We start from the raw sequence: 283334 nt of genomic DNA on the forward strand, positions 1-283334 counted from the left end.
ATAAAGTGACAACAGCCCCCCTATGGGCTAATGTTCAGAACACACACAAACAAACTGAAATCATACAAGGACAAGAACTGCATTTCAAGTGGAAAAAAAACACCCTTGAGCCAGAGACTGCCAGACTGACAGTGAAAGCAAGTGTCTGTTTTGCTATAGACAAAAGCATGAATTCATCCGAATGAAATTAATTTCAGAGAGAAAATAGTTTGCTAATAAATTAAGATTTTCTTACACCATTTTAAACAAAAGAAGCCAACTGTAATTAAAATGTGATTAATACCCCTTTAGAGTCACATGTAATCTATACATTGAAATTACCAAAGCATTTCTGCTGTAAAGTAAAATAAGTAATCATGGAAAAACATACATGATGAAGTTCTCATTAACTACACAGTCAAGACACACGACCTTTAACCACCTGTATCAAGCATCAACATCAAGCAGCCAAAATTGCAGACTGATGGGTGATTTGTCTTTTTGATTTGTGATCAAAAAGACAAAAGAAATGCTACTGCACATCCTGAGGCTGTGATGTATCAACAACAAACTAAGGCTAATGAGCACCACCCAGTGGTTAATTATTTGTCCATTCAAAAACACTCATATTCGGCTTGTTGGTGCTCAGGAAAATTAAAAACACGCCCTTAAATACATTAATTTTCCTACAGTTTCATGTAAAGGATGAGAGCGGCATTTGACAATATGAATGGTGTACTCATAGTGATAAACCTACAGAGAACCATCACCCAAAGCTGTTACTCTAGAAAGATTCATAATAACTTTCTCCTTGTTTTTAACTTCCAGCCCACAATGAGGCACAACATGCGAATGAAGTGGAGAATGTTATGCAGCTAAAATGGCAGATAGTTCATACAGAGCTTGATAGAGAATAACACTGGGATTAAAAAGAGAGCAGAAGCATAGTAGAAACAAGCAGAAACTCCTTTCAAGGATGAAGTGACCACTAATCCCATCACAGCTCATTATTTTAAATTATTACTATTTCCCTATTTTGTTTAAAATACCAATGAAAATGTGCACGGAATGGATTTTCTGTCTCTGAGCAAGTATTCATTCTGTTTTTGCAATTCTTTACCTCTCCTCTGTGGCCTCCAATGTTCACAGTTCATCCTCTTCTTAGCTCTAACAAGCTTCAACTGTTGGGTGGATAGTGCCCCCTAGAGGTCAATAAAGTCAGAATTCATAGAGCAGGGTCATTTAAGTACAGCATGAAACATGTTATTATTAGTTATCCAAGTATGTAAAGGTAAATATTGCCTTCTAGGATAACACATTTCTCCCCTTTCATCTGCTGGCACGAGTGTCGCAGTAATGTCTGTGGTGAGAACCAACAGCCATGAATTTAGCCAGAGGTAAAGGCAGGGTAACGCATGAGTAATGAATAATAGAAGAATAGTGTAGAGTAATGACTTGGCAGGAGAGGGGGGGGTAAAAAGACACACACTCTTATATGCACACACAGGAACAGCCATAGATGATTATGCAGTAAGAGAGTGATTTAGAGGAAGTCACATATGTCTACAGGCCAATTGTGGAGAACACTGTTGCATTCTATCTCTCTCTCATGTGCAGCAAAATATAAGCCCCAAAATAGAAATATAGAAAAGTGATATCAGCTAAATTTTGCTAATGCCTCTCATACACACAAATTTAAACTATATATGTAAAATGCCACAACTACCTGTTATTTACTAAAAAGCAACCACTTCAACATTTGGTGGAAAATATATGTCCTAATGTCCTAAAGCTACTATTTCAGAACACAAGCTGATGTGTGTTGTTTATATTACTGCTATAGTTAAAGCTACACTGTGGGTAACATTAATGGCACTAATCAAACTAATCTTACGTTAGCCACATATGGCTAATGATTAGTTGTCAGACTATCACAGTAACACAGGATGAATCACAGTCTTACAAATCAGAAAAAAGGTGTTATGTAGGCATATACATTATTTTTATTTATTTATCTATTTTTTCATTGTTCTGATTATTTTCTGCCTATGAGACAGTGCAGATATCAGTTTGGTAGAAAATAGTCTTGCAGCTCTTTCCTTGGACCTGTGAAGAAACTACCTGAAAACTCACTTTATCATTTCCAGTGCCAAAGGAAAAAGTGTGCTTATATTGCAGGTCAAAGACCACTTTGAATCAATGTTCAGAAAAAAATATGTAGGAACTGCTTTTTCTTCCAAAATATATTGGGAAATACATTAATACGAAAGAGCGAAAGCGGAAGTGACGTAGGCAGCGGGAGCGCAGTGAACCTGGGCAATAGGAAAACAATGGATCCTAATCGCAGTTTTGACACAAAAGAAACGTTAAATGTGTACAATTACACTCATGACGGACCGTAGACCGATAACTAGGAGTCTGTTGTGCACCCCAGAGAGCAGGGGGAGAGGAAATGGTCAGAGGAGAGCAGAGCAGTGTTCACCTCATAATATTGCACAGATTACCATCATATGTCCGGCAATAGCAAAATTATTAATGGCCGTCTATTACAGGCAGGACTATCGATACTTACAAGTAATCAAAATGAATGAAGTGTCTCATATTCTTAATATCCGTCAACACTACGAGGTGTAGCTGTACTACTGGAGCGTTTTTAGAGGCTTAGCTCAAAACTGTCCCTTTTTGGACTAAATTTGCACTCTTATGTCTTTACAAAAAATCAAACCTCCATTAACTTTTTAAATGGTATTTTTTTAGACAAGATTATTTATACATCTAAAAAAAATAACCTGCAACATGCTCTTTAACATCGTTCCTGTTGAAGGAAAACGCCTCCCATCTGCTAACAATCTGCTAAAGGCGCGACTGCCGTAAAGCAGGTTGATATTCACGGTCAAGTTATTTACGGCGGTGAATGTAACCGGAAATAACTTTCACCAAAAAAGCGGAAGTGCTTTACGACAGTTGTGCGCCGTGTCCACAATTAACTAAAAGTTTTGGCTAATGTAGCTAAGACACGTGTTGGGCAGATGATGGGCAGCTGCCCGTCGTCACATTGGCCTGATTTATCCCGGTTCAGTGTGGACAGCTGGGCGGAAAGAAGCGGAGAAGTGGCACAGCACTCTCCTGTTAGCATCGCTACACTGCTCTTAGGCTATTTGCATGCTAATTAGCAAGTAAGATAACCTGCAAGTAGCGTTAACACATAAATTACAATTGATGCAGTTTTACTCACCTCAAAAAAGAAAAAGGAAGCCCTCTTGGCTGGCCGAGGAGCTGCTTCAGGTGGCTCCAGGGGGCGGCTAGCTAAGGCGACTCTAGCTCACTAATTCTCGCCTCCATTTCTGCCATCATCCCGAATAAACGACAAGAAATGCTGCTAACAGTTTACTGTCCATTGATCAACATGAGGTAACGCCACAACCTCCACTGACTGGACCCCCAGACCCCCCCGGAGTTTAGACTGTGTTCATTGTGTCCATATAATATCTGTTTTGTGACTGACTCCTGCTGGATAGGAAGCAAAAAACACTTCAGTTTCCTTTCCTTTCCTGATCCCCTAAAGTGGAGCTGTGTGTCTGTCATGTTGGACGTAAAGCACATTGCAGTGTGTCTCTGTATGTCTTACTGTGTGAATGATGTATTTAAGTGAGTTTCCCTTAAGATAAATAAAGTATATCATATTTACAATATCCAAATAATATCATATAATATTGCAGCTGTGTATGAACTGGGTCGTAAATTAAAAATACAGATGGAGGTTGCTGATATACCAGTTTTCTGCCGTGTCACTTGAGCAGCATGGTGGAGTAGTGGTTAGTGTTGTCCTGCAATAAGAAAGTTCGATTCCCGGCCTGGGAACATGTCTATGTAAATGTATGTGGTGGCATAGTGGTTATCACTGTTGCAAATAAGAAGTTAACAAGGAGGTTGTGGGTTCGGTTCCCTGCCGAACAAGTCAAGGTTAATGGCGTGATAGATGATGATGATAAGGATATGGATATGTGTCAGGGCGAGATCGGACCCATCCACAGAGACCAGACCCTTCCAGAGACTGGAGAACAGCATTGGTCATGTTACTGTTGTAACCACGTGAATAATGACAGAGACTCACACCTGATGCACAGAATCACTCATTTCTATACTGAGTCTGCGCACCGGCCATGTAACAAGTGAACAAGAGACTCAGGACCCAAAATATAAAATGTCCTTGCAGCAATACGAGTAGTGGCATGGCAAGGAAATCTGAGCCCTGTGCGTATGCAGTCTCAGTGATCGGGGTGCTTAGTAATAAGGTAAGAAATCTCATTACATTCTACTGTAGTTTCATGAATGTACGTCATATATCTTTATCATTTATTCATTTTCTAATAAATGATAAAGCTGTATCTTATGGGGACTCTTATGCTGAGAAAGGATTACTCTATTACTGTCTTGGGCAATATAGTATCTTAAAACATTAGAGGCTTAGAGGCTTCAAGAACCTCACAATAAAAGGAGTCCTAGTATTACAAATGAAATACAATTTACATCATGCCAAGGCTCTTGGTCAAGACGCTCCACCAAGCCATTCACTTCTAGTCCTGCTGCTTTATGGCAATTGCAGTTGTACGGTGTGTGGAAAAAAGAACAGCTACATTAAATAATATTGCAGTTTCATACACATATGTGATATAGAGCTTAAAAATTGACCACAGTTGTATCAGAACTTCTCTGACACAAGAAAACTATTTCAACAATCTTCCCAGAATTAATACTCAGCTCTTCCATCATGTAATGAAATTATAAACATGCACCTTCTGTGTTGGTTTCATTTGCACATGAAGTCTGATGTAGTGGTCTTTCATTTTCATGCCTTGAGCAGAACCACTTACTCCTGCTGACCCACTCTGGGAGCCAGTGAGACTTTGCCTCAGGTGAGAGGTCTGATGTCAAACTGTCCAAAAGCAACAATCTTGACTGTCATCACAGCCTGTGCCTGAAGGTGACCACTGTTGGAGATATGAAATTTTCCAAACCAAGAACCAGGAATGTGAGTGTCTGATAGACTTGCCTGCCAGCTCTAACATTTTTGACATTTAAAAAAACCATTAAAAGTTCTGTGGAGTCTGGTTAACAGTTTTTCCTGCAGGTCACAAAATGACTGGCACATTTACAATCTTACAAATTGAAAGCTCTTATGGGAGAGATTAAGTTTAATTATGATTTTTTAAATGCAATGGAAAGCTTAATGGAAGCTTTGTGTTTTATATTTTTCTCTCTCTCGTTTTTTAATACCATCCTAACACTTTTATTAACCAGGTAGGAGAGACCTGATAATGGCTGAATGCGAAAAAGGTCAAGCTGTTTGGTTAAATAATAAAAAAAGGAACTTGGAACTTCCACTTCTTTTAATTTCCTGGTTTTACATTTCCGTCAATCTCACCTGGGCTTGGATTATTTAGCTTGATTATTTTTTGTTCCTGTTAGCCTGACTGTAGCATATTCATTTGCCTCAGCTCACAGCAACATGCTGCTCTGTGTTTTTCTGCTGTTCGTCTTCTGTGAGAGCTCAGGTAAAGAGATGTCTGTTCTTTAATGCAAAAAAAAAAAAAAAAAAGCCAGAGCATAGGTGTCAAATTTTGTAGTACTCCTTGTTGTTTTTACAGTTTCACTCCAGACTACAGCATCGTCAGTTTACATTGTCCCCATCACAATGGGAGCTACAATGAAAGGTAATCAAATAAAAATGTTTGAGTTAAATGATTTTTGGAAATTTTGACATCATGATTTCTTCACCTGGTTTTTCAGTGCCCTGTCAAATTTACTTGTGGGGGATTGTGTATGTGTTTTGTTTTGGAGTTTTTATGTTCTTCCTTTTCTTAATCGTTGTTTGACGTTCTTACATACTGAGTTCAGCAATTTAACATGTATCAATTATCACTGAAGATGAAATAGAGATAAGAATGTAATATGTTTTGCAGATACTACTAGTAGTCACAAAAAAGAAGTCAGGAAACTGAAATTTTGATATTTTGATGATGGTGCTACTGAAATTTAAGGCATCAACAAATGTATAAAAAGCCATAAAGTGGGCAGCCTCATGATTAGAGCCATATTTCATGGCAATCCATCCAATAGTTTTCAAGAGACTGTTAACCTCATGGTGCCATGAAGGAAAAGTGAGGCCCTGAATAAAGGTCTTCATTTTATATGGAAACTTGAATGTTTGTTCTACATTTTATGCCAATTCGTTCAGAAGACGTTGAAATATTTCACTGGGTAAAAGAAAAATTGCACTGGTGTGGCAAAGTCAGAAGATAACCAGAGTAATTCAAATTCTTCCTCTGGGCACTGTGCAAGTCCGTCCCACATTTTACCACAATCCATCCCAAAGATATTTCTGCTGAGATTTTTCTGTCTGAGCCAAACTGGTCGGTCAACAGACCAACAAACAGACATTTCCATCCCTGGAGCCACATTCGTAACGTAGCTAAAAGTCTGCAGTACCAAAATGTTATTTCTGTTGCTGTTTTATCTCTACTTCCTCCATCTATTGTTTACCACCCTGTGTGTGTGCCCATCTCCCCCCTCCTCTTTCCCAGAAATGCATTCTCCTCTGCAGGCGGTGGCCATGCCAGACTACCCTGTTGCAGCAGGTCAAACTGTCCAGCTACACTGCAGTGCCTTCCAAATACTGACATTTGCTAACTGGTCTTGGCAACACCTAGAAAATCGAGTCTGGCACCAGGTGGGCAGTGAGAGGGACCTGATCCTGACTGAGCCAGAGCAGAGTGGCTTGTACCGCTGCTGGGCTAAGACCTTGAATTCTGAGCTTGTGAGCCATAACCTCACTGTCTACATCATCGATATGCCACCAACAGGTTGGTGGTCCCATTTGATTTTCTGCATTTCTGTAAGTCATCAAAGATGTGTACCCCACATTATGAATGATACTGATGAGTGGCATTTGATCTTTCATTGGTCGTGACATTTAAGGTAAAAAGTGTCTGACACTATTTGTTTGTAAATAATTAGCTTGTAGTTGGGGAAACCACAGTTATCACCAGACTGCAGTTGTCAACAGACAAGCAGAAAAGCAGAGGTTTATTGTGTATAATTTTGTGTCAATGGACAATAACTTTAAATGATACAGCTATTACAGAGTTGCATCAGGCTTGAAACACCACTCCGTATAATTACTAATGACATTTTGTAACTGCGAGGTGTGTAAATGGCATTTTTTTGTGATTGTGATTTGTGATTCTGTGATTGTGAAAAAAAGTCCAACAGGATGTAAAGCAGGCAGATTCAAAGAGTCAGTCATCAGTAAGTTGGTGTTGCGCCTGAGATTTTGTTCAATGGAAAATTTTACAGTTTACCTTGTCAGTGCCCACTACTGGGAAAACTCTAGCACTGAAACGCCTAAAGCGTCTACTGAAGTTTCTTAATATTTTTCCACAAGCGAACACACAGATAAATACATCTAAAATACTGTACATCGGACATCTAAAAGAGGTGTTTCTCATCAAGCACAAATATAAAATTCCTTTTTGTTCATTCATTTACTCTGACACACAACTAAAGCCTTTCTTCTGCAATTCTGTTCCATCGGCCATGTTTTCTCAACTGAAAATAGCGGGCGAGAAATTAGGAATAGCTGCTGTTGTCCTTTCTCTCCTGGCCTTGTTCATCACCCTCCCTATTCTGGTTTGGTTTGTCATGCAAAGATATGGTGGCACATTTACTTCCTTCAAGACTCCACCTAAAGGTAAAGAACACCAAAGTGCATTTAGCTGATGGGCTACATTTTAATCAGATGTTCTGTGAGTCATTTTAATTTCTTGTTTTTCTTAAAGATATTCAAGGACTTGAAAAGACATCAAAGTAAGTCTTGTCATGCAGATTTCTAAACTAACATTTTTATAATTGCCTGTAATTTGGTCACATATTTTAAGACAGCTGAGTCTAAGAGGCAGTATGTATCAACAGACATTTTTCAATCCGCCAGGGGCAGTTTTCCATCGACTGAAAGGGATGGAAATGTGTACATGAATTACACAAGCACCAACCAAGCCTACACAAATCTGGACCCCATCAAAATGACTGAGGATAATACCTACTCAAGTCTGTCATGAACATCCGTGGGATGGTGGAAACGTGCAATAAAAAGAAGAATGAAGTAACAGTTCATCAGTAAATCGCATGCTGGGATAGCTGGGAAATTTATCAGTGTGCCCGTTACCTCAAAGCGTGTGCTTTGATCTGACAATTAATCAGATAAAATCTACCAAACAAACCGCCCTTTCTGTTTATTCATGCTAATAAAATTCTGTAATTTACTACAACTTTATATTTGAACTCACATACATTATTTTTTTGCCCACAAAGTTGATTACATTTCTATTTTTTTTTACATGTCCAAATTTACTCTCATCATTACAATATAACATATAAAATTTATTAAATCCAAGTAAAAATTTAAATCCAAGATTATGTATTATAATACCATCCTATTTTCCTGCTGGAAGATCACAGTAACACACTGCACACTCTATAATAAAAACAAAGACTTTAATCAAGTACAAAAAATGCAGCATAAATGCATATATATCTTCCAACCGCATGTAAGCTTGGCATGTATTTGAAATTACAGTTCAAGTATAAAGATAGCAGATACACAAATCTATTTTAGTCACAGTTTCTTGTACAATAAAACTTTCAGTCTCGCATCCATGGTCACCAGAAGGGAAACATAAACTCAAGCAGTATTAGTCCTGTTCAGTGATAAAGTGTGAGCCACAGTAGAGGCAGCTACTAAGGTGTGTGAGGTGTGTAAAGTGTGAGAAGCAGGTCAAACAACACTCACAACAGTGGTTGTTGATCCCTTAATTCATTTTTATTACGGTTAATGTCTCTTTGGTTTTCAGCACCCTACTTTGTTGGCAAAACCTGTTTGACATGTAAACGACCCCACTGGTGTTGCATTCCTTAAACTGATGAACTGATACGTTGTCAGAGTCATGCACTTCTGCTTGCGAAACTTCTGCTTGCGAAACTTCTGCTTTTCAGCTTGCACTTCCCACAGGAAGAAAATAAGGCCTGGTGCAATTCACACTTCAGTATGCCTATGTCTAAAACAAATGTCTGTGACACTGATAGTTTGTGACCTTGGTGATGTGTGAGTGACAGATAAATTAAATGACATAAAATCTTGAATTGTTCATAGATCAGGAGGTGAAACAAAATAGTATAATCGGAAAGGTTGAGTCTCGTCGTTCAGAGGAAAGTGTATTTGTATTTTATTCCTCTGTGAAAATGTTTGAATCAATCACATACAGGATGGGGATGTGCCAAGCTCTGATTCCTGCTGTCCATTGAGACGTGGGAGGTCGCGGTGTTTGAGCACCCTTCCCCGTGTACTAACTTTTTCAGGTGTTCCATGATGAACCGTCGAAACTTTCTTGTGGCAAAACAATAAACTACGGGATCCAAAAGGCAGTTGAGACCCATGAGAAACAAGGTGATCTGATGTGCATCATTGAGAAGCTGAAGAGTCCTCTGATCCCAGTCCACGTGGCCAAAGCCCTCTCTGATCTGCAACACCGCCAGTGTCCAAGGACCTTGGACTACATGGTGGGGCAGAAAGCACAGGGCGAACACTCCCACCACTGCAATCAACATCTGGAGAGCCCTCCGTTTCACACCTCTGGGTCTTTCGGTTGCCCAGGACAAGGTCCTGTGGGACTTTCTGGATTTAATTGTAGCAGAATGGATTTCTGACTGAGGAGGTTTTTGAGAGAGTAGCACTCGAGCAATGAGGCAATTGCAGACGACAACGAGAAAAAAGACAACAAAAAACATTCCAATTATTGCAAAATGAGTGGCCGCTACTCTTTTCTTTCGCCCATCATTTTCATCTTGGTAGCCCTCAAAACAGCGAGTGTTATTTTTCTCATCAATATTGGTCCCTGGAGACACCAGAAATGGTATAGACATCGCAATGGTACACATCCAGATGACAACACACACAATGATCCCACGGCACCTGTGATTGGAAGAGGCTGCATCTAAGGGCTGTGTCACTGCCCAGTACCGGTTCACACTGATGGCTCCCAGGAAGAGGATGGAGCAGTAGGTGTTGATGAAGAACAAGGACCCTGTCAGCCGGCACATGAAGTCCGAGTATACCCAGTTGCCATGACGGCTGTAATAGCCAATCCAGAAAGGAAGGGCACACACAAATAGGAGATCAGCAATGGTCAAGTTGGTCATGTAGATGCGGATTTCACCCATGGCCTTAGACTCACGGAGCAAGCGCAGAACAAAAAGAACATAGAAATTGGCAAAGAGGCCCAGGATAAAGATAATGCTATAGACAACTGGGAAGAAGACGTAACGAAACTCAGAGTCCAGGAAGGCTGAGGCATTACTCACTCCAGCACCCACACCAAAGCTTCTTGTCGCAGCCAGTTGTTCTATGGTTGATTCAACCATCTCTTCCTGTGGACGACAAGTAATCTTAACATCAGTGTAAACAAACTACTACGTAGTTCTGATCTGTATAAACAGCACCCACACACATTCCATTTAAGATCTTGTTACTGATTGTGCACCACATCCACAGCATTTCATCACACACACACACACACAAAAACAAGTTGAACTCTGTGCCATTAAATGCATTACATAATACACACATTAGTTTTGCACTTCCTCATCAATTATTCATAAATATGCATTAAATTTAATGCTAAGAATTCTTAAATTGATGTTGTTTTCCATGTCAACAGTGCAATCTCCGAGTTGAGATTATTTCTGGTCTGATCACAAAATTAGAGTTAGTTCTTCCTTATATTTTGATTATGTAACTCAATATTCCAGTGAAAGTCTGAAAAATCAAACAGATTCTTGGAATCAAGACCGAAAACCACAAAATACTGAATAGAGGTTCAGCTGCCACTTTATCTATTTGAGTGCAAATTCAATGTCTAATGTTTGAAGGTAAGAGTCATCCATCCTGTCCATCCATTTACTGTGAAACCATAAACCTGGTGTTTTCAAATGCATCCCTACAGGAAAACAATACAAGAAGGCTAAGAGTTTCTCAGAAGGCTTGACCTGAGATTATTGTACGAGTCAGTTAAAAACAAGCTGCCCTGATCAGGTAGAGTTTTATATTGAAAATGATCTATATGAATATTGTGAAAGTTTGTTTTACCTAATGCACATTTTGCAGTGGAGTGGATGCTTATATTTGATTGAGAAAAACAAGAAGTGAGCTACATAAGAAAACATAAGCAGATCTTCTTTTTCTGTAGAGCTCAATCAACTAGATTGTAAATAGCCTCATCAAGTTTGTATTAAGTAGAAGGGGGCACGGACTCCAAAGACACCATTGAAACTGAAACACATCATGTTTATTATCTAATTATCTAAACAGATAAGTAATTTTTGGTACCTCTCATTGAGCACAAATCATGTGTTGTTGACATGAGAAGTCTACATGTGAAATCCAACCGCACCCTCATATTCTGTAACATTGCTCTTAGTGTGAGATTTACTGCCATTTTTTTATCTTTAACACAACAGTTGTAACCTATAATCAATTTAGTGTGTTAATATGAGTAAAAATCGAGTAATTGAGGGTTCTCTTAATATTATATAGTGTAGACCTTCAATTAGAGTACAAAATTACATTTTCAATAATAAACACATTCCGTAATATATAAATGAAAACTCAATCCCAAGAGATCTCACAGTTTAGTTAAGTACTATAAATAGTCAATGCAAGTCTGTTTTTCATCAACAACTTTTCTCAGAGCTCTCTTTTAAATACATCTTTTTTTCAAATTTCTTTTAATTGCTAATTTACCGCCTATTAGTGAAAGTCGTTTTTTATCATGTATACATTCGTCTCACAGTTTGAACCAGGATTATTTGATCTGCGTAGCCTGACTTGCAATGTTTTTTTTTTCTTTCCTTCTTTTAAAGAAAGAGAATGAAAGAGCAAATTAACAAGTAGTCTTCTTACCAGACCGTGTGTTCTCCTCTGATGTCTCACAGGATGTGAACACTCTGAATGCCTCTTCACTCAGACAAAATGTAAAAAAATAAATAAATGAATAAAATCAATAAATGTTTAAACTGTGTCTTTGAGGTGTGACACAGTGAGTAAGAGTGTGAGAGCTTTATCTCAAGATGGAGGCGGTGTGAACTTGAGTATTCTAGGGAAAGCCCCATATGGTGCAACAAGCACAGCCTTTTCCGTGCATGCTTTCACATGTTGGTTCCTGCCTGTCAAGACTACAACAAATGCCTACTTTAGAGCAATCCTGGAGTTTTTTGCAGTTGGTTTCTATTTCCCTGTTCATAGAAATATGTTTTATTGTGTATTGCGGCTAATTAAAATGTGACTTCTCTGCGTGCATCACAAGGCTATGAGCCAGGCTTTACTTCATACAGCTGCTTATGAACATCAAGTCAATGGTGAGACATATAAAATTTTTACCTTGAAAATGTACAGATAATTTTATGGATGCAAAAACATACTTTCATCCCTCAAGTTATCCCTAAAACTAAACTGAGATTTATTTTCTCTTTTTTTTTTTTGAGTCCCACTTTATACAACTCATTAATATCTTTAATGAATTTACAGCCTGTCATGACCGCATCACATGAATGCAGATTTAATTGATGTTTCATTTATTATAAATAGTATGATTATATTATAGAGGCACACATTTAAAGATTTTTTTAAGGTTACCCCGTCTCCACCTTAAGTTAGTCCATATCATAAAATCAGGTCAAATAATATCAACAAACTAACATTATATAATAAATATAACAACATCAATACATCTGTTGGCACAGATGGATTCTGATTGCCAAAAGAACATCTTTTGTGTGTGTGTGTGAGTAATTTTCATCAAGGTATAAGTGGTTAGAAATATATAATGTACCTTGTAAGCTTCAGCCATTCCATCAACATTAGCCACACACACTTTCTGTGCATGTAAGATTAAACTGGGTGTCATGGTGGCTCATGAGCAGCTGAGGCAAATGTGCAGTAATCCACTTTAACCATATGGGGGAGGAAGAGGATCATAAAGAAAAGCAAAGGCCTCTTCTTACAACAGCGGGATGTTTGTGTGAGTGATTTTTGCCCAGGTGAAGCTCTACGCAGCACAGCGTGAACTACATGAACCACCACGCTCTCTCAGTTTGTGTGTGTGTGTGTGTGTGTGTGTGTGTGTGTGCAGTTCAAAGCAGCACCAGCCTTGTCCTCCTCTCCCTGGTGCCACAGTGTAATTCCTAGATTAAGGTTAACGAGCCTCCCCAACCTTATTGCTGTTATTATGGCTTGGCAGTGGAGCAGGAGAACAGAGCTTTTTGGTGGTTGTGCCCTGCATGACTGCCAGACATGCTGTGCTGTTGCTTGGTATACAGGCCAACACTGTAAAAATCTTTTCACATACATCGTGTTGCCTGGCTCGTGGTTTGGGTGTGGAAACAAAAGATTCCACAGCTAGTCACTGAGATTTGTTTCGGTCATTAAATGGAGAGCAGCCTATGTGAGATGTGGTTTGGTTCAAACTGTGGTGTTAGACGTACAGTTGTTTTTAGATATATTGCACTCATCAGAATTTTACCTCATCAGGATATCTCATTACATTTAAAAGTATGAGTTCATACAAATTGGGTGAACTAAACTGGTGAGATAAATGACAGAAGTTTCTTTTGTTGTTTCTTTGAGATAAATTGAGCCAATTTCTTAAGAGCTGGTCAATATTGAGGAAACATTATCATGACATTAGTATGACTTAATGCCCAAAGGCAAATTTAGTGGGCCTGCTTTATTTAGCTTATTTTCTCTTCTTGGACTCAGTGAACCTAAATCTACAACAATTGTTTCAATTGTTAAACAAAATACACTAGTTTGGTTCGGTTTACACCAAAAGGAATGTGTGTTCTTTCAAGCTGAACTCTCTTGCAATGTTTTACAGTGTAATGTATTATACATTCAAATATTCACATATAAACTTCCCACGTTGCGATCACAGCTACTGATATGCCTTTAAAATTCTTTAGACTTTACACCAGCCTGTATGCTGCTTGATTCCTTTTGGCTTTTGTGCATGGCCTCCAAATGGCCCCTGATAATGGAAAAATAATCAGATACAGATTCGTGCAGGTGATCCCTGATGTTCTGCACTGCTGCACAGGGCAGTCCAAGAATTCTTCTTCTCAAGGAGTGGTAGTGCTTTCAGTCCAGGTGTGCAGAGACACCGGGAGGGAAAGCTGCCAAGACCTCAAGAGCATATTTTACAGGATAGCGAGCTATCGCCTTGCAGAGGCTGTATAGTTAGAAGTCAGATTCCTGCATTCCTCAGGGAGGCAGGAAGGAAGGGAGCTGCCGGCGTGGAACTCCTCTTGTCCCATTAACACCTTTTCACAGTTGCTCCATCACCTGACCTTGAACAGTGGTACTTGGCATGAAATGTCCTTGCACGATCTTTTTCAGTCAGGTAGACTGAACTCTTTGGCTATTTAACAAGCTTTGAATAGAGAGAAAGCGTGAGGTTTTAGAATTGATAAATAAGTGGCATTAAACTGCACATCTTGCCTGGGAGAGGGTTCTTGGCAGATCAGAGCGTGTAGGTCAAGCACATTTACTGCATGCCAGAGGCTGAGGTTTAAGGAATGCCCCCCTGCAGTGAGAGATAGAGGGCCAACTGAGGCTGAGCTAGGCGAGCTGAGGCATCTGTACTGCAAGATAATATAGGACATGACAGTAAGACATATTTATCAAAGGATTTGGAGCTCTTTCCCTCCCATGGGGTGGTCTGTCTACTTCCTTATTAAAACATAAAAAGCTCCAATATCGGAACTCAGTAGGATCTCTTGGACATGCTCCATTAGAGTTTTATCATGGAAATAATGCCATGATTTTAAGCAAAAGAAATTGATATAACAGGCATGTACTACGAGACTGTTTGCAAAGAGTAGCTCTTCAAATGGGTACGCTATAGACATAAGATTACACAACGATAGACAATGTCATCAGAGCTTGACGACATCAGATAACTGCATGCTTTCCCTACATGACAAGCTGACCCACATTTTGATCCATCAGTATTACATCTGTTTAATTCCGGCCATAAACTACCCTGAGAGCACAGAGAATTAAGCACATTAATCCTTGTCCCTGCGGTGAAAAGGGAATAAAGTAGGAAAGCTCCGGTTTAAGCCATACCATAGAACCAACTCGTCCTCAACCAGTTTCATTTTCTTTTCTCACATGGCCGTTTTGTTGTGAAATTATATTATCAGGTGACTATTGAACTGATCCTTGCACTTTGTACTTTTGGTTGCTTGCAATTTCAGTGATCTATACAGGATGCAAGCTCTGAAGGATAAGATAAAATACCTAAAAAACATGAAAAGCAAACAGAAAAATCATTTAAGTCTGATGCTTGAGAAACAGTCTGTTCGATAGTTTGATTATGATTTGTGCTGTTCATACATAAATTCTTACTGGAACAAACAAGTACATGTTTCTGGCTGGTGAAGGATGTTTGTGATTTGGAAGGATGTTGGCTAGAACACAGCTCTTCCTGAATCAGCTTGTCCCACATTATGCATTCCCTGAAACTTCGTAGCGCGGCGTCTGTATAATGCATTTGCATTTATATCATTTGACGTATGAAGGCAAATTCCCAAAATGACAGCAACTTGTCTGTGCATGAGCCAAACATCTCAAGATGGATGAAATATGATCAATACACATTTTCCATGCTTACCTTTACATGTCATTTTGCTGTTTATATTGCCCTGACGGATAGCGGGGCAATGTGTCTTCATAAATAAGTGCTTGTCTCTATGTGTCGAGTGGACCAGTCCCTTATGATAGTGAGGGAAAGCCCACGTTTTTACAGACAAATATAAAGTTAATACAGAAATAAATATTTGCTTACATCTTTGCTTGGTTTTCCTGCTGAGACATTCTCTGGGTATGTCTGGTTATGCTCTCACCATGCAGCAGACTCTGATAGGATTTAATTTGTGGTGGATTAATTTCTATCTTTGGCCTTTTCTCTGCCTGGAAAAAGACTTTGATATTATTTCTGCCTCACCTTAGCCAATGTGTCAGGTGATATGACTAGAGTACTATGGCATTTTGGGAGGAAGGTATATTTAACAAAAAGAGAACAAAGACTTGACTGTGGGAATCTGAGCAAGGTTTTAAATGTGCAATCATTTAAATCACAACACTGTCAAGGTCACTGGCAAATGTGAGCGGTTTGCCATCCTATTACTGCATTCTTCAGCATTTCTTTCTCATAAAAAGACAATGTCCTGTTCATGTTACTTTCAGAGCAACCACTCAGCACAGATTAGCTTTTTAAGGGAACATTCTTAAGCAGTGATTGCAAAAATCAGCTGGAACAGTTGAAGAGCTATATAAAATAAATACTTCACTGTGTGACTGTGTGTGTTGACAGGGGTCTCCTGGTTCGCTGCCAATCATATTCACGAGTTTGGAGAGGTCTATTACGATCATCCTCCCTGCCCCTCACCTTGACGTAATACCACATCGGACAGTGAACCTCAGTCACAGTTATTGTTCTCTGTTATTGCAATATGATTCAAGTTAGCACATGTACACCTGCAAAACCAGGAGGAGTGTAGACGTGTCCAGGTACGGGGGGGGGGGGGGGGGGGGGGGGGGGGTTCACTGAGTGACAGCACAGACTGATCCATGTGTCAGGTTGTCTGTTGTCTGAGCTGGTCTGCGGCTGGACTCAGAAGAAGAAGAAAATGGTTTAGACTGCTGAATGGCCCATTAAGAACAGAGCTGTGGGCTGAAAACAGCACAGCCTGCAGAGGAAATGCAGGGGCTCAGTGTTTTAATGACCTTGAAGGTTTAGTGTGTTCAAGCTGAGGCTTTTCTCTTCAGGATGTATTGTTGAAAGCTCGGCTTTGAATGAAAAACTTCACAGAAGTTGCTGATTTGCATATTTCTTTATCAAATGCGGAATAAGCAGTGTGTTCAGTAACAACAGGGGATTTCTAATATGCTACAGAAAAAAACACCCCTCAGTGTTTTGTGTTGTGTCACTCCTGAAACATTGCTGTTCTTGTTTCTCACTGAATTTCCTGATAGTGAAAATACATGATCCCTGAATCACTGCAGGTTTTTGTAAGGACTTCAGCTGTGATTGACTTGGTGTGGATGTTTCCTTCCGTCCCCGGTGGTGTCACTAAAACTGTCCGGTAACACGCTCGGCCCAGCCGCCCAGCTCAGGCAGCTCACCGGCCTCTCAAGCGGAGGGAGAGAGGCGGGACCTCGGAGCCGGGAAGGGCGTTCTCTTTGCGGTCAGACCGTGCAGAGTCATCCCGAGGGGTGGGTCCTCCGGCGGCAGAAAGGGAAAACCCACCTTTTTTCATTGTTAAGGACGCGCAGGAATGTGATGGTTTGATCCAGTACGGGAGCAGGGAGCGGAATATCCGAGAGGAAACGGTCTCCTCCGCCGTGTCCGCGGATATGTGGATGAACTTGTCCCCGCCGTGTCAGCAGCAGCGAGTCCGGCCGTCCGCATGAACTCAGCCCGGGGAGGGGGGGAGAGTTGTGGATTTACCGTGGCGTTTTTCTGAGTCGACGGAGGAGCCTCTGAGGTAAAGTCTGAGTTTTTATGTTTTTTTTTTTTTTATTATTATTACTTCTCTTTGTGTGTATGTGTGTGTGTTTTGTGTCGGGTAAGGGAACATGGGAAGTGTGTTTGTGGATTCAGACAGCGGCTTCCTGAGTTGGACTGCAGAAGTCTGAACTGCGGCAAGTTTTTCTACCGTCCTCCTCCTCCTCCTCCTCCTCTGCTCGGTTTGTAGCCAAAAACAAGCATCCAGGACTGCGGAGAAAAGCCCAGGTGTTTAAAAAAAAAAAACAAAACAAAAAAAACCTTCCCGTTTTAACCCCGTAAGTCTCGTTTCTCCGACTGTGTGAACGTGGTTGCGCGTGCCCGGCGCCATGAAGCTGACATGTTTCTGCGTCAGGATCTTTACATTCATGAGCGGCTCCCGTCCAGCCTTGGCCTTCAAAACACACCAGGTCCTCCACACACTGGGCCCCATGCTTTCCATTTCAAGGTTATTTTTTAAATGAATGAAGTCAGTTTTCTGATGATGATCCAGCATATTAACACTTTTGGGCCAGAAAACAGTTAATTTATTCACATCACCACACATTACTCCCACAATTCATGGCATCATTTCTTGAAGGACGCACTGTGTGATATTATGTTAGCTGCATGTGCAGCTGCTGGTGTAAAGTGCCACACATGGCACACTGGCAGGTATGTGTAGATGCGGAAAGAAGTCAGAATTGATCACGAAAGCCACCAGTGGGAGTGCACAGGTTCACTTAAACAGCTGGATGGAGTCACACTGGAGGTATTTAACATAAAGAACAAACAGGCCTATTGGGACTGCTCGTCTTTAATCAGTGGAATGAGTTCACTGACAGTTGATAAAGACTATTTTGACATTAGCCGGGAGACTTTCTGAACACACGAGCCGTGCACATGTTCCAGTGTGCAGTTTAAAACAACTAATTCCACCTTCAATCTACAGTAGAAGGCTTGCAAAAAAAATTATATTTGACCAACTTTGAAAGTTGTCCCCACTAAATGTTATCCTTAAATACTTCGCGTTGTTAATCAAGGAGAAATATTCTATTCTAACCTTTTTGTTTTCATTTTAGATCATGTTACATAAAACATCTTTAGGCTCTTCATAAGACACACAAAGAAATCAAAAGATGTGAATCACATTTGTGAAAAGCTCTCTTCACATGTGAAGGAGTGTCTTGATGCGCAGATGTGCATTAGAGCAACCTGGCAGAGCCCAAAGTCTGAACAGTATGTGCCCCTGTGCTGCCTCACTCGTGATAGAGGTGAGTGTGAGAGTGTCAGTCAGTCAGTCAACAGCAGAAAAGGTAGTTGTAGTGGTGGAATAATAATGTGCCAGGTGGGGCTTGTAAAGAGCAGCACAGGGAGGGAAGGAGATGGAGGGGACCTGCCTTGACCTGTTTCAGACATGAAGGAGGCCAAAAAAAAAAAAAAAAAAAGCTGATGACTTTCCAGTAGGGCTCGGCCTCCGAGCTAGCTGTAGATTATACCAGCCGAGCTACCAGCTTGTGTTGCTGTGAATCCACTTTCCTCTCTTGGACTGAGCACAGGAACTTGCATGGCAGCTTGTCGTGGTGGTAGATGTGTGAGAAGGGTTTCCTTTGGTATTTTGCTCAGGGTGGGGTGCAGGGATTATTATACCGCATGCAGAGGTACTGTCAGCAGTTTATGCTGTCAGTTTGGAAATGTTGGGAAAACTGCAAATGGGAAAATTAGATGAGAATAACAGCAAAGTGGAGCGTGAGATGTCTAAATTTTCCCAGATGACTGCTTGATCCACGCATTTACAGTTTGGGGGAATTATGCTCCAACTTCGGCTTGTTTGCTCTAGGGTTCAGGAGAGATGATTCACAGTGAACGCTTTGACCTTCATCCCTGTAAGTGAACATGATCGCTCAGTTGTTAATGCTGACACAGTAAGATTGCCACCATCACCACCTGCTCCATGAACTTTAAAGTCTCTTAAATACTGAAACGCTACGCAAAGAGAGAGAGTTTGTCCAGGAGTTGTCGCCTGCCATACAAAGCAATAATCATACCCCTCTCCCTTCTTTTATGACCTGGGCTATACCACGCATGATTGGTTTTCCAGTCTGCATAATGCCATGACTGCCTTATGAAACTGCCTGCACTGCTTTGGGTGAAACCCAAAACTAATCATTATGGGTGTCCAATAAGAGTAATTATCAGCCTAAGCACTGGACCTGGGGATTATGGAGTGGCTAAATGACTGCTCTGGGGATTAAATTAAAATATTGAGGTTTTCTGCCTGGGAGAATCAAACCGCTGGGAATGTCAAACCCACCCTGTTGATGGTAGTATTACTGCCACTCTGCACATGAAGGTTTACGCACAGGGCCCCTGCTGTTAGTGTACATCGAGCACATCAGAGTGGAATTACAGTACATCAACACTGACGTCATGTGCTGCAAGTGCATGCAAATGAGAATGGTTCAGGTTATTGCTCAGTTAAACGAGAACACATATTGAGAAATTATTTCAGCCATCAATTTGTGTCTATAAAAGGTACACAAGGTTTGCCCTGTTCACACTGTGGTGATAGTGTTAGCTCCAGTAAAACTTTGCCCTTTAATGTAATGATTATTTATCTGATTGATTGGATTGGAAATTTACATAGCTTGTTTTGTGTGTGATAATGAAAGACAATTTGCAATGCCATTGAAGTTTGTTTATTTACAAAGAAGAAAAGAAATATCAGGTGTGAGTCTTAAGCTTTGCATCAATGCAACCTGTATATCCTAATAAGTTGTAACAACTGGCTCAGATGGCAGTAGGACTGCATGGTGTTGGTTTTGGTTATTATTAGAGTTAGACTCTCACTTTTGACCTGTGTAGGTTGCCCAATCACCTGGGAATAGAGCAGTGGAAGATGCACTCACAAGATGGAGTGATGTTGCAGGCGTTACAAAACTGAGGCCTCCTTGAAATAGCACAGCTGAATCATAGGCTCTTAGAGGCTTGTATTTAAGCCCACACACAGTCTGTGAGTGCACATCCTTTGTGAGGGTGTGTATGTGTGTGTTTTGTTATAATGCAATAATGGGCTCAGTATCCGGGACAGAGGCTGCTGTTGATGATACGCAGGCCAGCTGGAGTTGCCGTCTGTCTGTTAGCAGACCTGCAGGGAGATGGGTTCGCGCCAACATGGGGCTCTGCATGTACATACTGTATCTTTTAGAGTTAATGTGTGCATAAGGGAGCTAGAGAGAAAAATTAGTGTGTTATTCAGTCAGGTGAGCAACAGTAACCATGCATGAATAAAATCAATGCATGTGTACTACTTGAGTGTTGTGTGTGTGTGTGTATATACCACATATTTTGGGTTTTTCGTGTCGCATCTGTCTGCGTTAGTGTAACAGAAACATCCAGTAAATCAACACAAACACCTATAGTTGTTTTGACATGTATTATTTTAGCTATATCAAACGGTAACGGTGGACATTTTCTGTGTCCAACTCATCAGATTTTATGGGTTTTCTGTTTAAATGAAATGAAGGAATTTTGCTCAGCTGAAACAAGCTGTCCGAAAACTTAATCTTTGGGAATTTGTGATCAGCGCATTCACTATTCTGATCACTTTGTACACAAGTATGAATTAATAATGAAAATATTCAGTTAGTGCAGTATTGTGTACATGTATACAGTCATTTCCTTTACAGACGTTTTATTCACCTAGACTCATTCTTTTGCTCGTGCCTTTTTCTGTTTTGTCTCACTCCTCCTTTCCTCTTGGTCCTTTTCCCAATCTTGCCTTCAGTTCTCCATTCGCCACTCTTCTGCCAGCTTTCTTTATCACTGGTGGGCCCGTGACAGGGCAGGGCTCTGTGATTTCAGCTGCAGTTCAAACTACTTGAACTTTGTGTGTATTCATAGGTTTGCTGTGTGTGTGTGTTGGTGTCTGTGCATGCCTGTCTGCGCTACAAAGCACTTTAGCTTGATGCTGCTGTTCCCAGCCATGTAGATATGTCATCAGATACTAGAGGCAGAGAGCATCAGTCACTCAGCACTCAGTACTCAGTAGGCAGAAGCACATCTTAGCGCCAAGTGTTCGCACGCCTCGCTAAGGCTCTCATTAACACATTCACCAACACGCAGAGCAACAGATATGTGCGCTCGCTCTTTAAAGGATCCCGTGTGTGTGTGTGTGTGTGTGTGTGTGTGTGTGTGTGTGTGTGTGTGTGTGTGTGTGTGTGTGTGTGTGTGTGTGTGTGTGTGTGTGTGTGTGTGTGTGTGTGTGTGTGTGTGTGTGTGTGTGTGTGTGTGTGTGTGTCAATGGATCCCCCTCGTTAGTCTTGCAAAGCGTGCCAAACAGCCTCCTCATTACGAGCTGCTCCAGCGGGCCCTCTGTCCGGTGGTGGTTTGGTCCGTCACTGAGGCCTCATCACAGCACAGTAGTGATGAGGCCTCAGTTTCATCACGGACAACGCTGTAGGTGCATATGACTGCATTTTGTCCAGTACACTGCACCAGATATCCATAATGACACCGCATGGACTCTGACTTTATTTACATTTTAGAACTGTATGTACCCAATTTTGAGACAACTGCAATTTTATAAAGTTATTTTCTGCATATAATCTACATTTTCTCCAAATTAGCCATCAGAAAGTCACATTCTGTTTGTCTTGTTTGACTCTGACAGATTTTAAAAATTCACGTCTGAGCTGCTTATCCACCTCAAGACCTCTGTGGTTGTATACAGTCTCTTGTGCCCTGTAATATGTGTAAAAATGTTGAGAACCCTTAGTTGTGTATTCCTTGACTTCTATTTAACTATTAAGAGGAACTGCTGGTTTATTTAAAAATTTCTTAACTTTGTCCACAAGTCTGAGCAGAACCAGTGTGTGCTTTATACTGTGTATTGTGCATGTGTAAGCTCTGCAGCTGAGAGTCTCACAATAATGTACCACTGAGTTTGAAGAGAGACTCATCTTTGAAACATTTACTGAAACTGAGCCGATATTGCTCTTATGCTTCCTGCTGCAATCTTAATGACACATTTCCATTTCCTTGTATTCTCATGCGTGACAAGCCAGCTGGCCAGTCAGCGCAACAGCAGATGGACATTATCTATGATTAGTAATTACGAAGACTTCCTCACAGCTCAATGGAGAGATGATTGTACGTACCCTGTTATGATGGTAAATCCTGTGTAGAGGATCGTGTCACTTACAGTAGCTTAAAAGAGTATTCGCTCTCTGCATACTTTATGTTTTAGATTTAAAATATAATAAACAAGCCTGCCATATTACTCTATAGTCAGTTTGAGGTGGTACTCTCGCGGTACTTCATGATTCAATTTGATTACATTTCTGATGGGGCTGAATAGCTGATAAATCGATAATCAATGCATCTTGATTCATCAAACTTTTAAATGTAGTTTTAATCCACTACACCAACCTGTTAAGGGCTTATGGATGGAAACTAGCTGCTACTACATGTTGATGAATATTGTATATGTTCATCATCCCCTCGCTTAAATAAAATCAAATCTTTTTTTTTTTTTTACTTTTATTTTACATTTAACTTATAGCATATATTTGCAATGATTCATAATACAAAAACACATCAATTTACTTTCATTATATTTTAATGATAACAAAAACAGGGAAATTATTTTTTTCAACCAGAAGGTTACACTTGCCAACACACTTCCCAATTTTACAAAGAACTAACAATAAGCCCTTGTCTGGGTCACTTTTCCCTTCGACTTTATAGAAACCAAAATACTTCCAAATGCAGAGAGGAGCCAGTCAGATTGTGTGGTAACCTTGTTAAGAACGTAAAAACATTGCACGTTTTTATGTCTGTGTCCTTTCAACATCCAATTGGTACAGTCACAAGGCCAATCTTCCAGTCACTATAAGCAAGAATTGAGTTTTGCATTTCTGATTCTTGATTTTTTTCTGCATCGGGAAATGAGCTTTCAAGAGAGACTTGCTGTGAAATCAAAATTTATGTATTTATTAATTACCCCTACTGTCAATAATTCATCATAACACGAGGAATACAATGAGTATTTACAATAGGCTTGGTAAACTGTGGCACATCTTATTGAGATGCTCAGAACTACAAAATATTGTTTACAGTGTGTGTGTTTTATGTGGGTGATTAACAGTTATGTTACCATTTTCACTTCTGGCCATCCTTTATGACAGATCTGTTCAGCGTCCTGCTATTACATCTCTGTCAGAATTATCCACAGTTGTAATGCTGAGACATACCAGACTTCCAAACTACCTCCTAGTACCACATTTCAGGAATTTTAATTCATCAACACCCATTGCTCCCTTGCAATCCTCAAAACCAGGCAGCTGTCTTGCTGTTGACCATGTGAAGGTTCTTAGGCTGTGGCATGTAACTGAAGGGGGAAAAAAACCTCATCATCTGGTCTTCATTTTGGCTTCTCCACCGTCCACCATTTCCTTACCACACAGGAACAGACATATAGGTAGTTGTCGTAGAGTCCTTTGATGCTGCGTCAGAATATCATTTATTTACTGTATCTCTTAATGGGGGCCGATTTATGTTTAGTGCTTCTCAAGTTTTGGCCACTACCTCTTGTTGTTCCATGGTTTTCTTCTTAAATCTTGGCCAAAGCCATCTGTTAGGCCGTTAGTGGCTTTACAGTGCACGGTTTCTCCTGTGACTCATCTTTTGATGTTTTCTGTCTGTGTCTGTTTGTTTTATCTTTAGTAGATGCAACCTCACCGTAGCCTATCACGGGTCTAAATACTGTAGATAACCAGTGTCACCAAAGAACTTTGTGTATTTTGAGGGTCTTACATGTGAAGCATGCCTTCATCTATCTCTATTTCAATCTATCTCCCTCTCACTTCCTCTGCCCTCCACGCTGAGTGCCAGTTTACTGCGCAGTCCTGCCAAGATTGTGTTTGTTATATTGTGATAACTGGAGGTGATAAGTCCTGTAATGTTTAATCTTCAGCCCAGCCTGAACAGACAGCTGCCCCTCATGGATGGAGTTTGGACCACACTGACTAATAATGTGGGTCACTCTTCTACTGTGTTTCTGTTTTACATGCAATCATGTTAACCTGAAACACACACACACTAGTTTCCACTTTTGTGTGTGTGTGTTTTTTGTTTTTTTTTTTCTCCCCCCAACTGGTTCCCGTGTGGAATTTGGGTTTCTGTTAGACATTTCAGCCTCCAACAAGTTGTTTTACAGAAGTTCCCCTGTGAGCCTGTGGTGTTCCTACACTATACACCCTGCTCAAAAATGGCTACCTCGTCGAATATTGGAGAAGAACAGGAAAGAAGTGCAAAGGAAACAGACTTCAAAAGCATGTAGGAGGCACAGCAAGGCAGTGTGAGGGAGGGAGGGGAGAATGGGACTGAAACATTTTAACAGGGGAGAGCTAAAGTTAAGACATTTCTTGTAAATTCCTCAGCCACACTTTTATTTTTTTAGGTGTTCTCCTCCTCAAAGAGCCAACATTTCCCCTCTCTCCTTCCGATTGTTATCTTGTCTCACTTATTCTCTCACTCTGTTTTCGCCTGCCTAAACCCCCACACCCCTCCTTTCCTGTCACTCCTCCTCCTCCTGCCTGGTCCAGAAGTATTTTTGGAAGTTAATGAAAAGAGAAATCTGAACCGCTTACCCTTAAAAGGCATGTCTGGGTCAGCTGGGTGGAAACTTGTGTTATTAATGCCCTTAACATTTTCTATGTGAGTGGGTCATCTGCGTGTGTTTGTTGCTGTGTACAGTGCAGGAATGCTGTGGGTTGGGGGACTGCAGGGAGAAGAGGGTAGGAGGTAGGCTAGCAAATAGGCCTATGTCTTCATGGAAAGGAGGGGGGGGGGGCAGAAGCTCAGGAACATATCTGGCATATTTCAGGAGCCATTCCAGTCTGGTTCAAGATGCCTCCTTCTTCCTAGAGATCTGGCTGAGCAGAGGAAAGGTGAACATCATGTCATACTTCCGATCGGGCTTGTGATGCTGGTGGTGGGCGATGGCACAGACTACACACATCGGGCTTTGATGGGGCCAAAACTAAAAAAGCCTCTAACACTGGTGGTAAAGAGATACAAAAATACCGCACCATGCCACCTACAGATGCCCTTCCTCCTTCCTCAGTCGTAGTTTCTAACCTCAATAATATCCTTAAAAGGCTCGATGTTGAACCAAAGTCCTTCACCCAGCAGCTGGGTTTGTATGTTTTGGGTATCATCACTACAATTTAATTAATGTTTATATCCTGAGGGCTGCAATATGTCTTTTTCAGCCTCACGTCTGTGGCATTGTAGTTACAGGTCTCTGCTCTAGAATTTATGATGTTTTAGTCATAGTTATTTGCAGCTGGGTGGCCACTGACTGATGTGCCTGTTGTTGGCGGGAGTTTGCAGTATGGAAAGAGAGTGATTGTAATATTAAGTGCTGCTTTTTGGTCGAAGTTTTATTGTCCTGATGCTGTTGCTGTTTCTGAATGAGGCCCAGAGAGACGACATCACGCGTTGCATTGCTGTCTTATCTCGTGCTTTGAGGTCACTTCTCTTTTGAATTTGCTAAAGGAGCCATTTTTTAATTAAAGCTACAGAAATTAAAGGAAAAGCCTGAATAGATGAATAAAAAGCAGATGCTCACGGAAATATTACTTCAAATAAGAAATGTATGTGATCACTGGATGAAAAATTAAAGTATGATGTTGGTCCCACAAGTAGAAAACTCCAAGAACTTGATGTATTCAAACCAAACGCCCAATGAGTCTGGCTCCTCGCTGTGGCCCAGCATCCTACTGAGACACACGATGTTTTTTCCTATATGAATCTTTTATTTATCATCATTACTGTAAGTACTGAATTTCACATTTGCCGTACTTCTATCAAGTTGTTGATAAGACAGACTGATTGATAAATGAAATATTAGATGTTTTTCCTTGTATTCTGCGCTGCTCTAAATGTTTAAAATCTTATTTAAAATCTTTGTTAATGTTGTTTGCTTAAATAAGTTGCTCCTTCCTAATTTTTACACCCTGTAGCTCGCTCGATATCTATGTTTGTGTGTCAGATTCCTCAAACAGCATGACGCTGCTCTGAATCTGTAAGTGGGCGAGTGAGAGATGGAGAGAAAAAGTAAAGTCAAGTAAAAATCTTTGAATGTAAAATGGTCTGAGGGAGAGAAAGAGGAAAAATACAGCAAGACACCTGTAAGACCTGACTTTTATCACGATCACAAAGAGTGATTTATGTGTTGTTCATTGAGACAGGAGAAGGGGAAGGGAGGGAATAAAAGGAGGGAGTCTTCTAACATCTATTTCACACAGACTGTCTGTAAGTAATCAGGGGTTTGCAGGCTTAGGGCAGCTCTTGTGAATGTCAGTCTCCCTTTGTCATCCTTCTTACTGTGTCTTTGTTGCTGCCTTTGTAATGAAACATACACCAGCAGACACTCTCCTTCTCTCCCGACTTTAAAGGAGAAGAAACAAACTTCTGAAAGGGTCAATTTTAAGCTTGTGATACCTGCGTCAACGCCGTCTATAGAAGTGGCATTCAGAAACCTCCTTCACCAGCTGTGTGTGCATCTGTGTGGGTTCCGCTGTTTGTTCCTTTAATCACCTATGAACAGTCTGGATTTGGATCCTCATGAGCTTTTTCTTTGCCAAGTATCATAGGTGTTCAGAGGCGCTCTACCTCCTGAACATGGACTGTGTGAAGATTACACACACAGACTGAACAACTCACCCACACACTCCTGCCTGTCCTGCTTTAAGCCTGGGATCTACAGGGCGGCTCTCAAAATAAAATTCCTCCAGCAGATTATTTTTCTTGTGATCAGAAAATATACATGTTCTGGGAGAGAGGAATGTTCGAGCTCCATAGCAACCTGCTCACTTCCCCCTCTTCTGTTTCTCGCATCCTCTGTTGGTCTGTCATCGTTGCTCTGTTTCTACTTATTAACTGGCTTGTTTTGATTGTTCTAGAAAGTTTTGCAACAGTCTGAGAAAAGTAATCTTGAATCGTCCTGTCTAAATTTTGATGTGCCTGAACTTTGTTCCACTTTCCAACGTTTCCATGACACTACCCTTATTTCTAATTGTCCTTTGTTTTCACTTACTCCAATTTAAAGTTGAACTGGTAGGATGTTTTTCTTCTTCCACAGACATCCCTCCTTCAATTCATCCATCCAACCATTCATGTATTAGAAAGTCTGGTTTTAGGGGCTTTCATCAATGTGGTGCTGATGCATGCAGCCCCTGACTGCTGGGCTATTTTCAGCCTCTGTCCCCTCCTCTCAACCCTTTTTCCCCCTCTCCTCTCTCCTTTGGTTTTATTTTGGAGGAGATCTCTGCTCTGCTGCCTTTTCTAAAGGGCAGCTGAGGGCTGGGCCAACGTTGCTTTTGGAGCTCCTTCTCATGTTAGCCGTCCCAACTAGGGGAAGTGAAGCAGCACAATGCAAACCAGGGCAAGGCTACAGAAATAAACTTGCTTTAGTGCGTAGTCTACTTTAAGAGACATGAAACCCTTTTATGTCCAGATTTAATGTTGTAGTAGCACAAGAAGCATTTTGACTCCAACAAATCTTGTTTTATTTGTTTTTATTGGACATCTAACAGATGAGAAACAAGGGATTAGAGAGGGGACTGACCTGCAACAAGCTGTTCTTATCTCATAAGCTGGGAACTCTTTGGCTCTCAGGGTGTCCCAGTAATAACAGTTTTAATTGATTTTGTCTAATTTATTATTTACTTATTTATTTAGTTGGCACCAATTTGTCCTTAAATCAGCAAGTCAATCACTTGAGAAAGAAGATATTATCCAAAGTGATCTTCAAATGTGTCTTGTTTTTTTTTTGTTGTTGTCCAAGAAAAGCAACCACTATAACATTTTTTTGGCATGTTTTTCCTGAGAAATTATTGACAGAATATTTTTTTTTCTTTGTCTGCTAATCCAAAAAATCGAATTATATTAAATTTGCAGTGGCAAAATCAAATCTTGGTATTCAAGACTGATTACAGATAATGTAAATGGCTCTCACAGTGAATTGATTATAATAGTCAACTCCTCTTTTGGTTGATTGACATGTCATTTGTATGATTAACTTTGTAAGAACCCTGCCTGATGTTCTGAGTCACTTGGACAGCTCTGTACTAACTGAGGCTTATTGGCTCATTCACATATTCTTCCATTTTCTCTGGCTGAAGCAGACAAACAAACAGCGACTCAGATAATGAGCAAGTCATCGGCTCCTGTCACTTGGTGCCTTCTTCCTTTCTGACTCAGTGGTGATGGTACGGTCAGGAAGTTGATAACACTTCTGGCTGGTATGACACTTAACGTCTGGCTCACCCACTATTAGGGTATATTTGTGTGTATATATGTGTCCATCTGTACATCTATCTATGTCTAATCTATGAATGTGTGTGTGTGTTAGTGCATGTGCCTCACAAGGATCCCATAAAACACCCAAGTCCCTGAGTAGCTCGTTTGTGCACTGTGGAACATTGTGGAATACCAGGCATATTTTATGATCCAACTTTCAGCCGGCTCCGTTTCTTTCTCCCTATGTCTGGGTTTATTTGTGACCATCCAGCCCCACCTCCTTTGCCTTCCCTGTATAACAGAACATTTAAACCAACCACCAAACATTACATTTAACAAATCTAACTGATGCTGTTATTCAAAGTGTGCTTCATGCTGATTTGGCTGAGGAATATAACGTGTGAACTTGTATGGCAGCATTTCTGAATGTATATATCCTCTTCTTGCGCCCTTGAAAAAAAACAAGCTTACCACATGTGGTGGTGTGTTTTGACTGTCTGGTCAAAAAAGGGTACGGTGTAGCTTGATGCCCGTGACACCCACCCATGTGGTCTGTCTCCTTGTCTGTCTTAAATACACCCGATGTCATTCCACCTCCTGCTCTGCCTGCCTTTTACTTTCTTTCTTTAGGTGTGGACTTGCACAGAGGAATGCAGTTAAATTAGTGTTTTATCTCTCCTACCAGCCAGCTGCATCTGTACTCTCAGCCGTGCCAGGCTTTTGAAATACAATTGACCTTAAAAGGAAACAATAGGGGCCTATCAATTCTGCTCTGCCAGTCAAGGAATGGCTCGCTCCTGCATGGGCAGGGTCCAACTGACACGCACAGCACAAGGAAGTGTTTGGAAACTGAACTTTGAAACTCTTGGGGAAAAAGAGAGGGATGCAGTGCACACAGCAGATAATTTCCTTCTTAACTGAAAGTTGTGTGGTGCGTGTTTAGGTCTGCAAACAGGGTTTGTAATAGCAAAGCACCATGACTCACTATGAAATCTCTATGAAAAGCGCAATTTTCAGCTGACATTGTTATCATTATATTAAGTGTTTTTAAAATTTTGTTGATAAATCTGCAAGGGCCATAAAAGTTGGTTGAATTTCTTCCTATTGTTAGAGCTATTTTCAGTCTGGACAGATCTGATCTGTCCCTCTAACAGGAAAATTCACGATGTGGTTTGGAATGATGCATTCCATTTAGGGCTTGAATGATATTCAAATTTGCATCTCATGCGATTTTTATTTATTTTTTATTTTTTTAAATTGCACTCGGCCATATCATGATTTTGAATATATTTCTGTTAGCTGCCTAGCTCTGATTAGTATTCTCAGATTTTAAATCCCCGTGCCAGCAAGTGCTGAGATATGTTGTCCTTGTGCAAGACACTACTACCAGTACTACGTAGCTGACTTACTAAAGTAACTCATCCAATGAACTTATGTGGATTACCTTGAGGATGATTTTTACTAGCACTTTAAAGTGCAGGTAAAGAAATCATATTTTAATATCAACCTGAATTGTGCGTTTGACCTTCAATTCTCTTCACATTGGTGAATAGGGATAAGCTAAGGATATTCTGTGACATTGCTGTCATATTACTGTTGTTGTATAAATGAATAATAGTCAGCTCTGTGTAGTCAGCAGTAGTGACTGTGTGAACTCTGTTATTTGTGGAACAGGGAGGGCTGCAGGGCTGTAAGTCATTCGATATTAGGACAGGTTCTGCAGGTTCACGGTGAAGTTAAAGAGTTGGATGGTTTTCCATTTGACATTCTTCCCCGCCTTGTTGATCTGCTTGAAGTCAAATAGCAGGAGGAGGAATGCTGTTGGCAGAGAGCGAAAAATCAATGCAAAAATTGTTTCTCTATTCCACTCTGGCATTCTTTAGTTAGCTCCTTCTGTCTGCTACTTACTGGATCTCTGCTTCCTGTCTTTCCCCGTCTCTCCTCTGAGTATCTGTCTCTTTTCCTTGTACTCCTCTCTCTGTCTCTCTCTCTCTCTCTAGGCATCCTGTTCACTGTGTTTGATTTGGGCATTCCTTTCCTCCCCATGCAGACAAAACAACCTCAGACCTCTCTGAACTGCAGCCCCCACATACACACACACACACACACACACACACGCACACACGCACACACGCACGCATATACGTATATGTATGTATGTATGTATGTATGTATGTATGTATGTATGTATGTATGTATGTATGTATGTATGTATGTATGTATACATACATACATGCATACATATACACACATACACACACACACGCGCACACTCTCCCGTCTGCTAATCACTCACAGGAAATGGGCTCCCATGCAAACGAGGCCAGCCTGGCCAGTGGAACCCAGGATGGAGTTTCAGGCCTTGAAATGTTCTCAAGTGGAGGAAATTGAACACTAGCGCTCTCTTTCGTTCTCCCTCGTTTCCTCTCTTGTTTTACCAACCGTGATTACTCTGCCCTCTGTTTTTTTTTTTGGGGGGGGGGGGGGCACGCAATTTCTCTTTTTTTTTTTTTTTTTTCCCCCTTCTTAACACATCCATTTTGATGATACTTTGTCATTCACACCAGCTAATGGACACATTCAGAGTTTTTCCTCCACACAATCACTGGTGAATCACTGGTGAATGTCTTCTGTGCCACCTTTTGCAATGCAATAAGTTGTAAGATTAGCAATTAGAAAAAAACTCTATGGAAGACACTTAAGGAAGCATATTTTGTTGTACTTTTGGCATCATTCTGTGTCAACTTAAAGCATTTCTTGGAAGACACGATGCCAAAGCTAATATGTGCATATGGTCTCACATATGCTACATGTTTGGAAAGTCTAATCCTAAATGGACAAAAGCAGGCACTGATATCTGACTAATAGCGGATATGTGATAAAGGCGTGCTCAAAGATAAACAGTACACGATAAAATGTTTATGTTCCATGGAAAAAGACTCGTTTTCAAAATTTGACAAATTGGGGTTTGTAGCATCAGAGAAGAGCATTAGTTTGTAATAAACTTAACTGTCTTTCTTTTTCAGCTCTACATTACATCAAAATAAAAAAAAAAATTATGAAGGAAGGATAAAAACTCAAGTGAAAAAAGCTGGATTGAATTTGGTCTTGTATACATATACATACATATATCAAATTATTAGGACTGGGCAATAAATAAATACTATATAAAATGTGTTATCTGTATACAATTTTAAAAATGTCACATACTATTATTATGACGACTCAAAGCTCAGCCCAGCCCTTCATGATTTAAGCCTGTAAATGTTATCTATGATGTTTACGTTAAAGTGGAGTTCACCTCAGGAATGACATTCGCTCTTTGGGGGGAGAACATACTGAGCTGGCGGCTGGTTGTTGTGCCACCTCACAGCTTTAGCTGTTTCTGCTGAGTAGCATCATGAATTCTCGCCGACCTGACAGGCTGTGTGCGTGAGGGGAAGAGAGTAGGAGTGAGGGATGAGAGGGAGACAGCTGTTTTCACTTTTATTTGGTTACGGGTTGGCTAACTGTCTGAATGAATAGCTCCAACCCCCCCCCCCCCACAGTCAGACACACAACCCAACAACACATACAAACATGTGGTCTCTCTGGTCACTAGCCGCTTTGGTGTTGTTTGCATTGCAAAGAATGTGTTGGCTCTCATTTGTAGAATCACCTTTTGAGTATTACTTGATCACACCAGGTAGGAAAATGTTCTTTGTGTAGCAACTATGAGCGTGAGAATGTCTGATGATTCAGCAAAACCTGTGTGTTGATGTCATGCCGCTGCCTTCATGAATCTAACATGAGGCAGGGTTGCCTCCATCCTGCGAGGAAAAAAGAAAGATGTGTGGGAACAGACAGAAGGGATCGCACGAGGAGGAGCTGAGAGTGGCAGCAGCAACCTAAAGACTGATGCTGCGTGTCCATCAGCAGCTACTTAGACGATCCAAGTGTCTGTGAGCACATCACTCTCACTGATATCCTCACTTAGTCAAGACAGAGAGCTCCTTCTAACAAATTACAGGTTATTATGAAATAGACACTCAATTATTGCATTCTTCCAGAGATTAGATCAGATGATGATGATTCAGCAAGCTTTGATAATGAATTGATCTTTAAAGTCACTTTCAATGTTGATTTGCCTGAGCATGGATATTTGATACGTTAGCTGCATTTCACAGTTTACTGGCCATACATGTAGTGAATTCAACGCTTAAAGAATCTGTATAGTAATTGATTATGAATGCTTTTATGCCGGTTTGTTTCTTTGTGTCAGTAATAATCCTAATGTATGGGTTTTGCTCAGCTGTCACTCTTCATTATTTTTGAACCCTTGAGGATATCTCATTAATGTTTGGATGAAAGTTAAACTAACAATTAATTCCAGAGCGTTCTTGTATGTCATGTTCAGGGTTAGAGTTCTGGTGCACATTTCTATACTAGTTTCCTGTTGCTGCCTGTACATCATTCTTAGGAATGTTCCTCGTCTCTTTACCCCCCTCCCTGTTCGTCTTTAGTTCTACCCCTCCCTCCATTTCCCTCTCTCATCCTTTAAATTCAGTCCAGACCCCAGTCTTAAATCTGGATTCTCTTTGCTTAACCAAACATATGGAATGCTACTGTAGTGGAATGCTCCAAGTCTGGGTTGGTGTGTGTGCGTTTCTGTGTGTGCGCGTTTCTGTGTGTGTGTGTGTGTGTGTGTGTGTGTGTGTGTGTGTGTGAGTGTGAGAGACCATGCACATGTTCTGAAGACGACAAGAGCTTCTAGGATGATGATGATTATGATAATGGTGTGTGTGTGTGTGTGTGTGTCTTAGTCCCTCCCCAAAGATCTGAATAGGGCCTACTGTTGTCATGGCCAAACACGCTGCTTGTCTGCTCATGCATGAGTCTACTGCAAAGCCTCCAAATGCATCCCATATCTGAGCAGTTAGCTCATTTTTAGTCTGCTAGCTTGACTGTGACCATCTCCCCTACAGTGACTGTATTGTCAGCCCAAACATACGCTTTGAGTCTTGCCAACTTCCAAACATAATAATGGTGAAAGATGGCATGAATGTGTGTGTGTTGATCTCATGACCAGCGAGTCCACTTCCACTCACCTCGTGCCCTGTTTGTGCTTTTACTGCAGGATGGAGATTTTGCAGTGAGGAGCTTCAGGATGTCGCAGAAAGATGGTTACATCTGAAATGTAAGTTGTGCCATCAGAAAACTTCAGTGTCTGCACAAAACCAGGATGACTGGCAGCGTGTAAAATGATCACATTAAATTAAAGAGAATCACATTTTAGTAATACATTTAACATGTTACCCAATTATGCTGTGACTGCTCTACTCAAAACAACATTGTTTTTGACTTGGTCAAAAGGAAGTTCAAAATTTAAGGAAATTCATCAAGATCCCAGGAAGTCAATGTGGTCAGCTGTTTTTCTCTAAATTTCCCCCTTTGTCAGCCTGAGCTTCCAATAGCATCCAGAAAGGCCCTGCCTGCTATAATTGCTTGATGCACAGCCTATGGTCTGTACCTCGATCACAGGCAGGACATCAGAAGGAAAGGTCTTTTTTACAATATGTTAAGCAATCCATTTCACAATATATTAATACCTTGGTGTCATTTTAGCTTTCAGTGGAAGAAAATCCTAGAGATGCATCAATGGGGTTTTTTGCTGATGTTCAGAAGTGCCAGTGTTTGCTTCAGATTTTGTCACGTCTTCTTCCACTCCCCCACCTCTTTTCATCTCCTCATCCTCCCTCTTTTCCCACCTTCTCCTCCTGTCCTCTCCCCCTTCTTCTTCCTCCTCCTCCTCCTCGCCTCTTCCGCCCCTCCTCTGCTCTTTGTGAGGCAGTTTCCTGTTGGGCACAAACACCGGCGCCACACTTCCTTCCATGAACTCTGAAGTCACACAGGAGTGGCATAAATTTATATACTGTACTGTGCATATTATTGGTCAATACAAGCATACACAAACTTTTATATTGCTCTCAGGGACAGCTGGTGTGTGTGTGTGTGTGTGTGTGTGTTATCAGGTCAGGGTAGTCAGCAGAGAAGATATGTATCACCTTCTTCTCCTTGGCTGTCAGTTGTGTGGCCAAGGCGTGTGGTGTGTGTTTTACTGGAGCTGCATGTACATGTGTTTATTATTACAGATGCTTGTTCACTTTCTGCTTGAGCCAAAGTCGTAGTGAAGCCATCTGAAATAGCCCAGAACTAACAAAGGCCATGAAAACCAACAGTAAAACAGGAAAAAGGAGCTTCTCATAAGTGTCCTCCTGTTACCCAGAAAATTCATCACACATTTATTGAGCTTGCTCAGAGTCAGGGGTTTTGACTCCTAAAAAAAAAAAAAAAAAAAAAAAAAAAAGGATCTCATTAACTGCAGTTAAGAATTAATCATTAGGAACACTGAGACATTTGGAAAAAACATAGCTGTAATTTCTCAATGATAAGATTGAGTTTTTTAATATGTAGCACGTATGTATTGCAGTGGCATTTCTACGCAGCAAATGTGAATTAAACTTGAGTTTCTGTTGCTGGTGCATTTCTCATTGTCTATTCAGCCATGTTGGCTGACTCCTCAGGTATTATTCTTGCTCTCCTTATTCCAAAGATCGGGGCTGAAAACACATCACCTACTTCCTGAGAACTAGAGGCCATTTCAAAGAAAAAACATTGCCTGTTTTGTTGTAAATCACATGGCATTGTGAATTGTGCAAATGTTGACTCAGTCTATCATATCAACTGGTTACTGAGTGTAACCAACTGTCCAATTAAAATTAAGTGCATGTGACCATCTTTGTATGCTTTACAGAATTCATTGGTTTCTGTCCTCACCTTGAGTTACAGTAACAGTCTAAATACCTTAAGCAAAATCTGCTTTAACTGTATGATCTCTGCCCTGATAAACAGCCTCATCATTTTACCTCCTGCTCTCGTCATCTCGTCTTCCCTCCCTCCATCTTGTAGCCAGTGCTGCATTCCTGCTGCAGCAATCCACTCTGCCAGCTACCTGCTCTGCATTCTGTGGAGTCACTCCCCTCATCTCACCTCTCTGCCACCCATCCCTCCCATCCCTCCCATCCCTGTATGTTTGTTTCCGTCTTTCTTTGCTTGCTTCGTACACACATTTTCTTCATTTCTTCTTCAGTCTCTCTCTGTCTCCCCCCCCCCCTTTTTTTTTTTTTGAGAGAGCCACTGAGGTCTCCATTCAGCCGCAGCATGCAGTTAATGCCAAGGCTCAGGCTGAGGAAGCACTGCCAAGCTCTGCCAACTGAGCTGTGTGTGTTTGTGTGCATACTCTGTGCTAGGATGGGAAACCAATGAATGAGCAGGATGTCAAGCAGCCAAACAGAAGGTAGAAGGACTCTATGTTAAGGGCCATTGATGTGCCCATGAATTGACAGTGTGTGCATGTGAGTGGTGGTTATGGGGGGTTTTACTTATCTGTCAGAATCGACCCCCCCCCCTCATCACCAGAGAGCTTGATGATCAACCGTCATTTCCTCCTCTTGTGGGTCTGGGAGGAACTGCGAGAGGAGAAAGAGGATGAAGGGGTGTTAGAAATTGCATGACAGAGGGACGACATTGTCTGATGTCAAAGAGGAGAGAAATGGAGAATGTGAGGAAGGGCAAGAATGAAAAGGAGCATGCTGCTGTTTCCTGGTGTTGTTTCCTTGACCTTTTCCTGGAGGAAATGATAAAACAGCTCAGTTTCACACTCAATGAGTTTCTTCAGCTGTGAGAATGATTTGCCTTTTCAAAGGCAAATTTCAAACATACACATTCACACGCATTCAAATTACTTTATAGCATTGATGCCTTTTTTTTTTTTTTTTTTTTTTTTAACCTATGTTATGAGTTAGTCGCAGATTTTTGATTGATTTACATCCATTTTCAAAGACAACATACCAAAACAGATATGAGGCAGAGTTTTCACCATAAATCTCACCTCAGCAGTTTGATAAGCCTGGTAATGTTGTGACACCTGGTCCATAGTTACATTTCTCACACTTTGCTCTGCGTGTCCATAGACAGTGTCTGCCAGTGACGCACCAGACGCTGTCTATCTTCTAATTGTAAGTTAAACATTATGTTTTGTAAATGTTTTTTAATAGGGTAATCATAGTCTAAAGTCAGGTTCTACAATTCAAAGAAAAATTCAAAGCCCCAAGTCAATACTCAAACTTGTTAGAGGTTCTATTGAGTTTATTTGTTTTAATTGGATCTACATTTAAAAACACCCAATAATAGACACTCTTTTTCTTTTACTTAACGTAAAACATGACTTTGAGTGCAGGTAATTAATGAATAAAATATCACAAAATTCTTATTTAATGCTCTTAGCGTTTGTCTTTCTGCCTCGCCTCATTCTTTCTTTGCCTGACTCATACTTTTTCACATGGACACAGACAGCTGGTTTCCCACTGTTGACTTAAACAAGTGTCATCATGTTTCGTGTTTTCATCTTGTCTTATCAGTGACACACACACACACACACACACACACACACACTCTTTCCAGCGCAGTTCATATTTACACGCTAGTCCATGTAGCCGTGTGTGTTCATCAAATCATATAACGATTTTAGCTGACGTCTGCTGATACCTGAGAGTGCCTGAACAGCTGTGAAGCATCGCTTTAAATAGGTAGCCAGTGTAGCCACTTTTTTTATTCAGAAGTCAAAGAGTTTCTCTTCAGTTGGATTTAGTCAGTGACTTTCCTTCAAGTCTGAGTCTATTTTGCTGTAACTCATTTTTAAAAATTCAAGGCATAGCACGAGTGGTATTCACATTTAGCATATTATTACGATCACTCTTCCACTGTTAGTGCGTGTTTTAAAGGTGTTAAGGCTTTGACATATAGTGGGTTGATGTTATAAACCAGAGTAGCTGAGCAGGTTAATTTTTCAAATCCCAGCAGTTCACAACACACCTTTTCATGAACTCGTTGACTGCTGTGGGTTTTGAATCTAAGATCACTCCCCAAGATCACTGTGCCACCACTCCACCAAAATATCTTTGCAGAAAAGTTACAAAAACAAAGAGCTAATAAAAGAAATCATCATTGATTTCTGAAAAGAAAAGTTATATTCCACTTCATTTTTTATTCATATTTTCCTGCATTTATTGCCTTTATTTATATAAAACAAGCTGTCTGTTTGTATTTGAAACTTATTTTTTTCTAGACAATTTTCTCTCCCTTCCTCCCTTGCTCTCTCTTTTACTGGTCACGGTATCTAATAATGGCTCATATTAATGTTATGTCACTGTGGTTGGATAGTTGTGTCTTCTTCTGGAGTCTTCCTGTCGATCACTTCACAGCAGGGACTTCCCGTGGTTTCAGTTGGACTGCAAAGACATCCACATAAACATAAACCTATTAACAAGGCAATAAAGTCTGCTGAACGTTAAAATCTCAAGTTCTTAAAGTTTAAATTTATGGGCTTGATAGATGTTTGTTGTTCTTAATTATTGTTATGTGCTCTAAATTTATAAGTCAATATGTCAGACGTGTTTCTCCTTTGATAAGTTTTTATGGATGTGGTTTCTGTGTATGTCTGTATACTGCTGTCTGATCAGTTATTGCATATAAATTCCTTAAATAATGAATTTGTCAGATGTTTTTTCATGCAAAGTGCTGATCATAAACATTTTACTCTCTCCCCCAGATTCAAAGTATCTATTTGGTTGTTATCTCTACAACAAACGCACAATTTTTCAGCAGAAACCTTATCATTTTCCAACTCTGACAGATGCAGTTCAGCTCAGCTCAGCTGGGTTTTGGCATAGCTGCAGTATGAAACAAAACAATCTGCTCTCCTAATCAGGGCCTCCCTCCTGTTTGCCCCAGTGTCTCGTGTGGAGTGTTTTGCATGTTTACAGTGTCAGCGGCCTCTGACCCTGAACACAGGCTGAGGACATGCCGGAGTAGAGTTAGGAAATATTTCATGGCAGCTTGATGGCGAGTCACAATGGATAGAAATGTGTGTGTTTACAGCAACAAGACTATTGCCAAACGTGCGGTTTGACTGAAGAACTTAACCAAGTGTGTATCCACATTGGCCAGCAGATATAAAAATGCTGCTTTTTTTTTTTTTTTTTTAAACTTAGCCTAGTCATCAAGAATGATTTATCTTTGTGTACTAAGATACCATATCTGATTATACTCAGAATAATTTAATAAACTGTTTTATTTTATTACAAAGCCCTGATGGGACTTTTTAAGGCCACTTAACTGTAATGTCTGTTTAAAATGCCAGTAATGCAAAGCACATGACAATTAATTCAGCTGGATTTTGTATCATCTCTGAAGTGCAGAAACACAGAAGCAGGTCCTGGAATGATATTAGCTGTAAGAGGGAAAGATAGATAGTGTGAAATTCCTCTTTCTGTGTTGGTGAGCATCCATTTGGCTCAAATGTTGTTCAGTAAGATACTGAACCTCCTTGTCGACTGCAGTGTTATGTGTTTTCATTGAATGGACTTTAGATTTAAGTTGCTCCAGATCTCCTTGGCTGCACTTCTGCCTGAGGACCAGCTGTCAACTGACTGGCCAGTATTTTCAGCTGCTGCTGTTTTTAAATAGAGCATCCATAATATGTTTCCCGCAGCTCTGCTTCTTGATCACAGGAACGGTGACTGCTGCATGTAATCCTTCGTGTTGTGCTGTTTTCTGATGAAGAACACGCTCTGATTTACTCATCTGCCACCAAAATCCAAAGCAAAGCTGAAAAGCTTCGAGGGCTTTGAGTCAAGCTTCAAAGTCACATTATCAATCAGGTCAAACAGTTGAACCAGAAGGTTTCTGTATGTGTTGAACTGTCATGGACTAACTTGAAAGCTGACATGTCAGATACTGCAACTTTACTTCAGCTTTTTTTTTTTTCTCATCTCACATTGGCTGTCTCACCCTTCCTTCCTCCTGTCTCTGGCATTTCTCATCCCCCTCCCCCATAATTTGCTGTCTCTTCTTATCATGCACTCTTGTACAAGCAAAAAGCCAAAAAGTAGTTTTCTTTTTTTTTTAAGCCCCTGCAACAGGACTCCTGATGTAGCGAGTCAGGGAGGGGAAGAGACCTAGAAAAGGCTGTTGGTCAGTGGGCGAAGGCTAGAGAAAGGGTTGTTAACTTTTAAGACACATTTTCAATGTAAATGTTCAGATAAGTTGTAAGCTCAAAAAAATGTTAACGTAAACATTTTCAGGCTTTGGTTGATGGTCCCCAAACTATGGAGGAAAATTATAATGTCTTAATTAGCAACTTAACAAAATAGCAACTTTTTATGGGATAAATAACAAAAATAAAATTGTAGCGTAAAAGGGAATAAAGTCACTACAATGTCAATAAACAATAACATTTACCATTTAGTGATCTGACAAGGCTTTGTTGTTTATGGTGGTATTGCGGTTCACTTCCATGTCTTGTCCCATAAACCAACCTATTTTTTCATAGCTGGAGATGACATTTTGTTTGCCCACAATATCACCACATTTCAATACTCATAGTCTAAGTGGTGTTTTCACCCAGAAAAAAAGATTTAGTATCCTCGTCCCATTTCATCTTATTTTACAAATTAGTTAGAAGACCTTAGTGTCCATTTTCCAGCTAAAACGCAGCACTGCCCTTCAATTGTCTGCCATTTTTCCAGAAGCGGCGCAAAACTGAAAGGGTGAAAGTAACAGAGGAAAGAAGTAACATGACAGCACAGGAAACGACAAACCAAACATTATGGGATGCAGATTTTCTTTTTCTTGGAAAAATGGAAAAATTCAGGCCAAGCATCAGGTCTCCACCATCTTGTGGCTTCCACTGCTGCGCCAGCATCCATCCACCCTCCTCATCCCTGTTTTTCTCTCACTAGCACGCACACACACACAGGATTTGTCACAAATTCACATTTCATGCGAGCAATAACCCCTTACATGAAGATGTGGTTGAGGCATTTTGATTGGACTCAGGCCCTTTATTAACTACTGTTTATGAGGCAGAGGAGCTTTAGGCCCAGAAGTTCCAACCTAACGTCAAGTGCAAAAGAGAAGGGGATTTTTTTTCCTCTTTCTTGCCTTCCTTCTCTCTTTCATGGAGAGAACAGAATGTACTGAAGGCAACAGGCAGGCAGGCAGGCAGGCAGGCAGGAAGAGAGTGGCTAAAGCCCTAATGATATGGTATATGATTGTAACCTTGGTGTGTGTGTGTGTGTGTGTGTGTGTGTGTGTGTGTGTGTCTCTGTGTGAGTGTGTGTGTGTGTGTGTATGTGTCTCTGTGTGAGTGAAGCAGAGTGGATGGACCTCTTAACAAAGCTTTACTTACAAGTCTGTCGGTGGTGTTCATTGAAGACTAAAAGGAAGTCCCTGTAGTTTTCCCCCACTGTTTTTGTCGCCCACCGCCCCTACACAGTTTTTCCTTTGGTGTCTATTGGTCCTTGTTTTATCTTCTAAGATATGAAAATACTTGCCACTGATCACCTGCCTCCTTTTTCACATTTAGCATGCTGGAGAGTCGCCATAAAGGGCAGCTCTAACCAGTTTTACATATCCAAACGCCACCTACAGCAAAAGAAAACCATGCTAGCAACATAAACCTGAAGATGAAGAGGCATTTGTATTGTAATATTCAGATAGAGCTCAAACTAAACATACTTTCTGGGAGCTCTTTTCCTGCCAATCAGCAGTCCCACTGTCCTGCAGCGCATAACCACAGCTGTAGGAGTGCAAAATCGAGTGAAAGGTCAAGTAGGGAACTTCCTGTCCAAATTTTAGGAAGTGGAAGGTGGCAGAGTCACACAGTGCTGTGCTGATCAGCCAGTGGGAGCTTTGCTTGAAGTATTTTCAGATAGATATGGTATACAGTGGCAGTCAGCACAATATGTGGAGAATCACTTGGATCTTTCTAAATGGACTCATATCTACAGCAGGCCCATAATTGTCTTGATCCATCCTCAGAGCAGTCTGGGGCCAAAACTTTAGAACATTTTATGCATTTCCTTTAGTGTTGGCCATTAAATCTAGACAACGCTCTGGTTTGGAATGAGCTTTGGCAAAGAGGGCTGAGGAGAGCCTGTTTGTGGCCTGGTTAAGAGCATTCAAGGCAGAGCGAGGGACTGGCAGTGCCCCGGTTAGTCTGTCATTAGGAATGCGTCTGCATAAAAGGGGTCAGTTTCCCTGCCTCACAGCCCCTTACCCCCCTCCAGGTTTTCCATAATTGTCAAACAAAGCACAGAACAGGGAATGAGCCTCTGTGCTCAATATGAGCCAAGCTCTGAATACCTCAGTAACCCACCTCCCACCTTAGTTCCTTCTTTCCCGTCACTCTGTTTTCAAACCTGTTTTGAATAATACATTTAAGAATATTTTATGTTTAGAAAAAAAGGTCCAGGAACATTTAAATTGTGAGCACACATGGTACTGAAAAAAATGAAACTGTAATTTAAAACTAAATATTGACAGCCTGTAATCCTTCATCCAACATTTCTTCAATTTTCATCTCCCTTTCCTGCCTCTGCTTTCTTCTTCTCATTTCCATCTCACTCGCTATCAATCGAATTCCCTCCTGTCTTGTTGTGAATGTAGCTAATGGGGCCACAGCCCTATGATAAGTGAATCAGGTATGTTGATTGGTTTGGCAGAGGCAGGCCCTTGCCAGAGTCGCTTTGCACGCCCCGCCGCCCCTTAAAAGCGCCCACTTGGCCATGCTGGTGTGCGTGTCTGAGAGAGAGATGAAGGGGTGAGATGAGGGAGGGAGGTAGAGAGCTGGCAAAGAACTAAAGGGAGAATGCGAGGAGAGGTTGGGCAGCCTGCCAAGTCAGGAGTAGCTGGACCTACCGAAAACTCTGTTATTAACCAGGACAAGGCTTGACCAGAGTTCAGAATTTATGTGTAAGTGTATAAAAAGATAAAATGATGAAGACTGAACTTGAAGGATGTTAAAATATTAAGTGACACAGGACAGTAGGACCAGCAGATCATAAGAATATCAGTCTACTGTTGTAAAGGAATCACTTTTTCTCCTTAGGCACGTTATAATACTCCTGTTTTTCATTGCTTATACTCGGAGCTGCATTGTGCAGTCTGAAGAGCTGTCATGAGGAATCAACTATTTTTGTTGTCGACAAGGACACTCTCTCTTTTTTTTTCTTCTTTTTTTTAATGGAAATATGTGAATTGTTCCGAGTGTTTCTACTCCACTGGAACAGGATCAGTCGAGACAGGTTTGGACCACAGAGACCACCTCAAGACACCAGGGAAAAATTGGTCTACAACTAACTTTACAAGCCACAGCTGGGCAAAGTTAATGTAACACAAAATCACTTTATCGTCTAAGGTGTTTTGGCATTCAAGTGGACAGCTAGGCTAGCAGTTTTCTCCCCAGCATTTTCCCCATTTGTCTTTTCCCTTCCTTGCTCTCTCTTCCATCTAAATTCTTTATATTCCTCAGTTGCCTACTGCACTGAGAAGATTTCTTAACCACTAGACCTCATGAAAGTACAGAATAATTAAAATACTACAGCTTAAATGCCTTGATTCCAGATTGTACTTCATAAAGTAATCGTTGCCATATTGACTTTCAAAGCTTAATGTGCTGGTTTATGTTCAGTAAGTCTTTTGAAATGTGGGAAGAGTGGTTTCAATTTTTAACACTAAATGAGACTATAGAAAATGTACAAAGCTATGCTGGAACAAACCATAATGGCAAGCCATACCTTGTTGTATAACATGTACGCACATAGCTCAAATACATTAAAAGGGTTCATAAATTCACTGGGTGATGTTTATCCAGCCTTGAAATGGATTTAATGTGAAAGAAAACTACAGTAGCCTGCATGTGCAGTCGTTTGTGGCTTTAGAAAAACACTCTTTCAACATGTTACTGTCTGTGTGGAGGAGGAGGAAACATCCAGCCGTCATGGGATCAATAAGTGTTGATGTGTGCAGATGCCATGTTTTAGCCTCCGGTCAGTTTTGTTCTCTGCAGCGGTCAGGAGGGGAAGCTCTGCAGAAAGACGGGGGAGGGGGGAAGGGACTGTGACGCCCCCATCTAATAGGATTTAGACGGAGCTGGAAAGCCCACCACCTGAATCATGCATGAATCTGAACACATTGGCTGTAAGATTTATGGCTGCCGTGCTGACAGGTAGACTGCTGTGTGCTAATAATCCATGTCCTCATATTATTGAGCCACGCTGCGTCTACAGATGGGAACCAGCAGATTTTACTGGCTATAGAAACAAGGATATGATCCAATGTGAGACATTATTGTACCTGAATACCAAGTAATGGACAAAACAGCATCAGTGCTTAGGACAGAAATGATTTTATTTAATGGTTGATGTTATGTTGATGTCAGAGCTAGTTTATCCATGTCTTAAACTCTGGTGTCATGTAGATTGGCTACCTGTCATCATCAGCCAATATTCAGACATTTTGATCAGTCCAGTTATTTTTATTTGGTTCGGCACAATGCTAGATGGTATATACAGCAGATTAAATAGAGGCTTCCCATCCTTTGATTGGCGACCGGCAATCCGTAACAGCATATACTGATTCCAGGCCCCAAAAAAAGATGACCGGAGCATCACTGGTGTCATGGCCTACAATGTGGTTACCATGGTTACATGGCTGCTTATGCGTGTAGATAGGGTATTGAAGGAGGCTGGTGTTATTGAGATATGATGCTGTCAGCAGAAACAGGCAGGCAAGCAGAAATCGATGTTCGATATAACTGTGTGTGTGTGTGCGTGCGTGCGTGCGTGCGTGCGTGGCTATGCTTGTGCAGGCATGCTGAAACCCCCATACTCCACGGATTTGTCCTTCATAGGACAGAGAAGGTGAAATACATGACGGTTCAAAGGTACAATGGTGGAGCTGCAGTAATTAAGAAACCAGTTTATGGTTATACCTGAAATTGCTGTGCAATGTCACCAGAGCAAGTTTAGTCAGTTTGTGTGTCAAACGGTGTGCGCTTTTACAGTCCATACATTGGTTTTTGGCCTCATTTAGTCACATCCTAAGGAACACGTTAATCATACTATGTAGTTTCTGTGCTTGTCTGCTTCGGTGTCTTTCAGCTAATGTCTCTCTTCTCTCACTCCTTTTCATCACTCAGAGAGTTTTTGAGAAATGCAAATGACTATCATTGACAAATTAGGGATGACTAGTGTGACATTTCCTGTTTCCTCCTACAGATGACAGATTCGCCTGTTAAACACTGCCCCAGAGGGATCTTCAAAGATTTAAAGTGACAGTCACGAAAAGAAGACAAGACAGGCCACCAGGGGTATTGGAAGAGGACTTCCCAGAGAGCGTAAAGGACTACCATACAAATGTTGACCTCCCAAAACGCTGTCATCAAATAATCTGAACAACAAATTAATCTGAACTGATAAAGCAATAGTTTGTAGCCATGTCTGATCACAAGGACATGACACATCGCCACTTGAGGCACAAGCTGCAGAGTCTTGGCCGAAGACTGGATGAACTTGAAGAAGCCACCAACAAGCTGCAGAAGTCTGAGGACGAACTGCTGGACTTGCAGGTCAGTACGAGTTAAGTTGTGATGCTGTGATGCAGAAGAACTGAGTGGAAGTGAGGGAGAAAGGTAACGTACAGCACAATTGGTTTAATGAATGATCAACCTCTTTTTCTTCTACAGGACAAGATCATCCAGGCAGAGGGCAGCAACTCCTCCTTGCTTGGTGACGTGGAGGCCCTGAGGAAACGCCTCCTCAAGATCCAGGGAAAAGATGAGGAGGTACGCAAAGCTGAGGACCTCTGCCGCACTGTCAGAGAGAAACTGGAAGAGGAGGAAAACCTTACAAAGGAGCTAAAGGCAGAGATTGAACGTCTGCAACGAAGAATGGCTGAACTTGAGAAACTGGAAGAAGCTTTTGGGAAAAGCAAGTCTGACTGCAGCCAGCTCTGCCTCAGCCTCAACGAGGAGAAAAACTTGACCAAGAAACTTTCAACTGAGTTGGAGAGTCTTAAAGCCCGTTTGAAGGAGGTGGAGGGATCTGAGACGAAGTTGGACCGAGCAGAGCAGGCTTTGGCTGTGGAGATTGAGACACTCAAGGGACTTACCCAAAATTTTGTGAGTGAGCGAAAGAGGTTGCAAGAGAAACAGAGGGAGGATGAAAAGATCATTCTAAAGCTTAGAGAAAAATTAGAGCACCAGAAGAATCGCCTCGGCATTTCAGCGGACCCCACTAGGGCAGATCTGATGAGGTCACGAATCGAAGATGAGCTGTCATCCACAGGGATCCTTTCCAGTAAACTGGCCAGTCACAAGAACCTTGACTACTTCAAGTTGCCAGATGATAAAATCAGCCTTGTGAACAAATCTGAAAATGAAAAGAACATCAGTCTTGAAGGCTCACAGGAGGAAGACAACAAAGTCAAGGAGCTGACGCAAGAAGTAGAGAAGCTCAAGAATCGTCTGAAACAGCTTGAAATCGTGGAGGGGGATTTGAAGAACTCAGAGTCCAAAAATTGTGAACTTCTTGAGAAGTTTCATATGGAACGAAACCGGACTCACCAGCTGAGTGAACAGGTGGAACAGCTCAGGATGCAGCTCTGCAGAAAAGGTGGGATTGGAGGAAATGGAACCAGTAACGTGGATAAACATGGCAGTAAGATTTGCACCAACAGCCCTGCTAATGTCCTGGAGAACGGTAAAGCTGAGAACGAAGAGATTACTGTGAAGGGCAGTTTCAGACAAGAGAAGCCTAAATATAGGAGTGCTGCAACTGTCTCAGAGCCGAGCTCCCCCAAACACAGGAACAGGGATCTTTCTCCTCAGCATAAGAGGGAGACTAAGCTGAGGAGAGATTTGAGCCACTCAGAGGAGAGCTCTCCGAAGTCTGTGAGAAGAGCTCTCAGTCCCGCTCACAGGAGCAGGAGGACACCCAAAACCCCGACTACTGCAATGTCATCTGGTAATGGAATAAGAGACACCGGAAGAGGAGCTGAGGAAAAGACCAGAGGGGCCACATACAGCTCTCTAAATGCATCTTCTAGTGATACTAAAAAGGTGTCTGTTTTGAGTCGCTACCCTCCAGCTGCTAATGACCAGAAACCACTGAGGACAACTCACAAACAAGGTGATGGCGAGACAAAAAAGAGCAGAGCAGAAAAGATTTCAAAACTATATCAAGGTAGTGACAGCGAATCCAACAACTCTGACGTGATGCCGGCCAGCTCCAACATCAACAGCAACTCTGGACTAGAGAAGGAGACAGCATCTGCCTCAGATCAAGAATCCGTAGACCAGCTTCAGGAATCTGCCTCTGTCGCCTCGACCCTGTCCAAAGCTAATGGATCGTACACAGCATACAGATCACATGTCACTCCTCTGCAGCCCAATGACCAGGGCTCAGAGGGTCATTCCTCTGCCTCAGAAACAGAATCTACTGGGTCTAGACCCTCTGAGCCAGACCCTGGGACTGAGAAGACCACTACAACTGTCAGTAGGACATCGACTTCTAGGTATGCACGACACTCCCATGTCCATGATTCATATTCAGAGGGCTCTTCCTCCAGGAGCTCTTTTGATGAGGAGCTGCACAGCAGAACGCAGATCATGGAGGGAGGCCACCAGGGGCTGGGGCTTTCCTCCCAAGGGATTGAGATCCAGCGAATGTGCAGCCCACGAGAGGCGTTGAGGTCAAAGGCTATCATCAAGCCTGCTATTGTTGAGATCGACAGGAAGGAAATGATGATTTCGGAACCTTTGCCAACCAACGGCAAACCCAAAATCTCCACCAAACCAGTTGTGACCACCACCAGTAAAATGACCAGTAGTATAACCATCTACCCCAACGACCCAAGCTCTTCCAGAACCAGCAGCCGTAGCAGCAGTGTGTGCAGTGAACCCATGCCTGTCAAAGAACGCCACACGTCTACCAGTAACATCCTCATAGGTAAGTGTAAACATCCCGCAGACCAGAATTTTAACATTTAACTGTAACTTGGTTTTTTGGTCATAAACAGTACTACACCAAGACTGAGATTTCTACCCACATAGCCTCGTACCCACCATGGCTAAACGTTGATAATACGAAGGATATTTCGTTACGTATTTTACGTCATTTACGTCATTACGTCATTTTACATATTTCCAGGTCCCAGCAATGAGCACCGTGGCAGTATTTCCGTCCCGTATGAAATCTCCATCCCCAAGAGTGAGATCACCTTGCGATCATGCCAGGACCAGGACTGTGATGAACATAGTGAATCCTTGTCAAGGTCCAAGCTTCACAACACCACCGCTAGCCACCAGTCCTGCCAACGCAGCAGCTTCAGTCTCCAGTCCCCAGACGCCACAACAGCAGACTTCAACGATGCAGAGCTGGGCTTGGAGAGCAGCAGCAGCAGCAGCAGTACGACCACGGTGGGAAGCTGGAAAAGCCAAAGACAAAGCCAGCACTCACAAGAAGACAGTTCACCAGACGTAAAGAATGCGACTGTGAGAAGCACCTGGAGGAACAAAGGCACTACGTCACTGGATGAGATGACCCGTGGAAGAGGAGCCACTAAGATTATGACTGATGGGGGGTCAGAAGATGAAGCAGAAGCTGCAACCACATGGCGGGCTTACCGGGCAACCACTTTTGACATGGAGGAAACGATAAATAGCGGCACAGGAACAGGAGCTGGTGGTAATGCTGCAACACAGAAGGGACCCAAGCCGTCCCCCGCAGAGGTGAGATAAAAGGCCACAGCACAAAAGTAAAAAATTTGTATTTTAGGACAGGAGTTTATGACTAAAGGCTATTTGTTTCTTTTTAACGTTGCTCACCCTCCCAGGTATACATGCGTAGGATTAACAGTACGGTTACCAACACCAGAGAAGCGGAGGAACCAGTGCTGCGCAGAGGCAAGCGCTCTCAGTCTCCCACTGTGGAAGCAGGAGGCCTGGGAAGGACCATACCCCACGCACCTGTAACCTCTCAGTCCTGGGGCCGCTCATACACACTACAAGCACCGGTAGGACAACCAACTTTGGTTTTACACATTACTGCTCACTACTACTTATTACTACTCTGAGAAGAAAGGATGGTTAGTATTATCTCGATCTAAATACACCTAACTTGACAAGGAGAAGTTATAAGTTTAAAAATAGTGACTTGGTTTTTTTTCCTGTCTGATTTACAAATGTAGAGCACAAAGCACAAAAAAAATTTTTGTAGAGCATACTTTGTTTAGGTTTGACTGAAATGTGTTTCTTTTTTATACACACACACACACACACACATAAATTCACTGACACCTTCACCCTGTCCCTCACATTCATTGTACATTTTTGGCAGAAAACAAACATCCTCCCAGGCTGCTCCAGCATGTGGCTTCAAAAACGACTCAGTCAGATAAAAATTTCTGTTGCCCTCTGCAAATAGTTTTGTCTTGAAGATAAAAGTCCAGAAAGTACAGCCGCAGGGCTTAGCTCCTGGTGTGTCCACTTTGCATGAGAGCTCAGCTTGTATTTTTCCCTGACGCCAGGCCCTGGGACTTCAAGCTTAGCACAGCACTTCTGTAGGCCCCACTCCTGCTGCCCCAGTAAGGACAAAGAAAAAAGGGTGGGACACGCACAAAAAAAAAAAAAAAAAAGCAGGAGGACAGAAATTAAAAAAAAAAAAAAAAACCTCAACAGGAGGAAAAGAAGGTGTGGCAAATCTCAAGTAGAAGAAAATGGATTTCTTCTGTTTGAATGCACGGCCACATTTCAGTCTGCCCCTGCCAGGAAGAGTTTTTATGAGTTAAAACTCATGAGTTAAAATCAAATACTTACCTTCACATAGTTTATGGAAAGGTGTGTGTCCACACACTAGTGTCTCTTTTGCACATGCTGCTGTTTACATCTGTCACTGCTCGAGAACATATTTCTGGCCTTAATTTGAAGTTTTAATCTGCTTGTCGGCTGTGTCACTAACATCCTTCTTCCTATATAGTCTACTATATGAGGAGTTTGCTGTTTTGTAGTGCTCGCAAACCACGCAATATATCCCATCATGCATTGCGCTTGCAATGAGAATGACCCAAGTGGAATTCAGAAGTGATTTTCAGTCTTACTTATGATCTCATCATGTAGTTCTCCTTAGAGACGTCCGGGGATAGTGAGAGGGGAGTGAATCAGACAACCCCAACTTCTCCAACACTTCCGACTGATTGTGGAGCTGCATTATAATCAATTCAGTGCAAGAGCCCAGCGATGACATGTACATTCGTTTAATTAATGGGGTGTGAAAGTTTAAACAAGTCATTGCAGAGATGAGGTGATAACTACTAATGGGCTGCACAATTTTAGTTTCCTCATCTATTTGTATATATTATGTTGTTAAATGACTGTAACTCTGCTTACAGTGCATGCTCCATGGCTACAATAACATGTCTGTCACTTTGACAAAGTAGACTGGACTAAAGGCTTTTGGATTAGATGCCTGTGTTTTCACCATAAATAAACTGGCATATCTAAGGAACAGAGACAACTAAGTGGAAAGTGTCTCGTGCTATCTCATCCAGCATCTTTTCTCATTTGTCATCTAGGGCAATAAAGATATCTGCAGTTGTATTGTGTTTTTCTAGTATTTACACAGTGAACAGAGTTTCCCTCCAGAGGATAGTGTGCTATACCCGAGGAGATCCTGTGGTGTACCAAAATGTTGTTGCCATGGTTCTGTCCCTCTCCAAGGCCATGAAATGCTGCTCAAAGCTCTTTGTTGTGGTCGTCTCTTTAATAGGTTCTTTTGATCTGACTACTTTAAGTTGGCTCAATGCTGACTGTAGAGCCTTTTTTGACCAAATAAAATGTATCAAAATTTGACTTCAAATTCTTAGTTAAGTGCACTTAACATGTTTTACAGGAAAACATCTTTAAGATCTTGGTATGGTTACCAAAACCTAGGTATTCATTACAGCACTGTTTATTTTAGCCATTAACCAGCACTACTTTTTCTTCTGTAGCAACCTGCATCAGCCCAAAACAGCAGCTGCTCTGTAAACTGTTGTGGTGTTTTATGTTTAGCCAACCGACCTGTTGTATGAAATCATCACAGCTAACATGGCCTTCGAGCTACAGGGTCCATCCCTCCCATTAGCATCAGTGAAATCTGTCTGACAGCACCTCCTCTTCAGACGAGTAGAAAGGGCATCAGTTTACAGCCACCTTTGTTTTGGCACTGACTCCTCCCCTCCTTCCCTCCTTTCCATCCTCCCCGAGCTCCTATTTAATTTGTCAGTCAAGTCCTGACATGGACAAAGTGACCTCAAATAATGCATTTAAGGAGCTCTGTCAGGGTGAGTGCCCACAGCTTTTCCAATGCATAGCCTTGACCCCAGCTCTGCTTTTCATGGCAGTGACCGCTTATTCTCTCCTCACATCAGTTCATACGTCTCTTACTGTCCTCTGTCTGACCTTGTCCCACATCACTCGCCCTTCTACCCTTAAAGAACCTATGAACTGGCACCCTGCCCTGTCACTGATGTGGTGACATGAGCAGCGCCTAGATGAAATACTTTGTTGATGCTTTGTTGTCACCAGTTCAGCTTTTTGCGTGTTGTGAACTTTTATTATGGGAATTTCCTAAACCCACTTGGTTGGCACTGTGGTACAGTAAAATCTTGTTCATGCTAATGCTTGGCTTGATGCATGAACTGGCCACTTCATTTGGAAAGTAATTATGAGCGAAAATTGCTACAGGGAAAAAAAAACATCCTTCGAATCACAATCGGGCTTTGAAGCAATGTCTTGGAGCACTGCCGATCATCTTTGGTTTGGATTTTCAGAACATTTCAGTGGTCTGAAAACCGGCCATTCCCAAGAGGTTTGGATAAATACAGCTGTAGTTAGGACAGCGGGAGGTTGGGATTAGTTTGTGATTGCGGTGTCAAAGGTTGATAGAAGAGGGTTTTATTATTACAAGCTTGCAGATGGAGACATGCAGTTTGATGGGGCAGGAATGTAGGAATCATTAACATCCCATTGATCGTTTTCCACTGGTCTTCCATACATCCAGATCTTTCACATGAGAGGTGGCCCAGTGTTGAGGGGATGAACACTGAGATCGGCTCTCTGTTGATGAGAAAGACACTATTGATCATTCGTTATTTAAGAGGAGACAACACTCCCAATTCTTTAAAGTACCCTGAAGCAGCCTGGGCAAATAGGCTATTGATTTTCCCTTTCATTTTAACCTCGTGTATAAATTATTGGTTACATTTATTGGACTGAATATGGGATCTATTGAAAGGTCGTGGTCAGATCATCCTGGCCTGAATCTGAATCTGCTGCTGTTTAACAGTGACTTTTTCTTCTAATGTGTCCAAAGCAGTGTTATCAATGTACATTTTTTATCTGCTTTAGCTAAGAGTCTTTCTCAAACAAAACTGACTGATTGGTTTAAAAATTGATGTTCTGCAGAGGATGAAACCTAATGACTTCAGATGAACTCCTGACCTTTTAGCTTTCCCTGAAATGTTTCGAACAGTATCGAGTATCGAACAGACTTTGCTGTGGATATTTGTTGTGACAAGACAATGAATCCTTATGACTTTATTGACCCTTTGGCTTTTCTTTCAGCACATATAGCAGACCACAGCTTACTTATCCAGCAGAACACCTCCGTGTGTCAACAGAGGTTGAGGGTTTCCAGAAGATAAATCCTCACGATAATTTTAATTTACCCAAGATTTTACCTGCAATACTCCCATTAGGGACCTTTCCAGGGACATTTTTAGCTGTCTGTGCCTGGTGTTTAATGCAAAAACCAACACTGTGGGCTTGATTAACATGAGCTGCTTAGTGTTTGTCACTGTGTCCATAAAACCGCAGCTTTCTGTTACATTTCTAACATTGATGTCAAAAAGTAAGCACAGCCACGTAGCTCCAGACTCCTCTTGTTATGGCCCCGATAACGCACATGGTGAGCAGAATTCGTAGGAATGAATGCTACTTGAGACGCACTGGAAGCCTAATAGCTCAGAGTTAAAACAGGGAAGTGCTTGCTTTCTGCAGCGGTCACTCCACACCTCTGAGAAAAGAACAGAACAGCATTGTAGTGCTTCCTCCGTGCTGTAGCTGCAGGAAAGCTCAGCCTGTACATGAATGAGCCGTGAACTTATGCTTGGCCGAGGACACCGGGCTGATATGGCTTATGAGCAACATACCAAAACTACCTTTGTTGAATCAGAGACCAGTGGCAACAAGGTAAGGTGCGGGATCAGAGCTGCTCTGCTATTCACCATTGGCCTGATGTGACCTGCATATAAAAACCCCTCTGGAATAACAGTCTGCACAGCAGCTGAAGCCGGACCGCCTGGGGTTTTCAGTAGTAGGTTATAAAACCTGACAATAGACACTACAAATGACCCATGAAAAGCAATAAACGAACAGCGTTTATACATCATAACCAAAAAGCAGATCATCGTTTGAGGGGGGGCGGGGGAACCAACTCAAAATTTAAAAATCTTTCACCTGGAGTGTCAAGAGTGGTTTCCTATCTGGAGAGCAGATTTAAGAGTTGGGTTTGGCAGAACAATACTCTTCCCAAAGATTGGGCATGAGACCAAGGGCAGACAGATTTAAAGCAGGGATATAATCTGTTCTGCAGAAACTCTGCCACACTATGTATGTTCAATTGGCTGGCCTTGATTTTGTGTTAGTTTCTGGTATGATTTTCAAAGTGAACTTGGATAGAGTGCCTCTTTGTCTTAAAATTTGCATGAATGCATGAGCTGAATGAAATATTTGTAGAGATTAAGCTGTTACACATGAAAAGTTTTGACGGTTTGGAAAACAGGCTGCAGGGTTCCACACCACCCAGATGTGTGCAGGATTCAGTGCAGCCAGTTAGCTCAGGCCATGAAAAAGGTCCGCTCATATTAATTGAGAAGATTTAGATTTTGGGAGATTTTTCTTCTGACAAATTAAGAGAGCTAGCTGTTTTATATTCAGTGCGTGAGTGTTTTCAACCTTCCCATCTAATTTAAACAGTTTAATTCCAAAGTTTTATTTATTGGGGTTCATTATAGTTGTTGACTTCCTGCGTTGAGGTTATGCACCCAACAGTTCAACTTTTATGGGTGTCATATTTCCATTTCTAACTGTGTCACATCATAATGCTGTGCTGATGTAGCGCTGCCGATGGTGACAGCCTGTTCGTTGCTGGTTTTTCCAAGCTGAAGGCATTGACATGTGGGTCGGAACGGGTCTATGGTGACGACAGCACTCGCTGTTCCCAGGAGACTTCCTCTGCTGTAAGAGCGTGGATACAGGCTTGACCAAATGTATTTTTAAATTAACACTGGGAAAAAGCTTTCTGTGGTGGATAGCAATTTATTGCTAATGAGGCAAGAAAAAGCTGTCAAGTTATATAATGCATGCCACTGCTTTTCCTTTTAAATCGCTGCTATCACATACCAAATCTTTTTCTCGTATGTGATGATTTTTGTTATTTTAAGTCTTTTAAGTGTTGAACAATGAACAAGCCTCCCGAGGAACACTGGAAGTATTTTACATGGCAACCCTCTGAGAGCCCATGCTGCTGCAGCAACAGCTTACCATAGAAGGACAATATGCCACTTTGCCGTTTCCTCCCCCTGCGACTGCAGCAGGAAGTGACCACACTAAGCACGCCCACTTGGCACGGTTCACTGGTGACTGATTTCCTGTCTGTTACCCCGGGAGACTGAGAAAGGCAGTCCAGCAGGGCTCCATTAAAGCCAATTAGTGAGAATCCATTCTAAAACGGCATCAGAAGCCAACTCCAACCCACCAAATGTCACTAATTATGGTGCTTTTTTTAAAGCTGAAATTACAGGAGCGGGGTGCCGTTTCTGTGTGTTTTAGGAACTGCATCGTCATCTAACTCTCACTTTTTTAGAGCAGGGTTACTGAGGTTGTAAGAGGGGACGTGCCGTTGTAGCCACCACAGACTAGTAACTTGGGGTTTGTTTTCTAGTCAAGCCACCAAATTATAAATCTCTCAGTTTGGGGTTTGTTTGGGGTTTTTGGTTGGGGATTTTTCTCCTGGCAAAAGTCCACATGGCAGACTTTCCTTGTCACACACTAGTTAACATAAACAGCATGTATTTAATGCCCACACAATACAAAAAAAGTCTAAACAAGGCCCATCCCAAAATCATCCAAACAAAATGCCTGGAGTTTATAAGAATAAATCCAGATTATAGGATTGAATTAACTCACCTCTGTTTCCTTTTTTCTGACCAAACCAATAACAACCCACTTATGAGCAGGGATTTCCTGTAACTGACAATGAAGCTTTAGACAAAAATGCTAAGATTTTTTTTCTTTATCCAATATCCTTCCACCTCCAGGCTGCCGATGCAGTAGATCCTGTTCCTAACCCGAGCCACAGCCCAGCCTCCTGGAGACGACAGCTACCCAGCAGCGACCCACACCCCCTGGGGAGCTCATATGACCGGCCAACTAAGACAGCAGGGGCCTCCTCCAGAGGAGGGGAGCTGTGGTCCAGTCGGGCTCAAGGATCAGGGGCCAGAGCAGAGGGCAGAAGTGGAGCTGGCAGTCGACCGTGGAGCCATCGTCAGACTGATCATCATTAGACTGCTGCTGTCTGTACAGAACTAAGAGAACAGGTAAACTGCTTTTCTTTTCTTTTCTCTTCTGATACCTTCCTCTTGCTGATTAAAGGAAGATAATGTTAATTACCCTTGTTGTAATAATGCCATGTCTCTTGGGGCATTTGCATCAAATTTCCAAAGAAGAGTCACCCCCCCATCCCCAGCACCGCCGTGGGAAGTCACAGGTTCTCTGCATGTTGCAGTCTTGCTGAGGTGTCCTTTAAAGCTTTACAAATCTGAAGCTAAACGATGAAGAAAAATCTTGGCTTTATTTTAAGATTAAATATTTTTCAGATAAGGGAATCAGTGAGTACAAATTAAGCAGAACTGGAAGTTCTCAATTTCAGTCCATTTAAATATTTGTTAATTATTCTTATATAATTGGAGATTTTGTTTCACTTTCATGGTAACAAATGTTTCATTTTTACATTTTCAGATGATCTGCTTGCTAAAAGACTCTCCATGAGTCTCTGGAAATGAACTGTAATAATTTTGTTTGGAAGAGTACCAATTGAACACAGTTTCTGTTTTCCCTATAATTTATGCCAAATTACCTTGTTCTTTCTGGCAAACCCTCTACGCAACTTTGGACCAATCAAGATTCTAAAGATGAATAATTGTGATAAACTATTAAAATATGAAAGATTAAGTAAGATCTTTTTCTTCATCTTCCCTTAACAGCACTCCATTAAGCTCTCAACAGCAAAAGCAGAGCCAAACATCAGTCTCCCATCAAGTAATGGCTGCACCTATTACCACCATCTCCAACATCTGCCGCTTTTACAGCAAAGAAAAGAAAAATAACAAATGCAGCCATATAGAACAACAAACCACACATCTAACCCTGACTGTACACGGAGATGTGAACGGCTCCTCCTATCTGGGACTTTCTCTGTCCGTAAAGAGGTGTAAGTGGAAAGATAGTGCCTGTACAGCGTTGCGGACGTCGCCTCACCAGCCCACCTATCCTCTTCTGCTTCTTGCATTGGATGTATTATAGTGTAATCCTGACATTTGACAAGGGAGAGGCTGGCAAGCTGCGGACATCTAGACATTTTCCTGCCTGCCAGAGAGGGTTTAAAGAGAGCTAAAGGATGAAGGACTGAAACATTGGGAATGCCTTTCACAGAGGACCATTAAAGCTGGATATGTCGCTTTTCAATCACAAATCAACTTTTGTTGACTGCTGAAAAACAACCCAAACTGCAGTTAACAACAGTACGATGTTTTCTCTCACGGGGCTGGATCTTCATGCAGAGTACTTCAGAAACTAAAGGATCTTTACCTTAAATGTGACCAAAAACAGGAAGCGAATTATCCTCTTTGCATACCCATATCATAATACTCACTTTTTCTTTATGAGCTACTTTTTGCTCTGATTATTTGGTCAGACGCCTTGTTGTTCTTTCAGATACGTGTACACACGCACGCACGCACGCACACACACACACACACACATCAACGTATATATTTATCAAATTGCATAAACAGCAGGCAAAGAAACTTAAGATCGATATTCTAACCGGTATCGCCACCTTTTGGGTTTCGGTGATCTCAAACTAGATTAAATTTGGGGTCTGTGACGCTGCGTGAACATTTGCATGTTTCAGGATAGTATTAAATGAAGAGCGCTTCAAAGCTTGTGACTCAGCATGTACTCTGCTTCAAGGATTGCTGTTGGCCGTGCTTTTGAGTTCACCGACACACACACAGACACAAACACACCAGGAACCAGGACTTAATTGTTCTTATATTAATTGTTTTTTGTAACTATTAATTTTACTGTAATTCGCTTCCTGTTCTGCGACATCCTTTCCCTTTCTGATCAACCATATCAAGACAAAAAGATCATTGTTTGCACGTAATGAAATGCAATGTACATGTAGAAAACAAATGATTGGGGCGTGGGGGGGTGTCATTGTTTAGAACCTCAAACCATGCTACAATTTCCATGGTGCTTTGTCTAACAGATGTTGCAGTCATGTCTTTTGAGAGAGCCATAGCAAAGTGAAGTTTCTGTTCAAACCGAAAGTTGGACTTCGGACTACCAGCATGCCCGGCCCGGCCTGGCGGACATATTTTTTTCAGTGCTGCTGTAAATACTGTGTACACCCCTGCCAGACAAAGGAAAGACACAAGACTCTTAACGAAGAACTGACAGTCCAGCTCGTATGCGACTGGGTTCGCCGTGCGAATCGTCCCAGCTTTCTTTTCTTTTTTCGATAGAGGTGTATTATTTTGTTACATTATAAAATATCAACGTGCGGTTGGTACGTTGGAGCTATCACTCGTCGGTTGGGGCCATAGCAGGAGCGGGGGGTGCCATAAAAACTGATTTAGTTGTGGCCAGTAATGTAATAAGTTGTTTTCATTGAGGTGAATGGTGCATTTGAGTCTCTCAACAGGATCCTGATGGTTTTTAGGTTTCTCACTCGAAATTAAACGCAATATGACAGACGATGTAAACTTTCATCCCAAAACTAAATGTATGAACAAAAAAAAAAAAAAAAAAAAACCGCAGCTGAATGACCAATTGCTTAACGGCTTGATGCACCAATCCCAACAACACAGCAAACAAAGTGAAATAACATAACTGTGACACCATGAACACGTGGGATCTGCTGAATATTAAAGCCTGCTCTCTGTTTGGTTACTCTGCTGTTGTGTAATTGAAGTGCTGTTGAGTCAGTCCCTGCTGGGGATGAACTGGTTCAGTCTTCGTCAGTTCCTCTGTATTCAACCAGCCACCATCTCGCTGTACTATTTATTAGCCTCTGTAAACAGTATGTACAGGTTCTTATATTGTGAAGAGGTCTGCCTGTTGGCAGGAGCCACGTCTGTTGCCGCTTTGTCACTTTATTGTCATGTAAGCAGGAGATCATATGCAATCTAACTGTCCCCCCCAATGCAACGTAGCTGCCACGTTGGTCATACAGATCATAGGTGAGTTTAAAGGAAACCGTTTTTTTTTTAATTTACCTTCAGAGTGCACATTTTCACTAATGCTACTTTTCATAACTTTTTTTTTAGCTTTTGCTAGAAATATCAATGTTCATCTGTGCCTTGATATACATGAAGAAAGGTAAATTGTCCCAACAAGTTGAGACTTGTAATGTATTCTTCCATTAGCTGAACAGATAAATGACATCTAGTACTGATTGTAAGCTTTTTTTTTTTTGTTTTTTGTTTTTTTTTTTTTACTTCATACATATTTTTTTACATTTGGAGTGATTGTATGGACATTGTAAAAGTATTTTGGTTTTCAAGTGGAAATAGACCTCATTCTTCGTGGGAACGTTGAAAGTTAATTCCCTGAGAAAAAGCATTTTTTTTTTTTTTTTTCCTAACCCGGCTTAAAATACCCTTTTAAAGTATAAACTGCACCGCCCAAAGAGCTACATCGTCTACATTTGGCTGTCACAGTCAGAGGGTGCAGCCCAGCCTCAGAAGAGACTGTCGCGTGGCCTTTTCAGGGCCACGGCCGGCTTTATGATAGAGCAGAAACAGACGTACTGTTCGGAGCTCTCAGTGCTCAAGCCAAGACTTCATGATCATATAGTCCGTCTGTGCTTTCTCTGTTATTGTTTCTACTACCACTTTTTTCATTTGCCATCTCTACTCTAAGCTCTCAAGCTTTTAACTAGCTCCAATTTTTCTTTTCGTATTTCAGAGAGGCTACATTTTTCCTCCTTCGTCTTCTGTTTCTCGACATCTTCCTTGGATTCTCATTTCCTAAAGGGAAACTCACGGCCCTAAACAGCGCTGATGTGTGTTGTCGCTTCAGACGGTTCTCTTAGCGACGCAGCCTGTCACCACATAGTGATGTGCAGCTCCTTGGGTAGCTGAAAGGTGAGAGGTCAGGGCTGCATCTAATCCTGTCACTGCATCTTGGCTTCGGCCTTCTAAATACAGGAGAGAGAGATGGACAGCCTGGCAGTGATGTCCGCTTTTGGGATAAAGAAAACGGTCAAGAGTATTGAATGTCCAGTTCTGCCGGCGTGAATGCTGCCGAAGAGCCACGTGATCATCTATCGTGGGATGTGCATGTTGTCATGAATATGCCAGTGAGGGCTCTTGTTCACAGCTCAACACGTGAAGTGCTGTGTGGTAAGCTGCCTCACATGCCAGAGTAAGATGGTGCCGACTGAGTTGGGTGCACGTGTGTTTGCCAGAATTGACATGAAGAGCTCAGGGTTTGTTTTTATTTATCCCTCAGGCTGACATTGTTACTGTGAATAGCAACTTGATGATGAAAATGCCAACAACAGCTCTTAACCCTTGTCCTACTTTACTGCCTCCACTCATTTTCTCCTGTCACCTTTCTTTCCACCCAGTAAATAATACTTCACCATGTAGACAATCAATTTCACTTGTCCCTAATACTAAACTGAACCGTGCAACCTCTACCATATTTTCCCTTTGCTTCCTAAGCCTAAAGAGAGGACTCGAGTCAGGGGACCCAGGAAGAGCCCAGCTGTTGGAACCTGCAGGTTTTATTACACGTTGGAAGGCTTTCCTTTAAGATGCCGGCTTCAAAGAGAGCCGGGCTTTTTAAAGGGCAAAGTTGAAACTCCATCCTTTGCTACATACGCTGCCTTTCTTCCTTATGAGGCCCTAAAGTATACTAACCACCACCGCCCATAGCCCAACTGTACTTCCACTCTGTCCCTTGAAACCATAGTTGGACTCCTCAGAGTTAGGACTGGGTGTGGCTCCCGTGTTTCAGGTGTTTTTGGGTGCGTCCAGTGGCGAGAGCCTGCGTATTGTTGGCGCAGTGGAATGTGTCGGATTTTCGTGGCGCTGTAAGGAAACGGCTGAGTGCTGTTCCCGGGTTTGTCTGCTCCTCTGTTGACGGCAGCTTTGCAAATCATTTGTGGAGCCAGAGCCAGTGTGATAGCTTTTTGGACATGGCTTTGAATGTTAGTATTGAAAATAGGTGATTGAAACAAAAGGGTGCTTATGCTTTCCTGCTCAAATACCAGCTAAAGATTTCAAAGAAATCCCCTAAAGCTCTGTTGATGTATGTATAAACATCCGCTATTTACAAGTCATTGTTTTTCCCACTTTTATAAAGTAGACTAGAATGTACTTAGTGAAGATTGGAGTGGCTCTGCAGAAATGGCTCATGGGCAGCGAGCAGACCATTTTTCCTCAAAGGCCGTCATTGTAAAGCCAGGGTCATGGTGTCGTTGGGTGGCATAGGCTGTAATCTGCACTTAACCAGCACTTAACTTAAAGACCTCAGACGACTAATGCCCCCTTTAGCCCCTTTTGTTAAAAAGTGATTTTTTTTTTTTTTCCTTTTGTGCCCCAAAATTGTACTTTTAGGTCTGTTTTTCATAGCTGTTTGCTGAATGCACCACAGCCAGGTATGTGTTTTTGCACCAGCCAGATTAGCGTGTTTAAGAATCATCTCACTAGTTGAAGAAAGAAAATTGGCGCACACTCGGCGTATTTCTTCAGGCACAGCTCCCTGTTCTGCCTGAATCTCAGCCTTCTAACATAGTGCCAAAAGCATTCCACGGTATTTCCAGTTTACAGTGAGAGAGAGTGCCAATTCTCCCCCAGATGGATACCCTGTCTCTAAAGATGCTGAAATAAAGAGGAAAGATTCAATTTGAGGAGTTTCTCATTTTTGTTTTCTGCATATGTATGTTTTTATTTCTTTGTTAAACAAAAGATGTCTTATTTTGGAAGCTATATTGGATAGATTTTATTTAAGGAAAATCTTGTACTTTTGTAAAGTGGGCCTTACTATTGAAATATATTAAGTATTTGTCCATCTTGATTTTAAGAATGATATTTTTTGCAAGATAATGTATCTTTCTTGTTGTTATTACACTCCTGGAGAGTATTTCTTCCTGTATTTTGTGTTTGTTATATTAATGCAAGGCATTTTTTTGTGACCTGGGAGACTCGATGACACACTATGGATGAGAGGGAGACCGTTTCAATGGGAGAGAGCGAGAGTGAGAAAGTTTGTGTCATAGTCATTCAAGAAGGAGAGCTACATGCATTTTTATCAGAGCTGAGCAGGTCGGCAGTGCTGAGTGGTTCATGTGTCGGCCCGGTGGGTTTTTTTTTTTGTTTTGTTTTTATTATTATCAGGGCCCATTCAACGCTCTGGCCTCTGCTCTGTTCTCCCTTGCTCATAAATTCAGGGTTTGTACATCTTCTGTGCTGTATGTTTGTAAGTGCTGCCAAAGAATGAAGCATGCAGGCCCCAGACACACACGTGTGTGTATAACACATACAAATAATCTAATAGGAATTAAGATAATATGAGTAACTGGATCTCATCTCTCTTACCTACATACAGACACAAGAATTTCAGGCCTGTACGATCAACTGTTTTTAATGCTTTGTGTTTCTAGATGTTTGTGCAGGAGGAGACTGACAGACAGAGGTGTCAAACACAAAAGTGGAATGAAATGTGTAATGAAATCAGATCAAAAGGGTTTAATGATTTACCGTTGCTTCTCAGTGTGTCAGTCATGCCAGGTGGACTATGTCGGGAGGCTGTTCTTTTCTCTTTTTTTTTTTTTTTCTGTTTTAGACTTAATACATTGTGCATGTTTTAACCTTACTGTGGCTGGCGCACTCTGCATGTAGGTCTCTTGAAGCTGCCAACTGTACAGCAAAACCATATGTATTCCAATAAAAATAAAATCCAACCTGTTTGTAACACGTCTCTGTGTTGTGTGTCAGAGTGTGCGTGGATTTGATTGTGTCTTTAAAAAAAAACAAACCCAAACACAGGTTAATCACTTTTATACATTTTGCACCGCAAGCTCAGCAAGTTCTGATTTCATAGTCGTACACTGTCTGTGTGTGTGTGTGTGTGTCTAATCCCCTTTTTTGCCAGAGGAAAAAGGGAGAACAGCAGCTGACAATATGCAAAATAAGCAGGCAGACAAATTGGTCAGGTATAAAGAGGAAAACCACAAGCTGCTGTGGAATGCAAAGTCAGCTCGCACAGCTTTCTCTTAAACAGCTATGCCTTGCTCTGTGGAAGCCAGCACTTGTATCTGTTCCTTTAAACATTGATCACACTCCAGTCTGATGAACCTTCCTTCCAACGATCAGCTAGTCGGTGGCTCTGTTGGGTCATTCCCCTGGTTAGATCATTACCAATCAGTAAGAGTCAGTGCATCCCAGGAGGGGTTCTTCTGATGAAAATCTGTCCTTTTACTTTATCCCCTGCTGCCTGGAAATTTCCTACAACAGAGCAGTTTTAGCAAATCCAGAGAACAAGCCTGAACCTGTTGAATTGAACTATGTGGCTTTAATGTGTGGATGCAGAGAGCAGCTAAAGATCATTGTGGTCCTTGTCTCCTTTCCATCCAGCTCTACTGAGGCTACTCTTATTGGACAAAACTTCCTTTAAAATCTGAAATGTTTTAACAATATCTTGAAATAGCTAATTTATCCAAGGACAAATTCTGAGCACTAAATGAATGGATATGCTATTAGATCATTTTGGTGTTGGTAACATTCATTGGTGTGTAAGTTAGTGTTTACAGTCACAGCTTATGAAATTGAAGCTATTTTCATCCACCTTGTGTAAATTTCATTTATATTTAAATAAAAAGGAACACATAGTCAAATAAATTGGCTGGAGTAAAAAAATAATACAATAGTAGTCATGGGTTAACACCGTCTCCTGCTTGTGTGGTTTAATCTGTCCTAAATTCAGATGCAGGGAGGTGCAAACCTGTTACACTGGTGCCTGTTTGGACCTTGGTACTCCTGAGCCTCAGCGCTGATGCCTGACCTGAATTAGTGCTGTGAAGTCAACCATAGAAATGACTCAGTGGCACTGCAGGCTAGAGGAAGGAGAGTGAGAAAGAGGTCTCACTGCCCACAACAGGTGGACAGTGAGACCAGGGAAAAAGCAGGGTGGGTACTGCACGTGCAAGTGCATGCTGGGATTACTGAGGTTACCTGCTTGGGATTTATGTGATTTAAATAACTGATCTGCTGGCACAGCTAAAATATTGTACTTGTGCAAGCTAAAATCATTATACAGGGATTCTATAGTGCCTGGATTCAATTCAATTTGGATTGGATAATTACCAACATACCTGCAACAGCATGTGGGGGGGCGTGAACCTGGTGAAAGTGCACATTCCACCTCACACCTATAAATTATGTGAAATGTGCTCAGGCACGCTCCAGTCTCTCATCCAGAAGACTTATAGCTCTCAGTGTCTGATGTTTTAAGCCTCTGCATTTCTATCAAGTGATCAGTTGATGTGGGCTGGAGGCAATTATGAAAAAGTACCTCAAAAGTTAAGTTGCACACTCCTATGAGCCTGGGGTTTACAGGGGAGGTGAAAATACCCGAGAACTTCTGTCCAAAACCCCAGCTCAAATTACTGTTGTTATATCAAACATCTCCTTCGGTCACAATAACCACAGCTCCGGGGGAAAACAAGGCCTATGACTCTGAAGTGTGCATGGAAACAGAGCCCTGAAACACAGTTCCCCAGAAAAGCTCATGGCTCATGACCATTTTAACCTCCCTTTCTCATTCCTCACATCCCCACTATGTCGAGCTGCTGCCAGGGACCCTCCTCTGTCCCCCCCCCAAAACTACCCTTCTAGTACTGAACCACAGGCCTGTGAAACACCCAGACTTGCAATGAAGGAAGTTCATTGGAGGGTCAAAGGTCAAAACAGAATCAGCCATCTTGCTTTTGAAGAAGCATGCAGAAGTAAACCCTAAAGTAGAAAGTAAAAAAAAAAAAAAAAAACAAACCTCAAACAGATCTCAAAATGCAGTTCATGTCTTTTAATAACAAAAAAATTGACAGTATTAAAAAAAAGCGTGATGATGATAATAAAATACTTAAACTGCTATGGCAACAAAAACATTCACACATCTTTCAAAAAAAAAAAAAAAAAAAAGAAATTCTCTTTTCAGCTTTAAACTATTTTCACTATACTCTGCAACCTCAACAATTGAAATTCAGTTCACCAAGCATCAAGCTACAGTTTTGTTTTAAAAAAGGTAAGACAACCAAAGAGAAGCTTCTGGAATGACAGAGAGAAATGTCACTTTTAGTAGATTGACAGTTTGCTACTGAATTGGTTGTCTGCCTCATATAATATCTGGTTTTAGGTTGTGTGTACATTTAGTAAAGAAAGTTCCGGGGGCACATAAATAACACACTTCACATGGGATCTAATACAGTGAGTCACTCCAAGTACCAAAAGTAATGCCATGCTTCTCTTTCAAGACCGGAGAATCCCACATTTATAAAGTTTAAGAAGGATTATTACAATGGTATGTAACAACTGAAATATATTCCCAGCCCAGTCTTTGTCGTATCTATCTGTTCAATGTCTGTTTGTATTTGACAACATCCCAAACTAAAGGTCTGAGTCTGAATAATGTCATTCAGCATACAACTAAGAAATGTACTCTAGAGCTGCATGTTACGCAAAAAGGCAAAAAGGCAAGTGTGTTTCCGGGATTTCCAAGAATTGTCACGTACAGAAATATCCACAGTTCATGGGTGATAGTGCCAAAGTCCTGAGCTGGCAGGATCGATCTCAAACACTGGGGGTGGGCTGAGCCTGCTGGGGGTTGCTGGCGGCTGTTGGGGTGGCCTGTCGGGGAAGTGTGTACATGGCACCGAGGAACTGATCGGCAATGCGCCCGGCTTCACGGAGCCCACTGAGCAGGGCGCCATGGACTGTGGCTGGGTAATTCCTGATGGTGTGCTCCCCAGCGAAGAACAAACGAGGGACCGGCTGAGAGGAAAAGAAAAACGGAAATGAGCGCCATGCTGGATTGTCCCGACATGAGAGGAGGGGAAAGTGTGGTAGTCAACTGCCAGAACTCATCAGGCAATACATAAATAGGGTTTGCTCACATCTATCAGCATGCCAAAAATCAAAAAGGCCCCCCAAAAAAAAAACAAAAAAAAAAAACATCTGTGTTGGGAATAAACTGCTCTGCTTTGGTTTGGTTACATATTGTGGGCAAGCTGGGATGCCTTTCCTTCCTCAGATTTTCAAACACACATACACTCATTCTCGCCCAAACACACACCCTTGAGTGGTGTGATCAACACTGTTCTCCCATCTGTGTGTTTACCTGTGAAGCTCCGGGTATAGCAGGGCCAGGTGTGATGGGTTGTGCCATGAGGTCGTAGTCATTACCCGAAGAACCTGCAGCGACGTAGGAGTAGGAGCCCCGTGCCCAGGGGTCGGCACGCCAACGGGTCACCACTGTTTCTTTAGGCTGCCGTGACCATAAACAACAACACACACGTTTTAGGAATCCTACAGCTCCTACATGGACTTTTGTCCATTAGAAAATGATTTATAATGAGAGGTGGTTTGGATGTGACTACACTTGCGAGTGCCTTTCACATATTCTTGCTGTGTAAAGTTGTGCTTGTTATGACATTTCACTCAAAGCATTGGAAAAACCAGAGGCAGCCCCAGTGATTGATCTTAGAAATGTGTAGTAAAATACTGTCAATTTATGAGACAATCTGGTGTGTGGTCTGTGGGAACGTGTGACAGACGTGAAGATCAAGATCAAACAAACGACACCTATGACAGACATGTACCTGTGGTACTGAGCTGCTTCCAAATATTCCTTTGAGAATGGCCAGGCAACGTCCGACTATTACATCGTCACTGATGTTTTCCATGATGCCAGCGGCCTCACCTGCCATCAAGGCGAGTAGAATTGGGGCTGACCAGGGGAGAGAGAGGGGAGGGGGGGAGGGGGTCTTGTTACCTTGTTTGTAGTGCAATAAATAAAATATAATCAGAGCTACTCAGACTATAATTTAGTCTTAAAGGAGGTTAATGCCACTTAAAACACTTGTTTCAGAGTTGTGAATTGACTGCAGATGACAGCATAACCGGCAGAGTGACTGAAATGACATGTGATCTCTTTTCACCTTTGTATAAGTTCCAGAAGAGGAAGAGTTCGCCTCGACTTGCTGTGGTGGAGCCAACATGACCAAACAGGTTGACACTTGGATCCCAGAAAACGCGATCAAAACACAACACCACCTTTATGGAGGGAGGCAAACAAAATGAGAGAAAGAAGGGAAAAAAAAAAAAAAAAGACAGCACACAAGAACCAAAGGGCTGATTTTTATCAAAAGCTCTATTGCCAATGAAGTACATCTCAAGCTCAACATATTTATAGACACTAGTAATGGCTCAGTGTTTGCTTGAGCTCCCTCTGCTGGTGGCAAAGCGTTATTTGGGGGTCAGGTTGCATAATCATGCAGTACTCTGCTGTGCTGCAGCAGAATTAGGAGAAACTACTCTGCTGCAGATGATGCTCAGCAACAGAGAGGGGGGGCAGAGACAGCTGGTGAGTCAGGAGTGACGCAGAATGAACGCTTTGCTCGGATTATGGAAACACAAGCAAAAAGCATCTTTTCACACGCAACAGGCTTTAACTGACTCTCTTTCGAACCTGTCTGCACCACCGTCTCTGTACCCTCCGCCCATCGAGGATTAAGGAGCCTCCAATCTTTCATCCAAACAAAGAACCGGACTGAGCAACAGAACATTTTCTATTTGTAGGCCAAGAGGATCCATGATTTCTGAGCTGTATGCTAACACCTTGACTGATTTAGGAGGAAGGAATCAATCAGTGGGATACAGAGGGGATGCTGATGTAGAAAGCTTAATGTGGCTCTGCAAGGGGAAAAAAACACAACAATGACGGAATAGTATTGTGTTTTAGATACACGAGCCTCTGCAGAAGCTGAAGGTCAAGTTGACAGCACAAGGACACTGCAGTAAAGACAGATGCAGGACTCAGCTCTCTGAAGGCCCTAGTCCTGCAGGAAACCCACTGCCAAGACATGCTTGATGATTTAAAACCTGATTCAGCCCCATATGGCACCGTAAGTGCACAGGGAACTCAAACCTTGTTGAGGTTGCCAAAGCCCATCCTCTGTATGGCAGATGTTTTCCACTCAGGCAGTGGGGGAACAAACTGCACAGCAGGGGGCTGCTGCTTCAACACACCGAGGGGCAGGGTGCACAGCACAGCGTCGCACTTGTATATGAAGGTCTGGGTTGTGGAGCGTGTGTTGACTGCTATGACCTCACAGCCTGGAGTCCGAACAGATAAATAGCTGTAAGCACACTTTTTACATCTGTATGCACATACTATTTGCAAAGAGAGTTATGATTACGTACCAGATGCTGTGTATCGGACCTGCCGCACTGCTGTGTTTAATTTGATGTCCAAGCCTTCAGCCAGGGCCACGGGAACGCAGGAGTAACCATTCCTTACTGTTAGGTGGCTGCCAGTGAACTCAAAGTCGTCATCCTGTAGACAAATGAATAACCCATCAGACCGGTAACCTACACTGGGTAATGTTTTATGATAGTATCTCCTATTACAGTCACAAATTGCATATTACACATGTAGGAATGTCAGAGACGTAAAGCATTTATTGGGACAGTTTGGTTGACATCTCAAAACAGGAACATGTATGTACCTGATCCCAATGTTTGAGAGAAAGGGTGGAGAGGGGCGTAGCGTTTGCAAACTCCAAGTTGGCGAAGTGCCAGTCCAAGATCTGCCGATCCCTGGATGACAGGTAAACATCACTGTGGGAAAGAAAGGAAAGAACGACAATCATGCATTCTGACAGCTACTCAGACATTGGCGGGCTTTCTCGTGTACAGGCCAGAAAAACAGCTATATAACAACACACATAAAGACATAACTTTTATTGGCACAACATGGATAAACATGCGCTGCTAAGAGCTGCAGGGCCAAAAAAAACAAGCTGCAGCCATTAGGCTGTTTTCAGACTAGCCTCAGAAACAATATATTGCTTTAAAAATAGCCGGCATACTTAAATAAATAACTTCTAATAAAACAAATAAAAGTAATGTAGTTATGTTGCAGGAAAATGCACGGAACCAAACCAGAGCAACGAGCTGCTACTGTACCTGTTTCCAGCTGGATTCAAGTGAAGTTTTTCATGGCCATATTAGATCAGGAATATCTTGCTGAAACTTCTGGCTGGCATTTCAAAGTTGCCCATAGTTTTTACTGCGCCAGACGCAGTGACTTTTCATGCTGCATTTAACCAATTTGATGCAAAATAAAAAAGAAGCAGCAGCAGTTCAAGGAAATTGCACTGAACGTTCCTAGTCATGAATTACCTGGGTGGATTGGCCTCCAGCTCCTGCAGCTTCTCCTCCAGTTTGACCTGCATCTCCACCAACTCATCATATTCCTACACACACACACAAAACAGGCAGCAAGAAGATGAATACTGCATTGAACACACATCTTAGGTGCATATAAGCAGCACAGCTGGGAATGTTCTGCTGCAAGGGAAATGCGTTTTCCAAAAACAATCATCACAAATATCAATTAAAAATGAATAATGAAGTGAATCAGAGACTTATAGAGCTGATTTGATCTTTAACTTGCTCAGAGTGTCTGGTGTGCACGTGTGTGTGTGTGGCTGAGGTTCACACCCAGAGGGTTTCAGGTCGTGTAGAAAGGACAAGCAGTCTTGATCCTGACAGAAAGGGCTGACTCAACCTGTTTGTTCACCACAACAGGATGGGCTACACAGGATCAGCATTGGCAGGACCACCTACCATGCTGGGACCCAGGACAGTGCTACTCTGAGACAGGTACAACATTTGACTGGTACATCTACAGCAATTTATTCATCCCTGCCACAGTCTAAAGCTGATTAACACTGAACTTTTGTTATGTGCTGTAGTCTTTCATTTCACGTGTATGAACACAAATTTTCTGAAATCTATTTTGCAATGGTGAAAATGTATGCGTGCATTTGCAGACAAAAAGACATTCAGACCGTGATTTAAGGTCTTGAAGTGGTTGCTTAACCAGCGGATGGGTCAATCCGCTTCAGACACCAGCTGTGTTTAAACCAGCAAAAACCTCCTTCTAGAATACACACATAGAAGTAGTGGAGGTGATTTGTCTGTACCAAAAATAAAACAGCAGCACTCACTCTAATAATATATCCCACCGAGGCATTAAACCACTTAAACACAGCCTGTCTTGTATACTTAGATAGCACAGCACTAAAATCTGCAAGGCACCCCGACCTACCATTCCATAAAATATCCCTTTTATATGTTAGTACTACTTCAACAAAATAATAGTCTGACTATGTCTTCAGCACAATGACTCTTAGGAAACGACCCAATCTTTGATGACAAATGTTATTTTTCAAACCAAAGACAAAGAAATTGTGGTGGTTGGCCCTCTGACCTTTTGATACATCTAATAATCAACCCTGGAAATCTAATACCGCTTTAAAGTAGTTTAAATGGACAATAATTGAAAATATCGACAGTATGCATAACGCACGCTGGCACGAAACTCACTTGGAAATACTTAGCTATTAAAAGCAACAGTTATGACTCGATTATTTTAATTCACCAGTCTCCAATGATTCTGATTCAGTCTGAAGAAATAATGACAGTGTCACATAGGAATCTGTTGTAGACAACATCCAGTCTAGGTAACAGCCTGCAGCTTGAAAATAACTGCAGGAAATGTCCGGAAATGAAAAAGCTCTATTGGAACTTTGTTGATATTTGTTACCTTTTGCTGTTTCTGAACCTTAATTTTTTTTTTTCTTTTTGTGAAACAGTAATTGAGCTCACTTTGCAGAGTGCGGTGAGGTCACGGTGCTTGCTCTTCACCAGGAACTCAGCTGTGATATCTCTTGGTGGTTTGACTTCGCTGGCCTCTTTATACTGCTGGTAGAGTTCCTTAACCCGTTCCTTAGAGGACACCATCTTTTGGGAGAAGAATGGGAAAGCTTGGTATTAGGTAAAGGTCATTGTTGTTACTAATAGTAAACTAATGGGAAAAAAGTGAATTCAGAACTGGCTGTAGTTGACTGTAGTCCAGGTGCTGCCACAAAGAAAACTTGGCTTATTCTCACCTTGTTCAGAAGATCCCTGAGATCTTCTTGTGTCTTTACGATCTTCTTCCAGTGTTCTATCTGCTCATCTTTTACATGTTTCTCCTGCAGCCTGCATGCATGTGCACACACACACACAAAGAGGATCACTGCCCGTGTGCATATGTATACATAACTTCTTTGATTGAAGATACAGTGGTCACCATCTTCTGTGTATGAACTCGTGGGATGCACGCCACACTCACTGTATGACCACCTCCAGAGCCTGTCCCAGAGAAACTGGTTTGTTATTCAGGAAGTTGAAGTCCAGCTGGTGGCTGAGGTAGGAGGTGGCTTCCAGCAATCTATTGAATTCTTGCTCCACCATTTCGTCTTTTTCTTTTGGAACCTGTACATCCACACATGCATAATCACATGAGAAGGATATGAGTCACACGGAAGAAAACTGGATGTAAATAAATACAATTGATGAAACATAAATTGTCTAAAAGGGATGTCAGACTTAACTACAATCAAAAGCACATTTAACAAAGTACTATCACTAAGTCAAAAAGCAGAATTTCACCAAACATCATCATGCTTTCTTAGTGAAATTAATGATAATTTACATCAGTACATATTCCAACCTATAACTCATTCCATATCTATAATTGCATTTGGCTAGGTGACTGATCTATGACATAGAAGCAGAAGAAGCATAGCAGATACATCCATTGTTCCTAAAAGACACTTGTTGGATACTCCATGTCTGGATTAACATGCAGGAACACACTTCAAAACATGCTTAAACCATCTGATATGAACACCATGCTAGGCTTGCAGCAGTTTGAAAAAGCAAGTTACTGAAACATGAATTCTCTCGACAGTATTGATTGAGAAATAAATATTCTGATCTCTTTAGGCAGAGTCTAGCCAATGGTGTCATCAGATTATTTGTATCGTATTTCTATTAGTACCAGATACGTTATTATGGCAATGGCTCCACAGAGAGGACTTTTTCACAAATATAAACACAAATGTCCAACATTTTAAAAATGAAACTATGTTTGTAATTTGTGAATGTCAACAATGAGGTATGGCATACAAAATTAATGTTACTGTCCTATCCTAGATTTCTAGGAGAGAGGAAAGTTGCACTGAGCTGTTCATGGTTCCTCCTTTTATCTGCCGCACAGATGTGAAATGGTGAGCTACACTGAGTCACAGTAAAATGAATGGAGATGAAATTCAATATTAGGTAAGGAATGTATTATGTAAATAAACCAATACATACACTTGTGCACCGTTCACCCTTTAGTAGTTCACCAAAAGATGAACATGGAAGGGGTTGAAAAACAAGAAGGGAGGGGGAGAGAAAAAGAGAGAGAATATTAGGTAAACACAACTTTAACCTCAAACAGGTTTGCACAAAAGTAAAACATGAACATTTAATTTGCCCTTTCCTCTGGAGAGGAAAGCCATTACATATGATGTAAAGAGCCCCACTGGTTAGTCTCTATTTCAGTGGCAGCGTCCTGAACTTGAACCTAAACTCCCCACTACTGTTGCTGCCACTTGATGGGGAGAACAAAAAAAAAAAACGAGAAGGAAAAACACAGTTTATTTCCAGTTTAATGACATTAAGTTATATCTGTTTTCTGTTCTGCTCTGGAAGGAACAGGAGCTGTTGTTAATGGCACACTAGGGTAAGTAGTTAAATGCATCCACCATCCTGTGTGTTTTTGTGGCTCATGGAAAGCCAGATCGCTGCCTCAGGACAACAACAGGCACAGCTATAAACCCAGACACAGAGCATTTCTGTACCGATAGTGAATACTTTCTCATATACTCTATTCTATCTTCTGTTGAAGTTAGCAAAAAACACAAGCTACTGGGTTGAGAATGTAGCAGTGATGCAGCAGCCCTGCACCGATGCATTGTTATTTTTGGAATTAGCTATTTGTTAGACAACCTGAACTACTGCAGAGCTGAAAACATCAGTACGAATAAAGCAGGCGTGTACTTTTAAACACCAGGGCTACATTAAACCGCATGCATGCCTCTGCGAACATTAGCCTCTTCCCATCATTCAAGCTGTGAAGTCATTTCTTGGCTTTACGAGAAAACCTGGGATTTTAAGAAATACTAACTAAACAGAAAAAGATGTGTTTTTACAACTTAGTAAATATTTTATCATCCATAAGGTATTTCAGGATTCTACTTGTTAAATGCAAAAACAGCCTGATGAGCTTGTCTATGGTAGGATAATGAATGAGAGGCATATCCATTTACTACTTCAGGATATTGCATTGTACTCACAGCCTGACCATTGGCTTCATACAGTGGGCATTTCTGTTTGATCTTGGCCAGCTCCATGTTAACCTGTTTGCTGATCACTGCCATAGGATTCCCTCCTGAACAAGCAAACACATGCAATGGACAGTGAAGCAACATATACAAGGACAATATCACCCCCTATAGGTAAACCTGCATAAGTACAGAAACACCATAAGAAAAAGACCAGTATTTGAACTTGTTACAGAGAACAGAATACATGAATAACTAAGTTTCACCTCTAAGAATAGTCATTGTATTAGTCATGTGAAATGAAAATATAACTCAAATGGAAACCTCGGATTTATACGATACTATAACTAAATATTCTGATGAGCTTCAGTATTCACATAAAAGTATATAAATAAAAGAGTTGATTCATACCCAGCCCTGTCACCACCATGGCTCCCAGATCAGCAACATAGTTGCCCTTCCTAAATGTGGCCACTCTTCCTCCAACGCGGTCCTGAGTGGAAAAGAACATATTTTCGACATTAATATGCTAACATTTCGAAAATATATATTATTAAAGAGGGTGTACATAGCAGAATAAAATTTTATAAAAATTGTGCTGTTGACCTACCCTGGCCTCTAAAACAGTAACATCCATCCCAAAACTCTGCAGTTGTCTGGCTGCAGCAAGTCCAGACACACCTCCACCAATAACTATAACTTTACCGGTCTTCTTAGCTGCAACAGGAAACAGGGAGCACATCAGTTAGGCATCATCATCCAAAAAAAAAAAACAAAAAAAAAACAAAAAACAAAAGCAAACAAACATATATATTTGCTTTCTAACCAAAGCTTTTACTGTACCAACATTTGCCAAAAGGACAGTGCTATATCATCAGTTCAATGGATGAAGTGATCTTACTTGGTAATGGCTTGACCCGCTTGTAAATGCCAAAATTAATGAGACCGTGCCTTTCTAAGTAGCTGTGTATCCTGTGGACAAGCATTGCATCACCTAAGTCGGGGGGGGGGGGGGACACAAAAACCAAAATCAGCCTCTGCAAAACTACAGAAATCTCTTAACAATAGGGACAAAATATATACAAGGTAGAAAAATAAAAAGGAAAGATATGTTTATGGTTATTTCTCACTGTTGTATGGAGCCTCCAGTTGCTGTGCTGTAGCCTCAAACGTCAGCTGGATTTTAGGGTTGTCCAGCCAGAGTTGGAGCTGGATGAGATTAATATAATAAAGATACTGGAGTACATATACGTTAAGTCTATTAGCTATTGTGCCATTCTCTTTGAAGACTTATTAATGTACATAGGTTGATACATACTGTGCGATTACGGATGTAGAGGAAGACCTTCTGAGTTTGCTGGGCACCACTGATGATATCTGGGAAGCAGGCGGCCTCCTGCGATGTCATGCGGTCATGAGGAAGGCGACTCTGGAAAGCGGCACCTTCCACTCCTACAAATAGATATATATCAACAACTCTGTTAACATTGAACACAGGGTGTGTTTTCAGGAACTGACTTGATGTAAGCAGAGAGCATTCAAAAAATTAGGTTTAAAAAAAAAAAGAACTTCAAATTTCAAATTTTTTTTCTCCTTACTGGTTTAATTTCAATGCTCTGATGTAACACCTCAAGTTATAGACCCACCAGATGGTTCCTCTGGTTCACTGTCATTCTCTTCTTCTGCTGGTGGAGCCGGAGGAGGGATGACCTGTTTCCTCTCTTTTTCTGCCTTGGCGTTCCGTTCCTCCTCAGAGTAATATTCGTCCTCCGACAGATTGGCCAGGCTCTCGTCCATCTCGCGGTACTCCACCTGCAACAGTAGGCACAATAAAAGCATCATTAAAACCAGCGTAAAGGGTACCAATTGGCTGGTTCGCTCCCACTTCATTTAAAAGTGCCAAAGTCAGGAAACAAATAAAATAAACATCAAACTGTGAGGACAAGGCAAAAACTTACCTACTTTTAACTTACTCCTGTCTCTAACTTCCACTGAGGAATTCAAGCAAATGAGAACCCGTGACTAGAGATACAGAGTAACATTGCATCTAATGTAGATTGTATACAAACAGCTTGTAGAATTTTTGATTGAATTGGTGAGAGAGTCTAATTTGGCACTGTCTTCCCAAAGGGTGCGGAAACCTAAAATGTTTACTTTTGCTCGCTTTCGTCGACTCGTCCTGCGGACTTCAGCTGAGTCCTGGTCCACCCCCCCAGGGCCTGCCTGGTGAGGCAAAGGGCCTCCTCCAGATTCCCCACTAGGGGATGACCTCTCTTTCTTCTTTGCATCCATAGCTCCTGCAGCTGAAGCTGAGGGGCCAGTCTGGGCATCAGATATCGGGGCCCTATCACCTCCTGCTGCACCAGCAGAGGATGAAGAGGAGGAGGAAGAAGAGCCAGCGTCCGACTTCTTGCTAGACAGCATTATGGAAGATGTTGGAGGCCTCTCCTGAACAAATAAAAACAGCAAGGAGATGAAAACCTTAAACATGAACCACACAGTGGCCCACATTACAGAAGGTTTTAGGTGAGATGGTTTAAATGTTCAAAATAAATATTGTAACACATTAGATGAAAATGGCTTGTGTATGCTGCGAGGGAAAATAACATGTAAAACCTAAAAAGATACCTTGCCAAATTATTATCTTTCCCACTTACAATTGCTTTGGTTCAATTGAATCAGAAATGTGCGTTTAAAAGCTTTAAAACATAACCCAACTCTTCAATCAGTTTGTTATTGGGGGCCGTGAATGCACCTGCTACAACAGACTAACAACTACAGAATGCTGTCTGACAATGGCGTCGTCCAAAGTGTCTGATTTGTATCCCTGGCTGTTCAAAATAATGTTAACTGTGCATGAATGTCATGATTTTATGAAATGAGGGCTCCATGGTACAGTAACCTTGTCTTGTTTTACCCATTTCTCCGTGCACCTGGTAATATCCATTCAAACACTGAGAAATGAAGACAGAACCAGAAATATGGTTATGAACAGGACCAACTAAAACAAAACTTTGGCCTTAAACATTGCAGCGAATGATATTTTACATAGAAAAGTCAAATAACAAATATCCGCTTAATAATACAAATGAATCGATCCGATGTGTTTGACTGTGGCTCAGCTGTTAAGCCAAATTTAACCGAGCGAGAACGCTCATTTAAAAGTAAACCGAAAAGGGCTGTGTCTGTGGCCTTTAGTCAAACATCTTCGCTGTGCCGGGACTCTAAGTATTTATTTTATTTACATTTTTTCGATCCGACCAAAGACACCACCGATACCTTACATATTTAGTACGAAGCTAGCAGCAGATTGCTGCTACCAACGTTAGCTTGAGCTAACGGTTGCTTTGTCGCGAACAACGACGTGCATACAGGATGCTCGGCAACAATAGCACAGCGCTTTAAGAACATTTTAACTGAAGCTGCGCAGAGAACACGGATCTGGATCCATTCTGCGTGTATCTCGTTTCAAATATATCCTCCGTGACCATGCTACATTAGCTAACAGCGCTAACAATAGACCGTGGCTAAAGCAGCAGCGGCGCAGCAGCAGGTGCCACTCGGTCAAAAAGAAGGCGCAGGCTCTGTTTGAAACCGGATCCGTTCTCAAAAAACCGACTGTAGGATAATCGGTTATGTGCTCGACCTCGGGGACCACTATGTTGTCCAATAAAAGCAACAGTTTATCTTTGAAAACTGGAATATTACCTCTCAGTCCTCCGAAGATGTCAACACAAAGATGGCACAGTAGCAGGTCCCCCCCCTCCTCTCAATGAGGTCGCTCCTGATTGGTGCATCAAACATGTTACTCAACACCGTGAAGCAAAACGATTGGTTAAACAATGTATGCACTAAAGAAGGCGGGGCTTTAATACTTCACTACTACGATGGAAGAGAAATTGTAGTTTTATAGCATATTGGTCCAAAGTGTGTCTGTGTTGTTCGGTGATAAATAAAACAGTATGTAAACCTCTTTACAGGTTGATCAGAGTCAAGCATCTTATTTTGAGAGCTTTGTTCACGCTTAGGAAAAAAAAGACCAAACTGATCCCAGATCGGTGTGTTTCTGCCCCACAAAGTGACGTCAGCCTGAGAGAAGAGCAGGAGGGTGGTGGTAGTTTTGATCTTTTAATGTTTAGGGAAAGGGAAAGGAGGTTGAATTCTTACCTAAGTATAAGCTTGATAACAATTTCATGTCTATCAATCAAGGTGAATAGCAGAGACAGCAACACGAGGTAACACACAGCACAACCACCAGAGATCGGACCCCCCCTCACAGACCAGAGGCATAAAACTAGTTTGCACTTCTGCTTTTTTGGGGTCCTATCCAGTCAGTCACAAAACATAACGTATCAACATACATTTCAATATAGTTCCCCATTGATGACCTACTTTGTGTTTGTAAACCTACAAAAAGCCGAACAAGTCAAGTTAATTGGTCACAAGTGACAGACTGGGCTACAGCACGGAAAAGTCGACCCCCCGAGACCAGGGACTCCAGAGACGGGACCCCCCCAAAGCAGACCAGAGACAGGACTGACCCACCCCAGAGACTAGAGCAGAGGTCTCCATATCAGTCCCGGAGGGACACTGTCCTGCATGTTTGAGATGTTTCCTGCTCCAACACACCTTATTCAAATGAGTGGCTCCTGACTTCAGACTCAGACTTCAGAAGAGCCTGATGACGAGCTGATCATTTGAATCAGGTGTCTTGGGACAGGAAACATCTCAAATATGCAGGACAGTGGCCCTCCAGGACCGGATTTGGACACCTCTGGACTAGAGACTAGCCCAGACCCCCCTAGAGACTAGACCTGACCAGACCCCAGAGACTAGAGACAGTTTCTGCTGTAATCACGTGAGCAATGAACGAAAGACCCGTAGTTATCAGTCGTGAACGAATCATCCACTTGTTACTCCCGACTCACACAAAAGATACAAAGTGAGCGAATCGTTCACGGACGACACATAACTCGGTGGGCAGGTAAGTCTTCCGTCTTACCTTTGTTGTAGTCTTCCGCCTACAATTTAGGGAAGTAAACCGATGTTCCGTGGATTAACCCTAGACTCGTTTTCCCAATTTAATGTAAGTAATCTTTTAAATCCAGATTTAAATCTTCATACATATATTAGCTTGTACCTCGATTGAACCATAAATGGTAACCTGAGGTCGTACAAGTGTGCAAACAAAGCCAGTCATTTGATCTGGGTGTTGCTGGTCTTTAGGACCTTCTTTTCAGTATTTTTAGGGGTGATAATGGAGGCTTGAGGGCGGGTTGGACATGTTGAGTTTTAAATAAACTGTATTCATCAGCATACACTAAATCCAAAATGAGAGGAAGACACCAAAGAAGTGACGATAGGAATTTTAGCGTCAGTCGAGGCTTCGTTGGGGTTACATGGGTTTGCCTTGGTCTTTGTATAATTTACTGGTTGACTTTCTGTCCAACAGACTTAAGACAATGGTGAAACAAGAGCAGGAACTGGACAACCGGCCCGACAACACCGCCTTCACCCAGCAGAGGCTTCCGGCATGGCAGCCCATGCTCTCTGCCGGCATTGTCATCCCGGGATTTGTCATCATCGGCCTGGCCTTCATCGGCATTGGGGTGGCCCTGTTTGTCACCTCACGGGGAATCCAAGTAAAAGAGGTGTGAATGACCGCTGGACCATCATTGTGTCATGCAGAGAAATAAGAGTGGAAGGCGCAACAGCAAAGAGAGAAGGAGGAAATAACTCAGTCAATGTTTTTGGAGAATTGAATTACGATGACTGGCTCCCTTGTGGTCATTTTGCTCAAGGACTACAGAGCTGGGTGTTGTTGCATTCAATATTTAACAATCAAATTTCTTGTTCTTTGACATACAGATAGATTATACTGGTTTTGAAGATGACTCACCGTGCTTCAGTTGCTCTGCCATGAATGTCAAGAACTGCAGGTGCCAAGTGGACTTCACCATTGAAACGCTTTTAGAGGTTGCAGTAGAATGTTGCACACAATAACACACAAACAGTGTTTTCAGGATTTGTCAAGTTGAATCATAGTCCTGCCTTTAACCATTCACTGTATTTTGTGATTTATTTTCTTCTGCAGGGACCTGTGTTTTTTTACTACGGTCTGTCCAACTACTTCCAGAACTACAGAAGGTATGGAGTATCTAGAGATGATGACCAGCTGTTTGGAGACTTGGATCATTTCAAGGTGAGTTAACAGCTTAGGATACGACTTACACCGGACATAACCTGAAGCTGTATTGGTAGTACTTTGTGTCATTAACTAACTGTAATACAGTGAATCAAAGAATTGCAGGTTAGTTATTTGAGCATGAAAAGCACAGTTTTCTGTCTCCTTGAAGGAACCCAGTGAAGATTGTGATCCCTATCGGTATAACAACCAAACCCCAATCGTACCATGTGGATCAGTTGCAAACAGCATGTTTAATGGTATGTAAAGGCATTTGAAATGCATGCAATGGAAATGTTTATGTTCAGCAACTATTTATTTTCATTGTTTGTTGTTTTAAAGACACCTTCAAGCTCTTTCAAATTGTCAATGGAAGAAGAAATGAGGTGCCCCTGGATGGAAAGGGGATTGCTTGGTGGACAGACTACAATGTCAAGTTCAGAAACCCGACTGTTACGCCTCTGAGAAATGCCTTCAATGGTAGTTACAATTTTTCAATTTAAACTCAATCATATGTATTCTATTTAAGCTTTTGATTAGAGGAGAGATGGATCAATAAGTTGTAAAGTGCAAAAATATAATATATAGTTTGCTGAACATACAGTTGTAATTCATATTGTAATGAATTCTGAATAATTTTATATATGTATATAAAGAAAAGTTTGACTTCCAGGTACTGTGAAGCCCATAAATTGGCCATTGCCAGCTTATGAGTTGGACCCCACAGACCCTGCCAACAATGGCTTCATTAACCAAGATTTCCTGGTGTGGATGAGGAGGGCAGCTTTGCCGAATTTCAGAAAGCTGTATCGACGAATAACTGAGGGAGACTATGAGCAGGGTCTGCCAGCTGGAAACTACTCCCTTGAAATTTCTTACAGTATCCTTTATACTTGTTACATGTGCAGTGGTGATTTAAAAGATTGGCTCTGGATGTATAGGCACATATGATTGTGCACGTAAAGAATGCAACACACAATTTTTAATGTATGCTAAAACAAGGAAACAATTAAATTTAAAATTAATCTTGCTATAGAGTGTATGGAAGAGTGAGATTATTTTTATGTCTAGGTTTAAAAAAAAATATATACTAAAAATCTAATTTTACTAAAGTAATGTGCTTCACAGGTTTTAATGCGATCAACACCAGAGGATCTACAGATCTCTGTATCTACCTGAAGCAGTCAGGCAGTGAAATGACATGTTTCTTTATTTACACCCACAGCACTTGACACTAACTTGTTTTACCAGTTGGTGGGGTTTGTTAGTAGCACCCTGGAGAAAACAGAATGACTCAGGAATATCTTGAGGTAAGAATAGACAGGCAAATTTTCTGAGACAAGTAAATGAGTTAGGGAAATACATTTTTGCATTATTGATTGGTGTCTACACAGACAAAGTCAAAGTAAATGCCCCTTTCATTTTCCTTTAAGAATGATACAACTATCAACCCTGAAATACAATTCATGTTTTCTGTATTTGCAGATTGATCCCACTGAAAGGAGTGTGTTTGTAGATACTAACACAGCAATTACAGTAGATTAATAGTAAAAAGGATCTGAAATCAGCGCAAGTCAATGGATGGTTCTTTTATTTGCTTTCATATATATATATATATATATATATATATATATATATATATATATATAAAATGTCCTCAAGTGAAAGTAGCTTGTAGCTAATATCGTTTGTTTTCTATAAATCTGTTTCCCTTTTTGGTGTGTACCCTTAACATTTTGTCCCTCAGACTATCCTGTTCTGGATTTTGATGGCAGAAAGACAGTGGTTTTCAGCAATGTGTCCTGGATGGGAGGAAAGAATGATTTCCTGGGTATTGCTTATCTTGTAATTGGTTCCTTGTGTGTCTTCATGTCCCTAGTCATGCTCATTGTCTATGCTAAATTCAAGTTCCCTGAAGAAGAATAATCAGCAGGTCATGGACTGTAGATGAATTGGGTTCTACCCCAGCTACATCTCTTTCTTTCTTCCCCCAAACTTTACTCAGTGATGAACGTACAGTTTTTGCCATTTGTTGCTGCTCTCTAGGATTCATTAGGGACGTGTCGATCACCAATGCATATCAAGTCTATTTTATTTAAATTTATACTTGGCCACTTCTACCAAAATAAAGTTGCCACCAAGAAATCCTAAAATGAATACAGAATTGGTTTTGGTCAGACTGATAATGGACTGTCAGATAGAAACATACTCTTTTGTAAATTAAAGCTAGTTTTTATGCAATACCTGTGAACTGTAGAGTTTATTTCTCAGGCTGAAAGTCCCATGTCATATCATCCTTGCCATTTTTGGCCAGGTATAATTTTTAAGCCATAAATCATTTGATATGCCATTTCTGGACAAGAAGTTACATTTTCTTGTGTGTTTGTGTGGGATGTGTGATATATCTTGCAGATTTTATGCTGTATAAATTGCAACTATATTGTTCCTCTGTCTCAGGGATATGGTGTCCATTGTATCAATTTACTTTAAGTTTTAAATGTGTTCACTCTTTGTTAATGAGACTTTACTCTTCATGATGATATTTATTTAATAAAAGAAAAAACCCACCAAAACTATTACACCACTCTTCTCCTTGCCTTATGAGGACACTTCAATAGACAACACTTCCATGCCTTGGCTTGATAATTTTTTAAATCAAATCATTTATTTATATAGCACCAAATAATAACGGTTATGAAAAACATGTTTTTTTTTTCTGTTAAACCGCAGGATTACTCCCTCAATAAAGTAAATTTTTAATCCTTAAACATATTTTGAATGTCTCCAGGGTTTCATATGCTTTTGTTTTTTTTTTACATGTTATTTAGCGTTGGCCTTCCCAAAAAGCTCAATACCATGAACTACTATCAAGTGGATCGTATGTTCATAGTCCTAGTAAACAGATAGCCTTGCTTTTTTATACTTTCTGTAATCCTTTGTGAAATGCATAATAAATGTATGCTTACTTAGTAATTATTGATTGGATGAGTCAGCAAAAAATGCACTTGTTATGCTAACACCCATCGACTTAAAACAAATAACATTATTTACTCACAGGAACTGTAAGTTGTAAACATATTATTAGTTGGATTGGACCACCTGCCTTGGTTGTAAAATCTGTAGTTATGGAGGATTTTTAGCCACATCGTCGGAGACAACCTCCACACCCTCTTATCTATGTTACGGGGTTGAAACACAAAGAGCGAGAAAGGGATCAGCTGCATTGTGGGAATTGTAGTGAAACGCGTATAGGATTCACTTCAGCGAGCATCCGTAGAACGACAACTCCCACAATCCATTGCTCAAATAAATCTGACTGCCACTGGTCGCGGCTATTTGACAGCGGCAGTCAACGTCCGACCGACCCGTCAGACGCTGCAGTCAGTTGGCGAAACGTCGCTTTCAGTCTCGTTGCTTTGCTAACTCCGACAACAGGCCGTAGTCGAGCGCCTGAAAAACCATGTCCGACGGCGGGGGGACGGAGGAGAACTCCGGCACCATGGAGGTGTCCGCCGTCCAGACGGTGGCCGACACCTCGGTGCTGCAGAAACACATTCGGAAACTGGTGCCGCTGCTCCTGGAAGATGGCGGCGAGGCCCCAGCCTCCCTGGAAACCGCCCTAGAGGAGAAGAGCGCCGTGGAGCAGATGAGGAAGTTTCTGGCCGATCCCCAGATCCACACCGTCCTGGTCGAAAGAAGCGCACTCAAAGGTACATTTTGGAAGAAACGGATCACTGAGATTACATTAACGCCAGGATCATTTTATGTCAGTCTTAGTATTACTATGGGTGTAATGTTTATGTCGCGTTAACATATTATCCACAGTAAAAAGGCTGAAAAACAGCGTTGGCTAAATTAATGATTGTTTATTTGACTGCCCGGTAGACACAATACTGACATGGTTTGCCATCTCCATCCATTAAATCGTTTGTAAGGCTAAGTACGCCACATTGGGTGGGGTCAATGAAATTGGTTAAGGATAACATAAAAAAGCTGCTCAGTCTTACAGTGATTTAAAGAAAGTGTGATAGATGTTAATATTGATATAATATTGGAGAAATGTATGCAAGTTCGCATTGACATTGTATAACTACAGCTTCAAACGTACAGTGCTAATGAAACTGAATGCCCCAGTTTAAGAGATTAAAAAGCAGCTGCAAAGGTTAAAAATCGCAGAAATGTATTTAGAGAATGAGTGCTTTGTCATAACTGCAAGTCATGTTGTGTCCACGCTCTTGGGATTTTATCATGCGAAGCAGCTTTTGTCAGTGAACACATTATGTTCAATTTACCTCAGGAGAATCCAGAGCTGTTTACCCTTACTTGTGGTTTATGAGTTTTAAACCTTGATCCCTTGACATTGCACATGACTAGACAGCCACAGAGAATGAGCCCATAGCGTTTGGGTTCCCAGCTACAGTCACATTATTGCACTAAGAATACTGATGCTGCAATGCAGGGAATGGAGTTTCTGCAGATGGCTTTCTCTTTCATAGAAGCTATGACCTCACTCGGAAAGGATGGTGGGGACATAAATAAATGGAAGTTGATCAAAAGGTCTAATTGCACTGTCATTTTGCAACGCTATGTCTCAAAATACATTGGCATCAACCGGTGTCTTGTTTCTGAATAATTAATTTTAACCATCAACCACGGAGTAGTTTTGTTGGCCTTTAGCAATCACTTTCTAGTGTAACCCTCTAATGACTAAATATGCAGCGAACATGTACAGAGTACTTTGATGCCATGACACCGTGCTGCTTGCAATAAGTGGCTATTAGAAATAAAAAAAATTAATGATTTGATGATGACTTCGGTTTCGATGACTATGGTTTCTTGAATTTTCTGTGGTCTTATTCAGACTTTGATTTTTGTTTGTTCTTCACACAGAGGATGTTGGCGATGAAGGAGAGGAAGAGAAAGAGTGCATTACTTACAACATCAGCATTGACATTCACTATGGGATCAAGTCCAACAGGTTAATAATGCATCTAAATTACTTAAGTCCAAACATACCATAATTTTAAAAAAAGTGGTTATTTGGGTAGAAGGATGCTTTCTTTTACCCAAATAACCACCTCTATTTATTTTTTTAGTACGCGGCACTCAGCTTCCGCTTCATTTAATTCTGAAATGAGCGCATTTATTTTCTTCCTTACAGCTTAGCGTTGATCAAGAGGACAGGAGTCATTGATGCAGACAAGCCCATATCGACCCAAGTTCGTGTTCTGACCTTGAGTGAGGATTCGCCGTATGAGACACTGCACTCTTTCATCAGCAATGCTGTCGCACCTTTCTTCAAATCCTATATCCGTGAATCGGGCAAGGCAGACAGGTATTTCTCAGAATAGGTAGTATGTTCCTAATTTAATCAATAAAATTTAATCAGAACCTCAACATTTAATTTGGAAAATTAATAGAAAACTTACTGTCACTACTCTCTAGAGATGGGGATAAAATGGCTCCCTCCGTAGAGAAAAAGATTGCTGAGCTGGAGATGGGACTTCTCCACCTGCAGCAGAACATTGAGATCCCTGAGATAAGCCTCCTCATCCACCCCATCATCACAAACATTGCCAAGCAGTGCTATGAGCGAGGGGAGAAGCCCAAGGTAACTGACTTTGGTGACAAAGTGGAGGACCCAACCTTCCTTAACCAGTTGCAATCTGGAGTTAACCGCTGGATTAGGGAGATCCAAAAGGTGAGAGGCATTCTTTTATTTCTGTCTAAAAGCTATTATTCAAAACAAAACAATGCTGTTTTCTCTCATACTGGAGAGAAACTGGATTTGTTTTTATCTGACACCCATCCCTTTAACAGGTCACAAAACTTGATCGTGACCCAGCTTCGGGCACAGCCTTGCAGGAGATCAGTTTCTGGTTGAACCTGGAAAGAGCCCTTAACAGGATCCAAGAGAAGAGAGAGAGTCCTGAGGTTCTTCTCACACTGGACATCCTCAAACATGGCAAACGTTTCCATGCTACTGTTAGCTTTGACACAGACACTGGTGAGTAAAAGTCAGTACAAATGCCCTTAGTTTTTGGTAGTTGTGCTCTCCTTTCTCACAGTACTTGAAACAATGAAGATTTGTGTTTCCTGCACTTCTCACAGGTCTGAAGCAGGCAGTGGAAACAGTCAACGACTACAATCCTCTGATGAAAGACTTTCCTCTCAATGACCTGCTCTCTGCCTCAGAGCTTGATAAGATCCGCCAGGCTCTCATGGCCATATTCACTCACTTGAAAAAGATTAGGAACACCAAATACCCCATCCAGCGAGCCCTGCGTCTTGTAGAGGCTATCTCCAGGGACCTGAGCTCCCAGCTCCTGAAGGTGTTGGGCACAAGAAAACTCATGCATGTTGCCTATGAAGAATTTGAAAAGGTTAGTGTGGTTTGCTCTTTATTCATGAGATACCTATTACCACAGAAATGCGTGTTTATTTTAACTGCTGTCATACTTCTTGCTAAATTAACTTTCAACTTATGTGTGTGTGTGCAGGTAATGGTGGCTTGCTTTGAAGTATTCCAGACCTGGGAAGATGAGTATGAGAAACTTCAGGTGCTTCTCAGGGACATTGTGAAGAGGAAGAGAGAAGAAAACCTGAAGATGGTGTGGCGTCTGAGCCCTGCCCACAGGAAGCTCCAATCCCGCCTGGATCACATGAGGCGTTTCAGACGGCAGCATGAGCAGTTGAGAGCTGTAATCGTCCGTGTGCTGAGGCCTCAGGTAAATGTCCTTGTTACTGGGTAACTGTTACAATAAAGATATGGGATGTCTTATTTTATCTGCACCTGCTTGAATATTTGTTCCTCTAACTTGTATACAGGTTTCTGCTGTGCCACAGCATGCCCCTGGAGAGACAGTTGAACCTCAAGATATGAAGGTAGCTGGAGTTCTCTTTGATGCTGCCGATGCAAACGCCATAGAGGAGGTTAACCTGGCATATGAAAATGTCAAAGAGGTTGATGGTCTGGATGTGTCGAAGGAAGGCATGGAAGCCTGGGAAGCTGCCATGAAGCGTTATGATGAGCGCATTGACCGTGTGGAGACACGTATCACAGCTCGTCTGCGTGATCAGCTGGGAACCGCCAAAAATGCTAACGAGATGTTCCGCATCTTCTCCCGCTTCAATGCCCTGTTTGTGCGCCCACACATCCGTGGTGCCATCCGGGAGTACCAGACGCAACTCATCCAACGTGTGAAAGACGACATTGAGTCACTGCATGACAAGTTCAAAGTGCAGTATCCTCAGAGTCAGGCCTGTAAGATGAGCCATGTTCGGGACCTGCCACCTGTGTCTGGATCCATCATCTGGGCTAAGCAGATTGACCGTCAGCTGACTGCATACATGAAGAGGGTGGAGGACGTTCTGGGAAAAGGTTGGGAAAACCATGTGGAGGGGTTGAAGCTGAAGCAGGATGGAGATAGCTTCAGGGCAAAACTCAACACTCAAGAGATATTTGATGACTGGGCGCGCAAGGTATGGCGTTGGCCATTTATGTAAATACACAACAGTATCTATACATGGTATTCATTTGCCGTTTTGTCAAATAATTTTAAATAGTTCTCTTCCTTCCCTGCATGACGTTGCAAGTTTCTTCTTTTTTTTTTCTTTTTTTTTTCTTCGCTCAGTTTTTAAATATTTTTCATTCCTCTTTTGTAAATCAGGTGCAGCAGCGTAATCTTGGTGTGTCTGGCCGCATCTTCACAATTGAGAGCACTCGTGCCCGCGGACGCACAGGAAACATGCTTAAGCTTAAAGTCAACTTTCTGCCAGAGATCATCACCTTGTCCAAGGAGGTCCGCAACCTCAAGTGGCTGAGCTTCCGTGTTCCTTTGGCCATCGTCAACAAAGCCCATCAAGCTAACCAGCTCTACCCATTTGCCATCTCTTTGATTGAGAGTGTTCGTACCTATGAGCGCACTTGTGAGAAGGTGGAGGAGAGGTCTTCCATCTCACTTCTGGTGGCTGGACTTAAGAAAGAAGTTCAGGCTCTCATTACTGAAGGAATCACTCTGGTCTGGGAGTCCTACAAGCTTGATCCTTATGTTCAGAGGTTGGCTGAGACTGTCTTCAACTTCCAGGAGAAGGTAGTGAAGGCCTTTCAGTCACATACACCTGGTCTAGATAATGACATAAGAAATGTTTAAGCATTCTAAACATACACATTGATTGACATCCTAAATTGTGTATGTTGTTTCCAGGTGGATGACCTCTTACTGATTGAGGAGAAAATTGATCTGGAGGTCCGCTCTTTGGACACTTGTATGTTTGACCACAAGACCTTCTCTGACATCCTTAACCGAGTCCAAAAGGCAGTGGATGATCTGAATCTGCACTCCTATTCCAACCTGCCTATTTGGGTCAACAAGCTTGACATCGAGGTTAGCCATAACTACTTTTTTGTTACATATTGAATGTATCAAGGCAATGAATATTTCAACCATATTTTCTTCACACTTGTACGGTCTTGAAGCAGCACTGAGTTTTGCCCTGTTTCATTAGATCGAGCGGATCCTGGGAGTCCGTTTGCAGGCTGGCCTTAAGGCCTGGACTCAAGTGCTACGAGGTCAAGTAGAGGACAAGGCTGATGTGGACATGGACACAGAAGCTCCACAAGTCAGCCACAAACCAGGAGGCGAGCCCAAAATCAAGGTACAAATTTTGACGAATTGCTTTATGTAACGTCTTCTTTATATGTCTATACATTATTCAAAACCTGCAAATCTTTTCATACCTGGCTAGAGGTAACAATTTTCTTAATTTTTATTTCTCCAGAATGTTGTCCATGAGCTTAGGATTACTAACCAGGTCATCTACCTAAACCCACCAATTGAAGACTGCCGTTACAAGCTCTACCAGGAGATGTTTGCCTGGAAGATGGTCATCCTATCCCTTCCCAGAATCCAGAGCCAGAGATATCAGGTAAAGACAGTTTTAATACTGGGGCAGTGATTCTCACAGATCTGTATGTAAATAGTATGTGATGCATATTAATTGAGAAACACTCTTGCTTTCTTTTAGTTCAGATGTGATAAGCAGTCTTTCCTTTTTTTCACTAGGTGGGTGTCCACTATGAGTTGTCAGAGGAAGAGAAGTTCTACAGAAATGCCTTGACCAGAATGCCAGATGGACCTGCAGCCTTGGAAGAGGCCTACAATGCAGTTGAAGACATCGTCAATGAAGTGGAGCAGTATGTCAAGGTAAGTGCCTCATTGGCCTGAGAGCGCAAATAAACATTTCTCTAATTTTTGGGGAATATTTTTTCCCTCAATGTATATGCCTCTATATATTCTTCTATTGGTCACTCACTCTTTTTTTTTTTTTTTTTTTTTTTTTTTTTTTTTTTAACCTCTCTGTCCAGGTTTGGCTGCAGTACCAGTGTTTGTGGGACATGCAAGCAGAGAACATCTATAATCGTCTAGGTGAAGATCTGACCAAGTGGCAGGCTCTGCTGGTCCAGATTCGAAAAGCACGAGGAACATTTGACAATGCAGAAACACGAAAAGAGTTTGGGCCTGTAGTCATTGACTATGGCAAGGTAATAATGACTCAGTTGATGATGTTATATTGTATGTATGTTGTTTCTCACCAACCTTACCAAAAAACCCAATATTATACATTTAAACCATTTTTCAAATGAAAAGTGAGTTCTCCTTTTTGAAGCAAATTTGTTAGAATGCAATGCAAAGTGAAAAATACTATTGTAGAACTGGAATTTTAATAAATGTTGATTTGTTCCTGACAACAGGTCCAGTCCAAGGTTAACTTGAAGTATGACTCCTGGCACAAGGAAGTGCTCAGCAAATTTGGACAGATGCTTGGACAGAACATGCAGGACTTCCATGCCCAGATCTCCAAGGTAACATGTAATATTATAGCGAAATGTTTAAACCATCTTTAAAAACATTTAGAAGGACACAGATTAAGAGATTATTTTGTGAATAGATACAATTTTTTAATCCCCTTTTTCTGTTCCCTCACTAGTCCCGTCAAGATCTGGAGCAACACTCTGTAGACACAGCCAGCACCTCAGATGCTGTTAACTTCATCACATATGTCCAGACTTTAAAGAGAAAGATCAAGCAGTTTGAGAAAAATGTGGACGTAAGTACTCTAAAATATTTAGTACCCTTTTCTTCATTCATTTGTAGGACAACATCTTTTAAAGACAGGCTTTGGTTCTAATCAGTTTTTCCCTCCTTTACTCCAAAGTTGTTCCGTAATGGCCAGCGTTTGCTGGAGAAGCAGAGATTCCAGTTCCCTCCTTCTTGGCTCTACATCGACAACATTGAAGGTGAATGGGGAGCTTTCAGTGACATAATGAAGCGCAAAGATACTGCTATCCAGCAGCAGGTGGCCAACCTGCAAATGAAGATTGTTCAGGAGGACAAAGCTGTGGAAAACCGCACCACTGACTTGCTCAATGAGTGGGAGAAGACCAAACCAGTTGCTGTAAGAGTCATTTTATTATATTTTGAATACAGTACAATTACTAACAACCGATTAATTTTTTTATTTTATTTTATTTTTTTATACATACATGGTTGCTGCTCATTTAAAACAGAATAGCGGGTGTAAATATACAAATAAACACAGATGATGAATTAATCAAATGTCTCCATCTGTCCCAATAGGGTAACCTACGTCCAGAAGAGGCTCTTCAGTCTCTGACCATCTATGAAGGCAACTTTGGCCGCCTGAAGGTTGAGAGGGAGAAGTGTGCCCGTGCCAAGGAGGCCCTGGAGCTCACTGATACTGGCCTGCTGAGTGGCAGTGAAGAGCGGGTGCAGGTAAAGTTTCCACACATGAAGTCATGAGTTGAATGTCAAAGTATCTGCTCTTCTCCTGTGCTGTATTGGACTGTACTCTCTTCCAAGACAAGGAATGACAAAGTAAATGCATTCCGGACCACTTGTCTTTCTCTGCGGTAATTTAAAGGTGGCACTAGAAGAGCTACATGACCTGAAGGAGGTGTGGTCTGAGCTGTCAAAGGTCTGGGAGCAAATTGACCAAATGAAAGAGCAACCATGGGTGTCTGTACAGCCTCGCAAGGTAATATATTAGTTATTATTTTTCTTATTAAGTTTTGTCTATATATTCATACAACGAAATTGCATATAACTGTCGTCATGTTTTTGTCATGTGCAGCTTCGTCAGAACCTGGATGGTCTTCTGAACCAGCTGAAGAACTTCCAAGCAAGACTGAGACAGTATGCTTCCTATGAGTATGTCCAGAGGCTTCTTAAAGGATATCTAAAGGTAAGGCAAACAGATTTTACCACTGAGCACAAATTTTAGATTAAAAAAAAAAAAATGTTTTATTTAATTATGTGCTTATTTCTTTTTCTCCCCAGGTCAACATGTTGGTGATTGAGCTAAAATCTGAGGCCCTCAAGGACCGCCACTGGAAGCAGCTGATGAAGCGTCTTCATGTGAACTGGGTCCTGTCAGAGCTGACCCTGGGACAGATCTGGGATGTGGATCTGCAGAAAAATGAGATGGTGGTGAAAGATGTTCTCCTGGTAGCCCAGGGAGAAATGGCTTTGGAAGAGTTCCTCAAACAGGTGAAGCAAGCTGGAGATTTTTCAATACAGTAATGATGCTTAAAGGAGACTGTTTACATCTTTGTCTGCAGCTTCCATAATTGCACATTTCTGGTTCACAGATCCGTGAAGTGTGGAACTCATATGAGCTTGACTTGGTGAACTATCAGAACAAGTGCCGTCTGATTAGAGGCTGGGATGACCTTTTCAACAAGGTCAAAGAACACATCAACAGCGTGTCTGCCATGAAGTTGTCACCATACTACAAGGTAAATGGTTGCATGTTGTCTTCATTGAGAAAAGAGTTATAATAAATTATATAAATATAAAAAAAATTCAGAACTCTTCACCACGATCTTTTTCTCCTAGGTGTTTGAAGAAGATGCTTTGAGCTGGGAGGACAAGTTAAATCGCATCATGGCTTTGTTTGACGTCTGGATCGATGTCCAGCGTCGCTGGGTGTATCTGGAAGGCATCTTCACAGGCAGTGCTGACATAAAACATCTGCTGCCTGTAGAAACCCAGAGATTCCAGAGGTAGATTAAAAATAGAATTTGTATATAAATTTGGGTAGTCCAGTTTTAAGGGATTTTTTTCCTCTAGCTGGAGAAAAGAAATAAGTAACTTATCAATATACCATTGCACTTCTTATTTTATAAACTAATTTTGTTGCTTTTCTTTATTCCACAGCATCAGCACAGAGTTCTTGGCACTGATGAAGAAGGTGACAAAGTCTCCTTTGGTAATGGATGTGCTGAACATCCAGGGAGTACAGAGGTCCTTGGAGCGTCTGGCTGACCTTCTGGGAAAGATTCAGAAAGCTCTCGGAGAATATCTGGAGAGAGAGAGATCCTCATTCCCCAGGTATGAAAATTACATTGAGGTAGAATGAGCTGGTCCATATTAAGAGAATTTTGAAATTAATGATCATGTTGACTATTCTGAATCACTGTCCTACAGTATGTTGATTAATGAGTTACTGTTCTTTTTGTTCACAGGTTCTACTTTGTAGGAGACGAGGACCTGCTTGAGATCATAGGTAACAGCAAGAATGTGGCCAAACTGCAGAAACACTTCAAGAAAATGTTTGCTGGCGTCTCCAGCATCCTGCTCAATGATGACAACACTGAGGTGCTGGGAATCTCCTCTCGAGAAGGTGAAGAAATTTTTTACAAGACACCAGTCTCTATCACAGAACATCCCAAGATCAACGAGTGGTTGACTTTGGTTGAGAAAGAGATGAGGGTGACTCTAGCCAAGCTGCTAGCAGAATCTGTGACAGAGGTCACAGCCTTCAACAAGGGCACAGCCATTGACTTGAGCCAATATATCAACTGGATCGATCGTTACCAGGTCAGTAATGAGAGCATTCAATATATATTGTCATGTCACATTGTCATCATTGTTATGTTTGCAAAATTGTACTTGTTTCCTCTGTGCACAGGCCCAGCTGGTGGTCCTGTCCGCGCAGATTGCCTGGTCTGAGAACATTGAGTCTGCATTGACCACTATTGCTGGTGGTGGGGACATGTCACCGATTCAAGGAGTGCTGTCAAATGTGGAGGCCACCCTCAATGTATTGGCTGACACTGTGCTGATGGAACAGCCCCCACTCCGCCGGAGGAAACTGGAGCACCTGGTCAGTGGAATTTGTATTAGTTTCTTTTTTTTTTTTTTTTTAAAGGAATGGTTGTATTAAATGAAAACTCATTGAAATCTTTCTGCTGCTCTCTAATAGATCACTGAGCTGGTTCACCAACGTGATGTGACCAGGACTCTGATCAAGAACAAGATCGACAACCCCAAGTCCTTTGAGTGGCTCAGTCAGATGCGCTTCTACTTTGACCCCAAGCAGACAGATGTCCTGCAACAGCTCTCCATTCAGATGGCCAATGCAAAGTTTAACTATGGCTTTGAGTACTTGGGTGTCCAGGACAAGCTTGTCCAGACACCTTTGACAGACCGTTGCTATCTGACGATGACCCAAGCTTTGGAGGCCCGTCTTGGAGGATCACCATTTGGTATGGAAATTAAATGTGGCATGCTTCTTATCTCAAGAGAATTAATAGTGAATGTAGAGGCTTAAAAGCATTGATATTCACTGAGTTTGCCTTGTCTTCTAGGTCCTGCTGGCACAGGGAAGACTGAGTCTGTGAAAGCCCTTGGACATCAGCTCGGCCGCTTTGTCTTGGTCTTTAACTGTGATGAGACATTTGATTTCCAGGTACATAAATATTCTGAATATTTATTTTTTGTCTATTTTATTGCCAAAAACACCAGAAAAGACTATTTTATTTTTGTGTTTGTTCTGGGATTTTGTTTTGACAGCGGTCGTTTAACTTGTTTATCTCGTTTGCTTGTTTTTTTTGTTTTTTTTTTTAGGCCATGGGTCGTATCTTCGTGGGTCTGTGTCAGGTGGGAGCCTGGGGCTGCTTTGACGAGTTCAACCGTTTGGAGGAGAGAATGCTGTCTGCTGTCTCCCAGCAGGTCCAGTACATCCAGGTGGCCTTGAGAGAGCACAGCAACCCCAACAGAGACAGGAGTAAGTAGAGAGTAGTTGCCAAAAAAAGTTGGGTCCATGATTATTCCAAAATGTATTTTTTTTTTTTTTTTTTTTTTTTTTTTTTTTTTTTTTTTTTTTTTTTAGAAATTAAGAAAAAATTCTTAGACTTTAACAAAATGTATATAGGGTACAGGCTAGGGAACAAGAGGAGTAAGTACAGACAAGTGGTAGAAAATTTTATGCTTTGCACATGGATTTAATTCTGCTGTGAATTTAAAAATGTAAAGCTTTTGTGTGAATAAGAATCTCATCTTATTTCCCCCTCTCAGGTGTTCCCGTCACCACAGAACTTCTGAACAAGCAAGTGAAGGTCAGCCCAGATATGGCCATCTTCATCACCATGAATCCTGGCTATGCTGGTCGTTCCAACCTCCCTGACAATCTGAAGAAGCTGTTCCGCAGCTTGGCCATGACCAAGCCTGACCGCCAGCTTATTGCACAGGTCATGCTCTACTCTCAAGGTTTCCGTACTGCTGAGATCCTCGCCAAGAAGATTGTGCCCTTCTTCAAGTATGTACTATATCCATTTCAGACTAGTTTAAATACCTTTTGTGCGAATGCTTTTGTTTCTGTGAATTAATCCAATGTATCAATTTCAGGCTGTGCGATGAGCAGCTATCATCTCAGAGTCACTACGATTTTGGCCTGAGAGCTCTCAAGAGTGTGCTGATTAGTGCTGGCAATGTCAAACGTGAACGCATCCAGAGGATCAAAAGGGAGAAGCTTGAACGTGGAGAAGATGTTGATGAAAATGAGATTGCTGAGAACCTTCCTGAACAAGAGGTATAAAACAATAAACATTTTCTGAATTGAAAATAAAATTTGGGTGTTGGTTTTACACCACTGAAAATGTTGACTCAATGATGAATTAACCTTAACTTGGTTAACTTAATTTCCCATTGTACCTTAGATTCTGATCCAGAGTGTCTGTGAGACCATGGTACCTAAGTTGGTGGCAGAGGACATTCCTCTGCTTTTCAGCCTGTTGTCAGACGTCTTCCCTGGAGTCCAGTACCAGCGAGGAGAGATGACTGCTCTGAGGGAGGAGCTGAAGAAAGTCTGCACAGAAATGTATCTCACTTATGGAGATGGTGATGATGTGGGCAGCATGTGGGTGGAGAAGGTATGTAGCTAGATTGACTTAATATGCCTATTTATAACTCCTATTTCTAGAAATAGACTCCCAACAGAAGGCCCCCTATAGGTCTAGGATCAAATTCTACACTTCTCAAGCAAAACTTGGTTATTCCAACCCCCAGGTGCTCCAGCTGTACCAGATCACACAGATCAACCACGGCTTGATGATGGTGGGGCCTTCAGGTAGTGGAAAGACAATGGCATGGAGGGTGTTGCTCAAGGCCTTAGAAAGGCTTGAAGGTGTTGAGGGTGTGGCCCACATCATTGATCCCAAGGCTATCAGCAAAGACCACTTGTATGGAACTCTGGACCCCAACACTCGTGAATGGACTGATGGCTTATTCACACACATCCTCAGGAAGTGAGTCTGTTAGGAAGGTTATTGGTGTTGGCTAATTTTGATTTTGCAAAACAGAATAAAAAAAAAAAAAAACCTATAAAAATTATTTTTATTTACATTCTAGGATCATCGACAATGTTAGAGGTGAACTGCAGAAGCGCCAGTGGATCATCTTTGATGGTGATGTTGATCCTGAGTGGGTTGAAAATCTCAACTCAGTCCTGGATGACAACAAGCTGCTCACCCTGCCCAACGGAGAACGACTCAGTTTACCACCAAATGTAAAAGCACAGCACTTCAAGGATAGATAGTTCATTTTAATCTGGTCCAGTTCAAGAGAGTTTGTTATTCTATCCATAGTTTCTGTTTTCTGACTCGTTCTCTCTTGCTCTCCTCCTCTATCTTATTCTCCAGGTGCGTGTAATGTTTGAGGTACAGGACCTGAAGTATGCCACCCTGGCCACTGTGTCTCGCTGTGGTATGGTCTGGTTTAGCGAGGATGTTCTTAGTACTGACATGATCTTCAACAACTTCCTGGCTCGCATTCGTAGCATCCCATTAGATGAGGGAGAGGATGAAGCTCAGCGTAAGAGGAAGGGCACAGAAGATGAGGAGGAGGCTGCATCACCAATGTTGCAGGTAATTAAAAAATTACTGAAAATAAAACAAGACCTGCAAACAGTTCTTCTTTACTGACGTCTTAATGTGTGTTTTTATATTAGATCCAGCGTGATGTTGCAGCTATCCTGCAGCCTTACTTCACCTCCACAGGCCTGGTGATTAAGGCTTTAGAACATGCCTCCAAGATGGAGCACATCATGGACTTCACCCGCCTGCGGTGCTTAGGTTCCCTATTCTCAATGATGCACCAGGCCTGCCGTAATGTGGCTCTCTACAACAACAACCACCCTGACTTCCCCATGCCCATTGATCAGCTGGAAAAATACATGCAGGTAATATATTCTCTCAAAGTGAACTTTAAAGACACATAGTGCACTTATCATTTATACCTTACATGGAACTAAATCAGTTTCTCCCCCCCCCCCCCCCAACTGGTATTTTGCTTCTACAGAGGTATCTAATCTATGCCGTGCTGTGGTCCTTCTCTGGTGATGGTCGGTTGAAGATGAGGGCTGAACTTGGGGAATACATCCGTCGCATTACAACTGTGCCCCTACCCTCTGCTCCCAATGTTCCTATCATTGACTATGAGGTATAGCTTCTGTGTAATTATCAACTATGGATTGTTTTGAGTAAATGTACAATCCTTGTTTTTTTTTTTTTTTTAATTACCTCAGAAGAAAACTAAATTAATTTCCTTTCCACACCCAGGTGTGCATCTCAGGTGAATGGCAGTCCTGGCAGGGCAAGGTGCCACAGATTGAGGTAGAGACCCACAAGGTGGCATCCCCTGATGTTGTGGTTCCCACCCTGGACACTGTTCGTCACGAGGCTTTGCTTTACACATGGCTGGCTGAGCACAAACCGCTGGTGTTGTGTGGACCTCCTGGTTCTGGAAAGACTATGACCCTGTTTAGTGCCCTCAGGGCTTTGCCTGATATGGAGGTGAGAGATTTGGCCATAATTTCTTGAAATTAAATAAATGTACATGTACTAATTGTTCGGACTTGGTTGTAACCTGATTGAAACGCAATAATTTTTTGCTGCTAGGTTGTAGGTCTGAACTTCTCCAGTGCCACCACTCCAGAGCTGTTGCTGAAGACCTTCGACCACTACTGTGAGTACCGTCGTACCCCCAACGGTGTGGTCCTTGCTCCTGTCCAGCTGGGAAAATGGCTGGTGTTGTTCTGTGATGAGATCAATCTGCCAGACATGGACAAATATGGCACACAGAGAGTCATCTCATTCATTAGACAGGTATGATGCATCTACAACAAATGGTTACAATAGTAGCTGCATTATTGTTGGAATATGTTTTCATTGCGATTGGCTCTCTATGTTAAAGCTTCCCTGATTTTTGTTTCGTTGCAGATGGTGGAACATGGGGGTTTCTATCGCACCTCAGACCAGACTTGGGTCAAACTGGAGAGGATCCAGTTCGTTGGTGCCTGTAATCCTCCCACAGACCCCGGCAGAAAGCCTCTCACACACAGGTACAGTTATTGGGCTAAACATCTGAGTAGAAAATAAACTTTTGAGCTTAGATATCAAAACATCATTGTTAATTACAAAAGACTAGAAATGACAATGACACACACAAAAATGCCGTATTTTAAACAAATCTTAACAGTGGCCATGTTGTGTCATTTCTAGGTTCCTGCGTCATGTCCCCGTGGTCTATGTGGACTATCCTGGCCCAGCCTCTCTTACCCAGATTTATGGAACCTTCAACCGTGCCATGCTGCGCCTCATCCCCTCTCTACGTACCTATGCGGAGCCTCTTACTGCTGCTATGGTCGAGTTCTACACCATGTCTCAGGTAACAGACATGACCATATAATGAAAACATTGTTGACCAAATACTGTCACAGAAATGTTTTATTGGTAACTTTCATAGTCAAGTTGCCTGCTTGCTATTCATACGTTGCTTGGCTAACCCTCTCCAGGAGCGGTTCACCCAGGACACACAACCACACTACATCTACTCTCCCAGAGAGATGACCCGCTGGGTCAGAGGAATCTTTGAGGCCCTGCGCCCACTTGAAACTCTGCCTGTTGAGGGGCTCATCCGCATATGGGCCCATGAGGCCCTTCGCCTCTTCCAAGACAGGTGAGTTTAACTTGGAGGCTAAACTATACTCTGATTTTATGTTGTCTTTTTTTTTTTTCTGACATGTCTTTTTTTGGACAATTGATGTGGAATATATGAAAATTTGTGGTTGGAATTATACAGGCTGGTTGGTGATGAAGAGAGAAGGTGGACAGATGAAAACATTGACACGGTGGCTCTCAAACACTTCCCCAACATTGACAAGGAGAAGGCTCTCAACAGGCCTATCCTCTATAGCAACTGGCTCTCCAAGGTAAAATGGACAAGGAGACTATGCCAAGATTTCTTCCTGTAATATATTTTTTTCTATATTAATTTTAATTACAAGATTCACTGAGTTTGTGTATGTGGATGCAGGACTACATCCCAGTGGAACAGGAGGAGCTGAGAGACTATGTGAAGGCTCGTCTGAAGGTGTTTTATGAAGAAGAGTTGGATGTTCCACTGGTGCTCTTCAACGAGGTGCTGGACCACGTCCTTAGGATTGACCGGTGAGTTTAAGACTTTGAGATTTTGCATCTTGGTGCTGTTGACCTCTACGAAATTAAAATATCTGTTTTGATAGCAATTTTTTAAGAGAGTGTGTTTTTCTCTAGAATCTTCCGTCAGCCTCAGGGCCATCTTCTGTTGATTGGTGTGAGTGGCGCAGGAAAGACCACTCTGTCTCGCTTTGTTGCCTGGATGAATGGACTTAGTGTCTACCAGATCAAGGTTGGTAAAACACAAGTAAAAGTTACTTGGAATTGTAAACGTGAAATTAGCTTTGTGTATTTATAGATTTTTGTGAATGTGTGTGTTTACAGGTACACAGGAAATATACAGGAGAGGACTTTGATGAGGATCTGCGTACAGTGCTGCGCCGCTCTGGCTGCAAGAATGAGAAGATAGCCTTTATCATGGATGAGTCCAATGTGCTGGATTCTGGTTTCCTTGAGAGAATGAACACACTGCTGGCCAACGGAGAGGTAACCTTGTAGAGAAGCCTTTTTTACAGAGCCAGTTTTCACATCTTTGTGCTTGTGATCTTATTGGATGGATTTCTGATATAACGAGTTTTAAATATATTAACATTTGCCTTTTGCTTGTAGGTTCCTGGTCTGTTTGAGGGAGATGAATATGCCACCCTGATGACTCAGTGCAAGGAGGGAGCCCAGAAAGAGGGCCTGATGCTCGATACACATGAAGAGCTGTACAAGTGGTTCACCAGCCAAGTCATCAGAAACCTCCATGTGGTTTTCACTATGAACCCTTCATCAGAGGGCCTGAAGGACAGAGCTGCCACATCTCCTGCTCTGTTTAACAGGTACAGAGATGTTATAAATACTGAGGGTGAATTTATCTATTGCATAAGTGGAAAATGTCAGGAATTATGGGGTTTCTGTGTTAAATGAAATTTCTCATCTTCTATGCCAGATGTGTGTTGAACTGGTTCGGAGACTGGTCCACAGAGGCCCTTTATCAGGTTGGCAAGGAGTTCACCAGCAAGATGGATTTGGAGAAACCGAACTACAAAGTACCAGACTACATGCCCATCGTCTATGACAAACTGCCCCAGCCACCATCTCACCGTGAGGCTATTGTTAATGGCTGCGTGTTTGTACACCAGACACTACACCAGGTAAGGATTTATATTCAGAAGCAATGTTAATACATGTTTTTTTCAACATTTGTTACTGTGTACTTCATATATTTACTTGACAGACATTATCACGTTTTTCCTTTTCTTTTTTCTTTTTTTTTCTTTAACAGGCAAACAACCGTCTGGCCAAGCGAGGCGGCCATACCATGGCCATCACTCCTCGCCACTACCTGGACTTCATCAACCAATATGCCAATCTGTTCAATGAAAAACGCAGTGAGTTAGAAGAGCAGCAGATGCACCTCAACGTTGGTCTCCGCAAGATCAAGGAGACTGTTGATCAGGTAAAATAATTTATAATAAATAATAAATAGTTTTATTTAATTTAATATCTTGCATACATTTACTGGCAATTTCTTCCACCTCTTTCTCAAATGCTGTGAAGTCATTTTGTCAGTTCTTACTCCTGATTGTGTATATGTCTCTTCATCAAGGTGGAGGAGCTTCGTCGTGACCTAAGAATCAAGAGCCAGGAGTTGGAGACAAAGAATGCTGCTGCCAACGACAAGCTGAAGAAGATGGTCAAAGACCAGCAGGAGGCAGAGAAGAAAAAGGTGGGCAAAAATCTTTATTTGTCTATGTTGAGAAAAGAGCTGAGCATTTTAACATGGACATCTTCAATTTAGCTCTGTACCGCAAAGACTGACAAATAAACTCCTACAATGTTGCTGTGGTGATTCCAGGTGATGAGCCAAGAAATCCAGGAGGCTGTATACAAGCAGCAGGAGGTGATCAAAGACAAACAGCTCAGTGTCAAAGAGGACCTAGACCAGGTGGAGCCTGCTGTTATTGAGGCTCAGAATGGTACAGTGCCTTCTTAACGCATATCTATTTAAATGATGATGAATGATGATATAAATGTATCGCTTCATATTCTGCAGCAGTCGGGCTAGAAGCTCATCTTTGATTTATTCTGGCTTTTTTTCTTTGCTAGTTACCAGTCTTGTACTTTTTGGGAGTCTTTTCCATTGTATTACATTATTTCACTATTGCACTTCAGATCCAAAGGACTTTTGTTGACAACTTGATCTGTTTAAATCACTGCCTCCTCATGATCACCATCCTTGTTCACCTGATGTTAATAGCTGTTAAGTCCATTAAGAAGCAGCATCTGGTGGAGGTGCGTTCCATGGCCAATCCACCTGCAGCTGTGAAGCTTGCCCTGGAATCCATTTGCTTGCTCCTGGGAGAGAGCACGACTGACTGGAAGCAGATCCGATCCATCATCATGAGGGAGAACTTCATTCCCACCATTGTTAACTTCTCTGCAGAGGAGATCAGGTGAAATCAGAGTGAACGTATTGTGCAATTTTTTACTAAAGAGTTCCCTCTTCTTCTTTGTCTCTGTCTTTCCCTCTGCCTCTGTTTCAATTCTTTATCCTCCTCTTTCTCTGAATGCTCTCCCCATCCTCTACTACTTTTTTCTTTCAAACACATTCCTCCTCCTTCCACCTGACTAGCGGTGAGTTCAATTAAGCGGCAGCATCTAGTTGAAGTGCGGGCTATGACCAATCCCCCAGCTGCAGTCAAACTGGCCCTGGAGTCTATCTGCCTTATGCTGGGTGAAGAGACCAATGACTGGAAAAAAATAAGACAAGTTATTATCAGGGACAATTTCATCAGCAGCATAGTCAACTTTTCCTCTGAAGAAATGAGGTACCAGTGTCAAAACGTGTGTTTAGTCTTTATCTGATGAAAACAAAATTATACTCACGTCAGTATATTAATCAAAATCCAACTGTGATTATTACTTGATTTTAGGTTTCTGGAACATGTTTCTGTGCGAATCAGGAAAAAATGATGGTAACTTGTGGTTGACTTACATAAATTAATCCTTGCTAGTGCTTAGTGTCACCATTTTTGTATTTGTCACAGTAAAGATGACAAGACTAGAAACTGCAATCCCTCCTCAAGCGAGCAACAAAATCTAAATGATCGTACGCAACATTCAACAACATACACAACATTCATAGTTAATTTCATGTTAATTTCATGTGATTTTCGATGATTTCTCTAAACTGCACATAAGATGCTGCATCATCTACAGTCAAATAACAAACAGCTTTTTTCCCCTACTTTATCCAGTGATTCCATCCGTGAGAAGATGAAGAAGAACTATCTGTCCAACCCAAGCTACAACTATGACCAAGTCAACAGGGCCTCTCTGGCCTGCGGGCCTATGGTGAAATGGGCTATTGCTCAGGTAAGAAACCCCAAACAATATCGTGTTAGAAATAAGTGGGCAAAGAAAACACTCCTTTTAAATGTAACCATGTTCCCCCACAAGCTCAATTATGCTGACATGCTGAAACGCGTGGAGCCTCTGCGTAACGAACTGCAGAAGCTTGAGGATGATGCCAAAGACAACAAGACAAAGGCAGAAGAGGTGGAGCAGATGATCAGAGATCTGGAGGCTAGCATTGCTCGCTACAAGGAAGAGTATGCTGTCCTCATCTCAGAGGCCCAGGCCATTAAGGCTGACCTGGCTGCAGTTGAAGCCAAGGTAACTGGACCTCCCTCTTTATCTGTCTGTTTCATTCCAACGTAAACTAAGTGTCTTGCTGCATTTAAATGATGTTTTTGGTCCACCCTCTTAGGTCAATCGCAGCACAGCCCTTCTGAAGAGTCTGTCAGCTGAAAGGGAACGTTGGGAGAAGACCAGTGAGACTTTCAAGAACCAGATGTCCACCATTGCTGGAGACTGTTTGCTTTCTGCAGCATTCATTACGTATGCTGGCTACTTTGAACAACAGATGAGACAGAACCTTTTCACTACTTGGTCTCACCACCTGCAGCAAGCCAACATCCAGGTACTTGAAGCTCCCATTCACATGGTTCACATGGTCAAGCTCATCATCCCAAGTCTAACTTATACTTACATCTATACTTACATTATAGATGCTGTATTTGACTGTTTGCTAAGGTCATTGAGAAAAAAGTTTTTAAAAGGTCACAAGTGTTCTTATTTTTTGTTTTCTCAGGATGCACAATGGCTGTTGTAATCAATGGAGGATATGCCCTTTATATTTACTTTCTAGCCATACCATGATGCACCCAGCTAAAAATGCTGACCCCAAACAACCTGCGACTTACACTGCAGGAAATGCAAAACATGTGTTTGTCAAATGGTAACCTATTCTCAGGTTTCTAACTCCAGTTGTCTTGAATGTCTTCCTCAGTTCCGTACGGATATTGCTAGAACTGAGTATTTGTCCAATGCTGACGAGAGGCTGCGCTGGCAAGCCAATTCGCTCCCAGCTGATGACCTTTGCACTGAGAACGCCATCATGCTGAACAGGTTCAACAGGTCAGTATCTCTCTTTTTTTAGCACTGCAATTTTTCTGTTGTAAAAATATTTAGGATGGAGGTGAGTTAGACTTGATATTGTGTCCATATTAATTTATTCTATTATCGTTGCCCTTTCTAGATATCCACTCATCATCGATCCATCAGGCCAAGCTACAGAGTTCATAATGAATGAGTACAAAGACCGCAAGATCACCAGAACCAGTTTCCTGGATGATGCCTTCAGAAAGAATCTGGAGAGTGCCTTACGTTTTGGAAACCCACTTCTGGTCCAGGTGAGAACATGCCAGCATTAATTGTACATTTGCAAAGTGAACACTCTTCACAGCCATCAGGTTTTTGCCAAATTTATTTATCCACACCTTATTTTCCCCCCTTAGGATGTAGAAAGTTACGATCCCATCCTAAACCCAGTGCTGAACAGAGAGGTCCGCAGGACTGGAGGACGTGTCCTTATCACACTTGGAGACCAGGACATCGATCTGTCTCCTTCATTTGTTATCTTCCTCTCCACACGAGACCCAACGGTGAGTAGAGTTTCATTCAGATTTCATGTTTTTTCGATATGGTTTAACCAAATCTGTAGCTACACATGTTTTTAGCTCTGTCAAACCTCGGAGTGCTGCATTTACCTCATAAAAATTATGATACAATGTTAATTTGCTTTTTGATGTGACTTCTGTTTTACAGGTTGAGTTCCCACCAGACTTGTGCTCTCGTGTTACATTTGTCAACTTCACCGTGACACGAAGCAGCCTGCAGAGCCAGTGTCTCAATGAGGTCCTAAAAGCTGAGAGACCTGATGTGGATGAGAAACGCTCTGACCTTCTCAAACTGCAAGGTGTGACACAACATAGCAGTGCAGATGTGCTATCATAGGGCAGAGGGGCACAGGGACATGGCACAGCTGGGGAGGGTAATGATTAACATAGATACAACACAATAGAGAATTCACACTTGGGTTCCAGGACTGAAAGAGTTTAACAAAATGAAAAAAATCCCATCAATGACTCTCCTCTCTTTCAGGTGAGTTCCAGCTTCGTCTGCGTCAGCTGGAAAAATCCCTGCTGCAGGCCCTCAATGAGGTCAAGGGTCGAATCCTTGACGATGACACTATCATTACCACTCTGGAGAACCTGAAGAAAGAGGCAGCGGAGGTGACCAGAAAGGTGGAGGAGACGGATATCGTCATGGCTGAGGTGGAGGCTGTGTCTCAGCAATACCTGTCTCTGTCTTCTGCCTGCAGCAGCATCTACTTTACAATGGAGGCTCTCAACCAGGTGGGGTTTCAAGTTATTGTCGCTTTATCCTTTTAAAGCTAAACTGATTACCATTCAGGATGACATTTCCTTATGATGCCAACTCTTTGTATTTTCTTCCAGATGCACTTCCTGTACCAATACTCTCTTCACTTTTTCCTGGACACTTACCACACAGTGCTGTATGAGAATCCCAACCTCAAGAGCATTACTGATCATTCACAGAGACTCAGTGTCATCACCAAAGACCTATTCCAGGTTTGATCCACATAATTAAAAATAAATGATACATTTTCTTTGCCAGCATGAATAAGATGAAACAATATTATTGGTCATTTACTTGACTGCAGGTGGCATTCAACAGAGTAGCTAAAGGTATGCTGCACCAAGACCACATAACCTTCTCCATGCTGCTCGCCAAGATTAGTTTGAAGGGTTTGACCAGGTAAGATGCCAATATTTAAGTAATTAATTGAAGTAATAGTGTAGTGTTGCCAATTAAAATCAACCAGTAAAACTTTAATTTGTCTTCCTCCAGTGAGCCCTCATACGATGCAGAATTCCAGCACTTCCTGCGTGGCAAAGAGATTGTTCTTACTGGCATGTCACTGCCCAAGGTAAAAGGCCTGAGCACTGACCAGAGTGAGGCCATGGTTCGACTCAGCCGCCTGCCAGCATTCAAAGACCTTGTAGCCAAAGTTGAGGCTGACGAGGTGAGGACTGTTCTGTTCGTACTTACATCTGAGCACACTGACTATCGAGGAATATTTTATGAACTGCTATCATTGAATATTAACTGAATCTAATCACTTGTTTTTGTTGTCTCAGCAATTTTTCATGTGGCTTGAAAGCAACACTCCAGAGCTGGCTGTTCCTTACCTCTGGTCTGAGGAGAAGCAGTCCAGTGAGTACATGTATATTGAGAACAATGATGCATTATAGTTAATTGCAGGCAGGTTCATTTATAGACTATATCTTTTCTTCCTCCTCAGCTCCCATTGGCCAGGCAGTGCATCAGCTGTTGCTGATCCAGGCCTTCCGTCCCGACCGCCTGCTGGCCATGTCGCACATTTTCGTCTCAAAGGTGCTGGGAGAGAGCTTCATGAACATTGTCGAGCAGCCTCTTGACCTGGCGAATATTGTTGATAGTGAGGTAGTGTATTTTTTTTTTTTTTTTTGTTCAAAGTTTTAACTACATAAGCCTGTAGTTCTGTCAAGCCATTGAGGCTTTTGAATGTGTTGCTGACATCCTCCTTACATTTGTAGGTGAAGCCCAGCACCCCAGTGTTGATGTGTTCTGTACCAGGTTACGATGCTAGTGGGCTGGTCAGAGACCTGGCTGCTGAGCAGAACAAACAAATCACTTCCATCTCTATTGGTAAGGGAGGACATGCCTCATAACTCGCTTCACTGGAGTCAAATGTTTCAGTGAGGATGTGATAACTGCTTGCATTCTTCCATTGTCCACAGGTTCAGCAGAGGGCTTCAATAAAGCTGACAGAGACATTAACACTGCTGTCAAGTCTGGCAGGTTAGGAATGTTTACATGTAATTCTGAAAATGCAGACTTCATTTTTTTGTACTTCTGTTCTAACTGTTTCGGTGCTGCAGGTGGGTGATGTTGGAGAATGTCCATCTGGCCCCCGGTTGGCTGATGCAGCTGGAGAAAAAGCTCCACTCTATGCAGCCTCACGCCAGTTTCAGGCTTTTCCTGACAATGGAGATCAACCCCAAGGTAAAGCAGATGAAAAGGTCTCCAACACTTAGAACTGAAGAAATCGATGATGGAGCTTTGCCATAAGTCTTGCCTTAAGTCCCAAAGTCCCTGTTTTTCTCCCCCTCTAAAGTGTGAGTACTGTGTTTTCCTGCCAGGTGCCGGTGAATCTGCTTCGAGCTGGTCGAATCTTTGTGTTTGAACCTCCTCCTGGTGTCAAGGCCAACATGCTCAGGACTTTCAGCAGCATTCCTGTGGCTCGCATGTGCAAGGTGAGTTGTGATTAGATTCACCAACAAACATTTAAGAAATGTAATCACTAACCATCTGTGTGCTGTACACGCCACATTAGCTGTCTGAATGAGGTTGTCCATGTTTCAACAGGCTCCCAATGAGCGTGCTCGTCTCTACTTCCTGCTTGCATGGTTCCATGCAGTCATTCAGGAGCGTCTACGCTATGCACCACTGGGATGGTCCAAGAAATACGAGTTTGGAGAGTCTGACCTGCGTTCTGCCTGTGACACTGTTGACACCTGGTTGGATGACACAGCTAAGGTTGTCAGCATAAAAATAATTTGTTGAATCACAATCTATGAATTACATTTTTTTTTTTTTCTGTGTTAGGTACTAACTTTATTTAATTGATTTGACCAAATGTGAGAACCTTTTTTATGGTCTTTCTTCCTACAAACACACACAGGGCCGTCAAAATATTGCACCAGACAAGATCCCCTGGGCAGCTTTGAAAACCCTCATGGCCCAGTCCATCTATGGTGGCCGCATTGACAATGAGTTTGACCAGCGTCTGCTCATCACCTTCCTAGACCGCATCTTTACCAAAGGAAGCTTTGACAGCGAGTTTAAACTGGCTCTCAAGGTTGACGGACACAAGGACATCAAGATGCCTGATGGCATTCGGTCAGTAGTGGCTGACTTAATTACAACTGCTTCTACAGTGTTGAATATTTAACGATGCTGCTCCTGATGACCTCAACCAGTAAGTTCCCTATTTTGATCTGTTACAGGCGTGAGGAGTTCATGCACTGGGTAGAGATGCTTCCTGACACTCAAACTCCATCATGGCTTGGGCTGCCTAGCAATGCTGAGAAAGTCCTGCTCACTACTCAGGGTATGCTACCACTGACCATCTTAATCGCCAGCACTCTGGTATTTTGTCACTGGAACTGGAAGCACATCCTGATTATTCTTCCTCATTCTATCTGTTGGGATGTCATGCCAATCATTAACCATCTCTCTCTCTCTCTCTACTCGAGTGTCTTAACTCTTATTTTGACAGGGTAACCCAGAGCAAATGAGTGGTTGAGATTTTAATTTTCTTCTGCCTGCTTAGGACAGAATGCTATGTGGTGGCAAAAAATGTGCTGAGGATACACTTGCTAATCTCTCATTTTTGTATATTTTCACATCAGCAGTTAGTGCTCTGTGGTATCACAAGTAACCCCCAGTTGTAGTGCTGTGTGTTGCGGTCTTACAGGTTAACTCTTATAGTTGTAGCCTTGCTGCAGTTCATAGCCATCAAAACTTCAGGTGCTCTGCCTAAAGGATGGGTGTGTGTCACCTCACCCTCCAGCAGCTGTATTTCACAGCCATCATGTCGCTTTGCTGAGATGTTACCCCCAACCCATCCCAATATCAGGATTCAAAACAGCCACACAACTACCCAATCTTCCTTGCTCCCCATTATTACCCTCCTCAGTTTATTTTTAAGAAACTTTCCCAATGCCTGAAGCATTTCCCCCTTGGACCACCCTCCACACTCACCATCTTCCTCATCCTCACTCCCATCCCTTAGCTTGTCCCAAACCCTGACAGCCCTACATTAGCATTCTTTTCCTTTACAGGTCCAGTCAGTCAAAACTGCAGTTAATTATTTTAACTAACTTTTAACTAATTTTTTAATTAGTTATTTATTGCTGAACTATGTTGAATGGCTGAATTTACTTTTAAGTGTTGAGTCTTTTGTCTTACTCTTTTATTTATTTATTTATTTATTTATTTTTTTGACCTATTATGTTTGTCCGTCTGCTACAAATTCCTTTTTCTTGAAACAAATTTATTACTAAAGCATCCTTGAGGTAAGCTATGTGTTTCTTTGTTCCACAATTAATTTCTTCTCCTCCCCACTTGCCACCATGGCCTTGTTTTCCACCTCTCCTCCACCTTCCTCCCTTCCCACTCACTCCCTCCCTCTGCTGGGCTGCCCAGGCATTGACATGATAGGTAAGATGCTGAAAATGCAGATGTTGGAGGATGAGGATGACCTTGCCTATGAAACGGAGAAGAAGGAGCGTACTTCATCCACCTCTGATGCCCAGCCGGCCTGGATGAGGACTCTGCACACCACTGCCTGCAACTGGCTGCAGCTCATGCCTCAAACAGTCAATCCGCTCAAACGCACAGTGGAGAACATCAAGGTAATGGTGGGAATAAGAAGATCAGTGACTTGCAAACAGCCTTGAAGAGACCAGCCTAAAAAATATGTTCTGTGCCGAAAGCCGCACAACACTCTTTATGTTTAAAATGACTGTGTTTTATTCAAAAGGTAACAACAGGTAAATTTATCAGAAGTTTCTGCACATGAATATACATCTTCTCTTCTGGCTCTGACTGCATCAGACAAGCCTCTGATTTTATTTATCTCCTTCCAACACACAACCACCAGGACCCACTGTTCAGGTTCTTTGAGCGTGAGGTGAAAATGGGCGGCAAGATGCTCCAGGAGGTCCGTCAGGATCTGTCTGATGTGGTACAAGTGTGTGAGGGCAAGAAGAAGCAGACCAACTACCTGCGCACACTCATCAGTGACCTGGTGAAAGGTGAACTCTTGTGTTTTTCTCTCTGATTAGTTTACGTTTAGCTTAATACTTTAGAAAAATAAAAGTATACAGAGAAATCACTACACACCAAATTCTTTTTGAGCAGCAAGACAAAATAGAACATATGCTTCAAGTGAATGGACGTTGTATACATCTGTCCCTGCAGGCATCCTCCCTCGCAGCTGGTGTCGTTACACAGTCCCAGCTTCCATGACGGTGATCCAGTGGGTGGCAGACTTCAGTGAGAGGATCAAGCAGCTGCAACACATTTCCCAGGGAGCTGCCAGCGGTGGCGCAAAGGAACTGAAGGTAGATTAGTTAACTGTTGATGTACATCATAAAACCTGTGCGTCTCTGTAACATTGTGATAAATTCCTCAAAACTCAACCAAGGCACTAATTTTTTCCTGGTATTTTGCTCTTCTCCTGTCTCCACCACTCCAGAACATCCACGTGTGTCTCGGCAGCCTGTTTGTACCGGAGGCTTACATCACTGCGACCCGCCAGTACGTGGCTCAGGCCAACAGCTGGTCTCTGGAAGAGCTGTGTCTGGAGGTCAATGTCACCACTGCCCAGGGCGCCACACTGGATGCCTGCAGCTTTGGCATCAAAGGTCAGACAAGCAGAGTCCAAAAACTACCACTAAACAGCTGTTAAGTCACTATTGAAATGCATGAACTGAAAATTGCAATTTTTAAAGGACTTTTTAAGCGAACAAATGAAAGCACCCACTTAAACTAGACCCCGCCCCCCCAGGGTGTGTATCGGGTGTGCTAACTTCAAATATCATTAAATATACTGTAAAATTAAACTTTTAACGTTAAACTTGTTCACTGTTTTACTCAGGTCTGAAACTGCAGGGAGCTACTTGTGCCAACAACAAGCTGTCTCTCTCCACCACCATCTCCACTGAGCTGCCTCTGACTCAGCTCCGCTGGATCAAGCAAGGCAACTCTGAGAAGAGACACATGGTATGAATTTGGATAGACAAATGTACAACTTCCTTTGAAGTGGTCATTTTTAGAAGAGCTAGAACAACGTAAGGCATGAAGATTAAGTTTTGCCATCTAAATTTTATTTTGTTTTTTCTCATTGTAGGTCACTCTGCCAGTTTACCTGAACTTCACCAGATCTGACCTCATCTTCACTGTTGACTTTGACATTGCCACCAAGGAAGATCCACATAGCTTCTATGAGCGTGGAGTTGCCATCTTGTGCACAGAGTAAATGAAACAAGTCATTCCTTTAGACAAGAGTCTTGATAAACCACATTTAATCTCTTACATTCATTAACTGTTAACCACCATATTAAAAAGTAGTATGTAGCCTGTTGCATTCCAGTAAAAAAACATTTAGACATTTGTGGAATAGTAATGAAAATGTACTCATTCTTAGTGTGTTTGGAAGTGTATTTGAAGGTCCGGGGAATGTTGTCAGATGGGAAAGGAGGAGAAAATGTTGAAAAAAGAAAGATGGAAGGGCATTTTTATGGAGGAACCTGTATGTTTTTAGATTGAATAAAGAATGATGAAGAGATTAATGCTTTAATGACTCCATTGTTCTCTTTGTGTACTAGTAAACATTTGATTTGAAGTCTGTACCATGTTTTTTTTACAGTCCCTTTCAAATGATCAAGAAGTAAGATGTGGGAGTTCAGGTTTTCCTCTTACCTAAAAACTAATCCTAATTACCTGGTCCTTTGACTTATACTGTGTCCATGTTCTGAATCAGGACTTCTTGAATAACTTTAACTTTACTGACAAAAGTGAGAATAGTATTTATTGTTTTGATACTAAATAACATAATAGTCAAGTTACTTTGAGAATAGATAATCTTTGTTACTGTTCAAGACTAAAATGTATCTAGTTGAGTGACCCAGTCACAGTCAAGGCCAGTGTATGAGTTAAGGGATATTCCATGATAGACATGGTCATGAATATGTCCTTGTACATAAGTCTTTGATGATCAAATTTTTTTTTTTTTTATATCCAATCTGTAATGCAAACACTCAGGCTTCAGCGTTAAAGCTGACTCTTCACAAATTACATAAATTGTGTTCAATGTGTTGCTGCCATCTGCTGGTTGGAGAGTTGCACATCATGGGAGTAAATGAAATACAAGCTCAATCATCTTGGTTTTTCCCCTTCTGTCAGTTTGTAGAAGGTATATTTTCACAGCCTTTGACCTAAAATTCACTTGAGCTGTAGTTGCTGCATTCCATAGTTAAATAAAAAGGAGGCCAAACTTTACTATCAAATGCAGAACTAGGTACCACTTTAGCAAGCCACACAATTATTTTTTTCAATATAGTTTTTCTTTTATTGGAAAAAACAGTACCTTCATCGCCAGTGCATAGATTGGGGCCTAGGTCACTGTGGTGATTCCCTTCAACACAAATCACAATTGCTCAAACATGAGACAATCAGCACAATGTGTGACACCTGTGAGACACTCAAAATTACTAGAGGTAAAAAAATAAACCAAAGTGCATAAAGTAACTTTTTACAGTACTTAGTTCCTCCTTAAATCATTTAAGGTATTTAACATGAGTGCAGTTCTTCATTCCGTCAGTGATGAGGTGGCTGTAACATAAACACAGCTCATTCAAATGCAGAGTCCCCTGCCTCTTCTTTGTCCTCCATGTTGACAACACACTGCCTCTTTCTGTGGCCCAGTTCCACCACTTCTGCCCCAGGCAGCCCCAACTTCCTCTTGTAGAGAGATCTGAGGGTACATGGGCTGGGGGACCGCTCTGAAGAGCTGTCCAGAAACCAGGATGAGCTCCCTCCCACTGAGGTGAGAGGTCCAGGAGTTTGAGGCGTAGAGGATCTTGTGCCATGCAAGCCTGAATCATAAAGCTGCGATTCGATATCCATGGCTTGGGTTTGCATTGTTGAATCATTTGCCATTTCAGTGTGAGTGTGAAGCTCACAGACCCACAGCTCAGAATCACTCCCACATTTCATCTGGACATCCAAAATATTTTGCTGCTCTGTTCCAGGATCTCTCATCCCATTTTTTGTTACTTCTCTGAGGGCAACAGAAGCAGGGTGATGAGGGATGAATCTCCTGCTCCGACCAAAAAACCGACATCCTCCACCACCTCCTTGGCCCTGCTGCCTTGTCCTCCTGGAGACACCAACATCGATGTCTGATTCATCTGAATCCTCAGAGCTTCCATCATATGGGTCCAAAAACTACAATCATAGAAACACATTCATTCATTAATACGTGGACGAGTAGCACATATTTATGCCAGTATTGGATCAATGATTAAATGCAGAAAGCTTACCGCAGAATAACAACAATGCTTTGCTGTAGGCTTTAGTGGCAGTGCCCGATGTAACGTCCCACGCTCTGGTGCAGTGCTTGTCCATCCCTGTCCAATTAGATTTTCGTTGATTGTCACAAATAATTTAAAAGGTAAATGCATTTTGAGTAGTAAGCACCCAAGGCCGGTTTGTTGGGAATAAATTTAATTGTATCCTTTTTCCAACCAAAATTTGTGGCAAAATTTCATTGAAATGAAATATACCATATAAAACCCACTTTGTCAGATCTGTGTGTGTATTAAAGTCATTGTGTGTGCAAAAGCCACTCAAAAACATTACCATAGTGCTGGTGTCTGACCATCTTGGACTGATTTCTGAGTCACTATCACTGCTGGACTCCACTTTGCACATCTCCTGGCACAAAACAGCAGTCACTCAAAACCACATTTGCAAGGGAAGATATTAAATATTAAATGAAAGATTTTTTAAAATGTTCACACACACAAAAAAAAAAAAAAAAATTAAAAAGAACTGGTCATTCACAGATTTGAAGTTCAATTCTAAGCTCACCATGTACTTGAAAGCAAGTTGATCCACGTTGTTGGGAATATGTCTCTCATTGTGACCTATTGAGAAAAAAACAAAACAAAACGTACAACTGAATTTGTTGTTTAAAAAAATATTATGAAGGTTTTAGATTAAACTATAACGTAAAGCCACGCACCAGAGAAATGTGTTAGACTAAAATACAAAAACCAAAAAACGGATACCTACCTGGAAGAGAGCGCTGTCGTCTTCTTCTACATGCCATGACATTTGGTGTAACTTCTCCGGACTGCGGGAAATTAAACACTGAAACGATTCATTTGCTGTCTGGTGAGACAAACTTGCAGATTAATGCAGCAGCAGAGAAGTCGGCGCACTTGATACGATGCAGCCAAGTGCGGCCACGCTGGGCGACGCGGCGTGGACCCGATCCACGACGGGACGACCTTAAACACACCATGAGTCTGCTCGTTTCAACAGTTTAACAAAATAATACGTCCGGTCATTTTCCTCTTTTCAAAATAAAACCCTCATTAAACTTATTGCTGCAGCACAGCTTCATTGTTCGCCCGATTTGTTTCATTTTTGCTTCCCCGATTCAACCGTCCCTATCGTTTATCCTAAAATAATATCATCCATACATTTTTTTTTTCATTTGAAAAATAGGTAAAGACAGAAAAAAAAGTTTTATAAACTATATAAACTATCAATGCTGATGCTGCTATTTTATACTTACTTGATGAAGTGATGCAGATGGTAAAAAGAAAAATACATGCTGCCACGCAGTTTTAGTTGAATGCACAGTTGATCGCGGAGCAGCCAGTTCCGCGGTGAGCCGGTGGGGGGACCGGTAGAGAGGGAATGGCCGCTCCGTGGCCCGCTCCCCTGCGTGCGTAAGATCCGGCCTGGGGGAACGGGATGAATGTTAATTTCAAAGATGGCGGCGGAGGGAGGAGGGAAGGAGATGAACGAAATTAAAACTCAGTTCACTACTCGGGAAGGCGTCTACAAACTCCTCACTCACTCCGAATACAGCCGTCCCAACAGGGTGCCTTTCAACTCGCAGGGCTCCAACCCCGTCAAGGTTTCCTTCGTGAACGTCAACGACCAGTCGGGCAACGGCGACAGGATCTGTTTCAATGTGGGCCGAGAGCTCTACTTCTACATCTACAAAGGCGTTAGGAAGGTAGCGTGCTAACGCGGCTAATGTCAGCGGAAATTCCCAATTCTGCATGTGAAAATGTGCCATAGCTGTGTGATCTGGGGCTGGACTTCAGACTTGCGTCTGCTGCTTAAAAAAAACAAAACAAACAAACTCCGTCAGGTGCTTGACTTTCAAATTGGCTGGCAGCTAGTTAGCTTGAAGCTAGCCCACTAGTTAGCTAGCTAGCTAGTTAGCTAGCCAGCCAGCCAACCAACGCGATTGGCTAACGTTAGCGAGCCAGCAGCTACACGGAGGCCGGGGGGTAAAATGCGTCCACAGTCCGTCATGCTGTTTTCGTTTTGCGGCACAGTTGCTCTCGTAAGTCTGTGTTGCGGTTGTTATTCATACTTGTCGGCGTTGAAACAGTTGGCCTAACGGTGAACGGTGACACCCGCAGCACCTGTCGACGCCCTTTGACTGACAGGTGTCGCCGTGCCCCGGGGATGCTGGCCGGTCATTATTAGGCTAACAGGCTAACATGCTAACCGCCACCGTGATCCTGAAATGTTGCGGCCCTCGGCTGTTAATGTGGGGATTTGTTCGGACGCAGTCTCAGACATGGTCACACTAAACTGACTCGATCTGCTTGAAGGGAAGTGTTCAGTCAGTGCAGCCTTTAAGCGTCCACTAAGGATCTATTTCCGTGTCGATGTTGAGTCTTAACGCAGTCTCAGCTGACTGACAGGACGTCACAGTCCGGCAGCTGACTGCCAACTTAGCGATGTGTCAGTGTTTTAATCATTCCTACAGAAACCTTGTCCTTGTGACAGTTAAGACTGTACAAGCTTTATCGTTATGGTGTCTTATTGTCAATCACCTAAACTGAGCCTGGTATAAAACATGCTTTTTTGTGGCGTGAAAGCTGCGTTTTTTGTTTTTTTTACTGGATTCTTGACTTAAACTGTATTTAAGACTCGGTATTATATTTTGTCTCTTGACAGGACATCCAGTCGTAACAGAGGAAACACTGAGTCATCATTGTACAGCCAAACTATAAATCATTAACAGTGAACTGCTATTATAATGGTTGTCTACAGTATATGCCCGAGGTGTTCTGTTCTCAGTGATAAAGTACTGTTTTCTCCAGAATCTGTGTGTGATGGTGAACATCTACCTGTCAATGGAAAAAAGGCAGACCTCCATTTTTACTCAGTCATTGTTGGGTGGTTGATATGCAGCTAAAAATCGCATCAGTGATTGTCACATTGTCACCTCAAATGTCACTGTGTTTGAGAAAAACCACATGAAAACAATATAACTGCACAGTCCAGTGGCATGACTGACAGTTTGGCCAACAATAGCTATTATGTGACCAATGACAGTTAGTACTTTCAGATATCTCTACTCGTACGTGATTTTGGTCTCTCTTGACAGGCTGCTGACCTGAGCAAGCCCATAGACAAGCGTATTTACAAGGGAACGCAGCCCACCTGTCATGACTTCAACCACCTCACAGCTACGGCGGAGAGTGTGTCCTTGCTGGTGGGTTTCTCAGCAGGGCAGGTACAGCTCATTGACCCAATCAAGAAGGAGACAAGCAAGCTCTTCAATGAAGAGGTAGGTTCCCAAAGGACAAATGGTAGATGTAATTCTTCGCCTATTTGGTTACGGTTGGACCGTTTCAACTGAGTCTTGTTGTAACTATTGTGAGTGTGAGATTTATTAATTTTTTTTCCCCACCTGTCCAATTTCCATAAACATATTTCTGAAAATAATCAAATAATCCCTTCAGGGTCCAAATCATTCTTTGTACTTGTTCTAAATTGTAATGTAAAGTGTGTCTCCAATACCCGGTTTTGTACTCTGGTACTTTTTATATTTTCCCTGCCCACCACCAAACCAAATACAGTATTATCAAGTGACATTAGATTTTATGAAAGCATTTTTAGCATTTCCTAATTACACTGTACTGACACTGTTCTCATCCTCTTTCCCCCTCCACTCTCTCCCTCCCTGGCTGCCTCTGAAACCTCAACCTTCCTTCTTTCCTGACAGAGACTAATAGATAAGTCCAGAGTAACATGTGTGAAATGGGTGCCAGGCTCTGAGAGCCTGTTTCTGGTCTCTCATGCCAGTGGGAATATGTACTTATACAACGTGGAGCATACATGTGGCACCACAGCACCGCACTACCAGCTGCTCAAACAGGGAGAGAACTACTCTGTACACACGTGTAAGAGTAAATCCACGCGGAACCCTCTGCTCAAATGGACAGTGGGTGAGGGGGCCCTGAATGAGTTTGCCTTCTCTCCAGATGGAAAGTTCCTAGCCTGTGTAAGCCAAGACGGTTTCCTACGGGTGTTCAACTTTGATGCTGTTGAGCTACATGGCACCATGAAGAGCTACTTTGGTGGCTTGTTGTGTGTGTGCTGGAGCCCTGATGGAAAGTATATAGTTGCTGGTGGAGAGGACGATCTAGTGACTGTGTGGTCCTTCTTGGACTGCAGAGTCATCGCCCGAGGTCATGGGCACAAGTCTTGGGTGAGTGTGGTGGCATTTGATCATTACACCACCAGCGTGGAAGAGAATGACCCAATGGAGTTCAGTGGTAGTGATGAGGACTTCCAGGATCAGATGATCCATTTTGGACGAGACCGGGCCAACAGTACACAGTCTCGACTCTCCAAGCGCAACTCCACGGACAGCCGGCCTGTTAGTGTGACATACCGGTTTGGCTCAGTGGGCCAGGACACTCAACTCTGCCTATGGGACCTCACTGAGGATATCCTTTTCCCGCATCTTCCACTCTCACGGACACGGACGCACACTAACGTGATGAATGCTACGAGCCCCCCTGCGGGTGCTACAATAATCACTAACACTTCTAGTAGCACTACTAATGGAAACAACAGTGGTGCCAATACTCCTGGTATCAACTCCCTCTCTACTACATTACCACGCTCCAACAGCCTACCCCATTCAGCTGGCACCACAGCAACGGCAAACAATACCAACAAGGCTGGCAGTGGAGGTGGAATCGGCAGTGGAATCATGGACAGTGCCATCGCTACAGGTGTGAGTAAATTTGCCACACTTTCACTCCACGATAGGAAGGAGCGCCATCACGAGAAGGACCACAAACGCAACCACAGCATGGGTCACATCAGCAGTAAGAGCAGTGACAAGCTCAACCTGCTGACAAAAACCAAAGCGGACCCTGCAAAGACTCTGGGTACTCTGCTGTGCCCACGCATGGAGGATGTGCCCCTCCTTGAGCCCCTCATCTGTAAAAAGATAGCACACGAGAGACTGACTGTACTCATATTTTTAGAGGACTGTTTAGTGACTGCTTGTCAGGAAGGATTTATTTGCACATGGGCGAGGCCAGGAAAAGTGGTAAGTTCTTTTTAATGTAGGACATGTGGGGGAATTTGGAGTGATATTGTTTGTCAATCTTTAGCTGTCTGGAAATCAGTTGGTGGGCTGTAACTAAAAATCAAGATATGTTCTGAAAGCTTAAAAGGAAATATGGACATTTTGAATAACATTTTTAGCTTTTCTAGTCAGAAGGTCAGTCTCTGCAGGCAGGCAAATAACATATCAGCATTTGTTTGATGTACACCTGCTTTACAATGAAAGACCTGTTATGCTTAAGTTTCAAATATAGCCAATGCTATGACAAAAATACAGTCTCGTTATATAATGCATTCTGATAAGGAGGATTTCCTGTGCCGACCTGTGAGGGGATGGGGGATGTTAATCCATACGAAGTGTTTTCATTGGTTCATCATAATCATTCCACAATGCATAGCAGCATAGCCAAAAAGTCATCTGCATACACTCACATTTCAGCTTTTATGCAAATGGAAACTTTGCCCACAGAATCTTTGCAGTCTATTACTTGCTTACAGCTTAATATGGGTATACTCCCTTGTATATGTTTTTTTTTGTTTTTTGTTTTTATTTTGTTTTTCTGTGTTTTGAGAGCTTTTTCTAGAACAAGGCACAAACGGTTTGCCTTTTGAACATAACCAGCAGTATGAAGACTAGTTAGTCCAATGAGACCATTACTGTTAACCAGCGGTTAGAGGCTTGGGACATATGACATAAAAATGAGATTGAGGCACACAGACGGGCTTTTGTGCAGTACAGACATTTGACTATACTTTTCCAAAATAATGTGTTGGTCTTCTATGAATGATTCGTGGCTTCGTCTGACCACTAAAGAGAGTACTTCTAGTAAGTATAGCTTGTAGTGGCTTCTTTGATTAAAAAAAAACAAACAAACAAAAAAAAAAAAAACAACAACAAAAAACTAACAAAAAAAAACCAATTATGATATAAAAATATTAAAAACTTGGCTTAGAACAGTAGGAAAATGTGGCACATCTGCCAGATTTATAAAAAAACCACTTGATACATAAACAAGCGATGGAGCAGAAGTTTATGAACAGACCTCTTTTCACAGGATTAAGTGCATAATGGGAAAAGGGTAACCAAAGTGCCCTTAAATAGTTTACCCTTGAAAAGACCCTCAAAGGTCAGATTTAGAGGTTGAAAAAGTCCCACTGAAGAAAATGCCCCCGGTCTGGTCATGTACATTAGCAGTGCCTTCATAAAGCAAACCTCTCAAAGACTGCTTTAGTCTCACACAGTTAACTCGGCATCCACTTTGACTGCTGTGAACAGCCTTTTAATTAAGTGCAGGGCATCGGGATACGGAAAGAGGATGCTAGAGGCACATTTTTTAATGAGCTATTTGTTGCTTGATTTTTTTTTTTTTTTTTTTTTTATTATTATTATTGTTTTTATTTTTTTTTATTTATTGTTTTATTTTATTTTTTTGCTATAGTATGTGAACTTTCCAAATGCAAATCTCCTTGTTTTCCTTTTTCCAGGGTTTATTGTCATCCCAAAACCAAGCCAGCTCTCCCAGTGGAACAGTAGTATAGCCACAATATTTCTGCTGCTAAAGAACCCTGCAACCCAGAGTCTGATGCTGCTCTTCACCCTGCAAGCATTGCAAGTTTTTTCTTTTTCTTTTATACCCTTCCTCCCTCCTGAAATTTTTTTTTTTTTTTTTTTTTAATGGCTTTTAGTTTGTTTTCGTATATCATTCAGTTGATTTGAGAGGAGGAATGAAGCAAGAAAAGGTGTGGTGCATTTGTGGACTATGGCACTACTGTACTATTGTTCTCTGAAATTTTAACACATTTTAGATTAAAAAAAAAATCTTTCTATCATGTCAAACTCATCAGACTGTCGTCCCCTCTGGAACTAAGGCTTGGCTTTGTTAGATGCAAACCAGACAACTGTGGCTTGAGATTTAAAAGGATAGTTTATATAATTTTCATCAACCCCTTTTTTAAACTTTGCGATGTTGCCCAGTCGTGACTCAGGGTTACTGACTGAAACATGAATTTTGAGAACTATCCTTTTATGACCAAGTGCGTGAGCATCTGAAAATTTTGCTTCCATCCACATTCACCCTCCACTTTTGTCTTCTCTTGAGTAGAATCTCCCCATCAACGACTTTGCACTGATTTTGTTAGTTATTTTGTTGTTTGTTTTTTATAACTACTCTAATGGAACAAAAAAAAGGGTTGAGGACTGCCTTTTTACACTTGGCTTTAACATCCTCAGTCTTGAAATCTGAATCTATAAAGCTTGATGCTGCAATCATAGTCTTTTTAAAGAAAAAAAAATTGTTTGCACTTAAATTAGTTTATTAGAAGAAAATGGCTTTACATTTTTGGGTGTGCTCAGAACTCACAGATGGCTAATACAGTAGGTGAAGAAAATGATAAAAACTATTAAAACCTTTATCTATTGAGCATTTATTTTAATATTATTTCAGATTCAAATCTGCTCTGTATCATAATGTGTATATTGTAATTAATTGATCTGATGGGGGCCTAAGCAAACTACCATTACTCCAGTGGAAGTTTTGTCATTGATAGTTATATTTCTAAAGCCTAAAGTATACATATTAATAATATTAAAAAATAATCTTGAATACACCGTTTACTGTTCTTGTTTTTGTTCACCCACATGTACTGTATTTACATAACAAAGCTGGAATGCATCTGGTATGACAATTGCTTACGTTGTCATAAAAATGCTGTAGCTGCAACAAATTAGCTGTCAAATCTGAAACTCAGGAAAGTACACAGATAACATTTGGATCTTATAAGACTTGATATAGGACAAAAATACTTTGTAACGAAACTATTGACCCTGATATCCTCCTTTTTAACAAAAGCCACATGAAGCATTTCAGATGTGGAAGCATCTTTTTTCATTTGACTGAAACGCTCCATAAATGTATTTAACGTCTACATGATTAGCAATCAGGTATGCCAAGAGTTCATTATTCTTAAGGCAGAACACTAGATAGGCAATTACACATTGAAGCTGATAACATTTTATTTCCCACTTAGATGATATTAAATATTAAATTTGAACATTTGTGTTCATGCAGACCTGTTAAGGTGAAAATATTTACAATGCATATGAATGACAACAGTACACCGATGATACTTGACAGGTTTTTTTAATTCTGATTATGCATCATGATAACCAGCTTCATGCACCTAAAGTGCACATTGAGTCACAGTTCATTTTAATGAGCTCACTACTCTGAATGGAATAGTGTGTTGTTTTTAAGCCACACTGTTGTAAATGAGTGTGCGAGGGTATTATTTCTCAAGCTACATTCTGAACATAGCAATAAAAAGTGGTTTGGGGCTTTTAAAGACCCAATCTGTAATGTGACCTTTGTTTTCACACTCATAATTGATCTAAAGGTAGTTTTTGTTCGTAACTGCTTAAGGTGTGTTGTTTTTGTTTTTTTGTTTTTTTTTGTCCATGTTGGACAGCTGATTTCATCTACCACTAAACCATGAAATGGTCCTTTAAAAGACTTGACAATTGTGTGGCACAGAATAATTGTGAAGCACTTGATGTGAATGTTTTTGCAGTGTTGCACAGGAAGACTTCTGCCCGTCTCCAATCCGTTTGTTTAAGGGAGTATTTCATATCAGTACCAGTGAAAGTAGTTCAATTTTGCTCTGAGTTTTATTGCTTTACAACTTTGAATCACAGCTGTGTATAGTGTTTGAAAATGTAAATATAGTGTTTTACATGACTTTTTAGTTTGAAATTAAAATATGAGTAGTATTATTAAAAAAAAAAAAAAAGTTTATGTACTCATTTGTGATTCACAGTTGTAAAATAATGTAACTGGAACTAATGGGTGTGACAGCTTTTTAAAGCCAATGTATTAGTTTCCAGCTGGCTCATCATATTCTTCAAACAAGTTCCACTATTAATAGTTCACCTCTGGTAAACAGCTGTCTTATTGCTTCACTCGTGTAATAGGCTCAGATTGAAGGATAGTTCTCTTCCGTAAACATGTAACACCTGACTGGGGTTAAGTACAATAGTGGTTAAACCCCAACTGCGCATTCTCAATCCGACATAACTTGATGGATGGATGGATTCATTATCTGTGTAAGAATGACTAAATTTCACCTTGACTATGAAGATTCAGGAGTTTGGTCAGAAGTTCTAAGTTGACAGCGTCTGTGGTCTTAATTGCATTTTTTTTTTTTTTCCCCTTAAAATCTTTTGATATCTTTTTTAATCAGCTCTGTCCGAACAGTGTCCTCTCAACAATCTGTTCATCAGTACAATAAGGAGTGATTTTTAAGGTGTTCTTTCCTTTCAGTAGCCTCCGTGTTTCCTATCCAGAGCTGGCATATGGTAGGTCTTGAAAGCTGTGCGGTGTGACTCATCTCGAGGCTGCAGAGAGAGGAAACGCAGGCTGAATGCCAAATCAAAGCACTTGTTTGTCTCAATTAATATTCATTCATTTAGCTTTGAACAACACAGTGATGTGTCTTCTGATATTTAAAACAATCATGTCAGCTTTGTTTTGATGTGACTTCCAGGATGCCCAAATGTGAATGATTCAGAAAATGACAGCCCCGATGTCGTTGCTGCACTCCTGTGATTACCTTAGCCAAATGTGACTGGCACTTTTTTGTTGTGATAGCTGGCAGCGTGCCGCGGTGAGTGACAGTGAATGCAGGCATAGTGGAGACTGGGAAGGAGATCTGTGGTCCTCCTGGAACAACCATGTTGATTTTGTGCAGCTCTGTGGGATAATGAGGGACGTTCCGTCTCACGAGAGGCTCTGCTACATGCTTCACATTGTGCTGTGACAAAGAAAGTTTTGTGTGACAGGAGCTGTATTGGTATCAAGAGCTTTGGAGACTTCAACACAGAGCTCCATTTGGCTGGTAGAGTTTAGACTTACACGCATTAAAGGTGTTTGTCTGGTATGTCTTCCCCTCAGCTGTTTGCCAAGTCTGCTTGAGCGCCAGATGTGTTCTAAAGAACTGTGTGTCACACTACTCTCAACTCCATCCATAGTCCCTGAAGCTCTGTGCAGAGTATCAGCTTTCTTCTCTGCCAGCCTGGAAGAAAGAAAGCAAGATTTCTCTTTGAATAGTACACTGCTTAGAAATAATGGACAGTGTATCATTTGTTTAGAATGTAACGGTCACTTGAAACCAAAATCAGCAGCCTAGTGAGGGTTACATTTACAATCATGGAGAAAATTAAGCAAAAAACTGAAATCACATGCTGATCCAACTTATGTGAACTGTATCACAGCAACTCATAATGTGTGTCCACAGTGTCAATCACCAGCATCCCGACAAAACTCCGGCTACATGTGGCCAGACATTGTCCTGCACCAGGACAAACCCAAGGCCCACTGCTCCAGTGTCAGGTCAGGCCAGCCAGGTACCAAACAGCAGGCAGGGTCTCTGTGACCCTCGAAGGACATGCCTTCTCCGACCATTGTTGGCTCACTACCAAACTGGTTGGTAGCATGATGGTCACCACATCTCCAGACTCTAACATCTATCTCAAATCTATAAATTGAAATGTATTCACAGTCACTTGTGCTTCCTAAAATGGTCTGATTGAGACCCCTGAACTTTAACTGGCTCCCTGCTACAGTGTGATTATTAAGTGTTCCTTCTTTTTATGAGCAGCGTATATTAATTACCATATTTAAAATTACCTGATTTCCCTGAAGAATGTGTGACGCAGGGCTGTTTCTGCAGAGATGCGTTCATCAGGGTCATAGGCAAGCATCTGGTAGAGCAGTGACAGAGCTGGAGCTGGGCAGTTAGGGATTAATCGTGATATACCGGTGCCTTTTTTTGGAGGGAAGTTGAAATGCATTGCTCTAGACCTAGCAGATATATATAGACATAAATGTAAATATGTGTTTTAATAAGTACACAAAAATGAGATGCTGCTGCAGCAACGTGACAAAAAATTTTTTAGTAGGAGCACCTACTGCTTGAACTTTTTGAGTAGACTTTGATCTGGTGTCCCCAACACATTGTGGATCTTCGTAACCTGGTCCAACTCATTTGATCCAGGAAAGAGGGGATTTAAACTGGAACACAAAGGTACAATAATCTGGGTACCACATTAAAGCTATTTACATAGCATTTGGTGGTGGTTGTGTACAGAATTGGTAAAATGACAAAGACTAGAAACCTCTTGTCACCCACAGACTCTTAAGTGAACTGTTTCAGTGCTACGGATGAAATGATGTGCCCTCTCCCTGCAGAGATACCTCATGATCTCATAGAAGACACAACCGGCACTCCAGATGTCCATCTTTAAGCTGTAATACCCGTCAGTCAGGAGACACTCTGGGGCTCTGTACCAGCGTGTGGAGATGTATTCTGTGTGCGGAGGCTTAGAGTACACACTCCGACATGAGCCAAAGTCCCCAAGCTTCAGAACGTTTTGCTGCAATTTTTAAAAACAATTTTAAATTGTTTTAAATCTTTTATGATTCAAAGCCAAAGTGCCACTGCTGTATTTTTTTTTTTTTCTTGGACCAAATTTATGACAATTAGGCATCTCACCTTGATGAGAATGTTCTCTGGCTTCACATCTCTGTGAAAGATGCCACAGCTGTGAAGAAAAACAATGAACTTCTTTAATTTTGATTTTATATATATATTTTTTTTAATGTTCATATGAATATATTTTCTCACCTACCTGTGCATATGTTCAAGTGACTTGCACAGCTGGTACATGTAGTGCCTCACTGTATGGTCAGGAAGTGGAATTTGTCTTCCTGCAAACGATGAAAAATATCAGCCCATAATTTATCCAACGTTCTAGTTCATTCTTATAGTGATTAATTCTGTGCCTGTACTGTTATTCTTTCACAAATACCTTGTATTAACTCATAAATGTTCATCTCCATCAGCTCACAAATCAAAGACACGGTTCCAGTTTCTTTGTCACTGAAACATTAAGTTAGAATAACAATACGTACCGCACCACAATATTTAAGTCGAGACAATGTGTAAAATAAGAGCCAACACTCCTATACTCACAAAATCAGTTCATGCAGTTGGATGATATTTGTGTGTGGGCTTAATCTTTTCATTGCTTGGACCTCCCGCAGGTTGTTTGCCTGCTCCAGACTTTAAAACAGAGAAGAGATCAGAGATAATGTGGTATGCAGTAACAAGGAGTGTAATTGGTTTGGTGTCAGGCCATAGAATTCTCTATCACTGCTTCATTTTACAACAGCATCATGATGGCATAGTTTGTCGACAGATTAAGACTAAAGGCTGAGCACTAGAAACCACTGCTCCAACAAACAAACACTGCCATCCATTGTTGCCTCATCACAACAAGGCAGAATAGGTTGACTTATCATGTCAAGCTGTTGCCTCGAGTTTCAAGTTTCCCACCTGAATAATGTGCACAGCTTTTGGAAAATCCTGTGTTTCTGAATACATACCTGTTAATTGTCTGCTTCATAGTTTTACATGCATAGAATTTTCCATCTTTAAGGCTCTGAGTTTTCATCACCTCTGAAAATGTGCCCTCGCCAATTTTCTTGATTACTTTGTAGCCTGCACAACAACAACAAAAAAAAAAAAAAGAAGGAAATTTTGCATTAACAAGTTTCATCAATATTAGTTTTGTGAATGTTGTGAATATAAGAAAAGCAGAAAAACAACTCTGCAAAGCCTATCAGGAAATCATGTGCTCCAGAGACAGTCAAAACTGGAGCACACCCACTGGACATTAAAGCCCATGATAATTTCATTGGAATAGGGAATTGAGGTTGTCTGATTCACAGCTGAAAGTCCTACTTTCACATTGGGGTGTCAAGAAGATTATTTTCATTATTTCACAATTTTCTGGATTTGGGTAAAAAAAAAAAAGGTACAAAAAGAACTCATGCCCATATAATTAAATGTTTTGTTTTCTTCCATTCCAAAACTTCAATCAAATTCAAAATCCAATTTGCTGAGAATGACTTTAAAGAAAACTGTCTTACTTTAGAACCAGGAATGAGAAAACTTGGGATCTGTTGGTTTTAACCCTTTATGGTACCTTGTTGCCCTCAGACAACGCACCCATTTTTAGCCTATCGCATCTCCCCAATGTATCCCTTGGCAGGATGCAATACTTTAAAATAGAAAGGAGATCCCAGGGAACCAATAACAATGCTTTCATTTTTCATATGACTTTCAGGGAGCCATGGTGAAGCCATGGTGAAACTTTTTCCATCAGGAAAAAAACATATGACAGTAATAAATGAATAAAGCTACATTTATGATCGTTCGATGCAATATATTTGCAAATTAAATAATGGGAAGTTCTTAAAATGCAACTGTTGTCCTGAGGCAACAATGTTAATTAGAATTCTGATTTCTAAAAGCATACCAGTCTTCATAAGTTTGTGTTGATATTGGCAATTTAATAAAGATAAATTTGATATTGACTGCAGTAAAGTCCATGCTATTACATCATTATTATGGTGCAATGACAACAAACCCACCGCCTCTAAAAAAAAAAAATAAAAACACGTCAAACATTTTTTTTTCTAACTGGCATCATAATGTGTACCACAGAGGCTTCATTAAAAACAAACAAACACTGAGATGGTTAATAAATGAAGTATCGTAATGGTTGCATGCTGTTCTCTTATAAATTCAGTCATTAAATACATGAGTGATTTTAGCATTTTAGCTGCAGGATCGTTTTCGATCGATGAAACTAATGTTTGCAGATTTGATCTAAAGGCCTCAGGTCAGTGTCACCAAAGCCGCTTCAGACTCTCTCTAGATAAAAAAAAGGAGGATACCAAACTGAAAACCTCACTGTTTAGGACATTAGGGTCAAAATTATATTTGTTTTCGAGGCTCCTGTGGGAAGCTGTTAAAGGTGAAAACAAACAAAACAAAACAAAAAAAAAAAAAAACAGCTAACGCAGAAAAGAAATGAAACACTTGTCAAGTCCCCTCTCGGCCGTTTGCTCTCTACTTACACTGCATTCCTTGTCTTTTTAGCCGCAGCATGTGAGCCGAGCCTCCGCGATATCTGGACGGGACATTTTGAAAAAAACAAACCGATCTGAATATGAAGGCTTTGTCTTTTGAACGGATTTGCTCTCCAGCGGACACCAAACTCGCTTCACCAGCGTTAGCTTAGCCCCGGTAGCCAGCCCTGTTAGCTGACCGTTGCCTAGGTAACGGAGCACGCCTTCGCCCTCCGCCCTGACCTGAGGAGGAAACTGGAAACTCCGAGCCGAGTCCTCCTCTTTCATCCAAATATTAAAGCGCCACAGCGGGGCTGAACACGCTCAGCCGTGCAAATAAATAAATAAATAAATAAATAAAAACGAAAATGCCAGCGGAGCAGAATTATTTGCAGCAGGCCCTAAATATTTGAAGCGATGCTTTTATTGATGTCTCTTTCCCAGCCGGTGCCCGGTCGGGTCCTTACCTTCTTTCCAGAGGTGGCTGGAAACCGTTAGCTCGGACGCTTTCTCATTTGGCTGCGGATTGTTGTTCTTCGTGTCTACAACAGTTCCCCTGTTGGGTGGTGTTTTGCATGCATTTCGAAGGCTTGCCCTGTTTTTCACGCCGATCAGCCAGTTTGAGTAGTGCATCATGAGTGCACTTTGACCGCCAAAGAGCCGACCATCAGCTTCGCGATGCCTATAAACAAGAGCACAGCTGCTGTGCCACTACATTCATGCTATAGCACAACGTTACCAGGCACCAGAGCATCCAATACACAATCAATCAATGCATTCTATTCGCACACAGCCTGTGTGTTGTGTGTGTGTGTGTGTGTGTGTGTGTGTGTGTGTCGATAAGGCGTGGACCTGTCTATTTTGCTCCTCTTCGGCTTCTGTAGAGGCTTGTCATCACTGCGCATGTTCAGATGTTCCCTGCCGATGTTGCTCCAGAAATGTGAACGTTTACACCCAGATTGAATCTTAATTTTTGCATCTGAAAGAAACGTTTAAGGCACCATGAAGACGAGATTTACCACGGTGGATATCAGGGCAGTTATTGCCGAGATCAATGCCAAGTAGGTGATAAGATTTGAATATCATCCCGCCGGGCTGCTAACACAACTTAGCCTCCCGTGGCTGTGCTAGTCATCGATAATGTGGGTTTGTTTGCAGATGTGCAGACGTCTTTAATTCATGTTGTCCTCTTCTTTCACAGCTACATTGGCATGAGAGTGAACAACGTGTATGACATCGATAACAAGACTTATCTCATCCGGCTGCAGAAGTGAGCACAGTTTGAAAGGTTTTCTCTGGAAGTTTAACTGTCATGGACTTCGACAGGAAATTAGGAAAATTTCAAGTAATAAAAACACAGGAAAAAGTGTTTACTTGAAATATATTAACTGTAAAAGGGTCACGAGTATTCATAATTCGTTAGTGCTTCTGTCCAGTTAAAAATATTTTGTTATGTGGTGATTACTGATGCAGTGATGACCTTGCATCTAAATCGAATCTGTGACAATAGGCTTTTATAAATATAACTTTTGTTTGTGAAATTTGGTTCACGCTTAAATACAGTGAGTAATCTGAGTGTCATATTGTTGTCTCAGGCCTGACAGCAAGGCTGTTCTGCTCATTGAGTCTGGGACACGCATTCACTCAACAGACTTCGAATGGCCCAAGAACATGATGCCTTCAGGCTTTGCAATGAAAGTTAGTGCAACCTCCTGATGTCATTGTTTTCGATTCAGACTGGCACACATTGTAATACAGTGGTCTATAGAAGACTGTAACCACTTAGGCCATAAGTTTTGTTTTTTTACTAATGACAATTAATAATAATTAATGACAATTTTCACTTTCCGAACTTAATGTCAGTTGTTTTCTGGGCTTGGTTCTTGAGAAGAAAGCACAATGTTGAAGCAGCTTTTCTTTTCCCAGTGTCGAAAACACCTGAAGACACGGCGACTCACCCAGGTTAAGCAGCTTGGAATTGACAGGATAGTTGATATCCAGTTTGGTTCCGATGAGGCTGCTTACCACTTGATTATTGAACTCTATGACAGGGTGAGAATAGAGCACATGAACTTGTTTTGTTTCTGATGTCATTTTGTGTATACATTTATTTGTAGTTCTCTCCGTATCCATATTTCAGGGTAACATCATACTTGCAGATCATGAGTACACCATCTTGAATCTGCTGAGGTTTCGTACAGCAGAGGCAGAAGATGTTAAGATTGCTGTGAGAGAGCGGTATCCCATCGAGAGTGCCAGGCCCCCTGAACCTCTCATCAGTCTCGAGCGGTAATATCTGTGGATAAAATGTATATCTATCATACGTCAGTGAACATATATCATAACTATTTCAGTGAAAATATTTGTACCATCTTTTTTTATATATAGACTCAATGAAGTTCTCAGCAAAGCTCAAAATGGAGAGCAAATAAAAAGGGTCTTGAATCCACACCTTCGTAAGTAATGCAAAGAAGTTGATACAAATTTTAAATATATTAAAGTTAATGTAAAGATTGAATCATGTTTTGTGTCTTTTATAATCTCCTCTGCAGCCTACGGAGCCACTCTGATAGAACATAGTTTGATAGAAGTGGGATTGCCGGGCTCGATCAAAGTTGATAGCCAAGTTGATGCCAGCCAAGGTAGAACACAGTAATTTGAGACAGGCATGTCTCTTGCGTTGTTGCCATATGGTTAATAATAGATTGAGATTTGATTTTATAGCAGTTGTAATGTTATGCTTCTGTAAATCTATGTTTCCAGTTGCACCAAAAATCCTGGAAGCCATGCAAATTGCAGAAACATACATGGAAAAAACTGAGAACTTCAGCGGTAAGGTAAGAGATGTTTATTTAGAAACTCAGTGCTTTGGGAGCCCACTGTGGATTTGTTACATTCATTACCTCTCACTGTTTAACTTAAGGGTTACATCATTCAGAAGAGTGAAAAGAAACCAAGCTTGACTGCCGGCAAGCCAAGCGAAGAACTGCTCACGTATGTCTTGTTTTGTTTAAAGCACATTTAGTTACATAGAAGAATACCAAACATACCTCTTTACATTATGTAAAATCTGTTTTTATTACTTAATCATGATGATGATATCCACTCACAGGTATGATGAATTCCATCCATTCCTCTTCACCCAGCATTCAAAAAGTCCTTATTTGGAGTTTGACACCTTTGACAAGGTCAATATTAAGATGACTAATTATTTAATTTGTCCCTTAATTGCTTTTTTGAGTCAAATATTACTGTTAAAAAACTTTTTGCATAAATGCAATCCTTTCATTCAGGCGGTAGATGAGTTCTTCTCGAAGATGGAAAGCCAGAAGATTGACATGAAGGCATTGCAGCAGGAGAAACAGGCTCTGAAGAAGTTGGAAAATGTGAAGAAGGACCATGTGCAGAGGCTGGAAGCGTTGCACCAAGCACAGGTTAGAAATATAGCTGCTTCTCTTTTATCTTTTGCCTTAAATGTGGAAAATCATTAGCTAATGTGTTGTTGAGAGGAGTAAACAGAAGTAAGCATACATAGGCCAGCCATTTTATTCTTTGATTCAGCTAAAAGGTGTAGATGAGCAACCTTATTCTTTTCTGCCACAGGAAGTGGACAGAATAAAAGGCGAACTGGTGGAGATGAACCTGCCTATCGTAGAGAGGGCGCTGCAAGTGGTTCGCAGTGCGCTGGCCAATCAGGTGGACTGGACTGAAATTGGCATTATTGTCAAGGAAGCTCAGGCCGCTGGAGACCCCGTGGCCTGCGCCATCAAAGAGCTGAAGCTGCAGACCAACCATATCACCATGCTCTTAAAGTGAGACCACCACTGATACGGTACCCTATCCCCAGTTTTACAGCATTTGGCCCATGGCTTGCCTTTTCCTCTCTAGGAATCTATATATTAATGAGGAAGACGAGGAAGAAGAACAGAAAGAAGATGTGGCGGAGGAGAAAGGGAAGAAAACTAAAAATAAAGACAAAGGGCACAACAAGAAGTCTCAGAGGAACAAGCCCATGTTGGTAGATGTGGATCTTGGCCTCTCAGCTTATGCTAATGCCAAAAAGTAAGTTTCTGTATATCAGCCTTTCAAAATAGAAATGAGCGTTACTTGGGGAGAATTTTAAGAGTTGCATTAACAGTCGATGGAGCTTTTTAGGTACTATGACTACAAACGCAGTGCTGAGAAGAAGGAACAGAAAACCATTGAAGCAGCAGATAAGGTGAGGAAAGCTGTTATTTTACAGTCATTTTTCTTTTCTCCCTCTTTTTTTTTTTTAACACACAAGAAGGCTTTAAAACTGATACTTTGCATGTTGATGAATCATCTACTGAGAGAGGTTTTTCCATTTTTACATCATGTTAGGCTATGAGATCTGCGGAGAAAAAAACCCAGCAAACGCTAAAGGAAGTCCAGACGGTGACCACCATTCAGAAGGCCAGGAAAGTCTACTGGTATGTCCGCTATTACCATGTGTCAGTGTCATGACAGACTTTTTTTTATTCTGTGTGAACTTTATAAGCAGTGTGCCCTTTCCTCTTGTGGCAGGTTTGAGAAGTTCCTCTGGTTCATCAGCTCAGAGAATTATCTCGTCATTGCAGGAAGGGACCAGCAGCAGAACGAGATGATTGTGAAACGATACCTCCGGGCCGGTAATGAAAGTCACACCTATAATGTCACCTTTAAAAAGTAAATTTCTTCCAAGCTGAGCTTGTAGCTACTGTCATTGCACTCTTACTTTGCCAGGTGATATCTATGTACATGCCGACCTCCATGGAGCAACTAGTTGCGTCATCAAAAATCCCTCAGGTCTGCTCTCGTTTCTCTTTTCTTCAGCTTAAGATGAGAACTCATGGGACTTTAAAAATCATTTGTATGTTTCTGCCTTTCTCCACCTCCATCCCCCCTTCAATTTAGGTGATCCCATTCCTCCACGCACCTTAACAGAGACCGGCACTATGGCTGTGTGCTACAGTGCGGCTTGGGATGCCAAGATCATCACCAGTGCTTGGTGGGTCCATCATCATCAGGTATGTCACAATTAGTAGGATGTCAATTTTTTTAGCATTTCATCGAGCAAATCTGTCTGTCCCGTCTCATGTTGGTTAATATTTCTATATTTCAGTCTCGCAATTCATATTTGACGCCAACCATTGTAACTGACTGTGAGGCAAACAAATTATTGTTATATTATTATTGTACACAAATTATTATAATTATTATTTTTCTGTTTAAAAAAATTCCACAATAACTTGCTGTGACATTTCAAAGCTAGTGGATATCCTGTGGAATGTTCCTATTAACAAAGATTTATTTATATTTAGTGCTTCTAACCAAAATGTATTGACTCTCACTAAGTCTGACAAATGCCAATAGGCCCAAATCAGACATTACTGGCAGGCAAATATGGTTATTCATTCGTGCTCTAATTTTTGTGCAGGTGTCGAAGACAGCTCCCACTGGGGAGTACCTGACCACTGGAAGTTTCATGATCAGAGGTATCAAATACTAAAATCAAAGATGCACGAGTCTTCAGAGGCACCAAAGAAAAAATAGAGCGCAACTCTTAGCAGAGCTCTGAGGGTGATTCACAGTAAGGGCTGAACTTTTTTCTTTCTTTTGTTTCCTGCACATCAGGAAAGAAAAATTTTCTGCCACCTTCTTACTTGATTATGGGCTTTGGGTTCCTCTTCAAGGTAAATTCCATCATGAGTCATGAATAACATTTTGACTATTTATCATTGTAACATTGTCAAACATAAACTTTTGACGTTTGCCTGTGTGCAGGTCGATGAACAGTGTGTGTTTCGGCACAAAGGGGAGCGAAAAGTGAAGACTGTAGAGGACGACATGGAGGACAGCACATCCAAAACTGCTGAGCTGTTCGAGGAGGAAGAGGAGCTTCTAGGTGGGAGGGAGCCATAGGAGAATACAACTTATTTCGCCATGTTAGTAGCTACAAGTTTTGAGGGAAGTAACTGATTCTGTTGCCTTTGCAGGTGATGATAGCAGCAACGAAGATCAGGCCGAGGAAGAAGCACAAGATGCTGGACAGAACAAAGAGATAAAAAAGGAAAACAAGGTGGAGGGGAATGATGGTTCGAGTGGAAAAATGGACAGTGATCCTGAGCAGACAGCAGCAGACCTCGAAGGGGCGCTGTCAGAGCAAGGCAACATGGAGGCCGAAGCTGAGGAAGGCGAAGAGGAGGCCAGCAGGAAGGAAAAGGAGACGGGGAACGGAGATAATGAAGGATTCAGCTTTCCAGATACAACCATCTCTCTCAGTCATTTACAGCCCAGCAGGTAACATCACCAGGGCCACACAGGAAATGCCACTCGCCCAGCTCTGCTGATCTGTAACTGTGACACTGAATGCTTCCTTTTTGATGATCTCTTCTTAATTCTAGAAATATTCAGAACTTTGGCTTCAAAAAGGAAACAGCCGCTCAGGTAATTACTTCCTGTCCTTGGCTTTGTACATTTAAGTAATTCAGTCAAAGTCAAAAGACACCTTTACAAGCCTCAATATACTCATATTACTTTATTTATTTCCATTCAGGTGGAGGTAGACTCACAAGGGAAGAAACGCATGACTGCCAAACAGAGAAGGTGAGTCAGTAGAAAATCATTTTATTGAATTTCAACACAAATATGTAGAATTAGACTGACGTAAACAGCTAATACAACACTGGAACATATATAACAGCTGCATGTCCAGTTTTTGGTTTGATTCTTTGTCTTCATCCTCAGAGAGGAGAAGAAAAAGAAGCAGAAACAGGAGGATGATGACACTGAGGAGAAGGTCGAAATTTTGTCCAGTGGATCAGCAGCTGATCACGTGACCAAAAGTGGAGGAGGCCCCTCCCAGCAGCCTCTGAAGAGAGGTCAAAGGGTAAAAGTCTGAAGATAAAACATTGGAGGTTTTTTCTCTGTAGATTGTTCTGAGAATTAAATCCAGCCTTAAAACATTTGATAAGATAATTCTTAAAAAACCTGTTTATGCATGACACATTTTAAAATGGTAAAAAAGAAAAGAAATAACAAATCTAGAAAGAGCTCTACAAATCAACAAAGTTAGACAGTGATCACTGTCCAGCCTCCTGGAGGTGCTGTGGGCCTAACTAGACAAAACACTGATGAAAGGAGGTTCCCACCTGATGACCCCAAAGACACGTTAGATATTGCTGCTCACTGGCCTAGATACATATTATCTATAGGGCAGGGCGAAAGTTTGTTGTTAGGGAGAGTCACTGAGTCTGGTCCGTTTTTTGTCGCACACGTTTCTTGTGTTTACTCTAAATTTTAAATACCAAGTAAAATATTTTGGGGATGATCAAGAGTTGCTTTTGTTTTTTTGTTTGTTTGTTTTCCTCAGGAACAGTTTGGCTTTGCTATAAGTCATAGACTTTGTATTTAATGGATAAATCCTGAATAATAATTTATTTGTGCTGTTCATGTGTGTTTCTTCTTCAGAACAAACTGAAGAAGATTAAAGAAAAATACAAAGACCAGGATGAGGAGGACAGGGAGCTGATGATGCAGCTGCTGGGGGTAAGAAAGATTTAATAATAAAAAAATAACTGCAACCTTCCACACATAGTAGTGGCATTGCTGTCAGACCACCTGACAGACTTTTTCTGTGATATGACATAAACGTGATAATTAGGCAATAAATAACATTGGAAGCGTGTTTCTTCTTTAGTCAGCTGGTCCAACTAAAGATGAGAAGGAGAAGGGAAAGAAAGGAAAGAAGGGCAAGGGTAAAGATGAACCTGTGAGGAAACCACCCCCCCAGAAACAACCCCAGAAACCTCGTAATACGGAAACTGCGGCAAAGAAACCTCCAGAGGAGGGCGAGGGGGACCGGCAGCCTGGAGAGGAGGCAGGTCCTGCTGAGCCAGAGGACAAGGTGAGAGGACAAAACCCTTTACTGAACTCACACCACTGACTGGAACATTTGTCAGGTGATGTTGAGACATTTTTTATGTCCCTCCATCATAAATGACTCTTGAGTTTATGCTGGCTGCTAAGAATATGTTCTTCCTGGTCACTGCTGCTGCTGACTTGGACCTTTCCTAGTTAATCTAATACATTTCCAGACATTTGGTGCTTTCTGTTTTACACATATTCAACAGCCTTACGTTTTTACCCGAGTTTACTTCTTTTCACGTCATCTGCCGTCGTCTCTTTCAGGAGGACGATGTGGAGCAGGACAACCCTGGAACAGAGGTGTGCTCATCATGCACAGCATTTGACTGTGGACAAATGGAGTTTGAACCCAAAAGTGAGATTCAATCCTTCCATAAAACTATTTTCAAAAGTGGTAAAAATGTATTTTTGTGTTGCTTCAGGAAGCAGAGAACCTGCTCACCTCTTTAACAGGCCAGCCTCATCCTGAGGATGTGCTGCTGTTTGCTGTGCCAGTGTGTGCTCCGTACACGGCCCTTTCCAACTACAAGTATGTGTAAATAACCCTCTTTGTGTAAAGAACAGTGAAAGTGGAGAATGAAGACTAATTAATCATGTGATTTCCACAGACATAAGGTGAAACTGACACCAGGCTCTCAGAAAAAAGGAAAGGGTGAGAAGAGTGATCTGTTGTTCATGTTTTACAGTGAAAACATTTATGAATCAATGGTGATGGTATTTTTTTTGTGTTCCTTCCAGCTGCACGCACTGCTGTTCTCAGCTTTATGAAAGCCAAAGAGGCAATAACTAGAGAAAAAGACCTGTTCCGCAGTGTTAAGGTAAAAAAAAAAAAAAAAAAAAAAAGTTGACTTAATTGCAAAACAATCTGCACTTTATCAAATGATTCAAGTGAAATATTTTGGACCGTTCAGTTTCCAGCTCTTTAAATGTATGTATTTACTCCTTTAGGATTGTATCTTTGGCATTTAGACTGTTGATTAGCCAAACAAGCAACACAAGTATTCACATCTGGGAAAGTGTGTGCATGATGTTTTTAACCCGACCAAACACATAATTTATGAATCTGCTATCAACACTTTATTTATAGCACATTAATCAGATACTGGTCCTGTTTTTCTTGGCGTTATAATTCAAAGTGAGGCCACTCTCTCCTGTGTTGCAGGACACTGACCTGTCCAGAAACATGCCAGGGAAAGTAAAAGTGTCTGCTCCAAACCTGCTGGCTGCTAAGAAGAAATAACTGAAAAATACAGACCTGACAAAACTTGTGACATTTCATTGAAGCAGACAAGAACACTCTGATTCATTTCTCTGCCAACGCGGTCTGTTTCAAACAGGAAGGTTACAGTTTAAGATCGTATTTGAATAAGAATTCAATTTTTTACGAATGATTGTATGTTCAAGAACAAAATTTTTGACATGTAAATTAACAAAGCTGAATATCAAAACACAACAATGTTTATTCTTTGAGTACAAAGTAACACTATGCATCAAATCCTACAATACAAAACATAAAAGGGAACATTGTGCAAACCAAGCAAATACAAAGCCTGACTGACAGGAGGCATTCCAGTGCAATGTGGCTGAACACCCACTATACTTATATTTTAAGTTATTAATTTAATAAAATTCCAACGCTATAAGAGCCATTCCTCACAATTATTAGGCTTTTAAAGCCAGTTTCTGAACATGAATTCACACGACTTCCCAAACATATAAATAACTATATACAAATGAAACCAAAAATCTATTTAGTACTTTTAGGTCTGTGGGAACTTAAGCAAACATTTGTACCCAAAATTTCCCAAACAGCAGTTAAAGGAATCATCAAAGAATCAGAAAGTTTTAGGCTTGTACTGTGTACTTGTACTACTTAGTGTTAAGACAATAAAGACTTTTTCAAGTTGGTTTTTGAGAAAGACCAGCGAAAGTCATTATTTTAGCATCTGACTGGTGCATGAAGTCCTGCAACCTTTCCAGACTAGATTTACTCCTCACTGATCTCCACCATACAATGCAGCTTATTAGAGGATTCCTTAAGACAGCCCTTAGAAAGCTGTTGTTTTAGTGCTTCTGTCCATTTTGGATGTACCAAATACTCCACTGGCTAGTACAAAAACACCTCCCCTGAAGCACATTCATTGCAGCTGTAGTTGCTAAAAGAACTGAGTAACCTTTGTAAAATAGTAGTAGGTATGCATTAATGTAAATCATTCTGTCATATTCATCTTTTTAGGGGGAGGGATGGCATTTCATCAGAAAAATTAAATTAAGGAAAAATAAAAAAACCCAAAACAAACAATGACAACTAATCCAAAAGTAGTGGCAGACTTCTGCTCTCTTGTATATGCTGTGCTAACATCATCACTGCTATTCTGCTGAAGGCTCACCTAGATTAATGATATACAGGACAATAGACAGAAGTTGATAAACGGCTTCATGGGTCGCTTGTGAAACTGAAAGTGCCAGCCAGGACCCATTGCCAATAAATCTACAGCTGTTGACTATTGCTTAAAGATTTTGCTTTATGTATGGAAGTGTCCAAACACACTGAACTAACGCTCTGTAAGAACTACCTGCTCTGAGAGAAACAATCATCCCAGCCATACATACACATTGTCCCTGTAATCCTCTGAACTATAGACTGTTGGCTGCATCTCCATCTAGGAGCCCAGTGTGTTGACGCGTGACATTCTCTGTTTGAGGCTGTACAAGACAGGTTTTGGCAAGCAGTCCCAATAACTAGACAAACGCTCCCTGTGCTGCAGAATGGCCTCCATGCAGAACCTGCAGGAAAGGTACAGGTACGTGTCAGCACAAAATGAAGAAACACTTTTAGCTGTAAGTATAAGATAAGTCCATATTGCACTATATTATTTTTGCTTCTAAACTCACTCACCGAACTAGTGATTTTGGTTGAACGTTGAAAATCAATAGCTCATTGGAGTGAGCCTGCCAAATAAAAACATTTAAATTCAGTAAAAAAGAAACATTTAAATAAATTATGCTTTATGAAAGTTTCATGTATAGCTTACAGCTCTGTGATGAGACAACAGGTTGTTGGCACAACCGCCAAACACAAACACCTCCCCATCAGGACCAGAGCACGCAGTGTGCCACAGCCTGAAATACACGAGCACAATGTCAAAAATTGTCTGCATTCCGCAAGTTCACATAGCATTTTCATCAACACCCAGCCAGCAAATGGGTCATTTCTCTTAAGACTGATTAACAAGCAAATGTTGACGGAGGAGATTATCACCTGGGGCTCTGTGTGTAACTGTGTTTGAAAGGCTTCCACTCGTTTTTGCTTACACTGTACAACCAAGCATCACCTGCAAAAGACACGTGAGATCAGGCATCGTTTTGAGGTGACTGATTATATCCCTCCTCTGGTACCAAGTATCAACTCACTCAGCGTTTCTCTATCTGTGGTGAACCCTCCAAAGAGGAAGATGAGGTCTGATGACACAGGAGTAAAGGAATGCCAAGACCGGCCCACAGGACACTGCTGGGGAACGCTCCTACAGGAAGAATCAGACGGGAGCATTTGAATGTCAGAAAGATAAGCGAGAACTGGATGATAGAGGTACTGTGTTCATATAGACAAGTGGAAAGAAGATCGGATCACTTCTGGCTTATGTCCAATATTGTGCCTGGTTCCCCTGCAGCCATCCTGATTTTAAGAAGATTTTTTTTTATTGTCCTCTCAGATTAACAGCTAAATTGTCAAGTTTAATATGTTGGGATAAACCCCTTCAAGCCATCATGTGGTTTGCTAGTGGAGCCAATTATTCTTCGATAGAATCTGTGTTGAAATTCAGTCTTATTTACACAATTAAATCACACATAAAATGAAAGCTGAGCTGACGAGAATTTCCAAGAAATATCCTGACTCTCAGATGCCAGACACAAACCACAACATGAGCAAAGAAGAACAACACTCACATCTCATGCCACTCCCATGTGTCCAGATCAATGTAGTACAGGTCATTCAGTCGATAGTTCTGTGGACCGATGGAAATTTCTTAGGAAATGGTGTCATGAGGCAGAATTTACCCACATTTGAATTTGCCACATCTGTAAAGCCACAAAACCTGATCAGTTCATGATTATGAAAGAAGAGATTCTTACCTTGTATCTTCCCCCAAACACATAGCCTCTGTTGCCAACTGTGGCACAGGCATGAGCTGCTCTGGGTGATGGTGTGTTCCCCTAAAATAGGCCATACCAACAAAGAGAAGAAGAATCGTATCAAAGATATTTGACAGACTAGTAGGCTGAATAATAGATTAAAAAGGTGGAGGCAGTTTGGCTCCCAGCATGTGTGTAGTGAAATTGGCATGTACTTACCGTGGTGATGGGCTGGCTCCATGTATATGTCTCCAGGTCCAGGATATGGATGTGATTGTTCCAGCCTCGCCCAGGGTTGTCCCACTGAGGAACATTAACACAATGGCATACATTTACATTTTAAGCCAACAAATTTTACACACAAAGTAAATATACCCGATACAAAACAAGTCAACAGGATGCAGCCATTTTTCCTTTTTAAAACCAACTATAAAGGACAATTTATTTCTTCTTTTATCGTGTGAAAAGGATCTTTGTCTACAAACCACAGGAGAGGATGACTCATCGTATTCAAACATTCCCTTGTGAGGTCCCTGTGCAGCGTAGCCATAACCCCCAAAGAATATTAATCTGTGAAAACAATTACAGTTAAAACTCACTTCCATGAAAACAATATGTGATTGCCTTTTTTAATTTTGGGCAGTAACTGTCTAAACTATGGCAAGACATCTCAGAACATTTAGTGTTTATTTCTGCTACTTTGTGGCAAAAAGAATAATTTCTCATTTGAATAATACAATTGCAAACCTAACACATTTCATAATTACCCATGTAATTAAATAGGCAAACACTAACTGTGAATTTTAATATTATAATTTGAGGATCTGTTTATCACACTGATGTTTCACAATAAAATCGAGTTGGGGAACTTTAGTAATTCATCACCTGTTTTTCTGAACCCAGCAGCCTAACTTGTCCTTGGATGAAGGTGGGAGTCCTTTAAGATCAGTCATTTCCTCCCACACAAGGCTGGGAGCTCTCAGGGGCAAACGGTAGATCTAAAAATCATCGCACAGAATAAAGGAGCACAAAGATATTCAGCAGAAACAGATGGCTGGTATACCTCAAGGTCTGATGCGAAAACATTATGCTATCATTTGAAAATAACAGAGAATGTTAGGAAATTTGCTTTATATAACACAAACTGTACCCTGTTTGTATTTCCCCGGGCATGATGACCTCCAAAAAGGTAGAGGACTCCATCAACACAGACCCCACAGCTGCCTGACATAGACGTGTGTAGGTTACCTCCGGCTACATGCTTTGTCCTGTGAATTTGAGAAGTTTGAATATATGTCTATTTTATGTGTAAAATACCTGTAAACTAATTTAGTGCTAATAAGAATAATACAAATTCTCACCATACACCTGACTCCATATTGTATGTCCAGATTTCAGTTCTCGGCAAATACAAGTCCAAGAATCCATGGGTTTGAGCATTCTTGTACAGAGGAGGGATCATATACATATAAATATATGTGGAAACACACATTGTAACAACTACAGTGTAGTTTTAAGACATAACAAAAAAAACCCTTACCTTGTATCCACCCCACACATACATGACATTTCTGTCAACAACTGCTATATGACCACTTCGCTCAGCTGGTGTGTCCAACTCAAAAGATTCAGATGCTTCGGTGTCTAAAGGCTGCTCGTCCTCCACCTCATCATCATCATCCATGTCATCGTTTACCATCCAAGCAAACAGTCTGTCATCTTCGTCTCTATCTGAGTCATTGTCCTCCTGTCTGGCTGGCCCTTCACCAATGTCCTCCTCCATGTCTGCCACCCTGTCAGCCATGTCTCTCTGCTGTCCCTTGTCAAAGTAAGGAGAGAGAGAGAGAAAGCAGATAGATGTGTGATGACTGGGTTGTTTTACTAGCTGATTGGTTTGTCCAGTTATCTAAAAATAAACCAACAGAAAACGAAAGAAAGTTTTTATTTTTATTTTCACTGGTTCAAAGAGAACCAAGTCATAGTTGTATGTCTTCGTATTCTGTGTGTGGATAGTTTTTTTTTTCCCTCCATGTACACCTTCAGCATTTTAGTCCACTTCACTTCGTCAGCTTTAATTCAGCAGCCTGAGGACAGCCACTCAACGTTAGCGTCTCCTTTAGCATGATAACCGTGACCTACTTTGCTAGCTTAAATATTTAGGTGACTGAATAACGCCAGTTATTAGCTTACCTTTTGCATAAGTACTTAAACACGACTATTACACATTCAATTAAAATAATTCGTCAACTCGTAGCATGCAAACCGACAGATGAGTTAACATGATAATGGCTGTTAGCCTCGGGGGGGGGGGGGTGCACTTTACACTGAAAACTCTGAATCAGACGCAGTTAATGTCGTAAAATAACGCACGGCACGTTTGTGACTTAGCTGTCCTTTCTGCTCTTTCAGGCGGAGGGAAGCACAGTCACACCTGCCGCCGATTTACCTTGTCAGACGCTTGTTTTTCCTGTGAATTTCAAAAGCAGTACGCCATTTCTGTGAGGTCATCACAGCAGTCTGGGGGCACGACCGGAAGTGGACGGCTCCTCACATCCGGTATCTCCATAAGGTCGGCATAACAAATCAGAAATTAGGCACATGTAGCCATGTACACACACCCACGAACATACAGTTATTTGCTTTTATTTTTATGTAATTATGTGATTGTTTTAAAAGCGTCAGCTCTATCGTTCTTTTAAAATAAGTCCAAGTCAACCAATATTTGGGTCGAAAACTTTCAAAATAAAGGTCTTCACGCTTCAATAACTTTGCAGCAGAGTTGTTTACCTGCACATACGAACACAATTGAACAAAACCTTCATTGAAGATGGTGTTATAGGTCTTCCGAGCTGATTTTTCAGAGATCTATAAAATTGTGTTTTCAAGGTAGACTTATCATACATACACAAAGATGTCAGAATATTCTAATAATAAAATCTTTATTTTTCATAACTGAGCATACATACAAAGTTAAAAAAAAAAAAAAAAAACACTGAAAAGAGATTGGTCAAAACTCCATTTTAAACATACAGTATAATACAAAGACAATGTACAAAACAAGTAAAAACAAGTTGCACTTGTAAATCCACAGTATTCTTTAGAGCCCCTGAAGTTTGCTGTAATAACAAATTAGATGAGTTAGTGCATTGAAAGTACAAAAGGCTGTACTGAATGACATGAAAAAATTAAATACCACACATCCTACCTGTCCTCAATAGTCCTGTTGGATGGGTAGTACACTTTAAACGTGAAGCCACTTCTTGGGAATGAGCCCTGTCATAATAAAATTACAGACAACATGTCTGAGTGATAGTGATGAGTGATATGAAGTTGTATTGGGGCTATGGTGAGACAAAGGTTCACATTAATCAAATACCAGTTGACAAAACATTTTTATCAGGCTCTGTTCAAAGATAAATGCATGTTTTAATTACATTTATTTTGTTTCATACCGGATTGGCACAGAGGCAGTCTGTGTTGGTGATGCTGAATGGGTCGTATTTGTCTGCAAAGATGATGACATCAGGGACGGGGTACACAGACAGGGAATAATCGTACGCCCAGAAAACAGGACTGACATACAGAGGCAGTGGAGTCAGGTGACCCTGAGATAGGATGGTCTTAACAAACTGGGAAAAGAGCAAAAGATTAGTCATTCATAAAAATTACAGATAGTTTCATGTTGTCTTCAGTCAGAAATTTTACACATTTCGTTAAAATGTTCAGCTGAGACTTAAGTCAGTTTACTAAAATCTTTGCAATAACTATTTTGACACCTCAAAGTGCATGTCTAGCATTTAAACACTGTCATCACACATAAGACCTCAAAATAACACAATTAATAATATTCTAATGTGTTCATAGAGAGAGAAATTTCACTCAAGGATGATAAGGATTATTTTGAAAGGCTGAGACTCACATGGTTGGGAATGTCAAGATTGTTATTAGGCAACCGCACGCAGTTCCTGCACATCTTGTTGACAAGGTCTTCCCTGATAATGACGATCTCCTGGGTGCAGTACTGGATCCTGACAGGAAAACATGACATGACAAAGTTCAGTTTTACAGTAAATTTCTGTCACAAGTAATGTTCATAAGTAATTGAAGCCACATGTTGCTTTCACCTGCACGGGTTAGTTGTGAAAACGGAAAATGGCACCTTCTGTCTAAACTCCGCAGTGATGTGGTCTGCCAGGGGAGGCCTGGGGGGAACATTTATCCACATCAGTGCAAATTACTGGATACCAATCAAATATTTATGTCAAAATTGACATGTCTCTGTTTACCTTGGCAGGATGGTTCCTGGGCCTGGATCCTCAGGACCAGGGACAAACACAAAGCGACTACTGTGGGTTTGAAATGACAAAATTACGTTAAGTCATGTGCAAACATGTCCAAAACATGTGGAAATTAGAATAGTTGAGAAGGAACCAGAGAGGACCAGCGCAACAATGTTGTCATACCCTACCTGCTATGAATGCTGGGGTATGCACATATTGTGTCAGCAAGAGCCTTCAGTGACTCTAAAAGGGAAAAATTATTCAGATTCAGTCCTGCAGACATTTATTTCTTAACAAAGAGATCTTTAGATGTAGAATAGATTATCAATGACTACAATGGTTTTACCTTTGAGCGATTTGATCTGTGTCTTTCCATATGGTGTAGCCGAGAAGTTTCCACAAAAAATAAAACAGGTGGGGGGCATCGCGGCATAACCTGAGAGGGCAAAAACAACAAACTTAATGATACTGCTGTCTCACTGGTGTCCTTCAAGGTTTAAGACTACAATGCATTACCAGACCTGAAAACATGATATTGAGCTTTTCCATCACTTCAACATTGTCCAGCCACACATCAGAAACAATGATGAACATGGCGTCATCATTCTCCTCCTCTAGCTGCTTCAGCTTGACAGAAGCCTTCACTGAAGTGTTGGATGGACCACCAAAGAAGTTCATGTTGCCATAATATGCCCTGGAAATGAAGCAAGGACCATGTTGTGATGGAACAGGAACTAGATGGTCAAAACTAAGTTCAGTAAAATGTAACTTAACTAAGCTTATACCTTAGTAGAATATATTCTTTTAATTAAGTTGATGAGGTTATAAAGATCGCTACATAGGCAGGTAACTTTTTTAACTTGCAAGTCCACCTAAAACATTTCTACAAATCTGTTCACCTTGTGGCCGATGATGGTTCTGTGGGGGGAAAACCAAACCCATTGACGTGGAAAATTGAATCCTCGTACCAGCCTACAGCACAAAACAAACATTTACCTCTAATAATAGATTATTTTAATCTTAGCACAGATTTGTCAAAACTGCAGGTATCTTACCTTCTGCCAGTACAAAGCAAGATTCTGTGTACAGGCCATTATGAAACTGGTGAGAATGTTGTTAAGAAATACATCTATTCTAAGAACATAGACTTATTGTGAAATATAATCACTTTTTGCTGCAGGCTCTGCCAAACAGATTAAAGGATATTGCTTTTGACATATCCAGTTGTACGGTTCCACTTGGATCTTCCAGGTAGAATTTACCCTAAAGAATTGTTAAGAAAAAGTTAGAAGCTATATCAAATTAAACAAATATCAGAAAGTGCTTAAATCCACAATTTCAAGAAAAAAGTCAAACTTCTTCAGTGGAAACTTCCCCATAAAAATTGATGTATGCAAACTAATCTGTGTCACTAAATCACCTCTTTCAGCTGCGTGATCATTCCAAGTACTATCACCTCTCCAAGTTTAGCTGTGCTACCAAGCAATGCTTCAATCGTCTTCAGCTAAAAGGGAAAATAAAATGGTCTTAGTAAAATGAAAGAGTAAACTGTTTTAACTTTAAGCTCAAAATTAATGGTTTATGGTTAAGGTTAAGGTTTCAGACCTGAAATTTGTTTTGGCCCTCTTCAACAGCAACTCCTATTGCAGGTGGAGTGAATAGCTCATGCCGATGTGTACGCTGCAAAAAAAATATGTTGTAATTACAGTAAACACTACTACACAAACTTAAACCTCCAATGAGTGTGGCCAATGAAGCCAGTCATACTGACCTGCTGTAAGATTGTGTAGCGCTCCCTGAAGAGTTCAGCTTTGTCTCTGGCCAACCCACACAGACTAGGGACTGGATGTCTAGTCATGCTGATGCTGAATAAAAAGGCCAACATAACAGCTATTAAAACTCCCTACAAACACAGCACATAAGGTCTGCAGAAGGTTTCAACCTATACAGCAGCATTAAATATTTTAAAATATACGTTAGCGCAAAAGAGAAAGAAACTGGCCCTTCACTTACGGTAGAAATTTCTTTCGCTCCACACTGTAAATGTATCTGGGCACATCGAAGGCTCCAATGATGTTGAAACCATTATCTCTGGAAGAGAGTTGAATGGCTCAACTAAGATTTTCTTTATGGCACAATAAAGCTGATTATACAGTAAAAACATATTATGAATTGACTGGTAAAAATCATCAAATGATTACATTATTACAACATCGTATACATTACTCAAAACAAAATAGTTTTTAAAGAAATAAAAACTGAGGAAAACACAAGAAACTTGACAGTTGCAGTCCCACTGACATGGTTTCATTTGAAGTCTGCGCACAGTCCTGCACAGCGCTTTCCACCACAGACAGCTCTATCATACTGGAGGACACTGGAGGAAAACGTCAGACACAGACACATGTAAATGTACAGCTGATTGTACATTAAACACACTGTGACCTGCACAAAGAGACTGTACTGTACGTACATGGCTGCTTTTCCACCGCATCCAAGACTCTTTCAATAACATCATCCAGTTCTGAGGGACTGACTGACTCCAGCACTTCAACAAGGTATCTGCTGGCTTCACTGGAGCACAAAGGGAAAAAGAAACAGCCTTGTTATTGTTTCTTCATTTTAACTATACTGTACTATAGTATACAACCAGAAAAATGTATATTTTCTCAAATCAACTTATGCATGTGCTTATGTACCTGTTCCACTGACAAATTTCACAAGCTATATCTGGTTCATGAAATTTTTATGTTAATTTATTTTTGATTCTCATACTGTTACTTTTACTTCTATTTCTACATTGTGATATTGCTAGTTAGGACTAATAACACATCTAAATAAATCTTCTTCTCCTGATCAGTGCAAAGAACTGACGGTGAAGTGAGGTGAAAACGCTGAAAAATAATTATTGATTAAATCAGTGAATGCAGGTGGATCCTACTTTAAAGAGAAGTTGACAGGAGTTGAAGAAACAGTTCAATTGTAACTATTTTAATGTGCAACCTATATATGTTAATATATAGTCTTCACTGGAGCACAAAACCATACCGGAGCTTGAAAACCTGCTTGTGTTATAATTTATTTCCTGCTGGTACAAATTTAAGCAGAAAGTATTTATTCATGCCACTGAGTAAACAAATATATTTAGTTAACACATAACGCAGAGTGATAATAATTTTACTGAAAAAAATCACAACGTTAAAGCGCAACTTTTTTTTACATACGGTCTCAAGATGAGTCCCCGCATTTTGAAGCCAGACGACACTTTTGTCTTGATTTTTCGCGCGACATCCATGTTTGTTTCAGTCGCCCTGTCCAGCTCAAGCTTTGGCGCTAAATGTCAACTTCCGCATGTGTTTCGTCACTTCCGCCGAAGAGTCGGCAGTTGGTCACGTTCAAAGGAAGTTTTGTAACGAGACTCAAAATTAGGTTGGTGATTTCATAAGAAAATAATAAATAAATAAATAACTTAATCAATGAATAAAATAAATCAAAATCAACAAGCCACAAAAGTAAAACGTGTGAACCAATGCGCATTGCATGCTTTTTTAAGGCAAGCCTTCTTTTGTTCTCGGGGGTGGAAATAGATTTTGAATAGATTTTTCTATTATTTAATGCAAAATTTAGCTACTAAGTTTACTGACATTAATTCATACTGCAGTGTTAACCCTAGCCATTTCACTTCAAATTAATATTAAACTTGTTATATGAAAGACTTAGCAGCTAAGATTAAAGATAGTCTCATTATAATATTTTACTTTGCACTTAAAGGAAACTATATATATATGGTGGACATGAAATCATTACTGGCAAAATCTATTCCATGATGTAGTCAAAAGTGTACTAACCCTTCATAGCCAAACCAAACAACCTTTTTGACACATTTAACAGCTGATGCAAACGATATTTTTTCCTGTATAATATAGACATTTAATAGCAAAAGCTACTGACATCATTTTTCACATACCATTCAGTTTCACTTCAGGATGTTGTGGTATATTTTGGTAAATGTTCCTTGAATGTAACTTACCTGTCTTTTTTTTTAAATTCTTATTATTTCTTATCAATATTGCATTTGTGATGGGGTCTGCATTTGTAGCTAATGTTTACTTTACTTTTCTGTTATAGTTGCTAATGTTGAATAGATTTCAACATTGTTAGTTGCAATGAAAAAAAAAGTAATGGCCAAACTTAGCAATTAAAAAAATATATATTTAGAATTTCAAAAGGAATTTACTTTGAGTTCAAAGTTTAAAAAACTAAAAATTAACTGTATGTTTTTTTATGGTTTAAAGCATAAAGCCATTTATCAGACTGTATTTACATAGTTATTATTTAACACATTGCTTTGACATCACACCCTAGTGCTCAGTGAGGGTTTTTATTTTGAAAAACGGGGAGGAGCGGAAGCGCGTCCTGCCTTACAGCTGTCAGGACGGACCTACATGAACACAGGAACGACGGACGAAAGCTGTCTTTATGTCACGTCAAAAACATGTTGTTGTTCTCCACAACATGAGAAAACCCCGCAAGGCCGCCTGAAAGTGCTACTAGCTTTGTGAGTATGTTTAAAAAAAAACACAATGTGAAATCTTTCTGTGTTCAGCTGCTGTTTGTTGTCAGTAGCAGCATGTAACCAAACGTTACATCAGACGCTACACATCTTACTAACAATAACTTAGGAATCACATTTAGTCTTTTTTTTATTTTTATTTTTATTTTTTAAATCTCCAACAACATGTTTTTCTGATGTCAGGGCTCTCCTCGGATTATATCCTTTAACAGTATCTGACGACGCGGGTGACATTTTTTCGTCAGATTCTTATTATTTACAGCTCGGATGTTTCCTTTCATGACAGCCAGCCATGGACCCGGCGTTTGAGAGCCACTGCCTGGAGCTGGTGGCCCGGGAGAGGAGCGGACACACGGCGGTGGTGGAGGAGAACCTGCTGTATGTCTGGGGCGGTTACATGGTGAGAAACAAATAAACAACAAACCCTCTCTCTGTTCAGTTCAACATAACACCAAGCAAATCATGAATGCGCGGTTCTTGAAGGAACATTACAAGCACTTCTTTTGCTTACATAAGACAGATTAATGCTGCACAAATTTATCTAATTCTAAAACACACTTTTTATTCTCTACAGTCAATAGCTGATGATGAAGTTTTCCTACCCAATGATGAAATCTGGGCATACGATTTGCAACAAGGTGTATGGTAAGAACATTAAATTAATTAAATTAAATATTTCTGCCTGTCAAAACAGAGCAAATAAGTAACAAGTAACAAATAGGCACCTTTACGTGTGACATTCAGTCTCTTCTTTCAGACCCACAAACAAATGCAGTGTAACATGTTCACTTGCTTGGAGTGTTTTGCTGTTACCCATGTCATGATCTGAGTCGTATATCCACATTTTTTTTCCTAAAGGCAAGTATTTCACATGTCAGGGGAAGTCCCTCCCTCCATGTCTGGGACCTGCAGCTGCTCCCTGAATGGATGCATGTACATATTTGGAGGTTGCGATGACAATGGACAGACCAATCAGGTAAGGCTGATGAGTTGTGCACCGCACAGCTTATGAAAACTTAAAAGTGATCAGTACTTTCCTTCCAACAGATCCACTGTGTGAACCTGACAGACGGTAAATACACGTGGAAGAAGATCGTGCATGCGATGGGTTCTGCTCCCTCACCTCGGGACAAACTGTCCTGCTGGGTTTATAAAGGACGGTAAGCTCTGTGAGGATGTTAATGAGTGAGAATTTCTACAGACTGCTGCTCTACAGTACTACCACTCCATAATTATTACATGTTAATGCTCAGTTAGTGTTTGTAGCTATAGTCCAATATTTTTTCTTTTAACTATTGAATATGCATTGTGTCCATGTCTTGGCTCACTTCTTAAATTATGTATTCTACATTATTCTTTATTACACATATGCATAGTTGTGAACATGACAGTAATTGTGGGTGACTTTCTTATTTATAACCCAGGATAATCTACTTTGGAGGATACGGTCACAAACTACTGACTGATGTTGATAGTAGGAAGAGAAGTTTCGTTGTGGATGAAGCTACATGGGTAACATTTTTTTAATTTTGTTTCTGAAATGTGTCAGTCCTGAAAGAGATATATCAGAATCTGGTCAACAAATATTGCTTATTGCATTACAAACTGTAGAACCCACTTTCTTTGCCAATACATAGCTATGCCATTGCTTTCAGATGGAGGACGTCTTCTGGGGATGGAACAATGAGGTTCATGTCTTTGACCCCATGAAAGCCAGTTGGAATGAACCACAAACCCATGTAATGTAACAAACAATGTATACACAAAAACGAAATTAGTTGCATTTAAAGTAATTAGTATTAGAAAGGTGCCAAAATACATTGATTGTGACAGTGGTTGTGTTCAGGGTCGTGCTCCAGCCCCAAGGGCTGCCCACGCCAGTGCCACACTTGGCTGCAGAGGATATGTTTGTGGAGGCAGGGTCATGGTGAGAACACGACATGCTGCTGAGCTCTTCTCTATATAAGGCTACATAAGTCTACCACATGTAATTTATCCCCCTCCTTTTTTTCAATGTAGGAATCCAGGACGAGTGACATTCACTGTCTCAATTTTGAGTCATGGACTTGGTCCGAAATGTAAGAATTGAAGAGAAATTGTTTTGTGTGATTTTTTTGTTTTATATAGTAGACTGCAAGGAGAAATTGAAAAAAAAAATATATGTATTTTCCGTATTTGGTATTATGTTTAATTTCCAAGATTGTCTTTGACTGTGTGAAAAATGTATCTTGTAGAATCCCTGTGTCGACCAATCCTGTGGGCAGATCGTGGCACACACTTACAGCGGTATCAGACACCTCCTTGTTCCTGTTTGGAGGTCTCAGTGTAGATTGCAAGCCAATGAGTAAGAAAGGCAAAAACTTACTAATTACATTTATTTATAATTTTTTTCCCCCTTCAATTTATACTTATTTCTTTCATAATGAATTTTCATTAAATATAAATCCAGGTGATGGGTGGCTTCTTGATGTCGAAACAAAGCAATGGCGAGAAGTGGAACATCCCTACAAGAACAAGCCAAGGTAGCACTTGATCAATATTATGCATGTATGAAAAACCCTGCAGTATCTTGTATATTTATTTAACAGATGTTAAGCTTGTTTTCTGTAAGAATATGAGCACATTTTAAATTGGGAGTCTTTTCACTTCTCTCCTCCTCAAGGTTGTGGCACACGGCGTGTCCAGGAAAAGACTCTGATGTTATTGTGTTTGGTGGAAGTTGCGACTACATTCTCCTAGTAGACACTGTAAGTGCCACAGACTGAAATTGAAAAATAAGAAATGAAAAAAAAAAAAAAAACACACTTTGGTGTCACTTTGGTACAGACCTTTGGAAATTGTCTTTTCTAAATTAAAAGTCTATGTCTGTATCAATGTGAACTCCAAAACTACGAGAAACCAAATATATGTTTTGAATCAAAATTTGAGCAGGGTGCACTCAAAAACTAGGCCCACCCTTGTAACGACATCATACCAGACATTTTTAAAATGCATGGTTGTAAAAGAAGGTACTGTGTGCTAACAATATAGTTTTCTGAAAAATAAGTTAAACATTTTCAAAGACCTTTGCTCAACTCACATCTTTTTCTACAGGGTCACTGCAATGACGCACTTGTTTTCCAGATGCAACCATATCCACTATTCAGGTATGAATCTTTCTATATTATCTTTCACAAGAATTTTTAGAAAAAGTGCAGCAGAAATATTATACGTATTATTTTTATGCAGCAAGAGGCATTTATTCAATACCATCTCTGGTTGAAATAGAACTATCTGCTGTTGAAAAGGTATCTTTCTTTGTAGAGAATGTTGTATTTACTTATACTTACTTTTTATTAACTTCAGAGCCGTTTTCCAAAAATAGAAGTAAGAAAAGTAAAGACTTTTTATCTTCTGACAGGCTTTGTGAGGATTACATTGCCAAGAATGTGAGAAACAATGAGAGGCTCCGAAAGCAGCTTCACTTTCTGCCTCCTAAACTTCTCAGAGCAGTACAGCGGAGGATGACTTTCTACAGGCCGTCAAAGAAGAAGCAGTCTTAAATATCTGAATACCAAGTACATTGCAATATCATGCAATTTTTTACAGTACTGTACTCCTCTCAGTGTGAGGATCATTTTATTTTAAATACGTGGTTCAGAATATTTTATGCTGTCATAGTTTATTATTTAATTTTTTGCAGAACTCATTTTAATTTTTGTACACTCTGCCTCAAAACTCTGAAAAAAAGATCCTGTGATGATGACAGAGAAGATGATTAAATATAAAGTATGTAAGTATATAAAGTAAGAAGTGTTTAACTGATGTGAATTAAGTCAACTCTGAAACTTCTGAAACTTAAACACACACAGTATTCACATTATCAAAATTAAAGCTTGTCAATTTTTATTTGCAAAAAAAAAAAAAATTACAAAATTATAAATTTTTTATGCAGCTTTCCTTAAACAGAGTAGTGCAGTGTGTTGACAGAGAGTGTGCCTGACTTCTCAAAAATGTGTGCACGTTCATGTCCAAAACTCCTCTTTCCTACCGCTAAGTGGCACCATGTGTTTGAATGTGTCTGAGTCCTCAGCAATAACACAGCTGGGCTAAGCAGAACCTCGCTGAAATCTCTCTGTGGCCACACATTCCTCTTTCATAAGGGTGGAGAAGTACAGGAACTTTTGAAACCTCAAATAAAAAACCCCAAACTCATACCTTTGCACGATTGCCACTAATGGAAAACTATACACTGTGTGCACCAAACTGGTGGAAAATGTTATCTTTGAATATAGCGAGTCACGAGGCTTTAAGAATGTGCTTTTACTGCTCAATTTGTTGTGCAAGAGAAATGGCTGTGCTCTCTCCACAAATCAACATAAGTTACAGTTAAGAGACACATGCTCTGTGGGAGCCCAGCAGGACTGAGAGAGTGGCAGCGGATAACAAACCAAGAAGGCCTCTGACAGTAAATGGCTTCGGTCTCTGACACAAAAACTTCCTGACATTGGGCCAATCTGGTGTTAGAACATCACTGCACCATATTGTCTTAAGTAACACTTGTGTAAATGCAGTGCAGCTGTTTCGGTTCATCAACCAATATCCTCTGCAAACAGCTCTATCCCATGCAGACAACTCAGAGGTGTCTTTGCTGCACTTGCCTCTACTGGGGGTCAACTAAACTCTTTCTCAATTGTGTCCATCAGCTCCATTTCTGATCCATCGTACAGGATGGCCGGCATGGTGAGAGAGGAGCCATGACAGCTCCCAAAAGCCCTGGGGGAGCATAAACAAGATGCGAATGAAAACAGGAAAGCAACATGTACTTGCATTCTCATGTGTTATCTCCCCACCAGGTAGCTGTTGTTTTTGACTAAACCAAACCACAACAGCGAAAGTCACCTGATTCATATCCACATGCTATGTTGCATAAATAGGCTTTAGTTGGACTTTGCACATATATTTGTACCAACAAATAAGCAACAGCAAAAACGAATCCTTATTTGTTGTGTGCAACTTGCAGACGTCTGACTAATTTGATCTGCACTGAGAACAAGGGGTTAGTATTTCGATCCCTTGAAGGTGAATTTGATCTGGCTCAGTTCGGCTTTTACTACTCCGCCGAGCTCAAATCAATTATTTATTAGTTTTCTACTTACGGTTGTTTTGCTGGTGTGGGAACAGCTTCCAGCAAAGCCCCTCTGGTCGGACAGCCATGTGAGGAGAACTGCCAAAACCCAAGAGAGGAGAGAAAGCACATCATGTGTTCTCAGATCAGCTCGCCAGTTCTCAAGGATCAGGATAAGATCACACTGCAGTAAAAACACACAGCTGCCTTGATAATGTTAGCAACAAAGGCAGTAGAAAAACTCCTTACATTGTGTTGACTGGGGCACACAGGTGTGTGTTTCTTAAAGTGTGTGACAGCATGTTTGCGCCTCTTGTTTACATCTCCGGACCCGCCGTGTGAGCCACGTGGCTCCTCGGCTCTTCCCGGCGCTCCGGGCCGAGCAGCCGAGTCCTCCTCGGCGTCACCGCGGCTGAAGTGGCACAGTCCGTAAGTTTTAGATTTAATAAAAGACTTTTTCTTTCCAGAGACGCTCTTTGTCTCCTCATAATCTTTCACCCCCTCACCCTCCTCCCCGGAAAAGTCAGAGTCGTGCCCATCGCTGTGGAACTCCGGTTGCGCACGGTTGCGCACGTTGCGCAAAATTGCGTGGATGTTGAGAGGCTTGAATGGACGAGAGTCCTGTTTGGGTGAAGTGACACCGACAGAGGTTTTGGTCACGTTTACCTCGCTGACACACGCAGGCGCAACTTTCTTCTTGCTCGGACAGCTGCCCATGTCCGGTTACTTTTCCAAACCTAAGTCCAAAGTCCCATTTCCAAAAAAATCCTCCTTCAGGCACCGTAAGAATAAATATTAACCAAGAAAGACTTGATGCTCGGCAGTTTTCATGGTCAGACTCCAATTAGGCCAAAGGGTGTAACGCAGTTGGCTCGCTAAAATAGAGCATATTCCCTGTCCACAGACCGGAGTCAGGGCCGATGGCTGTGAACTTTGGAGCGACTCCTCGTCGGAGGAGAGGCAGAGGATCTGTTACATAACAGCAGTTTAACTCAGGAGGAAACTCCGCCTTCTTGTAGTTGGACTCAAACACAACACGGCTTCTATACTTCCACCATCAACATCAACTCAGCGGAAACAAGTCACAGCTTTACTTTAGTTGCTACACCTCCGCCTGTAGATTCCAGTTTGGGCAGAAAATGCAGTTTTTCTTCTCTTTTGATGAAAGATGATGATCTTACACGGTGCTACGTTGAAACACTGGCTGCCATGATAAAGGGATTACATAAGAGTGGAGACGGTTTGAAGCTGAAGAGGCTAATAGGAGCAGTTAACCTGATTTATTTGTATCACATCAGCAGCAGTCACCGGCCTATTGCTTGTCTGTGTTCAGCTAATAGATTTTATTGAGCCAAGTGAGGTCAAGAGTGAGTGAGTTCCTGTCCTCCTGCCGGGCCCAGGAGGCCCCCAGCTCACCGACCCCCCCCCCCCCCCACACACACACACACACACTGACCGATTGAGACAGAAGCAGTGAGCCATATGAGACAAGGGGGCATTCCTTTCCAACAGCTTGGGCTTCCCAGAGATTCTTCAAAAAGCTTTTGTCTAGTTCACTCACACATTGGAAAGACAAAGTGGTGACATCTCTGAGCCCAGAGCTGTCCAACAAGAACAAGAGCCCCCCGCCCTCCGAAGATGTTTGCTGTCTTTCATTAAATTCCTCTTCCTCTCTTTCCTTGCTGGTGTGCGTGTGTGTGTGTGTGTGTGTGTGTGCCTGCCAGACGGCTGTGCAACCTGTTCTCTCTGGAGGATGACCAAGTCAAAGACACCTGCTGTTTAAGCAACTGGCATCCCCCCCCCCCCCCCCCCCCCCCCCCAACTGTGAGTGTGAGAAGATAAAAACAGCCTGAAAATCCCAGATGTCTCACTGGGGAAAGACCAGCTTTACCCTTGTGAACATAAGCAAAAATGTTGGATATGTTCATCACGTGTAGAAAGACCATTCCTCCTTCACGTGTATTTTACTTAAACAGAAACATATTCATGTGCCATCACCATCATGATTAGCTCCTACTAACTCTCCAAAGGTACAAATTTTCCTTAGAGGTAAAGGAGCTTAAGAGAAAAACCTCAAGTTCATCCTGACTGTGCAGCAGCTGCTTTGTTGTGTCTCCACAAGTCCAAAAACCAAAAGTACACAAACATGCTGACCTGTCAACTTCTCATAGAGCTTTGTTTGTATTGTTTGCAGCCCTGATTTCTGTTATTCTCTGCCTCCACCAGTGTATCATTAAAAAGATCAGACAGGCACATCTGGAGAGGAACTCAACAACATCCAGATGAGGGGGAGGATCTGCCGCAAGACTGGGGCCACAGCCCAGCTCTCTACATAACTGTGGTTTGTCTGGCTTCTCCCTCCTTCAAGAATATTCTTCTTCCACGGGCAAAGACTTGACAGATAGGTTCTGTTCTTGTTCCTGCACATTTTTATATCGTACATTAGGTCCAACAGAAGCCTGCGTCAAATAGTTTGCTGTGCAATAAGTGCTATGAGTTTGCTTTCTGTCCTATTGATACTTTTGTTTCCTCTCAACAGGAGGTGAACATGTGTGAGAAATTGTAATTGTTATGACTCAACTGTTCCATTTGCAGAGTACAAATAAAACTATGGTTGTTGTTTTTTTTCAGCCAACAAAGCATTTGTCCCTGCCATATGACTGTAAAGGGTATTTAACAGACCAGCTCACCCATAGTCATTCCAGTAAAACTGTCTGGGCCCCCTATCCCATCCGGGTACACAAGTGTGAACACACCAGGGTCAAGAAGACGCACAAACCTCCATCTTTAGACTGCGAAGACATAATCAGATGGCGATGAGCAGAGCGGAGACGTAACTCTGACACAGTGACATAAGGTTGTCAGGACAACTTTCAGCACCGCCAAGAGAGTTCAGCTGTAGTGAAAGAACCAGGGTCAGCCCTATTTATCTTTGTGCTATTCCTCTTAATCTGCTAGATTACCAAATGTAAATTAGAGCCTTTGCTGTTGTGCTGACGTTGAAAGTACGTCACAGAGATGAACTCTTGACCGCTGGAGAAACTTAGTGGGAAAACTTTTCAGTCCTCAGGGCAAACCTTTCATTCCCAGTCAACACATCAATAATGGCATCATCCCAGTCAAAGGTTTTGACACACTTTCTCAATCAGATGAATAGGAAAGTGCGCCCAAACTTTTGACTGGTAGTGTTTTTCTTTTGTTAAGCGCATGTTGTGACAGACGAGGTTCTGACCTGCTGACTGATTTGGTTCACAGAGCCGACAGGCTCATGGGGAGAAGGCGTGTTAGGAATGCAACCAGCAGATGGCATTAGAGTTCAAGAGAAATAAATGAGATGGCGTCTTCCTTAATTGATCTTTTAGCAGTAAAGTGAGTGAGTGGTTCTTCTACGCTACGATAGAAACGTTCACTGCATCTTTTCCTGAAACTGATAGACTGATAAGTATGTGAAAATTGTTAAATCAGGATTGGGAACCTTGTCATTTTTAATCAGAGTGCTTGTATCAGGGGTTTTGAATGACAAAGTATTCATTTCAAATGTCTTCATTTGATTTTTTTTGTTTAAATTGTAATGTAGGACAAAACAATGCACAGCATTTAAAATAAAAAAAAAGTTGATTAAACTTCGTAAAAACAATGAGAAAAAATAACCACTCTGCAAGACACTGAGGACTTGGAATCAAAAGAGGGAAGTAAATGTGGAAATAGAGACAAACAACAAAAGCATAATTGACTTTAAAGCGAGACTATGGCACTTTTGCAGAATGATACCTTCAGAGCGAAAAGTGCTAAGTACGGAAATAATAATAACAACACTAGCAGAGGCAGTCATATGTCAGATGCTTGTGGTGTGCAGACCAGAAGTGTATTGATTAAACTAATTGAGCTTTTAATTTCGAAGCCAAATTATCGAGCTTCCTTCCAAAGGTAATATCACTTTAATCTGAAAGTTAGGATTATGGTTATCATAATGATTATTATTTGAAACTAAACAGTTTCAACTGACTTTTTGGCATCACACCTTAAGCTCATAGGGTGACCTTGTGAACTAACAGTTACATTCATCTGGAGTTCTGTTTCTGGCCAATTCCTTTCATATTGTCCCGCTATTCTCTCACTGGTGTTTGTTGTTATGTAAAACTCCAAATTCACTTGATGATTTGTCATCTTCCTTTTGAAGAGGCTGTAATTGTTGTATTTAGAAAAAAAAAAAAAAAGCAGTGTTGTGTGCTGGAAGGCCTCAGACCAGTGTGTGGTCCTTGCTGCAGTGACCCATTTTTCTGTCAAAAGGCCATATAATCAACAGAAAACAATTACTGCTTGTCTCAGGCGCACGGAGCGCTCGATACCAGAATCAGCTCACTTCCTAATTACCTACTAGGTGAGAGGCTTCATCTGGAGAGAAACTCACCCTAATCAATCCTTGCATTATGCTTGGCTTGTTTGTCAGCATCCTAACGTGTCAGATTGGAAGTGGCAGGTCTGTTCAATTCTATTATCTTTGATTAACTTTCCTTTTTGTATGCAGACAAGTTAATGGAGGCTTATATATATATATACAGTATATATATATATGTTTTCCTTCTAATGTAATAATGTAATCCAAGATAAATGTATGACCTGAAAGCTCCCAACTGCTAACCTGGTTCTGCCATACGTCACACTGTTTTAAATGCCTCTCCTTTGTTTAGAGCATTTTTACTCCACCTATTCCAGACGTCTCCTCTGGCAGACAGTGTGTCATGTTGATTAGAGCAAGTTCCTGTGAGGTATTGCCTCAGTCAAGTCCTGGCTCCAATGGTGATGTGGAAGAAATACACCAGGGTAAAGCATTAGTACATCCTGTTTTGAATGTACTTTGTGTTTTTTATTGTACCCTTTTCTAAAAAAGGGTACAATTAAAACTGATAGTAATATATAGACCAAGGCCATATAATATGGAGGTGTAAGAAGATATAGGACTGCCGTCACAATGACAAAAGCAGCTACTGAACAGAACCTCAAAAAGTTTTTGTCAGTGATTTTTCTGTCTTTTGTCTTTCACTCTCTGTCAGAACAACACGCAGAGTATGAAGCTTGATCTGATTCCTCTCCCTAGGTATTTCTGTTCCAACACATTTTTTCAAATAAGAAAAGAACAGGGGGTCCAAAGGAAGTGGCTGCAGCAGTTTGATGCTGTGCACGGCGCTGGCAGGCCACTGTTGGCAGCCATGGACAGCCGTGCGAAAACCTTATTTTGAAATTGATAAAGTCCAGAAGATAAATATCAATGTCACCCTCTCAAATCTCAGGGGTTTTTCCTTGTTTTTGTTTTGTTTTTTGTTTTTCTTAGAATTAACATTTTTTTTATGAATTTGAAAACCATTCACAGCAACTTTTCAAGGTTTTTTTTTTTTTTTTTTTTTTTTTTAACAGGAAAACATTCACAGGTGGCTCAACAATAAAACAATATTCATGTTTAGTTTTGCTGAAGAGTTGTCAGATAACAGAGCATGCTGGTGCAGAAAGAGGAGTTAATGGTGTACTTCTCCAAACGGAAACAAGCTTGGATGCTCTGAATGACATACAGTAATACAGCTTGGTGTTCACAGTGTATGTCGGTATGTGGATGCTTGTACTTTGCCTCAAGCAAGCCTGCCAGATATGGACAACATATAGTGTGCTATCGTAGGCGCCATGATGCCCCCCCCCCCCCCCCCACCAACATCCCAACTTCCTCTCCTTGTTTTATTATGGGGCCGTTGATGGCTGACATCATTATCGGTCTTGGCTATGCCAGTCTAAAAATATGGTTCAGGAGTCCAACAGTATGCGGCATTTATGTAACGAGAACGGCATCACAAGCTGTTTCTATGGCCAGTCCAGAGCAAATACGACAGCGAGGGTGGGTGAGGAGGAAGGAGCAGGACACAATTGTGTGTTTGTGTGTGTGTGTGTTGCGCACATTTGAAATGTCCCTGCAAGAGCCCCATCCTTCACAGGAAACTTTCACACATCTGTGGCACCAATCGTCAAACTGTGGTTTATTTTCTGCAAGTATGTGCCTGAGATGAACGGCCCATTCAGAGTTAAGTGTAACCCTGAATGATAATAAGCCTTAACGTAAACTGCAAACCAGCAGCAATGTTAACTGAACTGAATGAAGAAATAAATACATGATAACATTACCTAACATTAAAGAACAGTGCTAGATATCAGGCTAAAGAGAGCGAATAATTAGTATCTACTCGGTAAAGGCTTTGGTTCTATAATACCCAGGATGCTTTCTACAGGCATTCTTACTTTAAGTGACATATTCCCATATTAACACACATTTTTCTCCAAAAAATGTATTTTTTGTTTGTTTCTTCTTTTCTTTCACGTGAAGGATTTTTGTGTTTTGTCTTTCCTCTTCAATCGTTTACAGTCACGAAAAAGGTGTCACATACTTGAATGCACCAGTCAAAATTTGCTCTGTTCAGCAGCACTCCATTAAAAAGCATTCCCTTCCAACAGCTTATCATCTGGAGAATCCATTATTTCTTGGGATGAAAGGTTATGTACGGAAAAAAAAAAAAAGAAATTGTACTACATATGTATCGCGTGTACGTCAGTTACTGTAGCAGCATCTGGATGTGCCGAGGTAATTCCTTGTTTTCTCCTCTCTTCCCTCCTCTGCATGTTGATCTTACAGATCAGACTCCAGGGAGGGAATTTACTCAAGTGTGATTAGAGCAGCATTATTGGCTAAACGTTTTCCCTGATTAACATGCTGTTCAAGGCAATGGGACGACCTTATTGTTATTTGCAGCATCCATAAGCCCTGATGATTCCTCCCCAACACTCCCAACGTCCAAATGACAAACGGGCTTACACACTGCAGTGTGTAGTCAATAGGAATACATTTTACAGGCATTTTATCTGCCATTGAGTTTGTATATGGGGTTTAAAAGGACTAAGTCGTTTTAGATAATGAGCTCTCGATTTACCTCCTAACCTCCTCGTGTTGCATGCATTGTATCAGCAGTGTTTTCTTGTTTTAAACTCAACATTTCTTGGTGCCACTGATTTCTAGCTAAGTATATATATATATATATACTTAGACTTAATTTTCATCTTAGTATATTTGCAGCATTTGGATCCATTGCTTATGCAAAAGCCACAATCACTGGTGAAATAAGTAGTAAAAATATTATTACCAAAAAACACTTAGAGTATTAAAGTACTCATTAGGCCTGCACCTTTTTACATTTTACCAAAATTGCACTGCACAACAACTGTGTTTCTGCTTACAAACATATATTTTTTAACATACATGGCTTTTTTGTAAAATGGGAAGACACTGATTATCCTAAGCACCATAATATCAAAACACAAAATACTGGCATGCTGTGTTGTGGTGATGTTGGTTCTGAGTGCCATGACCTGATGCAGTGACGCCACAATGAACACCAAACCCTGATGGCTGTAGTGGGTGACTGAAGCAGAAGGCTGTGCTCCGTGCAGAATAGAGTTACCCATTCTTGACAAATTACACCTGGTAAGCAAGTCTGAAACACGTTACCTCAGTGTTTGTAAGATTTATGAGCACAACTGAATCCACATCTAATTCGCTTGGATCTGGCAGAGATGGCAGAAAGTCCATGATGGGGGGAGAAAAAAAGAGATTTTCTCAACAGTTTTTTGTGAAGACGTATGCACTTCCCCCGTCATTCAAAAGAGGCAGTAAAAGTTAACAACCTCTGCACATAACAGGAATGCAGTAAACATACCCTGACATATGGTGGTTTATGCTGATCAAAGCCTTACAATGGGGTTTAGTTGGGGGGCAAGCTGAAAGACTTTGAAATTTCATAGTTTGTTTCTTCTCTCGATCACATTGTCTGAATATCGGAAGGAAAGTTTACAATGTCAGACTAATTGGACTGTATGTTGAGAAATTTGACGATATATGTATGAAAATATCTTGATGCTAAAGCATCCCACAAAAAAGTTTACATTTATGTCAGCCAATGAAACCCTCTTGAACCCCTCCTCAGTCTGTGCAATCTATAAAAATGCTCAAGCTTTCAGGGCAGCTCTTTTCATATGTCTGTGGTTTAAAAAGGTGAGTGAAACTCTTACTCTCGGTATGGTGTGAGGCATTGCCCAGATGAACTGATCTGGTTCTCCGGCTGTCTTGCAGCGCTCATATGCTGCTGTTGTTCTGTTTGTGTTATCAGAGCTCAGCGGACTGGGCTGAATAATTCAATGCTTGCAGCAGCACTTTTTCGTTCACTCTCTCTTTGCACCGACCTAGTTTACATCAGGAGTTTACAGGTTGGCCGGGGCGCTGGAGACCTGCAGCCTTCTAGCCTTGGCTATCAACCCTGTTCAAAAAAAAAAAAAAAAAACTCCTGGTCCTGTCTTTGACATATTTTTAAGGTAAAAATTTAAGGTAGAATGCATTATTAAATGTTGCACTGAAGTCTCCTGAATGTACATTTTGTTGTCAGCCCTCTTATATCACAGTTGATGGAGAAACAACAGGATGAGAAGCCAAACAGGTTGCAGGACTTAACTTTGAGCTCCGTCCAGAGGCACAGTGTTATTTCAACCACCTGCCAGCCTGACAGAGGAGAAACGTTACGCCTTTTAAACAGACCTCCAATATCCAAAAGCTCAGCTCAGTGACAGGCCTGATGGTGCTCATAGTGCAGCTTTGACCTGCCAAGACTGTTGAGCCCAAATGAGCTTAAAACGCGGCATGAAACACAGGCTGTCTACCCTCAACTGTGAGCGGCAGTCGCTTCGCTTCAAGCCCTGGATACGAGAGTTGTTGAGAGGTGACAGCGCAGATCTGTCACACAAAATACACATCTGCAACTCAAAGGTTGGGGAATTGGAGGTGCACGAGGTGTGTCTTTTTTCCACTGACTGGTGCCGATGCACAGATGTTAGCTTTTTTTCCCCTTACAGAACTATAGGTGGAACAACAGATGCCAAGCACCAGAGTAATGACTTAATGAAATTCCCCTTGAGAGAGAGGGATGAAAAATCCAACAAAGAACAATTGAATTGGGCAGCCTCTGGTCTAGGGAAGCCAAGGTTAAGGAAATGTAACAAAGCAGTGTGGTGTTCTCATAGAAAATCAATACCGTGTCTCTCATTAATGTCCTCATACTACTGTGTGGCAGATAGGTCAGACTTCTCAATATGTAGGGAACACACAGAGATCAAACAGAGTTCAATCTGTGCCAGCAGTAGAGCAAGGAGCAGGCACTCAGGTTGGAAAAAACGTGCTGTAAATACACAAGATTCTGCCATAAAATCAACACAGATTAGATTGTTTATCGTTCCTCCCAGTCAAAGAGCTACTTGAATTGCAAAAGTTTCCACAGTGAAGAAATACTGAACCCAGGAAGTCTCATTACTCTCACCTCCTATGTTCCCACTTTCATTTGACCCCTGGCTGACCTCCCATTAGCAGCAGCTATCACAGTCTGACATGGATATCACTGCTTCAGGTCAATATTCAAATCACACCTCAGATGTGGAGTGGCCTTTCCTGCCAAGTCTCTCCTAATCCATTCTGGGCAAAAACCGAAGAATTATATCCCCATTTGCCAAAAAAACTCTTTCCTAAAACACTTGTGAGAGGTTTTCTTGGAATACTGATTAGAATTTGAAATTTGTTATCAGGAGGCTAACTAAAGCTGCTCCTGTCACAACTGAAATATGCTTGATATGTGGAATCCTTTTGGATAAGATTCATGCAACAGATACGTGCTGAGATACCTTTCATTTTCTTTCATCATTATAATTATTTCTTATACTTTAAACAACTGCAACACATCACGCTACATTCAGCGATAAGGGATCGGATTTGCTATTTGAAATTCTCAACCCTTTATGAACCAATAGGTCTTCACTTTTAGACAGAGGTGGACAAACACAGGCTGCTCTGCAGTTGTTGACTTGACTGCTGAAATGACAGCTGTTGTTGGCAGATTTTATCTAGCTCTGTAAAAAAAGAAAAAAAAAAGAAAAATCAATCTCTAGTTTGTGTTTTTATGTGTCATGCAGGCTCATTTTAACTTGAGAACTGTTCGGAACGGTTTTAAAAATGCTCTTGATTGACTTTGGAGCGCAGCAATATGGCCATCAAGCACAGGCGTACCATTTAACACAAAGGAAGGTTTCAATCTAACAGCGTGCTTCTTGGTTGCGTATATTACATACTTAGAGCCCAGACAAACGATTGTTTGTATTATTAAACTGAATTGTTCAACCATGAAGAGACAAAATGATTTTGGGACAAAGAATACATGACTTGGCTTGGCTGAGAATGCTTGTTGCCAGAAAACGAATACAAAGAAACAGAGCTGCTAATAATAAGTCTTTTTTTTTTTTTTTTTTTTGCAACATCCCTGCTGCTAATAAACATAATTGAAGGTCAACTTACTCCCCCTGTACATGCATCCAAAAACAAAAGACTACATATTACCTCAATAAGTGCTCCCAACTATATGTCACAGTAAATTAAATTTCCCCCTTACAGAGGCTGGAGCTGCTGCTCGATCCCCTCAGACACTGACCTCTCTTTGCCGGTCAGTGCAGTCAGGCAGGAGAATGAAGTGAATGAGCCCCGGCCACAAAAGGCCACCCCTGCTTAGCTTGCAATCTGCACTGCCGGAGTTGACATCAGAGGTGTTATTACCATATAAATGAGATAAGGTCTTTGATAATTGCTGGCTGAAATTAAAGCCAAACAGTCGATGCGTTGGAGACAGTTTGTCTGCGTGTGGAAGGAAAATGTGATGTCCTACACAGTGCATTCACTTGGTTTTCCTGCATTATTTGAAAATGACTTGGAATAAACATTTTCATTCCACAGCTATTTGTCTTTGTTGACACAAAGTGCGATGCACAGGCAGAAATCTCTGTAAAAGCACAATTTCAATTTATCTGCATCTATTGCAGGATATTTCTGAATAAAAAAGAGCTTATACGTTAGTAGTGACACAATGTAACGATCTAACATGTTCATAATATCAAATGAAAACATTAACACTGGCAAACTGCCTTATTTAGAATCCTGTTAATACCCTTAATGCTATCTGATTACATAGAACAATAAAACACCAGTCACATCCAAATTAGTCCCCACATTAGAAGCGAGCAAATCAGATCTTGATAATTGCTGCTAATTACGTCTGTGGTGAGGTGCGTGTCATTCGCTGATTTTTATGAGTGTTGTGTCATATTATCTTATGGCGCTTTGGTGCTGAGAGAGGGGCAATGGCATTTATTAGTTGATGGAATAGCCCACCTGGGATAAGAGTAGCCGTGACATTTCAGCAGTGGAGCAGGACAATTACCCCGAGTGTCAGCAGCAATGGAGCGAGCTGGCCTTTTGTTGTAGTTCAACTCATCTAGGCTTTGATTTGTACATAGATTTTTCTGGTTGGACATTAGGGGATGAAAAAAAAAGCCCATCTGTCTTTGTTCTTTCGTCCTAAATCTAATGCAGTGTCCTGAAACGGATGGTTGCAACCCAAAGACTGATTACAGGAGTGGCCAAACAACGTAGATTTCATGTAGACAAAAAACAAAACACAACAGAACTAAAGAGGTAATATCACGTCAGGTATTTTACCTGACACTTTTTTTTTTATTAGAACCAAGTTACATTTAGAGAATATTAAAATATTCATTCATTCTGGAGCCCATCCTGACATTAAAACAAAATACATCAAAGTTCATGGATTGAGTTCTTTTTGCAATTAACTTTTTTCTTTTTTTTTTTTCAGAATAGCAAACTCTGATCACAGAACTGATTATTCCTCATAAGACCTCACTGGGATAGAAAGATTTCTTTCTTGGGGATTTTTGGATACAGTTCGGGGTTAGGCTGGTCATTGGGATGACAAATGTTATGTATGTAGGCCAGTGGAAAACCCAGTCTACACAATGACTATGACAAAATACACAATACACTGAATGATCAGCCCAATTGATAATCCATCATTAAAACACTAACTTTATCGATGTAACTTTAGAGTATGACCCCTGGCCGGTGAATGGATTTAAAAACAGGAGGAGTGTGTAGGCAAGCTGCATTGGATCATCTTGATAAGGAGGTAACTTTGAATATTGATCCTCTAAACAGTGATACCACGAGAGGTCAAAACCATTTCCCGCTTTCCTCCAACCGTCCTCAGACCTATTCAAAATCCCATTTTTTCTGATGACCACATTTGACTGGGATCATTCTTCTGCAACACGTACCCTCCGTCATGCCGTTGCACCAGATCAACACATGGCTCTGTCCGGATTTTTTACTGCCACAAAGTCAAAAATAAAAACCTCCACTAATCACGGCACCGGTTTCAATTACCCTCACATCATAACGGCACTCCTCTCTTCCCAGAATGCCACCGCCTGAAGGTCATGGCAGCCTTTTAGTATTGCATGCTGTCTAGGAATTTTGTGGTTGACCTTTCAATGTCTGTCACTTTGCAGGATCTCTCTTTGCAGACCAATCATTATTCAAGGGGTTTTACTGCACGCACGGCTACATCGCGAGGTCCTGGAGATGTTTTGTACAGTGTAAGTCGTCCTGTCTGTGTTTATTGTTGAGTCTCTCATCTTGCCTGTTTTGTTGAAAAAGCCACACTGGGAATGGCAAACTGAGAAAAAGAAGGAGGTAGCAGCAAAAACACAGGAGATTCATTCCTGACAGAGTCCTCTCATTAATCTTTAACATCTTGCCTCTAGTTATCATTACTAAGAAAACTGTCAGACTCTCCCTCCTTATTTTGACAGAGACACTTTCTTTCATCTTCACTACAAAAACTGGTATGGGGGTTGGGGGAGCGGGGGTGTTCTCGTTGTTTACCAGTTTCCCACCCACCTCTGAAATTCTGCATTGTTTAGCAAGTCATCTACTGAAAGACAAGTCTGGATTGATGAGCACCTCTGCTAGACTTTTGTTTTGAGAAAATGCGAACTGCAGCCACTCTGCAGCCACGAAAAAAAAAAAAATATATCTTCACAAGTAGTTTAATTATTAGTCCTGAAGTCACATTTTCTTAATGCCAGCAGAAAAAAAATCAGCATATTGAGTACGATCAGTAAACCCTCGTCCAAAAGCAAAAACAAATGACTGATAAGCATTCAAATTTGTACTCAAGAAACTTGAACTTGAGACAAATTACTGAATACATTTTGCTTTTAGTTCACTAAGCCTATCATTAGGAGTGCATGTAGAGAAGCAGCAAGCACGTTTAAAGATTGAAATCCACCGACTAGCATCTCAAAAGCTGAAAATCTGACATGCAAACATCCAATTAATTAAAACAGATTAGTAAGATAACATAAGCAAAACATATCAAGAGTTTTAGAGGTGCTGGAACAAAGATTTGGACATACATGGCACTGACTTTTAGCAACCAAGCAATCTATTAAAACATTGAACTCGTACTTCAAAGGTTTTTCAGAAGCTTAAAGATTGTCAAAATCCGTAATACAACTTGAACGTCCTTTGCTTTCAACTGCACACCTGGCCCTGTAGTGGCACTGTCTCCCAAACTGGAAGTCAAACTAACATGACGTGTTCTGCATCCGTAAGCATGTGCAACAAGTGTCAAGAGCCACAAGTAAAACTGACTGAGACAAGCAAAAGCAACAAGGAACCCCTGTCATACATTATTTAAGTCTTCCCAAAACACAAACATGCTACAACATGATTCATTGGCTGAAAATCTATTCAGAGCACAGTCCCCATTGATGTTTGTACATTGAGCATGTCTGGCCTGCTGATCATTCAAAGAGCACTCTGGGCATTATGAATATTCAGAGTGGTAGCCAAATGTCACTGAGTTATCCCATAACAATAATGGAGCCTGAAGTCGGCAGACAAGTGGGCACAGAGAGAGGTGAGCTAATAAATGTAGCTGCCTCGCCTTGATTCGTTTGGATGACAAATGTTTTGAGAGACACAGTTCTTCATGGGTTCAGTATATATGACACAATTTTCTTCTTCATGCTGTGCAACAACACCACAACCACAGGCAACACAAACCTTTGAGCTTTTTTTTTTTTTTTTAAACTGAGGTAAAGATTAAACATTGCATCCTGTTGGAAGTATAATTTTACAGTGGCATACGCAGCACCAAAATAAATATAAACAAAACGAGCAAAGATGAAAGAGTGAAATTTTGTGTAGAAGAATGGTTTTGTTGCTAATACTGTACAGTGCAGTGTGTCACACTGTGGGCCAGGATAGACTAAACAGTGTAAGTGGAAGGGCTGGCACGCTTTAGGAACTCCGGCTGAGTTTTCTGAAAATATAATTTATGCCTGACACTCTTTGCTTCTCTGTCGGAGGGAATCTCAACATCGGAGCATTACTGGGAGCTGGCGTCAGCCTAATGACTGGGAGGAATGGGTGTCTGGCAGGACCCGTTGGATGGCACGAACATTAACATAAAGAACCTTAAAAGAGATTTAATGAGATTTTCTGCTTTTTAGGTGGGTAAAATGACAAGGACACAGTCATCCATACAGGAAAATCCAGATGTACTGGAGTTATTCTGGCAACAAATCAGCTCTGTTTTATAGGCGACTGGAAAACCTCTGACGTGCTTAATTACTCTTGTGAATTTACACACACTGAAATACTTCCACTGAAGCACACACACACACACATCCCCCCCCCCCCCCCACCGCCACCACCAAAAAACAAAAAAACTAACCAAAACACTGTTTTAATAAGAAACAGATGTAAACAGCACCAGAACTACTCATATATTCCATGGTCTTAAGAGCAGTCCGGTTTCAAACATTAGTAACACAGTAAATATAATCAGAGATTCTTCACAGTTGTAGTTTGCCAAGGTTTCCTCCTGGAGTCAGAGAAGATCATTAAATATTAAACCACCACAGCCTGCCATGGGCCAAGCTCTGTTCTTGCAATAACAAGAAACTTGTTTACTTATCCTCATCTTGCAGTTGAGGGCTTAATTTTTATGTTGTTATTTTTGTGCTTACAGGTCTTTTGAAAAATGGGACACTCTAATTGAAAAAGTGCTTCTTTTTGTTTTTTGTTTTTTTCATTTTTTTGCAGATGAAGTCTGTGGGGAGAGGATGTGCCAGGAGACATATGAGTGTCCGTTACGGTGCAATTTGTTGTATTTTAGTTCTATCCATCAGTGGCAGAAGGTAAAATCAATTTATTTTAGTAGAGTACTTTTTTCCACTTTATGCTACTTTATAGTTTAACTTCACGTTGCTTCGAGTTGTTTTTCCCAACTCCATTTACTTGACAGTTGCACTTGTTATTAAAATACAATACATTTTTAAGGATTAAACAAGCAAAGACAGCAAAGACACATTTCCCCCTTCCTGCATGGGTTTGTTTGTTTGTTTAGTTCCAAGCATTTGATCTTATTATTAACTAAGATTATCAATACAATGTGAATAAAATGACTGATGCTTTGATATTATGTTAAATTTGGATTGGTGTTTCTTTTAGAGATTGCTAATGAAGATTTTAAGATAATCACCAGCCCCAAGTCTGGCCTGTCTGGCAATACACCTTTGTACTTTGACAGGCAATAATGAGTCAGTCAAGTGTCCAGTCCAGGTTGTTGTCTTATCATACTTTTAAATAGCTTTCAAAATTAAATCTCACTGATTTAATTTTAATTGGCTGTTGGATGCTGCATTTTGCTTAAATTCCCCCATACATATCAAATACTTTGTACGTGACTCTAATCTTTTTGTATATTTATAATGATTATAATGGTTCAAAGCAAAAAACAAGACATCAGTATTCCTAATGGTGAATTCACTGTGTTTATTTCTTTAATGCGAGACCAATATCAACTAGTGAGTAAGAAAATATTCAATTAAACCAATAATTATATATATAGAAAAAGATTTAATGAATGCATAAAATGAAATTTGAAATTATAAAGTATAAACAGCTACAGGGGCAGCAAAACTAATTCTGATTTGGATGTAAGAGAGCGGGTCAGCTGAAACAGTTCTGGATGCCAATGAAAATAGATTTCGACATCAAAGAAGGTTTCACTGAGCACCAAAATGGATTTCCCTGCAGCGACAGGTAGGAGATGCTAAATTGCATTTTTCCTCATTTTGAGCACAGCATTAATTAGACATAGTGAATAATGAGTCAAATGGATAATTTTTTTTGTGCCAGTGACCAAAGAAAAAAATGAAGTTTGAACTGGAAAACAGTGAAGATAAATGACTATAAGAAGGAAAAGCTGCGATGCATCTAGAGCCCTCGCCATGTTAATACTGTAATACTACTTAAATGGAAATAGCGAAGGGTCAAACGTTCAGCTGCATTTGTATCATAAGCATTTCCCATTTTATCACACTTTAGGTGGCTGTATTTGGCCTCACAGCCTCTTCTCTACAAAGTTAACTTTGTTCTATAACCACGAGCAACATCAATAGATGGAAGATAACACAGAATCGTTGTGTTGCTGGAGAATGAATACTTTAAAAAATTCATCCGATGATTCAGATGAGAAATCTTCTGAATCCTCCCTCCATGTGTTTCTCCATGTTGGGCGTTAAATCTAAGAAGATGTCAAACGCAAAGATGAACTGCTCCATCTAAAGACGTCATATTTATGGTTCTTTAAAAGCACCGCTGCTGTTGTCGGGGTGTATAGAGTTACAGCTCTGCCCTATGAGATCTTTGAAGCCCTCTTAGCTAAATCTGTTTGTATTTTTTATGTCTCGGTGCCAACCTCTATTAGTATCTTGTCACTAAGTGCCCTTGACTCCAGTCAAGCAGCGCGGCGCTTGTTGGTGAGGTCTGGGGTTTACATTTACAGTTTACACCCCCCCAAAAAACACAACTCTGCACAGTGCAGGGCAGATGAAGGATTCAAACTCCTACCATAAGTGACATACAGTTAGTTATTCAAGCTGTGGGAGAAACTGAAGCACCCTCTGACTTCTCTCTCTCTGACTCATCCTCTCCGAAGATAAACATTGCCCGACTTTTATTACTGCCACCTTTACAGTGAGGCAGTCAACAGCATTTGAATATAAATTAGTCTCCTGCTTACTTTAATGATACGGTGTCATACAGTATAATACCCCGGTAAGATTGCATGAAATATTGTTATCATGTCTTGTGTGATGACGGCTCTTAGAATGCTGCCTATAATTCTTCATGCTGCTACATCTGCTCTGTGAAAGACTTGTGTGGGCGGCTGAATCACACAGCGATTATATGTGCAGGTTCATTAAACTATTCAGCCGTACTTTTACATCATTAAATTTCACGACTTTACTTGAGAGTGAAAGGTATCCTCCAAATATTTTTCACAGTGGTATAGGAAGTTTTACTCTCTCCTTCCCAGGGGTTTCCAATGGTAATTTTCTAACTAGAATATCTGCATTATATGACTTATTTCGAAGGCAAAACATTTGTGTTTCAATGCTTTAAAAGATCTAATACATGAAATTGTCAAATTAAGTGAACTTTGTAGATGTTATGCCGCCAACAGTAAATAGAAGAGGTGTAGCAAAGACAGCAATGTTGAAATAATCCTGTTCTGAGAGACTGGCAAAAGTACATAAATTACTGTTATTAATGTTATTATTAGAAAAACGCATAAAAGTGAGAATACACAGAGTAGAAAACAGCAGTAAGTGCGAGTGTGTCAGAAACAGTTTTATGATTATTGTCTGCACTCCACGTCTTAGGGTCCACTCCATCTGAGCTCTACTTGGAGTTGGACGAAGCAGATGAGGAGTACTGTGGCACCCAAACACAGAAAACCTTGCTTGTTGGACCCAGAAAGACGCCCTGTACTTGGCTCAGCAATCCCTCTCCCCCGTAAAAGGGCAGTCAGAACACCTCTCTGGAAAGATTAATGACCATTGATCCCCGGCACAAGCACCAGGCCAGCAGACTACTGTTTTCTTCAATTCTCCATGAGCAGTAAAATCCTCATTACACACTTTCTGAGCCTTGAGGTTTCCCCTCTGCCCAGTGCAGACCGAGCTCAAGGACAGTTGCTAGTTCCTACGTTGTTTGTTTTGTTCAGAGACGTGTGTTGATGTGGTGTGATGTATTTTTATAAACATGTAAAAATCACTGACGTCTGAAAGACATTATTTAAAAGAGACGTGCTAAAAAAGAAAAGACCCCCACACACACACACACACACACACCCAACCTCATCTGCAGATGAAACAAGAAGCCTGTATAATCACCTGTGTGTATAGAGAAGTTGTTCCTCATCTCTGCCTCTTTCTGCATGACCCTCATAATCAGATGAGCAGTTCAAAAGCACAGGGGGCAGGGAGGTCACTGCCGAAATGAGGCCTAAGCAGCAAATTACCATTTGGCTGGAATATTCTTCAGATAAATCAGTTCCTCACTCTTTTGGATTCTGTACGCAACTGTCTGACTTTTGGCCCCAAACATTGTGTTTGATGTTGGGAAAGGGTTTGAAATGGGAGTGATTAAAATCTAGTCACAATGGGCTTTGTACATTGAAAGCAGGTTTGTTTTTTATGTGTAGAAATCATTCGTCTTTTTTAGTTAGATCGATGTTAATTGACAACCTCCATTCAAAATCAATATCTGACTAACAAGGAGCTTAAAATGTGGTGAAAGTGACTAATAAATGATATCGTTGCAAGTTGTCTCATTTCCCTCACACTACGAGACAATTATAATAATAATATCCTCTCCAGCAGGGATTCTGTACAATGATCTTGATAAAAGGTTGTTATTGTCAGTATAGTCTGTCTCACTAAATTATTCTACCACAAGTCAAGAAAGCATGGAAGTTATAGGCTTTTTAGCTCACTAGGCCTAATGAGCAAATCAGCAGACATGAAATGAATATGCCATGTTTAACAGTTTGAGCTGATCTGTTCGTGTTAAATTTCCACTGTTTGCCTCCTATTGAAGCTTTGAGCTCTTTCCATGAGATTAAAAAAACAAAACACAAAGAAAACACTCGACCTCTGCAGTGCAAAATAAAACTAAAAGGAAAGATAACCAAACCAAATTTAGACTTCATGTCTAGTATGATGCTTGTACCAATTTTAAAGTCTGAGGAGCCACTTATCCAGAGATAAATTACTTCTTCTAAAATGACTGAGCACACACACACCGGTAAAGAAGCATAAATAACTGGAACAATAGTATTATCCTTTAAATTGCATTTTGTTGTGAAAGACAGGACTAAAAAGGGAGCAAATGTAAATATTTGATAGATTCCTCTCAAAAATCCAATACACAAGATATATGAAATGTTATTACTGAAGTATGTTTGCATTAAATATATGGACTACACTGAAGTATCTACTGTATTACACACCCCCATCACAAGACAAGAACATCAATTCTGTAAAAATTTGAAGCGCTACATTTATCACATCTGGTCCCGATGTCTCAAAAATTCTTGGTTTCCACATCAGTCCATGTTGAAAAATGAGGATTGACGTCAGTGAAAGTAATTATTTATCTGGTCTGGCCCAGGTTAAGTTCTACCTTTCATTCTTGTGTTTGTTGAAATGATTAGATTTTAAAATGCAGCATATGGTCAAACACTAAGAAGCACTGGCTAGTTGTTGAGCTTGACAATTCTCTGATTAGCAGTAAACTTCTCACACGATTTTGTTAAAATAGCAAGGTTGAAAAGAATCACTGTATCAAATACAGCTCAAAATCTGTATGTATCTGGCATTCGTCTCCACATACTGGCTTTCTATTGGGTCTGCCATTATTTTGTTTATAGTTTCGCCCAAAGAATAAAAATATGAGTCCCAAATTTGGCTGTGATATCTATTTGGTGTTGAATGCTCATTAGACTGAATTTCAGTCCCCATCATTGATAGATCAGATTGCACACTTAAATCATATAAACCATTAGATGTTAAATTCACCTACCTCACGTTTAAATGTAACATTCAAGACTTAAAAGATTAAATATATATATATATATATTGCCCATTAAGTCTTCAGGGAAGATAAACTTTTTGGCAACTCTTTGAAATCTTTTAGTTTCAAAGGCTCACTCTGTCACCAAGAAGCAGATGTGAAATTACCGTCACTTGTCTAACCGAGTAGGTTTTTCTGAAAGCTATTGATCTAGAAGTGTAGCACAGCTGACCTTTGATTTCCTTTGTTCGTTTAAGAGCAGGTCAAGGGGTAGCAAGAGCAAACTCAATACGCTTTGCTTAAACTAGATTAAAATATACACCGTATACATCTACCCCACTTCCTTTAATTTTGACTGAGTGATCTGTTTATTGTCAAGGATAAAAGCAGCAGCACATATTCTGATGTTGCTGAATTAACAATGTTGTTCTCTTTGCATCCTGATAAATTGATAATACTCATAAATTGACCTACACCGCTGACATCGGTGATCTCCAACTGGTAATGGCGTGTGGATAAGTTGCCCATAAAACCAGCATGAGGAAACATGCTGTCACAGCCGCCCAGTCATTAGGACACAAAACACAGCTAAATGCTCTGACGGACACTAATCAGTCAAGATCAAATTCATTTCAATTAACCAAAAACATCTGCTCTGGCAGCCATTCTGGAGATCCGCCATATGTTTCACAACCTCAAAACGGCAATGACGAGAGATGATCTCGTGCCAAAATGGAGAGAAACAAAACAAAACAAAAACAACATAAAACATCAAAATCTCTGAACGCTGATGATGCTGTTTTATTCACGGTCTTTAACGTATGTGACAAGATCCTTGAGAATGACTTTGAAGGGTCAAAATAAACTGAAGGAGGAATTAGTATGAAATTATATCTTCGAACATATGAACTACCGCTCATGGCTGCCCACTGACAGAGATACTTAATTTTGATATAACTCACAATCTGCTCCACCATACGGATACCTGGCGTTTATGAATGGTTCAGTCCATGCAGACGGGCTAAAAATAACCAGTAAACAAAACTGCGTGTGAATCCCCACTTTGAATCGAAGCTGTCATTTAGATTTCAAGACATATCTCTCTCATATAACAACACTGGAATCAGAGTCATTCATTTAAATGATTGCATTTGTTTCTGTTTTTGTCCCAAGTTAATTAGAAAGTGTTTTATCTCAGGGAGAGAAAAAAAAATCTGCTCTTATTAAGTGGGATAAACAGGGACTGTCAGCACATCTTATGTGTAATACAAATAAGCCTGGCTCCTCAAAGGTGCTGTTGCTCTCTGAAAGGGTTTTCATCCATAGCTGAACAATTTTCTGCTCCTCTGGGATCCTTTGCATCAATTCAATTTATTTCAGTAAATGGACCAATTCATCAGGGAAATTTGGTATGTCATTTGTGTTTTTCATCAAGCGATACCTTCCTCTGCTTTTTTTTATTATTTTTTATTTTTATGAACACAAATGGATGAAACACTTATGCAGACATGTTGAACCTATAGTAAATCTGCATGTGTGGTTATTGTGTGCTGTCAGCGTAAAGGAGAAGCACTAACCGCATCTTTAGAGGTATCGCAATTATTAATATATCCAGGTGTTTACCGCTTGCTTACTCTGAGATAATATTGATTGTTGAGTTAGGTGAGAAAATGAATTTTCTGATGGCGTGTGATAAAGTGGTGTGACTTTAATTGGGTTTACATTTAATTGAATCGGTGAGCAGATGCGTAAAGAAGTCAGGTGAATGATCCAGGCGGTGCAACCTTCCAGATGCCTGTGTGTGACGTGCTCCTCCTTGTTGGTCCTCACTGACGAGCCCGTGTCATCCCTGTGACATTTGCACAGCCTTCGCATTTCATCAGGGCCGTAATTAATCATTGTTGAGACAATGTAGAACACCACGGATGCCTCGGCGCTGAAGGGGAGAGTGAGTGCTGCCAGGGGCCTCCTTGGCATGCACCAGGGTGCGACAGGCAAATTGTTGCCATGGTGATGGCTCTGCCTCATAGAGGACCATCATCCTTCTGTGACGTTTTCTGGCACCATGGGTTACAACCCTTAACCTGGGACCCATGCTCCATGTCCACGGGAAATTATGGTAAACAAACCCTTTCACAAATAATTAACCGCAAGAAATAAGAATGCTGAAAAAAACGACACGCTTTGTTGAATATATTAATTTTTTCGTATTTTCTAATTTAAAGAAAAGGGAACGAAAAAAAGGGAGAATTTCATGATGTGCATGTTTGTGTAACCCTTTCTTTACCTTTACCATAGGCAGGGCCCTGTGTTCATTACTTTTATTTCCCCCTTGTGTTTTTTAATTAAGCCCTTTAAAATCAGTGACTCAAAATTAAACTCTTTTCCTTTTTACCTGGACTTCTTACCGTAAAGTATGAATTATAACTTCTAGATATCACAAACAACTTCTCTCACATTAGATACATTTATTAACTAAAACGAAAATAACGACCCTCTCAGAGGAGATACTTTCACAACTTTTAAATGAACTTTACTCTTTTAACAAATTTTATTTCAGTATAATGAAATATTTCCTGTGTTTTTAATTCAACCTATAACACACATATCTATGAAATGCCTTTTGTTTAACAGTGAAATATAATAGGTTAGACTAATGGGCCCACACACTCACACTCTCACACAAGCCGGCAAAAATGTCAAATAAAGACAATAACCCCACGTTGCAGGCCTGTAGGAACTCGGGATCGTAGAGGCCAAAACAGGTAGCCGCTTCACTCTAGCCGAGCAAAACCAATGGCGAATACTCACAGTTTATAGCAGAGTTCGAGTCACAGTGTCTGTAGCGTGGCGGGAAGTGAATGACGAGCAGAAACACTAGCCGAGTTGAAGCAGTAGCCGAGCTGAAAACTCGCAGGTTGCATGCTCCAGATCCACCAACCAGGCAGACCAAACCGTCTCGCTCCCTCCACTAGTGGTCCTTCGCTGACATGAAGAAAAATGTCCTTTCTCCCTCGGGAAACAGACACGGCCGCAGGTGGACTCCTAAAGCTCCTCCCGAAGACGAACTTTTGCAGCTAGCAGGAGAAAAACCTTTTTTCCTCCGGCGCTTCACATGAACAATTGTCTCTCAGTTTTAGACTCTATTTTCTATAGCCTCACTGTTACGACAACTCCAAAACTTATATTTTTACAACTCTTTTTACATCCCGCTTCTTCTTTTTCTGCCGCTACAGCTCTCCTCCTGCTCCTCGTCTCCTTTTTTTTTTTTTCCCGCCCCTTTTCCAATTACAACACAGCAAAATCACATGACTTTACAAACAGCCAATCATATTTAAAATAAAATAAACAAGGTAAGTGGTGCTCTCTCCCCCACAAGGTAACACACAGAAACACATGTATTTGCTCTGCAACCTATCTATTTAAAGTGATACACTCATTCTTCATATCAAACTCAACACCTCAAACAAAATACACTCATCTTGAAACACAATATGAACTTTTACCATCTCAAATTATTATTACAATAAAGCCAGGGGGTATTAAAACAACCTAGGGCTACATCCTCCCCCATTTAAACGTCTGAATGTCCTCATTAGACTTATCAACCATACTTTTAAATACTAGAATTATGTGTATGACTACCAAAATGGATTTTAGGAGTAGTGTGGAAAAGTTACGTGTAGTGTTCCAATTAGTTTATGTATCAAAGCTAATTTGAATCACCATGCCTTTATAAGTTATAGTCACAGGTCTGTCTGTAGGCTCTCCAAGTCGGTCATAGCTGAGGCGTAGAACAGGTTTCACCTCTCTTCTAGCACGGAAGTCAAGGGAGGAATCAACACTCACAGCCGAGGTGCTAGGTACAGGGACGTCTCCCTCTCCTAGCTCTGTGTCCACCACAGAGTCTCGTAGTGAAGGTGAACATTCTCTCAATTGCTCTGTTGCTTCCTGAGATTCAACTATAGTGTCCTCCTCTGCAGGTAACTCATGAATACTGGAATCAGCACTAACAGCAGTGTCTTGTGAGACTACAACATCTCTTTGCTCAAATTCCAGACCTTGCGTCCCCAGGCAGTTATCAAGCGTCCACTGGGGCAAGTAATATCCTTCTTCTCCTTCAGACTCTGAATTCCAGTCCTCTGGACTGAGAGGCTCTGATCTTTGTGTCTGACTTTCACTGTCCTTACTTGCTTTCTGTGCCCGAGTCACTGGTTTACTCATTTGTGCTTTCCTCTCGGGTAGAGTGGACATCCTCACTAAGTAACCAATAGGCAGCAAGTGGTCTCTATGCATAGTCTTCACAATGCCTGTCCCCCTCTCTGGTTTTACACGATACACAGGGAGATTGGGTAACTGGGCCAGGACTACATAGGGGAGTGAATTCCATCTGTCCTGCAGCTTGTGTTTTCCGGTGATGCCAAGATTCCGAACCAGAACTCGATCACCTTTCTCCAGGATCTGATTTCTGACTCTCATATCATACAGTCTCTTATTTCGTTCATGGTTTTTGGAAGCTGCATCAACTGCTAGCTGGTAAGCTTTCCTTAGTTCTTCTCTCATGTTAGCCACATAGCGGTGATGCTGTAGACCATCAACATCCTCTGATCCAACACCAAAGCACAAGTCGACTGGAAGTCTGGCCTCTCTGCCATACATTAGAAAATAGGGCGAGTACCCTGTGGCGTCATTTCTTGTGCTGTTATAAGCATGCACTAGCAAGCTTACATGTTGGCTCCATTTTGACTTCTTGGCTGGATCAAGGGTCCCTAGCATGGACAATAAAGTTCGATTGAATCTTTCAGGCTGAGGGTCACCCTGAGGATGATATGGCGAGGTTCTTGATTTGCGGATGCCAAGCATAGTTAAGAGCTCTTTTATGACCTTACTCTCGAAATCCCGACCTTGATCGGAGTGGATGCGAGCTGGCAGTCCATAGTGTACAAAGAACTTTTCAACAAGGACTTTTGCTACAGTTAGAGCTTTCTGATCTTTTGTAGGAAATGCCTGAGCATACCTAGTGTAATGATCAGTGACGACCAGCACATTTGCTATGCCCTTGGAATCAGGCTCGATGGCAAGAAAGTCCATACAGAGCAAATCTAAAGGACCAGTACTTGTAATTCGCTGTAAAGGGGCAGCTCTTTTTGGGATTGACTTCCTTGCTACACACCTTCCACAGTTCTGGATGTACATGGCAATGTCCGAGGCCATTTTAGGCCAATAAAAACGGTCCTTGATAAGCTCTGTGGTTCGCTCCATGCCGAGATGACCAATGTCATCATGCATGGCCCTAAAAACCATAGGTCGGTATTGCGCAGGCAAAACCAGCTGGCTCACATCTTTTCCTAATGATCTTTTAATGACTCTAAATAAGAGGCCACGCTTTAACTTGAGTTTAGCGCCTTCTCTTAACATCAGAGAAACATTGGAGTTTGAATGTTTTGAGGATAGAACATCTGTGCCCTTCTCGATTTGCACCTTTACCACACTAATGTCCGGGTCTGAGTTCTGCGCCGCTATCAGCTCTTTGATGGACAGCTGTTCAAGCGGACTTATTTCTATTTGAGTGAGGTAGGCATAGGTATCCGGAATGGCTTCAGGGGAAACACCCAGCTGGTCAACACATCTAATGGTGTGCTCGTATGTGTCACTCACATTAACCAGACGACAAAGAGCTTTGACTCCCGAGGGTGGGATATCTACCCATCCATCCTCGGTCTCCCGCTGATGTCTTGAGAGCAAGTCAGCATCAATATTTTCACGACCCGGCTTGTACTGAACACTGAAGTTATAAGTGGAGAGATCAGCTAGCCACCGGTATCCCACAGCATTAAGCCTGGCGGTTGTCAATACATAAGTGAGCGGATTATTATCTGTGCGTACTGTGAATTGGGCCCCATACAAGTAGTCATGAAACTTATTGACTATTGCCCATTTCAATGCTAGATATTCTAGCTGATGAATAGGATAGTTGCGCTCAGATGGGCTCAATTTGCGGCTGGCGAAGGCAACTGGGCGTAGCCCTTCCGGATATTCTTGGTTCAGCACTGCCCCAAGCCCGTTTAGACTTGCATCGACATGCAGAACGTAGGGCTTGGTTGGATCTGCAAAAGCCAGGACTGGTGCGTTTGTAAGTTTCTCAATGATTAGGTGGAAAGCATCATCACACTCAGAGTTCCAGCGTTCTTTGAACGGCTCAGAAACTCTGAAATAGTTTTTCTGGTTGATATCTTTCTTTTTTTGTTGCGTGGGGGGGTATCCTTTGGTTAGTTCTGTAAGTGGGCGGACTATTGCAGAGTAATTCTGAATGAACCGTCGATAGTATCCACAGAAACCCAGAAAGGACTGTAGGGACTTAAGGTCCGCTGGTTTTTTCCACTGGGTGACTGCGCATACTTTCTCAGGATCTGTCGCCACACCAGAGGCAGAGACTATGTGTCCTAAAAACTTAACCTGGGGTTGGCAAAGGAGGCACTTGTCAATGGAAAGCTTGAGACCAAATTCCTCCAACCGATCCAGGACCTTGAGGAGGCGTTCCTCATGCTCCTCCAGTGTTTTTCCAAACACTATGAGGTCATCAAGGTACACAAGAACCTGCATCAGGTTCATGTCCCCAACAGCTTTCTCCATTAACCTCTGGAAGGTTGCTGGAGCACCCGTGATACCTTGAGGCATTCTCTCAAACTGGAAAAAACCCAGGGGACAAAGGAAAGCTGTTTTTTCCTTGTCTTCTTCAGCCATTTCCACCTGGTAGTAACCGCTTCTCAAATCCAGCACAGAGAACCATTTGCTCCCTGTTAGACAGTCAAGCACATCATCTATACGCGGCATAGTGTACTGGTCTGGAATGGTTCGTGAATTCAACAGTCGATAGTCAATGCACATTCTCACCTTGCCATTCTTTTTTCGTACAATGACAATAGGAGATGCATACGGACTACGTGATTCTTGGATTATGCCGGCGGCCAGGAGTTCTTGTAGATGACATCGAACATCCTCAATGTCACCTGGCGCAATTCTGCGAGATCTCTCTCTGAATGGACGAGGATCTCTTAATCGAATGCTATGTGTGACACCTTTTGCTAGACCCACATCCCACTCCTCCAGCGAGAAGACATTAACTCTTTCCGCAAGCTTTGTGGCCAACCGAGTCTTATATGCTTCAGGGATGGGTGACTCTCCAAAACTGAAAAGCTTGGGGTCAATGGACTTTGTGTGAGTCGAGTTCTTCTTTAATTCAGTGACACTGTCCACAAGGTACACTTGAGCAAGCACCGTTCCAGAGGGGAGAGTTGTCTCTTTTTCAGTTTCATTCCTCAGCAGTAATGAGAAACCATTGACGTCCATGGCAGAAGGTGGCAGCACAACCGGCGGCACTAGCACACCGTTGGGAAGGCCTGTTGTTTCATCAGCCTCCACCATGAGAATACTCTTTCCCATAGGATGATACTGCTCCACTTTGCATGTGGCATAGTGCACACCCCCGGGTGGGATTGTGAGAGGCCCAGGTCCTTGCCACTTGACTTGACCAACAACGCCCGCTGAGGAGGTTAAAGATGATGGGGGCTTTTCTGTTGGGAGAGTGTTTATTCTCAGAGTGTGCACACAGCCTTGGTCAATTTCATCACAATGTTTTTGTAAGGCACGTAATTTCTTACAGTTGGTGCCAATAATGACAGGAACTGGATCGGGGCTCTGTGGATCTGGGCATATTAAAGCCAACACGGAGACCTTCTCTTCCACTCCCCTAGATTTAAGGGGGAGCTCCAGCTCAACTGCCACATAACCTTTGTAGGGGTAATTGTCATTACTCAAACCCCATATAGCGAGGTTTGTGAGTGGCTGGATGGGGACATGGGAGAGGAACTGGGAATACCAGCTCTCAAATATGATTGTGACTCTAGAGCCACTATCTAAGAGGACTCTGCTTGGTTGTCCCTCAATTTTCACTGTAGTCATCTGAGCTGGACCAACCAGCCCTTCTGGTAAGCCACTCAATTGAGAAGTGTCAACTGAACCTTTCCTGATTGAAACAACCTCCTTGGCTTCAGCTGAACCTTTCGGTGTCCCTTTTTCCTCCTTACTTTTACGAAGAGCACTGAGTAATTTCTGAATTACTTTGGAGTGGTTCTCAGGAGCCATGCAGCGTGTGGCAATGTGACCATCTCCTCCACATCTATAGCAAAAGTAGCTTTCTGAGTCTTTTGTTGCATTAGGTTTTTCTGCTCTGCTGGCTCTCCCATTTTTGTGTTTAGGATCAGCTGTCCCTGAACTGTGAGACACAGACAATACAGTCAACTGGTGTTGCAACTGTTGCACCTGCTGCCTTAACATCTGCACCTCTCCAGAGTCGGTTTTGGAGTCTGCAGCTTTCTTATTTGAGTGTGACTTTAACTCAGTGGATGCCTCTTGCTGCTTGTTCCTTAACCCACCAAGTTCAGCACGTAGCTCTTTGACTTCTGCTTTTAGGGTTTGGATGTCAGTAGCTTTGGGTGTCATTTCTTCACAGGTTTTTACCTGTCTTACTGTGGTGTTTAGCTTGCGTCGTGCAATCTCATATTCTTCCTCCTCACGAATCTCACTTAGTAGCTTTAAGAATGTGGGGGGTTTCTCTTTCCGTTCTCTCAGTCTCAGATTTAATAGCATTATATCTGATTCTGTAGTACCTCTGATGACTTGGTCAATGCGTGCGCGGTCTGCTCTCTGGGGAAGAAGACCTCCTTTTTGTACTACTTTTGTCAGTGAGCGTTCAAGCCTTCTCAGAAAGTCTGACAACTTTTCACTTGGCTGCTGATACATGCTCCTGAAAGCAAAGTACAAATCTTCACCAGACTCAGGTGTTCCAAAAGCACTTTCTAAAGCCTCAATACAGCATTCTGGACCAAAATCTGGGTCGTTTAGCCGAACAGCCTGAATTATTTCCAAAGCCGGTCCCTTTAAGCTCTCAACAATCCTCTTTCGTTTCTCCCTAGCTGAGCAGTCGCACTCCTCAATCATCAGGCGGGCTTGTTCAAGCCAGTGATCAAGACTCTCCTCACCAGCAGGTGTAGGAAGGTTACCAGAGAACATCCGAAGGCGTCGAAATGCATTGTTCTCATTTGTTGGTTTCATGGTCTTTCCAAGCAGGTCTCCTACAGCTCGGATGATAGATTCCGGTGAATTCTCATTTGGAGACTCTGGAGGTATCAAAGCATGAATATCCTTTAGATTTTTTCCCTGAGATGCCATTAGTTTGTTGAGTTTGTCTAGGAAATCATCATCAGGGCTCTCAGGTGCAGTAAAGAGAGTGACTTTCCATGAACCTCCATTTTCTGGTTTCAAATAGGGAGGTATGCTGTCGGGCTTTATATATTCACTGCATTCACAGAGCACTAGGCTGGTGCCTGTCTTCGTGTCACTTAGTTTGTCTTTCACTCTCACTCTTCCGAAAGCCTTCACCATTAGAGCAGCACCTTCAATAGCTGCTTTGTCAGCGTCATTAGGCACATCATGTAATACAAAAGCATGGTTTGAATCTAAACCTGCATCACTGCACCAGCTACTAAACTCAGATGCCAGCTGGGTATCAACAGGAGCGCTCATTGTCAATATTACTTATGTTTATTCTTTCTAGTCAGAAAAATACTACTTTAAAGGGCAAAAATTACAGGGAAATATCCCAGCGGTGCCTCCATTTTATGTAACCCTTTCTTTACCTTTACCATAGGCAGGGCCCTGTGTTCATTACTTTTATTTCCCCCTTGTGTTTTTTAATTAAGCCCTTTAAAATCAGTGACTCAAAATTAAACTCTTTTCCTTTTTACCTGGACTTCTTACCGTAAAGTATGAATTATAACTTCTAGATATCACAAACAACTTCTCTCACATTAGATACATTTATTAACTAAAACGAAAATAACGACCCTCTCAGAGGAGATACTTTCACAACTTTTAAATGAACTTTACTCTTTTAACAAATTTTATTTCAGTATAATGAAATATTTCCTGTGTTTTTAATTCAACCTATAACACACATATCTATGAAATGCCTTTTGTTTAACAGTGAAATATAATAGGTTAGACTAATGGGCCCACACACTCACACTCTCACACAAGCCGGCAAAAATGTCAAATAAAGACAATAACCCCACGTTGCAGGCCTGTAGGAACTCGGGATCGTAGAGGCCAAAACAGGTAGCCGCTTCACTCTAGCCGAGCAAAACCAATGGCGAATACTCACAGTTTATAGCAGAGTTCGAGTCACAGTGTCTGTAGCGTGGCGGGAAGTGAATGACGAGCAGAAACACTAGCCGAGTTGAAGCAGTAGCCGAGCTGAAAACTCGCAGGTTGCATGCTCCAGATCCACCAACCAGGCAGACCAAACCGTCTCGCTCCCTCCACTAGTGGTCCTTCGCTGACATGAAGAAAAATGTCCTTTCTCCCTCGGGAAACAGACACGGCCGCAGGTGGACTCCTAAAGCTCCTCCCGAAGACGAACTTTTGCAGCTAGCAGGAGAAAAACCTTTTTTCCTCCGGCGCTTCACATGAACAATTGTCTCTCAGTTTTAGACTCTATTTTCTATAGCCTCACTGTTACGACAACTCCAAAACTTATATTTTTACAACTCTTTTTACATCCCGCTTCTTCTTTTTCTGCCGCTACAGCTCTCCTCCTGCTCCTCGTCTCCTTTTTTTTTTTTCCCGCCCCTTTTCCAATTACAACACAGCAAAATCACATGACTTTACAAACAGCCAATCATATTTAAAATAAAATAAACAAGGTAAGTGGTGCTCTCTCCCCCACAAGGTAACACACAGAAACACATGTATTTGCTCTGCAACCTATCTATTTAAAGTGATACACTCATTCTTCATATCAAACTCAACACCTCAAACAAAATACACTCATCTTGAAACACAATATGAACTTTTACCATCTCAAATTATTATTACAATAAAGCCAGGGGGTATTAAAACAACCTAGGGCTACATCTGTATACACTCAGACATACGCAAATACATCTACATGGACACAGCTATGTACCAGCAGGGGGGAAAAGTTTGACTTCTACGTTCAAAGACAATTATTGGCGTAATTTACATTTTCATTATAGCCACCCACACTCACAGAAACAGTCAAATTTAACTGATAGTAGTTGATTTAAAACTTCATTTCATTTCTCTTATCAGACAATTATAAAATGCTAAACGTTCACTTAATTGTTCTAATTTTATGATCGTGAAGACAAAATCACCATACACAGAAATGAAAGAAGATTGCACAATGACTGCGACGGTATTTACATGTGAATGATCGCTGAAAGCAAGTTAGAAGACAGAATAGCTTTCTTTTCAATTTTTCACACAGAACACCGACTACCAAACTGCAGCTTTCAGTGTCTGCCACCAACTCAACAGAGCAGATACAGTTTCTGGCCATTTCTGATGAGCCTCTCCTAAAAAGGGAAAGTTTGTCGGAAAAATTCCTGAACACTATGGCCAATGGGGAAACCCGAACACAGTCACATGTCTTTCAGCTGAGCAGCGGCAGAAAAGCAGTCGCCTAATGCCAACTCAGACATTAGCTTGTCTTGTTGTTCAGCGACATTACAGTTTTCTCTGCACATCCTTCTCTTTTCTGTGAAAAGAGACACAAATGTTTCCTCACATATGCTTGTTGCTGTTATCCACACAGTAGCTTAAACCGAGTATCCGCTCAGTGAAAAGCACATCGTAGATTCACATTGTAAAAAACAGCACAGTGTTTTGGTGAAGGTTGTGTTGCTCTCATGTTATGTTGTGTTTTCCTCTGAAATCTAAAGCTAAAAAAAAAACAAAACAAAACAAAATCGCAAACACTCACAAAATCAGATATTCTTAAGTAAAGTACCTAAGAATTATATTTAGGTAAAATACTTGAATAAACATTCTTGCCACCTTTGGTGCCTTGTCAGGCATTTAAAGCCTCGTGTACAAGGCATGAAAAGGAAACACAGCCTGCAGGCAGGAACAACGGCTGAAAGGGAGCCAGATGTGTCCCGGACTTTCAGGGTGTATTAAGCGTAGAAGTACAGATAACCTACTTCAGGTCTGTCAGCTGTACACACATTCTTCAGAACGTCACTATAAATAAATCAAAGATGTAACAGCATCCTTCCTCTTTGGCGTATCATTATTTCATGAAAGTTACAAGCCATAATGTATAGAGGCTCTGTGTGCACCTCATTCAGTTCTACCTCATATAAACCGATAGCAAAATCTGGTGGCTTTTGTTTACACCAAAGTTCAGCGTTATCGCCAGCTTGTCATGTTGGTATGGTGACCTTTTAACGTGTTGCCCCAGTGTGTTTGTGAGGGTGCTCTTCATCAGGGGAAAATAATGAAAATGGAGGTGCCAGCTTGCCAGCTTTTAATGTTAATTGGCAGTGATTTGTAGAAAAAAGTGGCTCAAGTCCAGGACAAAGCTGCTTCAGACGACATTGCATTAGAGGAGGGTTGCTGTCACCAAATAACCTTTATAAAATAAAGGAGGGTTTTCGGCGAGATGAATACTCACTCCCACTTTGTGGGAGCATATAAAATACAGAAAATCATAACTGCCCAAGTCAACCAAACAGGTGAGGTCAGATTATTATCAAAGCTGCTGAACCTGAAAGTTTATACAGTGTGCTGTATGTGCTCGAGGGGGAAGACACTGACAGTTCAAGGCCTTTGAATCTGCAAGAAAACAGAACGCTCCTTAGAAATGCATCTGCAAGCACCGGAATTATTAACATTTAGGTATGCTTACATGACAGTATTTAATCAAAGTAAGCAAAAAAGGCTGAAGCAGTGCAGTGTAGATGGACGCTCACATCCACACTTTTATTAACTCATTTACAATTCATGTCAAGTCACTGCCACCTACCCCCACGCTAGTGCGTGACCCCCTCTGCCTTTTGGGGAGGGAGAGAGAGATTCAGTCAGAAGAACGAGGAGAAGAAGAAACAAAAAAAAAAAAAAAAAACACACCTGCACAACTTAAATCTGACCTTCACGTTAGTGATGGGAAGTTTGGATCTTTCTACTGATGAACGAATCTTTTTTCAAGTCATTTGTTCATTTCGTTCGTTGGAACCAGTGTGGCGCTGTAGCCGCCATTTTAGTAATGGCTGAAAAAGCACCGAAGAGCAACATGGTTGGCTTGACTTGGCATTTAATACATAAATCAGCTTTTTTCCGGGGGGGGGGCGGGGCTCTGTCGGCTGCCTGCAGGTGGGCGGCTAGCTACACTAGCATAACCCTAACCCCGGGCTAGCTTATGTGCGGAGCCGCGACTCTAACTCACTAATTCTCTCCTCCATTTTTTGCCATCATCCTGAATCTATAACAAGAAGTACCATCATAAAAGGAGGCGGAGGAGGAACCAGACATGGACAGGACAGGAGAGGAGACAGACAGCTAGAGGAAATTACTCATCGTTTAGTTAGATTAGCAGAGCAACAGAATCATCTGAACAGTTTATGGAAAGAGAAACGAATTCTTAAGTATAAGTTTGATAACAATTTACTGTCTGTCCATCAACACAAGGTAACACACAGCACAACCACCAGAGAATAAGAAGGTTGCGGGTTAGATTCCCGGCCTGGGCAGCCGAACAAGCCAAAATTGTAGTGTGAGCAATGGACTGGGCTACAGCGGAAAATGGATTATGATATGGATTATCTGATACCCGGACCAGACCTCCAGCAACTGCACCCCTTGACGGACCAGACCCCTCCACAGAGACTAGAGACTAGACCAGACCACTAGAGACCCCACCAGAGACCGGACCCCCCTCACACCCAACTGGACCCCTCCAGAGACTAGAGATCAGACCACCCCCACCCCTCCTGAGACTTGATCCCTCCACAGATGGGTGAAGAACATTTTCTGACCTCATCTCAACAGAACATGTAAGAGTACACAACGAGAAAGTTAACTTGTGTTGTTATTTTGTCACAGACAGAATCGGCAGCAGAAATGTTAAATGGCCAACCAGTTACAGGTAAGAAAATGCTCACATGAATAATATGTGTAACATGATTTCAGTCCTGACAAAGCGGTCTTCTCTTGCTGATATGGGTGAATGTTCTGTCAGCTTTTGCCAGACAGTGACCGACAGTTATAGCAAATCTTTGAGCTGATGCAGCTTCATCCATATATGCTGGAATTGAAGTTAAGTGAAATCGACAAAGTTAAAAATGTGCCACATAGTTTTGGCACATGAGTGACAAGCCGTGCTGTACTTCTGCATGATTCGATGTGACCAGTCGGCTAACAGCCACAGAGACACACAGTGAGCCTCTGACTGTGAAATACAATTGAAACAGATGATGTCAACCAATTAAAGCAAAGCACTCTTCTTGTACGAAGATTGTTCTCTGGTTTCTATTTGCCATGCCTTTTTAAGTTAAACGTGGGATTAGTTACATACTGTTGCTGACTGTGTAACAATTCATAAAAAACACTTTAAAGGCCATTTTATGAAATTATTATTTCATACCTCCAAGTTCAAAGTGTTTAGTTTTTATTCTTTATCGTGTGTTCTACCTTTGATTTGCTGTGCAGCGGACATTTCAGCTGATTTTCTCCTCAGCAGCTCTGGAGCAGAATCAAATCCTCAAGCTCTCAGTTGTGAAGGCTTTGGGTTTTGTCTCGTCTTCAAAACAGCTTTTGTAACCAGCAACCTTGATTTTCCGAGAAGCTGTTGCTCGTTGGCACAGTGGCAGTTGAGAAACTGAGTCAGTCGGACAGTCTATCCCCTCCGGCCCCTCAAGAAAGTCTGCTGGTTTGATGGATGAAAATTGAAAGGCAAATCAATAGAGATCACAGCTTAAATGAAGAGTGATTTTAATTGACTTACTGTTATTGACATGTTCTTCCCTCAGCTCCCTCGACTTGCTCTGGGGCCACGGGAGAGCCTGCGCTGTGGCTCCAGCAAATGAAGATTTGCTGATCTTCATTCATTCATCATCAGCTGCTCTCTGAATGAAATGACACCTAACGAGGGGTGACAATAGAAATTCAGATAAACGTTTATTAGGGGCATTTTCATAAGCCTGTGTCTGCCTGTGGTACATCAATATACAGGGGCTGCAAAGAGATTGACAAACACGCTTGAGATGACAGATTCTCACAAATCAACTCCTGAGTTTTGGGTATGCTTCCCCTGTCTGCCTGTGGAAAAGAAAGGAACTCACAGTTACCCTCTACAACAACCCGAGTTGGCAAATAGCCTTCTTCAAGCATACAGTAATATGTTGTTCTCATTGATATGAAACATTATAAAAATCAAGGTGAAAGATAAAAACACAAACATTCCTCTGGTGGTTTTATGAAATTATAAGAAATGGCTTTGACAGTCAACACTCTCCCACAGATCCTAATAAATTCTCAAAATGTGCTGAGAAAGTCTCTTTTGCATAAAGAGGTGGGAGCTTCAACATTCTCAAAAACTTAACTCAAGTGGGAGAGAAGATGGAGAGAGTTACTGGTTTCATATTTACTGTCTGCCACAGCCACAGGCATTTTAAAACCCAGCATTTGGGTAATTTATAGATTTACCAAATGCTAATGCTAATGAAACTGAATCCCAGTTATTATAATATGCTGGATAAACACCATTTGTATATTGGCGCCAATGAAATGAGAAATGAAATACACAAAATATGTGGACATTCATCTATTGACAAATTAGTTGAAAATGTTTTTGCCTCAGATGTTACTGACGTGTATTTTTTGTATTGTCCTTCGAACACAACAGCTCGTTTGCGTCAGATTGTGCTTGTTTTCTGCCATACACCCGTCAGACATTTCTAAACATGAAGGGATAAATACGTCAGTTCAGTTACCTTCACTGGATTATTTGTAGAGATAATATTGAAATCAAATGGGCGAGAGCGTCACGATTCCTCCTTTTCTGAAATCTTCAGTAAAGTATGCAAATGCTGCACATAATTATGAAACAAAACCTGAAACATAGCAGCAGCAGGGACCGCCTGTAAGATTAACACAGAGGACCCCTCTCCTTATTGCGTTAGGGCTGCCTGAACAGGCCATTTTAATAATGCATACTCACTCATGCATATTCTCAGTGCTGTGTCAAGTACAGTGGAATTAAACAAGTTTATCATAGAAAGAATGACATGTTCCGTATCAGCCTTTCTCACTGAGCGGCCAGCAAATGACGATTCCGCTTTTTGCCTTTCATGAAGATACTGAAATAAGACAGTTATCAGCAGTCACTGAGAATTTATCATTTCCTACACGGGCCAGTTATCTACAGGCCGTAATAATTAAAGAAGCGCTTCGATTCTCGGGCAGTTTTTACTGCGGATGACCTGGAGTTCTGCAGCTGAGGGGAGTACTCAGATCAACATTACGTTATAATAAACATTTGTCATTCTCTGCCACCTGTGGTCTCGCAGTCTAAACAGTTGCAATAGACCAGTTTTGGGATGGTGTAAATCAGTGTGGGTTTCTGGGAATTGAAGTCATTGCAAGTAACTTCTCTTCAGACGACGGATGTCGACTGGGAGCTACCCCCCCCCTCCGCCTTTTTTTTTTTTAATCCCTTTAAATCTTGTGATAAAAAAACACCATAAAATGGCAAAGAGATAGACTTTGTAAAGTCTATTGGTTTTCTGTTCAAAATGGTCTTCAGCTGCTTCCCATACAGAAGTTTTCCTGTAACATATTAATGGTCCCTAACTAAATAACTTTTCTGTGTTCACAAAATAAAATGTTTTCTAAGCTTGATGGATAAACGCATTGATTAATGAGCCAAAATGAAAAGTAACTTTTCAAACAAAAGACAATGTGGTGTATCTCTTTCTCGGGGCAAATAACAGAGATAAATTCATTGTTTGAATCACCGTTCAAGCATAAATCTGACCCTCACACTACCATTAGCAAAACACAGAGTGGCTGGTTACTGAACTCTTCTTTGGCACCAGTAAAACCAGTAAAAATAAGATCTCTACGTTAACTCCAACCAATAATCTCTCATGTCTGAATTGGAAGGGTGAGTGTTTCACTGTGAGCCTGAGTGTGGAAAAAAGAGGAATGAGTGGGAGGGATGGTCAGAGAGAGGAAGACGGATCTTCGTGCAGGATCAGAACTATTGTTAAACCTCTTAAATCACCTGCAGTAAGCGGAGCATAACAGAGCAGCTCGATGGAAGACCGTGCGATTTCTTATTTCATTTTTAATACCCCCAGATCGGATCCATCCAGGACTGTGTTGCAGTAATCCCCTGGCTCGATATCCACCATGCTCAATATGTTAATGTCTCTCACCAAATGGATCATTCGTCAGACAGACTTGGCAGATGGGCTTGCAACTGTTTCAAAAAAGACAGATGTATCAACAACCCTTTTTAAAATCTCTGTGTGCTTTTCATATGTTGAATCACCACCGATACAGCAACAACTGTGCATATTCATGTTGAAATAAAAACCACTCCATTGTTAGTGGGACCGATGAAGTATCCCTGATCCTTTTTACAGACGTATTAAAGATGATTCACAGTGGAGGATGAGCATTACATTGTCACTACCCAGAAGACCAAACATAAAAGAAGCTTTCCTATGTCGGAATTGCCAGAATCATTTCTCTACGTGTTATTTTTCATCCAGATAACGATCTATTTCTCAGTTGCAGAGTGTCCTACTTAGCCTACTTATCTAAGTTAGAGAGAAAAATAATCGTTCGATGTGGGGGGTGCCTCTGAGTCCTGCTAAAACAGCTCTGTCCTCAATTATTATCCCTATCATTTAATGGCTAAAGGCCAATTTTCTCTGTGCTGGAGTTTTTAAAATGATATTTTTACATTTAAGAAACCACTGTGCATCTTTTGTAGTATAACAATGACGGTGAAGGAAGCGTCGAGGGCGAAATCCACCTGCATACCAAATTGATGTTTAGCAAACATTGATTTCAAAGAGCAGCAGACAAAGACTGTTGTCAACGTTTGGATTCAGGCCTCAGAATCTCAATATTGAATAACCCCTGAGCTATTATGATGCTTTTGTATGCAACACATGATTTATTACTGTGCCTTCTGTTGTACCATCAGAGCCACAGAGGACAGCAGGTTCTGAGAGAAACGATGAACATCAACTGCTTCTCTACAATTTTTGTTTTTTAATTTTTTTTTTTTTTTTTGAGAAATCACAAAACTGTTTAATTTGCAAACACACAGATACAAGAAGCTGTTTATGAACAGAATTCTACATCAGTTTGCTTTGTGTGACGATGTGCAATTATTCAAACGTGTAAATGTCCTGAAAAAAATTCAAAAAGCCAGATGTTGTTTACTGTAGCTACTGAAATCAGAGTGTCCAAGTGTCACATGCCTGCTGGGATACAAAGACGCGCTTCATAACTGACTTTGAAAGTTGACAGTAATACTGAACCAGCTGAACATCAAAGAAGCAACACCTTCTTATCCCATGCATCGGATTGACTGATGATGAAGTTTTGTTTGTGCGGCAGAAGTTCAGACTTTGTACTTTCTGCTGTTTATAGGCAAAGAGGTTGGATTTATATGGGAGCACGTTTGAATGTACTTCCCTTGGAAGAAAACTCCTCTGAAAATTGCTGACCCATGGACATCGTGGAATGGGCCTCCACAGCCGCTCTTCTACCGGATGGTTGGAGGATAAAAATAAAAGCCGCACTGAGTGTTTCAGCCAGACGACAAAAAGCTCTCAGAAAACAGGCTTTCATGTGCTCAGGCTGATAGGCTTTTGATGTAAGTAGTAGTCTGAGATTAGGCTCAGAGGATATTGGCCTGGCCTTCAGAGGAAGTGAGAGGAAGAGAGTCAAATTTTTCCACATTTGGCAAAAACATAAATTGTGGACAGCATCATTGTCACATCAGGTTATTAAAATATTTGTATAATAATATTATAATATAATAATTGTATACCATTGATTGTATGTGCACTAACTTCACCCATCATTTTAAATGGAATACATAATTCTCCATCCAATTCAGAGCCACAGGGAAGACTGATAAAATTTTGAACCGGGGGTCAAATCTTACTCTTGATGAGTATATAGTATCTTATTTGATTATGAAACTCCCCAATTAAATAATTGAATGAAAAGGCCAATAAGAAGCCAAGTCGGGTTGGCTCGCAGAGGGCTTTGACCAATCGAGCCTAAAAGCATTACTACAACTATTTCTGAGTGATTTAACCTTTTTCTGTAGGTCAAGCGTTTTTCATTTTTTCATTTTATCAGACTCCAGCTTCTTGAGCACTGAAGAAGAAACCCTCCCCACATCACAAAACTTAAATCAATGTTTAATGGCTTTTCTTGTTATTTTACATTCTTTCGTCCACACACAGCACCAATTTGAGGTTACCAGGATCCCATTACTCCAGGATCAACAGGAATGCTTTTACATTGTCCAGCCTCTGCTTACGACCCATCCATCTCTCCCAGTGAGAGTGACGGAATAAAACGTCTTTCAAAGTTTTAATTCTTATTTCCCTCATCTTGGCATCTCTATCAGTGACAGGAACAGGACTGGGGAGAGCGAGCGTCTGGCTCCTTGACAGGAGGACACCCATATGCTGCTGTCATGTTCTCTGCCAATTAGGATTAATGGCAGTCATGACACTGCCTTACTCCTTAGCCTCATTCAACCACCCGTAGGATCCTTTTTGACTTTCAACCGTGTCTCTCTACCCTACACAAAAGAAAGAAGCTTGTATGAAGACGGAAAAGGTTGTGGAAATCTCTTAACAGCTTTCTCCCAACACTGCCCAATACTATTGTGGCTTCACAAACCTGTCAGTGTTTGATGTTTGGTCCAGGTTTTTTCACACCAGCACAAAAGGTTGAGTGGATTAAAACTTTCTCGTACGTTTCTTTTGATGTCATCTGAAGTTCGTGGCCTTGATCCTGGTGACATGTGAAGGGTGGAGTGCAGTGGTTGTAGTAAACTTTGTTTGTTCGCCCCACAACTTTTCTGGCCTCTCAATAATTAATGAGGTGGCAGTAGTGGGCTGTGTTCTCTGAAGGACAAATTAGAAAGCACAGGTTGAACAAACAAATATAAGCTCACTGAATAGGGCAGATGTAAAGAAGAAAACCTGAGGCATTAATTACTGATTACGTCTCCTAATATGGAATGTTAAGACCCTCAGATCCCATTACCTTTACCCTTGAATCTAAAACACTAATACTCAGAGTTTGTGGAAATGAGATATTCACTCACACCAGTTTGAAACAAGGCCTTTGTGTCCTTAGATCTACCTTATGAAACGCAAGCTAGAGGAGTTTACCCTTTGAAATTAATTAAAGTAATCTCAAGGCTTTCAGATTTTGAAGTCTGACATCCTCTCAGCTTTCTTTTCAGCTTACTTTACATAAAACAGATCTCTGCGCTATCCAGACAAACTCACTACTAGATGAGGAAACCAGTTCATTTTTAGAAGTTATGAACTAAATTAACTGATGCCACTTGGGGAAGAAGCAGAAGAAACTGAAAATGCACTTGTTTTGGCTACAGTTTCGCTAAATTTGGTTGCATTTTTCCACATCCAGCAGACACAACATTAATGTTTAGCAGCTAAATGCTATGATGTGTGGTCATGTTTGTCAGAGCTTTCTTCTTTTGAACAAAACAGTAATATAAAAGAAGACAAAATGCACCATCATGGGATGAATAACAAGCCACAATAATAAATGGCTGTGCCCTCACCCATGCCACGTGTGATTTGACTCAATGTTAATATAAAACACTAATTTGGCTCTCTCTTTTACAAGTACAAAGCCACATATAGTCCGAAAAGAAATCAGATGAGTGCACGAGCGCCTGAGACTGACGTTAGCTTGTTTGAGTGGAAACTGATGATCACCATGCAATCGGAGAAACACGCTGTGATTTGGTAACCAGATGACACAAACAAATTCGACTGACACCTTGATTAATTGTTATGAATGCCGATGCAGGCAGCGACAGTCTGAGTTAGTTAATCTTGAAGCAGAGAGAGGGATGGGAAGTTGGCAATAAAATTATGCACACCAGTGGTTTCAGTTCAGGGGGAATGTTTCCTTTACATTTCCATTTTTATTGCTGTCCATTCCAGGTCATTTCATGTGCAAAGCAACATCCAGCCTAAACTAATTTATTGGCATATGTTTCACTTTGTAAACATTCCCATTAGCTGCCAAACACATCAACATAATGAAATATTGTTTAAAGGAAAATCCATTTCCAAACTCATATTTAATTTAACAGTATAAACTTGTGTGAGCATCTAAATATGGCATCAAAATGTCTCAATATTTACAACTGACAATTTCTTTCTTCAAAACAAATCTGAAAAATAAATGTGACAATTGGCAAATGCCAAAAAACGTGATGAAATCTTGAGCAAGCTGGAACCCCAAACATCATAACAAAATATTTTAAGATGCAACATTTATTATGTCCTCTTTACTGGAAAGCTGTATCACAACCAGAACACCAAAGGCCCAAATGTGAATTGATGAATAACTATAAATATTCAAGCAATGAAAGAGGCTGTTTCTCTAAATGAGAAATGTGTGGCACGGCCTGGGTGACTCACTTCTTCTCAAACACAGACAGATAAGTCTCTCCGCTTGAGGTTCAGAACACAGAGAGCTGGTGTCCTTCCCTCTGGCTGACGTGAAGTGAGAAAATGGGATTGGAGGGAGGGGACTGGCTGGGACGGCTGACTCTTGGAGGGTTCGTCATCCTGGTGTCGGATTGCACAGTGAATGTCCTGGAGGTTATTCATCTTTGATCAGTGTATCCATTACGTTCTCCGGCTGCTGACACTGATGTGTTGCATGTCCGAGGGCGAGATAAGAAAGTCCTGTACTGCAAATGTACATGATGGGGAAATGCAATGTGTGTTTGTGGGGAAAAAAAAAAAACATATATATATATATATATATATATATTGGAGGTGGTAGACATAAGCATGCACACAAACATATGCATTCACCTCATGCATGAAAACACAGAACTTGTGAAATATCCCTCTTTTTCGCACACTTAAAATGGCTGCTTAGCTTTGATCAACAAGACATTCTGTGTCTTTTTATTAAACTTAAATATGAGTTAGCCTTTCAGGACTGCCAACAGAACAGATGGCTTAAATATCAAGCTATAGTCTGTTACAAACTTCACTTCTATTTCACTGTGTAGTCTTCGTAAAGAAAATACTTTTGCCAACAGCATGTAAAGGCCTCCTCAAAACATTTTTCAAAACAAGGCCATATGGAAAATTAGACTGTGTGAAGTAAAACCCAGAAACGTCTGCCACAGTAGCAACATTTTAATCTTCTTTCCTTTGCGGTGGCATTTCTTTTTAAACATTCTACACCATACATGTAAAAAAACAAACTTGATTAAGATTAGTATATACAGTTATTCAGCAAAACTTGTTCATTCACTGAGCAAGCTGGAGGATACTTTCAAAGATAAGATATACTTTTAAAGATATATTTATATCACTTAATGAACCAAAACTGTCCGCAGCCCATAAGCTACAATGTCCTTCCACATTTTGGACACTCTGGATTTGTATACGTTCACAGGCTGGCAATGCCAAGATGGATTTTTATCGGTCAACACTGTAAATTTGCAGATCAGTTCACTTCAGACTTGAAAGACAAAACTTCATCAGAAGTATTTTAAAATACCCATAAAAGGATGATCAATAAATTGGGTTAGTGATGTGGAGCAGTCCATTGGGTGTCTACTCAGCGTTATGCCATAAAACACATGCACATCCAAAAAAACAAACACATACAAACAAAAAACACTCACAATCTCACACTTCACACTCAATGAGCAATGGTTGCAACAAGAACGAGCAGATTTTGCAGAACCAACCCCCCCCCCCTCAAAAAAAAAAAAAAAAAAAAAAAAAAAATCGCACACACACACACGTGCAAATTGCCCAGTGGCTGTTGAACTTTGCTTGCTTAAACACCGACGCAGACACACACAGATGCCCAGCAGAGACGCACCGGAGGAGACCCTCGGCCTCTGTCGTCAGGCTCCGTGTGACTCCCCTGAGTCGGTTGCCAGGCAACCATGACAGCATTAATATGCGCGGGAGAAAAGGAACTTGGGTGGGGGGGGGGCACAGCAGCGTCAGAATGAGGCGACGGGCGACCCCCCCTCACTGTCCCCCCCCAGCATTCACACTCACATATCATGTGGAGCATACAGGAGCCCCCCCCCATATCTAAAGCAAATACATCAGCTAAACATGTTTTACATTGCTGAGCAGTATAAAAGTTTGATGGAGGATGAGAGCCTTTAATAGGAATCGATAGGTGAGACTTTTTTCTGTCTTTCTTTAAAAAAAAAAAAGGGGGGGGTGGGGGGGTAGGGGGGGTTGCATAGTAAAGACCAAGAAGGCACAAATACTCACATGAACCAGCTTTGTTACTCTCCTAAGCCCCCCCCCCCCCCCATCTGCCCATCAAGTGACTCCATCCTTCAACTTGACATCACAGAGACAAGAAGAAGAAGAGGAAGAAGAAGGAGAGGAGGAGGAGGAGGCAAACAGCACAGAGGAGGGAGAGGAGGTGGGCAGCACGGCTTCAGCTCTCAGCAGGCTGAGGGGGAGAAAAGTGGCAGCGAGAACTTGGCCGCTGGTGAGATGAGATTTGGGGAGGAGACGCTGGAGCGACGCGGCGGGAGACGACATCCAACGGGAGAGCTGAAATTGGAGCGCCTGGAAGACGAGGCAGCCCCTCCACGGCTGAAGGATGAGAGGGCTCCACTTTCACCTTAGTTGCCAGGGACGTCTGTGCACTACAGAAACACGTCCCCCTACAGCATGCCCAATGCTATGTTATTCTTGATGCACTGCAAGGTAGGTCCCACTTTTCTCTTTCCACTGAAACTCACCATCAGTAAAACTGTCAACAAATACTTCATGGATCTTCCACCGTTTTCTAAATGCCACGACAGGATGTAGCTATGAAATGATTATGCGTGTATATTTATCTATATTCTTCATAGCTGCGGGATATTTTCAGGCTCAGTTGTCTTTGTATGAATCATTAACACATTTCCTGTTGTACACTGAGAGATCAGTTTGGTGGCAGAGGCTTTTCTGTCCACATGCTCTTCTCCTCCGCCAGGTTGTTATCAAGTTTAAATGCACCTTACGTGACAGCTAGTCTTCAATTTTTATTATTATTATTTTATTTTTTTTTACAGCAAACTGTTAATTTCATGTCTAAAATGGATCTGCAATTTAGATGCAACTTCCTCTATGACTGAAGTTATTTTCTGAGGTCTTTAACACAATAATAATAATAATAATAAATAATACATAATCTGTAAACGCAATTGTCATTCCATCCAAGATGGATCTGTCACTTTCCTCTTACTCACAGAAAAAGCACAACTAACAAAAATGGGTCATGCTCGCTATTTGTAGCAATTCGTCTGATTTCACTTAAAACTAAAAAAATCTTTGTATGTTTCTTTGCTGTACTAGACAGTTTTGTTCAGCATGTGGTGCTCAATGATTGTGTCAGTGTGTGTTATGGAAGTCAACCTGTGTACACATGTGTGTGTGTGTGTGTACATACACACTCAGGAGGGTCTAGGAGCTGTTTGCTTTAATTCCATTTTAAAACAATGCCAAAAGCAACTCTGCCTGTCAGACTCTGTTAGCATCTGGAGTTGTTTGACGTGCTCGGGATTATTCAAGTGGCAAAAGGTTTCGCTCTCCACTGGTCTGATCTGACGACGTTAGCTTCTGTTAAGTGCAGAGAGAGTGTCTGGATTTGTTGTCCCAGGTATGGCACTGCCCCTCCTCTGTCTTTGTCTCTCACTCTTTCTCTGCCTGTCTGCTTTTTTTTTTTTTTTTTTTTACACAAATGTGGCTCTGGCTGTTGACCTAAAGTGAAGAGTCAGGTGTGAGCTTGGCTTGTGAGGGACAAACTCTCGAGGAGGTGCTGCCCATGTATAGCAGATGCTCCATGTATCACTGACAGTGTCTTTGAGACAAAACTTTGAGACATAAGAGAGTTAGAAGTAAGCTCTTGAGTGACAGCAGGGATCAATACTGAGGTAACTAAATCCTCTTCACCTTGGAATAAGTCAAGTGAATAATCAATAAGAGGTGGTAAAGAGGAAATTGGGTAGTGTATTTCACATGGATTAATAATCTTTGCATTGGACGTGTTAAGACCACAGTAGTGATTATCCTTTCTGTCTTGTTCTGGGTTATGACAGCTCTGATCCCGTCCTATCACACACCATCCAGCCCAAGTGTTAAACAGACGGAGGAAGTCATTATGGGTGGTTAATGATTATGGTATATTGTAGGATGCCAACGCTGGCTGCCGCTCGAGACAGAACGCTCTCTGTTAAACACTGTACAGACTGGAGATGCTGGATGTGGGCGCGCTGGAAGGCGTCCAGAAGGTTTTTCTGTGTGACATACAGCTGTACTCAGTGGTAAAGCTGTTTCCTCAGCACAAAGGTTTTGGCAGAGCCTGGACTCCCCCCAACTCACCGCCACAACCATCATCGTCCTTCCTCCTCCTCCTACTCCATCTCCCCAAGGGACTGTTTTTCTCCTTGTCTTTTCTTTTTTTTTTTTTTTTTTTTTGCTGAGCTCTTTTTTATATCAGCGGCAAGCAGGCATCTTCATGCATGAGGGCACATCCAACGCGCCACCCACCCACACACACACACACACACACACACACACACACACCGGCATCCAGGTTGGGGGAAGCCCTGTTTATAGTGAACCCTCGGAGAGGCAATCAAAGCCCATTGTTACAGATCAGAGCAGGAGGATGCACTTTAACACAGAAACAGAGCCTGATGGAGTTTTTATGTATGTCAAGAGCACAATGCATGTTGACGATTGGACACTGCTATCATTCAGTGGCGGTGTGTGGGATGTTAGCCTTATAAAAGGACAGTCATTTTGATGCTCTTAGCCGTACAAACCAGGCCTCTACAAATAGCCCCTGACTTTTACAATATGAAAGGACTTTTATATGAACTTATTTGCAATCATAAACATAAAACCATTGCTTCACAATGGCCCTTACATAACTGACTCAAAATTTTGACGCATAAACAAAACATTTCGAGAGCAGCACTGGAGCATTGAATTTTACTAAAATGTCCGACTTGTCTGACACCTAGACTTTGATGTACTGTAACTGATTTGCAGCTGGAGGTGAGCTCAACTAAGGCGTGTTTTTTTTTTTTTTGGCCAATCTGTCAGGGAGCACAGTCGGCGAGTCAAAAAAAAATGTAGGTAAACTGCTGCGCTGGTAAAGTCTTCACTTTGGCAGAGCATTTAAAAAAAGTTACACAAATTTCATTTAAACCAAAGGATGCCGGCAAATGAGCCTTGTTAATGCGGGCTTTGCAAATGTTAATATCTGTACACAATTCTACGAAGTGATGTGATAGTGTGAATCGACAATATAACATTTTATTTCAGGTGCATCTAGCTCAGAAAGTAGTGTAAACAGTAGGCAACTCAGGTGTCATGGGAAATGACATGTCAAAGCCAAATGTGTCAATTCACTTTATAAATAATTTATAAAAAGTTCAGAATTTTTTGTATGTTTGTTTTTTTATGATTGCAAGTCCCATTGAGTCTATCAGCCATAAATGCACAATGTGTACCCAGGCTATACTTAAGGTACCTTCTCTTAACTCCTGAGAAAAAAGACCCAAAAAAAGCATTGTTTGTTGTGCATCTAAGTGTTTACAAAGAGAACCGGCTCCCTGTGGAGCCCATGAGGTTTATTTTTAGTTTGCATTAACTTACATGCTTAACTGTTGCTCTGCTGGCATATAAAACCCATTGGCCAATAAAAGGGGAACGTTTTTTCTCCTGAGATGTGCTCGGATGCGACCTCGCACAAGCTGCTAAAAACATACAGCTAGTTTCTAATACTTCATCCTGGGCTGCACAATCAATAAGTGCACAAGCGCACGTACACACACACATACACACACACACACACACACACAACTTGTATCAGATCACAGCAGTCCCACAGCTGAAGATATAGAGAGAGGAATAAAGTGTAGTGCAGGAATTTCTGCTCTCTCCCCCTCGCACCGTGCCTCAGAGGGCTTCCGTGGCCATTCCTCACATGTCCAACATGTCATTTGGAGGAGACCTTGAGTCTGTTTTCCAAAGTACACTCTTATAACCGTCATACAATATTACAGTGTTTTAAGTAAAGTGACAGTCTGGTGTACTGCAGCAACACAACTTACATCCCACTCTATAACATATTCATAATACCTGAAAAATAAATGAGGCATGGTATAGCAGGCTTGAACCTGTGTGCCACAGGAAGTGGAAAATATCTTCGCTGAAATTTCCAAATACATTTTTACAAAACAAGAACTAAAATAAAAATATATCCTTAATTATAGTAAGAAACAAACTATTTGTGGTTATTCAGTTACCTAGAGCTTTTCATTGTAAGGTTTCATTGATTGCAAAAACGGATACAAAAAAAAAAAACCCTCAACTCTTTTTACAATTTTAAATTTTTACATTTTCTTTTTTTTTATGCAAACATACAGTACTAAACGATCTGTAGAAGCAAGAAATCGAACTGCTGTGAATAATGCAAGTCTAGTTCATATTGTGCCTTGTCTTCTCACGAAGGAGCAGTGTGAACTACATAAAAACTGAGAATAAGCATTAATGTGTACGACTGTGGGGCTTGTATTAAGGACCTTTGAGTGTATCTTAAACTGATTATAAAGTATGGCATCTGTATAACTGAATGTATTAAGTAATTTGGCACCGCATTTGACTTTAATGACACAGTTAAATCTGTTGAACACCAGATTCTAAATCTAATGTGTTCACTCACTTCCTTTTTTTCGGTGTTTAAACTCAGGAGATGACTATATTTAATTGAAGGACTGGAGTAAAGCTAATTTATTTTTGATGGAGAAAAAAATCTTTCTCATAGACTTAAATAAAACATACCATTACACAGGCCTATAGACAACAGTGCAACATTCAGAAAGCAGCAGGACAGTACACTGTGAGGTGGGTTGATTATGAGAAAATTCACGTCCATCTTCAGGTCAACCAGTTTACAAAGTATACGATTTTTATTCCTTTTTTGTCCAACCCAGAGTAAAAGCTTTGTATGAATCAAAGAGAAACAAACAACCATCTGTCGACTTTTCATCCCGGGCACACAAACTGAAATCTAATTTATTCCCTGGACCAGAAAAAATGCAGATATATTTTCTTTGATTTAAATTCCGTAAACCAGATTTGGCATCAGTCCTGGTAATAATGCATTTGTGTCACTGTAACTGGCATTGTGAGGTAGCTTTCCATCTGCTCAGTGTGAGCCGTTAAACTTTCACAGTATGTTCTTAAAACATATAAGCATGTTGATCAAAGAATCATCTAATTGCTTTTAATTTCTTTTACTCTCTCAGCAACCGTCACAGCAACAGATATCACCGCTTGTTGCTTCCTGCCATTATCACCGGCCGCCGTACACTGTGCAAAGACTCAAAGACCAAGAAAATTTACCAGTCGCAACTAACACGTTTTGTTTTTTTCTTATCTGCTCACTCCAGATCGGTCTGAGAAGAAAACTGCAGAATTTTCCAGGGAAAATGGTAAACACTGTCTACAGTGATGAGGAAAAGGGAATCCAAGACAAGGAAAGTAAGGAGGAAACCATCTTGGCCATGTTGGGCATCATTGGAACCATCCTCAACTTGGTAGTGATCATCTTTGTCTACATCTACACCACCTTGTAGTTCTCAAACTGGTATTGTACTTCAGCAGCGGGCAGATCAGAGCTCATTCTTGCTGTTGCGGTGACAGGAAGTTGACCAATATAAGGATGAGGATGGGAGGAGGGAGGCTGAGTCCCTCATTCTCAAGTGAGGTGCTGGATCTAAGACTATGTGATCGCCATATGGCGTCCATCCTACATCACTTCAAACAGCTGAGACGATGGGAAACTGGCTTGTTCCTCTCCCTTTGACAGCTACACGGAATATCTGGACACTTTTCACTTGTACATAAATGCATGGAGCTAACGAAAGCGCGACGCAGCTTTTACTTTGACTGGGACATGAAAGACTGCAGAGACACTTTTGGGACATATTTTTCAAATGTTCTTATTAACTGATGTATGGAAGTGATTTGCTGATTGGGGTGAAAAATTAAGATGTACAGAGAATGTATACATAAATATCTTTGTTAATGTACATTAGTTTTCAGAGAGAATCTCGGTAGAACACAAATACATCCAGTTCAATTGGTTTAAAATAGGCATTTTTTGTAATATATTGCCCACTTTTTTCTGGAAAAATCATCATCTTCTTTGGATGGGACTACATCACCAGACATTCACACAATATAAAATTACTGAAACAAACAAGGGCATTGTGTCAGTTTGCAATACTTAAAATGCATCCATATTTGGTTTCACTTGACTTTGTGCTCAACATTGTGCTCAATATAAAATGGTGGAAGATCAGTCAGAGTAGTTCAAAATAAATTGGTTATCATAAATTATTCATTTTTCAAGCTTTGAAGTGTCATCAACACTGAAATAAGATGCATCCATGTGTGAGAAAATTATTTAACCTTTTTTTCTTCTTTTTTTTTCCTTCCAAACTTCTGCTCCAGACAGCTGCAGCTATTTATTAGTGACATTCATTCATCCTCTACTGCTTATCCATTTGTGGGTCACGGGGTCACATTGCCACATTGGGTGAGGGCGTGGTACACCCTGGACAGGTCACCAGTCCATCATAGGGCCAACACACTGAGACAGACAGAGAGGAACAACTACTCACACTCACACTCAGACCTACGGAGTCACAGATTAACCCAAACATGACGTCTTTGGACAGTGGGAGGAAACCAGAGTACCCGGAGGAACCTCACGCAGGCAAACTCTGCACAGAAAGGCCCCGGGCCAGGAACTGAACCCGCAAACCTTCTTATTGTGGAGCAACATTATGCCACCGTGCTGCCCTTACTAGTGACTTCCAACATATATTTCAAGCTGCATGAATATGTAAACACTTACATTTATAAACATTTTTTCATACGAGACATCATTTGAGGATATTGAACTTTTCACTCGTAAATGTAAATAGTTTATGGAGCCTGAGCACTCAAGATAGTTTGCATTTTTTAGCCATTGATCTGGAGCTTATACATCATTAATTTCAAGACTTGTGCATAATGACTGTTTGCCTTAAAACATGAGGAAATGTCTATTTCCATGATGTATAAAATTATCAGGTTATTACTACATTGTCAAGAGTTATTGTATATACATATAATTCAATATCAATGTCCTAATGTTTTATTGGGTAATTTTATAAACATAAAAAAAAAAAAACATGCAAATTTTGGGAAATGATTTAATGGATTTATTTCCAGACTTCATTCTCACTGATGGTTGTTCTTTTCTGTGTTAAAATACATGTGTGCTTTTTGCCACACTGGACAATACTGTGAATGTTGTGAAATTGAGTCACATGTATTTTTAGAGTAACTTTTGGTATTTATCTCTCTGATCGACTGAACTGACGCTGTGTCATTTTATCCTGGATGTCTTCCACTCCCAGCGCTGTGGGAGTTGAAGTAGTTTTGAACCAAGGCTAAATTTTGTTTGATCCGCAACTGGAAATGAGGCACGGTTCTTGTGTTTGAGGATGAATTAAGAAAGCAAAGAAAGAAGTGTCAAAAATTATTTCTGCAGTTATTCGTTGAGCAGAATCTTGAGTTCATCAGCCTCTTCAAATGAAATAATCTTTCTGTTTCTAGTAATAGGAGACCTGCAGGATGATTTAGCTGTGACTATTTTCTCGATACCTTTACATGCACTAATATTGCACTGCAATTCCAAATGAGATCTTTTCCCAAATTTAGCAAAACCTGTGTGGTACACCAATATTATTAAAAGCTTTTGAGCAGAAAATTCAGTCTTTAGGCCTCAATTGGAGTATTCAGGTTTAGGTTCGATATTGGATTCAGCATGATACTCGTGACGCAGATCAGGCACCAGTGGAAATCTAATATTGACAAAACCAACTGGCAACAGTGTCCAAGGCCGGGGTTTGTGCATAATCAAAACAACAGCCCACAATTTGTCGATGTAAGGAGAGTACCTATCGTTCGTTAGGGTGGGTTTTTGGATAGGTGAAAATAATTGTACATATCAGCAGTCTGCAGCTGCTGGTAAATGGGAATATTAGTGGCAGACTCATTTTCATCGGCCCTGTAAACAGTTTTGCAGGAATATCTTCTTATTCAGAATAAGGGCAAAACCTGGAAGACTTTGTGCATGTAAACATAACGAGCAATAGACTTGCATCAAAGTTCAACATTTGGATGAAATACTGTGAGAATAAAGGTATTTTCCATCCTCTTCGGAGAATGTGTAGAGAATGTAAGGGTATATACAACAAGCTACAGTATGTTTGCGAAATGTTAAGTTTCTGTTCATCAGTCAACAACCTCATGATTTCAGAAAGTGCCTGAGATCAAAGTGTCTCAACCTCAACAGTGAAGAAGTAAAGGACAGGATAACACAAACTAAACGTCTTTGTCAAGCAACATGTCACATGACCAGGAGAGTGGACGAGGTTTGCAGGACATCATGGACCGTGATTCGTGACAGGACTGGACTTTTCCATGGCTCGATCAGTGTTAAGTCAATCTTTTTTGAGCTTGCGTGTGAGGCGCTCCTACTTGTTTCACAGAATAAGTAAAATTGAGAGCAGAGTAAGCACATGGACAAGTCTTACGAATGTATTCATATGATGTAAAAGCTGATTATTTATTTTATTGTTATTGTTTACTTATCTTTCTTGAAGCTTCAGTTTTATTCAGGTGTATGCTAAATCGATTTAAATTCATTTAATAGTCTTTCGGTGACAAGTGAAAGGGTTCAAAGTTTTCCAGCTTGCAATTTTGTTACGAAACATTAAAGAAATACATCTTCAAAACGATCTGATTGGGATGCGTTTTTATGATGTAGTGGTATGGAGATCCATGATAACATATTCAGTCAGTGCATTAAACAATAGAGTAGAAAGTTTTAAATGGAAATAGAAACTGAACTGTGAGAAAAAAAAAAAAAAAAACTCTGACTATTTATATTCTCCTGGTCTGACAGCTGTGTGAGATTACAACAGAACCTCAAAGAAGATGATGGAGGAAGAAACCAAGCCCTTCGAGAGTCTATAGTCTAACATGCCACAAAATGTACTTTGCTGTCTTGCTGCAAATCAGTCTGAAAGACATGAATGAACAGACCACGAAGCTGGCAGGACAAAGATTCAGTAAACAAATTGCTCTATACAAATGTATTTTTAATTCTGTCCTCTTTCTGGTTTGTATCTTTTCGGTTATATTCTCTATGTGTCAGAATAATTTCCCACTCCATTAGGACTGCTATGTGACTGGAAGCATACTGGAATAATCCTGTTGAAGGAGGGAAAAAAAAATGGGACAGCTTGACTCTACTTTTTCTTTAAATATAATGGGTTAGGCAATGAACCAAGAAAAAGCAGTGTTGTTTGAGGAACCCCAGCTGCTTAAATCCTCGCATGCCCAGAAGCCTTCTTTAAGCTATTGTTTCACCTGGATCCAGGAGACAGACTCCCCCTTTGAAGCTGAGAGCTGCTCGGTGAACAATGTGCAGGAGATTGTGATGCATCGCAGATGGATGATTCAAGCAAGCAGATTGTCCACGCAGACGTTCCATCTCTATCTAGCTGAGCTGACATAGTTTTGATGGTTTCTCAGAGGCGGGCGATTAATCCATCCACCATACGAGCCACACCAAATCAAAAAGACACACTCAGAGCTGGCAACGTCAGACCGATTCTGTTGCCATTCAGCGGCGAGTCAACCTGTGGCAGCAGCACATATCACTATTTAATAACACACTGCCACACAAACTCACTGGCTTTTTTGTTTTGCTTTTGTTTTTTACTGATATCATGAGAATACAGATTATTTAATCACAAAACAGAACCCATCAAGCATGATAACAAACAATGCAAAAATATTTCGGCTTGACTAGGAAAGGGGTCAAACGCATAATCTGCTTTTGGAAAAATAATGTTCTCTGGAGAGCACGCCGAGAGTCTCAACCAGAATTTGATCACGTTTTCTTTTGAACATTGCCTCCAATAAAACATCACTCCAAAAAGAAGAAGGGATGGAAGATGGTAAAACAAAATGTACTCTTGTGGCTGCAGCTTGTTATTATATGAGTTGGAAAGCAGAGAGAGGAGAGCTGATCTAGGATCAGTTACCTGGCATTCACTTCTCTTGCCTCGAAGGCTGCTTCACTCCTATCAGCCCCCAAATGAAAGCACCCAACAAAAGAACCAAACACGTGGCATAATCTTTGTGTGCCATTAGCACATCATGAAATTATACCTGTATACTGTATATATCATCTTTTTTTATCATATTCTAAGCATTTTGTATTTACTCTGTATACATCCAGTCTGCTCAGCCATTAGAACCTTCTTTCAACACAACGGGTTTATTCATCTGTCTGTATTTATCCTAAAATGAAACAATTCTGAAATCATCAAAGTCCTCTTTAGGAGGGCTAGTTAGTGTATTACAAGGAATTCAAGTTGTGGGTAAATGTTAACGCAGCGAAACAAAAGCCTGGTGAACTGTCGTCCAGGTGAATGACTGCCGTAATAGTTGGACATCATGCTAGTTTTACCACACTCTTTTCTTCTTCTTCTTCTGTTTCATTATGTTCATGGGAACGAGAAAAGACTGATTTTTTTTTTAAATATGTAGAACAACGTATTATGTATTATCTGAGATCACTACATGCAGAAGATATGTTTAGCCGTGGCAGTGGAGTTATAGAGAAAAAAAAAAAAAAAAAAAAAACATTACTCCTCAGGTTTATGGTCAGTTGCTCCCAATCTTTTTCCTCGACAGACCAGGACATCACTGTCGTTATTGCTTTCTTTTCCTAGACACATAAAAGGGCCAACGGATGAGTGCACTTTCTCTGGGGATTGTCAGAAGGCATTCTGGGAAATGAAGGAAATCATTGCTTGACACTGAAGCGAGTTGAAGGATGAAGCAGCGTGAAGGTAAAATATAACTCATCAAATTCTTCTTGGAGTGAAGTGAGCACAGTGGGAATAAAACGTGTATAAACGAGCGCGGGGTCTGGATTTGACGTCTCAGTTAGGGGTGAAGTATCTTGACAAAACACATCAAGTTTTAACCTGAGAGCTCCTCTGTGACACGCTCAAACACAAACTAAGATAGGCGTCAAGGAGATAAGACGCAGGTCATACAATCTTTTGTGATTGAGACTACAAGCAGCACTTTTTTTTTTTTTTTAAACCTAACCAGGTCAGAGTTCACTCTAAAGCTTCGACGTCGTGACTTTCCTGAATTCAAAATCCTCCCTCAATTAGAGATCTGAGAGGATTTCCCCAACAGACGTGTCCTATATAGATTTCCTGTCGCAAAGGGTGCACATATCCAGCTGCCTTTAGTCATGCAGAGAAATAAATCCTGTGATCAAAATCGGGGAACGGCCTTGAAAGCTGTGACAAATCCTGATATAAATGTAAAATTTGTGAGATGAAAGTGTCAAAGTGTCACGTTCAGCTTGACTGTCAGCGATTACTTTTTTTTTTTTTTTTTTTGCATGGGAAATTCTTTCAGTTGAAATCAACCTGTCGGCCCAGATGGGTGCTTAAGATCCCAAAATATTTTTTTATTGTACTGTAGAGGTGAAGAGGATTAGGAAGGTAAAAGAGGTGAAGCAAATATAACTCTCAAAGGCGAAGTATCTGAACAGGGTGGATGGAAGCAAAATGAATTCAAGAGGAAATTTAAATTAAATTTAGTTTGCATTTTGAGTTTATTGACATAATAAAATCACACACCAAAGTGTGGAGTGCTGAGGTTAGATGATTATCCAAAGAAAGAGACATCTTAACCCCCACTTTTGCACAGAGAGCCTGAACCTAACAACACTGTGTGTGGGAGCTGCAACAGCGTCCCAGCAGGTGTTTAAGTATCTGAACAAAAAGTCATTTTCTGGAAATAAGCACTAAAGGCAAGACATGCTAGCTTCTTTGCTCTACTCTCTACGCACTTCTCTACTCATACTAATTTCAGATCTGGATCACATGACGGTCCAACATCACAGAGCAAATGTATCATTAACACTGCACCATGTCCAGCACTGAGGCATTGTGGCCTGAGGTCTGCTTCTGGTTTAGACATTTAAGCTGCCATAATTATCATAAAAGTGATGACTATGGGTGTCGCTTTCTTCACAGTATGCCCTGAATGAGGTTGTGATCTGTGAGTCAGTGTAGTGAGTTCAGTTTGAAGGCTCTGTGTTAGCGTTCAAACACGAACCTGTATAGCCTGTCAGGAGTTAACTGGGACAGTGATCTCACAGAGTGTTAGAGAGGGAAAGGCAGCATTAATTGCAAATGGTATTAAAGGCTACTTGTTGAAACTGGAAAAAGAACGTTGTGGGGCTATGATGTACGACACTATAAGTTAATAATGTATTTTGTAGAACTGGTTGTCTGAACTATTTGGAATTATGTCCAGAAATGTTGCATATTATTTGGAAAAAGTGGGGGCATTATATTACCTCATTTAACAATCATAAAACACATGCAAACACACCCACACACACGCACATCCACATCTCCTATTTCCCTCTCAAACACACACACACTTTCCTGCTGCTTTATTAGCAGGAGACAGGACGAGGAAGAGAAAGTCATTAGAAAGCTAAGATGCTTCGAAGCAGTTTGTCTTGCATTTAGGACACGAGCCAAGGATGCTCACTTCACAGAGCAAACATGCTTTGTAGTCATCTTTACCTTAAAAAGTGGGTCATCGTTATCACCAGAGGATGGAATATAAAACTTCATGAGCCTCGGGCTGTGACTTTAGACGCTCAGCTGGAATTCTCTGTCATTTACAAGTAATCAGAAAACGCAGATAAGTTTATTTAAAAAAATGTTAAATGCTCAGTCCAGCCACAAATGATGGAAATACAGAACAATAAGCTCACTACATCCTTCACTAAGTGAACTCTACATTTTGAAAAAACATTTTTGATCCATATAGTGTTTAAAAATCTGACCTTGACTCCATATATTAAGGTGAAGGAGGAATGGTGCTGAAATCATGCTGAGAAAGGCGTGTTAATATTAATTTTAGGGTCAGGTGTTGGTGGCATGATTAAGCAGCTCTCTCGCTAACTGTCAGGAAACTTCTGCTGTTTTTAAATCCGGGCGGATCTGAATAAGTATTGTGTTAGTGAAGCGGAAAGTCTTAAAGTTAGCAGATTTTCCCTTGTGGTTTAGAAATGTGTCTTAGCTTACTGGGCTGCATTTTTTCGGGTCTATGCATACGGAGAATAGCCTACAATATACGTCATTGTTTAAATGCTGATAACCACAATAAACACAATACCTGACTCTCACAAAGTTCTGAATCACTGAACAACCGAACACAAAGATCTACTCTTATAGGACACAACAAATCTCATGGAGGTGGAAAAAATATAAAGGAATGGAGAGCTCACAGCAAGTAGTGTTTTTAATGGGCAGAGGAGAAGGAGGCATGGAGGGTTGGGGGTTGGGGGTTGAGTTGTGCGGGGGGGGGGGGGGGCAGTTGTGTTGTCTCCAGCTGAGTCTGGACGACTCAGCTCTCAGTATCCGTCACTGTTGTCCAAACAAACACGGCGGGGCTGATCGATACACTGCAGACCACTGGGCCCCTAAAAAACTGACTATTATGGTGAAATGTCTGAAATGTCTTATGAGCACATTGTATGAAAAACTACTGATTCAAATAAAAACTTGATTGTGCTTGTGTGTGCGTTTTTTGTTACGTTTTTTTTTTTTTTTTTTTTTTTGCATGGGAACTTCTGCATTAAACTGCAAAGACAGCTGGTCAGAAAGTACAAGAAAGATTTGATCTTCTGTGAAATCAATGCTCTGCTAACTACTTACACTGTAGTGGACAAGCTCAGCAGAATGGGTTTTGCTCTTACTGTACTTCTCACTTTGAGTCTGATTTGTACCCAGAGGAGAGGAATGGATGACTCCCTGGCCAAATGATTAAGGCTGTGTCGAGACGAGAGTCAAGCAGAAAAAAGCCGCCGGCCAGACACAGTCGTATTCAAGGGCTGAAACACCCCAGTGCACTTCAATCAGTCCGGTTGTTGAGGGAGCACACACACCATGCAGAGTGTACATTCACTCATTCCTGCTGTTTTAAGCACATTGCTGTTATATGGAGCATCTTATGTTTGCGTGATTTTTGCTTGGGTATTACAGCTTTACACAAAAATGGAGGATGAAGTATGTGAATACTTATCAGCATGTAAGCTTCTTAAGGGGAGGCGAAGGCGCTTTTCAAGACAGCAAACCATCATTTATCTCAGAATAACCAAATGGCCAGTATTAGTAAGTTTTAGTAACAACTACCGTGAATGACTGCAAGTCACAACTTATAAGCCATCCATAAAGGATGTCTTATTAGAAAGTGCTAAGTGCTAAGTGCTAAGTGCTATGAGCTAGCTTAAAAAAGACTTTATATTTTTACATTTTTGTGGCTGAATAACAGTGAAAACACCCAAATTTAGATAACGCTGTTGACATTTTGCACTGCAAGTAACACAGAAATCCAATCCAGACAAAAATGACTAGTAACACTCCGCCTACAGAAAGATGAGTCACATAAAGTAAAAAAAAAAGAAAAGTTAGCACTGATAACTTGTCTCATGGCTGCAGGGTTTTTCAGCCCCTGTCTTTCAACAAGGGTTTCAAGTATATTTACCACAGCAAGCCATCATATTTCATGCTCACCTGGTGAACTTAAGCCACATATTTTAAGTCAGCTAAACTGCCGTGGTAACTTGAAAAACGAAACTTGTGAATCCGACCTGAGCAATAGGTAGAATAGAAAATAAACTGGAGCGCATTCAATTTGGCAGAAAGTCAAAGCCACAACAGACAAAGAGACAAAACAACACAAGATAAAACTAAAGATCAGTGATTTACAACATGTGTATCATCATGTAGGTGGAGCGGACACCTGATCAGGTCTCAGGATAAGGAAATCAGTCCAGTGTAATTTTTTCACCTGGGGTCACAGTCATCACAGTGGCTGCCTGCTTGATGAACGTGACCACCTTCAGCTGTCCGACTGAAAAAAACGCCCTCACTGATTTGTTCTACATTAAAAAGCGCTGTGAGGACGGACGTGGGACACAGAAGTAGACAAATCAAGTGTGGAGATGTCTGCCAAGGAACAGAGGGGATGTCTTCATTTGAGTCGCCAGACTAATTTCACAGAGGACTGTGCTTCAAAAAGGATGGGAGAACGACGGAGAGAAGACACACACTGCCCTCTGCTGATTACTATGGCTGATTTCTGCACATGAAAACAGACTCCCATACAAAATGCTCACAGTAAATTGGAGATGAAAGTCTAATCACCATATCACTAAATTTGTCCTAAATCCACTGTTAAATTATTGCAATGTTTATTAATTAACAACAATAAAAGAATTCTTTACCATTTTGAAATGCATCACACCCAATATAAGCCCGTAAAACTTAGCAAACGATCCACAGGGAAAGCCTGCCATTTGTTGTATTATCATTTATGTGGGTTGTGTTAAATAGAAAATGACCAATAATAGATGGTCCTGTCCTTGGCAGATGTACAGTGGGGTATGAAGTCATCCCAGCCTTTTACTGTGATTTGCACTAAAATTTGACCTCATCAAAATTTGGCAGCTGCTGACCTCTAGTTGACATCGAAGGTAACAGCAAAGAAAACAGTTTTCATCACAAACAGGCCCAGGGCAGACAGGAGACACAACACAATAAGACAAACAGAATGCTCACACAAAATTTTTTTGCGTCCGAGTATATAATCAGTGAGACAAGCCAACACGCATTTAAAAGTGTGACTTTGCAACTTAATCAGTATTCAGCCGGTAACAAACTGCCCATTTCACTTGGCAGTGAATTGACAGTGCATTGATATTCAACAGGGGGAGTGTGTGATTTAAAAAGGTGGTGCTTTCCTCAGAAGAGAAATCTCACTCGTGACTCTGTTCTCAGTAATATTAAGGTTCAAGCAGGAATTAGAAAAATGACACAAATGTACAACATCCACTGTGACAGCAGAGTGAGACAGGATTGGATCATAGCGGGGAGACAGGAAACAGTGATTTAACTGTGGTTAAGTCACTATACCAGGATGTTTTTTTGTGTGTGTGTATGTGGGGGGGGTTGTTTTTAGTTTTTAGTTTAGTTTAGTTTTTTTTTTTTTTACCATTGAATCACAGCAAATGTAATTGTCCATCTTTTTGGGCAACCACGTCTAGACTCCAGCTTTCTCAGCCGCCTCTTGACTGGAATCATCCTGCAGGTAATCGCAGTGAGCCCAAAGACTTAACAGCTCACGCACACACAAAGAGAGAATAACACATCGAGTTAGCTTCAACGCAGCCTGCACTCCAAAAGCTCATCTACTGTTTGATTGATTTCCTCTGCTACTTCAGGAACCAGCACGCCGCAGTATGGCCCGAGCACCGACGGCAGCTCAGCGCTCTGACATAAACATGTTTCATCAGAAGGACGCTAATAAAGGAAGGTATATAAGACATGTACCATTCACATAAAGCAACATTAAGCTGTCAGACAACAGAAGACGAAAGCACACGTCAAAACATCATTAAACCGGCTGCTCCCAATTTAATACCACTTAATGCTGTGAATGTTACACATGAAAATAAAGTCATCAAACATTCATGAGCTTCAGCTTAACAAAGATTTATGCATTAGCACAGACCATAAATCTGCCATCTACCATGAAGAACCTGACCAATTACCTAATGAGTCGACACACAGATATGACCTTGTAATCGTCCCTTTTCTTACTTAAAAGTCTGGTAAAATATTAGCAGGCATGAGATATGACCCTTAGAGTTACAAATTTTCTTGTGCCTGTTACTTTGACTCTTCTGACAAAATGAGAGGAGACAATTATTCCATTAGCTTGGGTCTAGATCGTGCCAACCTCTGGGACTGAATGGCTTATGTCTTGCATCTTCATGTATGTATGAATAATTCATAATTATTAATTGCTACCATTGTACAACCTTATCCAACCCCCTCGAAAAGAAACCACCATTTTACATTTCCTCTTCGATACAGTGCTCATATATGGATTTTGGAAGAGAATCTGAAATACTGTAAAGACAGAAAACGTTATTAATTATCTGCGTAAAAACACCCAGAGGTATAAAACATGACAGGAAGATCGACTGGACCGGTTGAGGTACCTGCTCACCCTCAACCTGGTTCTCCCAAAGGTTTCTGCCTAATGGAGGGATTTGTTGGATCTTTTTAAATAATTCTAAAAACAGTTTGGTCTAGACCTGCGTGAAGTGCAGGTCTATGTGAAGTGCCTTGATCCAACTCTGCTATGATTTTGCACGATAAAAATAAATCAGATTAGATTTGATGTAGTTTGACATTGTAACATTTGAAATTCAGTTGTTGTCGCATAACATCACGTTTTTTTAAACAATATTTCTTGTCAGGAGTCAGAAGAAAATTCTATTGAAACAAGATAAAGTGTTCACACAGGTCAACCATTCTTAACCAACTAACCCACCAACCAACCCATCCACACATTTAGCCTGGGCGATATGGTTTTGAACAGCACAGGCCACCCTTCATCATCCCAACAACCAGCGATAAGAAGCTAACTTATTATATTATATATAAAATATAGAGACAACCATGATTTCTGAGCTGAGTGACACTGACTCGTTTGTTTATCCCTCAATTTTGTGTCTCACACTGCACGTCTTCTTTTCTTGAGGGAATGGCAGGAGAGGAATGACGGTTATATTTGGGTTTGTGTGTGAACAGACAGGGTCGGTGACCTTTTCAGGGAGCTAACGTTTAATATACACTGACAGCCTTTTAGAGGCCACTTACTGTTCATCTGGTATAAAAGATTAAGCTGATCGGTGAAACGCTGGGATCGAATCATTGTCTCCAGATGGCGTAGTGACAGCAAGAAAATACAAAATCAATATTTCACTGTGGACGATTCATATTTTAGGAATCGTGACAGCAACGTGCAACCGTCTTCTATTCATTCACCTGTTTTCTATATCTGGTTAGCTATTTCAGGTCATATGGGGCCGGACTCCATAATACATTTAGTAAGAGTTTACTGGACTTGGCCATCTGTTGCTGACCTGTTTTCTGGTCACTGACTGACTGACCACCTGTTTTAGGCCTGAACTACAGAACTGCAGATCTGGGTTTGAACCCAGGAGCTTGTGGCTATGTAACAACTGTGCTACCAATACAGAACAACAAAACTTCTCAAACTCGTGTGTGAGGAAGCAGAGATTCAGGGTGAAAAAGTAGTTCCTGCCTTAATTTGTTTTATTTTCTACACATAGTCAAGAGTACATTTCACAAGTGCAACAAGACAAGATAGATTTAACATGATCAACCCTCTACCATAGACAGCGCTGAGACAGGTTCGACCCGAGTGCTTGGCCACACTCATCTGGCAACATGTTTCATGCACCGCTGCAGCAAACACGAGAAGTGCATACCGGAACAGGCCCGACAAGGATAAAAGCAAGAGTACCAGCACAGGGCACGCAACTGCTTCCTCCATCTTAGGCAGCCTCTCATCCACCCAGCTGCGTGTTTTTCATATTAAATATGAAGCAATTACACAGCCGAACACAAGCCACGCGCCCCAATCTCACATTTGAGCTCAAAGAAACACCACCGCCCCCTCCACCTTTGTGCTTCACCTGCCAGGAGGAAAAAACTTCAAAAACAACTCAGACGTCGCCTCTCCTCACTTCCGTCCAGACAGACTGACGTGTTGATATCGAGGTGAGGGAAAAATTGATGAAGTTACATTTAAATGAATTAATTAGTGGGCCAACTTGTACCAGAATACATTTACATCTAGATGAGATTACAGCCCTGACATACAAGCTCATTACAGGCCACTTCAGCTTCCTCCAGACGTCACTGCCGAATTGCATCCTAACTCATTCAGCCGGGTTGCAGCTGTTACTGCGAGAACAATACGCAGAGTAACTGGCAGAGGGATGTGATAAATCACAGGGAGGGAACATGATGGAACTACCGGCCACATATTGCGAGAGCCTAGTTTTAGTTTCCACGCTGAAAAAAGACCCCGAGGTGCTGATAAATGTCTCCACATTTAAGGATGAAGGGTTCTTAATTAAAGGGCTAAATAGCACAGCTTCTGTCCACAAACATAATCAGAGGGAAAATCCCCCCACATTTCACACACTGACCCCACAAACTCTTTCCCTGTGAAGCAACAGTCCTTGGAGAGTCTTTTATGTCCACAAATAAAACACACAGTTTATATGCTATCATAAAGAAATAGGAAAGAGGAGTCCCATCTTTATGTGTTGTGAAACACAAGGAGCTCGTCTTAAAGAAGCAGCCACCCAAAAGGGGCTGTTTAATTTCCTGCATAATCTGACTAACAGATATTGTACGCACAGTTATCATTTCCATTCATCGGCGTAGTTGCATTCCTGTCTTCCGTGGAATTATTTTGTGTATTTTATATTGATATTGAAAACGGTCTTTCAGTTTGCGCGGATTTTCCGTCGCAATACTTCTACTTTCTACTTTGTGGCATCATTTTTGGCCACAGCAGGTAAAGTTTAAAAACATAAAAATAAAAAGATCACTGCGCATTGTACTCATCATCAAACAACAGACAAATAAAGTGCGAAACTATCTGTTGAAAGCAACCCTGACATTATATAACAAGCTTTTTCTGCATTAACTCCCTAATGCGTAGAAGGATTAGTTATGATCTGGATTAGTTTGCAGTCAGGAAGCGATACACATTTTTACAATATTATGGAGTCCATACAACATGACACAACAGCACAAAATCAAATCTAAAGTATACACTACATTTGGCCGAATGCAGCAGTTAGAGCTAATCAAGCTTGATGAAAACAGTCCACGGTGCAGCAACAGCGTTTTATAGAGAAGGTACACATGTGAATGTGTCTTTAAAAATGCTGATCTGATTAATATTTTTTCTTACCAGTCTCCATACAAAATGCTGCTTTAGTCAAAGTGCACGCTTGCAGATTAAAATGGTGACATTAAATTACTACACCCAGGCCATTTGTACAGTCGACTGTCACAAACCTTCTGAAGAAACACAGTCTTGCTGCTACTTGATATCAGAGGGAGAGCTGAAATGGCCTGCAGCTTAAAATGTGAGTGTAAAAGGCCAGAACGCAAATGGAAAGAGAAAACACAGAGTGGAAAGGTAGAGGTTGGCTCCACAGGGAAATCTGCTGAAGGGGAGGCTCAGGGGGAGGATAAGACCCCTGTCACCAGGATCCAAGGTACTCACACAGTTGTGCACATGGGCACATACACACAAACTCAGCCCGAAGCCCGAGTAAAAGTCTGATACCATCTGCATTCAAGAAGCACTGAGCAAACATTTCCTCAATATTCTCCAGAGTAGTAGTTACCTTTTCTCTCTTTTTTTTTTTTTTTTTTTTACCATCCATCATGCAATTAATTCGATCCTTTTGTAAAAATATATCCTTTACATGTAACAAATGAGAATTATAAACTGACTAACGATGTGCTGTGCTCCTTTTTTGTACAAGTAGGTTTGCCTGTTGTTGTGCCTCCAGAGTGAGCATATGAGCACCTGTCTCTTCCTGCTTCCAGATGCTCTGCAGATGCTTCTGTGGCTCGGCACAAAGCCATAACCCTCTACGTTACGGCTTCATCCTGTATTTAGGCAGCAATCTGAATACGAGATGGAGTGAGGAAGAGGGGTGACATGGAGAATGGGAAGGCAAAGGTCACACAACGACAGCACAGCGGGGGGACTGTTGGCAGGTACTCTTTCACAGCTGTCTGTGGAGCAGCTGTGAAAGTCTGTCGTGATGGACAGGCCATGTTATTTGTGTTAAATCTCAGAGGACATCTGCGACTCTGTGGGATAAAGTGCCTGCACTGCTGGATCTTTATATAGATCTTTGCTGGAATGCTCATTTCAGCAAAGTTACCTCATTAATTCATGTTGATTTTGTTGATTGCGTCATTTGAGAGAAGGAATGAAATATTCCTGAATGAAATATATGAAATAAAATTGGCGTTCAAGTAACTTCGCCAGTTTTCCTTTGAAATGAAATAAAAATCAAAAGCAATGTGCAGATGCCGCCATGACTGTCTCCAGCCAGGTTGAACATTTCAGCAGCCCGAAAGAAACTTTTCATGCCGAAGAAGTGCTTTTTCAGAATATTTACTTTGTAATTTACAACATCTTTAATCCACAGGTCATCACCTTCATTTCCTTTATTTATTTTTTTCCCCTTGCCACTGTGCTTGCTCATGGGAGGATCTGTTGGGTCTCTTTAGTTTGGTCTAGACCTGCTCTATGTGCAAAGTGCTGTGATGTAACTTCGTTATGATTTGGTGTTATATAAATACATCTGATTTGATTTGATTTGATTTAAGGAACTAATCAACTGGAAGGCAGTTTTCACTTTGCCAGAGGAAAACATGCCATTGGTGTGAATTTAAGATCAACATTTATTTAATGAGAGTCTGCAGGGACGTTGTGTGTCATATAATTAGTAGCTGTTGTTAAATGTTATATGGCCTTTTGCCATGGCCTCAGCTTCATTATAACACCAATAAGAGTTATGAGATAATTTATTAAGCTGGCAAATTAAACGATTTTATGAAACTGCCCATGAAAGCCAATTAAATAGGTTGAACTATTAAAAAAAATAGTTTTGCATAATCTTATTTTCTAAAACAGAAACTAATATTTCTCTCCTATGTTCCCCAGTTGTTTGATTTTATAGATTACTCATTTGGGTTGCATTAGTGCAGGGCATCTCTTGCAGGGATAAAGTTACAATTAAAAGCATGTGTGGCAGAATTTCTAAATCTTAAATTTGGCGAATTATCTCATTTCATTATTTTAATATCTTAGATGCACTACCAGTCAAAAGTTTGGACATACTTTCATATTCATTTGAATTAGAAAGTGTGTCCAAACTTCTGACTTGTTGTGCATATTAATGTTTTAAAGCTAAATATGATTAAATAACTTTTTAAAGTGTTAGTATGGAGGGTAGTGTTTACAGGAGTTCATATTAAATGAAATCATTAAATCCTGAGTGCTGTGTTCTGACATTTAGCTGCAGTTTCTAAATAAAATGTGGCTCCAATGAAGTGACCTTGAGCAGGTTATTCCCGACTGCATATAAAGTAATAAAAATAATTGATACCAAAAATGGACTCCTAATCAGAAAACAGCACATGACATTTATCACGGCAGATTTGATCACAGAGATGAATCACTCGTTGTCCTTGAATCCAATTGGTTCAGTGTGGCCTTTGACCTGGTTGTGTTGTGAGAATATCTTTCTGTAGGTCACGAAGGAGGCCTATAACCATGTTGTTAGTAATGATGGCACACAAATAAGCGTGCACAGGGGAGGAAGACACATGAAAACAGACTCAACAGAGTGTAAAATTAGAATAATATATCGGCAGCAGCACGGACCAGGAAGTGGGGGAGCTGTTGCTTGTCAGTCATTTACAGTCAGCAGAGCAGAGTCGTTTGCTTTGATTTGCAGGCAGCAACAGAGCACTAAGTACGGGTCGAGAAACTATTTCCCAATGATGTATTCTGTGTACTTGGTATCAATGACTCTCAGCCCATCTGTGGTTTTATTTGGTAGTCCTGGAATAGCTTCTAATTTACCAAAGGGTGGTGCAGTCACCTTTGTAGAGCACATTATATTCTCCCATACAAGCTTACTCACAGCCCTCCCATGGAAATATGTTTATGACCAGACGCCACATTTCTTACACACAAGCATACACTTCCCCATCGAGCAGAATAAGACATTATACAAGCCTTCATCATCATCATCATCATCATCATCATCATCATCATCATGCCATCGTCCATCGACTTCCCCACATTATTGGGATTATTGCTTCATACAGCTGACAGCGGCAAATGTGCTACTCATAAGGATTTTGCTAAAAGTTTGCGCTGCAAGAAACCTCACTGAATCATAACAGCAAAAAGAGCGGAGTTGGGAAAGAGCAATGTTCATACTGCCAAGGAATCTGCATAAATTGAAACTATTCTTCAAAATGAACATTGTAAGATACAATTTAGCTCCTTTTGCATTTGACAAAATTTCAACTATTGCAAAGACAGCAACACTTTCCTTTTGCAAATGAAGATGACTGACTATGTTTCTACAACTGCATAGATCCAAAGCGCACCACAACATTTGACCAAACTGTAAATATTTTTCTCCTTTTTGACCAAATGAAAAGCTTAAGGTCGGTTTACTCTGTGTTGGTTGCTGAATTTAAAATGGAAGAGAAAGGTGTTATTTTGAGCTGTCTATCTTTTCACTTTTTGAAGAGAGAGAGAGAGAGAGAGAGAGAGAGAAAAAAAAGCGAGACAGAGCGGATGACACGCAACAACGATGCCCATGCTGGAATCTCACGAAACACTCTACAGCAACATGAAATGCACCTGAGCCAAGTGAGCCTCCAAGGTGTTGTCAGTTGTCCAATGTTCGGTGATGATCTCCTATCGCAACAAAATGTGTTTGGACACAAACACACACGTACTGCAGCTGCGGAGGGAGCGAATGCTACAAAAGGTCAGGACATTTTGCCCCGCATTGCTGCTAAAAGTCAAACTTGTGCATATTTTCGCACACTGGCAGGCGGCCCAGCAGAGTGGCAGTGTGCCGTGGCATTCAGGCATGAAAGACTCTGACTAAGTGGAGTGTGTGTGTCTGTTTGTGCCTACAGGAGCCCAAACCTGTTGCAAAAGGATTTATTATTTATTTAATTTTTTAAACTGTTTTGGTTCATTTCAGTTTGATTATATTAATGGAAAGGACAAAGCAATCATTGCTTGGAAGAGAGCAGAAAACCCATGAGGAAACTTGAAAGTTAATTTTATTTAGATTGTGTGAGCAGAGCCGTGGGCTACGATGAATATCTTAAACAGACATACGCTAAATTAATCACATGATCATAGAGGCAGGTTTTGCAGCAGCTCATGTCCACGTATTTAGGACGGTTGAGAGTGCATGGAGGATGTGGGAAGGCAGCCAGGCCAAAAATATCAAATAAATAAATGTAACTATGTCACATAGTTTCCCCAGGGTGCAGATGACATGAGTCCTCCATTAAATGAACATAGATACTCTTGAGATTACCTTAAATGGTACTTCAAGGCGAAAAGGAAGTAGATATTACTGGAGAGGCATTAATTGGATATCTGGATTAAAAGGAAGACACAGCATAAAGGTTGTGATGACAGCTCAGCGGCACATGCTGTGTGATATCCTTTTCAATCATTTCGATTTTCACCAGCGTTTACAGTTTAGCAATCCCCAGAAGGAAGTTCATCACTGACATTTGACCAAATTTAAAAAAACATTTTTTTTAGCATAGGATGACATCTTGAAGAGAAGAGCCTAACTTCAGTTCAACGAACTTTAAATTACAAAAAAAGACTACATAATTTACATTCACAATTAAAGTACAAATACTATGACATATCAGATGCTGTGTATTTTCTGGTTATCTGCCGACAATCTTAGTGGTAATGACATCAAATGAAAAAAACCGATTCTACTCCAACAAATCATACGGTATATCAATCGTGTCTGACATCTTGAAGTCCTTCATGATGATTTCACTGACAGCTCAGCTTGTGATAGCACTGATTACTATGTGACCTGTAACCCCCGGGCTTTACAGCACACGAGACCTACAGCGAAGGACTGTCAAATCATTTTTACTGCCAGACGAATGAGGTGAAAGGGAAAAGAAAATATTGAGATCATTTTGCATTTAGAATGGGATTTTGGATTCTTAAATTTACTACAAAATATTGCACCTTGTGTAAGTTGTTTGCTGAAAGAATGGGTTACAGGAAACTGATCTACAGACAGAGTCATCATTGGACATTTTTCTGTTTACGTCATAGTCACAATTTGAAAGAAAACAGTTTGAACTGTTGACTTTCCCAAGTCACTATGCATGGAGGAGAGTCATGAGCGCTAATCAGAAGTGGAGCTTTAACTGGAAAGTTTACTTGTATAGGTAACCAGTTTTGACAAAAAATGTTGTCAAATGAAGCAAAATGAAAGATACTATTTGGCGTCAAATAATAGTCAGTGTAATTACAAAGATGGCGTTGTTTGAAGAGGGTTAAAACTTATGAAACACGCAAAGCACACTATTGTATGTGTGTAAATATGTTAAAACATACAACTTGAACATTTTATTAGATGCCAAATATACACAGTGGTTTTAGGTAAGTTACACAACTATGACTCATAGTGTGGAAATGTGTAAAAGTGGTCCTACTCTTTGTGGGTGTTGAAAACGTTTGTCTTAGACTGTGCATTTATACAGAGCACAGTTATATATACACTGTACCATCTGGTGACAATGTGCTTCATCACATGTGACTGGCCAATAACAGCTACTGTCACAGAGGAAGGCCAGAGACCCCATCGCAATTTTGGACTGTAATATTGTAGGAATGCATTCAATTAGCCAGAGCAGATGTGGCACGCAGAGACAGGCCAATCCAGACAGCTGTTTCATCCATATTGTTGGCTGATGAAAAGTAAAGTGACTTGGCCAAGTGGAAACAAAAAAGAAGAAGAAGAAGAAAAAAAAAAAGAAGACACTTAAGATGGATGACCGTGTTCATGTACTCATGTATCATGTAAGACACAAGTAAAGAAATCATCAGTTTCGAAAAAAAGGGTCACTGGAACTAGTACTAGAATACTAACAGGTGGCTCCTGTGAGAGATGTGGAGAAACATGATGTGTAACGCAATGTTGAGACTACGTCACAGGGGGACACCCATGGTCAGCCCATGATGAATTTCTAAATATTCAGCTGAGCATTAATTATGAATTACCTGCCTTGTTGGCTATGCATCAGTTGAGAAGAAGCAGGGACATACTCTGGAGCTGAGAAAAGAGGTTATACAGCACATTAAAAATGTGGCTATGCATGTGGCACAATGGACATGTGTGTCAAAGTGTTGGACAAGAAGCATTCATTTGCTCATGTAACAGACTGGTGTACGTGTGAATTTTCATTGTATTTTGTTTCCCTGGTGGATTTGGGTTAAAATCCGCTCAATTTGTGCTTCGATACATTGAGTCTTGATTGATTGTGCAAAGATCTTTGACAGCAGTAATGTTATTCATAGGTTTCTGTCATGCCACCCACACGGCTGAAGTTACAACCCAACCCCCCCCCACCCCACACACACACAAACACAAACAAAGATAAAGGACATTTAGGATTAATCAAAGGCTATTCTCCAAGGAACCTCTACACATAAACACATAACATCGCCTAAATAACAAACACATGGATTCTGGGTAATCTAGGCCTGGGTTGCCAGATCAGCAACATCACAGGCATTCATAAATGCTGAACAACCAGGCCAACCTAGTAGGTGGCATGACATTATTCAAAATCATTACCATCAACCTGGAATTTCGTAACACGACAAGACTCAGTTTGATGCTTGTTAATAATCTATTTTTACTGCGATTACACTGCTGTGAATTGGGGCCAGTGAATGCCCAGTGGCATGTGTTCTGAAAAATGAAAGGCACTGCAAAACAGACAAGGTTTGTTACACAGACACACGTCAGATTAAATCCAGTGTGACTGTAGCTGCTATTTTATCACATTCCACACACACCTCAGGGGACAAAGCATTTGCTGTTTTCTTACTTTGTTCATGGCACAACAGTGAAAATAAAAAAAATCATATGCATCTCCGAGCCACACAATAAGAAAGTCTCTGGTTCGGTTCCCGGGCCTGGGGCCTTTCTGAGCAGAGCATGGATGTTCTCCCCGTGCCTGCGTGGGTTTCCTCCCACAGTCCAAAGACATCACTGGTGATTGTCTTTAGGTCTGAGTGTGAGTTTATAAATTATAATAAAAAGAGCAAAAGTCAGTGAAATCAAAACTTCTGCAGAAAATTTTTACTGAACCGCCAGATTTCAGTTGTCTGTCAGCGAGTTTGCTTTAATGGTCAGAGTTACAAAAAAGATCACTGTAACACTAAAATGTATTATTGGATCATTAGTCATTGTAAATTTAACTACTCAATTTGCCAAAAAACTCAATCCCAAGTAATTCTGCTACTAAATGAGAGCACCAGCAGAGGAACAGATAAATGCTGCTTTGGTAAGTGGATCATTGAGATGCCTGAGGCAAATGGTTCCCCTGTCTGGCTTTTAAAAAATGCGAGAGTCCTGAAAGTGACAGAATATTACTAAAGAATTCAACATCCATTTGTGGTGATCTAAATGGCGCATTAGAAGTGCATTGTCATTGTTTTCAGCCGTTAAACACAGCCCTTTAAGGATATTTGTTTATGCCCCTGACAGTCACAGTTAAGTCTATACTTTGGACCAGATAGAGTCAAGGCCTATTGGTCCAAAAAAAGGCTTTCCATGCTGTCTAACTGATTTGCAGATGTATAAACAGTAGCTGAAACCTGATGCAAAACATGCCAGCCTCCTATTGCTGCGAGACCTTACACACATGGGAGTAAGATGATCCTGTGAGGTTTCTGTTTGCGAAAAGGAGATTTATCCTTGCTTTTGAAGGCCTCAATGATTTTCCCATTGGACTGCATTTAATCTCCGTGAGAAGCTGTGCTGCGCATGATTTTAGCGGGAAGTGGGAATCCACATTTTAATAAGCTCTTGGTTGGAAATACAAAAAAAAACTGTGAGCAAATCTGCTGATTTAGCGCTTAAAAGACAAATAAGCGTTTCAGCTGTGGAAGTATCAGATCCAGGCATTGTACCAAAGTTAAGAATTAAGTCATTTATATATTGTCTTGCGATATTTTCCTGATAAAACATAAAATAAAAGGCTGTTAATAAAAGAACTGTAAGATTTGTTCTCATAGGAAAAGTGAAGCTTTGAAGGGAAATGGGCTTTGCTGGACTGGACTAGATGTTATACATGCCTGCTCAGCAAAAAAAAAAAAAAAGACAAGAGAAAAGAGTCTGAACTGCTGATGTAAGAGATCTGACAAAGGTTATGCTAAACTATCAAACACACAACATGGAAGGAAGGTAAAGAAGTTATTTGCATTAAACTCCAAGGATAAAGCTCAATGGTTGTCAAATATTGTTTATCAGGGTAACATAAACCAGAATGGAACGAATGTTGGACCGTGGTGTTGAATTTTAGTATTCAGAGTGAAGACCAGGTCACTGTTAAATGAATCACTCCACATACTGTACGGAGAGCTTGGTAAGTGGCTTTTTGAAGAGGCTAATGAATAATAATAGCAGCAACTTTTATTCCAACAGGCCTAGTACAAGAATATGTCATTAGTTTTGGGTTACCCCGTTGTCAACGACACAATGGATGGACTCTGGAGAAGGAGTGGAGTGAAACAGTTTTGGTTTCTGTTAATGAGGTAATTTTATTAACAGTACTTGTGAACATCAGAGTACGCTTGACAAAAGTCACAGCCAGGGCCGGTTAAAAGACCGGAACCATAATTTTGTGTGGTCCAAAAGCGCACAGAGAGTTCAGAGACACACTGTATGAGCGGTATGATCATCTGCCGTAGAAAAACATGCTTGTGTTTTAATGTCAGCTGCATTGCTGTTATGGCCAACTCTCCTACTCTCCATGAAGCGTGCCAGATATCTGAATGTTGGATTTTTCTAAATTTTGAATGGAACTTGTCTCTCGTGTCCACCAGCAGCTGCTGAATTGGCTGAAAAACATTCCTGACTATTCCTGTCGAACATCTGCCTTGTGGAAATTGGCAGTTTTGCATCACATTGTTCCTTGGGCACCGTAAAAAAAAATGTGTATGACAATAGAAATGGCAAGAAGCAGAAGCAATATGAAGTAAAAAGAGAAAATGAAAACAGAAAGTGGCATCAATAATAAAATGATAATAAAATTTTGATTTGTGTCATACAAATTGCACGCAGACATATGTCATGGAAAATAAGCCTTTTACTCTTTCCCTCAGTAACCTCCTGGCTTAGAAGATGCTCATCGATGTGCATCTCCGTGACAGAAATAAATGGGTGACAGTAACATCTAATGGTAGTTCAGATTGTTGCCCAAAAAGTCGGCTACACAAAGCTGGCTTGTGTGTCCACATACTTTTGGCCATTCAAGAACAAGGGACATGGGAAAATAAACAATAATAATAACAATAATAATAATAATAATAACGATGATGAGAATAATGAATATGACACAAAGGGGGAGGGGGGGGGGCAGAAGAAGGGAGGAAAATGAGCAGAAGACTGAGAGAGAGAGAGAGAGAGAGAGAGAGAGAGACAGCCACTGGCTGAGGGAGAGAGAGTGACTTGCACCTCCTCCGTTATTTGTGGTGGTGACTCTCTCTCTCCGTCCGTCTACCCTCCACGTCTCTTCGCTCCTCCGTCCGCTCTCTCTTCTGCTCCTGCTGCTTTCCGTCTTTTTCATTCATTTCTCCTCCCCTCTTTCCTTTCCTGTTGATTGTCCATCCTCCTTCGACACGCTCCTCTCGTGATGTCCGCACACTTGCGCTGCTGCTGTTCTCAGTAAAAAAAAAAAAAAAAGAATAAAGGGGGGAAACAAACAAACAGACAAACAAACAAAAAAGCAGGCAAATGGTATTTCGGGGAAAAGGAGAGAGATCCACGCAGGTTTGCCTCCAGCAGTGAAGGGCTTGGACGGAGCAGCAGGATGGATCTGTCTTTCATGGCCGCGCAGGTGAGCTCTTCTCCTCCTGATCCTCATTCATCCTCAGCCTGTCCCAACTTTTTACTGAGACAGTCTTCCCATTGATGCCATGGGGCGTGGCCGGTCAACAAGTCCATGTGGGGGATTCAACAGCGTCTTATTTTTCATATTTTTGAGCATGGATTTGGTCCTTACATGCTGTGGTTGTCCTTTCAAAGTTGATCAGGCTTTAGTTTTGTTTTAGGTCGCAGGCACAGTCTTGGTTGTGCTTTTATTCTCTCAGTCATTAAGACAAAGACTGAGATTGATAAAAAAAAAAAAAAAAAAAGGCCATTTAAACTTTAACTTGATTTCAGCTGGATGAGCTGCAGTAATATATCATTGGACTGAAGCCCAGTGGCAGATTGTGTTATTTGTGCCAATGCTCAGTTGTGGTGGTTTCCATAGCGATGCATTTGAATATGTTACACCCAATTGACTTTGGCTTGGTAGAGGACGTGTTATTGTGTGTGTGTGTGTGTGTTTCGCACACATGGTCTGTTTTCATTAGGAGCTGTGTTATTCTGCCCTCCCCTCGCTCACTGTCTGGCTGCTTATGGTTTTGTCTGGTTCCATCTACTTTGCTTCTTTTTTTTTTTTTCGTGCAGAGCAGCTATTAAAAGGGTTCATAACATTATCTTTGCTGCCAATTACTGTTATGGAGGCCAGACTGAGCCAAATCTTTAAAAGTCAAGGGCCTCCAAATAAGAATTCATAAGAGTGGGTAGCCATCCGAGAATGTATTTTTTTCCAGGACAATCAGATTGAATGAGAGGAGGGGCAGTAACAAAGAATGTGCAGAGCTCAAATCACTTTGCATTTCACCTTTGTTTTGGAAAGATCTTGTGAAATATATATATTATATATATTTTATATATATATAAAATATATATTTTTTATTTATATATATATATATATATTGGCATATATATATATATAAAAACTGTGATGGTGATAGAGACACTTCAAGGAGGTAATACTGTCTTGGGTTTATTAAAAACTTTGGCTGTGTTGCAGTGCACAGGAGCCAGATTTGCACCAAATGATGAAGCTCAGCTGAGGAGGCAGACCATCTTCATCCTGTTAGAGCTGTTGTTGGGAGGCAGTTATATACTTTGTTTAAAGCCACTTGCATAGCAATGCACAAAAAAGCTGAACGTAACCTACTTCCAGATGCCACCGCCGGCCTTTCGAGTTCGACTGAAAACATTGAAAAGACTCGACAAATTTAATGACTTCTATTACAACTCGGAAAAACAGAGTGGCCATCAACATGAGGCAAAGCAAAGGCTCTGAAAAACAGCTCAGTGCTGCAACTAAATATAGACTGAATGAAATTACTTTCAGCTTCAGCCAAGTATAGCCAATCAAAAACATCATTAAGTCCAGAGAGGAAACTAATTAATCTCATAAACGTTCTTGTAATATTTTCATATAAAATCATTAGTTGATTAATTGATTAGGAAAAATGCCGGAAAATTAACCTGATATCAAAACTGTTGATTCATCATTCGGGTCATTTTTCAGCAAAACACATTTTTTCTCTGGCTTTTTAATCATGAATACTGTTGACCAGTAAAAGTAAGAAATTCAGAGGAGCTTTGGAAAACTTATTTTCATCATCTGCCATCACAGTTTTGCTACATTCATCAAATAATGAAGAAAATTACTGGCAGATTAATGAACATCGTTTCACTGGAGAATACATTTGCGCCCATCTGAATGCCCATGCAGGCCTTAGTCTTGAAATAAGGCGTGGTCCCAAACGCTGGTGGACTGCGACCTTGAAAAAGTGGAAAGCAATTGACCAAGAAAAACCTGGTTTGGCGTCTCATCACAGTATTTCAGTAGTAGTTTTTGACTTGTCGACAGAATAATATATTCCTACACCAGCAGGCTCACAGAGCATACTCATCTACGTGGTACGCACGTTTAAAACACGCCAGTGTTTCCCGTTTATCACGCAGACAAAATGTGCTCACTAGTTTTATCACCAGCTGAAAGTTTATATGCACCTCTCACAATATAATTTGTATTCCTACTTCTTGGCACTGATTTAGTCTGCTCTTTCTTGTCTTTTAGTGCATTAGAGGGTGATGGCACGATTATTTGGCCTTTTGAACTAACGGTGCACCATTGTGCTGCTGTTAGAAGAGCAAAAGTTAGATGCATTTGCATCACTAATTACAATGTGTTGTTTCATTTAGAAATAAAATCTCCGTGTAGCATTAGCAAGACAGTTTTGTTCTGCTTCAGACACATTGCACAATAGCGATAAAGCTTCCACTAATGCTATAAATCACTAAGTAACAAATCACAAAACAGGAAGAGTCAAGTAGCATCTACAGATTCAGTGCCAACACGTGCATTTGGAGAGCATACAGCATATATATGAGTTCTACGAGGAATAAAATCATAAAAAAGTAATAAAATAGTCAACTGAAGTTTTGTTGAGCAACTACTTAATTCACGTCAACTTTGGTTTTTCATTCTAATGCCCTGAGTCATTCTGTAAAAGGTGGCTGCGAATGAAGGCAGGGAAATGTCTCTGGAGTTTTGAAGATCGACTTCACACTGGATTCTTTTTTTCCCATCCATCTCAGTGTGGCCCTGCTGCCTGCAAATCATTGGACCCCTCACCATCAGTTTGTCTCCAAAAAATGATGGATGCTGCCATAACTGCTCTCTCCTAAAGACAGAGAAAGTTTTCGAAATCCAACTCAGAGGAACTGGTTAGCAATTTTCTCCCTGAGACACAGGATGAAGAATGAGTATTTCAGAGGGTGTATTTGTTGTTATGGCTGTGAACTTAAATTCGAGAGAGCACGAAGCTTTCATTTACATGGGCACCACTCTTCAGAATACCAGTTTTGACTGATAGCAACACGGGTCATTGTTTTTCTGCATTTTTCAGCCTCGCTCATCATATTTGATTTCAAGCAATATGATGGAAACTTTCTAAATTGCTCTACATGTATGCGCATGCTCTTCTGGTGACTGATTTGCATTTGCCAGCGATGCCTCTGTGATTTGAAATGAAAAAGGGCATACTCCATTAATCCCAAAGTGGTGGCATCCTCAAGCGCTGAAAAACATGGATTAGTGCGTGATGATCACAATGAAGCTCCTGAATACAATCTCCGCAATCTATCTAAATACACTGAACGTAACATTATTGTTTTGGACGACTCTCCCAAGATCTTTAAATATGAATATTAAGATTTGATTTCGGCTTCCATTCACTTGTGAATTTCTTCTGTCACATCAACAAATGAAGGCTGACCATATCTTTTGAACTTTTGCAGTCACAAGCTGTGACTGCTGAAATTACTAAAAAGGCAGATGTTAAGCCAGTGTGTTCCCTGGTTACTGAATGATGTTAAGGTCAAGTCTGATGTGTTGCAGACAGACTCCAGAGCCATCCTGGGCATTTGGCCAGTCTCAAACTTGCTTCAGCTGACAGAGTCGCAACATCAGGCAGCAAAACTTTATGGCTGTTTCTATCCAAAACACAGTGATCCCCTGGCTTTGTTTCTTTCTTTTTTTTTTTTGCATGGACATCACTCAAATGTTTGAAAACGTGCCACAGTTACACTTGACATTCTATGTGTGAGACAAAGGCACAGAAGGGAGGTTAAGAGGGTTCTGCGTTTATTTCCCTTTTATTGCTTTCGATTAACTCATAAATGAGACACCAGAGGCCGTTTTCCACATTCTCTCTACAGAGGTTTTGTCTATTTATGACAGACCATCAGCATTTCTCATTGCTCAATTACTTATTCAGTGAAGATGTGACTGAGTCATTCCACCTGACAGGGTTGTCCATCTCCTCTCATGTTCAAGAGTAAAGATGACAGTGAAAGGATGAAGATAGCGAGGGAGGGGTGGGGTGGGGTTGGTGGTGGGTGGGGGTGGAGGGGGTTGACAGCCTTAACACAAACAAAGATATCTGTATTTACCCACAGTACCAGATCAGGAGCACATAGGGATGGCAGATATACTTTGCTAAATGATAGACCAAACAGGAAGTGCCAGAAAGCCAATACAATCTATGTTATGTTTGATTACAGTCGGCGCCACGCACTCCCATGCAAGTTAAAACCACCGTTAATTTGTAAGAATAATAAGAGAGTAATAAAAGCTCGTGCAATCATAAAGACAAAACTCAAGCAACTGGACTAAATGTTACTGAGATATAAGCGGCATAAGATGTGAGAAAGACTGCACGCCCACCCAACGATATCAAGCTAGATAGTTCAGAAGAGATTATTTTCCTAATAAACACAGTTCACAAAATGGCAGCCACCATAAAACCTATATCAATACCGTCTGTGTTGTCAAATGATTCTATTACGTAATCATGTTGTCGCACAGTGCGTCCATCACTCCCAGACTACTTAAAAAAACAAAAAAAAACACAACATGGTTCCAAAGTCTGGATAGTGAAGAGTGTAATAATGGCACCCAAGCCTTTTCATCTCAAGTGCATTTGCCTCCCGGCCATTTTTCTGCTTTTTCCAGCAATTGGATTTATATGAAAGCTGTAGTCTTGAGATAGGGAAAACTTGGACTAGCCCCAATTTCTCGTCTTCTGTCACTTTTATTAGCCCGAAGGGCTGTAAATGGAATAACACAAATGAATTACAGGAAGGTTTATGCTCAGGAAATATCTAACAGCTGGAAAACAGGCGAAAAACTATTCTTAGTAAATTTTTAAAGAGGTGCGTTTTTTTTTTTATCTGCATTTTGTTTTAGAACTCAAGCAAGAATTGACAGAATGGTGCTAATTATATTTTGTTTGATCGTTCCTGTGCATACAGTATGAACGTGTGATTTCACACAGCCACTGATCTGAGGATTCAAAGACATTTATGAGCTTTATTGTGAGTGTGAAACCTTACAGTAATGACGAGGTAACCCTGCTTGTAACCGCTCCATTAATAGATGATTCTCACTGCAGGGTTGAAGGAGCGGTCAGGCCCCCTCACAGCAGGGCCATCATGGTTTACTCTCACGTGATGGATGCACCTCATGGAAAGGAAATGTAGGAAGTGCAGGAGGCAGAGGCATCCAGAACAAAGACATGTGGCCCAGTTTGGTGGGAGGTTTTTCTTGGCTGATTGATTTTTATGTCATCCTCCCTCCACATAGTCAAAACCGAAGGCTCATTTAGAAAAATATCAATGTATATTTACGCTTTCGAGCTGTTGCTGTTAATGGAGATATTGTAGTCACCGCTGCAAGAGTGTGTGCTAAATCAGCTCTACCAAGGTTCAGTATTATCCTGTTTTAATCTTCATGCACTCAAAGAGCACAGTTGACTAGACTACAGGAAACTGCGGGTCTGTGTTATTGACTCTGATCACTCTTGAGGCAGATGCCAAGCAGTCTTGTAACCAAATGACTATTTACCTAAAATCTCCAGCGATTTTTCCCAGGTGTAGCTTAGCAACCATAAGTAGGCACAGCAGCTCCTTCAAGTTTCAGATTTCTCTGCATGTTGCAGTGCTGTGATGGGGGCTGTCGTAAGATGGATACTCAACATATAAAGACGTATGGGAATGTTTTGTAGCCGACTCCAAAAGAAGAAGAAAGGAAAAAAAAAAAAAAAAAATAGCACAGTTAAAGCGTTTATTCTCTTACATTCATTTTTGATGCTATATCTGCATCTGTGCAATAGATGATAGCTTAACAAGTGGAATAGTCTGACAGCGTTTTTTAATAAGTGTCTGTAAGGGAGGAAGGGCTTCACTGACAATAACCGGTCAGCTGCCACATTACGGTGCATAATTTCCCCTGGTCTCCATGCCATCTCATCTTACAACATGTTTGCGCTGTAAACATCTCCCAGCTGTTTTGCACCTGAAATGAGTGATTGCATATTGAAAGAGGTCCTGAGGAGAATGAAAGGGAGACTTAATGGACTGTGACAGCCAAGTATGAAGTAATAACATCTTTCCCTGATAGACCTAACCCCCTAACTGCATGATGCTTCCTCTATAAGTGTGCCTGTGTTATTCAGCAGGCATGAATTATGTATTTCTACATAAATAATCTATTCTCCACCCATCTTGAGATAATTCCAAAGCAGCTCCATGCTTTGTATTGATATGTTTCGGAGTAGAATTGAGCTATGATTTGAGGTAAGAGTTTGATTAAAGCCTCAGCCACTTCATCATAAAAGTGAGCTCCACTCTGGCGATTTTTCTTTCCATCAAATCAAGGCTCGCATAAAATGCAAATCTGAATTCAGCTCACGAGCTGTTCTTTTGATGAAAACCAACCACAGGTGGGAATTACGAGGACTTAAACAGTGGCCGGCTGTGACACTTTGGTGAAGGCTGCCAAAAAGCTGAATGGCAGCAGCTGATTACATACAATCAAGGCGGCAGCAGTGATGAATTATGATTGCAGTTAAATATTGTCATAGCTGCAGTCATTTATTGGGATATCATTATGCATCCTTGGACTCATTAGCATACTAAACATAAAGTAATAAAACGACAGCAATGTAAGCCTCCAGTGCAGCCTTTCTTGTTTGCCAAGAGATGTCAGTTAAAATGTTTGCACCCTTGTGTGCAATTTCAGTTAGTTAGTCTGGTGAAGTTAGCCACAGTTGCCGTCACTGTTTGGCTCTTTCAAGCTTTAAAACTCCAGCGACTGTCTCCATGCTTCCATAATAACAACACCACCAGCAAATGTGGCCTTTGATTTGATCTGTTTCACGAGACCTTACTCTGACCTTGGGGTTTGTCAAAGAAAGCTGCCCTGAAGCAAACAACCTAGTATACGGACAGGTCTTTCTTTGCCTCCTACCCACCTCTTTTTCAATCTTATAAGAAGCTGAGGTTATCACATAATGTAGATTCACTGCTCAATAAATAGCGTAGCCCGAAGATAAAAATCCTTTTTTAGATTAGAGTCCAGGGCAACAGTTAAGGTTTCATTGATAGTCTTAGTTTGTCACCGCAGCTCAAGAACAATCTGATGACAAATAGTGCCGCATCTCATTACCTTGGATTATGTGTTACCCTTCCTATTAGAAACCAATTCAGTCTCATAGCTCATTTGTGTGAAGCCACAAATTGAGTAGTTTCCATTTTCTTGCTGATGTACTTCACAAAAGGCAAATTACATCCTTCCTCTGCTTTTAACAAAGTGGTGCTGAGGCCGGCTGCAAATAGCTCCTTGACATTTTACATGATCAGCTTCATAACAACTATATATGTCAAACAGCAGCAGCTGGACCTCGGTTAAAGCCGATGGTCCCTATGAAGCAAATCTGGCTGTGACCTCCTCGTTCTGGATTCATGCAACTTTAATGCCCAGATGATGAATCAGACACTTACAGTACAGTCAGTTGTATTCCGTATGGAAATCACTTAGAATGCCTGTTGGGATGTACGAACGGTGGAGAAGGCGACCAACTTAGATTTTTTTCTCAATATTGAATTTTTTATGACTTTTGCAAAGAGTTGCGGATAAACTCTCAGCTACAACTTTGAGATTTTGTTATGCAGATGCTGTGATGTATTTAAGCTAAACTCCCCAGTGTTTTATTCAGAAAAGATTTATTCCCAAGAGCACACCAATCTCAGTTGTGCAAACGGACCTATGGTCTTTCTGTTGCTCTTATGCTTCACTGTTCTGCCCCTGAGCTATTTACAAGAGCAGCCAACACCAAATTACAGTCATTTCGTTCCAGTAAAAATGATTGGATGAATATTAGGCTTCTCTATAATACCTACTGTACTGCATTTATCAGTTTGGGCTCATAGCTATTCTGTGAGCATTGCATGGCCCCAGTAGGATCGATGCTGTGAAGGATTACTGTCTACCCACCCATGTGTTTAAAAAAAAAAAAAAAACCAAAACATTTAAAGGCTTGTATCATTTAGAAGCAATGATAGTTGTTTATTGCTGCAATTAGTAATCAAAGGCTGTGAACATGTTGTAATTGATTAATTTCACACCTGAGAGTCTTGTTTGCTTTTATGTGATGCTCCCAGCATGCACACAAGCACATCATGAGGCAAGAATTCTTGTTTATGGCCACCTTGTGAAATGTGCAGAAATCCTTTCATAGCAGTGATAAATGGACAGAATGTCCTAAACAATAAATAAAGCTACTTGAAGTGTGTGTTTTTTTTTGTGTGTGTGTGTGTGTGTGTGTGTGTGTGTAATCACATAAATAATTTTCTTTTCAATGCAATAATTCACACATGATGTTTAGACTGTTGTTTACATGTATTGTTGCAACATAAAGAAATGCGTCTTTTCTTCATACCTCATCCTGCACATTTCCACAAACACGGAGACACAAAAATGTCCTCTAAGAATCATTAATTCGACACTGAGGGAACACTCTTTAACTGTTACAGTATCTGAAACACTGTGCTGTAACTAGGCCAACATGGCACACGCGTGACAAATTCATAATGCCCCCCACCCCCGTCCCTTCCTCCCACGGGGGAAATACATACAGCAACCATTCATAAATGCTGATGCCAACCTGGAGGGGTTTGTTCTGTACAGTTGTAAAGTATAGGCAGTGGCAACTAATTTAATTTTATAGCAGCTCTGTTGTTATGCTGTTGGCAATTTACACATTATAGAAAACATTGTCCATCATAGCTTCAACAAAGGGTATGGAAAGTTGTCATTCCTGTGGCTAATAATCACATCTATAAGAAATCAGATGGAGAGTTTAGAAATACACATTACCTCAAACTTAAGTTTTTAATTTACCTCTTTAGTTCAACGCAAAAGAAACCAATAGGTGTTAATACGACTTTAAATAGACCTGCAAGTGACTCACAGTTTTGGCAGCTCTCCTCCTCCTGGTCCTTTGCACATTGCTCAGATATTTTGTTTTTAGAATGCATGTTTACTATTAAGTGTGCTTAAATTATTCAAATATTTATTATGGTAACACAACGTGCCTACTCAAAACTTGTTTAGAAGTAGTATGGAACTGGGGCACATCTTGGCTTTAAGGGAGTGGACAATTAATCACACTTCTCCATGAGATTGACAGTTCGTGGCGACAGCAGACAGGCAATTACACATAAGAGTAACACAACATAAAAATAAGTGTAAAAGTGCTTTTATATGCAAGAGTTGGAGTTAAAACCTAGCAATGGAGCGTGGGGGTGGGCAGAGTCTCAGGTGAATTGAAACGTGTGCTTAATTTATATTTGACAGGAAGAAGGAAGAAGGGTGGCACAGAATAGTTGCAGCACTAGAAGAGGTCGCAGAACAGCTTCACATATGGTGAGCATCAAGAAAGGCTGCAGGCTGGCTGATCAGAAACGTGAGGCGGGGATTTTCATCAATAATAAATTGGACTTACAGTACATTTATTCTGGTGATAGATTCCAGGGACAGTGCTGAATGGGAACACTTTTTTAGGGATTTCCTTTGTTTATATTTTGGAATTTATTAAAAAAAAAAAATAAGAGGCACAATATGCCTCAAATAAACGATTTAAAATACTACGCATACAGCAGGACTCCAGCCTCTTAGATGACATCTGTGCACAGGATGTGTGCCTGCCATCTTGTGTACATGCAGGCTGGATGTAGCATATGTGTGCAAGAGAAATACCCTCCATCAGGCTATCGTTAGTTAATAACTCATACTACCTGTCACTGACACACACTGGAATTATTGTACATTTGTGTAAAACAATGCAAGTTGCTGTGGTTCAGAGAATCTATGTAAACATATTACGCTGCGCAAAGAATACATAGCATTTTCATTTCTGTATTCCATGGCTAAAGAGATATTTGAATAGAAATTATCCAGAAGAGAGAGGGAGGAGCTGATTAAGTTGCTGCGGATACTGTAAACACACTGATTTAGATTGACTTTAACACCACAATCATAAATATTACATGCTTGCCATTGGATGGTGCGAGAAGCAACCATAGAGCACTTGTATGGCTCGTGTGACCGCGCTGTCTGATAATTACAGCAACATGGGAAAAAGAATCGAAATTAGAGCTAGAAGGGGAATTTGTAAGATGAATATGATTCAGAAAGTACAGGGGGAATAAGTAAGATGCTTTACTTCTTGAGATGAGCAGTGAGTATGGAAGCCTCGGGAGCCATTACAAAAAAAGATTGGAAACCAGCAAAAAAAAAAAAAAAAAAAAGAGACAGTAGATGGCAAAAGGAGGTCTGACAGCTGGGACTTAAACCATGACCCAGGGTCTCAGTTGGACATGGTGGAGTGAGCTCAGATTTCTCTTGCAGTTTTGAAGTGTGAGAAGAGACATCAGGTGGATTTGATTTGAAGTCTCTGCTGATATCGCTGATGCAATTCTTTCTGCATTGCAATAACCTTTTAGCAGTAAACACGATATATATATAAAAACAAGCTCTCAGCTAATATTGGGCAGAATTTAATTGAATTTCATATGAGTGGAACCTTCACACACCAGCATTCGTCTTTGCCAATACTAAACCAAAGGAACTGCATCTCAATGAGATGAAAATATTCAGTTGAGCATAATAAGCGACGCTGAATACAGTCTGCCTTTGCCTCTTCAGCTGCAGCAATGGATTAAGCCTCCCCAGCAGCAGTAAGCATCATTCTGGGCTGAAACTTTTGATGGCATTTAAAATAAGTTTGCATTCTACAAATGACATAGATAGGAGCAGATTTTTTTTTTTGGTTAATAAAAATTAGGTTAATCTGTAGACGTTCACGGTCAATGTGAATTTAGAATTATTGAAATGTGGTAGTTCAATAGCGAAAAACAAGAGATTCTGTTCATGGCTGAGCTAAAAATGAGAGCTTTTCATTTCCAGAGTGGCTGACCAAAGGAGCTATTTGTCACAATCATCATCTCTACTATTGATTATTTAGAAAGAGCAGCGGGTGAATGTAGACACATGAGAATGACAGAGCAGCACTATAAATCACACAGCCAGAGGGGCCCGAGGAAAAGCTACTTGCCATCTCTTAGAAACAGGCAGAGACGTTTCTTCATTTTAGTGCCATCTGCCTTGCACTTCAGTGATCAAAGTAAATTGGGGACTTTTTGCACTGAGTGCGGAGCAGGGGCCACCCTCTGGTGCCCCTCGCCCCGGAGTATTAAATGAGTGGAAATTCAATTATGTGCCTCCATCTCTATGCCCGAAACTTCTCAGTACTGCACAGTGGATGAGCAGACATGGCTGGAGCCACGCGGTCAGCTGACACGTCTGCCAGATACACTGTCAACGTTTTGGTTTTGCTCTTCTGCCCTCATTAAGGCAGCGATCTGACACAACTTGGGATTTGCAATATTTGTGTTTTCATGTCCCTGTGACCCAGAGAAGTTATTGGTTCTTGTGCACTTCTCTCACCTTTCCGCATTGGCACGTGCCTACATTACTTCATAATATATATGAAGGGATAGCAGCATGTTTTAATAAATCTTATATATATATATATATTATTTGTATTATTATTATTACTTTTTTAAATTCATTTGATAAATACTTTAAGTGCCTCTAAACCCCCTTCCAAAAGACAAGTGCTTTAATTCTGCTGAGACTGAGATTATTATTATTATTTTTTTTTTCTTTTTCGGTCAACTCAAAGAGTAAGAGAGCTTTAATAGGCTGTAACCTAAAATACATTCATTTTACCTAATTTTTGAGAAAAGCAAAACCAGAGACAGACTGACTGCTACATGCTCATGTAATGTCATGGGTAACTAGCACAGGTGGGCTGAATCTACCTGATCAGCACGAGCCTTTGCAGGGAGAGACTGTGTGCTTCCTTACTTGCGTAGTTAACCAGAGAATTATAACACAACAAAGCCACCATTGCTGATATCAGCACACCTTTGTTTTCTTCCAAAAAAAGAGTCTACTTTATTCATTGCTTGAATTACAATTTACTTGTGTCTTGGCACAAGGGGGAGCTCGCTTTAAATCCCTCCACTGTGGCCGATCAAAATAGTAACCACAGCAGCTGCTGCAGAAGCGGCGACAGGATTCCACTGAGTGTGTTTTAATTGAAAGTTCTCGCTATGTAAAGTGCCGAAGGAAGCTCCACAATGCGTGTGCAAGACATAATTCAGAAAGAAATCTCCTTTCCCATAGCATGACCTGTTCTTTGGTGTAAACTTTACCATAAAACACATGCTGCACATAATCACCTTTATACATATTTAAAATATCTGCTCGTATGAATAATGAAGAGCCATTAGCTTTGACGAAAAGGCATTTTTCTGTAAATTTTGAAACGCATCTTGAAATGAAGACATGAATGTGTTCATTAAATTAAAATACACCCAAATAAAGTGCGTTCATGTATTTTTTGTGCATTTTTGGTTCTTAATTCATTGTTTTTGGAGAAAAGCAGGATAGCATCAGTGCATTTTATGCTTAATAAGAAAGAATAAAATTACAGACATTTAATTTTCCAGTTCTGCTTATTCCTCTTCGTCTGTCAGAAGACCAAACAAGACAGCTGTCATGTTTAGTTTTAGGATTTCTTTCCTTGTTCCCATGTGAACTGAGCTTGGAGAGTCACAGACAAATGCACAACAGATGTGCACGATGTATCATAGAATTCAGGGCCGAGGATTCAGACGCAGGGACAAGACATTTAGAGTTCCACAGATTTGTCTCACGCACAGAGACACAAAGATTTTTTTTTAAAGAATATTTTAGTAACTGCGATGCAGTGATCGCCTTGCAGCACATTTCAGTGATCATCTGGCAAGAATAAGAAATTGCTTTGTTTCTAAAAGATTTTAAAGTTTCATAGCTGAATTTAGTTATTTCAGGTCATCACGCATCTGGTAATTGCAGGAGCAGCATATATGAGTGAGTAACAGCCCCAGATGTGCACATGCATTATTTCCTCCACTTGTCAGTGATTTTTTTTAAACCCTTTATATTTATTTATATGGCGTTGATTGTGGATGCTGTGCTAAAACATTAGGAAACCAACAGGGGGAAAATGGGCCATAGACTATGTGAAGGAAGTATAATAAACTTTCCTCTGCGCAGCTGAATTTCCAGCGAGCTGGCAAATTGACCTGGGCATCTAGTGAGGATCACTTGGGCTACACTTGTTCAATTGAGCTGTTAGATTTATTAAAACATGCTGCTATCCCGCTGAGACAGGTAAAAATCAATGAAAGCTCAGCTGTAAATCTGACCGGCAAGGAATAAGGCCTGAAACTAGAGGTCTCACCAGAACTGTGCGGGTGAACAAGCCTCAGTAAAACTTCTGAAAATGTCTTTCCAGAACGGCTGAATAGGTCAATATGCTATAGTAGAGTATGGTACTGGCCAAATCTATTGTTTTTACTGTGCGGCTGGTGATGTGTATAAAGAGCGACCGCCTTGGTGGCCACTACACCCTAGGGATTTGTCAATACTATAGTCCTATTTTACTTCCCTGATTTGTTATGACATGGATTGCATGCACTGACAATGTTTTATTAGTCCTCTGGGAAATCAGAGGTGAGTTTTTACAACTGGATGGTCAGATTTTTTTTTCCCCCTCAAAATACAAAAAGGGCCAAGACTTGCCGTAACCGGAAACAAAAATGTAAACATCAAAACACTTTACTTTCTTGACAGAGGGCAATAAAAATATTTCAATGTGGATTCAATGAGCGGTGCACATTCGATTTTTATGTTTACATCAGCACGGTGACACCCACCTGTGTGACAGGGTGTTGACTGAGGCAGTGAGACACCAATGAGCTCATCAGCAAGTCACATCTCTGTGTGTGTGCCTGTACATGTGGCCGTCCAGGACAATCCACGGTGCCCAAAAAATGAAGCCGTGTTTATAAAGGAATTTTACTTGACAGCTTCACCTGAAAAAGTACATGTAAAAGTAGAGATGGCTGAATTCCATAGAGAGGGGAAAAAAAAAACAAGAAAGAAGGAAAAAGAAAGCATGGCCAAAATATATGTTTTTAAATTAAAAGAAATGCCTGAGCCAGTTTTGTTGTTCACAAAGCTAGAGGAACCTCATAGCAAAACAGATGCAGCCAGATTGCGAGGTATTAAGGCTTCAGTCCAGTGCTGCAGGCTCTAAAAGTAAAGCTTTAAAGTCCCATCTTTAAAAAAGAAAAATCCTTCAAAATGACTTCTTTTTTTTTCCAACAAGCTGGAGGTTTGTTTTGTTCATGTCAAAGCCAAAATGTTGTTTAAATCTGCACTTTTCAGAGGCTAAAGAACTTTTTCTAAAAATGTCTGATAAAAACAAAAGTCAGACATTCTGCAACAGGACATCACGTAGCGACAAATGCAAAGCCCCATAATCTATTGAGAGCGTCACCTATCCAGCCAAGAGAGCAGAAATGGCTGCAACAGCGGAGAAAATCAACAGCTGTGCATTTATGTCAATTGTGCATGCTTTGTCAAGCACAAAGCCCATTCTACACTCTGCATGGGTCTGCTTCTCCGATACACGTTCCTCTGTCAACTATCCATCCTGAAGTCTGTTCTTCACAAGGACATGAGTATTGACTTGGATTTCAGAATGACCTCATTTCATCCCTGCAAAAAACATCTTGTTCCATCTAATTCTCTTCTAGCAGCCATGTTTAAGAGCTTTTGAGCTTAGGTAGATATTTCAGCCATCCAAACACATTTATTTTGGGCCTCGCTCGTTTGTTCGGAAGCCTTTTCACTGAGCACTTTACTGGTGGCGACATCCCACAGGAGGCAATTAAAGACCATTCCATTTCAAAATTACTGTGATCATGAGTGTAGGATGGACCAGCCTGTAAGAACAGCTGGGACAGATAAATCAAAGCTGTGAGAGCTGAGCAGGTGGAGTCTTGCAGTGAGAGGATCTTCACTATCGTCGGCCATAGATTGCTGTTTCGCAGTCTGGGATGTTGCAAAGGCAGGAGCATCGCTTATAGCCAAGGAGTTGTGCAATATGCAACTCAGGAGGATCTTCTGGTGTAAATTAGTGGAGGAGGGTTGTTTTCCATTTTTTTGTGTTGTACTCTCTTTTATTTCACTCATTATTTTATGTATCACATCCTTGTATCTTCAGCAAAGTGTAGTTAAGTAATGGATGAAGGGTTTTGATGTGGTGCAGATCAAAAAGACTTTTTACAGCAATTTGATTTGAATTGCAATTAAGATTTTAAGTGATAACTGTCCTCACAGGAAGCTGCACTTAACAAGTCCTGTCACCACGTTAATCCAGTGGAGCGGGCCCTGTCATGCTGCTCGGAGGAGGGAACAATTCAGTGGTTACATGTCATCGCAACAACATTGTCCTGTTGCTTTGAATAATCCACACACATCACTCTCAATAATGAAATAATGAGACCATCCTGCGCTGACAGGAGCAGAATATGTATTTATGTTGATGTTGTTGACCAAGTCATAATTATTTGGTTAGGTGTCGTTCCCACGCCTTACCAAACGATGGCTTGCATGTGCAGTTTTGTTAAGTTACAAGAATACAAATATTACTTTAAGTTAACTTCAGTTTGAATTTAGGAAATTGAAAAACTTTTAGATTAGTGTTTAGTCTGCGTGGTCAGGAAGCTCAGTTTTACCACGCTTCCTGAAATTGAGGGCCAAGTTGTTTCTCTGGTTGTTTGGTTTACGATTTCAAGGAAGCTCTAAGAAGTGGAACCTAATTCCTGAACTCACTCATCCATATATATGAACAAGTACGGGTTTCCTGGCAGTAATTCATCAGGGATGACCATCATTGCCCACATAAGTGCTCAGATGCTTTGGGGCGCTCTTCTTCCATTAGTGCTCGAGTGCTTGCAGCGCTAACCTTGTGTGTATTATCCATGTGGGAACTGCAGGCTTGGATGAATGGATACGGGAACATCCTAGAAAATATGATGATATCCTGACATGTAATTGAAACACCTGTCTCCATATATACACTCAGACACACCATCTCTCCCAAAAATAGTAAACACGGGCAATAAAATATTTAGATTTTGAAGTACTAACGGCATATTTTTGCACATATTCCCAGTATCCATTTAATTTTATTCGGTACACTACCCCATTTACGCAAACAGCTCACTTCTTTGCACAATGAAGTACTTAAATAAAACATAAATATCAAGAATGCAGACAGGGTCGAGAGCTTCATATAGTCCAACTGAACTGTAAGATTAGGCAAGATGCTGCTTTGAATACAGTATGAGACTTGAAACGTTGCACTGTCTGGAGATAAGAGAAGGATGTGATTTCTCTTATTTATTTAATTATTAATAAATGAAATCACATCAGGGGCATGTTAATAAGAGAGGTCAGGGAAACTCCCTCGAAGTGACAGCTGGACACCAAAAAGACCAACAAACTATAAATTCTTCCTGGCCAGAGTTCTTCATGCAGGTCAATACCAGCACTTTCTGCAGGAGTTCTGAAATGCATTTATGTAAATATTTTACATAAATGCTTTTTATTTTTTATTATTATTACTTTTATTTTGTTCATTGTTCATGTTGGTTATACTGCTCATTGTGTCTTGCACAAAATGGCATCCAGCCCAAGTACAGTTATACTGTAAGTGGCTCCAAGGCCTACACATGAAATATACCACTGAAAGGTTCATTTTTTTCCTGTTACACAATGTCTACTAAGTAGAAATGAAAGACATTTGCTCAGCATAACAGCCCATAAATAGTCATAAATGAGCAGAAGAATGTCAATAATCACCTAAATAACAAAACAATCCAGCGATGCTGTATGTATGGGAATGTAAGACAGGGGTGAGAAATCCCAAGAATTCTCATAAATGTTAGATTTGAAAAATTTTGACATATTTTGAGATACATCTTTATCCATGGCTATAACTACAGTATTAACAATAACATTAATCCATTTTAATGACTTTTTAATGACTGATAATGACTGATAGATGATAAATAAATACACACAATAAATGTGTGTATTTATTTGCTCAATTACTGAGTCTAAGTATTTGGGAAATGTATTGTTCTTGAAATGTTAATATCACTGAGTGAACTGTGCAGTGGTGACCATGTTTTATTATTTATTTATTTCCTGAGGGAGACCTTTTCCATTTAGGTAAATTGGTGGTCACTGTGGAGATGCTTGCATCAATGTCTTCCCATGGATTTCTGATGGTCTAGCACTGACATGTGGTGGACATACATCAAAAAGACATGTAAAAAAACGGATTAAAGATACTTATGAAATGCTGTGGCAGGAGGAGTCAGCAGTTGCCGTGGCTGAGTGGGGGGCAGGGGGAGACCCAGGTTGGTGGACTTCATGCATGCCTGTCTGCCTCAATCATGCTCATGTGAACAGCAGGCACTCCACAGGATGTGTCATGTCATTATTCACCACCAGGGGCCAATGAGCAAAGAGCAGCAGGATGATTCTATACAGTGTTGTCCCTTGTGCGAAGGAAGTGTGTGTGTGTGTGTGTGTGTGTATCTTTTTTTCATTTGTCTGTAAATACATTGGGAGTATGAGGGAGGGTGAATGAGCAAGAGTGTGACAGGAAGTGAAGGTGCGCAAAAGAGCAAGCAAGAGAGATTTTCTGTGTATGTGAGCTTTAAACATCCTGCTGAGGTATTTTTAGCTTTGTTTTCCAGCTATCTGTTTTCCAGACCGAGCGTGGTACGGGTTTCTCGTGCATTTCTCAATCATATATCCTACTAGGGACACTCACGTAAAACACACCCACACACACGCACAAACACACAAACACATGAAAGCATTCAGTTGCTTCTGCTCCAATGACCAGCCTTCACATGGCTTTGATTGTCCCAAGCAATAAATCATTTTCACTTGCTGCATCTGAAATATTTATTCAATGTTAATCAAGCACTTCTTCCTGAATACACACACATGCAAAGACACATAGTGTGTGAGACAAACTGCGAACCTGCATGTCTGGATAGGGAACCTCATAACCATTCTACTAATGATGTCGTGATGCAGTTATCTTCCATTTCTTTTAACATAGGACTCCAACTTACTAATGCACAATCAATAGGAACAAAGCTGTCATGCGATGAATTTCAGGAAAAGCAACTCAGGTGTTTTGTTTTTTTTTTTTTTTTTTAAATACCTTGACCTGTGTAAATGAGAATCCTAATACGTGGTTAATGACAATTCTCTTTATATCAAAATTGCTCTGTCAAAATATACAAAATTCATAAAATGCATGCTAAGTTGCACTGAGGAGATGTCCTGAAGTGAAGTGAAGTGAATGAAATACTATTATTATTATTACAGTTCATCCTTTGGAGTTGGCCACGAAAGAATTTACCAACACACACTTGTTAAGAAATTTCAATTCAAACCACAGAAGCCAATGTCATTTGGAAGAAAAGTCAGGGATCACTTGTTACCATCTGTGAACTGTAAATGTCTGCTCAAAAGGACAACCTGGAGTTATTGAGATATTTCAGCCTACGTGATTAAAGAAGTGCTTTTTCCAGTGTCCTGAGGGGCTGATAAAGTTATGACCACTGTCAGGGGAATCAAAGGCTGACCTGTGTGATCCGATCCAGCAAATGAACCACTGCAGCTGTAATTGCTGAAAATGAAGTGCATTGAGTAGTCGAAGACTAGTCGGAGTGCTGACCCCTGCTGACCGTCAGAGGTGCCTACAATGAGTATGTGACCATTAGAACCAGACCACGGAGTAATGGGAGATGGTAGTCTAGCCTGATGAATGCCGTTTTTTCTTTTACATGTGTGTATGTGTACCGCTTACCTGGGGAGGACATGGCACCAGGATGCAGGAAGGAAGAATTAAAGTTGGTGGGAGCATTGTGATGCTTTGTGTAAGGTGACCAGATTTCTGAAAAGAGATTCAGGGACATTTTCAGCGCCGTGGTCAAAAGTCAAATGTGCATGCCTCATTATGAAATAAATAACAAGGGCAATTACACAGCTGTGTATTTTGACAATGCGTATTAAATAAAATGGTATAGCCAAGAAGAACTTTCAAAACTGGTAGTCCAATGGTCTCTTCTGGCTCCAACAAAAAAAAAAAAAAAAAAAAAAAAAAAAACAGGCAACATTAATTATGGCCTCTGTTTGAAATGTGCTTCATCAGAGGTTCCTAAACCTTTCAGACCATGTGCCACCTTCTACTGCAGAAGTTATTTTTTCAGGAAATAAAAAAAACAACTGACTTGCTCGTACAACAGCGTCAGCAAGATTAAACAACACCAACAAAATGCGACTGCATTAAAATGAAAGAGATGCCTACTGAGGCTGTTTATTCTATCACACGCCTTCAGTGTCCGACATTAGAGCTGTAACTACCAAAACCCTGTTATTCTACGAAAATAAGCAAAAACAAGATATTGTTATTGTCTTCCCAATGTTATAAATACACAACATCGTCATTATCTACACTTCACCGGCGGCGGTGACAGCGTGGCGTTAGCGTCGCCGCACTGTTTTACAATCCTCCTTACTTTTACCTCAGCTCACCCACAAACTGCAAGCACACAACATAAATCACACAAAAGCACAACTCACCGTGACTCACAGCAAACAACGCGGAACAATTCTGCCGCGTATTCCGTTTACGGGTGCCGCGCATGCGCCCTGAAAGCAACGTCAGCGCGTCGTTTTCACAGCCTACCGTAATAACGGGAGTTTGAGTCCCCCCCCCCCCTTCCCCCATTTTGGGGGGTCCTGCTATTCCGTGATTACGTGATTTTGGACATTTAGCATCTTTCTGAATATTCTTGAAGAAGTAAACTCCTTCAGTACAAACAAATGACCTCGTTCTGCAGGATGATGCGCCCCAGCCATGCTGAAAAAAAAAAAATGGTTTGTGGAACATAATAACCAGTTCATGTTGTTGACTCTGTTTCTCGGATCTCCATTCAGTAAGATAAAATAACCCTTTATTGCTTCCTCAAAGATGGTAAATCGTCCCATACAGCAGCTAAATATACACATACAGTAAAAAAGAGGGGAGGTTAAAAAAGGAAGAGAGCATTTGGATAAAAAAAAACATATTTACAATATTTAGATAAATGTATACATACACTATCTATACTGAGGCATTAGAACATCTGTGGTATGTGCTCAACAAACAAATCAGTTCCAGAAGGCCTCCTCTCACAGCTTACAGGACTGAAAGGATCTGCTGCTAACACCTCGGTGCCAGGTAACACAGGATCATCAGCAGTGGAGTCAAAATGCTGTGTGAGACTGGTCTATTTCCTTCATATTAAGCAAAAAAGGCAACATTTCTCACTCACTTTAAACATAATGCAGCATAGTATTCTCAAGGAAATATTACAGAATTATTATGGACAAATAATAAAAATTAAGCTTCACCATTTTCTTTCCCAATGTGAATGCTGTTTCAGCGGCCTTTTCACACTGCAGGCAATGAAATTCTCATGGAAAGTACAGAATTTTTCATTTTTATGAGGTTAGTTGTAGTTGCATCTAGATTTGCGCTTCAAAAAAGTACCCCCCATTTATGTTCTGGTATCAGCTCATCCCGGGTTTTTTAGACCATTCCCGTCCGTGAGCAGTACTGAGGACATTATGTTTCTGTCTTTAATAGTAGTTATGTCTCTAGGCGCTAGTGATTTGAAAAGCAAAACTTCTGCTGAAACGAGTCCTTGTATTCACAGGTAGCCATCAAAAATGTATGATAAGCTTTCTCCATTCATTTCACCCTTCCCCCACAGATCCCAGTCATGACAGGGGCCTTTATGGACTCCTCCCCCAATGACGACTACAGCGTGGAACACTCGCTCTTCAATTCCTCGGCCAGCGTCCATGCAGCTGCCTCAGCTGCCTCGGTACACGGGCAGCAGGATGAGTCGCAGTCCATGTCCAGCGACGCCATCTGGCTCTGGATCGCCATTGTCGCCACTATTGGAAACATAGTGGTTGTGGGCGTCGTCTATGCCTTCACTTTCTGATGAGCATAGGTTTACAGAAACAAACTGGGACGCATCCTCCTGCTTCTGGATCTCTGGACCCCTGAGTGAGGCCATGTTTCACAGATACTTATCCTCTCTATATATCTCCAGCTCTCATTCTCTCTCCCCCACACAGGGTTTTGGATCAGATTGGGCCCCTGAAGACAGTGTGGAAATTGTGGTACTAGACAATGACATATAGACTGCTATAATGCTTCATCAGCAGGAGAGACTGTTACGAGTGATGTGGGGTAAAACTACAAGTGAAGAAGCTCTGTAGTTCAAACAGCAGCACCAGACACACATTCTCAACCAAACTTTTTTCTTTTTCGATCTTAAGTTTCTTTCCACGTTTCTCCACAGACAACACCCTCACTTGTAATGGAGAGAGAAGAATGGAGATTAAATGAGGCTCAAGATTCAGGTTGATTTGGGCCATTTTAAACATGCACCAGATAGTTGCTGAGCAATTTAGGCCAGTGCTGTTTAATTATGTGACTGAACAGAGATGGTGAATGTTAAAAAATTTAGAAAGCACTGGGATTATTTTGATGTCAGGCAGGGCTGAGGGCCAGGACGATAGAGCTCATTTAAGGACTTTGTTGTGGATGAAACATAGTTTGGACACTCAGCATTATTGCATACAATATGTTTCTACACAATTTCACTGACCGGACACTGCCATTAGACTTTCTTTGGTACACGCTCAAAAGTTCATGATAATAATAAAAGTGCAAAACTAATTCAGCCCCTTTGCAATGAACTTTCTTTGTCAGATTGTGAAATACCAACAGTAAAATGCAGAAAAATATATAGTGGTGGTCTGTTTGGATATGAATGGCTATTATCCACAGATGTTAACAAAATAAAACTAGAAGCACAAACTAAATGAAACACATGTAGCCTTCTATACTTGTTCACCTAATTACTTCTGGAATTGTTTTCTCCCCTCCCCCCATTAAGAACAGCTTCTAAATTACATTTTTATATTTCACTCAGAACAAAGGCATCAAACAAAGATGAAAGCTCCTCCTATTGCAGACGTTAGAACAGATGTGCAGATTGTTCATCTGCAGGAGTAAAGGATCTGCAGGAAGACGAGGCCTTTGGTGAACATTGTGCTAAATGTGTACCAATGTGAGCGGCGGAGGGATGCCTCCATTCTGAAATGTAACAGTGTAAACACATCACTAAATTAGATTTTTGTCTCCATGGCAACTAATCATCATCCTAACCAGAAACAATGACTTTACTTTCAGTTATGATTGTTATGATGAATATATAGCAGTTGCTAAAATTACTTCTGCCAACTGGTGTTGTGCTTCGCTGACAATTTTTCTTTTCTTTAATTTTCACAGGCTACAAAAAAAATAAAAATAAAGATAACATGCATTCTTTTTCTTCACATGTGCATTGTTTTATTTGTCAACTGGTCTTTCTTTTCCAGACACACTGAATGATTTACATCTTTAGACAAATGCTTGGACAGAAATACAGAGAGAGCTCTCAAATATTTATCCTTAGATTTACATGACAACATCGATGTGCTGTAGATTTAAACTTACCTTGTAAACACCATATCTGTTCAAATTTTCACACACTTCAGTGAAAAATTCTGGCTTATTGCATCAGGTGCATCATGTAGGGAGAAATTCAGACATACACTAGTCTAATCTCTTGTCTTTATAAGTGTAAGTAACCTGCAAAGTGTTTAAAGGAGGACTTTACAAGTTATTTTTAATAAATGGTTAATGTAGAAATATTTAGACATGTTGTAAACCACATACACGATGCTCCTTTTGTAAAGACATGCTACTATTAAAATTTCTGTATTGATACATGTTTTATGTCTCTATTCAATTTCTTTTTTTAAAGCCACGCATGTCCACAAAATGTGACCCAGGGCAGGTCTAATGTCCTCAGGAGGTTGGCTGCTAAATGCAAACTTTTGACTCACCTCTCATCTGCGCTTAATAGCAGGTGAATGTATCTCAGCTCCATCTTTTCTCCTGATGAAACATCCTTGCCGTTGTACCTTGTGAGGCCAACCAACTGGCAGACATCAGCTGCTGAGCATCAGAAAAAAGCTAAGCACGGATGGCACCATTTGTTATTCTGACACAGACTCAGGTTATTTAAAACTCACTCTTATCTAAACTCTAATCACTCTTCGGTGGATACACGGGCACTTCCCTCTTTGTCTACATAGTACTTTTGTTGAACTAGCAGGAAGACGACACAAGAATTTGAGACAAACCCTCAATATGTTGAAACATTGCACTGTCAAGTTGTCTTATCTATATAAAAAGGCAAAAAAAAAGGTGCTTCTGAACCTTTTTGAGTACAGTTTTTAAATAACTTTATAAGTTATATACTTAAGCATTGGCTCAAATTCATTTTCTTTACAATTAATATTAGTAAATGGAAGTTAACATTTTTGTGACTACCTGGGTATTTCACAAGACACCCAGGAATAAAAAAAAAATTGTACATTTAAAAAAATGTATTTGTATTCTGGCACTGTACTGCTAGTATGGGGTAAAATTCTACAATGTTAGAGCAATGTATAGTTTGACTTTGCAATTTTACTGACATCCCAGCAGACATAGGTGATTTTTATAACTAGAACAATTATTTCCAAAGTGACCCTGTCACCTTAGGGAGAAGTAATGTCAAAAACATTTAGAGCTCACATTCATAATTCCATAAAACTGCACCACTCAACCTTTACAACACCTCACAGACTAAATCAGCTGTTTCACCACTGGAAAGGCAGCTTGGTTTGAGAGTATATGGATCATCTCCCTTCAAAATCCCCACGGGCTTTTCTGATCCCCCCTCCGCAGAGGAAATAAGAGATGGAAGTGAAGTCGGCTGCGCATGATCTTCCAACAACCTTCACACTGCTTTGATTGCTGCGCTTCCTCTGCATCCGATCAAATGTTTCTACTGTGAATAAAAAATAAAAGCCCCAAGGGTCTTGAAACTCCAGCAAAGTCTCTCACAAAAACTAGAGGAAAACGAGCCTTGTGAAATCCTTCAGAAAGCGCAAGATGAGATGGATAATCGGTGACCTTGCCAAAGTTAATCTCTGCTAATGCAGGGTAATTATTAGAATTGTAGGTGATGTTCTGGGAGAAATCCACAGTGGCCAAGATTTCATTTATGCAGTCTGTGCAAGATGAAGCTTTCTTTGCCCAGTGAAGAAGTTAATTTAAAGACAAGTTCAAAGAGGGGAGGGGAAGGGGAAGGGGGAGAGGGATGGGGACAGGAAATGGAGTGGAATATAAAGAGTGGTGTACGTACTTCTCCCAGGCTGTGGCCCAAGTCCACTCCAGTTGAGAGCGTCAGCTTGGTGATGAGGTGATGGGTATGCTAATCAGCGCCAAGTGGCTTCGGAGACACATTGGGACATACAGTGTGTGTCGTCAAAAGAAAGGCTACACGTGATCAATTATATAATGTGTCACATGAATGAGCCTGGAACAGAGAATCTGTTTTTATTTGTGAGGAGGCTTTGCAGCAGCTAGCAGAGGGAGTGAGGAGCACAGGTGCTTTACTGTACATCAGTGTGCACAACACGCCACACACCTAACCAATTCTTGAGTCAGTCATGCATTCATGACAAACCTACACACTGCAACGCTGATCTTACTATGATGAGGTATCTCGTTGAGGGGTGGCATCTTATCCAAACACTGACAAATGAGCGCATGTAACCCTTCTGTGCCTCAATGATCGGCGAGATTTAATTACAAAAACAAATACAACTATCCGCCTTATATATGATGAAGTAAAAAATAAACATATAAATAACAGATAAATCAAGCTGTCACTGCCAAATGTGGCATGAGAAGCTGTGAAAAACAATGACGTGGATGAACTTTAATCCAATTTGGACTGCTTTAAGGGATTGAAATTTGCAGATTAAAGCCCAGTTTTATTTCCAGAAAACACTGTGGTCTCATAGGAATCTGGTCTCACAATGATAAACCATTAAAAAAAAAAAAACATATGAGTACTATCTGAGTTTAGCTTTAAGCGACGCAGGGGACCAGGGCTCAGCACATACATGCTCCAAAATTATTCGGTAGACAATATTGGTTAGCCTGATTGTCTGAAAGTACACTTTTGCTGATGGAAATATCTGTCACAGCTTAGTTTATAGCTTCATTGACTGTTATTGTTCATTTGTTATTGTCACATTTAATTTCAATGGATATAAATCAATTCATCACCAGCTTTGTGCAGCCTTCAGCTTCAAGTTTGGAGAGGACGCGAGAATACTGAGTGACATAACGTTCTGAACTTCCCGGCACTCATCTGTTCACGCCCTGAGACTACTTCAAAGCTTTCTAACTTTTTATTAACTGTTTATTGTAATCACCCCGGTGAATGAGCACATGACAGCAGAGCACGATAAAAAGAGAATAATTGAGATGCATTAGTTTGTTGCACGTTTGCGTTAATTTCTTTTACTATCCCATAAGATGCGGTTTTTAATCGCAATCAATAATGCACATTTAATCATAATGTTTCCTGCTTGCAGCCAGTTTCAGAGAACAGATAAGTGCGGTTTTCTCGTCAACAGCCTCCGCTGCTTTTACTTTGTAAACTCCAGTTTAAAACAGGCACTCATTTTTAACTAGGCAGCATGTGAGCTGCCATGAAGGTAACAGAGGTTTCACAGAGATTAAATAGGTGCCATTATGTTATTGTCTCTTGATAACATATAAAAGGGAGGAAGGCTTGGTGAGAAAAGGATTGTAGGTGGGCTGCTTCCATGGCAACTGTAGGCTGTAATGGATTTAGACAGTACCTTTGGCTTGTGGCATCCATTTCTGGCTCTTGATTGTGTTTGTGTCTATCTTGGGTTTTCTTCTTCCCACCATTTCCTGCTCACCCACGAACACCCTCTCAGTCTCTAATGGTGCGGCTCATTACAGATGCTTGTCAGTCCAGTTAATGTCCTGCGATGAGAAACACAAACAGTGCAGCACCTATACAGCTCTAAATGGTTTGAATGTTAATACAAGGCAATAACCCCGTGAGCAGGATCATTTGGCACAGGATAGCATCACCAGATTTGCACAAAATTGACATAGATGATGTGTGCTTGTAAGAAGATTCAATTTACTTTCAGGTAAATCAATAATAATCGAGATCACGAGTTTAGGTCTCGCTGTTTTTTGTTAAGACACTAGATGCAGGCAAAACGTGGAAGAGGACATGATTTCCAAATAAGCCGCTTGCTTCAATTTGCATGGAATAGTTAATACTGTGCGGACACGAGAGGTTTTAATTCAATGCCAACAGCTGCCCCAGTGAAAAGGCTTCATTTCTGTGGCTCCATGATGGGAGCTCAGCATAACCCATCCTCAAAAAGGCAGACGTGCTATTCTTTTGATTTAGTATGGCTCCTGAGTAGATGGCTCGCTCTCTCAGATAATGTGTCTGTCTCTCATGTCATACAGAAAGCACCCTTAGAAAGAGGGGGGAATTCATGAGGGCGCTGCCCTTTGAAAAAGATGGATGCATTACTACCCTCCTGCACCTTGAACCACATCCACTTATTAAGATTATCACAGTTATTGCTTTTTTTTAGCCTTCGTTTTAATCCAGCCAGTTGACTGAGAGCAGAAAACAGGCCAAATAGATGAAAATAAACACAAGTGCAGTTAAGGCTGATGAATATCTTTGGTCTAGCAGATATTTGGTAGTTGAGCATTGAGACCTAATCGTGGCAAATGATAGCATTAAGTTTACATGTGCAGCAACATTTATATGCCATATTCACCATTCACTGCTACTGTTACACTATGTAACACCATATCAGGAAAATATATCATTTTATATATTTATAATATATAATTTTAAAACTAAACCACTTTTTAAACCTCATAAAAGAAAACAAAGTAATTTTCGAGCAACCTCAAATAAAACAATACACAATTGTTGAGATATTTGACCGCAACAATGAAGCAATAGACCAGCCCACTAACAGACAATCGCCATCCCCCGAGCCACCAGCCACCCACCGGCACATCTGTTATTGTTCTGCTGGCTGCAGAGAAATACACTCAAGTCGCAGACAAACTTCTTCAATCATTAATCATGGTACATATTCAACCTATGAGCGGGAATCTGCCTCGAAATATAGCGTGGCCAACGTACTTGTATGTCTCAGAAACTATCAGAGGAGTCCTGGAAATAACACGTCCATCCCACAGGAGACCACTGCCACACCTCTATCACTACTCTGGAGATTGGATATCAGCATGCGGAACATGCAGCCTGTCACCATGGAGACTGACATGTGCCACTCTGTTCGCGTGACGCGCCCATTGGCAGACTTTGAGTCCCACTTGAATGGTTGCTGGCCAAAATTGAAGTGGATGCCACTCCTGGCAGCTAATGGAGCATGTATTGAACGGAGAGTGAGACGAGCAGGGAGACAGATACACAGGCTGACAGGAAATGACAGCATGATTGAAAAGAGCAAACATTCAAAAGAATGGGGTGTTATTTTAGAACAGAGCGGAGCCGAGACTGATCGAAGAGCATCTTTGTCATCTCAAGCTCAGCTTGAACTTCAAGCAAGTGAACCAGTGAGGCTGCTTCATTTTTGTGGCAGTTCCAATATCTGCTGTGTAATTTATCTTTTATGACAACTGTAACAACAGCTCTGTGTGAATTGGGTATTAAAAACCCCGTAAACCCTGTTTTGTTTTGTTGTTTTTTTTACTTATAACAGGAAATGGGCTCGATATGTTTAAACTTCCGTAATTTGTAAGCTGTAAATGAGCATCTATTCAAATAATATATTTAAGAAGAATTTACTTACACTTTATAATTGATTAATTCATTTGTTGCTGCTACACTCATTTTATACATCATACTTCTGTGCTGTATTTCTTTGTTATGCTGCATTTAATTTGCACAACTCGTGTAATGTAATATACTTCCATAAATGGTCTCATGTTCATGTGTGTGTTTTCAGGAGAGGAGGACTGTGTCTCACAGTGAATTTCCAAAGCACAGGGCACTTCCCATTTTCACCAGGAGAGAGCTCCATGTGCACCACAGTCATCACACAGCGTGTCCTCTAGAATCAAAATCAACTTTAGTGACAAAGTACAAATACACAAGAAATCTGACTTCAGTTTTCAGATGCTGGAAAGTGGCTTACACAGACTGTACATATTACGCATGAAAAATGGTGTATCAAAGTGCAAAAATGCTGGAATTGAATAATACCAGGCCATTTATTGTTCATAGTCTCAATGTGCCTGTAATCTCTGTCAGGCGACGTTGGGTGACCTGAAAGGGGCCATATCAGTAAAATGTATTATTACATAGACATGGACCGAGTGGGCATGTAGTGTGTCATGTGAAGGTGACTTTAGTGTTTGTGTATGAAAGAAGAGTACACTTTGCACAGAGTCACTGTACAGAAACATAATGTGGCTGATTTTATGAAGTGTGAGAGCATATGAGGAAAACTTTTCAGCTTGTGTTTGTTTCAGTGTATGCACATATTGCTCTGTGGTCCCTACCAGAGCAAACAATGTGGAAGAAGTGGATAAGGTGCCTGGTTTGCGTTTAAAGTGATTTTCTTTATCCCCGCTCGTTGGGTCTGTTAACCAAAAGCACGAGTTTAAATTTGTAATTTATTAAGACGTATTTTACATTTAATTTATGACCATTTAAGTTATATTTAATACATTTTTTTAAGAATTACAGAACAAGTTGAATTTTACCATGCTTTTTTCATTGTGTCAGTTTATATAAATCATTTATCTTGAGACAGACAGGATATTTCATGGATATAGAGGAAACAAGCTCGTGATATGAGGTAGCAATCCTCATCCCAAGTGTAACTGTCTTGTCCAGAGTCATTCAGTGAGACATGCAGTAATCTCTTCTGTCGCTCTGAGGCGACAACATTGGCTATGTTGTCTGTCAGTCCGCATCAGAGTAAAATGACAAAATATTCAGCTCCGTAAGACAAGATATGCCTTTCATTTGTTTGTTTTACAGCATATCCAAGACTCATAATTTATTCGATTCTCTAGTGGGAAATCTAAAAGAAAAAAAACAAAACAAAACAAAAAAATTTGTCTCTATTGTTACATATTTTAACCTATGGATTAAACTATAGACGCTTTTTTGTTGTTGTTGTTTTTTAAGAAACAGTTTAACAGTGTAAAAGACTGAATGATTAACCAAGGAGGAGCTGTAGCATTGTTTAGTATTTGGTCAGATGCATGGAAAATTCTCTTATTGCTCAACAGCATTTGCAAATGTTCATTCGTAGTCATACAGTGCAATTACCCATCAAGTCTAATCCAGTTCTTCTCTAAACTCTGAACTCCCACTGAAACATGATCTTTTGGCTTAACCTGCAGTCATAAACACTTTTATTTTACCGTAAAAGGCAATCATTTCCTGTAACTCGAATGTTTGTGTTGCCTGACTTTTCAAATATGCAGAATAAGAAAAAAACTGGTTGTTGACTGGTTGTAGTATCGCATAATGTCTGGTTTGCTAATATGAAACAAGTACAAGAACAAGATTTTTTTTGTTTAGTCTATAAAAAGTGAAACAGATGTTCCAGATTGTCTTTTTTTTTTTTTTTTTTTTAGGATTCATCTAACTTTCCTGTTTTACCACTCTGTTGCCCTGTTGTGCAGATAATATATCTATGACAATAACAGGATATTGAGCTGCGCAACCACTGCATCTAAAGTAGGGGTTAAATTGTTATTGTACTGTGCTGCTTATATTACATTTGATTTTACTCCTTTGGAGAAAATAGCACTGTGCTCCTTGGCTGCAATAGTGGTCTCACAAAGTGCTCGCCAGAGTTGCATTAGTGGTTTCAAACACAAGGCGAGCCCTAGCACCACTCCCAGCCGCCCAAACCCTAAATTTGGTTTGACTCCATCTCTTTAAGCCTTCACTCCCCTGATACAGACTCTGCTCTACCGGCCAGCTGTGAAAACAATATGTAAACTGTTATAGGAGTCATGTCTCAAAGCTATGATGAGTTCTGAAAGAGGGAACGATGGGAGGGAGCTCAATAAAATAACGGAGCCCACAGTCTGGAAAAAGGAAAAAAATAAAAAATAAAAAATAAAAAACAAGCAGAGGGAGACAGGAAATGAGCTGAGTATTTCTGAGCCTTGACACGCCCTGTCCAGACATTTGTTATATCCATTTCACGCTGCTGACTAACTAACAGCGGCAGACACACTATAATAAATTATCTCTAAATAAATTTAAATTAAGTCTACTAAACGTCAGTTAATGTGTTATAATATCATGGAGTATGTCTATAAATATTATGAAGGACTTGATAAATATTAAATAATAAATTCAATGATAAAGGATACATTTATTTGTACATATGATTATACATCTAGCCTAGCACATAACTGAACTTTTATTAGCTCCAGTTTTGTGGCAACCACCAGCGAGACATGCGTCGCCATCCCAGTAATTTGGAGACGAATAGACTACAATTGGTAAAACCAAGAAAAACTATTTCTTTCCAGAGGCAACATTGGATCAACCACAGGCCTCTCTAATGTTCTAAAGCCACAATAAAACTAAATAAGAAAGTGTTTTTAGGCAGTACCTTTGTTTTGTTACTTCATTGCTGGTAAAATCTTAGAAAACATGAGCCAACAAAAAGTCATTTTTGGGATGAGACATTGCTGATTACTCTTGATTACTGTGTAAAAACACAGCAATCAAGAGCAATAAAACATGTTTTGGCTCTGCGAAAGGTTTTCAGGAAGAGAGATTAGATATATTTGAAATGACAGTTTTGCGTGATTAATTTTACACTGCTCAGAAAAATCTATGATTTGTCGCAGAAACAGCGTCAACATGTGACACTAAGGTCAAAGGTTTGAAGAATACATTTAAAATCAGCTGATATAAAATATATTTTTGATTAGATAAGTCAATCAAGGACTTTCAAGAGAAACAGATATCAGTAGTGGTTCAGTTGTTTTTTCTCTAAATAGGAGAAGCAGGACTCAGATCAAGTATTTACACAGGCCACAATGACGACATGCTTTGAAGTGTTTCCATTTCTAAAAATCCAAATTGTTTAACAGTACAACTCAAGTACAACTCCAGAGACTTGACCTTTTTGATCGCATCAAAGTTCAGAGCGAGATTTGGCAGAAGACAAAATATTCAGCTCAAACTGATGCGAAATAATTTCACTGTACTCTGACAGAATGGAGAAGGTGAATATGCCACCAAAAAAGAGAGTCTGTTCAAAGCAATAACTATCCCAAATTTTAAATGATAATACTGTGAAACTGTGATTGATTTTTGAAAAAATAGGTCATCAAATATAAACCCTCATCATTAGATGACTATTTGCTTGAAAGGTGTAACCTAACTGCTATTGTTCTATTGTTTGGGCGTCTCGTTTCACTGATATGCATTTCGTTCCAAGGATATCACATGAAAAAGTGCCATGGTCAAAGAATGATTTCAGTACAGTCAATGGGAGACCAGTCGTCCATACAAATGATAAAAACATCCATCAAATGACAACATGCAACTTTGATTCTTATCACTTCAGGAAAAAAAGAAAGAGTGGATGAAAGGAAAAAACACTTTGGCCACTGAAACACCAGGATGTCTCATTTCTCCTTGTTATTAATTCTCCTGTTGACATCCTACTACGACCTGTCATGAGAAACGAATGGGAGCCGAGATGTTGGCGCCAGTGCCAAACAAATCCGTAACTGCATGCTAATGGCTTGAGTCAAGCTAAGAGATCTGCTGAAGGTCACCCCGGGGTCTCCTGTTGCCAGCCAGTGTACCCTGAAAACCATGTTTAGTGCTTGTCATTATTTAGAGAAACACAAGAAACTTGTGCGACAAAAAAATGGACCAGACTCAGTGAACACCCTCCTACCAACAAATTTTCACACTGCTCTATGCTCCCTACAGATGATATCCAACTAGGCCAGTGAGCGGTGGTAGCTATCATGTCTTCGGGGTCATCAGGTGGGAACCTCCTTTCACCGGTGTTTCGTCTAGTTAGGCCCACAACACCTCCAGAAGGCTAGACCGTGAACACTGGCGTCCCAGAGTCACCCCCCTAATGCCAGCCATCACCACTCCTCACACAAAGACAACTATCTCAAACAGCACTGCTATCACCTACTCTGACCTCTCACCAACTGCACCAGTGAAAGCGGGGTGGGGATACAGACCCTGGTTCGGGTAGGGGGGGAGAAATAGAAGAGGTGGAGATAAAAGTAGGGATGGGATACAGACCCTGGTTCGGGTAGGGGGGGGAGATATAGAAGAGGTGGAGATAAAAGTAGGGATGGGATACAGACCCTGGTTCGGGTAGGGGGGAGAAATAGAAGAGGTGGAGATAAAAGTAGGGATGGGATACAGACCCTGGTTCGGGTAGGGGGCATGAAAGTATAGAGGGTGCAGGAGGTGGAGGCAATAGGGTTAAAAAATAGAAGTAACCTAAGTAACACATTTCTCCATTATATATTTATAAGTGAGGAACTGAAATGATTGCAAAATTATTTCAAAAAGGTCCCGTTACTATTGTAATGTGACACTCAGCCCACGAACTTCCTCATGGTCATGCATTTAGCTCACACTAATCATAAGAGCATGACATACTGTTGGCATACAGCTGATCTTTGCCAACTTTAATGAATACTAACTTGGAAATGGCCTTCAGTTTAAAGTGACTTCTTGCTATTTAGCTGCACTTGTCTCTGATTTTGCTCTTCAACCAATTGCCGAAGTAATCATAGGTTACACAAACACCTGTTTGAGTACAACACACTGGATCTGATATTGCCATTGCCATTTATCATAATTAAGGCAAGCAAAGGAAAACTAAATTGGGACATAATGCTGGGCAAAGAGACAATATAACAGAAGAGCAAAGATGGATGATGAGTGGGCATGATCAAGACAATGCCAAAAGGGTATCATATTTGTTGTTTGGAAGTGTGCACTGAACTTTGCAATCGACCTTTGCATCTCAGACAGTGACTCCAAAAGAAAAACAATTTGAAGAAGCCTAACAGCTACAGAAGCTACTGTCAACACCGTGGGGGGATTCGCTTATTTGATACAGAGAGCAGGCCTGTGGTTTTTTTGGTGAGTCAAACCTGGAAAAAGCAAAATGCATTCAAGAGGGACACAAAAAGAAATTCTGCAGTCTCAGGGTTGCAAAATTAGAAGGAGCACACTGAACAGTTTTCGAAAGTCTCAAAGTTGAGCTGAGAAAGACTGAAGTCATGAGCCGTATATAGCAGCAGAAAGCGTGACTGCTTAAACGTGAATAATTTGTTATTTGTTAGCACTAGATTCCCAGCTCTTCCTCGATATTCAAGGCAGCAACAACACTAAACGATTTTACCGTCGTCACTTTGCCATCATTTTACTGTCTCTACACACACAAGTTGTTTATGCGTGATGGTAAAAATTTGGGTGAGTTGACAACCAAAAAGCCAAAATAAACAGTGGAAACAAGTGATTTATTGGTAAATCATCTCCCAATTAATCCGCACCTTGGCAGATTGCACATTTTCTCTTCCCTGTCTGGACATGTTTAGAGGGCTAGGGAGGAAGATTAGAGGGAAGTTAGGTCTTGGTTTTATATTTCCAAAAGTAGCACACAGAAAGAACATCAACTGACAGTGGTGCAAACTCCGTGTATTTGGAAATATATATTTCCCGGGCAGCAGCAGCCAAGAGAAATTTGTTAAGCAGGCTATACATATTTCTTCAACTCTCTGCCTCCAGGCACTGGACCATTCCTTAACCGTGAGTAGGCGTGAGCCATAAAACAACATGAAAAGTAAATGAAAGGTCGGTAGGATGTTTACAAGATCATTGGAGAGACTAAAAAAACCAGAGTCCTTCATAGGGACTGAATGAAAATCGATCGGATTTCAATTAAACAGCTGAAAATGGTTGACAGTGAGCAGTTGGTCCTGGTGGGCTGTGTTAGGAGCATAACGACATTCAAAGTTAAACAAGTTCTAAGGGCCTGTTTTCATTTCCTGCACTTCTACGCCACTTGACTGAATTTATACTTTATACTATATTGTACTTTCATAGTGGCTACAGATCTGCCTCATAATTAAAGAAAGAGAGAAGGTGCTTCCTTTCTACCTTATGTGATCTTTAACACTGACCCTGACTGGATCCGTTAATGATCACAATTATCTTCCATAAAACACTGTGTTGCTCAGTAAACTGATCCATTTGACTCTAATTCACAGGAAAGAGTTAAATTGGAATTCAGAATAACACCCTTAGTAGTGTGATTGTACTATGGCAGGTAAGACCAGAAAACTTTGGGTAAAGCTAAACATTAACATTTTAATAATAAAACATGCAGCATCAAGTGTGTCACATTATGCTGCATCTGGTCTTAAAAGAGGAGGAGAGACAGACAGCACGCAGACTTAAAAAAATATGGCTTTTGGCTGTCATCCCTTCAACTGCAGTTTCCTTTAAGTGAGTGAGTCACATGCGCAGCAGAAAAACTGAGTGCTCTGTGAAGAGTGTAGTTGGGCATCTGGATATCTCTGGTCTCGGGACTTACTACAGGAGGAATGACTCTCCAGCCAACAAGGTATGTAAGATTCATTCCATATATTGGTGGAGATTTGACATAAAAACACAATTTTACACATTGACTGTTGCAAGAAAATCAACTGACATGTGGAGCTGTCAAGATACAATGAGTGATAAAATAACCCAATACATAAGAGCAAACAATTCAGTTAAATACGCACAAACTCAGAATAACAGCAAGACATATGTGTCTTATGTGTTTCACTATAGAATTTTAGCAATTTGTTGATAATCGCGTGCCATTTGTGCGTATTTTGGACCCTTTCTCTGAAGGGCGTCAACTAAAGAGACTCAGAACCGTCAGATCTGTGAAAGAAAACCATGTGCTTACTGTAAAGCAATTTTTGAGGTTTGCAGCAAGAACTTCTGGATTCTGGACAGAACTGCATTCTTCGGCTCCTCCGGCAAAGCCACACTTGGCGTGTTTGAAGTTGCTCTTCAATCACAACTGGGTTGACTGCTAAAAATTTGCAACACATGGAGAAACATCCAATTTGCATTGAGTGCAATTCAAAATTATAGTTCAGTGCAAAACAGACTCATAGGAAAATAAAACATGATCTGTGAGTATGAAATCGCATTTAGAGTAGAGCAAACCAAAGTCAAATACCCTCGAGGCAGAAAGGCTGAGCACACAGCTGAGCCTGGTGCTCATTAGTGGTCATTGTTCTGGGGAATCAGATACAATTGAAATTAATGATCACTGGAGAAGGATAGCTGGTTGCTGGTGTAATTTCAGGTTACACTGCAGCAGGTAGAAGAAGAGAAACTGCCTTTAATATTTCGCTTTGTTTAATAATAAGGTGCCAGATCCACTCCTTTATTTTTCTGCCCTTAGATTGTGTCCACATAATGATCACTATCATGTTCGTAGATGCTCACAGCTTTTTTTTTGTTTGTTTGTTTGTTCTATGGTGGCTTCTGTTATTTTAGTGTTTTAAAAGGTTTGCTACAGTGATACTAGCAGTATTATTGTGGCAAATCTTCTAAAACTACAATGATACTGCTAGTATCAGTTTTATATAACTGAAATCTTGTAAAGCTCAATAGCAAAAATTTTATACTTTTTGCTTGCTGTTTTATTTTATTATTATTATTATTATTATTATTATTGTTTGCCTAAACCTACCAGCTGCTTCAATGTTTATTTTAAAATACATCAGTTAATCAATTTCACGACTCCCAGTAAGAAAGAGAGTAAGTGTATTTAAATCTAACGAATAAGAAACGATATTTAATTTTTCTTTTCTTTTCTTTTATATGTCCTTCACAGCGTTCCAGACTTCAGCACCACAGTGTTATATGGGGACCAAAACAGCACAAATGGCACTGAATGTCCTGAGCTGGACGACTGGGAGTGGCTTCACTCCAGTCAGCCGATCTATATCCTGCTCATCTCTGTGCTGGGAATACTTTTTAACGTGTTCGTCCTGATGGTGTTCTGTCTCCACAAGAAGGCCTGCACTGTGCCTGAGATCTACTTGGGCAACTTGGCTGCTGCCGACCTGTTGCTGGTGTCGTGTCTGCCGTTCTGGGCTGTCAACGTAGCCAACGGCTTCAACTGGCCCTTCGGTCAGTTCCTTTGCAAAGTCATCAACCTGGGCATTAAGATGAACGTCTATTGCAGCCTCTACTTCCTCATCCTGATAAGCATCGATCGCTACATGGCGCTGGTGCATACAATGTCCCACGGCAGAATGCGGAGGCCAAAGTATGCCAAACTTGGCTGTCTGCTGATGTGGGGCTTTGGTTTGATCCTGAGTGTCCCCACACTAGTCTTCCGCAAGGTGCAATATTTCCCTGAGTATGGTGTTCATGCGTGCTTCCTGGACTACCCAGACCACACCACAGAGCTGCTCTGCGATGGACTGTTGATCATTTTTACCTTCATTATCCCCATTTCAATTATCACCTTCTGCACCGTCAAAATCATCCAGGCTTTGAAAATACAGGCAATGGAGAGGTTCAATCCTGAGAAAACAGAGCAGAGGGCCACCACTCTGATGATGGCTGTACTCCTGGCCTTCCTTATCTGCTGGTTGCCTTTCCACGTGGTTACCACTCTGGACGTGCTCCTACGAGCAGAAGTCCTGACAGGGTGTCACTTAATGACCGTCCTGGAAATCTGCAACCAGATCTTCACCTACCTAGCCTTCTTCAACAGTGTGCTCAACCCCATCCTGTACGTCATTGTCGGAAAGAACTTTAGGAAAAAAGCCAGGGAAATCCTCAAGCAGTGGAAAGTCAAGAAAACAAAAACACTGGAATCCACACGCTCCAACTTGTCCTCCACTCTAAAAACACATTTATAAAACTAACACAAACTCAAAATGTAAGAATGCCCCAGCAACTGCTTGCTAAGTGTTTTCTGGTGTTTCTGACTCATTGTCTGCAGAGTTAAATACAGGATTCTGTCAAAGAGTTTCCAGTGGTGACACACAAGCATGCTGCTTTTTTCACTCGCCGTACAGACACCAGTTGTCTTATTATACATTTCTGGCCACATCACCATTTAATGACCAAATGTTAACTCAGTGTGGGATGTGGGAGACTGTACACTCCTTTTTGTCCCCAGAATGAAGATATGTGATGCCAAACAGGAAATCTTTGTTAGAACTCAGACTTTACCACTATTGCCAGAGCTGCAAATTGTTTTGGAACAAAAAAAAAAAAAAAAAAACACGCAGGCTGACAAAGTTACCTCAAATGGCCAAATGGAATATGCCAAAAATACAGTTTGACTTGTTTTCATGTATTTGGGTTATTCTTGAACCTTTCTTTGCAAATCTGGACTATGCTGTATTTTGTTCACTGTTCAAACACATTCAACTTTTATTTATTTTAGTGGTGTGAAGTTGTCCTACTTTACATAGTTTTTCATGAGTCCTGCTTACTAAAATCATGACACAAATGGGTTTAGTAACAGTTCATCGTTTTGTCATGAGAGATGACAACTTCTGTGTTAACAAATGAAAGAAGGATAGTTTGTGGTGGCTAGTTCTCCTTTCGGGAATGAAGAATAAACTTAACACTGAAGGAAAAGGAGCTGCTGATCAACGAAAAGTGGAATAAAAATGAATGGTTAAAGCTTATAAAAAAAAAAAAAAAAAAAAAACATCATCATCATCATCATCAGATGGTGTGTATTAGTGTAGCAGTCGTTGTTTGTGTCCTTAAATGCCACTGAACAGCCAATATGAAAGAGAATGGAATCTGTTTCCGCAAAGTTCACATATAATTACACAAAAGCAAGGAGAAATTTCAGTTAAATTTGTATGTGTATGTGTCCATCCAGGCACAAATGTGTGAGCTGGCTTGTTTTTCGTCACACATGTGCAGAATCTGCTGCTAAGAATCAGCTCTTTGATGATGGCATGTGTGTGCTCTGCTCTGTGACCACAATTATCCACAGCCCATTAGCTCAATTATCTCTTTGAACCTAGAACTCAAAACATGAAATCATGGACATCAGACGTGTGTTGACACAGTTAAAAGGTTTTACTGATGAATGCGTTGACCACTCCTTTATTTTTCTGCCCTTAAAAATTGAAAATTGCAACAGTTTTCTCTCTGATCCTCGACTCAGCAGACGAGTGACTTATGGAGAATGCAACAAGAGCCAAGCTTGTTTGCAACCAAACAGATGTGTGGGATTGGGTTTACACCATGCAGCCGGCCTACATTTCCATCATCTGCTTTATTGGAGTGATCGGCAACTCCTTCGTGCTTTGCGTCTTCTGTCTCCAGAAGCAGCGCAGCTCTGTGGCTGACATTTACCTGTGCAACCTGGCAGCGGCTGATCTCCTCATGGTCTCGTGTCTGCCATTTTGGGTGGCAACCATTGTCGACAAATTCCATTGGAGGTTTGGGGAACCGATGTGCCAAATTATCAGTATTGTCATTGGGATGAATTATTACTGCAGTGTTCTGTTTCTGACACTTGTGAGCGTGGACAGATACCTGGCCCTCACCAGACCTCTCTCTCAGGGGAGGCAGAGACGGGCCATCTGGGCACACGGGATCTGCTTCGGCGTCTGGATCGCTGGAATCCTGCTCAGCTTCCCTGCTATTCTCTTCCGATCTGTGGAGTTCTTTCCTGATCTTGGTGTCAATGCATGTTACATGGCATACCCCCATGAAGGCTGGAAACTGCGCTACAACATGACCGTCAGCATAGTGGGCTTCCTCATCCCTGTTCCTATCGTGTCCTTCTGTAGTTACCACATCACTAAAGTCATTCAGAGCAGCCAAAAGATGAGAAAATGCAACAGAGGGGGCGAGGAGAGAAAAGCAGCTTACCTCATCCTCGTTGTTCTGGCTGTCTTTATTCTCTGCTGGCTACCCTACCAGGTTCTGATGGTCTTGGACACTTTGGATCATTATGAAGTCGTCTCTGGATGCACGTGGGCATACGTACTGGACATTGGCAACCAGTTAGCTACTTACCTTGGCTACAGTAACAGCTCACTGAATCCTTTCCTGTATGTGATTGTGGGGAAACACTTCAAACAGAGAGCAAGAGAAGTGTTTAGACTGGTGCAGAACAAGAGGAAACTGCGTTGGAGGAAGTCTGGTCATTCCAACATTAATGTCAACTCCAAACACACCGATATTACTAAAATCTAAATATTTTACTTTTATTTATTTGAATTTAAAGAGCAGAACTTGATCAGGAATTTGGTGATAGCTGGTAACTGGTTTGTTCAGGGTAGCATAAAGACTGGAAACAGGGAGAACCAGTTGGACTGACTTTTCCAAAGTGTGATGAAATCCAGTCAATTGGCAGCTTTAAGCTCACTGCAATGATTCTTGCGTCTATTGTGATGAATAATCTGACACCAATGACCACTTAAACCTCCTAAACAATTTCTTTAACTCCAACATTTATTAATTGTATTTTCAGACTGTGGAGAACTTTCAAAATACAAATGAAAGGATTGTTTTTATTCTCAGTGTCTTAACTTTACCTGTCTGTCATTTGAATTTGATTTTGTTTTGCCAAAGTTAACAATATTGAATAGTTCATTCCAACGCTTTATTCATTATACTTCATTTGCACAGTCTATGCAACAGTACTAGAAATACTGGAGTGAGATTTACATGCAAATTGAGGAGATGCTTAAAATGTATAAATAATCATATACATAATAATAATTTGTTTATCTTAATTCAATTATTTGTATGTTGAAAAAAAATTATTGCTTTGTATGTGTTGGCTTGTAAATTGTCCTTATCAGGAAGGTTTCTTGCTGATCTGTCATTGTTTCTTAAGCAGAAACCATAGCAAAGCTCTGAAACTTTGCTATGGAGTTTGGTTTGTTAATCCTGTTGGGACCCTAAACAGCCTGGGGCCCCAAACAGTTGTCTGCCCTGCCTGTTTGGAAGCTGTATCTTACAAATAAACATGTTATATCTCATTTCTTTTGTTTGTTCAAAAACACAAGACACAAATCTATACATTCAGGAGTTTTAAAAGGGCGCTGATAGGTGGATTTCTTAACTTTCTTCTCAATCTTTATATTCAACTCAAATAACTAGCTTTAGATTTACCTTACAAACAGGACTGTGGCATTAAACTCCTCATTTTGCTAATTTTGGGTTTAGGATTAAATTTGCTTGTGATATTATAATATTATCATATTATAAAGGCCAAACAATCAAGACTTTCTTCACTTGGATACTGAGACTGATGTATACACACAACTTAACATGGCATGGCAAGATGTTAAATCATAAACAGCAAATATAATTAATTAGTGTAATTGGACTGTATGCAGTGCCATTGTTTTGTCAGATTTAAGTTTCCTCCAGTGCTAACATTGACTGATGTTTTCCATTGTATTGTGTTTCTCGATCTTGGAGTTGTTTAATTTTATTGTGACAAGCAGTTTCCTCTCAGAGGTGTTCCAATCATTATAGCTAAACAAAGGTAATGTTAATGGTGTGGTCTTTATCACGTTCATAATTCGAGATAAAGCTTTCCAGCAGCAAGTTATTGTATGTTGTTGTAACGTCATTCATATTATTTAATGTGTGAGTGTTGTTCTCAATAAAGTATCTTCTGTGATTGTAACTGGATTAGGATGTCTTTGTTTTGATATGATAAGGATTGCTTGCTTGGATGGAAACCAGTTCCCTGTTTGCTTCCTGAGAAATTCAGAGAAATTCGTGTGTGCAGTTATCATTTTGAAAATAAAAAGGAGAACACAGCATCAAGCACACTTATTTTTAGATATCACCTGCCAAAAAAGTTCAGCTGACATTTTGCATTCCATATTTCTTGAATATTATTTGGTTTTAAGCCATAAGAAGCCTATCACATTTTCACATAATAAAGTGTTCCCAACTCGAACAGCAAATCATTAACTTACAATATTGTGACATTAAAGCGCAGAGAGAGCTTTTACTGCCTGTATAACCAATAATCCTGTTTTTTACTTAAACCAGATGGATGCTTATCAAACAAAGACAAATTGCACATAATACAGGGAGCTCGTCTTTGGCCTTGAAGAAAAGAAAAACATTGTGACAGCGCCTTGGAGTCCTAGTTTTTATTTCATAATAATAATGATGATATGATACTTGAAATCATATTAACAGCTTTGCCATCGCCACATTAAGTTTCTCTCCAGTACGAGCTTCCTCCTACCTCTAATATGTGCGCTGACTCAATTTGGACGCTTTCCTAAACAAGTTGATATATTGAACCTCTTGGCCGAGGGTGTGGAAGAATGCAATTCTGTATACAAAAAGATTTGTGTGTACTCTTACATGGGGCTGAGTGCACACAGATGAACCTTGTTTCAGGCATATCCTCTAACATTAGTATTTTGGCCAAGGAAGGAACATGTTCATAAAACATGGGGTAAGGCTTTCAGTTTTTTAATTTAATTTAATTACATTTTTTTTTATTTGAAGCCTCACAGTCTTTTCTGTAGAAACTGTTACTTTCCTCAGCCACTAAATTGTGGGAAATTGTTTAAGGTTCTATATGTAAGCGATTCACAGCGCAGAAGGTCTGACTGAAATTTATGAATCAGCATGTTAATGTGTGACTGCTTAACCAAACAAATATGATCAGCAGGATTTACATTGTTTATGTGTATTTTCTTTAACTTAACTTTAACTGATTTGTTTTAATGTACATGATCAGGAGATTGTTAAATTACATATTGAGTTACAAGTATTTTTCCAACAGTTTTCAGATTTTCTGTGATTGCAGCATTTTACTGAAGGGTTTTGGATTTTGTCTTAGGCCATGGAGCCAGCGGAGTTTTTTACTGAGGCAACACTGCGGCCTGAAAACAGCACGTTCCTGCCAATGGCATCAGAATCTCCAATGTCTGCAGACTGGGAGATAGTCCAGACTGTCCTTCCCCCATATATCTTCATATTATGCCTGGTAGGCCTTCTCTTCAACAGCGTTGTCCTCGGGGTGTTTGTAGCCCACAAGGATAGACTGACTGTAGCAGAGATCTACCTCAGCAACATGGCACTTGCTGACTTTGTTCTTCTCTGTGGCCTCCCTTTCTGGGCGATGTACATCCTCAATAATTTTAACTGGACATATGGAGACACATTGTGCAAACTGGTCAACTCCATCATCATCATCAATTACTATACCAGCATCTCCACCCTGGTCATGATTAGCATTGACCGCTACCTAGCACTTGTGAAGACAATGAAGGCCAGGGGGCTGAGACGGACCATTTATGCCAAGGTGATCTGCTTTATACTGTGGATATTAGGGCTCCTACTGAGCACGCCAACTATGGTTCACAGAAAGGTGAAGTTTGTTAATGAGTCTGAGACAATGTCATGCATATTGGATTACCCTCACGATAGTTCTTGGAAGCTGGCCCATCAGATTGTTTTGAACGTGGTAGGCTATGTCCTCCCTGTTCTGGTCATTGTTTTCAGCAGTGGGAACATTGTCAACGTTTTAACGCAGAGGAGGAAGAATGTTGGTCTTTCCGATGCTAATGACACAAAGGCCACTGCACTGGTGTACACCGTCACATTAGTATTCTTACTGTGCTGGGGCCCCTTCCAGATATTCACCTTACTCGACACGCTCTGTGACCTGCAAGTGCTGGATGAGATTCTGTGGTATCACACTCTGGACGTCGGACATCAAGTGTCAGTATATCTGGCGTTTGTCGACAGTGCCCTCAACCCACTGCTGTATGTCTTCTCAGGGCAGTATTTTCGGAGGAAAGTTAGTGCCATCTACAGGAGGACCAGGGATCATCGCAGAGGATCAGACATGACTACATATCAACGCTCAGTAGTGTCCACTTACTACAACAGAACAGAGCAAATTAAGAGTGTGGTCATTTTTAATGTAGAAAATCAAATGTAACTCTTTCTCGTAACATCCTATCCTCCACTTACATTGCTGCTTATGGGTAAAGTGAATATGCAGGATATGACTCAAATTGTTATTTTATTAGACTAATAGTTTTAAAAATTCTCTTATACGATTAAAACATGCTATTATATGATGCTTAATGCCATGCTTTAGGGCAGTTATGGCCACAAAAAGAGATAATGGACATAATCTGTGAGAAAATTGAATTATATTATAGTTCAAAGTATCCGCAGTGGCACTTATGTCTTACTTTATGGAAAAAGTATAAGTTTCATCTGTCTCTATTAGCTGTCACAGGGCCTTACTGCTCATGTCTTGGATTTTAATGTCAAACACAAGAAAGAATGGTAGTCATGGTTGTCTTTCTTTGCGTTATTGGAATACATTTCTTGAGATAATTTTTCTGCATTACTGCAATATTTTGTGTTAATTCAAGCAAATAAGTGATACAGAAATGAGCCCTGAATGCGCAAACCTGTTAAAAGCAACAAGTTCTTTGCTATGCTTTGACTCTGACTTGCTGAGTCAAAGCATGTGCGCCAGCAGTTTGTATCATTACTATTCTGTATTGTATACTATTGTATACTATTGTGTTTTTCAATTACTGCACGTTTTGAAGATTGTAGTTCAGCTGTGTAACCAGCAGGACCTCTGTCAGCAACATTCGGAGAACCTGTCCCATGATGATATGATCTGGGGTCCAGTTTTGGCTTTTCTGAAAGTTCACTTTCGATTGCTGGTTAGTTAGATTTAAATTGTGGGGTTGAACATACAAACTGATTTTTCCCATGAAACAGCTTTGGAAAAAAGGTGGAAAGAATAAGAGAACATCTAAACATCTCACAATACAGCCAAATGCACACAAATGTTTTGTTACCACCATGTTCCGACTTCTCAAAATTGAATTTAACTTGACAATATATTATAGTAACATTGGCATGCTAACATTGTATCGATGTGCAATAATTGAGATCTAATAATAGGCTCTTTTCAAATAATCTTGAAAACCAAATATAATGCTGTCTTATGATAGCAGTTCAAGTTTTTTTTACTATGACTACTACGGCTAAATCAGTTTTGATTTAGCCGTAGTAGTCATAGTAAAAAAGTAAAAGAAAAAGCGTTGATGTGCAACTTGTTATCTGATGCCCACTTTCACTCCATTTCCACAACCCTATTATCTATATCTAATAACATGAACAAACACAGCTAATTGCTCTAATTGTATTCTGTGTGGATTCTTATAATCTTGTGATCATTCCATTTCCCCTGGTGGGCTACGCCTTTAATTCTCTCTGTGAAAAGGTTCTTACAGAGAAAATGTCTGTTTGCAAACCCCAAACCTGTTGAGGTTTCTGTGAACTGACAGTTATGTATCTTGTGTTTACTGTGACTGAGTTTATTTTAATGTGTTGTCAGGAACTGGATTAACAGAAAATGACTTTTGCCAGATGCTCTACATTGCTGCTCTCACCGCTTTCTCATGAGGTCCCCTACTGCCACAGTCAGACTGATGAGTACCAGGAGGTGGAGAAGAAAAAAAAAATAAGAAAACAATTATGATCAATTTGGCAAGTTACTGCAGACACAATATACCAACTACACCAACAAAAGCTGCCAGCTCAGTATCAAACACTTAGTCTTTGTTTTCTGCATATTGGCGCTTATTATTAAAAGACCAGAAATAAACACTTTTAGCTCATCATGACTTATATCACTCATGTCTCTATTATCAAGCTGTCAGATACTTTTGACAATATTTCTTTCATCACTGTACTTAAAACTATTTGTTAAAAAAAAGGCACATTCAAGATTGAGATCCTTTATTGTCTTTGTATAGAAACATTTTGGTGCCGCCAAAACAGTTCAAGAGCAAAAAAAATAAAGGAAAAAAGAAACAAAACTATTTAAAAAAAGAAAGATTCATGTTTTTCTTTAGCCGAGTGCTACTTGTCATCCAGCCAACAAAAACGTCTTACTTCCTCATGATGCATACATCATGGAAGGGAACGACAACCATATGTTTCGAAGTAAAAAAATAAATAAAATAAATGCGCCCTCTACTGTGCAACTCCTGCATAGTTGTCAATGTGGCCCAATTAAATAAAAAACAGAATAGGAAAAGAAACAATGTTGTGAAATGCAAAATAACAGAATTTTAAACATGGGTTAAAACATGCAGTCAATCACAATCATCTAATGAAATTATGTGATTAAACATTTATCAGCCCTCGCAAAAACACAATTACAAAATAGGTAACTCAAATCAAGCGATATGATTAGTTTATACACTGAATAAGTTTTCACCGGATCGGCTCACTCCACAACTGAGAAAGCAACACAGTGATACAGAAAGAAAAACAAGCAGGGTAGCAACAATGGGAACATTTATCATAGAGAGTATTGTGGCTGCTATTAAAATATCAACCAATCTCTCTCTCTCTCCCGATGTAAATAATCAAAAAAGTAAATAAACTAGTAGTGCCTTTGGATGAAAATTTAGAAACTATCATTGTAGGGTTGTGTATGCTACTTTTGTTTAATTAAAAACAAAATTGAATTGGAGACATCTTGGAGACAGGTTTTAATGTGTATGATGATACTCGTTCCACAGCCATCGGTGGCAGCAGTTCACCTCTTCACCCTCCTGCTTCTATCAATCCTGCCTAATCTTTGGTTTTGATATGGTGAATGTGTATTCTCTCTACTAGATACACACAACTACTCTCGGTGGGACTGTCCCACCCTTGTACAAAGACAGCCATGCCAATGCTATCTAGGATGATTTGCAATGTCTAAGGTAGAGTCAGACTGGTACAAATATAGGGCCAGTGCCAGACTCAGTAACAGTCCCAACAAATCTTTTTGTTTTTACAGGCAGAGGCAAAGATGAGGATCAGGCAGTTAACAAAGTCGGACAATCAAAGTTCAAAATCAAGGCAAAGGCACAGACAGGGGCAAGGCAATCGCAAAGTACAACACAGTCCAAATCCTCTATCAGAATCATGAAACTTACAGGCCGAGGTACCGATAGGGAACTGACAAACGCCAAGCACGAAGAACGCTCGTAGAACACACACTGGAAACGCTGAAATGACTCAGGTAATAAATACACAAGGTCAGGACGATACAAGACACAGGTGTAACTCATTAGGGTGGGGAGAAAACAGGGGGTCAGGAAGTAGACTAGAAATCAACAAGAGGAAGACCTACCAAAATAGAACAGGAAGTGACAGGAAAAACATGAACATAAACTAGACTCCAGACACAGGCGTGACAGGTAGCATGGCCTTCTATGATATTTATTTACCAGTCATTCCTCTCACCTGCTAAAGGCATTAGTCTAATACTGCTTTTGTTTCCAACAGATATGGCATATTATATTGGATGTGTGAATTATAAGCCCCTATGCATCAGACTAATAGCAGATTATGTAACAGGTATTAAGTCAACAAGTCACAAACACTTAACTCCATGTTACTGTAGTTAAAATAAAAGTATCTTTAAACACAACACCATATATGCAACCACCATGTGTTTAGAAAATATCAACATCCAGAATCATATTAAAAAATACAGACCTTCAACTTATGGCATTGAGACCATCTCTTGGGAGCGAACTTGGACAAAAACGCTGGGCAGACAGGGCTGCAAGCACAGGGAAGAAATAAGGGCAGGGCTGAATAAAGAAGGCGGGGCAATAAAACATGGACAAGAATGTCTGACATCACTTTAATATTAGATCACTTTCTACTTGAAGAGAGCAAGACAGATACACAAGACTGGAGAGGAAGGCACTGCAAGAGTGGAGGTGGGAATTTTGGCTCTTTACATCTGGACATCCTCAGAATGTCTCTTCAGAATGCAAGGTATGAGTGACTCGCATTAGTTCTTCTATCTTACTTTTGTAGCCTTTAACATTAATCCTCATAATACGGACTGTTACTTTTCCACATTATTTATCATTGGCAAAGGGCTTGCCTTTATAAGAAATTTTTGTTTTCTCCTCATAAGACTTCACACAAAAACTATGATTGATATTTATCTTGAGCTTGACTTCATGCCTGCATTCAAACTGCAGCTCTGAGAGTGACATTGTCTGGGCACGTTTGTGAGGCAAACAGATACTGGTATTTACAGTGACTGCAATTGTACTGTTTTTAAAAGCCTAAAAAAAATGTAGGAAGAACGGTTGAAAAGGGGCTTTAAGTGCATTTTACATTATCACTTACATTAGCACAAATCTTTAAATACACTAACTGTTGAAAATGCCATTTAATGTTTGTTTGCACGTTTATGGTTAACCTTTAAAGCCAGTGGCACAGCTCAACATGGTGTTATTTTACTTTTCTTACGCTCTCCAGCATTGGTTGATTTTCTTTTCTTTTTTTTTTCTTGGTTTTAGATTTATTTTTGAGTGTCCCCTAAATAAGTGTAGAATACTGGAAAAGACAGTAAAATTTTGCACACTAGTACCAGTTTTGAGCAGAGTCTTGACCAGAATTCATTTTAACCTTAATTCAGTGGCTGCCACAGATGTCTTGACTGTAACGCTCATTGGCCTTTTGACATTCTTGAATGATGAATGATAGACTTCTCTATAAACTGTATTGAACTTGACAGTATCTGTGTATTTTAGTGTTCCCCTGTTAAATAGTATTTCCAACAATCCAAGGTTCTCTATGTTTTAACAATATTTTGGAAAATATTTTCAATGTCACCTTCAAATTCATTTATTATTCATATTATTCTGATGTTTTTTTGTTTTTTTTTTAACTTGTCCTATTCCTTTTTCTTCACAGCATTCCTGACAACTTGAGCAGTGCAGCTCTAAATGACAGCCAAGATGGCACACATGCGAATCAATGTCATGATTTTGAGGACTGGAAAGCCACGTTGCTGGGGGTCTACATTCTGCTTGTCGCTGTGCTTGGAATTATATTTAATGTGTTTGTCCTGATGGTATTCTGTCTCCACAAGAAGGCCTGCACTGTGGCTGAGATCTACTTAAGTAACCTGGCTGCTGCTGACTTGATTCTGGTGTGCTGTTTGCCATTCTGGGCTGTGTATGCATACAACAAATTCAACTGGCCATATGATGACTTTATGTGCCCTATGATTACCCTCACCATTGTTATGAACGCCTGCTGCAGCATTTACTTCCTTGTTCTGGTGAGCATAGATCGCTACTTGGCACTGGTGCACCCTCTCTCGAACAGAGAAATACGTGGGCCAAAGCATGCCAAACTGGGATGCCTGCTGGTGTGGTTTATGGGTTTGCTCTTGGGCATCCCCTCACTCATCTACAGGAAAACAAAACATATACCTACATGCAATAAAACAGTATGCCATATGGCTTTCCCATCTGAAAATCTAGAGCAGGTGTCTGAAGGTTTGCTGATTCTGTTTAGTTTCATCATCCCCATTTCTATTATTTCCTTCTGCACTTTCAAGATTATTCATTCTCTGAATAACCGTGTACATTCTCGTAATAGTGAACAAAAGGCAGCCACACTGATCCTGGCAGTTCTTGCAGCATTCCTGGTCTGCTGGACGCCGTTCCACCTTGTGAAGATAGTTGAAATGTTTCACAGGGCTAAAATCTTTAAAGAGGAGATGATCCTAGAAATTTTCAAAAACATTGTCATGTACATTGCTTTCTTCAACAGTGTTCTCAATCCAATTCTTTATGTCATTGTGGGTAAAAAATTCCGGAAAAAAGTGAAGGAATTTTTCATGCAGTGCAGCAATAAGAGAACAGGATTGCACAGTTTTCACTCCAAGCACTCATACGTGACCAGAAGAACTATAGTGTCTATGTCTGGCCAATCTACAAGACTGCCATTCCATAAAGAGCATGCATGAATAGCTGATGAATAATTAGTTGTTTTTCTTTTTTGTTTTTTTGAGGATTGTCCAGTAGAACCTGTTACTCCCGGTGAGGTTGATAATGTCTTCAGCAGAAAGTAGGGAGTGTGAGTGTCACTTTACACTCATCGGGTTGGAATTTACCACCAGTATTAAGCCTGACTTCACACACTCACTCATCCTCACATTGTGGATGAATAGAAGCCACATCACACTGTAAAATACACTTCACTGCATCTGTCATGTGTCTCCTGGGCAAAACTCCAAAAGAAGAGTTCAGGAGATTGATCCTGAAACCAGACCAGAAAGACTAAGGGTGTGGTCATTTTTAATCAACTGGATAGGATTCATACTCGCTCTCGTGACTTTCCAGTGACATTTAATAGACAACAACTTCTAGTACAGATTTACAGAATACAGATCTCAAATTACAGTTTTTTCATTGAAAAATCCTTTTAGACTCAATACCATTATAATGCTGCATAATTAAACAGTAATACCCAAGTGTGTTTTATGTTGCAGAAGAAATGGGTTCATACTAAGGAAATGGAAGTAATTTACAAAAGAGACGGAGGCAAAGTACAGAAAGTGTTTAGTGTCTAAATGGCACTTTTATGCTTGGAGGCGTCACGTGTTCATGTGTTTCTGCAGATGTATGTGTCTGACTCTGTATATGGTGTTGCTGACTTGCTATGTTACAGCCATATGCCTAAAACACTATACCAACTATTCTCTCTGACACCATGTCATTTTCTTTACCGACCTGAATCCAAAAGGCAGACACATCTAGATAGTATATCTACATTTGCATACATTTGTTGATATTTGAAAATAGTAGTAGTGACTGGCACCTGAATTTTTCCTGTGAGCAAACTGAAACAAATTTTGTTTATCAGTTGTAGAACCATGTGCAGATGAATATTTTGACAGCAATGCACACACAAGTAATACCTTGGCAATAATCCAAGGTAGATCATTGGCCAGTGTGAAACAAGTCTGCTCTTTTGTTACATAAGTTTTACGAGGAGAAGGTTGCAAGACCTTACAGTTGGCCTGTGTTTTCAATAGTCACCAAGGATAGTTAAATTTAAATGGATTTAATCATATGATTCAATCATCATGTTTCTTCTTTGTTTATCAGACGTGATGAACAAAGCAGAAACAGAAGTAAAAAATATGTCACACTGGCCAATAAACTACTTATCAACAATTTTTTTTATTGCCAGTAAGAATAATAGCAATGAAAATAGAAAAAATCTGCAAAAAAGGCCTCCAAAGTAAAAATTTTCAAAAGATACACTTTAAGTTTGCATTACTATTTTATTTGTTTTTTGTGTGGATATTGAAAAAAAAGTGGGATGATTTCTCTGGTTCTGCTGTATCCATTTTGATGTAATGGAAAACCTGTTTCATGCCGTGTTCAAAAGACACATTATTTAGCCCAGCTCACTATTAGAGATGTATTTACTCTGGTTTATCTTGATATAAGCTTGTACTTTCCATATTGCACAGTATGCTATAACTTATGGAACACGATGAACATCTTAATCGAAATAAAGCTGATTAAAATCTCAATCGGTTTCCCAGAATATTTGGCTGACAACACATTCAAGCTCTTCACAGCCTGTGGTAACGCTGCCGCTCCGCACCCAGGTGGGAGGGGTTCGATTCCCGGCTAGGGTGGATGTGAATGTGTAATGTAACGTAACCCCGGGGTTAGGTGATGTAAACGACTGTAAACATGTATACATGATGTAAATGTAATAAGTGATGTAACGTTGAAAATGTAATGTTAAATGTATGATTTACTGTATGTATGTAATGTAGAGACCGCGGTTCGATTCCCAGTGTGGGTACCTGAATGTGTCTACAGAGTTAGTTGGTTGCAAGTAATGGACAGGGCTAATGCAGGACCTAGGCCGAACCAGACCAGACGGGTGACGGCACTCCTCCAGGAACGGATCGAGACCAGACCGGAGACAGGAGGCGTCCACAGACTAGACCAGTAAAAGAGCGAACGAATCACAGACGATATGTTTATGGAGGAATGGAAATGTGAAAAAACACAACTATTTTAATGAAAGATTATGTAGTATTTGAGTTACAAAGGTTTCTAACTTGCTTTCTTAATAATCTTTCCTAATTGTAATCCCCCCGCAACAAATGGTTTGACCGATCCTTCGCTAAGCCCCGCCCCCCTTAGTTACTGTTGCTATGCTAGCCTGTTGTCTGAAGTTCGGTAGGAAAATGTCCAGCCAGGAAAAGAAAGAAGAAGAAGAAAATAAAGGGTTGAGAAATTTTCTATACAAACGTTTTTCAAAAAGGTGGTGACGGTGAATTTGGGACGAGAAACGTAGAGCAAGGTAAGAAACAGGGCCGTTAGCTTGTAACGTTAGCTAACTATCCAGCTCTAATGCTAACGTTAATTAGCATCGTGGCTGTGTTCTTAACTGGAACACGTACAGACATGTAAGTCCTCACCCTACCTGGATTATTTCTCCACAACGATCGGCTCATTCTACATCATACATCGTGGCCGTATTATTACCTGGTGTGTATCACCACGTCTTTTCTTTAAGTATGCACGGTAACAGCACCTACACATGCTTCAGCAGTAAATCAGCGTAAAGGGGAACCGAATCGGTTGACACACCGGCGTTTCCAGTGTTTAGCCGCCATCTTGCAGCCGGTACGTTGCCCTCTAGGGCGGGGTCAGTGCGAGTCACGTGATTGAAAGCTATGACTCGAGGCGTAGTCAGTCAGATGCGTTGAGAACTGATGACGCGAAACATCTTCTGAGACAAACCTGAGCCCAGCTGCTGTCGATTCAGTTGCTGGCTTGAAGTAACAAAATAAATAAGATCCCAGGCCACCGTTTAATAGTTTGTTTAATATCAATACACTCTGATTAAGATCCGTCATTTAACCAAATAGCGATAAAAAGTTAGGCTACATCCACACTACTACATCATCATTGAAATATATATATATTTTGTAATAACCCAAACGTTTCCAATTTGCCCTAGTTTATGGTGTTGTGGGGTAAAAACCTGATTGGTAACAGAAGCCCGCGTCGCGTTTGTCATTCTCGCTGTCTCTTCACCAGATCATGTTTTTTTCCCAGTCTGCTCGGTCTTCTTACCTTGGTGTCATACAAATGAAGCTGTAAACAAAAATATATTGAGGCTTACAATAAATATAGCAACTTCTGATCAGCCCACGTAAATTTCAGGCTCAAAAATGCTTTTGCTCAACCACGCCCGCTTCCAGTTTAAGTCCGATAGATACGGATGCTGTATAGTTCAATCATTGTGAGAGCCAGTGACAACTTTCCCGTATAAATAAAATGACACAAACAAGGAAAGTCTTTGTGGATTCCATTTCCACCATTCCCCTCATTACCCATATTTTCCAGGAACTATTTGCATAACAGATCTCATCTCAGTGCAACATAACACAGAACTTTGCATTGCCTTTCACATTCAGGTCTGCTCATCAGTTGGTCAGGATGCATTCAGCTCTGCTCAACCAAACTAACCTGACTACATCTACCCCCTGCACTGTGGAGTCCTCGGTGGATCGGCTCATGTACCCGGCTGCCTATTCTCTTTTTTTCATTGTGGGCTTTCCAGCGAACTGCCTGTCACTGTATGCAGCCTGGATGCTGATGAGGAATGGAAACAACATGGCAGTCTACCTCGTCAACCTGTCCATTTCTGATCTGCTCTACACCATCTCCCTTCCTGTTTGGATCGAACTGGCTAAGAAGAGTCCTGTAGGTGGTGGTCTCTGCAGCTTAGTGGCTGTGATCATGTACAACAGCTTTTATGTGGGCTCTGGCCTCCTTTGCTGCATCTCTGTTGACCGCTATCTAGCAGTTGTCTACCCCCTCCACTTTCACTGGGTCAGGGAGGTGCGGACAGCAGCAGCTGTGAGTTTTACTGTATGGATTTTGGAGATTGCTATCCATGTTATCTTACTCGGCCACACGGGGGCGCTGCAAACTTTCTCCTCAAGTTACTTGTGTGAGGAGAGGGTACCCATGACACAAAAGGATGCCAACCTTGCTCTTACCCGGGTCACCCTTGGGTTCTTCATCCCAATCTTCATCATGACTTTTTGCTTTCAGCAGATCATGCAGTCACTCAAACGGAGCACCTCCATCCTGGAAGTGGAGCGCAGGAAAATCGGGCTGCTATTGTTGTTCCTGCTTCTAACCTACATCGTCTCCTTTGTGCCTTACCAGACTGTCATGCTTCTCAGGGCCATATTGGAGCCTGGAGACTGCATCTGGGCCACAAAACTCAGAGATCCATATATGGTAACTGTTGCTACTACAACCCTGAACAGCACACTGGATCCAATTATTTACTGTTTAATCAATGAGAGAGCAAAGACAGAGATCAAGAATGCTATGGGAAAAGTCTGGAGCCTGGCTATTTGGGAAAGAAAGTCAGGCAGCTCCATTGGCCTTCAGTCTATTTCCTAAGTACTGCTATGGAGTTTAGTTTTTTTTTTGTCATGTAAATACAAAAGAGGGGAAAGATTCAATGTGTTTGACTGTGTATTATAAGAGCTACTAGATATCAGAAGTGTAATTAATATGTTGGCTTGTTGCAAGATCGTATTTTCAATATGCAAATTACATTTTCCTTATTTAAGTATCACTAACTGACTTTTTTGGTGTATGTGCACATTGATAATAAGTTTTTTTTGTTTGTTTGTTTGTTTTAGCATTACTTTGGTTATCTGTGGCTGCGCTATAGTAACACAAAAAGTGAATTTGTTTCCAAAAAACTTTTTCAAAACTTGACTTTTTTTTTTTTTTTTTTTTACAATGAAAGGAGCCTGAGAAGTTAATCTTCTGTTGCATGACATTGAAGGAGTTTTTCAAGGAACACAGCCAATACTTTTCCCTGTCCTTAAAGATCAATCAAGATAAGCTGCAGCAAAAATATCAGCCAGTTCTTACAACGTGACAACAGTACATACACAATTAGTCACACAGAGGGTAATCAGCATGACTTTTGCTTGAGATAATATTCCTAGTGACACAATAAACATGAAGACCAGCAGCCTCATAAAAGCTCAGGACCCAAATTAAATCTGTCATGCAGCTTTTTAACAGTTTGTTCTGTCGTGGCTTGTCACCTAGTAAATGACTCATCGTAGTCATGGAGAAAAAGGAGGCGCTCACAGAGTCTTCCTGTTTCTTTGAACTGAATGTTGAAGTGGACGAAGACAAGAGTGCCATATTAGTCCATCTATTCCATTGTTTTGATTTTCATAATGATTTTTTTTTATGAATTTTATGGAGACATTTGGAGTGGGAGCACAGATGAATAAAGTAAGTAAGTAAAGCTGTATGTACCTTACTTGAATTTCACGAATGTATGTTTATTTTTTAAAATGTTTGTTTGTGTACATTGATGGTTGAGTCTTAAATAAATCAATCAATCAACTTTATTTATAAAACAGTTGATGACCAAAGTGCTAAGAACAATTTTAAAAAAGAAATAAAGAGAGTAGAGACATCCCAGGTTTGATAATTAAAGAAGTCGAGTTTAAAAATAAACTGAAACCAAACAAAACTTTCATTTATGACCAAAACTACTTTCACAGTCCTGAAGTATTTGCTTTAAAAAGTTTTTTAGACTAAATAGAATGTCATTGGTGGAACAACTGGATCCCGCATCATGTAACTTTTTCCGGGGCTGTAAATGTTTGTAACAAACGTTTTCTGTATAAATATTTAAACACCAACGCCAAACCAATATAACCCTAAAAGGTAACCCCTGTGCAGCTTTTAGTCCTATCATTTGAGACCAGCAGGCAGGTTAATAAAGCTGAACTGATAAGTTGACCAGGAAATTACATCTGCCAGTATTATTGCATTATAGGTACATTCAGACAACCTTCAGCGACACCAAAACTTATATAAATAATATATCCCTAATTTAACCTCAGTATCAATATCATTATTGGCGTGAAATGATCCAGCATCAGTCATGTTGTACTGAAATGAAATGGTTCGTTCGTACTCCATTAATCCACCAGATGTCCCCAGACTGTCTTCCTGCATCCACATCTGTATGGTCATTGTCCTCATCTCTTATTATTTTTCAAGCCCAGTTTGTCAGTCAGCTGTCTGTTTGTTTTTGAATATCTCTGTTCCTGTCTGAATAGCTATCTCAGTAGGTTTGCAGTTACCTGTAGCCACTCTGTCTCTTTCTGTCTTATCACTTCCTGTCTGCCTGTGAGTCTGTGCTTGGCTCTTGAATGGCTGCAATCCAACTGCCAGCTATGACTGCACCGAGCAGTCAGTTGCTCTGTTTTGTAAGTAACCTAACCTTTGATGGAAGGCCTTTAACATAAAGGTTCAGTCATTGAAATCCACTGTTGTGACATGCTCTTATTTCCATCTTGTTTCTCTACAAGGTGTGACAATATGAACTTTACATCAGCGATGGAAAACTTGACTCTGACCATCAATCATTCAGATTGTTACTTCATTGGAAGCACACCCAGGAGGAGCCCGTTTAAATTTTTCTACTTGGCCATCGTCATCTCCGCCATCCCATGCAACGCCTTCTCCCTGTACGTGTCGTGGCAGCACATAATGCAGAAGAACGAACTCGGTGTGTATCTGCTCAACCTGGCGCTGAGTGACCTGACCTTCTCTGTTGGTTTGACTCTGTGGCTGGACTTCATGTGGCGAGGAACCTGGGCCCATGGAGGTTACGTATGCATGCTCTCTGTTAACCTTCTCTACACCAATTTTTACACCAGCGATGCTCTTCTCTGCTGCATTGCTGTTGACCGCTACTTGGCTGTGGTTCACCCGCTAAAGTACTCATCCTTGAGGAAAGTTGGCAGTGCAGCAGCAGTGAGCATTGCCATTTGGGTGTTGGTGATCTGTTTCAATGTGGCCACCATCCGCTGGGAGGACTCCTACTATGAAAACAACACATTTTCTGTTTGCTTTGACGTCTTCCTCCCACTGTCAGAAAACCTGGCTCGTGCTAACGTCATGCGCTTCTTCCTGGGCTTTATTGTTCCTGTTGCCGTGGTTTTGTTTTCCACCTGGAGAATCTGTCTGGCAGTGAAATCCAACCAGGCCACTGAAGAGCCAGAGCGTAAACGGATTTGGAAGCTGATGGCAGTCGTTCTTTTCTGCCTTTTGTTCTGCTTTGGACCTATCCATGTCATGATGCTTCTCCGCACAGTGGTGGACGACTGCAGGACGACTGCATGGCTCTTCTATCCCTACAAGATCAGTATTGCTCTCTCAACCCTCAATTGCCTTGCAGACCCACTTCTTTACTGCTTCATCACAAGAACAGGACAGGCAAATGTAAACCAGGTTGTTCTCTTTTTCCAGGGAAAGAAGAGAAGTAAAGTTGAAGGCGTGGTGTAGAGTGAACAAAAATAAATGTGAGTTCTCACACAGGACAAGATAAGAAGGTCCCCTTCAGACATGTTTTTGGATAGAAAAATACTCTGCTTTGAATTAAAACTTCATAAAAATCTTCTAATTGGAAAAATACTGACAGCGATTTAATAACAATTTGTGCCTGTCCTGAAACACAAAAATGTATTTCGCATTACTGCCACCACTGCTTTTTCTGCAAAAATATTTGGTTTAAATTTTTTGTGGAAGTTTTGAACTATGTCTGTGTGATTTACACACAGGGAATATACTTCCATTAAGACAGTGTAGCTGACTGGAAAAAACCTGAGATGGAAAGCAGCATGTTAGGAGCCGTACAGAACCGTGCTTTGGCTGCACAAGCAGTTCTTTCGAGGGCTGACAGAAATTTGAAAGGCGCGTCAGACCTCATTTGCAGCTCAGTACAGAGCAAACAATCATATTTCCTTCTTTGTCCCAAACATATCTAAGGTGACAGCTCACATTTAGCGCAGCGACAGGCGTTGTCTTCATTACAATGTAACATGAAAATAAAGACTGTTCACAGTGGTGGACACAGTTCTGTCATATATAAATGTCCCCAAACATGTCCAAAGAAAATAAAAGAGCTTTCACTGCTAATTTGGCACTGTTCATCATTTGGATAAGAGATGAGCATGAAAATATTTGTTTGTTTACAAACCCTGCTGCATTTTCATTTCAACACTATCTTGGGGAGGTGGAGTGTGGCTCAAGTGCCAGTCATTGACTTCTGAGGCAAAACAGAGTCATATAACAGAGTGCACAATGCATGCAAAATACTTGCATGCAAAGTTCCCATTTTCAATTTAAGGGTGTTGTCCCAACAAAATGGTGATAGTTTATTTCAACTTAAAATCAACATTTCCTGGAAATCTTTTGAGCTGCAAACTTCTCCAGAAATGACCATTTGCATAGTTTGATTTTTTAAGGCATGATGAAGCATGATGAGAGAAAGTTTTCTGATGCCATTTATGGTTGTGACCTCTTATATATTCACAGAAATTTAGTGATTTTAAGTACGTCTGCAAAGCAACAAACATGGACATCTGCAGCTCTCTAGTGGACAACGATGGAAGTGCAGCATGATGTCTGCATTTAATCATTTCAGATTCTTATCACATCAATGAAATTTATCACATAACATGTGGTGTTTTATAAAAAAAAAAAATAAATGACCCGAACTCATCCGCGCACACACACACACACACACACACACACACACACACACACACACACACACACAACTTCTCAGCTCAACTTGTGGGGGTGTCAGCTTTATGTCTGTTAGCAGTCATGAGTCCAAATTGTGTGACTATAAGAATGGGTATCCTTTAAAGGTGCGTTTGTGAACTGTATGGAATCCTACAGTTCGACAACATCGTGGGAGCTCAAGTTTATTTCGTCTGCTTTTTAAAATGCGTGACACTACTTGTTCTGCCTTCATGCCTTCATGACATAAAAGCTGGAGAGAACATGTGCTCCTCCATGTGAGCTTTGGTCCCTCCAGTCTCTCTCTTCCATCCATCCATGTCCTATGCTTCACTTAATGCTGAATAACCTGCGTCAGCAGGACCTGGGGACCATAAAGCCCATCTGAATACCCATCCTCTCACCTTCCTCTGTCCTTGAGCGTTTAATAGACATCTTTTTTTTTTTTTTTTAAGGTGTATTCAAATGCAAGCAGGGATTCCTGGAGATCAATAGATTTGGACCGTGCGGCCCAGTCTACCTGGGATGTTGGCAGCATTTCGAAAGCGGCACGTGAGACTGAGACTGCTCCCTCTCAGGCGTGATGAATGAATGCGGCAGATCACGCCAGTGATCTGATTGCATACACACGTGTAATAGAAACATGATCCTTAATAGGAAAAAGGGAGAGTGACACTGGGCTGGAAAAGAGATTCAGGATGCATTTTTGTCAACTGGTCATTTCAGAACCTCCACGTAAATCACAATAAAGCATGGTCTTGAATCTGATACATTCTGGCTGATCCCAGCTCTGGCAGCTGTGACTGGCGCTGGGTGTTGGCAGGCGATTTGTGGGGGAATACTCAGGGTAATGTACACATGCACGTGCTGCATAGAGAAACTGCACCAAATACACACATGCGCTATAAAAGGAAACAGATGGACAAGAATAGCAATCTAGGGTTGTGTGGTAACAATATTATATAAGCAATTTATAGTTTATTTAGACTTTAGCTATTTTTCTCCAAATATAAGCTGCACCAGCTGTAAAAATATCCTGACGGTAAAATTTTCATTCTAATTTAACTGTCCGACTGAAATTATTTCCGGGTGCTCTTTTGTCCATTTAAATTATTCATTAAAATCATCCTGAAGTAATACAGCTTTTCTCAGTTTAATTTTCCTTTGTTTTTGTCCCTCCCCCATTTTGAGAGGTGCCCAGCTTGGTTCTGCAGTCACTGAGGAAGAGAGAAAGTTTGAATCTTTGTTTGAATTATTTGAATTTTTAGTGGAGCTTCAGGTTGCACCACAAACTCTTTCTGAGAAGATTTATTGAATTGTGGCCTCGGGCAAATTTTTATGTATCTGCAAGAATATTGGTTGTAATTTTAAGTGTGTTGAGTTTCTATTTAAGTTCCAATGAACAGGGAACAAGTTTGAGCAATATAGCAACAGCAGCAATTTTATATGTCTATCAAATAAACCATCGATGTTGTCAACTCCATTTGTTTTAAAATTTGTTTAAAGTTCAAACCCCATACTTTGACCGTCTGACACTCCCTCCAAACTTCCCTCTTCATATTTTCCCTCCCTCCTCACAACAAGTGCTTCTTCTGTGAAAAAGCGACTTCAAATCTCAGGGGGAAATTTTATATTAGGGG

General features: G+C 40.8%; 22 protein-coding genes across 36 annotated transcripts; 14 read left to right on the forward strand and 8 right to left on the reverse strand.

The window, feature by feature from the left end:
* The first annotated feature begins 5404 nt into the window (after positions 1-5404).
* Positions 5405-8144, forward strand: LOC115036327 (uncharacterized). 3 transcript variants are annotated; one of them, XM_029494481.1, is made up of 6 exons: positions 5405-5534; positions 5628-5693; positions 6564-6842; positions 7689-7729; positions 7818-7845; positions 7970-8144. In XM_029494481.1, the coding sequence occupies exons 1-6, from the start codon at positions 5489-5491 to the stop codon at positions 8011-8013; spliced, it is 504 nt and encodes a 167-aa protein (XP_029350341.1). In that variant the 5' UTR covers positions 5405-5488; the 3' UTR covers positions 8014-8144. The 3 variants fall into 3 exon arrangements, with proteins under 3 accessions (XP_029350341.1, XP_029350339.1, XP_029350340.1); XM_029494479.1 differs by having other exon boundaries at positions 5416-5534; positions 7598-7729; XM_029494480.1 differs by lacking the exon at positions 5628-5693 and having other exon boundaries at positions 5474-5534; positions 7598-7729.
* Positions 8145-8515: 371 nt separating this feature from the next.
* On the reverse strand, positions 8516-12175 carry ptafr (platelet-activating factor receptor). The gene is made up of 2 exons (XM_029494478.1): positions 11993-12175; positions 8516-10461 (listed from the first exon to the last, which is right to left on the reverse strand). Exon 2 carries the CDS (start codon positions 10453-10455, stop codon positions 9286-9288), a length of 1170 nt encoding a protein of 389 aa, XP_029350338.1. The 5' UTR covers positions 10456-10461; positions 11993-12175; the 3' UTR covers positions 8516-9285.
* A 5251-nt stretch (positions 12176-17426) lies between these two features.
* On the forward strand, positions 17427-58026 carry luzp1 (leucine zipper protein 1). The gene is made up of 8 exons (XM_029493541.1): positions 17427-17637; positions 34063-34122; positions 45107-45456; positions 45574-47836; positions 48038-48618; positions 48723-48902; positions 55248-55526; positions 56193-58026. The coding sequence occupies exons 3-7, from the start codon at positions 45325-45327 to the stop codon at positions 55491-55493; spliced, it is 3402 nt and encodes a 1133-aa protein (XP_029349401.1). The 5' UTR covers positions 17427-17637; positions 34063-34122; positions 45107-45324; the 3' UTR covers positions 55494-55526; positions 56193-58026.
* A 6318-nt stretch (positions 58027-64344) lies between these two features.
* Positions 64345-76485, reverse strand: kdm1a (lysine (K)-specific demethylase 1a). Of its 4 annotated transcripts, XM_029493638.1 has the most exons (22): positions 76430-76455; positions 75639-75675; positions 74876-75169; positions 74368-74536; positions 74040-74173; positions 73852-73930; positions 73623-73715; positions 73332-73438; positions 73133-73214; positions 72734-72828; positions 71709-71726; positions 70681-70823; positions 70457-70547; positions 70173-70307; positions 68682-68755; positions 68006-68117; positions 67701-67833; positions 67426-67613; positions 66437-66551; positions 66098-66225; positions 65617-65763; positions 64345-65270 (listed from the first exon to the last, which is right to left on the reverse strand). In XM_029493638.1, exons 2-22 carry the CDS (start codon positions 75666-75668, stop codon positions 65070-65072), a joined length of 2568 nt encoding a protein of 855 aa, XP_029349498.1. In that variant the 5' UTR covers positions 75669-75675; positions 76430-76455; the 3' UTR covers positions 64345-65069. The 4 variants fall into 4 exon arrangements, with proteins under 4 accessions (XP_029349498.1, XP_029349499.1, XP_029349497.1 ...); XM_029493639.1 differs by lacking the exon at positions 75639-75675 and having other exon boundaries at positions 76430-76485; XM_029493637.1 differs by lacking the exon at positions 76430-76455 and having other exon boundaries at positions 74368-74533; positions 75624-75645.
* A 1220-nt stretch (positions 76486-77705) lies between these two features.
* On the forward strand, positions 77706-81677 carry tmem30b (transmembrane protein 30B). The gene is made up of 8 exons (XM_029493640.1): positions 77706-77807; positions 78174-78372; positions 78590-78697; positions 78816-78923; positions 79078-79165; positions 79248-79385; positions 79579-79785; positions 80653-81677. The coding sequence occupies exons 2-8, from the start codon at positions 78184-78186 to the stop codon at positions 80829-80831; spliced, it is 1017 nt and encodes a 338-aa protein (XP_029349500.1). The 5' UTR covers positions 77706-77807; positions 78174-78183; the 3' UTR covers positions 80832-81677.
* Positions 81678-82240: 563 nt separating this feature from the next.
* dync1h1 (dynein, cytoplasmic 1, heavy chain 1) lies at positions 82241-109525 on the forward strand. Its single transcript, XM_029493104.1, has 78 exons — positions 82241-82615; positions 83796-83883; positions 84067-84240; positions 84351-84606; positions 84726-84912; positions 85017-85288; positions 85406-85633; positions 85734-86387; positions 86576-86998; positions 87113-87292; positions 87414-87563; positions 87687-87833; positions 87971-88111; positions 88273-88449; positions 88660-88770; positions 88896-89015; positions 89124-89363; positions 89546-89701; positions 89850-89963; positions 90060-90170; positions 90266-90475; positions 90577-90723; positions 90824-90990; positions 91145-91318; positions 91453-91807; positions 91899-92093; positions 92193-92475; positions 92578-92678; positions 92837-92996; positions 93287-93527; positions 93617-93800; positions 93928-94140; positions 94277-94515; positions 94619-94775; positions 94909-95133; positions 95217-95447; positions 95567-95707; positions 95827-96060; positions 96166-96372; positions 96487-96608; positions 96769-96934; positions 97062-97225; positions 97349-97478; positions 97583-97716; positions 97822-97936; positions 98029-98190; positions 98314-98528; positions 98639-98843; positions 98975-99148; positions 99299-99418; positions 99548-99668; positions 99950-100145; positions 100950-101067; positions 101152-101367; positions 101462-101674; positions 102044-102171; positions 102293-102446; positions 102552-102698; positions 102862-103012; positions 103198-103451; positions 103554-103688; positions 103781-103875; positions 103969-104143; positions 104259-104334; positions 104423-104583; positions 104697-104808; positions 104901-104961; positions 105042-105165; positions 105303-105416; positions 105529-105699; positions 105845-106062; positions 106170-106273; positions 107371-107579; positions 107828-107981; positions 108148-108290; positions 108425-108593; positions 108827-108951; positions 109079-109525. The coding sequence occupies exons 1-78, from the start codon at positions 82366-82368 to the stop codon at positions 109205-109207; spliced, it is 13923 nt and encodes a 4640-aa protein (XP_029348964.1). The 5' UTR covers positions 82241-82365; the 3' UTR covers positions 109208-109525.
* An 833-nt stretch (positions 109526-110358) lies between these two features.
* Positions 110359-112627, reverse strand: LOC115036272 (uncharacterized). 2 transcript variants are annotated; one of them, XM_029494398.1, is made up of 6 exons: positions 112535-112627; positions 112027-112244; positions 111823-111878; positions 111592-111663; positions 111273-111359; positions 110359-111177 (listed from the first exon to the last, which is right to left on the reverse strand). In XM_029494398.1, the coding sequence occupies exons 2-6, from the start codon at positions 112061-112063 to the stop codon at positions 110581-110583; spliced, it is 849 nt and encodes a 282-aa protein (XP_029350258.1). In that variant the 5' UTR covers positions 112064-112244; positions 112535-112627; the 3' UTR covers positions 110359-110580. The 2 variants fall into 2 exon arrangements, with proteins under 2 accessions (XP_029350258.1, XP_029350257.1); XM_029494397.1 differs by having other exon boundaries at positions 111592-111666.
* A 93-nt stretch (positions 112628-112720) lies between these two features.
* Positions 112721-118957, forward strand: wdr20a (WD repeat domain 20a). Of its 7 annotated transcripts, none has more exons than XM_029494220.1 (5): positions 112729-112984; positions 114377-114559; positions 114998-115973; positions 116016-116338; positions 117841-118957. In XM_029494220.1, exons 1-5 carry the CDS (start codon positions 112736-112738, stop codon positions 117892-117894), a joined length of 1785 nt encoding a protein of 594 aa, XP_029350080.1. In that variant the 5' UTR covers positions 112729-112735; the 3' UTR covers positions 117895-118957. The 7 variants fall into 7 exon arrangements, with proteins under 7 accessions (XP_029350076.1, XP_029350080.1, XP_029350077.1 ...); XM_029494217.1 differs by having other exon boundaries at positions 114998-115924; positions 115961-116338; XM_029494218.1 differs by having other exon boundaries at positions 114998-115654; positions 115724-116338.
* A 1682-nt stretch (positions 118958-120639) lies between these two features.
* mok (MOK protein kinase) lies at positions 120640-125960 on the reverse strand. Its single transcript, XM_029494296.1, has 12 exons — positions 125792-125960; positions 123795-123909; positions 123382-123471; positions 123218-123288; positions 123038-123116; positions 122902-122950; positions 122604-122782; positions 122319-122420; positions 122037-122210; positions 121263-121422; positions 120961-121161; positions 120640-120745 (listed from the first exon to the last, which is right to left on the reverse strand). The coding sequence occupies exons 1-12, from the start codon at positions 125958-125960 to the stop codon at positions 120668-120670; spliced, it is 1467 nt and encodes a 488-aa protein (XP_029350156.1). The 3' UTR covers positions 120640-120667.
* Positions 125961-126236: 276 nt separating this feature from the next.
* nemf (nuclear export mediator factor) lies at positions 126237-134641 on the forward strand. Its single transcript, XM_029493609.1, has 32 exons — positions 126237-126385; positions 126526-126594; positions 126920-127022; positions 127251-127376; positions 127465-127613; positions 127713-127780; positions 127877-127966; positions 128088-128161; positions 128248-128318; positions 128437-128512; positions 128618-128758; positions 128928-129136; positions 129213-129386; positions 129480-129543; positions 129687-129775; positions 129870-129973; positions 130068-130130; positions 130239-130351; positions 130762-130819; positions 130959-131017; positions 131109-131229; positions 131321-131624; positions 131729-131771; positions 131881-131930; positions 132072-132213; positions 132795-132872; positions 133024-133230; positions 133515-133550; positions 133673-133779; positions 133859-133902; positions 133989-134068; positions 134413-134641. Exons 1-32 carry the CDS (start codon positions 126327-126329, stop codon positions 134488-134490), a joined length of 3249 nt encoding a protein of 1082 aa, XP_029349469.1. The 5' UTR covers positions 126237-126326; the 3' UTR covers positions 134491-134641.
* A 51-nt stretch (positions 134642-134692) lies between these two features.
* On the reverse strand, positions 134693-139905 carry klhdc2 (kelch domain containing 2). 2 transcript variants are annotated; one of them, XM_029493610.1, is made up of 14 exons: positions 139831-139905; positions 138925-139203; positions 138746-138825; positions 138535-138652; positions 138270-138382; positions 137870-137954; positions 137604-137687; positions 137385-137465; positions 137199-137257; positions 136665-136774; positions 136513-136585; positions 136286-136373; positions 136150-136202; positions 134693-136037 (listed from the first exon to the last, which is right to left on the reverse strand). In XM_029493610.1, the coding sequence occupies exons 2-14, from the start codon at positions 139186-139188 to the stop codon at positions 135914-135916; spliced, it is 1332 nt and encodes a 443-aa protein (XP_029349470.1). In that variant the 5' UTR covers positions 139189-139203; positions 139831-139905; the 3' UTR covers positions 134693-135913. The 2 variants fall into 2 exon arrangements, with proteins under 2 accessions (XP_029349470.1, XP_029349471.1); XM_029493611.1 differs by having other exon boundaries at positions 138925-139197; positions 139831-139891.
* A 461-nt stretch (positions 139906-140366) lies between these two features.
* On the reverse strand, positions 140367-144985 carry pole2 (polymerase (DNA directed), epsilon 2). Its single transcript, XM_029494028.1, has 19 exons — positions 144889-144985; positions 144138-144238; positions 143966-144041; positions 143678-143755; positions 143436-143529; positions 143270-143344; positions 143085-143168; positions 142871-142927; positions 142720-142768; positions 142564-142636; positions 142186-142358; positions 142011-142100; positions 141853-141907; positions 141671-141730; positions 141509-141586; positions 141304-141412; positions 140837-141013; positions 140590-140657; positions 140367-140500 (listed from the first exon to the last, which is right to left on the reverse strand). Exons 1-19 carry the CDS (start codon positions 144957-144959, stop codon positions 140482-140484), a joined length of 1587 nt encoding a protein of 528 aa, XP_029349888.1. The 5' UTR covers positions 144960-144985; the 3' UTR covers positions 140367-140481.
* Positions 144986-146081: 1096 nt separating this feature from the next.
* LOC115035791 (kelch domain-containing protein 1) lies at positions 146082-150437 on the forward strand. 2 transcript variants are annotated; one of them, XM_029493797.1, is made up of 14 exons: positions 146082-146222; positions 146524-146637; positions 146812-146882; positions 147096-147213; positions 147285-147397; positions 147662-147749; positions 147893-147976; positions 148084-148164; positions 148257-148315; positions 148472-148581; positions 148687-148759; positions 148900-148984; positions 149331-149383; positions 149638-150437. In XM_029493797.1, the coding sequence occupies exons 2-14, from the start codon at positions 146530-146532 to the stop codon at positions 149777-149779; spliced, it is 1185 nt and encodes a 394-aa protein (XP_029349657.1). In that variant the 5' UTR covers positions 146082-146222; positions 146524-146529; the 3' UTR covers positions 149780-150437. The 2 variants fall into 2 exon arrangements, with proteins under 2 accessions (XP_029349657.1, XP_029349658.1); XM_029493798.1 differs by having other exon boundaries at positions 146099-146222; positions 146528-146637.
* Positions 150106-152289, reverse strand: LOC115035793 (uncharacterized). The gene is made up of 3 exons (XM_029493799.1): positions 151594-152289; positions 151376-151443; positions 150106-150992 (listed from the first exon to the last, which is right to left on the reverse strand). The coding sequence occupies exons 1-3, from the start codon at positions 152059-152061 to the stop codon at positions 150890-150892; spliced, it is 639 nt and encodes a 212-aa protein (XP_029349659.1). The 5' UTR covers positions 152062-152289; the 3' UTR covers positions 150106-150889.
* Positions 152290-174952: 22663 nt separating this feature from the next.
* On the reverse strand, positions 174953-180367 carry LOC115036194 (uncharacterized). Its single transcript, XM_029494328.1, has 3 exons — positions 177768-180367; positions 176427-176546; positions 174953-175901 (listed from the first exon to the last, which is right to left on the reverse strand). Exons 1-3 carry the CDS (start codon positions 180365-180367, stop codon positions 174953-174955), a joined length of 3669 nt encoding a protein of 1222 aa, XP_029350188.1.
* Positions 180368-223911: 43544 nt separating this feature from the next.
* On the forward strand, positions 223912-246510 carry LOC115036079 (uncharacterized protein C14orf132). The gene is made up of 2 exons (XM_029494188.1): positions 223912-224237; positions 244907-246510. Exons 1-2 carry the CDS (start codon positions 224211-224213, stop codon positions 245141-245143), a joined length of 264 nt encoding a protein of 87 aa, XP_029350048.1. The 5' UTR covers positions 223912-224210; the 3' UTR covers positions 245144-246510.
* Positions 246511-257840: 11330 nt separating this feature from the next.
* Positions 257841-261911, forward strand: LOC115036340 (B2 bradykinin receptor-like). The gene is made up of 3 exons (XM_029494502.1): positions 257841-257977; positions 258667-258794; positions 260070-261911. The coding sequence occupies exons 2-3, from the start codon at positions 258775-258777 to the stop codon at positions 261106-261108; spliced, it is 1059 nt and encodes a 352-aa protein (XP_029350362.1). The 5' UTR covers positions 257841-257977; positions 258667-258774; the 3' UTR covers positions 261109-261911.
* A 171-nt stretch (positions 261912-262082) lies between these two features.
* LOC115036342 (B2 bradykinin receptor-like) lies at positions 262083-264858 on the forward strand. Its single transcript, XM_029494503.1, has one exon. It carries the CDS (start codon positions 262397-262399, stop codon positions 263420-263422), a length of 1026 nt encoding a protein of 341 aa, XP_029350363.1. The 5' UTR covers positions 262083-262396; the 3' UTR covers positions 263423-264858.
* Positions 264859-266054: 1196 nt separating this feature from the next.
* Positions 266055-267158, forward strand: bdkrb1 (bradykinin receptor B1). The gene has a single exon (XM_029494329.1). It carries the CDS (start codon positions 266055-266057, stop codon positions 267156-267158), a length of 1104 nt encoding a protein of 367 aa, XP_029350189.1.
* Positions 267159-270923: 3765 nt separating this feature from the next.
* On the forward strand, positions 270924-274600 carry LOC115036002 (B2 bradykinin receptor-like). Its single transcript, XM_029494088.1, has 2 exons — positions 270924-271036; positions 271970-274600. Exons 1-2 carry the CDS (start codon positions 271017-271019, stop codon positions 273030-273032), a joined length of 1083 nt encoding a protein of 360 aa, XP_029349948.1. The 5' UTR covers positions 270924-271016; the 3' UTR covers positions 273033-274600.
* Positions 274601-276543: 1943 nt separating this feature from the next.
* On the forward strand, positions 276544-277524 carry LOC115036196 (G-protein coupled receptor 4-like). Its single transcript, XM_029494330.1, has one exon. The coding sequence runs from the start codon at positions 276544-276546 to the stop codon at positions 277522-277524; it is 981 nt and encodes a 326-aa protein (XP_029350190.1).
* Positions 277525-279483: 1959 nt separating this feature from the next.
* gpr65 (G protein-coupled receptor 65) lies at positions 279484-280452 on the forward strand. The gene has a single exon (XM_029494331.1). It carries the CDS (start codon positions 279484-279486, stop codon positions 280450-280452), a length of 969 nt encoding a protein of 322 aa, XP_029350191.1.
* The last annotated feature ends 2882 nt before the right edge of the window (positions 280453-283334 follow it).

The sequence above is a fragment of the Echeneis naucrates genome, chromosome 22, assembly GCF_900963305.1.
Source record: "Echeneis naucrates chromosome 22, fEcheNa1.1, whole genome shotgun sequence".
Taxonomy (NCBI): domain Eukaryota; kingdom Metazoa; phylum Chordata; class Actinopteri; order Carangiformes; family Echeneidae; genus Echeneis; species Echeneis naucrates.

What these genes read in the sequence shown, in the direction of transcription:
- LOC115035793 (XM_029493799.1), bottom strand. Translation starts at nt 152,061, where the DNA reads ATGGGCAGCTGTCCGAGCAAGAAGAAAGTTGCGCCTGCGTGTGTCAGC. An exon ending in TGTGCCCCAGTCAACACAAT is followed by an intron (nt 151,444 to 151,593) that starts GTAAGGAGTTTT and finishes GGGTTTTGGCAG; the next exon opens with TTCTCCTCACATGGCTGTCC. An exon ending in CCCACACCAGCAAAACAACC is followed by an intron (nt 150,993 to 151,375) that starts GTAAGTAGAAAA and finishes ATGCTCCCCCAG; the next exon opens with GGCTTTTGGGAGCTGTCATG.
- klhdc2 (XM_029493610.1), bottom strand. Translation starts at nt 139,188, where the DNA reads ATGGCTGACAGGGTGGCAGACATGGAGGAGGACATTGGTGAAGGGCCA. An exon ending in AATATGGAGTCAGGTGTATG is followed by an intron (nt 138,653 to 138,745) that starts GTGAGAATTTGT and finishes TCAAATTCACAG; the next exon opens with GACAAAGCATGTAGCCGGAG. An exon ending in CACAGATAGAGAAACGCTGA is followed by an intron (nt 136,586 to 136,664) that starts GTGAGTTGATAC and finishes TGTCTTTTGCAG; the next exon opens with GTGATGCTTGGTTGTACAGT.
- LOC115036079 (XM_029494188.1), top strand. Translation starts at nt 224,211, where the DNA reads ATGGATCTGTCTTTCATGGCCGCGCAG. An exon ending in TGTCTTTCATGGCCGCGCAG is followed by an intron (nt 224,238 to 244,906) that starts GTGAGCTCTTCT and finishes CTTCCCCCACAG; the next exon opens with ATCCCAGTCATGACAGGGGC.
- LOC115036340 (XM_029494502.1), top strand. Translation starts at nt 258,775, where the DNA reads ATGACTCTCCAGCCAACAAG. An exon ending in ATGACTCTCCAGCCAACAAG is followed by an intron (nt 258,795 to 260,069) that starts GTATGTAAGATT and finishes TGTCCTTCACAG; the next exon opens with CGTTCCAGACTTCAGCACCA.
- LOC115035791 (XM_029493797.1), top strand. Translation starts at nt 146,530, where the DNA reads ATGGACCCGGCGTTTGAGAGCCACTGCCTGGAGCTGGTGGCCCGGGAG. An exon ending in TGCTGGGTTTATAAAGGACG is followed by an intron (nt 147,398 to 147,661) that starts GTAAGCTCTGTG and finishes TTTATAACCCAG; the next exon opens with GATAATCTACTTTGGAGGAT. An exon ending in TTTGTGGAGGCAGGGTCATG is followed by an intron (nt 148,165 to 148,256) that starts GTGAGAACACGA and finishes TTTTCAATGTAG; the next exon opens with GAATCCAGGACGAGTGACAT.
- gpr65 (XM_029494331.1), top strand. Translation starts at nt 279,484, where the DNA reads ATGAACTTTACATCAGCGATGGAAAACTTGACTCTGACCATCAATCAT.
- bdkrb1 (XM_029494329.1), top strand. Translation starts at nt 266,055, where the DNA reads ATGGAGCCAGCGGAGTTTTTTACTGAGGCAACACTGCGGCCTGAAAAC.
- ptafr (XM_029494478.1), bottom strand. Translation starts at nt 10,455, where the DNA reads ATGGTTGAATCAACCATAGAACAACTGGCTGCGACAAGAAGCTTTGGT.
- pole2 (XM_029494028.1), bottom strand. Translation starts at nt 144,959, where the DNA reads ATGGATGTCGCGCGAAAAATCAAGACAAAAGTGTCGTCTGGCTTCAAA. An exon ending in ACAGATCAAATCGCTCAAAG is followed by an intron (nt 141,908 to 142,010) that starts GTAAAACCATTG and finishes TTTCCCTTTTAG; the next exon opens with AGTCACTGAAGGCTCTTGCT. An exon ending in ATCTTGACATTCCCAACCAT is followed by an intron (nt 141,014 to 141,303) that starts GTGAGTCTCAGC and finishes CTCTTTTCCCAG; the next exon opens with TTTGTTAAGACCATCCTATC.
- LOC115036194 (XM_029494328.1), bottom strand. Translation starts at nt 180,367, where the DNA reads ATGAAACCAACAAATGAGAACAATGCATTTCGACGCCTTCGGATGTTC. An exon ending in CTCCTCAAGGTCCTGGATCG is followed by an intron (nt 176,547 to 177,767) that starts GTTGGAGGAATT and finishes TATGGTTTTTAG; the next exon opens with GGCCATGCATGATGACATTG. An exon ending in TACATCCAGAACTGTGGAAG is followed by an intron (nt 175,902 to 176,426) that starts GTGTGTAGCAAG and finishes AATGTATGGCAG; the next exon opens with AGAGGCCAGACTTCCAGTCG.
- luzp1 (XM_029493541.1), top strand. Translation starts at nt 45,325, where the DNA reads ATGTCTGATCACAAGGACATGACACATCGCCACTTGAGGCACAAGCTG. An exon ending in TACCAGTAACATCCTCATAG is followed by an intron (nt 47,837 to 48,037) that starts GTAAGTGTAAAC and finishes ACATATTTCCAG; the next exon opens with GTCCCAGCAATGAGCACCGT. An exon ending in CCAAGCCGTCCCCCGCAGAG is followed by an intron (nt 48,619 to 48,722) that starts GTGAGATAAAAG and finishes TCACCCTCCCAG; the next exon opens with GTATACATGCGTAGGATTAA.
- dync1h1 (XM_029493104.1), top strand. Translation starts at nt 82,366, where the DNA reads ATGTCCGACGGCGGGGGGACGGAGGAGAACTCCGGCACCATGGAGGTG. An exon ending in GTCTGAGGAGAAGCAGTCCA is followed by an intron (nt 104,335 to 104,422) that starts GTGAGTACATGT and finishes CTTCCTCCTCAG; the next exon opens with CTCCCATTGGCCAGGCAGTG. An exon ending in CGAATATTGTTGATAGTGAG is followed by an intron (nt 104,584 to 104,696) that starts GTAGTGTATTTT and finishes TTACATTTGTAG; the next exon opens with GTGAAGCCCAGCACCCCAGT.
- LOC115036196 (XM_029494330.1), top strand. Translation starts at nt 276,544, where the DNA reads ATGCATTCAGCTCTGCTCAACCAAACTAACCTGACTACATCTACCCCC.
- LOC115036272 (XM_029494397.1), bottom strand. Translation starts at nt 112,063, where the DNA reads ATGGCATGTAGAAGAAGACGACAGCGCTCTCTTCCAG. An exon ending in ACGACAGCGCTCTCTTCCAG is followed by an intron (nt 111,879 to 112,026) that starts GTAGGTATCCGT and finishes TTTTCTCAATAG; the next exon opens with GTCACAATGAGAGACATATT. An exon ending in AGCATTGTTGTTATTCTGCG is followed by an intron (nt 111,178 to 111,272) that starts GTAAGCTTTCTG and finishes CTATGATTGTAG; the next exon opens with TTTTTGGACCCATATGATGG.
- LOC115036327 (XM_029494479.1), top strand. Translation starts at nt 5,489, where the DNA reads ATGCTGCTCTGTGTTTTTCTGCTGTTCGTCTTCTGTGAGAGCTCAG. An exon ending in CATCGATATGCCACCAACAG is followed by an intron (nt 6,843 to 7,597) that starts GTTGGTGGTCCC and finishes AACTGAAAATAG; the next exon opens with CGGGCGAGAAATTAGGAATA. An exon ending in GGACTTGAAAAGACATCAAA is followed by an intron (nt 7,846 to 7,969) that starts GTAAGTCTTGTC and finishes TCAATCCGCCAG; the next exon opens with GGGCAGTTTTCCATCGACTG.
- wdr20a (XM_029494216.1), top strand. Translation starts at nt 112,721, where the DNA reads ATGTTAATTTCAAAGATGGCGGCGGAGGGAGGAGGGAAGGAGATGAAC. An exon ending in TCTACAAAGGCGTTAGGAAG is followed by an intron (nt 112,985 to 114,376) that starts GTAGCGTGCTAA and finishes CTCTCTTGACAG; the next exon opens with GCTGCTGACCTGAGCAAGCC. An exon ending in GGGCGAGGCCAGGAAAAGTG is followed by an intron (nt 116,339 to 117,840) that starts GTAAGTTCTTTT and finishes TCCTTTTTCCAG; the next exon opens with GGTTTATTGTCATCCCAAAA.
- tmem30b (XM_029493640.1), top strand. Translation starts at nt 78,184, where the DNA reads ATGGTGAAACAAGAGCAGGAACTGGACAACCGGCCCGACAACACCGCC. An exon ending in TCTGAGAAATGCCTTCAATG is followed by an intron (nt 79,386 to 79,578) that starts GTAGTTACAATT and finishes TTTGACTTCCAG; the next exon opens with GTACTGTGAAGCCCATAAAT. An exon ending in CTCCCTTGAAATTTCTTACA is followed by an intron (nt 79,786 to 80,652) that starts GTATCCTTTATA and finishes TTTGTCCCTCAG; the next exon opens with ACTATCCTGTTCTGGATTTT.
- nemf (XM_029493609.1), top strand. Translation starts at nt 126,327, where the DNA reads ATGAAGACGAGATTTACCACGGTGGATATCAGGGCAGTTATTGCCGAG. An exon ending in GGAGGAAGAGGAGCTTCTAG is followed by an intron (nt 131,230 to 131,320) that starts GTGGGAGGGAGC and finishes TTGCCTTTGCAG; the next exon opens with GTGATGATAGCAGCAACGAA. An exon ending in AAAAGGAAACAGCCGCTCAG is followed by an intron (nt 131,772 to 131,880) that starts GTAATTACTTCC and finishes ATTTCCATTCAG; the next exon opens with GTGGAGGTAGACTCACAAGG.
- kdm1a (XM_029493638.1), bottom strand. Translation starts at nt 75,668, where the DNA reads ATGGATATTACCAGGTGCACGGAGAAATGG. An exon ending in TCTACATCCGTAATCGCACA is followed by an intron (nt 73,931 to 74,039) that starts GTATGTATCAAC and finishes AATCTCATCCAG; the next exon opens with CTCCAACTCTGGCTGGACAA. An exon ending in GCGGGTCAAGCCATTACCAA is followed by an intron (nt 73,439 to 73,622) that starts GTAAGATCACTT and finishes TTCCTGTTGCAG; the next exon opens with CTAAGAAGACCGGTAAAGTT.
- LOC115036342 (XM_029494503.1), top strand. Translation starts at nt 262,397, where the DNA reads ATGGAGAATGCAACAAGAGCCAAGCTTGTTTGCAACCAAACAGATGTG.
- LOC115036002 (XM_029494088.1), top strand. Translation starts at nt 271,017, where the DNA reads ATGTCTCTTCAGAATGCAAG. An exon ending in ATGTCTCTTCAGAATGCAAG is followed by an intron (nt 271,037 to 271,969) that starts GTATGAGTGACT and finishes TTTTCTTCACAG; the next exon opens with CATTCCTGACAACTTGAGCA.
- mok (XM_029494296.1), bottom strand. Translation starts at nt 125,960, where the DNA reads ATGATGCACTACTCAAACTGGCTGATCGGCGTGAAAAACAGGGCAAGC. An exon ending in CAGCCACCTCTGGAAAGAAG is followed by an intron (nt 123,910 to 125,791) that starts GTAAGGACCCGA and finishes GTTGTTGTGCAG; the next exon opens with GCTACAAAGTAATCAAGAAA. An exon ending in GTCTTCTATGAGATCATGAG is followed by an intron (nt 122,421 to 122,603) that starts GTATCTCTGCAG and finishes TTTGTGTTCCAG; the next exon opens with TTTAAATCCCCTCTTTCCTG.